Source organism: Hylaeus anthracinus, unplaced genomic scaffold, assembly GCF_026225885.1.
Source record: "Hylaeus anthracinus isolate JK02 unplaced genomic scaffold, UHH_iyHylAnth1.0_haploid 0, whole genome shotgun sequence".
Lineage (NCBI taxonomy): Eukaryota > Metazoa > Arthropoda > Insecta > Hymenoptera > Colletidae > Hylaeus > Hylaeus anthracinus.
The window spans coordinates 14,276,096-14,564,453 of NW_026533254.1; the positions used below are offsets into that span (position 1 = coordinate 14,276,096).

General features: G+C 41.3%; 16 protein-coding genes and 1 long non-coding RNA gene across 23 annotated transcripts; 8 read left to right on the forward strand and 9 right to left on the reverse strand.

Moving 5' to 3' along the window:
• Nucleotides 1-590: 590 nt before the first annotated feature.
• Nucleotides 591-21,912, forward strand: LOC128885339 (atrial natriuretic peptide-converting enzyme). Its single transcript, XM_054139343.1, has 13 exons — nt 591-1,307; nt 4,942-5,215; nt 11,893-12,076; nt 15,130-15,343; nt 15,928-16,299; nt 16,961-17,193; nt 17,511-17,717; nt 18,085-18,298; nt 18,366-18,511; nt 18,588-18,759; nt 18,920-19,167; nt 20,165-20,283; nt 20,670-21,912. The coding sequence occupies exons 2-13, from the start codon at nt 5,168-5,170 to the stop codon at nt 20,841-20,843; spliced, it is 2,331 nt and encodes a 776-aa protein (XP_053995318.1). The 5' UTR covers nt 591-1,307; nt 4,942-5,167; the 3' UTR covers nt 20,844-21,912.
• On the reverse strand, nt 17,678-18,500 carry LOC128885831 (uncharacterized). Its single transcript, XR_008459675.1, has 3 exons — nt 18,358-18,500; nt 18,069-18,237; nt 17,678-17,815 (listed from the first exon to the last, which is right to left on the reverse strand). It is a non-coding gene; the product is annotated as an uncharacterized LOC128885831 (long non-coding RNA).
• A 626-nt stretch (nt 21,913-22,538) lies between the features above and the next one.
• Nucleotides 22,539-25,423, forward strand: LOC128885737 (pyridoxine/pyridoxamine 5'-phosphate oxidase). Its single transcript, XM_054139967.1, has 6 exons — nt 22,539-22,675; nt 23,708-23,853; nt 23,926-24,025; nt 24,363-24,437; nt 24,498-24,700; nt 24,769-25,423. Exons 1-6 carry the CDS (start codon nt 22,673-22,675, stop codon nt 24,896-24,898), a joined length of 657 nt encoding a protein of 218 aa, XP_053995942.1. The 5' UTR covers nt 22,539-22,672; the 3' UTR covers nt 24,899-25,423.
• A 788-nt stretch (nt 25,424-26,211) lies between these two features.
• Nucleotides 26,212-50,160, forward strand: LOC128897140 (CAD protein). Its single transcript, XM_054160861.1, has 26 exons — nt 26,212-26,417; nt 28,243-28,381; nt 28,939-29,224; nt 29,377-29,693; nt 30,142-30,709; nt 31,082-31,315; nt 31,459-32,103; nt 32,259-32,811; nt 32,938-33,313; nt 33,622-34,048; nt 34,276-34,474; nt 34,623-34,774; nt 34,848-34,952; nt 42,455-42,703; nt 43,896-44,147; nt 44,252-44,416; nt 44,899-45,060; nt 45,660-45,831; nt 46,078-46,193; nt 46,535-46,949; nt 47,142-47,482; nt 47,593-47,734; nt 47,917-47,987; nt 48,291-48,469; nt 49,048-49,252; nt 49,578-50,160. The coding sequence occupies exons 1-26, from the start codon at nt 26,297-26,299 to the stop codon at nt 49,773-49,775; spliced, it is 6,789 nt and encodes a 2,262-aa protein (XP_054016836.1). The 5' UTR covers nt 26,212-26,296; the 3' UTR covers nt 49,776-50,160.
• On the reverse strand, nt 34,988-41,406 carry LOC128885329 (uncharacterized). The gene is made up of 4 exons (XM_054139321.1): nt 41,275-41,406; nt 39,393-39,701; nt 36,942-38,698; nt 34,988-36,138 (listed from the first exon to the last, which is right to left on the reverse strand). The coding sequence occupies exons 2-4, from the start codon at nt 39,664-39,666 to the stop codon at nt 35,494-35,496; spliced, it is 2,676 nt and encodes an 891-aa protein (XP_053995296.1). The 5' UTR covers nt 39,667-39,701; nt 41,275-41,406; the 3' UTR covers nt 34,988-35,493.
• A 1,121-nt stretch (nt 50,161-51,281) lies between the features above and the next one.
• LOC128885721 (uncharacterized) lies at nt 51,282-57,384 on the reverse strand. The gene is made up of 3 exons (XM_054139933.1): nt 56,662-57,384; nt 53,061-53,202; nt 51,282-52,598 (listed from the first exon to the last, which is right to left on the reverse strand). Exons 1-3 carry the CDS (start codon nt 57,086-57,088, stop codon nt 52,439-52,441), a joined length of 729 nt encoding a protein of 242 aa, XP_053995908.1. The 5' UTR covers nt 57,089-57,384; the 3' UTR covers nt 51,282-52,438.
• Nucleotides 57,385-57,469: 85 nt separating this feature from the next.
• On the reverse strand, nt 57,470-60,698 carry LOC128885742 (protein singles bar). The gene is made up of 4 exons (XM_054139982.1): nt 59,882-60,698; nt 59,458-59,640; nt 58,993-59,133; nt 57,470-58,550 (listed from the first exon to the last, which is right to left on the reverse strand). Exons 1-4 carry the CDS (start codon nt 60,032-60,034, stop codon nt 58,473-58,475), a joined length of 555 nt encoding a protein of 184 aa, XP_053995957.1. The 5' UTR covers nt 60,035-60,698; the 3' UTR covers nt 57,470-58,472.
• A 725-nt stretch (nt 60,699-61,423) lies between these two features.
• Nucleotides 61,424-65,750, reverse strand: LOC128885756 (uncharacterized). Of its 2 annotated transcripts, none has more exons than XM_054140009.1 (5): nt 65,695-65,750; nt 63,009-63,145; nt 62,358-62,537; nt 62,180-62,293; nt 61,424-62,107 (listed from the first exon to the last, which is right to left on the reverse strand). In XM_054140009.1, exons 2-5 carry the CDS (start codon nt 63,126-63,128, stop codon nt 62,033-62,035), a joined length of 489 nt encoding a protein of 162 aa, XP_053995984.1. In that variant the 5' UTR covers nt 63,129-63,145; nt 65,695-65,750; the 3' UTR covers nt 61,424-62,032. The 2 variants fall into 2 exon arrangements, with proteins under 2 accessions (XP_053995984.1, XP_053995992.1); XM_054140017.1 differs by lacking the exon at nt 65,695-65,750 and adding an exon at nt 64,931-65,052.
• Nucleotides 65,751-66,983: 1,233 nt separating this feature from the next.
• Nucleotides 66,984-86,505, reverse strand: LOC128885748 (uncharacterized). Its single transcript, XM_054139995.1, has 4 exons — nt 86,132-86,505; nt 69,219-69,386; nt 69,025-69,138; nt 66,984-68,932 (listed from the first exon to the last, which is right to left on the reverse strand). Exons 1-4 carry the CDS (start codon nt 86,303-86,305, stop codon nt 68,849-68,851), a joined length of 540 nt encoding a protein of 179 aa, XP_053995970.1. The 5' UTR covers nt 86,306-86,505; the 3' UTR covers nt 66,984-68,848.
• Nucleotides 69,402-74,370, reverse strand: LOC128885320 (dynein axonemal intermediate chain 3-like). The gene is made up of 3 exons (XM_054139311.1): nt 72,682-74,370; nt 71,760-72,186; nt 69,402-71,009 (listed from the first exon to the last, which is right to left on the reverse strand). The coding sequence occupies exons 1-3, from the start codon at nt 74,078-74,080 to the stop codon at nt 69,875-69,877; spliced, it is 2,961 nt and encodes a 986-aa protein (XP_053995286.1). The 5' UTR covers nt 74,081-74,370; the 3' UTR covers nt 69,402-69,874.
• A 1,304-nt stretch (nt 86,506-87,809) lies between the features above and the next one.
• LOC128885688 (syntenin-1-like) lies at nt 87,810-90,519 on the forward strand. The gene is made up of 8 exons (XM_054139875.1): nt 87,810-88,089; nt 88,314-88,379; nt 88,446-88,646; nt 88,709-88,819; nt 88,908-89,143; nt 89,248-89,401; nt 89,483-89,592; nt 89,669-90,519. The coding sequence occupies exons 2-8, from the start codon at nt 88,329-88,331 to the stop codon at nt 89,721-89,723; spliced, it is 918 nt and encodes a 305-aa protein (XP_053995850.1). The 5' UTR covers nt 87,810-88,089; nt 88,314-88,328; the 3' UTR covers nt 89,724-90,519.
• A 144-nt stretch (nt 90,520-90,663) lies between these two features.
• LOC128885271 (protein brunelleschi) lies at nt 90,664-95,555 on the forward strand. Of its 2 annotated transcripts, none has more exons than XM_054139241.1 (12): nt 90,664-91,908; nt 92,024-92,297; nt 92,368-92,566; nt 92,645-92,856; nt 92,928-93,126; nt 93,217-93,631; nt 93,717-93,937; nt 94,015-94,372; nt 94,437-94,593; nt 94,667-94,844; nt 94,929-95,152; nt 95,217-95,555. In XM_054139241.1, the coding sequence occupies exons 1-12, from the start codon at nt 90,971-90,973 to the stop codon at nt 95,406-95,408; spliced, it is 3,567 nt and encodes a 1,188-aa protein (XP_053995216.1). In that variant the 5' UTR covers nt 90,664-90,970; the 3' UTR covers nt 95,409-95,555. The 2 variants fall into 2 exon arrangements, with proteins under 2 accessions (XP_053995216.1, XP_053995225.1); XM_054139250.1 differs by having other exon boundaries at nt 91,767-91,898.
• A 271-nt stretch (nt 95,556-95,826) lies between these two features.
• LOC128885434 (ATP-dependent DNA helicase PIF1) lies at nt 95,827-97,957 on the reverse strand. Its single transcript, XM_054139487.1, has 2 exons — nt 96,029-97,957; nt 95,827-95,961 (listed from the first exon to the last, which is right to left on the reverse strand). The coding sequence occupies exons 1-2, from the start codon at nt 97,530-97,532 to the stop codon at nt 95,903-95,905; spliced, it is 1,563 nt and encodes a 520-aa protein (XP_053995462.1). The 5' UTR covers nt 97,533-97,957; the 3' UTR covers nt 95,827-95,902.
• Nucleotides 97,958-97,964: 7 nt separating this feature from the next.
• LOC128885727 (DNA replication complex GINS protein PSF3) lies at nt 97,965-99,131 on the forward strand. Of its 2 annotated transcripts, none has more exons than XM_054139947.1 (4): nt 97,965-98,235; nt 98,327-98,471; nt 98,562-98,691; nt 98,778-99,131. In XM_054139947.1, exons 1-4 carry the CDS (start codon nt 98,028-98,030, stop codon nt 99,003-99,005), a joined length of 711 nt encoding a protein of 236 aa, XP_053995922.1. In that variant the 5' UTR covers nt 97,965-98,027; the 3' UTR covers nt 99,006-99,131. The 2 variants fall into 2 exon arrangements, with proteins under 2 accessions (XP_053995922.1, XP_053995931.1); XM_054139956.1 differs by having other exon boundaries at nt 97,965-98,133.
• Nucleotides 99,132-100,829: 1,698 nt separating this feature from the next.
• On the forward strand, nt 100,830-125,996 carry LOC128885291 (uncharacterized). The gene is made up of 15 exons (XM_054139273.1): nt 100,830-101,016; nt 102,201-102,340; nt 102,525-102,658; nt 103,084-103,324; nt 103,764-103,880; nt 105,030-105,259; nt 107,118-107,327; nt 109,218-109,461; nt 111,329-111,603; nt 111,959-112,283; nt 112,723-113,202; nt 116,863-116,993; nt 123,767-123,915; nt 124,025-124,275; nt 124,898-125,996. The coding sequence occupies exons 2-15, from the start codon at nt 102,205-102,207 to the stop codon at nt 125,176-125,178; spliced, it is 3,204 nt and encodes a 1,067-aa protein (XP_053995248.1). The 5' UTR covers nt 100,830-101,016; nt 102,201-102,204; the 3' UTR covers nt 125,179-125,996.
• A 2,845-nt stretch (nt 125,997-128,841) lies between these two features.
• Nucleotides 128,842-235,640, forward strand: LOC128885464 (uncharacterized). Its single transcript, XM_054139532.1, has 8 exons — nt 128,842-129,222; nt 150,148-151,259; nt 159,716-159,815; nt 162,349-162,511; nt 220,586-220,774; nt 227,606-227,795; nt 228,264-228,556; nt 228,973-235,640. Exons 2-8 carry the CDS (start codon nt 151,016-151,018, stop codon nt 229,519-229,521), a joined length of 1,728 nt encoding a protein of 575 aa, XP_053995507.1. The 5' UTR covers nt 128,842-129,222; nt 150,148-151,015; the 3' UTR covers nt 229,522-235,640.
• Nucleotides 153,936-159,560, reverse strand: LOC128885604 (uncharacterized). Of its 4 annotated transcripts, none has more exons than XM_054139706.1 (5): nt 159,336-159,560; nt 158,737-159,043; nt 158,126-158,339; nt 156,003-156,359; nt 153,936-155,541 (listed from the first exon to the last, which is right to left on the reverse strand). In XM_054139706.1, the coding sequence occupies exons 2-5, from the start codon at nt 158,892-158,894 to the stop codon at nt 155,227-155,229; spliced, it is 1,044 nt and encodes a 347-aa protein (XP_053995681.1). In that variant the 5' UTR covers nt 158,895-159,043; nt 159,336-159,560; the 3' UTR covers nt 153,936-155,226. The 4 variants fall into 4 exon arrangements, with proteins under 4 accessions (XP_053995681.1, XP_053995688.1, XP_053995696.1 ...); XM_054139713.1 differs by having other exon boundaries at nt 158,737-159,065; XM_054139721.1 differs by having other exon boundaries at nt 153,936-155,197; nt 155,344-155,541; nt 158,737-159,560.
• Nucleotides 235,641-288,358: the final 52,718 nt, after the last annotated feature.

Here is a 288,358-nt window from a genome sequence, read left to right on the forward strand (position 1 = left end):
CTACGGGGTTTGCTCGCAACGAAATCGTTGATCGATGATCGAAACACCGTATACGGGACTTGGCCACGCAAAGACAGATCAACGCTCGTTTCGCTGGAATACTTGTTCGTCGTATATGGAAATGCGTGTTAAAGGTATAACGCACCCAGTGAAATCTTAGACGACGCGTAAACGGTCAAGTACCGTAACGAATTAGCGTTGCTTCGCGATATGACAACGAAGAAACAGAAAATATGGTCGCCAGAGATTGGAAAAAACACAGTAGATGTAGTTTAAATTGTTTAAAAAAACAAGTGATTCAATGAAAGATCCGTATGTTGGGGTTTACCATGTTGAATAACAAGAAAATAATTTTTATTCACTTTTTTCAAATAAAATGGCTATCTCGTGGACCACGGACCACTCCAGTGACAGTGGCAGTATTGTAACTGAAAGTGTATTGTAAGTTGATGAATTTGTCTGATCAAATGCAAGTACATTACGCATACAAATATATAAGGTTCCATTTAAAAAAATTAATTTGAGATATTTAAAAATTAATTTAAAATGAGATATTTTTCCATTATTTTCCAGATATCGATCCATTTTTATTTAAACGCAACACTCTGTACATAGTTCGCCTCTATGATCACCCTTAGGACGGCCAGAGAACGCTCCAAAAGCTTCGACCACCTGTTTCGCTCAGGGCCTGAGTATTTTGGGGAGGAAATCGCGCAGATCTCAGAAGGGTCTGGGCGGAAGGGCGAAGGGGAAGGGGTTCTCGTCTTTGGCGCAGTTGTAATGTATGTAAATGTAAACAATTAGTCGAAGGAGCTGGTAAACGGTATATACCTGTAGGCGATCTTGTGACGGAGAAGGGCGCGCGTACGTTCGCCAGGTCATTAATCGACGGTCGACTCTCGAGCGGCGCACATTCGTGCGTGCACCTCGCTCCTCGAAGGTTCGGCTATCGCGTTAACGGTTACTTCTTTCTTGTGACACGAAGAAAGAGGATCGGCGGCCCCTTGGAGCGAGCCCGGTTGTTTCTTAGACTGTGAAAGGCCGCTTTACCGTTCCCGTGGTTCGACGAGGGAAACGTTTCCGGTGCGAACCAACAGCTGTCATCCAACGGGAAGGAATATTGTTTCCAGTGGAACGAAACCGGTGATGTTGCGCGAATCTCAGTGAATATCGTGCGCACGTTTAATAACTTCGGTATCGTACGATTAAATAGATCTGTGTCAAGGGGAGATATATGAATGGTGAAGTGATGTAAATATCGCGAGGATCCTTCGTATCCCCAAGAAGAATTAACAACTGGAATAGAGGTAAGTGTCTTGAGAAATTATTACTAGAGTTGTTGATAGTGACCTCTTGCAATCTGAATTCTTTTTCTGATAACTCTTTCATTTTGCGCGTGTGTTTCTTTTAAATGTGCTTTGGAAGATAGCGTCTTGAATAATTATATTGAAAATGGGTTTCAAGCACTCTAATACTTATAGAACTTTTAACTGAAAAATAACAAAAATTTTAATAGATATCAACGCGTAGATTCAAATTATCAAATAATTAACCAAAATGAACTTACCTGCCCAACTCTGATGTTAATCAGTTTGAGCATCCTGGTTACACGGTTCCAGTGCGATTCAAATAGGTCAGGCTTGAAAGGAGCAAACTTTCCGATTCCACAAGGTGTTGCATCTGGAATCGAACTGCAATTAATGTCACTGCTAAGTAGCTTCTAAATAAATAAATTCACGTCTGGACGCGTGATTCGTCTTCGTGGAACGACTCTCCGCATTCTTTGCCGGTCAAAACTTCCAGTCTCTCAAACCTTTAACCGCTCAAGCAATGCGCGCCGTTGTGAGACTTGTTTCGCGCGTATTTTTCGATTTCCAAGCGCGTAAACATGACCGTGTAGCGTAGAAGCGATTTAGTTCCAACGCAATTTTATTCAAATAATATGTAACGAATCCAACGTTTTCTCCATTGAATAGTTGAATAGTTTCTTTCTTTCTTGAGAGTTCAATTCCGTAATTGAAATTCAAATTCAGAATTTCACAAGTTGGAAGTAAAAAGGTGTCCATGCTCCGTTAGTTACTTGAGATTTTTTATGTAAAGGTAGCTATGCATTGTTCTTACCTTCGAAGCGACTTTCTCCTTCGAGAGCGAAGTATTTGTTAAATGTAACACAGAAACTACACTGTGGAGCATAACTGTAGCATCACTCATATTTTTAATGAAAGAGGATTAATTATATAAGTTGAAATGATACGATAAGTAACGAGATTTATTTGGTAGGAAAATTCATCTGAAATAATTCAAAGACTTCTCAATCTTGTATGTATGATATATTCTATTTTGCCACAATAAAAACACAAATGAGAAATAACTAATACCACACATGCGAAGACATAGGTGACGATATATTTTACACTCGTTTCATATTTCATAAATATATAATATATAAATATAAGCCATATATGAAATGTAATTACATAAAACATTTTTAATTTATTATAATGTTATATTTTTATATATTATATACATTCCAAATGGTGCCTGTGGTGGGAATGAAAGCGTCGAGCGCATTTACCCTAAGGAGCTGCAGAGATATCCTTCGCAAGACGGAAAACAATCGCGAGTTTCGTAACGAAAATAAGCCGTGGTTGCTCGTAATCGAAATCGACACCGGTGGAAGACGCACAGCGTTATTTTCTATCCGCAAGCTACCCTTGAAATTCGATTGTCCACGCGTGGGAGCCGAGGAAAAAAAGGACACGCGACACGTTATGCGAGGCATAGTACACGGTTCATTGACAGTCGCTAGACCCGTGTATAGAGAAGGTGACAGCAACTTTATTCGATGGAATCCAGATTTAAACTAGTTACCCTTGAATGCTACCTCGAAAGAGTGGTTTCGGGTGCAGCCAAATTCCTTGAGAACAGGTTAAAGATAAAAATATCCCTTGTTCGTCGAACCTTCGTTTCCTTTCTTTAGCCCCTTTCGCATTCGTGGCTCAGAATTCAGTTTACAAAAGATTGCAAGATTTACAAAATTTATAAGTAGATATTTACGTATTCGTGGCAATTGCGAGACGAGGAAGGGTGCAAAAATTTGTTTATCAAATTAAATACCGAAGTGATTTGACCCCAATATTTCGCTCGATAGTTCGATCGACAGTTCGATTGTTCAGTTGTATTTTGGGAACTTTACCGTTTAATTTTCTGGTGAACAAGATGGTTTCAGTTTAATTTGAGATTCCAGGAGTTAACATGGGTTTGTATGCGTGTAAGGTGGCTTAGAATGTAAGTGAGAGCTTGGTTAACCTTCTGGAAAATTGCATGAATGGCGGTGTCATCAGTGTATAAGGCTAGTTTGGTCTTGGGTGATTTTGGTATGTCGTGTGTGTATATGATGCGGAGAATGGGTCTGTTCGCGGAGGTCAGGAACAAGGATCGTAATTATGCACGATCTCCAACCTTGATTGGATACTAGTGACCACTGATGAGGGTTCGTTTTCTAACGGAACTATTTAGTGGCTCAGGATCCTTTTCGTTACCCAATTTATCGGAATCGCGTACTTAATTCTCTTATTCGATTTCAATCTTAATTATTGTAAGGATTTTTACTCTCATGTACTTTCTAAAATTCTGCCCATAAAATATCGACTATTTGTTCAACCGGTTACCACGATTATTGCAACAACCTCGATTATAGCATGAAGAACCTCTTTCACTGCATGGTGTTGACAAGTTGATGAAATGGTCATTAAAATATATATAAAGTTGAGGGTAGTGGTGAAGGTACAGGACGATTTCTTATTCGATCGATTGCCTCGCTTATTGCAGCAACCTCGATTATTGCAGAACTCTCGGTCCTCATTTCCTGCAATTATCGAGGCTCTACACTTTGGTCGATCGACTGATTAGCGAAAGGGACGGAGTGACTTTCGTGCAACGAAACGAAAAGCGACTGAGTCTTGTCATTTGATCTCTTCGTCCTTGCTCGATAACCCGTGCCCTCGTGTAGAGCACGTAGAAGCATCACGGAGAACCGGTAATGACGTGAAAGTGCATCCAGGAGTGAAGGAGCGAGGTAGCGAGCAGGTCTCCCGTTCCCCTGCCAGTCTCGCACCGCACAGGACAATCTCTCGCCTCGAACTCCGCTCAGACTTTGCCAGAGAAATTCTTCTTCCACAGCCACGGCGATTAAACTCTGTTTATCTGGTCGAACGCCTCGCCCATTTCTGCCCCCTTCCTTCTTTTGCGCACCTGTCGCTCGCGAACTGTCAGGTCACTCGTAAATTGTATACAGTAGATTGTATACTTGCTATAAAATAGACAAGTGCCAGGCTCCGAATATTAAAACAATTAAAAATACTGCATTCATGCTATAAATGAAATCGTTTCATTTCTTTTTATTTTGGTATTAGAGTAACTGCCATTCTAATTGTCCATGAAATTAGAGAAATTGAAAGTTTCATGTATTAATAAAACATAGTAAGTTAAATGATGCATTAAGGTAGTTTTAACTGTTTATACGGTAAATCAACTGATTTTCTGTTTTATGGATATATAATTTACCAGAAAAATATTATCGATTAGGGTCCTGTTGGAAGGTGAACGAACAATATTTAAACATTAAAGAGGACCATCGATTTTAATAGTCGAAACGTCTCGCAATTGAAATGCTTGGAATGACATTATCCAGTACCTATTTACCAAGAAACCCTTGCAATTATCTTTCTCTTACTGTTTATACAACAACCACAACGATTTATACCCAATTCTGACTCGTGCAATTAAATAGATGAAATGTAGATAGAGACTAGCTAAGCGGAAGTACGGTATGAATATGAAACTATGCAGCGTTGGAAACTTACAAATATGCGAATATGCAATATCGAAACCATTTTACTTACAGGAAGAAAGCGCTGATTGTTTCTTTATTGTGCACAGGTGTCGCGACGCCAGGTTTGGGCTTGGAACGAGGCAGAAGTACATGGAACTAATCCCGTTGGACAAAGTTGTTTTTCTCTATCGAGACGAGGGAAATTATCAGAGATAACGGGTGCGTTTGTCGAAAGGAAGTTCAGGTAAGCGATGGTGTTCGTGCGCCTGCACGCGGCAAATCTACCCAAGGATCGTTGATGGAGCTGATAGAAAACGTTTCAACGGCTGAAAGATGACCGTCGCGATGGATCACAAACGGAAGAGCTCGTGGGACTCAAAGGTGAGTAGAATGTGGCGCACTTTCCCCTTGTATGCGCTTTCCTCGCTATCTTGCCGTTCGCGTGGTTAATTAACTAGTCGGTCTCCGTGTGAAATCAGACGCGATGGAAAACGTAAAATCGAAGGCAAATGATGTCTGTCGACAGACGTGCATTGTGTCTAACGAAAGTGTAACGTCAAAGGGGAGACGTTTCTTAGGCGATCCTTCAGTGCGATAAAAACTTTCTGAATTCCGTAGATCAAGGTTTCTCAGACTACAGTTTATGGGGATTGATTGGGGAGGAATTGATTGGACTGAAATAGGATAGTGTTATTAGTAGATTCTAACCCTTCCACCGATCTTAACTCTAAACGACTCCAGGTACTATATTCTAAAATAAAAAGGTATAGTATTATTAGTAGATTCTAACTCTTCCACCGACCTTAGTTCTTAGCGATTAGGTACTATATTCTACAACAAAAGGGAATAGTATTATTAGTAGATTCTAACTCTTCCACCAACCTTAGCTCTTAAGGAAGGACGTGGGAATTTAAAGATGAATGACAGCAACCAACTCCATCCAACACGAACCCTATCCATTTCGAGGACGTTTCGGTGATTCGAAATAATCCTACCGCGTCGTTTGCCCGGAGACGCGCTGACCTGGTTCTCCATTGACCCCGTATGGCACACGATGCCGAATACCTACGCACCTCGACGGAGAACTAGGTTGGCTGGAATAAAGAACGATGCGTTAGCTGGGTTGGGTTGGCCTGGGTTGGGCACGTCGTCATCTGCTCTCTTCTCGATACCGTTACCTCGGCAACTAGCGGCCAATCACGCGATTGGCATTCCGCTCAAATATCTGAATGACATTTATCACGTGCTTCTCGACCGTTCTTGTCGAAGTCGAAGCGAGCATGAACTCCGTGCTCGCCTTCTAACGCGAACTCGAGCCTGGCAACCGACTTTCCTGGCCATGTCGCGTGCAGACTTCGACGCCAGCCTGTAATTTCGCTGGGTTGAACAGTTTCCAGAGCTATACCGTTGCGAGATAAATGAGAGTGGACTGTGCAGCGCGGAGGGAATTTCTGTTAATCGGAGAAAACGATCATCGGGTTTAAGGATAAGCGCCGAGGCGATAACAGGCGGGCGTTAGACCCTCGTGCACGAGTATTAGGATATTTATCGGCCAAGCAAGATATCTAGAACGTTGAAAATTTTTTTTAAACACTCGAAGGTGCGTTCGTTTAACTTTATACGTTGTAGAGGGAAGGGCGGTGGATAGAACAACTCGAGGAATACGGTATTTTATTTTATTTTATTTTTCTTTGACCGTCGAGTAATGGATTCAAAGAAATGTTTATATTCGTTAAATCAATTTTTTTTTTTAAATATCAGCTTATGGGGAATGATGAGATGAAACTTTTTTATGTTTACAATTTATTCAATAGGTCGCTTAGTTTCGAAAATAAAAATTGAATTTCAGAAAAAAGGTCTTCTAAGTTTTCAATTTTTATCTCTGAAACTAAACGTCCTCTGAATAAATTGTAAATACAAAAAAGTTTCGTTTTGTCAGTCTCAATAAAGTGATATTTTTTCTAATGTAAATATCGCTCGCGGTGGTTCAGTGATATTCAAACGAGGTTGCTGGTCGAGGGAGATAATCTTGGTGCTCCTTGAACCAAGACTGAACTTTTCTACCCGTACGCACAGATATCAATTCTCAGGCATTGCGGTCGATGTATCGAAGTGGTATCGGAACTAGTTATTGATATCGGTAAGATGGACTCGATAGTTCTTGTGGCATTCGTACAATCCAAGCATCAACTATCATCGACATCGCAACAAGAAAATGGTGTCACTAACTCGGTGTCACAAAGTGGACGAATCAGGTCACTTGGTTAGAGCCTTGGTTTAGAAATGCCTCGAATTATCATCTTGGAAACTGGCATCAGCATTGAGGAACAATGTGTAAACCATAGTATTATATAAACCTGATTATTTAGAAAATCCAAGTATTCGTAGCTCCAAATAACGTAGCCAATAGGATACCTAGTAAAACAATGAAAATTTCACGTGTTTAAAACGTTCGATGTGGAAACTTCAATCTGAGTACAGATCTCTTGAAACTCAGTTTTTTCAGAAATAGACAGTGCCAGTCGTACATATTACCACTGACATATCGTAAACCTGACAAGTGGAAGACTCAATCTCCGAGGAACAAGATCAGGGACCTTAAGCAGTAGCCATAAATAGCACAGCCGAGCTAAGTGCAACCAGTACTCATTGGATAGGCACTTAGATCTAGACTTGTTAAATCCACCAATAAAACGAAAAGAACTTTTCGAGCGACCTGATCAGTAATCTGCGTCGAACGTCGCGTTTAGAATGTCCTAACAGTTACGGGCGGGTGTGTTACGGTTTGCCACTGTTCCTCATAGTTGGACGGCGCGGCACGCGCGCTCAGCGATAAACGATTGTATTTTAAAGCGGGCAGAACTCGTTCCTAGATGTCTGCTCTTTTGGAAAGGTGGTAGTCCAGTAGACGTTTGGAGTAACGGTAATAACGGTGAAGAAAGACACGAGGAACCGGGCGAGCCAATGGAACTGGGTAGATTCTTTACGCGGGTCGTTGACACCGTTTCTTATACCGATACGGACGTTCGACGTTCAATTCTTATCACGCGAATGGAAAAGTAATTCTTGGACGTCCACCGTTGCGATTAGACGGAGATGAAAGACTCCGATCCGTCCAAGAAGAAAGGAATCGTCGATGGAATGGATGGGTTTCACGGTCTATTCTCTTACGAATCGACGATTGCCGTTCGATTCCGTTCTACCGGAACCAGAATCATCGAACGGAACTCTCTCTATAACGAGGATCAGCAAGGAACTTTCACGAAAGCACCACCAATGGAAAGCACTTTTCTAGCGTGCCAAGTCTTGATTTTTCTCGGCCTTGAAGTCATTGACCGTGTCCATTAACGGAAGCGTTCTCTGGGCTACTACAACCAGCCCAACCGTGTTTTAATCACGCCGACCGATCTCGGCTAGTTTCGTCGTTTACTGACATTGAATTCTACTTTCCAACCCGATGCGTTCGGATTTAATGTGGCCTTTCTCGGCGCGTTGATGGTGGAAAAGGAGAGGAGGGTAGATTAACGATACTTGAATTAATTCGTTCCTAAGCAAATTTAAAGCGATTTGTCTTGGGCGCCAAGATTTAATACAGTCGTGTAATCTAGGTTATTATTTTCATAATAAAAAGTTTGTTAAATAAAATATTGAATTTGTGGTTTAAAAAAGAAAATTTACGGTCGTCTCTTTGCAATAATTCGTGACTCAAAAGGATATAAAGTTATCCATTGAATATACCAATAGAAGCTAAAAGTGAATCGAGATTTCGATGGAGCGTTACGTAACCGAGCGCGATCAAGACACCAGGGGTGTCTTTGGCGAACAATGGCGCTGGTATATTGCGAAAGCCGAATGAAAGTTTGAGCACGAAAGCCTTTGTGTTCTTCCAACCTAGTTCGATAATAGTCTCCGCCGCGAGTTTTCGTAGGAAATGCTTGTTTAATGAACCGTGGTTGCGCAATATATGCTCGGTACCTCTGTCGATCGAGCGCGATAAATCACGAGAGAGACAACACATGGCTGCGAAATTATACCGCTGGAACGAAAATCTTTCCACGGACGGTAAAAGTAAATCTTTCTTCGGCCGTGCAACGCGTCCAAAAGGTCAAGAGAGCTCCATCTTTCCTCGCAAATGGAACGGCAACCGACGCGACGAAAGACGACCGATGATCCGCGACGAGAGAATGGGAATCGGTGACACGTTGAGATCTACACGGTACTAGCGATCGTGCTCGACAATCCCGTCACTAGATCCCTCGAGACATCTCGAGAGATTCTCCTGATCTAAGAAATAATTTTTATCTGAAGCGTTTTAGAATTTTGTTTGCTAATAAAACATAAAGTGATCAGTTTTAGGGCAGCTCGGTACCTAAATTATTGATAATTTGTTGGATTTCGAGGAATTGCAAACTTGTAATTATTTGTCGACTATTTGATGGAAAAGTTATTTAAAAAAATCGACAAAGTGAATCTCGTATATGGCGAGAAATTGAGGATCGTAACTTCGATACAAATTGAACAAGACGATCACCAATTAATAACAAAATTTTATACGTACAAGCAAATGAACTTATTAAATTTCAAAAGTTTATGTAAAATATTTTAGCTGCAAAAAATATAACGAAATTTATCTCCAAAATCGGTCGAATAAAATAAGCTTCTTCCAAGCTCATTTGGAAAACTCTCTATACACATAAATAAACTTAAAGGTTGATAGGAAGCTTAACCGATCGGTAGAAGGTTGCCGATCCGCGGGTTCTCGTTTGGAGCGTGTGCCAAGCGTAACATTTGAACGAGGGCGTAGGCCTCTCAGTGCCGCATCGTGAATTCGCGCGAGTACACGCGAGTGCACGATAGTACACGCAAGAGGCGTGTCGGTGTTGGCGATTTACGTGCACTTGCATTTGTGGCGGGATGATTACACAGACGCTTGCGCATTCAAATGTTCGAGTGCATGCAACTGGCGTGTCGGTGTTTTAGTGACTGGCAGTGCACGTGCATCGGTGGCGGGACTATTACACGGACGCTTGCACACTCGGACGCTCATGTCACAAAAGATAAGCTCATTGTACCTGATGCTGAATGTGACTGCTCAACCCGCGTACTGTTCGGACTAACAGTGAGCGTACGGTACACGGTGTACCTGCCAACGGCACCATTTTTTGTGAGGAATGATACACAGTTTGAAGAAACTATATTTTTTCTTTAATTTATAAGGTTGCATCTATCTGCTTGGATCGTAAGCAACCATGTTAACCCTCTGCGGGTTGAATTTTTGTATTCTGCAAACAACTTGCAAGTTGCATTTATTTTAATATTTTAAATCGACGATGCTGTTAATTTTCATTAATATCGTTACTGATTATTAGTCATTTTGTGAAATGACTAAAATTATTTGGCAAAAAGTAGATATACAGTCGAATAGGTTTCACGTGTATCGCACGGTCCGAGATGAATGCACGTTCGAAATCGCACGCAACTCGATCAGGCCTGATCGACCGCAGGGAACTCCAGGTTACGTAACGCATTATTTCGCGCGTTGCACCGATTACTATGCAATTCCAATCGTGAAACGGTTACCACGTAATTTTCAGATCCCCGTGATTCGTTTTTTAACCGCCCTCGAAACGTGTTTCGTTACGGTGTACAAACTGGGATAAACGTCCCAATTGTCGACACACTCTTAGGCAATCAACACGCCATAAATAATATTCGAAAATTACGGATATTACGTTTATTTATGTTGCGTGATAAAAATTACGTACATACTCCTTAAATTTAAACGGCTGGCATACATAGATCAAGCGAAAATGTATCTTCTTACGTTTGTAATTGAATAAACGACAGAGCTGATGCCTGTGCGCGGCGAAACTAATTTTCAAAGGCGATATCAAGCGGTGATTGATGCTTGTAATTAACGGGCAGATGCAATTATTTGTCTGGAATTTCCGTGACGAAGTGATCATCGCGACAGCATGGATCGCTTTGATGGTATAATCTTCGTCGTTTCGTTTGGTCGGTAAGACGGAAATGCGGTGATTGTTAATACAAGTCGTGCCTCGCTGAGAAATCTCGGTAATGTCGACTCTTTCGTGGCTGGGCGAATCTGGCATGGAAAGGGGAAGAACACGGAGTTCCCAACGTTGGTTGGAGAAACAGAGGAGGCATTTAGAAATATATCGTATACTTTGATCGATGCTTCTTTCGTAATGCTGAACTTGCATTTAGAGGCCTTTTCAAGTTGGCTGGCTGAATTACCCGACTATTGTACAAGATGGGTGATATCGTTTAATTGCACAACTTACGTTAGTATTTCTTCTTCTTCAATAATTGATCAGGACTTGAGCAAAAATTGCGAGAACCTAAATTTAATGTCTCTTGATGTACATTTTTATTAACCCTTTCACTGCGGGACGATTCTTGCTGGAAATTCTGAGAGGCGTAGAGGTGTGAATTTTTAAAAAATATCAATATATAGGGAATGATAAGATGGAACTTTTCTATATTTACAGTTTATTCGTGGGATGTTTGGTTTCAAAAAAATAAAAATTAAAAACTTGAAAGACCTTTTTCCTGAAATCTCGTAGTGGACCGATCCTGTCGCTGTTGCCTTACAGAACAAAAAAAAACAAGAGATCGAATTTTTAAAAAATATCACCTTATAGAGAATGACAAAAGAAGCTTTTTTAAATTCGGATTTACCATGAGCCGGTTTCCAATACTTAAATTTTCTCCTTAACATCTTCTTAGCTGAAATGTCGCGTGTATATTTTTATACTTGCCAGTCATCGCAAATTTCTCTCCCAGAAATAATTGCGCGATGTCATCTAACTAATGTTTCAAATTACTCTAATCTATACACTTCAAGCTTCGTTACATTTCCTCGAGCCACTTTCTCGCGACGCAGTAATAAATGAACACAAATTACCATTTCGTTTAGATGAATAACCGTTGGTTCTGTCGAAACTTTCCTTTTATAATTGAACCTAATAAAAAAAGTAACAAAAATATAATTTCCATCGAGAGAACTTGCGCATTATTTAGATATTTCTTTGTAGATCTCGGTGAGCACAGTGAGTACCAGAAGATTTAGCCGTGCAGGGACACCGAGCTCGATTCTATCGTCGGACAGCGACATTCGCTTCACGAGGAAACTTGGCGGACAATATCGTTGCGGGTGTTGCGTCCTAGCTGCGTTTCTGCTCTTCCTTCTCTTCTCAGGGGTCTCCATATACCTCGGCTGTAAGTATCAGCACCTTTACATATTAGCTTTCAACGCGAAATGGAACGTTTCAGAATTTATGATTATTACACAATTAACAGGCTGTGGATTTAACGGCATATGCTGATATAGGAATCATATGCTAAATATATGAGGAATACATTCAATAATTCAAATAAAGAATTCTACGTTTATCAGTATTTTTAAATAAAATATTATGAAAATAATAGAATTCCGAAGCCGGACATCGAAAATTTGTAAATGTCGTAAATATGTAGTGTATAAAATAAAATAATTTTCATAATTTGTTCATAACCAGGAATAGAATTTAAAGGTATTACGATTAAGAATAATTTTGAATATTTATCGTTTTAACAATTCGAATTATCGAGCTTCGTTTGGAAAACCTCTACATTGTTCCCGCCACTGTGTTCTTATGTAAGAACACGTATATATATATTCTTATTATATTTATGTTCCTATGAAGGCCTCTCGAAAACGTTTAACTTTAATGCTTCGAGGCTGTTCAACGCGCACGATCTTTAATTGCATTTCGTTCCTGGCGCTTTCTCCGCGAAACTTACGCGCCAGGCGTGCCGTAAATGAAATTACGCCACGGTTAACCGACAATCGACGGCCCCGGTCTGGCAGGCATGAAATTATACACGAAATGCACCGCGATCGTTTCCCGAGACGAACGAGTTCACGGTGCCCGAATGTTTCATGAAGTGTGAAGTGCGATCGACGTCTTCCTTTGTTTCTGCGAGCGTGGTTTTCCACCGTGAACGCGTGCACTTCACCTTGAGATTGAAGAAAAAGTGCATCGCAAGAGCGCAGACTTGCTCTAACTTTTATTAAAACAACCTACAAAATGGACCAAGCTATCGACGAGTTGACAAATGTTCTCGAGGACGTATACTAAACGTTTTGCACTCGGATGCCCATTCTTGGAGGACATCGCCAGGCTAGCATCGCGAGATAAACTTACGGCGGTGCAACTTTTGGAAAAATTCTTATTTCTTTGAAGTTTTTTTCACGGAGCTGGCATGAAAAATCAAACCAAAACATGATTGCCCCATTCCGCGATTTCACCCGCGTGGAATGCTATTATTGTTCGCGACTTGATTTACAAATTTTTAGATTTCAAATCGAAAGCGTATTTTTATCAAAATAAAGCGTAGCCTGTGTTACCCAGGGATAGTGAGCTTTCTGAACATTTTTTTAAAAATCGGTTCGGTAGCTCCGGAGATTATTATTACGAATATCGGTACAGTGTATCGAGTTACGTAAAAAAATCCAGTATTAAGTCAGAAGAGAAGCAACAGCGAAGCCCTTTTTTAGAAAATCATTTACATTCACTCCTAAAGATTGTATTTTTAAATTACATTCCACGTACAAAATTATTCGTGAAAATTGCTCGCGCAGTCTCGATATCTCCACTCTTTCGTACACGTAGAACGGCGAGGATGATGACGCGGGCCCATTGAGGTCTCACAGCTCGCAAACATAACGGTTTGACCGAGTTACCGACTCTTGGAAGGAAACACGCTCTCGTATTGGTTTTAAGCATCATGCTCGCGTATGATCCAAACGCGTGTCGATTCAAGTATAGCGACGCGAGGATCGGTTCGTGATAAATACCAACGGAATTGGTTGGCTCTGGGAATTTTATAATTCGTGGTTTGCGAACAAAGAGAAGCAAAGGTCGAAGATGGTGCACGGTCGCGTTGGTCCAGCGAAGAGAGGCCTTGAAAGTAGCAGAGGTAACGGTCTGACCGAGTTGTCGAGCTATCGTGCCTGTGACCCCTCCAACGTGCGACCTTAAAGAGGGGATCCGTGTCCTTGGATCATTTCGATTCGTCATCATACTAACCGAATTCTCTGTTGGAAAGTATTCTACGCTCGTAGAAATTCCAAATAGCTTATGCGAAGTTCCCGATACCATTGAGAATACAATTTATTATTACTGCCGTTTGTAATCATTACACCGTGGATCTTTATGCATTAAGATATTTAAAAATTAATACTCGAAAATGGCAGGAAAAAGATACCACATGTTGGAGAATTATAAAATATAATTTTCACATAAATACATAACATTAAAACGCATCATTGTTTAAATAGGGTTAAAATATGAATTTGCATACTTGCGCAGTCCGATCGTAACGCGAATAAAATATCGTGCACCATTTCTATGCAATACGAATTTGAATTTAACTCGAATAAAAATTTTCGGATAACCTCTCGTTCGTTTCGTCAAATAATTCACGTTGCGAAAGGGCAAACTAATGGTCCACTCGAAAACTACTTTCATGTAGAAACGGTCCGTCGCGACGGTCTCTCGCGCGGTTAATCCGCAAGCCGCAAAAGATCGCTCGACCGTCCACAAGAAGTTGTATCGCGGATCGAAAAAGTACGATCTCTGCTGTGTAAAAATGATTGACCAATGGCATGGAGAAAGGTGAGCAGCGACTGACTAGTTCTAGGAGCTCGAGTGCTCCGGATTTTCTCCTCGCTGTATACGTTTATTGGCCCATCGAGTGCAGACAGTGTCGCGAAAGCAATTACACGAATGTCTGGCGACCAATCGTTCTTTTTAGTATCGTAATTATTATGTACACACACAAAAAAAAAACAGTCTTTAGCATTCATTAACATTTAGAACGTTATCTTATCCCATGAGTGCATACAATTTGCATTCTAATAATAAAAGTTTAGTATGGATACTCAAATAAAATTGAAAGCTTATTACATAGAAATATTCTAGAATTGAAATACTAATATTTCTCTTTCAATAAAAATTACTAAATGTACTTTAAAATATATCTTATATACTCTCGAAGTTAAGAAAATTTTACGTAAATTCTTCTCTGTAAAAAAAAAAAGTATCTCCATAAACATTTAATACTTGGCCTCTCGATGTGGTCTCCCCCCTTCAAGAATGAAGTCGAAGAAATTAATAGAGAACTTTGCGTCTCCATCTTGGCTTCTTACATTTTTCTAACGTTTTCCGCGTTAATAACAAATGTTACTTATCTCGTCCTCCGATAACCAGAATTTATTATGCTTTCAGACACGTTCCTTACTTCGGACCCCCCAGGCGATCAGATCTTCTTGGCGACTTTCCGCGTTACCGAAGGAGACTCGTTCGCCACGGAGCTGGCAGATCCCTCTACCGAAGCCTTTCGAATACGATCTCGGGAGTATCGCGATCGGTTGAATCTTATCTTTCGTCGCAGCTGGCTGAAGATCTCCTTCATTGCCGCGGAAGTTTTAGCACTCGATGGGTAAGTGCTCGGAAAATTAACGGCGACAGGATAAGAACGGTGGAATCACTCGCAGGAGATATACCGTTGAAAGTTGAGCTATCTCTTCTTCAAACGAATCGCGAGAGAAATCCCTTCGAGTCCACCGTCGACATTGAAACTGCTTTCTCGCGATTTCACGATACGTGTCCTTTTAACCGTGACACGGTCATTTGATTCGCTGTGGTTACTCGCGGGGAACATCTTCCAAGTGTCTCACGATTCCGATCGAACTTGGCGGGTTTCTAAAGCGGCCAAAAAATGAAAATGAGTTCTTAACTTGGGAAATTAAATTTCTTGGAATATTAAATCTTGATCTTTCTTTATTTTTTTTTTTTTTTTTTTTTTTTTTTATGGGTACTACCTCGCGCGTACTTGCACATCCAGGAATTTTAGAGATAACATTGAAACACTAAAACCTTGAAAAATAATTTTACCCCTGAATCTTGCAAATCTGCAAAATTTCATAAAAATTGGAACCATTCTTTGATTGTTGCTTGTCCTAAATCATCTATTTTCTCCGCTCTCATAAAACAGAAGCAACTTATTGATCGTTGCCTGTGCAGATTGGAGGCTGGAGACTTGGTCGTGCACTTCGACATACGTTTCGATCCACGGTTCCAAACCATCACGACCGCCGACGTAGTCGACATTCTCTCGCGGGAAATAAATCCCGAAACCTCTAAATACTTGACGAATCTGACGATAGACTCCGCGAGTCTGGAGGTTCAAGAGAGCATAAAAGCACTGAACGCTCAGGTCAGCTTGCAAACCACCGTTTCGACGCCACCGCCGACAACGGCTGCACCGCCTCCTAGAAGATGCAGCAACGTGGATCTCTCCTACTGCAAACACCTGCCTTACAACGTCACGTCTTATCCAAATATTCTCGGACACCGTTCCTTGGTCGACGTGGAAGAGGACGTCATCGCATTCAGGTTCGTGCTGGAATTTCTTGAACCTGACTTTTGAGTAAACAAAATTCAATGCAATTCTCTCCGATAAGCATTCTGTCAACGTTTTCAGCCAGACGATGCGTGCTTTACTTGGAACCAGATAAGTTTAGACAGATGCGAATGTTTACGTAGAATTATATTTTCACAGATACAGAAAAAGAAGTGTGCCTTATTTTCTAAACGGTGTAACGTGTATATTCATGTTTTATATATTTCTCCATTTTTGTACATTTTATTGAATCGATTCATATTTTCATTTGAAATACACGCTTGAACATCCGCAGGCTAGTAATCAGATACCGTTAACCAAAAATGAGTCCTGGATGAGGAATGTTCCAGATTAAAATTCCTTTATTAACAATTATTATTCATTTACTACTCGTTCATTACTTTACGCACAAAAATACGTGTCTAATATTTTTCAATACCTAAGAAATCAATTCTTATTGGACAATTTTGTCATTGAACGGAATGTAACAGGACTCGGTCCCGCAACCGACCACTCACGTTTACTCTTCTACAGAAAACTGATTACACATATGTATATGCGTTATAACATTGAAACGAATTCATTAAGAAATTCAACCCGGATGAGAACTTGTTTGACCAGGTTTACATTTCACGTACCTATGTTATTCGACAGGGAACTAGTGGACGCGGAATGTTACCGATTGGCCTACGATTTTGTGTGCCAAGTTCTGCAGCCGGCGTGCGCGCCAAGTCAACCGGAAGACCTGCTGCAGTTACCGTGCCGAAGCTTCTGTCGAGAATTCTGGAACGGATGCGGCAGCCGACTTCCGGATAGAATCAAGAGGTTGTTGGACTGCTCTCATTTCCCTGAGTACGCGGACCAAGGTGGCTGCAGAGCGAAACCAGGTGAACAATCATTACTTTCCGCTAGAGATGGGCAAAGTATTTTTTGTCTACTCGAAAGAATATTTGATCAACGATCGGAAAATAATATCATTTAATGGATTCTTCTATTCTTCGATCAGATGTAAAGTCAACGCTTTCTAAAATCGTTAAAAATCCTTCGAGAAGGATTCTGATCATTCCATTCAAATTACTACTCCAAATACGGACCGATTTCGCGTGGAATGCTCCCATGACGAGCTATGCGGAAACGATAAATACTATTTGTATCCAGTCGTGGATGGTTCTGAGTTGTAATTAACGAGCAAACTTTGTCGTAGGATGCGTGCAGGCGCTTCAAGCGAATGCATTGTCGCCGAGGATTTGCGACGGCGTGATCGACTGCCCTGACCTTTCCGACGAGAAAAATTGCGCTTATTGTCGCGACGGTTATATGCACTGCGGCGTAGGCAGAACGTGCATTCCTCGAAGCAAGAGATGCGATGGAAAAATGGACTGTACGAACGGCAGCGACGAAAAGGATTGCCGTAAGTATGCCCGAGGGCTGGTTAAACTTGATTTTTTGCATAGCTGTCCCACACAATGATGAATGTAACCGCACTTATTGGCGATTTATTTGATATTTCTGTCAGGATTTAAAAAAATTCACACATTATAAAAAATGCACGAATAATGTGAACTATTTAAAAAAATAAATGTCATATAAGAGAAGCTTCCGAACCTGAAAATTCTGATTTAAATAAAACTTTGTGCGAATGTAATATTTTGAAAAATGTTATCACATTTTCACTGTACATCAACTTTGAAAGTGTTTATCGTATTTTTTTGAAATAATTCAGACTTAGCAATCAGGATTTTTAAAAACTCTCTGTTCTCACCTTTTACATTGTTCAGTGTCCTTGGCTCCAAGCCTTCGGTCCATGAAATCTCAACCATCGGACACTCCACACGCTGTGAAGTACAATAGCGAAGGTTTCGTGGTGTTCAATGAGAAAGGTACCGTTGGAAAGCTTTGCACCGCGAACTTAAACGCGACGCTGCCAGGAACTGAAATGGAAACCGTTCTTCAGACTGCTGCCAGCTCTTTGTGCAACTTATTGACGTACACGTGAGTATCGACTTTCCAGAGCAAACCAAAGCACGCAAATTACGTTATTTTAACATTACCTGCACAGAGGGGTTAAGTCCGTGGAAATAAGGATCGACGACGAGGAGGACGTGCAATATGTACACATGGAGGATCCGTCTGCCACGGAAATCACATTCGTCAGGGCACCCTGTCCTAGCAAAGAAGTTATGTACGTCCGTTGCTCCGAACTCGGTATGAGAAAACCTTGTGAGACTAAAATTTCCAATGTTTGCAATCTTTTAATTCGTTAATTACGATTTATGTTTAGAATGTGGCGTGCAATCTCTGCGCACGAAGGGCGGCACGCGGGGCCTCAGCAAGATGGCGGAGCCCGGCGACTGGCCCTGGCACGTGGCTCTGTTCAAAGAAGAGGTGCACGTATGCGATGCTACTTTAATCGCTGAAAATTGGTTGATCACCACAGCGTCCTGCTTTCAAGGGTGAGTTTCTGTATTTTCTGCATGTTAACTTAGTACTTAAACTTAGTTACTCCTGTTAATGAAATAAATCAAAAGTAAAGGAGTAAAGGAATAAAGAATTCTCTAACATTTGTACAGTGTGTGTATTATGAATATATGTATTTATTCCTCGTGATTTTAGTCAGTCCAAAGCAGAATGGTCCGCCAGAATGGGCACCGTTCGACTCTCGAGCACGTCGCCGTGGCAACAAGAACGCAGAATAGTTGGAATGACCAAATCACCCGTAGAAGGGAGCACTACCGTTTTATTGAAGTTGGATCGACCTTTGACCACGTTTTCCGATTTCGTCAGGCCAGTCTGCCTACCCTCGAGCGATGATCCACCCGCAAACGCGTCTCACTGCAACACTTTGGGATGGGCAAGAAATCGTAAGGGTTAATCGCTGAATTTCAAATTAATTCAACTATTAAAGTCGACTTCCGGCTTGCTAAATAGCGAACCGAGTCATTTTTAGGAACATTTCTTTTTCAGTTTCTTTCATATTTAGCCCACGTGAAAATGAACGACGAACTCATGGAGTTATTAATATTTATTATTGGGTTACTATTTTATTAATAGTAAAGAATGCAGTAACTACCAAAAAATATATAAAAGATTAAAATGTAAATGCGTATAATAATGTAGAATTGAAGTAAAAGCTTTATTACTTTATACATGCATAGAAAACACTAGCAAACAGATTTTTAATTAGGTCATTTGTTTTCGACAAAAAGTTGTTGAACATATAGATTTTTACGCGTCTCGGGTCACCAAGGCTTTGTTATATAAGAACATAATTATACATGTCGCTTCCGCGCGTGCAACATGCTGAATCGACCTTAAAGGGATCCTAGGTCGTAACAGCTTGCACAATCTCAACGGCGACGGCGACTTTCTCAAATCGAGACAAATATCCTTGTAGCTGGTATAAATAGCTACTAAGCGCGGAGATTAATGGAAAATACAATTTCTCGATGCAACTTTGTACATTATTTACAGAATCGCTCGGAAATCGAGAAAGACTGGGATTATTAACCCTTAAGACACCCCTGGTAAATAATAAACAGATGTTTCTTGTGCATTACGCAATATTTTTGGGACAAACAGCAATATTACAGTGTTTTGTTCTCAATCTGTTAGTAAACTCATTGATAAGGTTTATTTAGCATACTGTAAACCAGTACTTATTAGTCTAAAATTAGTTTTCCTTAACCCTAACTCTGGATATCTAAATCTGGTTTTATCTAAAGTTTCAAGTTGACTAACGATATTACAACTGTTATCTAATAATCGAGTTTGACGAGTGTCTTAACGAAACGATCACAGTTTTTACAAGAAATACGTAACTCGAATGAAACCTCTTACGAAGCAATTTTGTTTCATCAGGCGATCTGCTGCAGAGGGTACAGCTGAGGCGCAGCGCGATGGAGAAATGCGAAAATATTAGTATAGCGTCTGTGAATAGTATCTGCACGGAACCTGCCTATTCAACCGACGATTGCAACGTAAGTAGACTCTGAAAGACGTGCTCGGAATGTTTTAACACTTCCTTTAATGTTTAATAATATTTTCATAGAATTCTTAATACTACTTACATTGTATTTAAAATAGCACTATTCGGTACTTTAAAAAGTACTTTTTACTTTTTTATTTTTTAGAGACCAAAAATGTAACACATAAATTTTTCATTCTTACATGTTTCTATCCTTAAATTTGAGACTAAAATATTATTGTTCTCATTTTTTTTTATACATATATTAAATTTTCTACAGTATAGCTTTAAAGTGATCAAGTGGTAGCAGCACACAAGTAACATCATCTGATAGTATTTATTACCTTTCTCAGTAAGTGCGCGCGCCGGAAATGTGTAATTATTGTTTACTGTCTCCAGGAGGAAGAGGTTGCGGGAAGTCCTATGTTGTGTCTTCAGTCAGACGGTCGCAGATGGGCTCTGACTGGCGTTGGTAGCTGGCGAATAGCTTGCTCGAAAGTCGGCGTCGAGAGGCCACGACTTTACGATAAAGTTTCGTCGAATATCGATTGGATAAAGTCGACCATCGTGTGATTATTTTAGGCGAAACACTGTTTCGCGAATCTACTAAATCCACGACGATAAGTCGTCGGGCCGATCAGAACTGAGATCAAGATTGTGACACGGGCAATAGGATTTGCAATGTGTACGGTAGTGCCTCGCTTGGAGACGAAAAGTCGTGTCCACTGTTCGCCTTGAATCGAGGGTCGGTAAGGAATTTTATTTTGAGCCAAACACGCGTGAACTTTAAAGCAATGGACGTCATGTGCGTCATGCGTACGTTACATTAACGCTAATGTAACATAAATTTTTGTCGTCTTTTTCAATGTTGATGATAGTATCGTTAATGGGTAGACGTGTTCTCTTGCTGAGAAGGACTCTAAACACGACCTTATTCGAAGACATTTATACATATTTGAAACATATTCACATACATATTCAGAGACGTGTTACTGTATACTACAGAATAATTCGAATTAACTTAATTTTATGTTCATTCTCAGAGATGAAACGAAACAAAATACAAAGATTTTTCATTATTTCTTCACGAATTCCTCATGTATAAAAAACTTTTTGGCGATGTTGAGTCCAAACGCGATTTTATTCTGGAGTTTGTAGCGATTTTATTCGGGACTTTTATAAAATTATAACAGAAAAAGATCGTCATAATTTAAGTTCCATTAGAAGATGAAATTCAGCTAACATTAGTCGAAGAAAAGAAGAATAGTGGTGGAGATGACCTCGCGCCTCGTCGACGGGGAAGACGTTCAGTTCTTGAAGCGAGAGGACTACTGTATCATACTGTACTGTACCATGATCGTTTTTTATGCAATTGTGAATCATCGTACGGTTTCTCTGTTGATATTTTTCGGCGTAGAATACTCGCTCACGTGATCGTGAAGTATGCTAAACATTGTAAATTAGCGCCTCGAGCGCGTCTCGTTACCGTGGCATATAGCGTTTATTTTGATTCGCGCGAATCGAACGTAATGTAAAGTTTGCCGGACACTCATTGTTGTATCATTATTCGTATAATATATACATATATACATACGTTAGAGCGTTGTACAGAGAAGTGATTCATTAAAGCCTGAGCGACTGAGCATTGTAGTGATTTATTTCCGTGCGTTGCGGGGATGTCGATAAGCTATCGAGTTTACATGGTAATAAAATTAAGATACAAGGAACGAACTTTTTCTAGATCGATGCATTATTCTTCTTACAATGGGACCTCGATTGTCTTAAGGTATACAACTATGCTATTACAATTAACAGTACTCCGGTAAAATTTTCAATGTATTTTATTTTCAAGAAATCTACCAAAGGTGAAAATGACAAGTAGTCGATACATCGAGGACAACGATTTTATTCAAACGTAATCAAGCATTACGAAGAATAACATACATAAATAAATGTTTATTTAGGCTACGATATGGAATTTGATAAATGAATAATGGTGTTACTTTGCATAGATAACAAATTACTGAAATACAAATGGATAGATAATTGTGTTACATGGATGAATTATGATTCTACGCGACAACACTATTTTTGTATTCGATCATGTTCGCATTCACCATTATATAAGTAAAGATTAATTGCAAGTTCAGATTCACTCTACCACAGCGAACGTACATGATGGTGGCACATTGCGAATACTTACCTTCGGTGGTGTTGCGAAGGACGTACTGCGCAGAGTCCGGTAGGGATGGTGGGAGGTTTCGAGCAGGGTTACTTAATAAATGCTCAACACTTGGGTACAATTGCGTGCCAGCCGTTGGTTCGGCAAAATCTCTGGCACAACGTTCGATCAAGTGTAAACATCGCTGTGAATACGGAGCCGGCTCGTTGGAATCAAAGACATGGTAAGAATATTTTATACAAACTTCCACGGTCCGTTCATTTCGACCAACTCGCGCGCCTAACGTTACGTAATCGCGTGGCAGCATTCTTTCGCCGAGATCTCGAAGGGTGTTGTGTGTCAGGTTAACAGAAACCGTAACTCGACACTTTCATCTTCGTCGCGAGCACACTTTGAAACGATGTCTCTATTATTATTACCTCGACAACACGCGAGCAATCGGGCCACGGTAACCGCCCCTCTTACCGGGAAACCGCAGAATCCTAATACGTCATCCTTGATAGACACCGGTGACATTGTCACAGAGATGGGTAGAATTTTATTCGAACAGTAGACCACGAGCGGAAACTTTGCATGCGCGAAGAAACTCCGAGTAACTGTTACTCGGTTAATGTGAAACTTATCTCCATTATGTAATTGCGTTTGTAATTTTCTCGTATCTATTTATGCGTCCGACGAAACGTACACTCTAATCCGAGGAGGGGAGATGTTAGCAAACGAGCAAGAAAAAAAAAGGGAAAAAGGAATGTGCACGTGGTGGGCCAAATAAGCGTGAGAAGCCATAAATTCGTTACCGGTGCATTTAGAAAAAATGTCGAATGGAGAAGACTAATGGTTTGAAGAATACTATACCTGTAGGATCGTATTTTTTTCTTTAATGGAAATGCATATTTCGTTGGCATAGATTGAATCCTGTCGTTATTTTACATTAAAAAAGTATCAAAGTGGTAAAGAAATGATTAGTTCGCGAGATAGTTTAAATAATTTTCTGTAACGAAGAAGATGCTAAAAAATATTGACAATCCGCAATTACATGTAAAATAAAAACTCTTTTCACCGTTCTAACTCCAACCTTTTGTTAATTATTCGTTAGCAAAATGAACATTCTACCCATCTCTGTCTCGTAGACGGACAAGTCCCCCGTTTCTTTTCAATTATACAACGATCATGAACATTCGATCAGTCGCTGCTCCGATTGATTCGTTCTCCTCCATGCGTTACTAAACCGGTTCCCGTACGGGAATCGTCTGCGAAGGGATCGAAAGGAACGGATCTCTCGGACGTGGCGCGAATCGAGAACGTCCAGGATCATCCGATCGACCTGTTCAGGATATGGCACGACGAGGTACGAAGATACAAACCGAGGGAACCGGATGTCTGTTGCTTGGCGACTGTTTCAAAGTCGGTGCACGATCGATCGTTACTTTGAATGCACGGGCTGCTGGGACTCTAACGAAAGGACCTTTCTTTCAGAGACTGCGAGGTGTCCGCGAGGAACGTCGTTCTTCGAGAGTTCGATAACGACGGCTTTGTCATCGTGACGGACAGCCGTAGCAAGAAATCCGATAATATAGTAAGATAACAATGAAGACCTCTGTTTGTCGATCTTAACACAGGCGTCGTTTAGTGTAAAACGTACACGTTTCCTGGTTTTGAGTCATCTTCACGTTTACGATTATTAAAATAACGATCTGTTATTTACACGCTTCGGTGTATATAGCGTATGGTGAGCAGTTTTTCCAAGTAAAGACCACGTCAGTGTAAAACTTTTTTTTAGATGAATATATTTCAAGCATTTTTTTTTTAACTGTACATGCAACGAAATAGATCACCATTATCAATATTATAAAATAAACAGAAAGACTTTGCATTTCAAAAGACTCTTTCACTGTCAGCTTCCACTGTTTCAGGAAAACGTCCCTCAGGTGGCCATGTGTTACCTGTGGTGTCACGTGAACGACAAGGAGCAGAATATCGCCAGACAGGTGAGTTATAAACTCGAATGTCTATCGATCGTTCGTAACGCTCTGCAACTGGTGCCGTAGGTCAGGGTGGAAGGGACCATGAAGAGGTTGGAGCAGGGAGATTTCCAGCATTTGTACAACAGGGAGCCGTTGTTCTGTAAAATTCGTTCACACTTGTGCCATCAAGGACGAGAAGTGAATTGGGAGGAGCACAAGCAACGACACGACGAGATATTGGATTCAGTTCGAAGAAACGAAACCACTTTACCGATGCCGGATCATTTGTACGTGAATTTCAATTGCAACGACGACGAAATGAATTCGAATTGACCGGATTTAAATAATATTTCAGCGTTGGCTACAAGTTATACCCGACGATGATGGAATTTTATTATGCGAGGGATCACCTTATAGGCGATCGAATAATGTACCGGAAGGATGAGTCGAATGGTTCGTGGGAACATCATCGCATAGCTGCATAGGGTACACTGTACACGTACACGATCAATAATAAAGGTCTTCCAAAAATTTTATTCGTTCCTTAAGGGGGGTTTCTGCTTTGTTTGGTCAGAAAACAAGTAATATTCTTTACGGGCATGTGAAACAAAAATGACGGCGAGGATCGTCTGAAACACAACATTCTAAAAGATTCATAATCTACATGACTGTGTTTATTTTTAAAAATATGTGAAAGTAGAAACGTGAAAGTAGCTTTTAGTGTGGTCGAACACTCATTGTTTTCTGATCAGATATAGACAGAATTTTATTCGAATACCAGAAAGCGTATGAACACTGTGTATACTGCCTTATTCGTTAAGTTTATTCGAATGAATTGTTAGTGGCCTAACGTCGAACGAAAGTTGATTGTACATATAATTCAAGTTGTAATTTTGTATCGAAGAAGAAAACACATTACAAGTTTATATTTTATCCGTTATTCGCTACTTTGGTGTAGATGGGCATTTTGCCATCCGAGCCATATACAAATAAAAGCAGTTTCAACTGTTTCTTTATTTTATTAATACAACATCAAAGTCAAGTTTTCTATAATAATCAAAGTCACCGATTCAATGAACAGTAACCCTGCACAGCACCTCCCCACTGGCAGCTCCAATTTTGGGTATATCTTAGGGACTATCCCCTCCATTTGTTCGGACCATGTGTAAAAGGAGATTCTCATGTAGCAATCGAGGTTCCACCGTTCTCTAATGTTTTACATTTCCGTTCGACTGTATAATAAATTGTATTAGGTTGTCCAGAAAGTTCGTGGCAATTTTTAAGAAAACTTCAAAGGCACATTTGAATTGTAACGTATATTTATTGAATTACATAGGTACCATTTCGTTCCACAAACTTTCCACCTTTTAAGGGATGTACATATACATACATATGTATATGTTATTTGTTTTCAGTCATTTCGATATATTCAGACCTGCACTACCTATCAAAAATCAGCATGGACTTTCCAGACAACCCAATAAAAGAAAGGTTAGTCACAACAAGACCCCGATAGAATAAACAAAAATTAGTACTTAGGTGCGATACTTCCTCGATTGTCAACGTACCACACTGTGCGAGTAGAGCGGAATTCAAACTCGACGAGTAACGTGAAATGGCGCGCATTCGACCAATGATATTCAATCCATGGAGCCACTGTGAGCCACGGGATCTGCGCAAAACTCTTCCGCGCACAGAGGCCTAACCATTGGCTCTAACTATCCGTATCCGTGACGTAGTGCGCAGGGCATCACGCGCAGCCTCGTGGGAGCCTCAGGGAACCGAATGTCGATGCATAAAGCGTGTTCTCGACCACGGTGTTAGCAGTGTCTGCCGGGTCGAGAGTGCGATCGAATCGTGGACCACCGTAAATCATTGAGAAAATGAACGACCACGCGACCGTGGTTCGTGGTTCCGCGAAAATCGCCTACCTCGTGCTCGAGGATGGCTCGGTTTTCCCGGGAAAATACTTTGGCGCGGAAAAACCGGTTGACGGTGAAGTCGGTAAGTGTTGGAAAACACGTGGTCGTCATTTTGGAGCGGACATACGCGGCCGTGCACGGCTCTCTTTAATAACAGAGCCGATAGTCGCGTTCCTCCAAACTTCGACGTTACGATTCTCGGCATCCGGTTCGATGAACCGAGACACACCGTGCGCCGAGACGCTGATCGAGTCCCACGCGATTATAACGATTCGTGACTTCCATGTACCTACATACCTCGCATGCGTACCCACAGTGCGAAAAGCACGAAAGCGAAAGTGGTGACGATTCTGTCCGATTAGTATATAACAAAATAAACCGCATATACAGCAATTGTAATACTGCACGGTACTTAGAATTGGCTTGTACAGCAATTTATTCGGAGCATTCACTCGATCGGACAGCTCCGTTTTTAGTTTCTTGTTTTTTTTTTTTTTTTTTTTTTTAATAATTAATTCCATTATACGAATTCTAATTTTTATTTAACGGAGTAACTGAACTTACTCATTTTTCTTACCTTTCTACCGTCTGACATTTAGATCTATACAACGCAGGAATTTCACCTATGTCGGGATGGAAGTGTGTGCCGCTGGCAGGCCATCAACCGGCCACGTGGGTTTGATGTACGCTTATTTGCCGATTAGCGACTATTACGAGAGGCTCGTTTGATGCGTCTGCCAACGGTTCAGCAAGTCGATCTTGATATGATGTTGCACTTGTTAGCGATAAAGAACAATTTATTTAGAAATAATTAATTGCGATGAACGAATAAATGATAAGCTGTTTGTCACTCGTTGATCGTGGAATGAAAAATTGGAGTTTGATTTACAGGATGAAATTTTTCTCGACGAGAAAGTACTAGAAAATTTAAGAGATTCGTTTGATATATTTTGGAAATAATTGCGAAGTAAATGATACTTTTCCGGCCTTGGAGCGAAAAACCGGGTTACATGACAGTCGAATAATTAGGATGATAAGAGTAGAGTAATGCAATTTTACAATTCAGATTGATAGCTTTCATTGAACGAACGACGACCAGAGGTAGTTTACCTCTTTTATTATTACTGAAAATTTTTATCTGCACAATAGTCTTCCCGCTCTCTGCTCCGCAGGAAGACATAGATATCCGTGTCGTTGACAACTGCGTTTGGTTACACTCCGCGGGTTATCTTTGTGTTTGTATTTGTATACAATAGACATCGCTCGACATCAACGGAACGTTTTCGAAGCTCGTAGAAAGATTACTAGACCTTTTTTTTCTTGTTTCTAAAAATAATGCAACACTTATCGTCAATTCAACCCAGTCTTATTATTCTTCTTAATCGCATTAAGTCTTTCTGGTTCGCAGACTACAATAAAAAAAAAACGATTCCAGTATTTTTTTTCTGCTAATAGTACTATTCAGAAAGAGAATAGTAAAATCGAAAATAACTCAAATCTCCTCCGAAATTTCAACGATACATTCTTAAACATATTTACTACCGAAAAATGAAGAAGAAAAAAATTGTTTTTTTTTCGGAAATGTCACATCGAAAAGACTCCTTAAGAATCTTATAAAATAATTAAAATCGTTAATCAGTTTGATCCATTTATCGACTCGCCGCGTGAAAATCGAGACGATAAACGGATTATTGAATAAGTTATCGTTTTCGAGTTCGGAGCAGGTTCTTGTTTCGTGAAATCGCCAGTTGCTCGACGTCTAGCTTTCGATCGGACACAAACTCGATCGACCCGTTTCAGCGCCGTCGGATTTCCTTCGTATTTATGTTTTGGAAATTACGTAGAGCACGAACGGGCATTGTATACGTAACGAGTACATGCTGTTCCCACTGATGCATTTTTTACAGTGTTCCAGACCGGTATGGTGGGTTACCCGGAGTCGCTCACAGATCCTTCCTACCACGCTCAAATTCTAGTACTCACGTATCCGCTGATCGGAAATTATGGCGTGTTCGATGACGAACTGGACGAGCACAAAATACCATAGTAAGGCTCCAAAGCGTTCGGCTATTAAACTGGAAATTTCGCGACATCGCTAAAGTCACAGTGACAAATTGCATGGTTATCTGATCGATCATTCCTGAGACATCCAGCAAAACAGATTCTAACATATGAACTATTCGTTGCACAAATCGATTAACTCCATGAAACAAAAAGTTGAGAAATGCGATGAAATAATGTACATTGTTTTTTTTTAAATTTTCCTTTATAATATAAATTCAAATAAACATCGTGGAAATATAATATCGTTAATCTTTGTTATTCAGAAAAGTGATTATAAATATAAAAAGATACGACTGTACCAAGTGCTTTGACACTGAAAATTACCGAGTCCGCCGTCAAATCGAATTTCTTGTCAAGTATCTATAACTTTATCTCGTTCGTGGATTAAAGCAATCAGTTTTATAAATATTTAACGGTACTCTGTAATAGATAAGTGCGTTGCTATTTCTCGTTCGATACTTCGGATCCCGAAGCACTTTTTTTTTTACTCTAATCGCATCACTCCGACGATATGATTTCCCTTTTTGATTTTTTTACAGTTGGTTCGAATCCCACCGGATATGGGCAGCAGGTCTAGTGGTCGGCGAAATATGCGAAAATCCGAGTCACTGGCGACAAACGAAAACGTTATCTGAGTGGATGAAGATACAAAACATTCCTGGTATATACGAAATCGATACCAGAGCCCTGACGAAAATTATTCGCGAAAACGGCACTATATTGGGGAGAATCGTGTTCGAATCTCCGCAAATAAATCACCTGTCACCCCTAGTTCCTCCGATAGAGGATCCCAACAAGAGAAATCTCGTGGCAGAAGTTGCTCAGGTGAGTTGCCACCTTCTCCTTCATTTCCGCAGCCTAATTAATTCCACAGAAATTTTTACTCGTACATTTTCTACAAAACATCAAAACACAAACTTACGGGATGACCTAATCTCTATGCTAAAAAATACCGACATCGATCCATCGTATTTCAGCCTAATCAAAGAACGTACAACCCTAGCGGTCACCCTCGTATATGCGTGGTGGACTGCGGCCTGAAGTACAATCAATTAAGGTGTCTGATTAGCCGAGGTGCTCGCGTAGACGTGGTGCCATGGGATTACGACTTCAGCGAAGCCGAGTACGACGGCCTGTTCCTCAGCAACGGGCCAGGCGATCCCAGCATGTGCGAAACGACGGTGAAAAATATTCGCGCCGCCTTGGAATCACGGAAGGGAAAACCGATTTTCGGTATATGTCTGGGACACCAGTTGCTCTGCATCGCTGCCGGTTGCGTTACATATAAGATGAAGTACGTAACGTACTGCCACGTGTTGCTTTCATTATAGATCGTCGAGCTCTGGACGGCATTGTTCTCAAGCTTGTTTCAGAGCATTGTACTTTGTATACCGTGACGAGCAAAGCTGAGCATACTTCATGAATTTTTCTAGAAATAATAATTGCTGATTTCATGCTTCTATGGGATATATTAATACGAAAAATCTTCGCGAAACGTACTTGGATGGATTGTTTATAAATCGTTATAATTTTAGTGATATTTTATTTCGTCTAATTATGATACATTTCATTAACCATTCGTTGCAATCATTCCAAAGTTTCCAAGAAAACATCTCGTCACAGTTTAAACGTCCTGTATAGTATTTCATTATACTTCCAGTACAATATTAAGATTCCAAGATTACGTGATCACGTTCACGCAGAGTGTCCAATTTTGCTAATCACTATACGCTGATGCACAGCTACGGAAATCGTGGTCACAATCAACCCGTCACACATCACGGAACTGGCCGCTGTTATATGACGTCCCAGAACCACGGATTCACGGTCGACGCTAGTCAACTGCCAGCTAATTGGGAAGCCCTCTTCACCAACACCAACGACAATAGCAACGAGGGGGTGGTGCACTCCAGCCTGCCGTATTTCTCTGTTCAGTTTCACCCGGAGCACACTGCTGGTCCCGAAGACTTGGAATGTCTATTCGACGTGTTCCTAGACGCCGTGAAAGACGACGCCAGCGGAAAACCCGGGATGTCCATCAAGGAAAGGCTGAATCAGAAGTTGGCCTTCCACGTCAACAACCCTGACGTCGCTGTTCGGCCGAAGAAGGTGCTGATTTTGGGATCTGGCGGCCTCAGCATCGGCCAAGCTGGGGAGTTCGACTACTCGGGCTCGCAAGCTATCAAAGCACTGAGGGAAGAATGCATACAGACGCTTCTGATCAATCCCAATATCGCCACTGTTCAAACGTCCAAAGGCATGGCTGACAAAGTTTACTTCTTGCCCATCATACCCGAATACGTGGAACAGGTAAGAAAGGGTGGAAAGAAAGATGAAGGAAAGCAAGATACAGAATATAGAATAGATACAGTGCAGAGAGTATCTACGGTTTTTTTTTTTTTGCACTATATCTATCAGGCGGATCGAAAAGTAATGTCGTTTCTGCGAATCTCGATACTTCTTTAACGATTTGAAATCGAATTTGCACGCTAGATGCCAAAAGACTGTTGCTAACGAGGGTGATCAATTAAAAATAAAAAAGATATTATAAATTTATTTGTTTGAATTTAAATGCAAAAGAAACGACATTACTTTCTGGTCTTCTAATATTCTAGAGATACTCGAGGACATGTTTCTATTAGACTATTTATCCACATTATATCTACGTGATTTTTATTCCAGGTGATACAGTCGGAGCGTCCCGACGGCGTGCTCTTGACTTTCGGCGGACAGACTGCCCTCAACTGTGGCGTCGAGTTAGAAAGGAGTGGAGTGTTCCAGAAGTATAACGTGAAAATCTTGGGAACACCTATACAGTCGATCATAGAAACCGAGGACAGGAAAATCTTTGCGGAGAAGATCAGCGAGATCGACGGGAAGGTCGCGCCAAGTGCCGCGGTCTATTCCATTCAAGAGGTGAAGAAAAATTAAATTTTGATTCGCTAAAATTCGATCCACTTGCTAAATATATCATCCATATCGAGTTCCGTTGATTAAAGAAGATGTACACACTTGATCGAACTTTTTATTATTCTAATTTCGCGTTCATCTATTTGTAGGCATTGGACGCAGCCGAGATGCTGGGTTATCCCGTGATGGCGAGAGCTGCGTTCTCCCTGGGAGGATTAGGATCAGGGTTCGCGAATACGAAGGAAGAGTTGAAGATCTTGGCACAGCAGGCTTTCGCCCATTCGAATCAGTTGATCATCGACAAGTCGCTGAAGGGTTGGAAGGAAGTCGAATACGAGGTTGTCCGCGACGCTTATGACAACTGCATCACTGTCTGCAACATGGAGAACGTCGATCCTCTCGGCATCCACACTGGCGAATCGATCGTCGTCGCACCAAGTCAAACTTTGTCGAATAGGGAGTATAACATGCTCAGGACGACGGCTACAAACGTCATCAGGCATTTCGGCATCGTTGGAGAATGCAACATCCAGTACGCGTTGAACCCAACCTCTGAGGAGTACTACATCATCGAAGTGAACGCAAGATTGTCGAGGAGTTCGGCTCTAGCCAGCAAAGCCACAGGTTATCCTCTGGCTTACGTTGCTGCCAAGTTGGCGCTTGGTATCCCCTTACCGGATATCAATAATTCCGTCACGGGGGAAACAACGGCGTGCTTCGAGCCTAGTCTCGACTATTGCGTTGTCAAAATCCCGAGATGGGATCTTGGCAAGTTTCATCGGGTGAGCACGAAGGTAAGGCAGTCTCAGAAAAGATTAGTTTTAGGATCGATACGCTTTATTATTTTCATTTTAAGAGTTCGTCTGTTGAATTTCTCAATAGAAAGTAAAAGATTTCATTTAAAAAATCAAAGTCAAAGGGTTAATCAGCAGATCCTCGTTGATTTCAGATCGGTAGCTCTATGAAGAGCGTAGGAGAAGCGATGGCGATCGGACGCAAGTTCGAGGAAGCCTTCCAGAAGGCCCTGAGAATGGTCGACGAGAATATAAACGGGTTTGATCCTTACATGAAAGATCCCAACGACGAGGAATTAGAAAAACCGACTGACAAGAGGATGTTCGTCCTCGCTGCTTCGATAAAAGCTGGATACACGATCGATCGATTGTACGAATTGACGAAGATTGATCGATGGTTTCTCCACAAGATGAAGAATATTATCGACTACTATTTGGTGTTGGAGAACGTGGACCACACGAAATTGTCGCACGATGTCCTACTGAGAGCGAAGCAAATCGGATTTTCGGACAAGCAAATCGCCGCTGTGGTCAAAAGCTCGGAACTGGCCGTTAGGATACAAAGACAAGAGAGCAATATACGACCGTTGGTGAAGCAAATAGACACGGTGGCTGCTGAGTGGCCGGCCACGACTAATTACCTTTATTTAACGTACAATGGCAATACACACGACGTGGAATTCCCTGGCGGATACATGATGGTGATCGGTAATAATATTTCTCTTACTTTTATCATAATTTAAAAAATTATTTGAGGCCGCTCGTATGAATACATTAATTTTATTATTAATGCAGGACATTTTATAAAGATAAAATAAATATTATTTCTTGCAGGTTCCGGGGTGTATCGTATCGGTAGTTCAGTGGAATTCGATTGGTGCGCCGTGAGTTGCCTGCGCGAGCTACGAAACTTGGGACGAAAGACTATCATGGTCAACTATAATCCTGAAACAGTCAGCACTGATTACGACATGAGCGATCGACTGTACTTTGAGGAAATCTCATTCGAAGTCGTGATGGACATCTACGACCAAGAATGTCCAGAGGGAATTATCTTATCCATGGGCGGTCAGTTGCCGAACAACATCGCTATGGATCTTCACAGACAACAAGCCAGGATCCTTGGGACGTCGCCCGAATCCGTCGATGGTGCTGAGAATCGTTTCAAATTTTCCCGCATGTTGGATGGCATTGGAATTTCACAGCCTAGGTAAGACTAAAATTTGTGGGAGGAACTTGGCTCCCACTGGGGTAATTATTCAAAGCTTGCCAATAACATTGACTCGAGTAAAATTTTAGAGACTCTACCTGTAGAGTACTCAATTTTGATCTTCATCGTTTATCTCTGCTATTTGGACTATTTTTAACGAGTCGCGAAGCATCAGATTGATTCAGTAACTGCAACTCGTCGGCATCGTCAACCCTTCGCAGTCTTGTATCGAATTTGACTCAACAAAAATGGATTTAAATACAAAAATTTGAACTGCAAAATGTTAAGGATGAAATATCGTTGGCTAGGTGGAAGGAACTGACCAATCTGAAATCCGCCATCGAGTTCTGCGAGGAAGTCGGTTACCCCTGTTTAGTGCGTCCTTCCTACGTGTTAAGTGGCGCCGCGATGAACGTGGCGCACTCGAACCACGATCTTGAGTCGTATTTGAAGAGCGCCAGTGAAGTAAACAAAGAGCATCCCGTGGTTATATCGAAGTTTATCCTCGAGGCGAAGGAAATAGACGTCGACGCAATCGCCTACGATGGAGTTATACTTTGCATGGCGGTGTCAGAACACGTGGAGAACGCTGGTGTTCATTCAGGCGACGCCACCCTCGTCACCCCGCCGCAGGACATCAATGCCGAGACTTTGACGAAAATAAAAATCATTTCCAAAGCTGTTGCTGCCTCGCTCTGCGTGACGGGTCCCTTCAACATGCAGCTGATCGCTAAGGTACTAAAAAAAACTATAAGGAATACTTCTGAGTAATGTTCATTAGGTCGGAGCGAAAACATCAACTTTTGCAAGTCAAATTAAATCGAATCAATCCCTAGTTTATTCTGAGAAACGAATTTCGGTGACAAGCATGTTCGAAGAGACACCTTATGAAGATCATTTTACTTCAAGCACCCGCAGGACTTAATCTATGTATATCTTTTGATTATTTTCTCCCTCGATAGGACAATGAGCTGAAAGTCATCGAATGCAACGTCAGGGTATCCAGATCCTTTCCTTTCGTTTCGAAGACCTTGGATCACGATTTCGTAGCCATGGCCACGCGATTGATCGTTGGAGAGCCTGTCGAGCCTGTCGACGTCCTTGCTGGATGTGGCAAAGTCGGCGTTAAAGTCCCCCAATTCTCTTTCTCGCGTCTTGCTGGTAAGAATTTATGAACTGATGTTTGAGAAGATTAAGAATTAAGATAGTAAAAGAATGTATAAATACTGATTATTATCAACTGTTAAACTATCTCTAAACTCCAAGTACCAAAGTGGCAATTTACGATGCCTCGCTTGAATTTCCACAGGAGCCGACGTGATGCTTGGTGTCGAGATGGTTTCCACCGGAGAGGTCGCTTGTTTTGGAGACAACCGATACGAAGCATACTTGAAGGGAATGATGAGCACAGGCTTTCATATACCTCAGAAGGGTATCCTGCTCTCTGTCGGCAGCTTCAAGGTAAGATTTTCGCCATTTTGAACGACTTCGCGTCATCTGACCGATCCTTTCATCGAAACTGTTTCTGTTGCAGCATAAAATGGAACTGCTACCGTCCATTCGCAGCCTTCGCAAAATGGGATACAAGTTGTACGCCAGCATGGGCACCGCTGACTTCTACACCGAGCACGGGGTCGAGGTAAGTGAGAGTGAAACTTTTACTAGTCGATCTGGTCTCTTGTAAACGTAAACTATATTTAAATATTTACACACGGGCTACAGTCGAATGTCAAGCATGATAACTAAACGATCTGCCTAGAATTATCTTCGTTAAAAATGCACTTCGCTGGTTTTCGGAGTGAGAAACGCGTTCAGTCTTTTTCGAGTATAAATAATGTTAAAAAATACTAGTAGAGTACTAGGTCGGTGGTCCTAACGCTTGCAGTTTATTAGCGGATGACTGTGCAGGATTGAACAACAGAACTAAATGGTCGATAAAGATACTCGAGGCCTTCATGGTCCGGTTGTTCATGGTTGATACTAACTGATACCGATGAGATCAAACGACATTAATCGAGTCGACACTGTCAATTCGTGTCAACGTGTCGTTTGATCCTTGAAGATTTTAACGGTAGCCAAATAGCATGGCTTACATCCGAAAGCCTCAGTTGATATCAATCATAAATGGTCCATGTTTCCCGAAGGGATTCCAAGAAACTGACGTCGAAGCTTCCACGCTCTCAAATATACGTGGAATCATCAGATACAGATGATATCGTCACGACTGCCTCAGATTGGTCAGGTTCTGGCTTTGAAGTTGATGTTTTTTTTGCTGGGTGTGTCTTCAGTGTCGAAGTCGATGGTGTCTTGTTTTGTGTGGGTTCCAAAGTCTCTTTTAGGTCCTGGTAGTGTGATTCGTGAACTGTAGTCTGAGTGATAGTCTGAGCCTGATCTATACTTTCCGACTGCTTCTTCGGATGACCGTGATCTATACTCTCCGACTGCTTCTTCGATTTTTCAGCTCGCGTCTCTAGCGGAGTCGAAGTTTCTTCAAGAGATTCTTTAGCGAAACGCTCCTTTAATGGAGCCACGTATATGGCTGTTTCTAAGTTTCTCTTAGGCGTCTCTGGTGGATCGTCTTTTGACTTCGAGTTGGCGACCTTCTTTCTAAGGACTTTAATCTTGTCGCGATAAGCTCTTGCGTCACTTTTGTGTCTGAGTTCCTCGGAGAGGAGAATGGAGAGTCGGTCGGCGTGGTCGAGGTATAGGGTCTTCTGTTGATAATCCGCGTACTTGTTGTACCGTTCGGCTATCTTGATGAAATGTCGTATGAAGAAATCCAATAGAACGTACAACCTTGGACCCTCCAGCTCTGCGCAGCGCATCTGAAAACATTAAAAACATAGTTCACCGTCTCCCTTCGTAATCGCTAATGTATCACCGATAAGATTAGAACGATTCATTTAATTATAATCTTTATCAATAGCTATTGAGTAAGGTGATCGAGTCGACTCGCGAAGGAAAAGAAACGGTTGATGAAGTCATTGCGCGGAAATTCGCAGAACTTAACTACTGAACGAGTTCTCTCGTGTCACCGAGCTAAGTGAACATTTCTTTAACTTTATCGCTTATTAGGGAAGAAAATATACTGAGATATGTCAAGACTATCAATTACTCTTATAGAAATTTAACAATAGATGATCTTACTGAATTCTTTCTTTGCCATTAATTTACTAGTCATTGTCGATATTAAACATCTTTTTAAGTATCTTGTGTGAGCATTGCCCTATATTAAAACCAATGTATACACGTGTACTTGTTTATTATACGATAAAATATTTTCTTTTATAATCATCGTAATGAATAATAGATAGCAAGTTGCTTATCTTTTATTCGTTAACACCTTGATCGCCACGTCACCCATATATGTTCACTGAAGAACAAACGAAATAAATTTGAATGAAATTCCTAAACTTCAATAAAGTTATAAAAATGAATACCACAATACATGTTTGATTACGCAGTTTCCAATAGTTTGGAAACAAAGCTCAGTCACGATAGAAATTTTCAAAAGGATTAATCTGACAGTCAACGCGTTAATCAAAATTGTTATCAAGTAAAGAATTTTGTCTATATCGAGGTATATAGTCATCGGATGACATCAATCATAGCGCAAAACGAAACTCACCGAGATTTCAATGATGGAGTCCGTTGCTTTTCGAGGATTAATCAGCGTTTTATCGGTGACGAATCGAACGGACCGTTTCTTCGGTTGATTCTTAACGTTGTCCCAAAATCCTTTTTTGCTGTATTTATCTTCCTCCGGTGAGCGATCCTTGCTAGGCTGAGGCATCGGTTTCCCGGCGTACTTCGCCAGTGCGGGATTGATCAGCGTCAGCGTGTCCGCCGTCAATATTCTCAACAACATATCGTAGTCAAGCCTCGGGAAAAAGTTTTCGCTGTATCGAATGTTCTCCATGGCGTGAAAAACATACATAATCGGATTCTCGGTGATTCTCTTGAGTTGCTTCTGCGTGTGCAATAGGTGGTCGTTGGGCACGCGTTGAAAGAGATTCCTGTCCCTGACGAAGTAATCCCTAAGAGTGGGTTCATTCTGGCTGATACAATGGTACATGGAGTCTAGCAACGACAATAAGCACTCGCCCATTCTGTTGTACGGCCATTTGGACGGTCTGTCGTTTTCCTCGATCATCCAGAACAGCTTGTGCCTGATGTGAGCGGTCGTTAAACCGAACATCGTATCGAAGACTGGCCTGAGGAAGGACTTGTGGAGCATCAAAGCTATTAGATATACTTGCACTTGGCTCTTGGTCATGCAGGTTTCGAGGTATCGTTCACCCGTGGGGAACGTGAGCTGCCATTCGAGGTCCTCGATGATATTGCTGCTACCTCTCTTCGGCACGAAACCCTCCGGCGTCACGTAGCATCCGCAGTCTTTGATCTTTTCTACGTCGTTGTAGTCAGGCCACGTGCTCCTCGGTCTGTCCAGCCATTCTTGGGCACAGATGGGCCACTGCAACCAAACCGCGGGTATAATCTCGTATTGTTCTACGCGACTGTACTTGAACGCATCGTCGGAGACCATGATCTTGTCGCAGTAGAGGACGCATCCCTCGCGTCTGACGTCCTCTATGCATTCCTGGTCGAAGCCAAAGCAGTCGGCCAATCTGTACGTAAAGACGTTTATGAAATGCTTCATGAACGCGGTGCTGCTAACGTAGAACAAATTGTAATTGTGTCGATTCAGGGCTTGCTTGATCCTACGCTGCTTGCTGTTCATCAGCTGTTTCTTCTCATCCTTCGGATCGTAGATTCTCCCGTCAGTCGTGTATGTCACTCGCTTGAAGCAACGTCCGGGAAGCTCTGCGCTCGTTATGTACCTCTCGTCTACTTCTTCGCTGTTGGAACTTTGCTTGCGTCTGGAGGACTGGCTGCGATTGCAGCTGCTGTCGCTGTCCATCCCGTAAGTGTCGGACTTGTACCCAGAACTGACGCTGCTGATGAGACTCTGGCTGGCGGACCTCAGGGGTTTCGTTTTCGACGATTGTCGTTGGCGGTCCTGTTCCACCGCGGGTAAATCTAGCTTGGTCCAGATTTTCTTGTTTCGAAGCCTCGATTCCTCGGTCGAGGAACCGTTCTCGGAATCGTTCTCGTTTTGCAGGTCGCGATTGGAACGAGACAGAGCTCCCGCGGATAGGGCTTCGACTTCGTCCCGTAGATTCGGCAGAGACTTTGTGAACGCAGGATTGGAACGTCTGGACAAGCTTTGCTTGGGTCTTCTAAAGAGTATGTTCGAACGACTTTTCGGACCATAAACGCTGTCCCCGTCGCTGTAAAGTTCGTCGTCGTCCTCGGCTATCGATGAGAGGTCTCCGTTGTCCTTTTGTGTTGTAAATTCCTCGAGAAGCTGCAGTTGAACGTATCCTGGCGACAGAAGGACGTTTCGTGAAAAGGATTTGCGATTTAACACGTTTACTGCCGCGCTAATACTCTTGATAATTTCGGGAGTACGATTTCTTATTCGGAGATAATTGACGATAAATATTTGTTTTATCGGTATATAGGATTATTGGTTCAATCATAAAAAACATTGATCCATCGGAAGCATTTGGCAAACACTATTGCTTAAATACAGGAAGCTCCGAAGGACAGACAAATCCGTAATCCGTTGATACGGAGAGAGTATCACGGATATCATTCAAATATTTGATAATACGTGCAGTACCGAGAGTCAGTATCGATACTTTAATCGAGATTCTGGCAAGATTATTAGCAATTACGGAAACAAGATTTTTATGGAACAAGATTTCTAATGAGATAGGGCAATATCTGTAACAACTTGAGAGACAAGATTTGGGATAACTTTGGGGACAAAATTATTGACAACTGAGAGGATGACATTTGAAATAAATTGAGAAGTGAGAGTTTTAACAACTGGAGGAACAAGACTTGTAACAACTTGAAGAATATTCCTATCGTATTATCGCGTCCCCCATACCCAAGAATTAGAAGTGAAACGAGAACACGAATCGTAGGGCTCGGGATTGGTCGTGTAGGAAAAGGACTGTGGATCGGAGGATTGTGTCCACTATTTTCTGTTGTAATTTGCGTTACCTACCCTGATGCTCCGTTGGCTTCAGCAATATATTGTACATGGTCGAATCGTTTAAGCTGCTATAGTACGGCGAGTATGTCTGCTCCGTAATGTCGATGTTATCGTGTACCGTGTAGATTCGCACGGGTTGAAGCGGTTCGACAGTGGGACGAAAAGTTTGCCTGGACGAAGTGAAGCCTACGTTCTGGGCTATGTGCTCCTGGAGGACGTCAGGTAACAAAACATGCTTCTGCGGCGGCAAACATTTGCTCAGCTCGGCCTCCCGCGACGACACCATCGTTTCTTTCACATGCTTGATCTCTCTGAAAAACTCTAGGCTTTAACATTTTACCTACTGGTCCAGGAAACGCAAATTAACAAAAATAATTTGGAAGAAAGAAATTCAGATTGGTCGGATGGTATGGGATAAAAAGAAGATACGATCGAAGAAGAAGGTTTCGTAATTACCGTTTCAAATTTAATTTCACGATATGATGTACGATAAAATGTGATCGAATAGGAAAGAAATAAAATGGGGAATGATAAGAATCGTGAAAAATGAAAAACTAGTAGCATGTTAGAAGAGATATTGGTTTCGAAAGACCATATATCAGGTAAGATAGAGTTGAAATTCTAGAAGGGCAGATAATAAACTAGAGCTTGAACTTTGAAAGATCGTATCATTTCTGATTTGCGTAGATAAATTAAAAGCAATGATTTACACTCTTATGAAGTGTCGAACACTATTGGCATTGTTCAAACTGTGTATACGTCAAGGAAAACACGTCTTCTTTTTCTCGCGTCACCTCAATTATTTAAATTTTAAAATAACGGTTTAAAACATCGTTTTTTTAACGCCGGCAATTTCAAGAAAAGCCGAAGAGAAGAATACAGTTTTTAAACGACCAGGGTAGAAGACCTCGGTAAATAATAGTTCATAATAAAATCTTGATAAACCCATTTAAACAAACGAAAAAGTTACCATATATTTCATTAACCCATAGTCCATTTTTTTTCAACACAATTTTGCCTATCTCTGGCAGTGACCTTGTAAACAAAGCAGTAGAAACGAAAAATCCATCGGTGCTGTAAATTTAGCCAGTCGGAACATTTCAACAGGAAAGTTACATAAAAATACGAACCAAAATTATTCTAGTCAGAAATGTAAAATTATCGAGACGGCCATAAAAAAAAAGGGGGAACAAAAGTTATTTTCTCTCGTACTACCTAAGCCGTACTAAAGTATGTCTACGCACAGATTAGATTACGATGAATTGTGTAGGGATCGGTATCGCTATTATATGTAAGCGGTTAAATGTTCCTTACCGTGAAGAATACGAGGCTATTTCTCTGATCGTATAATAATTAAAATAAATGACTGTCTCAGAAGCAAAACTGAACAACTCCGATTGGTATAAACCCCTTATTTTTACCAAAATTTAAAAAAGAGATTTATTTAATACGTAACAATTTCAACCATTATAACAAACAAGTGTAAAATTTCCTGTGGTTGTACATACGAGTAATCGAACATCGGTGTTTCGATATTGGTTGATTTGACGAAGTTTGTTCATAGATAAATATTACGTACATGCGTATCTATAGATACATCTCTCTGAATTATCGTAACCATCACTGACGTTAGAATGTAAAGACTACCCTCTCAAAGTACGATTTCCCATATTTTATTGAGACTTAGATAAACCATCCCGGAGAAGGCTTTCACCACGTGTCTCGCACAACCACAAAGAATTCTACTTTCCCTCGACAAATAGCTACTTAAAACGTTGAAACAATGATTTCAACACCAATTCTTCCTAATTCCTACTCTACGAAGTCGACGAGTTCTGCTTCTAAGACGCTCAAGCCAACAGAAAAATGAAGAAAAACTAAAGATATATCATACTCTTCGTAATTCCTGAAGAACTGAACACACATCATGAGATTGTTCAGCACGAAGTTTTCAGGGTTCCTCTGGATCGCCCTTTTTAACAACAGGAGTTCGATGTCCTCGTACTCTTCTTCCTTGGCTGCTGCCGGGTCCTTCCCGCCGCTCGGGCGTCCATTGCGACCCGTCTTCCCGTAAATTTTCCCGCGCGAGCCGCGTTTAGCTTTCGACTTGGAGTTTCCCATCGCGAGTTTTCCCAGATTCGCGATAACCGCTTGCTAGAAATGATCCGCCACCGATGAGCTTATCCTGGTCAGTTTGTCGACGGACGAAGTGATATTCGGTAGTCCTGACGGTTCGAGAGGAAATCAACGTACGCGCACATGACCCGTTTCAAACGCGAGATGACACGTATTCAACACTCATCGATAAGACAATGATCGAACCCCGGGGAACCGCTGTCGATAAATACCTACCTATCTTGTTATCGAGGTACGCGAGGCAGAACGCTTTTAATCCGTGCTTCGCTATCGACTATCGACGAATGAGTTAGGCATGAAAAACTTTTTGTACTAGCACCACGACCGTGGCCAACCGTGGTCTCGCGATAACGTTTTCACGTGCAAGGATCCCAATGGTGAACGTGCCACCCTTGCAAGTCTCCACGCTAATCTCATTATTTGGGTCATTGTTTCTCAGCGTGGGCGTATGGCACCTCGAAATGGACGATTTTTTGACTATTTCATTTTGGGCGGCGATGGTCATTTGGCTTGGAATTATATTAAAACTTTAATTGTGGCGTTGCCAGCTACATATTAGAGGGATCGAAAAGTAATGTCGTTTCTGCGAATGTCAATACCGAATTGATTATCGAATGCTGCGAATTGTTTAACGTTTATCAGATCATTGTGTACCAATTGATTTTTATCGATCAGATATTGAAAATTTACACGCTAGATGGCAAACGGTTGTTGATAACGAGGACGATTACGTAATTGATTTAAAATGGTAACTTATTATAAATTTATTTGTTTGAATTTAATGTAAAAGGAACGCACTGCTTCCTGGTCTTCCTAATATTTAGCAAAAATAAAATAAGAGATTTCAATTCTGTTTGCCAAATACCGACTAAACAAAGAAAATGTTTCTTAAAAAGCTGTATAGTAAATAACAGGCTCGACTCGTGTCTCATTTTCAGGTGGAACCCGTGCAATGGACGTTCGAGAATATCAGCGTTAACGAAGATGCCAGCCCGAGCGAGCTTAGGCATCTGGCTGATTTCCTTTCGAAGAAACAGTTCGATCTAATAATAAATTTGCCAATGAGGAACGGCGGTGCGCGACGTGTCTCCAACTTCATGACGCATGGATATCGTACAAGAAGGCTCGCCGTTGATTACTCAGTTCCACTGATTACGGATGTTAAATGCGCAAAACTACTCGTTGAAGTGAGTACAATACACGAGTACGAAGCTCATGACGTTTGATAATACAGATCAGTGTAGATAAAACTGCATACAGGTGAAACTAAAGATAAAACTTACGAATATCGTGAAATAAGATAAATTGCTTTTTATTCGTTATTCGTCGAATGAAATTTAGAATTTGAGTTATAAAGGATTCTCCGAGAGTTTAGAATTTTGTTTAATCGTAATGCAATACGAATGCTTAAACGATTTTATCTCCTACGTTTGATAAATTATTTCCGCTTCAGATAACAAATAATAATGCTTTTGGGGATTCCCGACAGATAGTAATTTTTAGTTTGTTTAAATAGAACTTTCAGGGCTTTGGAATTTTCAGAGCTCATATTATTACTAGACTGCGGGTCTTATGCATTTATGATATAGACGCGCATGGAGAATGTTCTAGTCTACTTATTACAGATGAAGCTGTTAAAAATTTCTGCGTAAACGTCGTATCCTTTAAGTATTGAAATTCTGACGTTTCGTCAGTGATGAAACTATCTTCACCGAGAGATTAGATGATACACTGATAAGAAACTATTGTGATCGTTATCAATTTATCACCCAAGTGCAATTATGACAACGTATTAAGTTGTCTCGATGTATCAACGTTAAAAGCTCGTAGAAAGCTCGACGATACCTTTTTTATAATCTTTGAGATTGTATTATAATTAGGCTTAACCCGTTTGATTTATAAATAAAATAATACAGATTCCTTGATAAAGCCAGCTGCAATGCTCTCTAACAATTTCTCTAACACTTAGCTTCACCCTCCCAACCCAAAACAGTTTTAATTGATTAGGATTATCCTTCATTATTAGCACGAATGCGTTATACATCTACACATTTCGTCAACTATTTCGTCAGATCAGTATTAAAATGGCAATTTTTCGAATCCTCAAATCAAAAGCTCAAATTCCTGTGTCGACTACTTTAGATTCGTCATTTTTTTTTTTTTTTTTTAAATTTTATTATTAACAACTAAGGACCGTACTCCACAAATATAATATCAGACGCTAATTTTCAAGTTGAGTCTGTTCAGAATAAAACTCCAAAGTAACCCGAGCTTTCTGCACCGTCGCATTGACGTAACCTCCGTAAGAATGCCCAATCGCGATCGTTATTTCATCGATAACAATTGCAGTTACTATACGGTGTGACCTCTGTTGCACAGGCTATGAGGATGCTCAACGGGCGTGCACCTCGCATGAAGACCCACACAGACTGCGTGTCTTCGCGAAAGATGATCAAGCTTCCTGGTCTGATCGACATTCACGTGCATACCCGCGATCCTGGCGCTGTTTACAAGGAGGACTTTGCATCCTGCACCGCAGCTGCGCTCGCAGGAGGCATCACGATGATCTTGGCGATGCCAAACACGAATCCCGCGGTCGTCGATCTTCAATCATTTTGCTTGGCCAAGGAGGTAAGAGCCATGACATTTGTTTGTTTTTATGTTTGTATTTATGATATCGTTCGCTACAAATTGTTTACTTTGAAATGTTCACAATTCTTCTCATAATACCCCAGCGCGCTGTCTCCAGCGCGAGATGCGATTATGGAATTTTCATGGGCGCATCGTCGGACAATTACAATATAATACCAGAGTTGGCACCACTGGCTGCGGGTCTGAAGATGTACCTGAACGAGACATTTACGACGCTCCGACTGACTGATCTCACAGCATGGATTAGGGTACGTCTGCAACAGTTTTAACCAATTTCTTGAAGTATTTAAGTGTCCTGAAACAAGGACAATATTTCATCCTGTAACAAACAAACCAGTCGGTCATCGTTTTTTAATGAAACTAAACGTCACGACCGTAATAAATATTATACAATTATTAAATCCAAAAAATTAAACTTTTAAATATAAAATATATACAATTAACGATTAATAAGTAATCAAAGACAAATTCATTGTGGAAAATTGCAAGTCGCCCATTCTTTTGATAATTGTATGTCATTACTACAAAAGTAATCAGTGCCTAACTACGGTCTACGACCTTCAACGCATCCAAACAATCACGCTAGTTTCCCAAGCACTAATCCCACGTAAGTGGAAAAATGTAATGAGTATATCCCTCAGATAACGATCGTCTTCTCGCTGGAAGAGAACGTAAACACTCGTCAACTCTATATGGTAAACTAGCAACTAATAATCTTTGTTTGTTGTAGCACTTTCAAAGCTGGCCAAAGAACCATCCCCTTTGCGTGCACGCCGAGGGCCAAACGACGGCCGCCGTTCTCTTATTGGCTGTATTACACAACCGGCCCATTCACGTGTGTCACGTGGCTAGAAAGGAAGAGATTCAAATAATACGCGCAGCTAAAGAGAAAGTAAGTAATTGCCAGACTATACATTTATGCAATTATGCCATCAATTTTGTGGCATATACAAATATAATGCGAAAATTCGATAATGCTTCTTGAATCCTTAAGTAAGACACCATTCGAACCTTTTATTTTTACAAAGGTAAAGGGTGGAGAGGGGCCATATTAGGAGGTCAAATATCGAGTGTTTTTCTGGATTTTTTTCACAGGAAAGACTATTTAATTTTTTTTTAAAATTCCGAAAAACAATTTAGTATTTGGTCTCCTAATGTGGTTTTCCTTTTTAATAAATAATTCAAACATTAAGTCAACTTGATTAGCTCTATTAACTATTAATTGATATGGTGTCGAGCGATATATGTTTGTTGGGCAATCTAGATTGAAGGTTTCTGTTATCAAACGAGGGCTCTGAATCTGTTGCCCAACTAACCTTGATTTAAAATTTGGAATCCACTTGACCTCCTTACTAATTGTACCAGTTCATTGGTGACTTTAGATCAAAGTTTGATGTGCATGGGTTTGACTGACCAGCTTGGAAATTTTATTACTATAATACTCTACCATTCCTTTCCCATAGCTGAAACACCATTGCTTGTCTTTTTTAGGGAATGGCGGTGACTTGCGAGGTCTGCCCTCACCATTTGTTCCTTTGCGAGGAGGACCTCGAGCGCATCGGTCACGGACGAGGTCAAGTGAGACCGATATTAGGAACCAAAGAAGATCAACAAGCTCTATGGGAGAATTTGGACGTGATCGATTGCTTCGCGACGGATCACGGTAATTCAGTACTAAATTTAATTAACCCTTTGACTGCGGGGCAATTTTTGCTGGAAATTCCGAGGGGCGCGTCACTCGAACAGACGAATTTTTACAAAAATATCACTTTATAGAGAGCGATAAGACCGAAAATTTTTATATTTTCAGTTTATTCATTCGGCGTTTACTTTGAAAAATTAAAATTAAAAACTTAAAAGATCTTTTTCCCGAACTTCAATTATATTTTAAAGTTTCTCTACTTTCAAGCACCACACACGGTACAAGAGAAATCCAGCGAGAAACCGCCACCTGGATTCCCGGGGCTCGAAACCATGCTTCCGCTTTTGCTGACCGCCGTCCACGAAGGAAAAATGACGATGGAGGTATTCTCTTAATTGCATAATTTTAATTCTCCGGTAAAGACGAAGACGAACCCCTCTATGGGCCGAATTTTGTTTCTGCAGACAACTCGCAAGGCATTTACTTTGATATTTTAGGTTGATGGTGCTGCCAACCGTTATCAATATTGTTATTGGTCATCAGAGATATCATATAATTAAAACGTATACGTCATCTTGTGGAAAAACTAAAATTATTTGGTAAAATGTCGATAGAGGGTTAAATCATATTGTAAAACAATTCCTTCTAATATCAACGAGAATCCTTTATTTTATTGTCCGCGTATTTGGCGACCAGGTGTAAAAGATTTGCTTCATTTTTTCAGGACGTGATAGATAAACTCTACAGAAATCCGAAACGAATCTTCAACATACCAGACCAACCGAACACTTACATCGAGGTAGACCTTGACGACGAGTGGGTAATTCCGGAGGCCATGCCCTTCAGCAAGTCGAAGTGGACGCCATTTGCTGGAATGAAGGTTCGAGGAACGGTTCACAGGGTGGTCCTCAGAGGCGAGGTCGCGTACGTCGAGGGACAGGTCCTGGTGAATCCTGGGTTCGGGCAGGACATCAGACAAATACAGGTGGCGAAACACCAAGGTCACATGAACATTCCGCCTGTCGTCGACGTCACTAGTCGACCCAGCTCGGCGTTGGATGGTCTTCTGTCCCCGAACCATGAGAAGTATAATAGTTATCCTGAACGGATGACGGACATGACGGAGGAAGAACAAAATGGTACGAAAACATTTTCTATCTTGAACGAATTATTTGGTAGTGTACGAAAGACAGAACCAGTGGCCAGACTATATATCATATATTAATTTGACAAGAAACTTTGACATTGCACGTAGACGTGATCAAGGATAGAATAATCCCTATAGTAAACTAATTTATTTCCTAACTGCTATTCTTTGCTTCTGCTTTCAGATCCATTCGCCCAATTGCTGCAGCCAGTGACACAAAAGTCTAACGTCCACTTTGCCGTGGACGTGGACTCTCGCGAGCAAACGAAAGCTTCCCTGTTGCAGCGTACCATTTCACCCCTTCCTATCAGTAGCGCGATGAAGTTCAAGAGCGACAGCAACCCTAATCTATTCGTGTCGTCAGTTGCACTGGTTCCGCCTGTTTCTACCACTCACAGCCTCATTGGACATAGCATTCTATCCGTGGACATTTTCAACAAGGAAATACTGAAGGACCTCTTCAACATTGCGGAATTCCTTCGCAACGCCATTAGAAAGGAACGTCCCATCGATCATATTTTACGAGTAAGAATCCATTTCGTAATAACCAGATGGGATCCTGATTTTTTACAACGTCCACGTTGAACGTTCTCCTTCCACGGATCGTGTCTTTATTAGACGTATCCTCTGAACAGGGAAAGATAATGGCGTCGATCTTCTACGAGGCCAGCACTAGAACTTCTTGCAGTTTCGCCGCTGCGATGGAGCGACTCGGAGGAAGGGTGATATACATGGACGGATCCACGTCATCGGTGAAGAAGGGAGAAACCTTGGAAGGTTTGTAATGTCCTCGATAGCTTCTACTTGTATACATAACTTCGTATTACCTAACTTCGTATAACAGAGTAAGTACTCTGTACTGTACTCTCTATTGTGGTCGATAAACTCGTCAAATAAATAAAAGAAAGAAAAATAAGCAATGCGTAGACAATTCATCGCACGATGTCGTAATATTTCAGATTCGGTAGTAGTCATGGCTGGATACGCCGACGTAGTCGTCCTTCGACATCCCGAGCCTGGTGCAGTATCGGTGAGCGTTAACTAATCAAACTTACAAGGAACATTCCTCAACTGAACATTTCTCTTCTCTTACGAAACATGGTATACAGATAAAAAAATTACACAACAGAAAAATACTTCTTTATCAACTGACACTCGGTGCAATTAAAAGCAATCTCTCGTGTCTATTAATCATCGATTCACTCTCAGACAAAAAAATTGGAGAAACTCGTTGCCCTATAGCCTTGACCCTGCAGTTGTATGATGATTATTGTTCATCCGTAAAAATGAAGTGAAACAAACAAGCTTATCGTTTGATGACCCGTGTGTCTAGAGAGCGGCGCAACATTGTAGGAAGCCATTGTTGAACGCTGGCGACGGGGTCGGTGAACATCCGACGCAGGCCTTGCTGGATATCTTCACGATACGTGACGAGATCGGTACGGTGAATGGACTGACCATCACTATGGTTGGGGATTTGAAGCACGGCAGGACTGTCCATTCTCTCGCAAGGTCGGTCATGTTTTCATAAAAATTTCACGGATGACCTTGTTTCGCATCCTCGATCCATCTTATCTTTATGCGATCTACATCGTGGCCAATAACTCTCGTACGTGTCAACGTCGACGCATTTTGCGGATGTTTTAAAGCGAGATAGTCCGTCGCCATTTCGCTTTCTAAAGTTCCATGGCTAGGTCAAGTGCTGAGTAAGTCCTTGTCCAATGACACGATGCGATACGTTGCCCCAAAACTACCTGGTTGAACTTCAAACCAAAGGGAACTGTGGGTTTTATGCATTTGCAAACGTGATTTTTGATTTATTTAGTATCGTTTAAAAAACATACGAATTTTAAGAGATATGGAAAATTGTATGAGGACATGGACAAATACAAAAATATTTTAAATATCAGCAAGAAAGTACATGTTTAGAAAATAACACACTTCTTCTCTAAATTTCGAATCATCATCTGTGCCTGTAAAAATATAAATTTGCGTAAACATTCCCAGTCTACTTATAGTACTTTGCCCTGGACCTACGAATGTTTTTATCAAGTAATAAAGGCTCTAACATATCGTGGATTGCGATGCAGGTTACTGACCCTGTACAATGTCGAGCTACGATACGTGTCACCCCCCGGCCTTGGAATGCCTGAGCACGTGGTGAAGTACGTGTCCAAGAGGGAAATTCCACAGACAAAGTTCTCCAGTCTTGAGGACGCGCTTCCTGACACAGACGTCCTGTACATGACGCGAATTCAGAAGGAACGTTTCGCCAACCCGCAGGAGTATCGACAGGTAAACATTTCTTTGGTCTAGTCGTCATTGAACTTGGATTTTGGAAGGCTGAATTGCTCGTTAGCATGCGAAAGACTAATTCGATGGAAAAGATTTATCGTGCACCAGACCATGACCATTATCTCCATTAATAAGGAGACATAACTTGTCTTGTAAATAAAGACAAAGCTAATATTATAGACGTTATTACTAAGTCTCAAAGTTATTCTGCTATTATGAGATAGGCTATAGATTTGTTTAATTTCAAAACGAAACGAAAGAAACGATAAAAGGAGAAAGATTAATATTCTACTAATTGGCAATATATCGGAAACTTTGATTGCAGGTTTGCGGGCATTTTGTGATAACGCCACAGTTGATGTCCCGCGCAAAGAGAAAGATGATAGTGATGCATCCTCTGCCTCGTGTCTTCGAGATTAGCCCAGCGTTCGACATGGATCCACGCGCTGCTTACTTCCGACAAGCTGAAAACGGCGTTTACGTTCGAATGGCTCTGTTGGAGATGGTTCTTAGAAGACCATGATCGATCCAACAACCGATAAACAAACGTGTTTTATCAGACGAGACCAATTTGACTATCAAGAAAACCATCGATACAAGAAGAACAGTTCTAATTAACCTATGATCCGTGTACATTGTTTTATAGTCAATCAAAGGGACACAAGAAACCATCGACGAAGAACGGCAATGCCAGGGAAAAGACAACTACCTTTTTTATCATACGTTTGCAAACTTCATGTCCCGTCCTCCCGACATTTGAATCCTTGCATTAGGAGCTTCATCTTCATCCAGGCCGATAATGCAACGCTTCCGCCAGACATTCCGCACGTGTAAAATTTCCCACGAATCTGTTTTGATGGACAGTTTTTATCTGTACGTAATATATTTACAGAGGCGATTAAAATTTGCGTCACGCGATATAATTTCACCCTCCTCGTCCCGTTTCCTAACGCCGGTGAAAAACGATCACGTGCACGACGATAAAATCTTTCGATTTCAGACAATGTCATTCGTACGTCAATGGAAAACGATCACGCGCAAGGTGATCGAATCTTTCACTTTCAGACAATGTCGGTGAGAAATGATCACGTAATAGGTAATAAGATTTTTTACTTTCAGACGATGCCGTTTCCATGGTCGATGAAAAACGATCACGTGCAAGGTAACAAGATTTTTCAATTTCGAACAATGGCGTTTGCATGATCGATGAAAAACGAGCACTGAATGGTGTTAAAAGTCGTTTACTTTGAAACAGTACCGCTTACATTTATATATATATATGTATATACACTTTTTCCCATATGTACACAAAACATACGCATATAAAATCGTCTTGATATAATATAAATTATCGATTAGGGAATACTTTGGGAGTCTTTCATAGTGCACGCACGAGTTGAACAATCGCTACAATTAACGTCATCATTTTTATCGAGCTTTGTAATCACGCTCATCCAGTAGCGAAACATCGATGTCGACGCGTGCTTTATTGAAATACGCTCGATAAAATCGTTGCCCCGTTGGGAACGGCGCTACACCATTTTTGCTAATCGTTACAAGGCCGAAGAGGAATGACTAGACATCGTAACCTCGGCACTGTCGCGATCGCCATCACGGCAAAACGCAAATTCCAGAGAATGAAAGAAAAAGTCGGTCTTGAGAGAAACAAGTCGGACAACTTTTTTGTGATGTTGGCTCTCTTCAGGTCAACGCGTATGCTACATCCGCCTCGCGTTACGAAAGCTCGATGACTTTCTTAGATAACCCTTCGAGCTATGTGAATTGTCTTAAATATGATAACACGAACGACTGTGATCTTCGAAGCAACTTTCGATGCCCTTCTAAAAATTAAAAGTGTTCTTTTTCTCTCTCAAAAAAAAAAAGAGAAATCAAACTCTTATCAGATTTGGAATTTCTCTGGACCAACGTTTCCTTTTATTTCGAAATGTACCAAGAGCAAACAAAAATTTGTATTTCCATAAACTTGTTGAGATTGTTCGGCATTCGTACTAGCAGAGTTGGAGAAACTTTTATTCGATCGTTGACCGTCAGTAATGAAATGAATTCTGAAGGTGAGGTGTTGAAAAAATCATAAACCTGGTTAGGACTCGTAAAAATAACATCAAAAAGTACAGTTTCCAATCTTGTAGAAACGAAATTTTAGAAAATTTGTATTTGTTCACCGTGACATATTATTTCATTCTTTCAGTTTCTAGATTTAATTCAACGAACGATGGATAAATTATTCATTCTGTTCTCGTTACTCAAGATTCTTCTAGATAAGATTTGGATTAGTCTAGATAAGAATTTTGCCCAACTCTGTGTACAAGAATGGAACTTCTTCTCCTGGGCGCGACGAAACACACTTGCCTTAACACGCGTTTCCACACACGTATACACGCTCGCTCGTACGTGATTCGTAAATTCGTATCGTATAATGATCTCGCGCGTACGATGCTCACTGATTTCAGCAAACATCGAGCAACGCGTGATCTCGAGCCGTCGAAACTCTCGAGAGTTCCCTGAATACGATCGATGCGATCGAGAGGTTCTAATAACCCATAGATAAATAACGATATATAAATCACAGTTACGGGGGATAATATTAACAAATAACGACCAACCAATTCAATTTTCATGGCAAACAACATACGTAACGCTTGGCCTTGTTGCATTGAGTCGTTATTCAAAACCTGTACAAGTGAATATAAACAAACTAATACATATTGTCGTACATGAACGAAAGTTGAAACACACGATTCGACTTTATAGCTCTTCCGGTATAGCTCTTCTTCCTACATGCTTTGAGACTCCCTTAAATATGTCACTTATTTGTTTATCTTTACTTTTGCAAATTTTGAAAGCGATCCCATAAAACAACTCTAAACGTTGGTAATTGCTCGCGATAAAACTGAATTGGATGTCCATTTATATTTCCGACGAGCAGATTGTCCTTGTTGAGTAATATTAACGTCTGCTCGAAGAACTTCTTCGCGACAAATGGCGGCATGATTCGCGAGTATTTCATCGCGACATAACCCAAGCGTGATTGTCCGCTCCTGAACCGAGACTATCGCCACCGATTATTCACTTATCGTTGGAATAAATAGCGTTTCGTGACGAAGAAGTTCGATGGAAACCACCAGCTACTTGGCTTTTGTTCTTGACAAAGTCGACGCGAGGATGTCAGACTATGGCACTCGTTCGATAACCAGAGTCACTGGCACCAGTCGGACACATGCCAGCTGCTAAGGACTTCACGTCGTCCGTTTTGCTTCTCTTTATGCGAGAGATCGGCGGCATTCTCAGCTTGAGCTTCTTCTTCTTTATCAGGGCGTCCTTTTTTCTGAAACCAGACAAAAGTGATCGCTGCCACGCCCTGTCTTTCCAAAGATCCAATTACAGGCATCCGAAAATAGTACCCAGAATAGATTTTCTATCTCTCGAAATGAAAATGTATAGTATACCCAATTTCATTTTGTTTTATGTGTTAAGTTTCGAAAGAGTTTCATCGACATTCTAAATTGTCATAAAACTAAAAATAAAATGTATCTTTGAACGTAGTAATTGCAGCTCCGAAGTTTACTGATATGCAGAATTAAAGACGTTTTAACGAATACCATTTTTGTTCGAGACAGATAAACGTTATTCCCTGCTGTTTTGCAATAACAAATTCTTCGGTTGTTGTAGATAATATACATAGCCTAACAAGCATTGATTCTGACCATTTCGCACTCATGTGTCTTTCCTTTGTTGAATACGATGTACGGTATTATACTTTTAGAGAAATATTCGTAATCTTACTTACTGGTGCTTGCAGTCGATGAATATGCCCATCGAAAATAATACGACTATAGCGACGATGATGCCGACCACGACCACCACAAGCGTCACTATAGCGTCCTCCTCTTCGAGCGTTAAAGGTTCCTCCGTTGTCGACCACGATACGTCTGAAACACGAATTATGTTTGTAGCAGAGATGAGTAACGTCTCAACCATGAGTAACATTACAACCTCAGAAAAAGGTAAAAGAATAAAATCAAACAAGAGCGATTTGAATAGTTGCTCCGATAAAGCGTGTCTTTACCTCGAGATAATTCCGAAATACAAACAGCGAAATATTTCATTTCACAAATGAACCAGCGACGAATAAATCGTTGGTCGAGGCTGTTGCCTAAATCCGAAATTCGCACGCTTCAGCTAAAAACATTTTCAACCGTTTCGCAACCAGGAAATAAATACAGCAACAAAATAATCCGTCCAAGGAAGCGTGAAGCGTGCCTTCTTCTTCGAAGACTGTAGAAATTCCATGTTTATTTCGTAACGATCGTTCGGCTTATGTAAAGCCACGGTTAACGACCCAACGGTGTCATGGGGCTGAATTTCTGCATTGAAAAATCAACGCTGACGCGCGTCGATTGCGTACAATCGACGTGCTCCCGAGCATAGGAAACGGTGGTCGAAAAATTCGGTCGTTGGGGTTCGGTTGACGTCATCGTGCGGTTTCCGTTCTTCGCTAGAACTCGTGGATGACGTTCGGCAGGGCACGTACACCATCTTGGCGACGTTTCACGACCATTAGAAGCGGGGGAGTTGAAAGACCCGAAGGCATTTGCCAGGGTCCCAAACCCCTGGCGTGACAAACAAACGGGGACCTACAGTCGACTCGTGGTAACTCGAGTCTCGAAGGTAGAACTACGATTGAACTCCGTTTACCTGAACTCCATTCATTGCAACGAAATTTTCACTCGTGTTTGATATAGCGAATTTCTGCCGGATTTCTGTTACCTGAATTATTACGGGACATTTTAATGTAAAATTAAAATCAAACAAATACATTCTTAATAAAAATGATATATAGCTCTGTAAAACCATTGTAATAACGAATTTCAATTTGATACTTCTACAGGTATGTTCTTAAGGATCTACAGGGTTCATTTGTACAATAAAAACGTGATTCTTTTTCATTTTACTTGAGTTTCTCCTCTCGAGCGCAAAAGGTATCGAAATTATTCAAATTCTTGCGTCGCAGAAAGTTGCCGCCCACGATAATAAAAAATCGATGGCTCTATATGAGAGGCGTGTTCGATACAGATATCGTTTCTAAAGATAAGCAGCAAGAATTGTATAACTAACGGAACATAATACAGTATATTTTTACGCAGTAAGGTCTCGTGTTACGCGGTGAATTACTTTCAGAACTTCGCGCGTAAGTAGAATCGCATAAACATGACGTGTCTTCGGTATGCGATCTCGATTTCGAAGCTTGCGTAGGTCACAGTTTTAATTAAAATTTGGTTGGACGAAAGTAATTCTATGTGATAAACAAATGTCAAACGACATTAATTAAGAAGCAAGATGAAATAGATAATGTACGTGAGGAATAACAATCAAATTTTTAAAAGTGATTAATTGTTTATGATAAATTAGCAAGTTTGATACCCATCTATAATCCAGCGCGAGTTTAATTTAAAGTCGCGTACTTGCTCGTTATCGAAACTTTTAAAGTTCGATTTATTTCTATCATCGATGCGTAACTATTGTGATTTTGAGGCAATAGTATGGTCCAGGAATAATCAATTTACAATCATTAGTTTACAAACTCTCAATGCTTAAATCTTGTTCAAGAAAGAAGATTTTCGCGTAAGTTTAAAAAATGAGTTCAAGATAGACGGGTTCATAGTGCACTTCTTTGCAAAAAAGACAAATTGAGAGAATGAAAATTCCATTCTATATGTAAATAGTCGCATACATATTTATGAGGACATGAATGGGACTACTACTGTGTTACTCATTTCTACGCGAAGATAACTGTCACGTATTAGGTATTTTACCCCGCGTACTTTGAATAATTAGATCTCAGTGGAACGAGCGTTTTATCGAAGAACGAGCATTAAGCTCTTATCGGTCTCTCACTATTTCTCTGAGAAACGCGTCTTTATTTGTGCGTAGGCTGTTAACATCGACTCGAGCCGTCAATGACCAGAACAATGCTTTTCATTTAAATGACAGAATCTCTCGAATGACTATCGCGTCGCATAATCGACGTACCTGTCGTTGTTCGCGGATGACGCGGTGGTAAATGCAAAGACTTATCGACACCTGTACGTACTGATTCGTGCGTCTCTTTTCACCCAGAACTAAACATACTTTAAACAAGGATAGCATTCCAATTTTTAGTTCATACTCATGAAATTTAACCTTCGGCTCGTGTAACTTTCAAGTCACGTGTTAATACATCTTAAAGGTTTCTGTGTAAAATGAGTGATAGAAAATACCAAATGTGCTTTAAAACATACATAAAATTTCGTCAAAGTTAGAACAAAATTAAGTAAATTTTTCTGCGTAAATAAAAAATATCTAACGAGCAACACTTAATAATTTGACTGACGCGGTGTAATGACACTCCTAATGTGATTTCTTCCCTTGAATACTTGTTACACGTTATGTGCACGTTATAGACTGTGCAGCGATGTAAACCTACGACAAAAGAAAGGGAACCGCGCTAGGCACCTGTTGAATCTGACGTAAGAACTTGAAGCAATACATCAGAAGATGAAGTTGCTCCGAAATACCTTTGAGGTGAAAACTGCATGTATGCGTACCTCGTTTATAAAATTTATTGCTATTAACTTCTTGCACTCCAGATGATATTTTATCATCATTACTTAATTTAATCATTTCTATAAATTATGAAAATAATTTTAAATAGAAATAATTTTTATGAATCGTAGGTTCCAAATTGTTCGTCTGCGATACGTCCCTTCAGCGTACTCAGATAGTGAAGAGAATGAAGATAGTAGAAGGTTTAAAGATAACATTTTAAAGAAGTCACTTGTTTCCATCAAACCTAAGTTCCACTTAGAAATCAATTATAAACCAAAAACATAAATACGTTTCAAATTCGTATCACCCTAACTCTATAAAAATGATTCTTTCTTAATGTGAACATCATTCTCTAGTCACAATTGTACAAGAACTCCGAAACGTTTTCTTGAAATTCGATTATACATCGAAAACAACAAGTCAAGTTTCAAGTTGGCATCAATCCACCACTATAAACATTATTATCTTTATTACAAATATCGTTCACTAATTCAGTTCCACAAGAACTCTCAAAGTTTCTCTTAAAACTCCATTAAACATCCAAAACATCGAGTTTCACGTTCCTACTACCGATCACCATAAACATAAATTTCTTTCATCGCAAATATCATTCACTATTCACCATTTAAACAAAAAACGCGACTAGAAAGTGTCAACCGTAAGCAAGAGGGGTCGCGTTTACAACTCATCGTCCCCACGGAAAGCGAGTTCCTGTTTTTCAAATCCTCGCTTTACGCGCAAGGATCGCAACGGATCGACGCGCAAAGGCCTCAAGATCTTTCTCTATTCTTAATCGAATTTACCTTTCGTCGTGGACGAGAGTGCGAGGCTAGCGTTGACGCTCCTGACGCGCATGTTCGTGATCGAGAGTCCTCGTGTGTTAGACCACCTCAGACGCGTAGAGCCGTTCGATATCGTTCGCGATTCGACCGGTTCGAGATCCCGAAGTAAACTGTCGGGCCACATGCCTCGAGTCATGCGATATGCTGAGGCCTCTGCTAGAGCAACGGAAACCGAACGGCGGAGCGACAAGGTGGGAGGGTATTCAGGATCCTGAGTGGAAGCGAGAGGAAAGCCACGCTTCACGGATCGCTGGAAGAGGAAGGCGGGGCGGAGAGGAAAGAGAAACCTCACGGACTCCGTCGAAGAGTCCGCGAGGACTGCGGAGTGAGGACCGACTGTGTAACTTCCATTCACTGTCCCGGGAACCGCGTATAACCTGGTACGCATTGAAACGACCTGCACGGTTTTTGTACACTCCTCGTCAAAATTACACGAACCATCGTCACGGATCAACCAGTGATGGATCTAGACTTGTCGAGACTTGGAGGAAGACTTACTCTGAATTGTGAAAATGAAGTATCGTGTAATTAAATAAAAGAGCACTGTTAAATCTGAATTTTTTCGTAAATCTGAACTTTTTTTAAGGAGAAAAGTTTTCTTAATTTTCGTTTAACTTTAAGAATGTTTTAAGTATGTTTGAAAGAACATTAGGTATTTTATTCAATTCATTTCACATAGATGTCTTTGAGATATCAGCTGTTCCTTGGTCCCTATCGGTGGGAATTCTGGAAGTCGCAATTATTACCCGAAAGCAATGAAATTTGCTAAATTAGTAGAAGTATATCGATCATATTTCTTAATACTGAATAATTGTAATAGTACGAATTCCAGAATTTAAATATAAATATTTTTCGAGTGACTCCGTCCCGATAACGTTCAGGTTCTTTTAAAACAGTCATGAACAAACACCGGTCGAAAGAAAGAAAAAGATTTTTAAAATCGACGTCTGTTCTGCATTATGTTTGATTGAGGAAAATTATTCAATAACAGACAGTTTAAGCATATTTGACAAATTGCGATTTTACAATTGTACGCAATAAAATTTCATTCATTTTTTATTTGTTATTTGAAGATACCTCAATTATTCGTGTTTTCGTATGAGAAACTAAAGGTTTTATCGAGTACTGTACTAATCGTTCCATTCCCTTTCGAATAGATCCTACGACACTGATTTATCTGTGTTTACATAATTAAGAGACGTGTATGTAAATCCGTACGACACTTCTTTCCGTAAACATTATTCCCCAAGGAATTTCGTAAACAGAAAATTGCGAAAGATTGCAGAAAATTTTCGAGAACATTGAAATTTGGTATCTGAAGCAGATAGGCTGCAAATGTTTGTAAATTTTACAGTGCATCGGTGGCATTATGTATGGTTGGAAAAGATAAAACGCCAAATATTTGCTTTTGTTTTATATTGTTTAAATAAGTACCATCGACGGCGACGTTTTCAACGTGATTTTCAAAACGCACGTGCGTTACAAATATTCCAACGTGCAAAGGAAATAATGATCTTTGCAGCGCCTCGACCTTCGAATATGCAAAGCATTATTAACATAAGGGAATCGAAGATGTTATTGGTAATGAAATAGAACACGTTGTTAGTCATTGTCAATTGTTCCAACAAGGCAAGCAAACAGGTACGGTAGACGACTACCTGTTGCAGAGTCTCTACCTTCGTATGACTTGCAATTTAAAGTGAATTACATTGCTCGCTTAATCTTCTTAAATAGAGACCGATTCTTATTGTTAATCTTGTATTTTATCCCATTTATCTTCCGGTTCTGTAATGTACGTAGGAGAAATACGCATCGGCACCGTGCACTACTCCAACAAAGCCGCTCAACATCTGCAAACACACACGATACATTACGATAGAAAACTCAGCTTTGTTTTAAAAATTGATTAGTCGTCATCTGGATTTATGCTGAAAGCATCGCGTCGGAAAATTGTTCACGTTTTAACATAATTAAAATAAATATAAGTAGACGTTACAAATACAATATTTAAAAATGAATACATAATGAACTTGATCGCAACCCGATTAAAAAAAGGGCATTTCAGTAAAATCGATAGGAAAGAAACCAGCTAATTCGCGTATGTGAACTTTGAATAATGTTCTGAAGAAGGCATTCGTCACAGGCTAAAATGTCGATCAATGAATCATCGTTTCTGTACGCGCTGATGACTATACGAAGTTTATTACTCTGCTTGCCAATGGACGAGTCTTTATATTATCGAATAATACAGTTACCGTAATTTGATTTAACTTTACGATTAATTGTACATACATAAGCGGCCGTCATTGCAGGATACACGTCGAAGCCTGGTATTAGGTGATATTCCGGTAAAAGAAATACCTTTGTCGAGAATGCCAAATACGATGCTGAGCTCAAGTACAAGAACGAGGCTAAAGCGTTGAACATCATTTCCTGTAATTTTTACAAGGTGGAATTAAACAAAGGATCGCATGTCTGTCTGTTGCTTACGGTCAGGCATGAGCAAACATCTTAACTAGATAGAAATTTGTATAATTTGAATAAGAATTGAAACTTTAATTATATTACATCGAAGAAATAAAACTCATCCAAATAATTATTTAGTTTTGGTGACAACTTGCTTTACACACAAAGAGTTATTTGCATTTATTTGGATGTGAAGTAATTACAATTTAGACTGTAATATATCTTGGTCCACTCTTCATATTTACGTGTCGGAACATAACATTTTACATTGATAAGCTATTATATACGTACAAAAAGGGACGATCTGATCAGTTTGTACGATTTTTCGGACACGATGTAGCAGGCAAGCAGTACCGCCGAGGTCAGGAAACAAGCCGAAGATGTGGTCAAAGACCCCTCGAAAGCCGAGCCGATCGTTGTGCTGTATCTCAAACCGTAGTTAATTAACAAGCTCTGTATCAGGCCACTGATTACCTGCAAACCGCACGCACACGTTCCATTATCGTTGCGCAGCGCTGCCTCGTGAAACAGTTAATGGGTTACACCATGGCGAAGCATCAAAAATTATTTCAAACGTTTCGAATTGTCGCGCTTTCGACAGACAATGACAAACTATAGCCATTATTCCGATACTAGACTGGGAATATTTATTCGTTTATGACAAGTTTAAAAATACAAAGATATACGATGTTATAGTTTCAATAAAAATTCCTACCGCTTCGCAAAGCTTCAACATTCCCGGCATGGTCTTGAGGAATTCCACGTGTATGCACGTGCAACATCTGCAGAAGCAACACGCGACACCTCCAGATGCGTGGGTGCTGGCGGAGGACATCCTGATCATCGGACCCGCCCCGTTCCTGCCCATCACGGCCGCCGTCGCAAAGATCTATCTATCAGCCACTGAATAGCGCGATTTCGAGGCCTCGTTGCGCCCTGCGTCGGATCAACCTTCACTCGAGGACGTCCAAGGTTTCGCGAGAGTATCCGTTATCAAACCGTTGGGTCTCGGCAATTAACAAGTTCATTGAACCGTCTCGTAGCACGCCCGGATCCTTGATTCGGTCGCTCTAATTGGTTAAACGGCGATTCATTCGCATCGTTACAGAGCATGAGCCAATGGATCGGACACGGGTGATCTTCGGTGAGGCTCCAGACACGGGCTGCAACTGTTTAGGGCTTTAGGGCAACGAAACGCAAACGAATAACCGTTGAATGTAGATAACTGAGCAAACCGAACGGGATATTTCAAGCGACGAGAAAAAGGAACCGTGGACGCGTTCGTGAACGCTTTCCAACAAACTGAGGGTGTTTCACCAGTTGATCCAGAACGTTTAAATGTCGTTGCACCCCCCGCGTAGCATGCAACGCGGAGGAATACAGACAGACGTCTATTTCTGGCACGTGCCACGCCAGAACGTATGTCTCGTTGGCTCCACAGCCGTCACACAGGAAATATTTAAAAAAAGAAACAGCCGAACGGGGATGTTCGTTTCACAAAGAGAATTTCATAGGTGAAGGACTCTCGAAGGTTACTGAGTCGAGGTCCTAGGCTTCGTATTATAAGAGATATTAAAGGATTATCTTTTTAACACTTGAATAATTTAATATATTATTACTATCTAGTGTTAAGTTTATGCTAGGATCATGTATTGGATAATGCTGAAACTGTCACCAGTCCTTTATACTAATTCTTCTTGCGAAAAGGGGGATGAATGGAGTGGATCCCGATCGAATCACGATTAACTCGTCGCAGGTGACGATGTCGGATCGATTCTTGGTTTGTTGGTCGAACACGCGCCCGCCTATGCATAATGCGATTGCTTACGTTGTGCATCCCACCGCAGTATCCTGTTCCTTCTCTCTCTTTGAACAGCTTTATTGAAACTCATCTCGCATATGCCGCGCTACGTGCGGACCCGCGTCCTGTCGATGGCCGTGCGAAAGAAAGCCTCAATTTTCATCGACGTAACCCTCGAATTTTTTGGACTCACAACTGCCAACTGCGTCAATCGTACGCTGCCGTGCATTAAAAAGAGACTACAAACTGGCTTTCCCCTGTAAACGAGCTATTATCGCGATTGTTGCGTCAATGGTCGTTATTTACACATACCTTGTAAAGTTATGTGAATTTTTTCGTGCCAAAGTGCGTAATAATTTCGAAGATGTAAGAAACTTAAATTAAGTTCTATTCTTGCACCAAGAATAATTACGATTATGGAAATAGATTTAGGCTCAATCTTTCGATGCAATGATCTGTCTTTATGAAATGTTTTATTTCGTCTTGTTTTCTTATATTAAAAATATTACATATAAGTACAATAAATATCCGTGTACGCGTGTTTATATACTTTATATAAATATAGTTACAAAAAGAAAAAAAAACTTGTGCGAATGACGCATGTAGATCAGTATAAGGAGTACAAAATGCCCACGTAGTATATCAGTTAGTGTGTGGGGAGTGTCTGTATATCGCGTAAAAAAACCTATAATTTAATTTGTAATTCGTTCATCGCTCTGTGCGTCTGAGACGAGCTGATCGTCGACGTAATACGTTTAGAGAGTTAAATAGCGCGATGGCAGTACGTGTGTATGTATGAAATATAAATATATCGTTTGAATTACACTCAGGTATAAAAAGTCGTGACTTAGATAATACTTAAATCACGTTTGGCATCGAATCACCGTGATCCAAATCAGTCCACAGTTTACAGAGTATACGAAACCAATTGGACGAGCAATTTAAACCTTTGCGGTTGAAATTTTCTCGTTTCATTACATCGAGGTAAACTCGACATACGGATCGCAAAGGGTTACAGACACGCAGATGTTTGAAGATTCTTGACAAAAAAACGCAACGGTCTCCTTAAAGTCCTCTGTGCGTGCGCACAGCTATGATGGTGCTCAGAAAATATAGCGCCGAGTTCACCAAACCACAGATCTAAAAAAAGGTTCGGTTAGTAAATTTAAAATAGTTTGCTTTCGATACGTTACACAGATTTATTCGACTTACAGCACCAGTCATCAGCACTTCGTAGCCTCTTTGATTTCTGTTGGAAACGTTCACCAGAAACGTTAGCGACGCGGCTAGAATCAGTCCGAATGCTATCGCGTGGTACATGAGTTCCTATAAGAAAGATGAACTCGTTAGTATTTATGGTTGCCCGTTGGTAGAATTTTCTAATACTCACATAAATGGTTTTGACGATAATTGAAGAAGTTGAGAACGATGCTAAGCAGCTCACGATGATAATAAATGTACCAATCATAAATGTTGTCATTATTAGTAGGAAAAATAATTCAGCGGTGACGAAATACTGATTTGTGGTGAACTGATGACCGATTATTCCCACGCAAACGACTCCAAGCGTCTGAAACACACAAAAACGAAGAGACGTTCGGTTAGAATTAGTAATACAAATCAATGAAGCTAAACCAACCAAAGTCACATAAGCTCAAACCTTAGCGAACGTTGGCACACGTGCTCAGACTTTAGCGCGCGTTGGCACACGCGTTATGGTAGCATATGTACTTTTGATTGCCGTGGCTTTTTGGTAACAAAAGGATTGTGTGAAATGGTAGACACTAACTCGAATTATTTATTGCATGAATTTGATCTTGTCTTATAAATCAAAGTTATTCCTCGATTATATTCGGTATTACTTTCGAATCAATTGATGCTCAAGATAAAAAATGAGTTGTTGAATGCCGAAATTATATCTTTCCAAATTATTCTTTCTAAATTTTACTGATACTTTAGTGATGATTTAACAGGAATACGATAGAAAAATACATAAACACGAGGTTGCACCACTAGTTCAAGCAACGACCAATAAACTCACCAGCTGCAACAACTTGATGATGCCGCCCCACGTCTTCAAGTAGCCGCTGTTGATAATGACCGAAGTGGAGTGGCTAGTCATCGTTTGCGTTCTGACGGTTACCGAGTGAGACATTGTCATTTCCTTCGTTGCCGACACTGAAATTTAAAAGCATCGCGTCACCACAACGCACAATTTGTAGAAAGCAACTCCAGCGCGTTCGTTTGAGATTCCCCTGATGAGCGGACAAATAGGGCCAAGGCCAAAATTTCGAGGCGTAAGCCACATTTCATGACGTGCCTCTTCCTTTCTCGATGCACAGAAATAGCATCGAGCCTCGGATTTAATTTTTTCATGTGACATGGAATATTCCCCCAATATTCTCGCTATGGTAGGTATCAAATACTGTTCTCGCACCTGTGCCAGACAATCCAGCCGAATAAATTATATTTCTCGTAGAGAAAAGTCTTGCAAACAAATTTGCGAAATTGTCTCACGGTCGTTTAGAACCAATGAAATGATTGGAAATGCATTTGCATCGAAGAATAGTGGATCATCGATGAACATTCAACTAAAATTACTAAAGTAACCGGCCATTTATAAAATTGTGTTGAAATCAATATGGATCTTGTGCTTCTTGTCCTAATAGGGTTCTACTTAAAGATACAAAGAGCGATTTATCGTTACTAAAATTCCTTCGTTAGCAACGTCACAGACTATTGAAAAAAAGTGTTTTATAGTCGACTAGGACTAATGAATAACTTAGAAACGTTGCAATCACGACAAACATTACCATACATTCGTTACAATTATTCCTAATATTCAAATTGGGGTTAATTGTACACTTTTCCTTCGTATGAGTAAGACTTATCTTACAAAGGTCATTTGAAGGTCAACGTATCGTACGCAATTGGATTTCTTTTTTTTTATAAGCCACAATGCTACACCAGTGAAAACATGTCATCCCATTAAGAAAAATATAGATAACCTCGATAGAAAGTAAGAGCACGCGAAGATATGCTAATGCGCAACCTTGTGGAGAATAGAAACGACGCCGACGATTTCGCTTTCGTCCTATTCTCTCCTTGCTCTTACAATTTCTCACTGATCGATAAAGCGGGTGTGACTATAGCATTCACTTTCTCCCTCTCTCAAGTTACGTAACAGCTGAAACGACAATTTAATTGCAGAAAAATACTAGATCGATCACTTCGCGGGAAAAAACTCTTTAATAACATCATTCGTTCTCCGAACTAACCCTGATAAGCCGGTCAAAGATAAAGTATAGCGGTAGGGCCCGAGTTATGCGCGACAACCTTCATGGAAAACTGATAACAAAAACATGGCAAAATGTTCGCGGAACTCGCTTTCAACAGCGAGGACTTTTGCCTAGAAATTTAACAATTATAAAGGAACATGGTCATGTCATTGATAACTTGTTTTAAAAATTTAATGACATTAGTGCTAGGTACTAGTGAGAGGGTTTCAGGATGGATACAGATTAACACCGACTGCTCGTTAACGGTTAAACAGAAGAGCGACGACGGTCGTGTGCCGCCAAAAGAATGCCAAATTACCGAATTCTTACCAAACAAAGTGGTCCACTGTCCACGGTGCGTCATTGCATAGACGCGTCAATAAAGCGTATTTGACGTGACGATACGTTCTCGGTAATATTCTTTCCACGAAGCGTAAAAGAACAGATATCGTAACCGACATAGTGCAATGAAGATATACAGAAATCTCACCAAAAAATATTTGCAATCTATGTCGCGCGTTACAATACGACCATGGGCCGACAACGTCGTACGTTGGCCTTCGTGACGAAAACATGAGCGACGAAAACACGGCAGTGACGCTTCGCGGACAGATGTTGATTCTTTTACGTTTGTCGTGACAACGAAGTATGTATAAGCGTAAAATATCTAATACGTGGCCCTTACCATGTTAAAATTCATTGTTTTCTGATAAATCACTCCTAAGATCCAATTTCAATATATGCATATACACACTCAAACGTACGATTTTTTTTTTTTTTTTTTTTAGTCTCATCAATGCTCCACATATAAATTCCACCTTCTGAGAAATAAAACAAACCAAAGGCCAATAAACTTACATCCAAGCATGCATGCACACCGCTCCAAAATTGAGCGGTACCAAAGACCTATATAATATACATAGAAATCGCAATAATTAATTTCATAACCATTCCTAAGGTATAAAAGAGACTAGAGACGAATTTTTGGACTCCCGGACTCAGGGTACTCCAAAACGTTGAGAAATAAAAATATTCAAGGTGAGCTAAATTTTAAATTAAAATTTGTATAACGATACTTCTTTAATTGCTACCAAGAAGGTAAGACACGCTCGAACCGGAAGCGAATCTTCCAACATACAGTGAAAATATCTTTTTTCTTCAACTCGGATTACGGACATTGCCCGAATTAGCGTGGCTACGAATAAACACACAACTGCCGTCATCGGTTATTTTTAAATGCAACAACATCCACACCTACGCTTCGGCGTTATCCGCCAATGAAACCGATAAGAGAACCGGCGAATTGACGTTTGAGCATGGTAATGTTTTTATCTCGCGTGATATCCATCCTTTTACGTTTTTTATGGCAATGAAACGTAAAGTAACCGTAAAATATCTAATACCCGCCGATGAAGCGACGCCTCTGTGAACAGTAGGACTTAAACTGACCTTGCTAATTGTAAGATGGATGATCACGCCGCAAGCGTCTGCGATTGACTGAATTGCACGGTTGTGTTTCCAACGCGCTACCATGAATGGCGTCACTGAGGGGCACGCCTGCGTAAACTGGAACAGGGAGCATCCGCCATCTTTCGTCTGGGAAGCAAACCGGTTCGATGAAACGTGCATTGTTTGGTTGATTCATTAATTTTGCAGGAATTGAAAAATTACTCAACCAAATGAAAATTTAAAAAATTAAATTTTCGCGTTATAATTCACGAAATATATTTTCACGAATAATTTGTAAGGTACAATTCGTTATTTGTAAAATGGAATCATCTGCATTTTGTAATAGGTGAAATATAACTTTAAAATGTTTTACTTAATTTTATGAATCAAATACTATCATATATCCCAAATTCAATATTCATTTTTAAATATTACTTTTGATTTAAATAGCATTAAACATGATGTCGTATGTTTTTCTTTCTATAATGCAGCTTAGAGGTTCGATACTCATACGATTCAACGATAGTCTTGCACTAAAATTAACCTAATAACAAAATGAAACTTGGAAATAAAAATGATTCAAACGCACGTATATGTGTATATATTTTCGTACATGATTGTTAACGACACGTGACAACAGTGTCGGAGAGAACAATTTCTTAAACAAATGCGTGATTCGATGTTGCTCGTAGCCATGCTTGGGAAAAGGAAGGACCGTTGTTCGGTCTTGTAACGAAAGTGAAAATTGTCACTCGTAAATTCATCTATTCTTATACTTTACTTAACACTTTATCTACCGGGAGCCCGTTTACAAGACTTTTTAATTTGAATTTATCACCCCGATTGTTTACTTGCAGTGCTTAATATTTAAAAATAAATGAACCTTTTGCTATACTGCTGACTGCTTGTCAGTCCCAAAAGCATTGCTGTCCTCTGTGCCTAATCAAGTAATTTGTCTAAATTAAGTGGTAGGTTCGATGTTTCCAAGTAAAAGTTTCATGAATAAACATTACACGTGTTTATATTTGTAAAGAAATATTTATTTCGAAACATCGAACCTATCATTTAATTTATACAAATTTCTTCAATATTTATGAATACAAGACACGAATACATATTGGACTGACTATATTATAACTATCTGAATATAAACTTAACATAGAAAGTCCTCTTCTAAGATGACTTCTTTCTAAATAAACCGATAGTTAAAGTGTTAATTACGCATCGATGTTGCCTCCAAATAGCATCGAATCGTTTACAAGGGATCTGTGTAGGTTTTAAAGGCACCGTCGAAAATGATCGTGCGTGTATTTCCATAGCAGTATGTGTAGAAAGAAAATACAATGTATTCGCAAACATCCATTTATATAGTAATCGATTATCCTTTCACACGCTTACATCAACGAATGCGAAATACAAGGGCCCTTTACGTATGAGTGAAAGATAATAAAAAAAGAAGAAGAACGATGTAGACGGCACTCGATTTGTGCAAATATATTACCTATATAAAATAGATATACATATATATATATATATAATTTGTGTATACATATAAGTAAAAACTCGCGGTAGTGCGACAAAAAAGGTACGGTTAAAAAAATTATTTGGACGGGAACAGTGCCGCACGAGATACGCGTACCAACAACCGAGAGAATATTCGTTTGTAGACCGATATTCGTGAAAAGCACTCCCGGAACATCGACGTCCAATATGGATTTTGTCGATCCTGGGACACTATTCTTACATGACAAACGGCGCTGATGTTCTCGATAATTACAACTATTTGTATCGTGGAGAACACTGAACCGTGCGACGAAGAGAATCCACGAAAATCCTCAAGAGGATTAACTGATGAGAAGAGGGACCTAAACTATTTGTCTTCGATCCTTACGTGCGTCTGCAGGGTGCTAGAGTACTTCTGATGCAGTGTACGAGATATTAGGCGTAGATATTCAATAAATGTCGACATAGAAGGGTTATATACTTTCAGGCAGAATCGGCGAAATTTTCTTCGAATAATAAATGGTGAAGAAAGACAGCGAAGTGATTTATTCGCAGTGTTTATCGATTGAACTGGTATCCAGATATGCTTTTATCCGTTCAACGTGAAATATAACTTAATTGTAGGTATACTTAAGATTGAAAATCTTTATTGATTGTTTACTTTTCATTGATTATTCGAATTTTCGTATATCTAGATGAGAGTTTTATTCATCTCTGACATTTGTATCGATACAAAGTCTGTTACGGTTCTTGTATAAAAAGTGACACGATTCGTTAGGAACCACCAAGGTACGCAGTTTTATTTCTGCTATTTTATAAGGTCATCTTTAAATCCTTTTATCTACAATAACTCCTTTCCCTAATATTTCATACTTCAGCCTGCAGAAGCGCATTAAAATCGAAGAGAGACAAATCAGGTTCTTTCTTCGTAAAAGTCGTTTCGTGTTCCTTCGGCGCAACAACCCGTCCTAGGCCCGCGCAAAACCCTGACTTACTATATCCGTTTTTGTCGGTCGTTCAGCGCTCTCATGGTCGTCCAAGATACGCACGAAAGCGAAAGCCATATTACTGCAAGTCAAATAACTTTGAAATATCGACATGGCTGCATAAATGATAACCATGCATGCACGTTCCTCAGTAGAGTTCTCAAAAAGAGGAAAGACGATGACTCACATCGCAATGACCTTCACCTGTACCCCGGATGCAAGTCCCGTCGAATCCAACATGACGAAACATTATAAATAGCGACGAAAAATATTATATTAGTTAAGTAATGTATTTATCCTAAATTTGAGAAATTGGATTCAACATAATTTGCCTCCCAGGTACACATCGTGGAGTCTGAGTGTCAGGATGGCGACGAGAGCGATTGAAACGCGGAGCCGTTAGTCGGCTGAATCTTAAGGCACATAGATTTTACAGAGTCTCTTCTCGTTAAGCTACGACACACGATCGGGTGAGGGGGTCCCATTGGACTAGCTTCTTTCGACCCATCGATTCCTCCGGGTGGGTGTAGCGTTTTAGACCGTGTCCATGGATGTTGGTCAGCCAGCAGACCCGACGTGATCGCGAGAACCCCAAGTGTAGTAGCCCCGCCGTAGAGGTGCTCTCTTCAGGTACCTGGCGTCTCTCCCAGTACCTCCGATCCTCTTCACTGCGTATTGCTGCTCTTCCACTCGATGTACAGAAAGTACGCTCCGGCAGCGTACGCGAGCGTGTTTAAGATTCCAAATACCTGCGGGGCAAATTGCGAAGACACGTTGACTCTTGGGCTAGAGAAAAATTTCGCCCCGTCTTTAATGCACAGTAGAGCTCGTTTAGTCTTACCCCGCCAGCGATGTTCGCCGCAACATAAGATCCAGTAAATGCGCTCCAAACAGATAATTGAGCGATGAAGGCGATCATGTACAGGACGGCGGACGACGTTGTGTTCAAAAGCTCCTGCAAATGATTAGTTTGGTGAGTATTTAACGATCGTTAAGCTTTAACAGTTAAGTTTCCATTTAAATTCCTTTGCTTACCGTCAAAATCCAATTGATGGGTATTTTAAGAGCCTCTCTAATTGACAGCAAATAAATAAAACACCATATTAATGTGGCGATAAACGTTGTTACGGCGACGAATAGAAACCAATGGCTCGCACTTAAGCGCGCTGGAGACACGCACGCCATGCACAGTATACCAAGGCCCTGAAACAATCACCATACGTTTGCGTTTGATTAGGCTCGTTTAAATATTTCAACGAAATTTAAATTTAAATGCTCGACGACTCGTAATCGTGAATACCTCCTCGTTTCATTTACTCGTGTATGAATTTGTAAAGGAAACAATGTTAGGATTTACTGAAGCAATGTCTGAACTTTTTTTATATTTACAAAGATCTCAGGAAAGAGATCTCTTAAGTTTTTAATTCTTATTTTCGAAACTAAACGTCGTATGAATAAACTGTAAATATACAAAAAGTACCGTCTTATCATTCCGTACAAGCTGATATTTTTTTTTAAATTCGAACCTCTACGCCTCTTAGAATTTCCAGCAAAAATCGTCCCGCGTTCAAAGGGTTGAAAGATCGTTCTATAGTGTTCAACAACTAATACGAAGTCTACAATCAATTTATTCATTTCTCTGCCATTACAATACAATCTTCGTTATCGAAACAAATACATTCAAGAGTGACCTATGATTTTCGAAACGTAGAATTCTGTACCACCCTTGCACGCCGTTTGTCTTTCATTCTATCGTACTGTAAATTCGAGTTTTTCGGATAGTTTTCCACCATTTCCCGAGCCTTGATACGAATTTCTTCAAATTTACGAAGATAATCGGACGTCCGAAACACCGAGGTCGGTTCTTCAGATATCAATTTCTCACTCTTTGATTCGAGAAGTTCTGGTAATTCTCTCGACAAGGTGTCCGAAAGGTACATTTCCCTACGATTAGACCTCTCTCTAGCTTTCTTCAGCTTCTCCTCTCTCTCAGTTTCTTTGACAACCAACGGGAGCCTCTTTGCTTCCAATTCCGAAGGAACCAAGTTTCGTTTACTTAGAAGCACAGCCTTCATTCTGTCGTGCTCCTTCGACTTCCACGCGACGTGTTTCGGTCTTGGTGCGCTGCGCGACCGTTTCTCCGCTTTCAATCTCAAACGTTCGTCCTGCTCTCTCCTGAGTCTTTCCCTGGCCTCCACCAGTTCTCTTTTGCGTTCCGCGTCACGCCTAGCCGATCTTTTTGCTATAACGGCCGGATCGTTGGCGAGAAAATCGTTCTGCCAGCTGGAGAAAACCTTTTTCCTTCGCACTTCCCTCCAGACGTACTCCTCGAACCAGTCCATCCTCTCGATGGTGGTGTCGCTGCAGAGAGTCTCCGGTTCTCTCAACACGCGAAAGAATCCTCCGTCGTCGCCCACGCCTATCCCCTGGAACTGTCCCCCGACTGCGGAACAATCCAGTGAGAGCAAACAGGTGATCGGTCTCGACGACACCGTTTGAGAGAAAACAGGCTCGCTGGATTCGTTCTTAACGTCCCAGAGGTCGAGTTCGCCGCGTACACCAGCGAGCAGAAAAACACCGGGTTCGTTGGCCCAGCAGCTGGCCGTGTATCGACGATCGGTTCGCCTCCAAAACAGAGGCGAGTCCAGACAGTCGTCCTTCCAGATCGCGAACACGCGTCCACCAATCGTCAGAAGCACCTCCTGAAGATGCGGCGATCGCATAATTTCCGTAACGGGACCGTCGTGCACGCACGACCGAGCCAAGATCTTGCATTCTATGGCATCTGCAGTTCCCTCGTCGTACATCTGCTCGTCCCACGTGCACCTTTATCATCATCATCATCGTCGTCGTTATTATCAACATTACTACCATCAGGACAACACCCATTAGTTTACGGTATTTGCTTTTTCAAACGGACGTTTCTTCAGCATGCTGGAAAACTAGACTAGTCTCTAGTCGAGAGAACATAGGCTTGTCTGTGTTGGAAATGTGAAAGTTTGCGAAAATATTGTTACTAGGAAACTGAATCTAATTTTTGAAGCTTCAAGCTCCAGTTTGGAAATTCTACTGAGCTTAAGATCTCAAAGTATTTACCTTGAAAATAAATTTTTTTACCACTATAAGATTCACTCAGAACAATGGAGCTTTCTTGTTACGAGTTTATTCGATATTACTATCGCAATTATTTTGGAAATTACGGCTTAAATTTTTTAACACAATACATTGCAACCATCGAAGCCTAGTTTCTCAGACATGCCAGGAAGAAATCACGTTTCGACCAGTGCAATCGCATCGCAGCTCTTTTGAGACGCATACATTGCATGTCGTGACAGTAGAAGCATCGTGCAAAGGTCCCCTGGTATCACGGTAGTGTAGTATCGCGCCCCCCATACCGACGAAGAAGCTGTCAAACGAGAATACGAATCGTAAGGGTGCGGGATTGGTCGCGTAGGGAAACCAGTCGACTGTGAATCCGAGGATCGTGGGTACGAATCTCCGTGCCTTATTTTTCGTAGAGACTCGTACAGTAGTAAACAGATGGGTGTTCGATGCGTTTGTTAACGTCGATCGCACCTTATCAATCCCTCGTCGCATCCAATCCAGAAACTCTTCATGTAGTCCGTTTCCTTCGAGCTCAATTCATGCGCGTTACGCTGATTTTCATCGCTTTCCTGAAGAACGCTGGTCGACGACAACAACAAGCAGGTCAAGTTTAACGATTCTCCATTGGCAACAGGAATTTCGAAGCGAAGAATCGGCTGGAAAGCATCGCCCGAAACTTTATCGTCGAGATTCCAAACCGCCACGGTGCCATCCTCGGATGCGGTTAGAAATTGCGGGCCGGTGACGACGGTCGACTTTGTCAGCTTTCCACTTGGCTCTATTTTGTACTTGGCAGGCATCCATTGGATCCTTCGTACAGGGAGTCGGTGAGAGCGACTATTGTCAGAGACGACTATCGCTGGTGCGTACTCTTCTTGATCTGTGAAGCTACGCGCACCTAGACGGATAAAAAAATACATTTTTCAAAAATACATTCTAATAATCGATGACGTTATTTTATGGTCATATACCTTGAAAATTTTAGTTGTGAGTTTCAATTATTTATGAAATCGGAGACTTAATTAGTTAGCGAGTCGTACGACGAAATGCTGCAAACTTTTAAGGAGTTCTTTTTATTATATTCTTGAGGAACAGAAAAAGTATAAACTATACTAGACTACTGGAATATGATTCTAAACTTAAATGTGCCGGTTGGTACAATATGGAGAAAGAATTGTTTAAATTCCGTGCATGACTTTATAGTTCGTTAGTCCAAACCATTTGATGCAATTCTAATGGAAATGATGCCACTGTTCAGAAAACCATCGTGCGAATATTTATGGGGGATCGGCTGTATACCTACATATATCCTTCTAATCTTTCAATAAAAAAAATTACCAACGAATAAAAGTTTACAAAATTCGCATTCCGTTCGCCAGTGCCAAGTTCTCACCATTAGGATCGTTGCTGGGGTCACTCTTCGTGTCCCAGATGACCACGTGACCAGTGGAGCAACCTCCAATTACCAAGTTGTCGTCAAACGGACAAAACGAGACGCAATATATCTCTCGATGGTATTGCAGCCTAAGCAAAGGTCGAAGAGGCTCGTCAAACTTCCAAACAAGCACTTTAGATTGAATTTCGTGTTGCGATACAATTTCACTCGCGGAAGGAGTTTGAGCAGGGACGCTGACGTACGAAATCGCCGCACGGTCTGGTACCATGGATGGCAAAGACACATCGAAAACTGCTTTGTTTCCAGTGAGTTTCAAGTCTGCGAACGACAAGTGCTCCCGAAAAGCTGGAGCCTCGGCTAAGTTCCTAATTGGAGATCTATGTCGAGATAAATCCTCGATATCGTCCACGTACACGTTGACAGCCGCATTATACTTGACCACGTCGATCATTTCATGGGACCGTTCCTCTAGAAACAATTCCAGAGGCGTCTTTTCCTTAGGCTCATCGTCGCTTTCTTTATCCTGAACGTCGCTTTTTCCTTTGGACCGTTCCTCGTCGGTTCTCTCAGACTCTTCGGTCACCCCTTCCTCGAGATCCTCCTCAGGCTCGACCTCCTCGTCCAAAGTGTCCTCGTACACGTATTGCGTCCATGCGTTCTTAGGATGTCCAGGATACGTCTGAACGAACGCCTGTCCAGGTTGCAGGTGAGTCTGGGCAGACCTGCAGATGCACTTCCTATCGATATTATCAAATCCCTCGTTCTTATTCACGAGTTCCACGTAGCTGTCCCTGCAACTGCCAGAGTCCCTGTCGTCTAACGTTCGAGTCGAGCCTAGAGTGTCTCCAGGCAACGTGATCTCTACTTCGAACAATTCCCTGATACCTGTCGCGAAGGTTTCGTCCACTTCCGACTCGCTGCCCAAGAATTTCCACGGTTTCGGAGTCTTCAGTATCTTGTCGAGCACTCTCTTCCAGATGGATCTAGCGATGATCTTGTTTCGTTTCAAGATGGCGCGTTTCGCTTCCTCGGTGAGACAGATCACGAAATCGTGGGAGGCCAGTTGAGACGAGGCATAGCCCACGAGGAACGTGTCGCCCTCGTAGACACCGATCTTTTCCTCGAAGGCTGCCAGAGGCGATTCTGGTCGCTTAGCTAGCCGCGCGACTATGTCGCGATTGACGTACGCCCATGGGTATTCCAGGAACACGTGCTCCCCGACCAAACAACCCAGTTCCCGTTGTGTCTCGAGATCGAGCCTCAACCGTTCCACATTTTCGATATTTTCGTCGACCAGCGTCCAGTCGAGCGGACACTTAACCCCTTTCCTCGGCATCGCGCGTCTTCCTAAAACGCGGCTCGGTGCCTCATCTCGGACACTCTGGTCGTCGAACATCGATCAAACGTTTCCGTGACTTGGATACCGCCCTGGCGCTACGATACGGAAATGTTGTTACTATTTTTACGTGTGGTTGTACAAAACGAGACGCGGGACAGCGATCTCCAGACCTTTTTTAGTCGCAGAATTTATGGAATCTTACAATATACACTTATGAAGTGCTTGTTTCCTGTTGGCGATTTTTAGGTTGATGATCTTACTTTTACAGCAGAATTAAAATGGAAATTGAATCGAATCTGTATTCCATGTAAGACTAGTTAAAAACGAGACACCTAAATGCAACGAATCTTGCCTTATTTTATTAACCTTTTATTGCTTTTATTTTTTTTTTTTTTTTAATTCACACCTCTACGCCTTTTAGAATTTCCAGCAAAAATCGTCCCGCAGTCAAAAGGTTAACGATACAAATAAACATCTGAGTACGAAAAATAACCACTAGATTTGTAAAATCATTATTTTCACTTCTAATATTGAATCGAATATTTCCATTACTAGAATAATAATCTAAGTAAAAAGATTTATTCAAAGTTATGCGAATAATGGCCAAGTCTGGCATGGAGGGGCGAACGGGCGCGAAAGTGCGAAGGATTGGAACGCTTAGAACTGTATACCCAAGGAAGAATTTCACTTTCACCGTTTGAAAACGTCGTCGACCGCGATAAACGCTCGACCAAGAATTCCTAGCATTAACGGTTCTTGCGTGGTATTGTACAAGTTATTAATATTCGATTGCAACGGTCCGAAGACTATGGATGCCTCGAAGACACGATTTAGAAACTCGCAGGTGCAATCTATTCGCGTCTAAACGCACAGCGATCGTTGTAAGAATGTAGTTTCTCGAACAAATATAAATAAAAATTATCAGTAATATTTCTATTACAACTACAAAAAAAGAAACCTTCTCCACGCGAAGCAAACTCCACTTTCATTCCATGTGAAACAGCGTTTGAAATAGCTTTCCTCTAAATTTTCATTTGGCACTTACCGCAGCCGATCCCAACGTTCTAGCTACCGTTTTTTCCCGCGTATACATACCGCCCTATCCATTGACCTTTCGAGAGTGGCGCGCCCAGGCGAACGTCGCGTCACTAAATATACGCACCTGACAAGTAGAAAGCCTAATGGGTGAAGAAAAAAAAAAAAAAAAAAGAGGATCGCGTGCCAGCGTGCCTCGCGACACGCGATAAAATCCGTTTTCTTCTACGTCGGTCTAAGCGAAATTGTTTAAAAAGTTTCCACGGCGTTCACGCGACGCGAGAAAACATCCACGGTGTAACGGGTATTCCGAAAATAACTTTATTGAAGATAAACAGCGGCTCGAAAATATAGGTCGGGGTTCTGCATTATTCATAGGGGGAATGGTCCGTATGACGCGTCAACGCGCCTCTTTCAGTGTAACGTACATTACGCATATAACATTAACTATCGTAAAACGACGGCAGTCAAGTACGTCCTGATCCCATTCACTTAAGCACCGTAGATGTAGAAACGATGAGCGGCCGAGCAGAAACGTAGCGGATCACATCGACGACTTAGAAATCGTGCGCGTATTCCGAACGATTTCATTAACTCTTTGAGTTTTGCACCTTTTGCTTAGGTTTAATAGATGAAAGCGACCAACGTCGGAACCCTAACTTATTTTATTACGTAGTTTGCAAGCGGCGACTGGAATAACTACTTTAAAATAGCGCCACGAAACGGTGGAATCACGTTTGTTCGCTTGTTACCCAGCATTAACGAGTGAATCCATAAATACATAAAAAAAAAAGGAAACTATTAGTGTAATGAATACTGAACTATAAAATGTACAAAATGGAAAACCGTATAAATTAAATAAAAATATTATTAAGAATTGTTTGTCCGCGTGTCTCCAAAGAAATTTACAATTTGTCCAGCGGGGACATTCGGTAAATTGAGGTAACAGTTTATGGAATTTTAAGACATAGTCTAAATAATCCAAATGCACGCCACGCGAGTAAAAAAGACCGCTGGCTTTGCGAAGAACCATCGGGTCTAAAATTACCATCATCCGTTTGGAAGTTCGTCTCTTCGATGTCGACCGATAGCCCGCAGAGTTTGGGCGTACGGAAACTGCTGTAGTAATCGTTGAGACGTCACGAGAAACACATTCCCAGCTAGTTAGTAAAGGTCGGTAAAGGTCAGATGAATTTATCGAATAAGGACAGATTAAATTAATCGAACAGAAGCAACACGATGGCCTAAATGTCTCAATGATGCGCGCGTTCAGATGTTCCGTTGCGGTATTGGACAAAATTGGTCGATCACCACTATGATCACTGACGATGGTTACTAATAAGACGTTACGACTTCGATTTCGAGTGAACTTCATTAGCTTGTAGAATAGCTGGAAATGGTGCATAGGTAATTTGTTTAACTGCTGTAATATAAGATCAACCCTTCAACCCTTGTGATGGTAACTTGAGCGCAGGTACAGTTAAAAGAAAAAAAGTTTTAACGAAAAGTGAAAACACTGGAAAAACGATACTTCGTATGCACCAACTTAATACCATGTCTTTAATATTACTGCACGTCATAAATGCATAAAATCTAGTGATCATTAATTAATCTGATAATCGAAAGCGATTATTACAGAAGTAGCCAACACTGTTCTACAGGGTGGCACACTAAACGGTATAAAAGGAACGATGAACTCGCTTCTTGTGAATATTGTTTCGTGATTGAGATACCGTTGAAATAGAATACTGAAATCATGCTAGAGGATCATGATCCAGACGGACGCAGACGTGCGACTGCTTGCAGCAGAAACAGAATCGCTTCTGGGCATTTGTAATACGAGCGTGTCCGCGCGTCTACGCAGAGAAAACCGCTAAGTCGGTTGAAGTTGAGAGAATTACTCGAGTTGGCGGAGACCACCGAGTACAGATAAGACACGACTCGCGGAGAAACCTTACGACCCACATGCACCATTCGTACGCTGTTACTAAGTAGCTACCGGTTGCAACCTACACCGATAACTTACGCATATGTAGCCGGTTATGCGACTCCACCGATTGATTGGAAGTAACGAAGAAGATGGTCAAACGACTGTTACGAAACTACAGTGTAATCCCAATGTATCGTCAAATGGAGTTACTTGCGACACCATTTGCTTCAAATCTATGAGCATGAATCCAAGTGTCTCGCAGTTCTGACGTATGCTACGATTTTCTGATGAAAATAATCACGAAGATTCATACAAGGAGTAGCTGCGTTTAACGTATCGCTCGAAGATACAAAAACAAAAAGTTCCAATGATTAATATTTCGTTCGATAACGGTACAATATCGAAAATTTTCCACTTAGAATGGATTCTCGCGTACGAGTCGACAAAATTCATCGATGTTATGTCGAAACGATGACGCGAGCATCATCCTAAAGCAGCGATGACTGTTAAGCGCATCTGGTGTTATCTTATCTTTCCAGAAATAATATTTTAATATCAGCCTCGTCTCGTTTTATCTATGAGATTTAATCCTCCTCGTTTAACAGCCCCGTAAAACACCACGAAATTCCGAGAAAACGAATAATTTCGTTGCTCGACGTTTGTAGCAAGAACGACGGGAACCACGCACAATAAAGAATGAATAATATTGATCGTCGAGCGTAAACTGTACCGTTTGGTGTTCGTTCCACTCGTTTCAATTGGTTAAATGTCAGGGATTACGTTATCTTGTGACGTGTTGCATTTTTTTTTTGCGTCTTAAAAGAAGTCAAATAACAACTATTATTCAAAGAAACAAATTATCTATATTATCGACCGGTTTTCGACTTAATCTTACGCTCTTCTTTGATAAACATTGCTGTACAGAAAAAATTGTACGAGAATTAGTTTGATGAGAATTAGAATTAGTTTAAATTTTGGTGAACCGGAAAGTTACAATGTTATTACTAAAATGATTAAAAGAAGAGTTAAGAGAAAGTCATGATATAATAACAAATAAAGAATTAAATTGAAACGTATACTAACGTTGGCATTTCATATGTGTAACAATATCCTTGTTTACGTTATCGTCGTTTTACCTTGATTCTGCAGTTTCACAAGTATTATCCTGATTCTTGCCATACTTAGAATGGCGGTTTCGAATCATATTTGTGCAATTCCGTGATTTACCGACTGATTATAGTTCAAGCGAGGCAAAAGTTCGCTATCGCGTTCGTATAATCACGGCGCAACACGCGGCGGTTATAGAAATAGACGCTTAATTAGCAATGTAAATCGCGTTAAATGAGGCTACAGATTTTGCGTTCAGGTACTCCTGCTTGAAGTTACAAGACCATAACGTTGTAACCAATGGTGGATTGTAGTACTCCTATAAATTTTAAAGAGCTTTCCAACAAGAATTTTAGAATTTTATTCTTTCTCGTGATTGTATTAGGTTGTCCTAAAATTATTTTAAAGAATTGTCTGTTATGATTAAAATAGGACGAAGGAAGGTACCATAACAAAATGGATAGTATATAACTGTGTAGCGTAACATAAAACATGAAACAGTAAGTACTAGTAAAACGAAAGGAACTTTATAGACAACCTAACGTAATGAACCACTGGCCGGTGCTAACAGCACAAACGAACGAAAGGATTACGTTAGTCGCGCATCGTTGCCATGTATATTCTTACTACAATGACGCAGGACCAGAATTACTTTTGCATATCGTCAGATACTATACGGAGGCTCGCGTGAATCATTCGTATCGCTGTTCGCGTTTTCGCGACCCGCGTAACCTAGAGACCATTCATACGACGAGTGCATATTCTGTTACCCTACGTAATCACCCCTTCTTCATACGTTTGCATCATTCAGCGAGGACGAGACGAAAACTAATGATGACTAATAAGGCTAGCTCTGCCTATTGGCGATTCCGTTTGCACAACGAACCACCCACGTTATACTACGATAAGATTCGTAAAAAAAAAATCAACCTACACGACTGCAACGTGTATGGCAGTCATCGACAACGTATGACCCACGATAATAACTGACCCGTCATCCAAATATCGATTAAGTCATACAAACAGAATTCAGAACGGTTTCTTAGTAAGAAACTAATTTTAATTTAATTACGAAATAAATGATGAATCTTTATTTGTCAACTATGTATGTATGTAGTTTCGATGTATAATTTGTAGTAATCGCTATTTTTGTAGATAAGTTGGAGTACAACGTTCCTACTTTTGTAAACAAACATCAACATTAGCGCTCCTCTTTTTATAACTTCGTAACTTCAGCTTAACGTTTCTACTTCCATGAAGAATCCGAAATACGAGAAATTCTGACAACCCGATTCTGCTAAAAAATATTGCGTTAGAGATACCTGCGTATCTAATCGATTGGCTGCATTTACACTCGCACGCGAGCATAGGGTATCGTAAACGAAACGCGATCCAAGTTTCTACGTTCGGAAAAGAAATAGCACGTATGTGATATAGGAAAAAATTCTATCTTGGCCAGTGATAATAGAGATCTATAATAAACGAACTAGAGCAACGTAATACGCCTGCATTTAAAACATTAAAACATGCATTTACAACAACACGACTGTAAATGTATAAAATGCATTCATAAAATTTGAAAACAATAATATAAAAGTATGTATAAAGTAGTGGTTATAGAAATAACATCGCCTTTTTGTTTAATTCCCGCGCGAACAGTAACTGTTTGTGATATTATTTGATTTAGTTTGATTTATATCAAAGAAAAACATAATTCGTCGAAATAATCTCGATCACATTCGTCATGATATATTCATTCAATAAACGGCTCTTTTTTAGGATCGTTGCAATTTCTATGATTACTACTATTGTTAATCCATCATAGTTGAATACTACAGGTTTCGTAATTTTTGTGCCACCCTGTACGGTCGTTCCATTGACCAGTTCACATAGGGCTTAGACACGAGGCGCGGTTTGTCCTTGCGTATAAGGTACTCGCGTGCAATTAACTGTGGTGCATAACTTGTTGCACCAGCCGATATGCTATGTGCACAACCCACACACCATAAGAACGCATGGCACAACGACGCGGGAACCGTCGTAATAATCGACATTGCGCAATTCCCTCGAGCCGCTCGTTTCCTCCGGCCTAGCTGATTAAATTTTGCGTGGCTCGAATAGCCGACCCGCTAAGACGAGGCAGCTCCCTTTTAAAAACAACTTGGCGCGAAACTCTAAACGCAGTTACGATCACTGTTTCGATTGGAATCTTTTGAAATTTATCGTAGGTTATTTCAATAATTTTCCTTCTCTTTAACAGAATATTATTGCACTGAAATCGAGATATAAATAACTTTTTTATTTACAGATCGGTTATTGACTCAATTGTTTCCGAGAAAAAGAATGTCAAATATACCTATGATTTCCTCCTTTAAAAATTTATAAAAACAAAGCTTCATATGTGAAGATTTCATTGTATATTTCCGATGAATTTTTTCATTTAGAACGACACTGTGTGTTCATCTGTATATTTGTAAGCCTCGTGTACGTACGACAAACAATATTCTGCATCGCTGTCTCCTTCTATGATTATTACAACTAGTTTAACTTAAATAATTTCAACGGTCACTCCGACTTACACACTTTAAACAATAAATTGAAATTAAACAATATCCCTCGCTTGTTGAACTAATCAATTATTGGGTAACACATTCAATTCTTCAGACAACTCACGTGCTTCTCATACGCTCTCTGTTTATTTACTTCTTCTCGAAGCCACGTCCTTTCTCAAACAGCCGATCTTAGCCGTACGTACACAAGGCTTACATGTTTATTACATTTCGACGTATTTATAATAGTAGGGAACTTCTCGTCGCAGACTGATTTGTACTAGCACACATATTGCGAAGCGATGCGTTATAAGAAACCGCATGCCCCAAGACCTTAAAAAGCGTGGACTATTCACACGTTCCCTTCTCACGGATAATAGAAGACGATTACCAGCAAGAACGGAACGTAAGCGAATTACCATGACCGAATTTAACCCTGCAAATGGGACGTCTCACTCTCGCTTGCATGCTGTGTGGGACAAGTAAGTATTACAAGTCGTAACTCCGTTATCGGTGCATTTGGAAGAAAATGTCAAAGGGAAATGGTGATTGGTTCGAAGAATACTATATTCGTAGGACCATATTCTGTTGAAAAGTGAAATGGTGCATAATCGATAGTTGGCATTACTTTTTTTAAGTAGAAACTCTCAGACAGAAACGGAGAAAGGTTAACGTTAATTGAAAGAAAAAGGATAAGCAGCGACGATGAATAATAAATGCACAATACACCAGTTCGTTATCTTAACTACACGTTTCTTGCATTTAGGTGTTAACACAATTGTAACACGCTCCGTACGTTCACTTCAGCGAGTCTCCAATGTTTTAAGCCACCTTTCAAGAATCACCCTGCTACTTCCTGACGACGCGTTTCTTCGATTTCTCTAATTCCCAGTATAACACACTATTCACCTACTTATCGACGTTCAACCATCCGGCCATGAATGCACGCTCGCACTCGCATCAAACCAACGAAAATACTTTACGGGTACTTGGAAAGTTTGCAGACTCTACCATCGACGACCCTGAAAAACGTTAGACTCATTCCGTTCGTGTGCAACGTACATAACGTGATATTAAGTCTGTGTACGGATACACGTGGACGCGAATAAATATGACGTGCGCGAGTGACACGATACATGCCATCGGTATTATGCTGGCTGGGATTGTTGTGCCATTTCTCGTTTAACCAGCACGCAACTCCACGGGCAGCCAGACTTCGAAGATTATTAGAAGCCAAGACTCGAACTTGCATAGCAAACACGACGATGCAAACAGCTTCTGTCGCCGTGATAAGGTTGATAAGACCGGTAAGAGTCTCGGAACGATCGTATCACGGTAACGAGAAACTTCGAGACGCGAAACGCGTTCCTTTTGCGGAAAGGGTCTGTCATTGTTTTCCACCTCGAAACGCTCGAACTCTTTGTGATTGGTTGGGTTAAAATCTATTCCCCTTGTTGCATAACTTTCATGTTTTATTTAAAGCTTTATGTTCAGTTGGTAACACTGCGAACTAACGCTAAGTGTTAAATAAATGAAAAGAAAAATTTATGAGAGTCAAGAGGTAACTAAGTTGTCCGCTCTGTTGCGAAGTTTTATCTTTCGATGATTCCTCTTTCCTTTTTCTTAAAAATTCATTATCTGACAGTAAATCGTTTTATAATAAGAAATAAACGTGTCATTTGATGCGACTGTCTTCAATACAAAATTCGATATCTTTATTCCCTGACATTTCAAGTATGAAACAGCATAGTTTAGGACGACTGGCACGAGCAGAAGGAACGAGTTATAGACAGACTCGTTCGCCAAGTCGTAGATACTCGGGCAATTTTGATATTCAAGGAAAGAAAATAATTCTGAAAATACTCCATTTTTATTGAAGACAGTCACATAATGAAACAATCTTCGAAATAGGCATAGGTTTCTGTGCGAACCATTCTTAAAAATCGATAAAAAATCATTTCATTTCTATGTGACACTAAATTTCAAATTGATAAGAAACTGGTTAATGCAACTCTTCTTAATAATTTAATCCCAGATGAAATTTAACTCGTATCCGATCGATTAGTATCTAATCCATCGCCGAGGATTACAAGTAGAAATAGTGTAAGTAGAATCAGTGAGTAATGAACAGGTACGAAAATGCTTAAAACCTTCTTTGGAAATTGTTTAAAAGAGGAAACGAGACGAACAGTTCCTGTAAGAGCTTAGCAATTTCTCTGACGACCACTCGAAATTTCAGAGGGCACAGTCGAATTCGTATAAACGAATACTGGACGGTGGTCGTGAAAGACTGAAAATGATCGGAGAGGAGTCAAGGACACCTTGAATTCTTAATGAATCGTTTCGATACCGTTGGCGCGGCCTCGTCGTATGGCAGTAGGATGGAACTCTGAGTATGTGGGACGCCACGTATGGTCCCGGTCATCGGGATGATCATGTATGGGCATCCAACGTGTGCTTAGTTCGTAGGGGACGTGCTCGACCGTATCGAAACTATGCCATCAGCGACGAGAATCGTTCAAGTTTTTCGTCGATCGTCGTCTCTAGTAAAAAAAAAAACCGGTTCCATCTGCGTATTCTTAATGTCACCGATACATTCGTGGAAATTCGTAAAAAATGTAGAAAAGTAACGAAATGATCGCTCTATTCTGTTTCTAAGTTATTTATTAAATTGTATATTTTTTTTAATGTAATTTTTAATTACATATTATTTTTTCAAAATAATGAATTCAAATGAACATTACGGAACGTATTATCATAGACGTAGATTTCATTCAACGACATGTACAATGCATAAATTGGTACATCCTTGGAGTAATTGTTTCTATTAGCGCAATTTTCGCACGTCTAAGAGAGTTAAATCGTTTCGACGAGTTAAAATAATAATGCGATGATACCATCCAGTTTTGAAAATTCAAAAACTGGACTTAGGAAGGTTATTTATTGACATCTAGGAATTCGTACCTTTCCTGTACTCGATTAAAATAATTCAATCGACGATAATTCGGATAATCCAGTTGTGACGTGCATTGGTCACCGTGGAATCCTCGTGAGAAAAAGATGGCAACGCCGCAACTTTGTCAATTTAAGATATGTTTAAACACAAAAATGTCGACGCACGCACTAAGGAACGTTCTTTCAAATATCCTAAAACTTCTTACCAGAAAATTTCCCCCTCAAAGAGCAACAGAATTTCTATGGCTGCTACTGTAAGTGCTTGCCAAGGAGATGATTCGATTTATCGGCTTCATGGAGCCCACGTGCTGGTGGTTCCACAGGCGTGGCTAATAACTGGGAACAAGCGGTTCGTTTTGCAAACTTATTAACGCGGAACGATCGCGACGCGCTAATCTCGCCTTGTCTGGCATTTAAACATTGTAAACCCATGTTCGCTATATAATATATTCGTCGAGAAACGTATTCAGGAGACAGCAGGAGCCTCGCAAAGTGACAGCACGGTGTATTTGATTTCCACCTGTTGGTAATTCGATAGGGCTGGTTGCAGAGTCACCATTGGTTTGGTCACGCATACTTTTTCTTATGTTTGCGCGCCCAGTAGACCGTTACTCAAAGGACAGGTTTTCTGTTCGTCCATGAAATCTACTTTTACGCCCGCGTGTGTGTCAATATTCCTTTAAGAAGTTAAAAGAAACATCGTTTTATTAAATCTCGAAGAATCAATTGCAAAGAATGAATTTCCTCGTTTAAATTTCGGTTCGTAGGTTGTCAATGGAATTATTAAAGAATTTATTAAATACACAGGAAGTGGAATCGTGGAAACAGACGAGGTCTTTACGTGGCAAGGTTAGACTGAATCGATACGTGCAATTATACTCTTTTTTTGCTTATATGCCGTAACTATTCTGCTCGGTACTATAACTATACATCGTCCATAGGTCGAAAGTAAGCAGTGCTTCATTTGCAACGAGTAAATGGGCTAAACGTCGCCGGGCGTGTCTCCGACTGCACGTGCGTGAACCACCAAAGAGAAACGATGCTTACCGATGCTGATCACCTAACGGTATCGTCGATTTCGACAGGGCCCGTTGCAAGAGACGATCGGGCCGAAAAACTGTTCTTAATGACAGACGTTAACGGATATTAACGCGACGTCGTAATTTCGTGCATAGGAACTGGCCATCTCTATTCCTTCGGGATATTTTGTTAACCGTTCCGTAAAGAGATTACCGTTACGCGGTTATGCCGTTGCAGGTAAGTTCAACGTCACGGTGAAAATCCGCGCAATCCTATGGCTACGCGTGCTACCTTCTTCGCACAGAATATCAGATGCATTAAGGCGGTACTCCTTCAGTTTTACCAGTTTCGAGACAATTTCCATGATTTTCTTCGTGCCAAAGTAATTGATACAAACATACGAAATTTGGTAAGATTAATTTATTTTCAAGTTACGTGTAACATTCAACGACACGTCATACAAACTGAACTCGCAATGTTAACGCGTTGGCTGCTCGACTAGAATACGTGAAAATTTCTATAAAGTTAAAATTTTGTCTCGAGACTGTTGAAAGTTAGACAATGTAACATCTATCGTAGAATTGAATTTCTTGAAAAGATCTTTTTTTAATTTCATAAACTTCGCATGAACATCGTGTAAAAGGGCGAAGTCTGGGCTTGTATTAATTTCCTTGGAATTAATTCCCAAAGAAGACTTCACTTTGGACCAATTACCTAATACTCTCAAGAATATCAGATATTTATCGTCTCAACTACATATCATGGTCTGCGACAGGAAAAACTGTTTTTCCTGTTACAAAATGCGCCCCACGGACAGCGTCGAAATCACGGAACGCTCGAAAAAATCCGCGTTTAAAATAACAATGCCGCATAAAAGATACGAGACCGTCATGACGCCAAGAACAATGCCGAATGCGTGCCAAAGTTTAATATGATGAATGACATCATAGAAAATACGTGTTCGCGCGTGTCGGATAAATTACGAGGGACGGTAATAACTCTAATTTAAAAAAAAATTCCTTAAAAGAAAACAAAGAATAACGAGAATAAACTATACAACAGCTAAATAGCTAACATTTTTTCTGAGAATAAAAAATTACTGTAAATTTACTTGATGTAGAAAGCATAGCTGGTGCTTTTCTTAATTCGTATCCGTAGCTTGAATTCAAAATAAAGCATTCCAAATGCTCTTAATCCAGATACTATTAATCCAAATTACTTACAGAGATCAGATTCGTATTTAATTACGCTGAGAAGTGTATAACAGACTTCAAAATGCATACATATAATTTCGAAGCATTCACTAAATAAAACTAATCCTACTAATTCATTTTATCATCTGTACGAAGTGTCATATCACAGGTGACTTGACAATTCTTTAAAAAAAGAAACTAGTATTGTCCCGTCGGAGGTGACATCATAGCGCAAAGGATTGTTCTTCCTGGCTAACGTTCCCTATCACGCGAACCGGAAGACGATTAGCGAAATGACGCACGATATTATCCTACTCACCACTTGCACCAGCTTGATGATCCCGGGTATGGTCGTGAAGTAGGGTACATTCAATCTAATTCCTGCCAGAGGGTTCGGTTGACCCGGTTCCGTCTTCACCGTAGGTACCTGGCGAGGATTGTTGGTCGCGTTGTTGCTGGAACCGTCCATCGTCACAACGGTCTCCGACATCATATTACGTTTCCTTCACGGCGATGTGTAACCACGTACAACTTCAGACCAACGAATCTGTTCGTCAGTGAAAGGCACCCGACGTAAACACCACTCGAGAGAATCAAAAGAACCGGTACCACACGGAGCCGAACTCGAAACACCTGTTGGTTCACCACGACCCGCACGGAGGCCTCACCACTGAATACTACCAACGTATTAACCAGCGACCCGCTATATTCCCCCTCCGTTGATCTATTTTCCCCACCCTTGCCTTGACTCTTTCCTTAACATGTCAACCGAAGTCCAAACGTGAGACGCCAATCGCCACGTCCTGTACAACCAGTCGCAGATGTATTCATTCCTATTCCCTCGACTGTTCACTTCGGACGGTTCGCATTCTTGTTACATACAGTGGCTCCAAAAAATGTCCACGCTTCTATTCCCCTTTGCACGGTGTATCGAAGAAAAGAGCGCTCCGAGCATATTTTCATTTAAAGTTTGATGACATCATATTTATAATGAATATTATTTATAAACTAAACGAGGTGTCGTCTAAAATCATTTTTCAAATAGTCAGAGATCTGTGTTTGTTATAATTGTAAGCAAGCTGTAGAGTCGAAGGCCAGAAAGGACTTCTTCATTCATTTTTAAATAAATGTAACTTCTAAACTAAACATGATAGAGGATTGGGGTTTGCAATCGTAATCTTCCGAAGGAAAGGAATGTGTATAAAGGAAAAATTGCGTAATATCGTGTTTAGTTATGATTCATTGACTAGTTTAATAAGTATAAGATAATGGCATCCGTAGTTGCCGTCAAGAGGGGGAAACGTCATTAGGAGACCAATTATTAAGTGTTCTTTGGGATTTTCTTTTACAAAGAAGAAATATGTAATTATTTCAATTTATATTCGACATATTTTCTAATAATAAGTATTACTATTCAAATAGTGATTCTAATATCAGCTGCGCCATCGTTGGGAAAACGCCCAAGTTTGTAGTGAAAATAGTTCCCAATGTTGGTACTAAATGGCACCACTAGTTCAAGGGTCGATAACATAATGATTAATTTGACATAATAACACAGGCTCTCTTATCATTTTATTATTTTATACATCTGTTATTTTATTTAAATTTAAGTTACCTTTAGGAGAAATAAGTTTACCTTACGTTCATTACAAATAGTGATTATACGTTCACGTTTGAACTTATGCGTAATAATACAAACAGTATTCCTTACAGGTGTCGTAATAGGCGAATTTATTTAAACATATCGATGGCTTCATCTTACAGAAACGGTGGAAACTATTTTCAGTACAAACTTGGGAGTTTTCTCACCGATGGCGCCACTAGTATTAAAGCCGGTATTAGTATAGTTCAATGATTGGCTGCTTGTAAACTCACCCGCTTACAGAACGGCTTCGTGAACGGTGGATGCATAGTGATCGAAACACCAAAAATTTCGACAAGAGTTTCAACTCTATAAGAGTACTCTATGGTACGATGTCATATGACTGGAGGAATCGATCCAATCGTTTGTTTGCGATTGTATATTGTACACAGCAATAGACCAATGAATCAGCTGTTGCGACGGAACTGACGTTTCGCTATCCACTTCAGTCCACTTCTAAGAAGTGTTGTCATTGTGTGTCATCATTTGTGGCTTATCAATTCTATTCGAAAAATACCTGCGGTACGTCTGAAATTCTGCCATTTGCATCTTGTTTACATAACATAGTGCAATTACTATTCGGGAGCTTCCTTATTACAAGCCAAGAGTTGCATTTTATTAACTACATTTAAAAGGTAAAATATGAGAACTTATTTGTAACTCCAAAGTTTGTTAAATATGCGGCATATTCATTAGATTGGTATGCAGATAATCATCTGCTGAACATTAGTCCCATATGTGTTATCACTGAATGTTTCTCATTGTTTCCATATTATTACATTTCAAAGTAAAACAAAAATTTTCAGATCAATTCATTTAATTATTTTTATCCAATTAATTTGTGCATGTTTATTTATAGAAAAATCTGTACAAAATGTCTCTGTATCCTACTCTTGAAGATATGAAAGTGGACCACATGATGAAGGTAAATCATAGAATTTCAACATTTGGTTGCAGAATTACAAATAATATAAAAATATTTCATCTATAGGCTGAACAGCTGCTAGCAGAGTCACAATACCCTGATATTCCCACCATACCATACGAACAACATAATGTTCTGCCATCTGCACCTGCCTATAATCCATCTAGTATTTTGTATCCTTCGCTAGGAGAATACATGGGGATGGAGCTTACAGAGGAAGTGATAGCACAGAATATGCCTGAATATGCTCTTGTGAATCGTAAAAGTGTAAGTAACATGGCATTAAATATATAATTATAAACATATTAAAGTCTAATTTTACATTTCAGATGGAAATTAGTATACCTGCGCCATCAGGACCATTAGCAGGCATGGTTGCACCATTATCTGGAGAATCCTTAGGATTGCAAAGGGCACAAGTTACAAATGGTATAAGACAGGTAAGTAATTTCATGTGTATGCATATCTATATATGTAAGAAACAATTATTGCAGCTGCTGTTCTGGTATTATTACTTGATTATTATAGATAATATTATGCAAAGACAGAAATGGTAAAATTGGCTTAAGAGTACATGCTGTGAGCAATGGTATCTTTGTGTGTCTTGTAAGTCAGAATTCTCCAGCTGCACTTGCTGGATTACGATTCGGCGATCAAATTTTAAGTATCAACGACGAATACGTCGCTGGATATACGATGGAACAAGTTCATAAAATGCTGAGAAATGCCGATGTAAACGGGATCAGAGTCGGTATACGCGACAGGTTAAATAATTTGTTTTTAATTTTTAAATGTTTATAATGTTCTTAAATTGCAAAGAAAGTGAACGTTTCTTATAATTTAAATATTGCTACTAAATTCATTTCAGACCATTTGAACGTACAGTAACCATGCACAAAAACAGCAATGGACATATCGGATTTCAGTTTAAAAATGGAAAGATAATTGCATTGATTAAAGATTCCTCAGCCGCTCGAAATGGGCTACTAACGGATCATCAAATAGTAGAAGTTAACGGAAAGGTATATTACAAACTTATGGATCGACGAATTTGATTCGATCGGTAAAATACATAAATTTTAAGTTTATGTAAAATGTTTCAGAATGTTATCGGACTGAAAGATAAAGAAATCACGGCGGAGATTGAAAATGGTGGAAACATTATTACCGTAACAATTATTCCGTCGTATATGTATGATCACATGATTAAAAAGTACGTTCATGTTAAAATATAATAACATATTTAATTGTATGAAATCACAAATACTAACAAAAAAATTTTCTTTCAGAATGAATACCAGTTTATTAAAAACACTCATGGATCATTCTATACCAGATGTTTAAGCGGACGTAAATCCATCCGCGATATCCATTCAAATGATTGACGACTTCAAATTTGCTTTAATACTATGCAGATCTACACACGATACCTTACGCATTTTTCGTCGATAGAAGAAATGCTTAACATAAGCATTAAATTACAAGTACAACGGTGTTTATATTTACTGCATTGGTTACATAGTTAATATATTACTTCATAATAATCGGATTCTTTTTTAACTAAGAATTTGATAAAAGCAGTTTGATGTTATCCATCATTTCAGTTATGTTTATGTTGTGAAATGAATTTTTAAATCGCACACACGTTTATGGCCAATGAATATTTAATAATTATTAATTGAATTAATTTCAAATATTACGTATTTATAATTGCATTTTTAGGACCAAAGTATATATATTTTTAATAGATTGGTTATGATAATTATCTCTTCATGAAATAAGATCGTAATTATAATAGCAATTATATACAAATTAGATGGAATATATATAGTTACTGTTTACTCTTGGATTATGACCATCGTCTTACCGAATTATATATGACCATATGTATTAATAGTTGTATGTTTTAAAAGTCTCTATAACGTTAATACTTTTCTATGCAGTTTTATCTTGTACATATATCTATATATGAATACTTATCTCGACAATGTTATTGCAATCTTTATTTTATTATACTAAACTATATGTGTAATCACTATTCTGGAACATAGTACTGTAATCAGTAAGTTTTATACCCATTTTGTTTATTAATGTGCCAATGTTATGATCTATAAGTTATATAGCTTAAGACAACAATAAAGTATTATACACAAAAAAGTTTTCAAAGTTTCTTGTTTATTATTCCTCTACACTACACAAAGGCTCTGCTAGTAAATAGTGGCTAGTAAGTTTTCAGTTACGCTGCGTAACTTACGCACGCGTGTTTATACTTCATTCAACTTACGCACGCGTGTTTGATCTATTTTGAACATGGTAGTTTCTGATTACCATGTTGCTTGCGTAGCAAGCAGAATTGAGAGAGTGTGATGTTATGTGGAGTATATCGGATTTAATTATCGGGTTCAAGATTCGTCATACAGCTGTTACATTACAGTAAGAAGGGTTATCGTTACCTGTGCGACTTGAATATTTCTTATCTACGCTGGAAGCTTGCCAAAAAGCAAGAGGGGATGCTTTTGACATATTATATTCCCCTCAAACGGCAAAAATTAATGGACACGTGTGTACCATTAGGGTAGTGAGTGACATAAATGCGCTCGGCTATCAGTGTTATTTTGTCGAGTCCGGTACCCGACAATAAAATGTCTCATCCCGATTACGAGCAAACTGCTCACGATCATGCGGCCCTACTTTTGCTCCTGAGGCCCATTGGTACACAAATCAAACAAAAAACTGTCACCAGGTTATGCGAACGAATAATTAAAGCAGGTAGCAGATTTACTGTCGCCGATTCTACAGGTGGAACCCGTGAAATCATTGCTAGATTTGTCAAAGAACATCCAGTGGAAAACAATGATTGGGGAGATTTTCAAACGCACAGAAGACTATTAGGATTAATCACATTTGGAAAATATGACAACCAAGCTGAACTCAACGAATTATGTAGAGTTCACGAAACCTTAAAAGTAAAATACACTGCAACACTATATGATTCACGTGCTATACTTTTTGGGCCGGTGGAATCAAACAATCCACACGAACCACCACTGTCATTTAGCACTCCTTCAAACTTCAAAACACGTGGTGTATTTTATACCGATGAGGTCTGCTCTGATCTTGAAGTTCACATTATGGAGTGCCTTAATTCTCTGTTTTGGATTCTGGAATCCAAAAGATTGGAAAGGTCCAGAGAAAAAATAGATAGGGTTTCCCTTTTGTTAGCACCTTTTGAAAAGAAAGATTTTATAGGATTAGATTTAGAATCCAGAAATAATAGAAAAAGATGTGTAGGTCGTATGACTAAACATTTAGGTGATTTATGTCTTCAAGCTGGACTTCCAGCAGATGCTTTAAGCAACTATAATTCTGCAGCCAGTGTGTTACAAGCTGTTAATGATTGGCTATGGCTAGGAGCAGCATTTGAAGGTTTATGTGCAGCATCTGCTTTAGTGTTATATCCAAATATGTGTAGAAGTCTTCCATTGCAAAGAAACTCTTCCCTTCAAGAAGGAAGTCCAGGTAAGCAGAGGTATGTATAATTTACACTTATGCTTTTTGTTTAAACATACAGAAACAAAAAGTCATCTGAAATATACAAATTTGTTGTTTTTGGAGTAGAATTGGTAATGATTTATCATATTTAGACGAGGTTCACAAGCGGTTAATGCTTTACCATCACCACCTGCTGTAGAAGTAGTAAAGAGCAATATGCCACATATTTTGCTACCTGAAGAAATATCAAAGAAATACCGTGAAGCAATAGTTCATTATAGCAAATATCAATATGCTGGAATAATAGAGACAGAAGCTAGTTTTAAAGCTACAAGGATTTCTATAGAGCAAAATTGCACTTTACAAGCTGCTTCATATTTAAATAATGTTGTACTTATAAATTTACCATTAAGTGAACAAGAGAAAGTAAGTAACTACACCGAGAAAATTACCAACTTATCAACTACAATGGAAGTACATATCTGCAACATTTCAGATTGATCGATTTACCACATTGTCAGATTTATATATAAGTTTTGGTTTTATAAGAAAAGCATCTTTTTGCTTAAGATTAGCTGCAACAAGACATGTGTCTCAAAATAATCCCAACCCAGATTGGCAGCAATGTTATAATTTAATGCTACAAGCTACTTCTGGATTTAAGCTATCTTTAGATCCTATTGACATGTCTCCCGGTAATTTTTATTATGACAATACTACTTTTTTTAATAACGTTATAGTAAGTAAATCTAAACAAAAATTCGTTTACATAGATACACATAGGGGTTGGCCAGTTATTCAAATACAAGTAATAAATGAACTTGTTGTTGCTGCTAACCGTATGGGTAATCCAGCACTTGCTACAAGACATATGACATTTTTACTTCAAACAATGTATAACTATTTGACGCCTAACGAACGCAAGGAAACTGCGCTACAGCTTCAAAATGTATCTCAACAGTGTGAAGGTGCACCTGTACCACTCGTAAGCATTGCAAAACTGTATTAAAAATTCGTGACTTACAACGATTAGGAAAAATGAATTTCTTCCAATAGGTTTTAGATTCTGGAACAGTTATACCACCTGCTAATCTAACAAATATTCCAAAAACAAAATCGTTCGTTTTGAAAAATATGCAACCACATCTTCAGCCTCAAAAAATTGAAAGAGTCAAGGAAGACCATGGGCCTTTTCTATTTACACCAATTAATTTTGGTTCATTAGAGAGAAAAAATACATCCAAAAGTAAAGTTGGTGTGTTCATGTTTAAATTATTAAGACACATACACTACATCGTTTACAGAAAATAATGCTTGCTTTTACAAAATGTATACATGGTTACAGATTACTTATGGGTTGAGGGTGATATTTGTGAAGTATCAATGCAACTTATTAATCCCTTACCATTTGAACTTCATGTGTCTAATATGAGACTCCTTACAAATGGAATAGTATTTGAATCAATCCCGGAGAGTATTACGCTTCCTGCTGAGTCAGGACCAATTGCGGTAACGTTAGCAGGAAGGCCTAAAGAAATTGGAGACTTAGAAATACTCGGCTTTAGTACGCATACATTAGGAGTGAAATCTAACTGCAGATTAAGGTCCATGGAAGGAATGGCTCATCCTCAATATACCGTTGAAGTAGTTCCAGCCTTACCAAGGATAGAAGTGGCCACAAGTTTACCTCAAACTGCAAGTTTCAGTTCTGGAGATAATATAGTAACTAGTGCAAGTATATCACTCTATGGTGGTGAAAGGTATGTTTCAATATACATAAACATTTCTAATATACATAAACTATACTTTTTAAATTCAACACAATATCCGTTTATCCTGCTATAGTGCTGAGTGTACTGTAACTATTACAAATTCCGGCCAAGTTCCTATTGAAACTATAGAACTATCGGTACAATCTACACTAGATACGATAACCGAAAACAAAATATTCAAATGGAACGATGAAAACTTAATGTCACAATTACCTTTACAACCTGGTGTCAGTGCGAGTCTTACCTTATATTTGTACGCGGCTACAGATTTTATAGCATCTACATCCCGGAATGGTACCATTATTTATATTCACTTACATTTTTTTTTATAAAATAACATTTTCATTAATATTCACGTGGATACTTTTTAGACATTACCAGCAGTACATATCTTAGTCAGCCAAGCAGTTTAATGTCTCATTCGGGACACAGTTCGTTACCATCTAGATTAAGTTCTCCATCGCATACCAAGCGACAATCCGAGCTAACTTCCTCGTTTAGATCAGGCTTAAGTTCTCACTCTGGTAACTCTTCCATGGCCAGTTCGCGTTTATCGAAACTTGCTGTTCCGTTACATACTTCAAATGTTATCGAGGGTCAATTAAAAATAAAGTACTCAGGTGGTAACGGTTTAACGGCAGGTTATTGCCGTACTTCGTCTGTGTTTGTAACCATTGAAATGTTACCTAGCGTACAAATTACAAATTGGGATGTACTTCCAGCAGAAACGTAAGTAACAAGTCGGTAGTTGAAGTGTTCAGATACACGCAATATTTGTAAAATATATTTTCAGGCCATCGCAGTTTTATCTCGTATTAGATTTAACAAATATGACCAATCATGAAATGGAATTACATTATACACAAACTAAATGTATATATATGGAGGGAAAAGAACCGTGTAGAATTCCTGTACCAGTTGATCGATGCCCGCTCAATAAATTATCTATGGTAATAAACAATTTTTCGTGTGTGTAGAAGTACGAAAATGCAAATGCAACTTTACTTCGTATCTTATTCATAGTTAAATGGAGTCGGTGATATTGGAGAACTTCAACAAATTTGTTCAGAACACATTGCCTCGTTAGTTGATTTACGGTGGCAATTATTAGGCACAGAATCAATTGGGAAAGCAACCCTATCCGGCATTACTCTCACTCAAGATATGTTAGACCTCGTTAGAATGAGTCCTTTACAATGGGGTATATTTTAATCATAGATTATACATAAAATTTTCATTTATTAATTATCGAATTAAATTAATAATTGTTAAATGGTTCTTCTAGAAATAAAAATAAATGATGCACTTGTAAAGGCACAAGATGAACTTACATGTAGTTTAGGCGAATGTGTTAGCATTGGAATAGGGATATGTAATGCTTTGAAACATCCATTGAGCGATCTTATATTGTCTATTAATTTCTATCAAGATCATCATAATGGAGTTAATAATTATCAATTAGAAACGAGGCTATCAATCGCTGGTGCAAACAAAGTTATACTTCCAGCTGTGAGTTATTTTAATAATACAAATATTGCAATATTTGATTTGTTTTAATAAATGTTTTTTTCAGTTACAAGAATATGGAAGAGTTTATCACGAATGTCGTGTTGTATTCTTCACGGCTGGACAATATAAAATAGATATTCAGTGTTGCAGTAAAGAATCAGCCCCAAATACACCAATACTTTGTTCGGAATTAATAAATGCTGGGCATACATGGCGTTATATACCACCAATAGAAATAACTGTTGACGACTATTAACGTACCTAGAATAAATGAATGCGCGGCTCCGTAACATTTGTAAAAAAGTGAAAAATAAATACATCTACGTCTTGTTATAATAATTGAATGTGAAATAATTTAATAACTTATACTTTTACTTTTTTTAATAAAGGATACAAAAATCTTTGTTTTTATTTTATTATTCCAGTGCCAATGAATACCACAAACGTCGGCCAATAAGCTTTCGTCATGTCGCGCGATTTTGTTTTCAGTTTTTTTTCGTGTTGAATGAAGGATACAACAATACAAATACAATCATGTTTTCTGTTTTTTCCCCAAGGGAATCATTTCCATTTCCTGTAAATTTCTTCTGAATTTCTTATAGAATAAAAGTACGTCGGTATGCGCCCATACTTGTTGACTATTAAAATCTAGAACTCGTAACGATTCCAAACTTTGCGCTCGCGATAAAGCTACATATGACTGACCAGCATCAAAGACTCTTGCTAAACACATTTCAACACAATCTAATGTCAAACCCTGACTTTTATGAATAGAAAAGGCCCATGCCAGTTTAAGTGGAACTTGTTTCCTATAAACAACAGTTCCTATATTGGTTTTTAAGTTCCACTTCTCTGGCTTTGCATGATATTGAATACCTGATTTAAATTGAACTACTGGTACATTATCCACAAACTTGATAACTACACCCCTGGCTCCATTTACTAGACCATTAGAAATATTTATATTTTTCAGTAACATAACTTGGGCACCTTCTTTCAATGTAAGTTTTCCAGGAACATTTAACTGTTGATTCATGGTTGTAGTCATAGATTGATCAGAGTCTTGAGCTATGAATACTTTGGATTCACCTTTCAATTCGTTTAATTGAAACTCATTAATCTCTTCAGCTTCATTTACATGAGAACAAAGTCTTGTTGCTAAAATTCCATTGTTCTCAATTTTTTGTTTAGCTGTTGCTTTAAGAGTTTCCACAATATTGTCTGTGATTCTACCTATCCTAATATTATTCAAAATATTTATAAACTCAGGGTCCTTCTGTCTATGAACAGTTCGTAGTTCAAAATTAAAGTGTACACACTTTTCCCATGCTTCACTTTGAAAACAGAATTTTGCTGTTTTATCTCTAGAGACAGGTGGTAATTGAAAGAAGTCTCCACATAAAATCAGTTGTATCCCACCAAAAGGTCTTTCATTTCTACGTATATGCCTAGCAACAGCTTCAATTTTTTCAAAATATGTTGCCTCAACCATAGAAATCTCATCGATTATCAAATGTTTTGTTTTTCTCCAGAAGCTAGCAGAATTACGAGCAGCCATTTGGTAACATCTTCCTAACTGAGCAGTTCCCAGGCCTATTCCTGCAAACTGGTGTAAAGTAATCCCACCTATATGACAAGCTGCAACTCCAGTACTTGCTGTAGCCATTGTAGCATCAGGAGGAAGCGCTGCTATTATTTTTTTCAGTAGAAATGATTTACCAGTACCAGCACTCCCAGTAAAAAATACATTTTTTCCACTCACTACCGCATTTAAAACTTTGCTTTGTTCTTCTGTAATTTGTGTCACTGTCGGATTTTCATAAAGTTTCTTCGCAGAAGTGCTTCTTATCCCATTTTCATCTGTACGTTTCCTCTTCTTTGCAGCACTAGGGGATGGTGTAGTAATTGTTGCACGTGAAACGCCGATAGCCCTCTCTTTGGCCCTGTTTACCTCTGCACTTGTTGCAGGACTAATTTCCTGATGGCCACCCAACGACTTATTAGAAAGTAGTTTCTCTTTCAATGGATTTTTCAATCCCTGTCCTGACTGGTTCGTTATTTTGATGTATATTGTCTTCAAAAAATTGATTAGTTGAGTAGTCGGTGCATTCGACAAGAATAGCGTACAATTATCATCCTTAAACTTTATAGAAGCTTTCCCATCAGTCATAAATTTGTTAAAAACGGAGATGGACTTTAGCGGCAGCTTCGTTACTAGGTTTGATTTCTCGGCTCGTATTTCGACGAACATTTCACGAAAATTATTTCTAACTAAACGTAGAGTTGCCGTTCGATGATTTAACTTCTTTTGAATCGAGCCATGCAAGTCCGTTTGTTCTATTATCACAGAGCAAGTCACCGAACAGTTATCTTGATCCATATTTACGAAATTATTACGCACAATTGATCGAGTAAAAACGATACACTAGTTTTAAAAGTCTCTCGTCATATTAAACACAAAATTACAGTTATTTTAAAGGTAACAACATTCGATCTAGATGTAATACCTTGAATACATGTTTTCACATGTTTTTAGATATTCGGAGACAAGTAGGTGGCGCTAGTATACATAACAAATATATAGGTTAGAACGTATCTGCGAGCCCCACAAACACCATTATGAAATCTTCAGTGTAGAGAAGCGTTTGGTATTTACCATGAACGTCCATGGATCACAATGGATTTAAAAATATATGAACCTTTGACATATGTCAAAGATCGAATACGACTAGAAAACTGGCGCCTTTAATCGTCCTAAAAAGCATGCGCCAGTGAGAGGCGGGAGCCATCCCTGACATCAATGCATGTGCGTGAAAAATCCAACCTCTCTGACAACAATAACAATATTCCCGCCAATTCCCGCGCTACTCGTGAAATGGCATGCCTTCAAAGTTATTCGCCCAATTATTTTGCAATAAACGATATTTTGAGCTCCGAAGAACGTATATCTTGCAAAATCGAAGTAGAATTGCCGGGACTAGGTAGTCTTTGCTTTATGTTTACTAACCTTAGCCATCCTAACCAAACTATATTGTTATTAATTTGCCGCCAAATAGTATCACCATTACACATAATAAATAAATGTAAAAAGTCTGAACTGCTGACTTGTATGAATACCATTTTATTATATACTGTAATAATTTTAAAACTTCAGTTTTATGCCCATCATTTAAGGCTTTTTGGATTCATCGTCCCAGTCTGAAAATATAAAGGTGGGATCAAAACTGGAGTTTCCATTATGGTTAGCAGAGTCATTGAAAAACCTGCAGAATCCTGTAGTCACTGTTCAAATACCAAATATATTTAAAGAAGGATACAGGTATGGGTTTTATTATTATTAGATGTACACAAATTTTGTTTCATGCGTACATATTTTTGCTTTTACTTCTTTTGTTTATATTTTTTTTAGGGAAATTTTAGAAGCAGATGCAGATGCTGTTACTTTAAGCAAATGGAATCCTTACTTCTATGAGTTGGGAATTCATGTGCAGAAATTTGGTGACAGAGAATCCGACCAGATAACTGAAAGTTTGTTACAGGTAAGATCTTCTAATTGCAGCTATATTAAATTAAAAATTGGTTTATAGACTCCAGTAATTTATATATTATATTTCTTTACTTTCAGACATTTAAGTCTCGTTTTCGATTAGTTATGGATTGGGCTCAAAATCCAATATCGGATCCAACATTGGAGACTCAACTTCCTCGACTTGAAAGAGATCTTTTTCTGCATGGAAGAAAGGCTAAAGTTCGATTGTTAGAGTGGTTGAAAATGGGTACTAATAGCATCCTTCCTTCTGAAATTACAGCTAACTTGAAGAAACGAAAACGTTCAGACTACGAACTTGAGTGAAATTTTTAATTTATAAAACAACTGTATAAATATCCGTCATTTAACTTTTTTAATTATGCATGGAATGAATTGATATTTTATGTAATAAACTGTGCCTAGAAATACGAATAAAGAATTGAAGAGAAAGTTATAGTTTATGTAGGTAATTGGTTTTGGGCATGTAAGCATTTAGTTTTAATTATTATCAACTGCGTCCCGCACGTTTTTTTAAATTTGCTAAAAAAGAAAAAGTTGGTGGTGCCATCTACGGTAAAATTCTCAAATTGGTTTGGATTATTATTGGTTCAACAGTAATGGTAAGTGGAACTTATGTGATGGTAAGTTTCACTTACCATCAACTAATCATCCTTCTCTTTGGATAAAAGTTTTAGGAAGAACTTATTTTTAATGTTAATTCCAAATATTACACCAGCTTATAAATTAGTTTTTCAGTTATTGTATGAATCAGTTTTTCAAAATATTCAATAGAAATGTTATTGAAATGTAGTGAAATATACTGGAATGTCGGTAAATATAAATTGGCGACGAACTTAGGCGTTTTGCCGCCGAGGGCGCTGACCATTCAAATTTGTTCTTCCCTCTGAACATGGGGTTGAAGTGGGTAGAAAGCAATGATTTGATAAAATCCACAGAAAACAATTACAAATACACATTCATAAATATACATAACACAATAATCTTATTTCTAGTACTGACTTGTTCTAATCCCCGAGAAAAACAGTGTGGTTGAACACAGAAACAACCTGAATCCATGAACCGGCAAATGAAGGAACGATTCAAATAAAAGATTGTTATCTTTTATTTAAATTTTGGTAAATGGACTTACTGATCTAAAGTCTCGGGTAAACAAACACCATATGAAGTATACGCTCTCCACGCGTGCGAGTAAAACGTCCTGGACGTTTGTAATTGTGACGTAACGTATAGGAGACGGGCATACATCGACGGGAGCGGATGTCGACACACAATCAGGATCGGAAGTAATTCCGGTGGCCGAGCACACTGCGATGGCATTGTTAGCCTATCCGCTGAATAATAATTGGCGTTCGGGCATTTACATGGTCAGGATCGCAGGGCGTCAATATCTTTCCGGATGGAATGAAAACGTCACCTGCTGGTTTTGCTCGATGGTGTAACGTTCGTTCAGTGTTTGCCGTGGATCTATACCTGTGACTTCGCTCGCTTTGCTCGCTGCGAATCAAGAGCAAATCGAGTCAAGTCTCGTTTCTTGTCACGATAGAATTGCCTAACGCGTGGGTACTTCCTCTGAAACGTCAGGGCTCGTTTGGAGTTTCGGGCTCTTTGTGTTTGATTATAACTTTCCCCGTGTTCTTGCTCTTAGGAGTGCGACAAATAGTTTTTTCATTCTTGGTTAATTAAAGGAGTTGGGCACAGAGTTATATATACATACATTGGGCGTATTATTTATTTATTATTTATTCGTTTTTTTTTTGCAACTCTAGTTTAAATAGAAATACTTGCTCGTCATTTTGTTACGTTAAAGTACCAATTTTCTAAGTTAGCGTCGACCTGATGATAACCTGAGTCTCAACCTGATGGCTATTATAATTTATCTATATAAATGTACGAACTTCAGTAACCACGTTTTGCTTGTTATTCTTTTAACAGATTACAAGTATAACAAGTAGTTATAACAATTGTAGAAGAGTAATAATACATGAAATATTACTCTGCATCCACTGTCCATCAAGTTGAGATTTGGGTTATGTGTAGAGACATGAAAAGGAGAAGGGGAAGGAAACAGAGCAAACATGAAGAGTGTTCTAAGAGAAGAAATGATAAGTGACTAGTGGAAGTGATTGGCGACTATTTATATACTCGAAAAGAATTGAAAAACGAATCGTATTACAAAATGAATTCGCATTGTCGAAGATACTATCCGAGGAGTTAAATTTTCCATAAAGCGTTCCATGTGGTTTTACGAAGAAAAAAGTGCCTTAGGTTTCCAGTAAGATTGGGAAGATTCGATTTGAGCAGAATATTGGAACAGGTAATCGGTCGATCGATTAGTCCGTAATGTTTATACGCAAGGAGCGGGTCAGTGGTCGTACGACGCTGCTCGGGTGTCGATAACCCAAGGTGCGATTGTATAGGATCATAATTATAGCGATACGTAGGCGCAAGTAGATGTATTGTTGTGGTAGAGATCAAGTTAGTCCGCATAGCTGTTCAAACGTAAGGTGTCCCATGAGTTGCATGATAATCAGTCTGTATGAGTTACACCTCGGTAGATTCTATCTATAGAGTGTTTCGTTTAAATTGGAATGGTCAAATATCTCATGAAGGGCTAGGAGTATCAATAAATTATCTAATAAACTAACTTATATCTAATGCAATTTTACTAATAAACGTTTTAAATCTATTGATTTTAATCGCACTTTTCCTCAACAAATTATAAAGACATATTTATATCTAATTCTCGAATGGTGTGATTATTCAGTAGAAGACTAACAATCATAATTAGGAAACCTAGAAATCTCGTTTATGGGAGCGAAGGAGTCCAAGGGAGAATGGACTCAGGGTGGAAAAGACGAAGTACGGTCACGCTGAATGCACGCGAAACCGTGCAGGAAGCTGACAGAGACGCATGCGCGGAATCCGTTAGGAAAACGGAATGTGCATTCCAGGGAAATTCCTCGGACCGTTTCGAAACAGTTAAGCGAGGCAAAAGCAGCCGTGATTTTCCAAACGTTTTATATCGAGCGTCGGGGAGATTGATCTGTACCTGGTGATTTATCGCGTTGCGCTGTTTCCGGTTTAGCTCTCCGTTTCTTGTTGCGATTCGGACCGATTGATGCAAGAGATACAGTAGATTATACATTTTTGATCGTCGTTCTGTAACTTTAATCCTTTGAGTACGGAACTTAATGAAAACGATAGCTGTGGACGGAATTCTTTTTTAATTTATTATTTTATTAAAATATAGACTATGTATTAACTTGAAAGGTAATGAATCTAAATATTTATTTCAAAAAGTGATGATTGTGTCTCAAGCAAGCAGGAGGTCGAAAATGTTGCCTAACGCATATATGCGTCCATATCACTCTATAAAAATACTATAAAAATGTTAACTATAAAAATGTTGATTGCCCTGACGGGCAGTGCAGGCTACAGATAATGCACACCGAATTCAATTAACTGTCATTGTTTTGTTTCCGTCTTTTTCCAACGGAGGAGGATGGGCTGTGCACCTAGCGGGCCATCGTACGCGAAGGGCGGCACTCGATTAATGGCCACGAAGCTGACTTTCACCAAGGGTCAGCTGCATAACCTGAACGCATATTTCCGTAGACTGCTCGACGATGCTCCGAATGGTGAATGTTTACCAAGAATTCTCTTCGATAAATCTTTTACGCGTTCGATTCGTGGCTCGAAGGAGGAAGAGATTGCGCGCAGGGGCCGGGAAATATCGAATGCAAGAAGCAATACGAGCCCCTTCTTCCCACGGCTCGTCGATTTTTTACAGAGCCTACCGTTGAACCGACGACCGTGTTACAGATCCCTCGAGCGCCTTCGCGATGGAAGCTATCGTGGAGAGATTGGTTCAACGTTTGATGCTGGCCGCTGGCAATCTGGATCGAAGATTCTCATCGGTGTTCCTCGTTTCCTTGAACGAGCCTCGACGGATAAAGGTAAAGGGGCGACGGTAACATCATTCGAAGAAAGTTGAGCAAATCTGAGAAAAACTGAGCTTTTTGCTGAGCGAAAATGAGCACGATCTTGCCAAATCAAACGAAACTAAATGAAAAAAGCTGGAAAAAATAGAACTAAACTACACAAAACTTAGGGAAACTCAATGAAACTGGACAAAACTGAACGATACCGAATAATACTGAACACGACAGAACAAGATTGAACAACATTGGTCTACATTAAGCAAGATTGAACAAGATAGACCAAAATAGACCAACACTGACCCAGACTGACCAAAATTGAACAATAAATCTGAACGAGATTAAACGAGATTGAACTACTGTAGTTTTAGCAAGACTAAACAAGACTGAACATTGCGCGAAGATTCTCGTATCGCCTAGTTTCTTTTTCTTTTTTTACCCAGCGACTCAGGTTCGAGTACTTGCTGCGAATAGATGCCCTGTCTGAGCCTGCCGCAAGTTCCGAGTTGGAGGTCTCGAGGGTAACCGTGGAGGAGGATGCGGCTCTGTCAGGCTTTATTCGGTTAAAGATACTCGCCGCTGGGGCAGAGCACTGGCGAGAGTACGTGGATGCTGCAGGGAGATTGAGGAGGGATCTGGTGAAAGCCAAATTAGCAAATTTGTTGGCCACGGCCATTAAACGAGGTACTTCGTACACGCCAAGTCTGTTGGGTTTTGCTGGCGGTTCCTAGTCGCGACTCATGCTTTCGGGAAATTTGAGGCTTTCGCGAATTCTCGCGTTTTATCTGAGAATGGGGACAGCTAAGACCACTAGTGTCTTACAAATATTATAATTTCTACTTGCTCTCTGATTCTTCCCATCTAGATATTTCAATTTGTTTGAATTTTCACAGGCTTTATTGCAGAAACTTCTGTTTTTTTTTTAAATGCATTATTATTTTGTTATTCTATCAAACTTAAATTTCTCTGGTATAAACTACATTTCCTTTTGTTATTAATTTCTAACCACTACCTTTACCTTGCTTGTTAAAATATTTTAAAATTAAACTGATCCTAAAGGATCTTTTCTATTTATTACAAAGTGTTTTCCAAGGTAATCTCTTCTCAAACAATTGTTTTCTAGATGCCATAGGTTCAACCGATGACGAGATTTGCGTCACCCCTGGTCAAATCGTGGATGCCGAGGTCCTCGACAAGATATTGCAGCAACCAGACCACTGTCGCATATTCTACGGTCCAGGTAACGTTAATATTCACGTAAACAAATCGTACGACTATTAAATCCAGGACAAAGTCTTTAAGGAAAATTCAGATATATTCGACACAGTTTGTGTTTTATAAAAATATCAAAATTCTGAAAACACTTCTGTGAATCTCTTTACTATTTGGAATTGTACAGCAAAAAATCGGTGCGGTAACTTTACCTCTTTATAATATTAATATAGATAACCATACATCCAAGCAGGCGGTTAAAAATAAATGATTTCAAACGGTTGTGTCATATTTTCATTTCAATTACAATTTGCCCAGGTTTGGTATCATTCGTACACTCGATGCCTCAGTTCGATGGCCAACGCTCATGCCACTTCCGCTCCCGATATCCTGGAGCCTCCGAACTTCCTCTTCCGGGGTGTCATCTTCGTGTCTTTACCTTCTTCGGCGTCCATCCTTTCGTCGCTTGTTTGTTCGCGAACCGCTATCCGCGCTTTGTACTAAATAACCGATGCGCGAGGCAACTCGGTAATTCAATATACACCGGGTGTTCTATAAATCAGAACAGGACGCCCGGGCAAAGTTCCTTAATAACGACTGCAGGGGATTTAGAATAACGAGCGCCGCGAAATATGCCTGGTTTTCTGTGTAACTGGATTAAGGAACGTCTCATAAATCAACCCCGCGCCGCATCTCGCGAAACAACAGCCCCGGCTAACGACGCGATTTTTAACAATGCCGGGTTATAGTGTGGACAAAATCAACTGGACGCTGCCGAGGACTCTCCCTTTATCGCGTACCGCTTGGCTAAGATGGACGATAACTGTTATATAAGAGGGTACTCTTTTGTGTTTCTTCATTCGATTCGATTCATTGATAACCAATAACCACCATCAACCTGAAATATCAAACTAATTCCTTGCAAGTTGTTTGCAGAAATGAAATTCGGCTCGTAGGAGGCTAACCCTATAAACGAATCTTCCAATATTACTTGAAAATTACCCAGCTCCCAATCAAAGTAAGTGTCGATACACTTCAAACAAAGTTTGAAACATGAGTGTACGTATGGTATCGGAACACGTTCCATCGTTAGCAGAGGCCTCGCCTGTCACGCTTCGCGATAGTCGATTTCGTTTGGACAATAGACAGCAGTAGAGTTTCGCGAAACTGTTTGCAGCCACTTCGAGTGGGCCGTTACCAGAACCTAGGGATCATCGCGTGGCTCTGATAGAAGACGCCGGTGGAATACTGCTCAGAATTGGATTAGACGGATTCAAGGCTCGCGAGGCAGAGGTCAGGCTATTAATCGGCATCGGTGTGTCGTCTTGGCCCAGCATGACGGATTATCCCAGAAGAGTGCCTCTTCATCACTGCGACGCTCTTCTTCACTACACAGCGGCCCAAAGCGTGAGTGCATTCCTTCGAAATTTTATTGTTAGCTTCGAAAACCCTAAAATGCATTCGAGGACAGAAAACATTGGCCATTGGTACTCGATGCGTACTAAGCTTGGCAAGGGAGCATAGGTACAACAAACAGTTGAGGGTTGGTTGATTGATTACTTGGTTTATTTCAAGCAATGCGTTAAATACACCAGAATATGTTAAATGTTGCAAATAGAATAATGAAAATTAATGATTAGGATATTATAGAATTGCGCGCATATATGCACTAATGATGCGAATGGGTTATGTTAAAGTTCGTCTGATCTTGAAAAGTAACAATCCTGAAAACCACTTCGCGACCGAACGGTGCGTGGATCGGTTTATCGACGCCCGAGAGAACGCTTCTGTCGAGCTTGGAAAAGAAAAAAAGAAAGTAAAATGAGAAACAACGACGAAGTCAATTGGTCTACGACTCGATGCGCTTTTCACGGTGCGATTTGCTCGTCGACCTTTGGGGTTCGCTGTCGAGTGCCGCGGTATTTGTGTTCCGCTCTAGTTGGTGGGAACAAAAGTATCGAAAAGCGAAGTTTATTGACTCGTGCGGTACGCATGCGTCGCGCAATTAGAGCATTGATTATTCCTATCTCATCGTTTGTATGGGTCGTAGGTAAGCGATTATTAAAAAGCTCGGTTCGACTCGAACGAACCAATTACGGAGGCTCGCGAGAGGCGCCAAAGTGGAAGGAAACGGCAATTGCGAAAATAGCAAAATGAAGATGCGCGTCTCGTCCAAGTGGGAACGCTTTTCATCGATGCACAAATATTCGCTAGCGGTCGAGTGCCTTAGCGCGTGTCTCTTTTACGGTTTTGCGTTGCTTTGATCGCAGTTAAGAAGGGAGCTCGATTCAGGACGCGGAAAATGAGGCATCTTCTTACGAATTTTTAAAACACTATACATCGAACAGATCTTTATGAAACTTACAGGGTCTTTTATTGAGTATTCGCTGGTAACAAATAATTTTTTTCAAAAACATATAATGTTTTTACCTTAAACAGAAAAAAAAACCTAAAGATTACACCCCAAAGATTATAAGAAAAAAAAGTTTACATAAAACAACTTTTCCATGCAAGTAATGACCAACCTGTTTGCCCAAATCACATATTTTTTCCAACTCTCTTCCCTACTTTTCTTCAATTTTTATATATTAAGATAGGAGATGTATAATAATGTAAGAAGAGTGTGTCTGCAAAGAAATCAATACCATTGTAGAGTTTATTTGCTGCCATCGGTAACCTAGTAGGTGGTGGGGGTCTATTGTTAGCATAATTGGTCCTCTACGAGTGCAGCTAGAGAAAACAGAAGGTTGACGTAAATGTCCCACGGGAAAGTTGAAGGATATGCGACTCATTGGGAATGAAATATGCGATTAAGATAAATGTCGAGGTAATTATGGCCGTCGAGGTTTTCCTTCGTTATTTATGCCGTAACGTGATGTCGAGATACTTCGTACGACTACCTTTTCTCACTTTTCTTATATTTCTTCTCTTTGTTTTGTTTCATCCTCTAAACACTGATGTTTAATGTGTTAAAAAAAATGATCATCTCACGAGACAATTTAAGACGACACTCAAACTACTGTTCCTCGTCAAAGTTGTACAAAATATTGTTTATACCATACACGATTAATTAAGCGAATGGAAAGAAGCAATTACGTTGAACTCGCGCAGCTCTGTATGTACATTGTGTTCTCTTAATAGCGATGCGAAATTCCTCTCGCCGAGTCCAGGGATTTTATTCCGGCTAGGAAATTTTCATATGTTCTTGGCTAAATGGGCAGACCTGTTTTGTTTCACGGCCTCGTTTTGCCTGTCGCTATTTTAGGCCATGTATGCAGTGGCCGTTGGACCATATACCGGTGCACGCTGCGAGGATCGGGCAACTCTCTGGGGTGTACGTGTTCCAGCGGCTGAGAAAATTATGAGTCAACACTATGCCGCCGACAGTGTACCCGCCCTGACTGAATCTGTGCTCATAGAAATCTTGCACCAGCTGCGCGAGGGTCGAGCATTCGGTACATCGACCACGTCGAAGGTGACATTTTGCCATTTTTCTGAGACTCCGCATGTTCTGTCGTAGTGGCTAGTGGTCGGGCTGATGCGATATATTATTATGTATCAACGATATTTGAGGAAGTTTAGTGGTATAGCAATCAGTAAGAAGTATTGGCAGGTGTTACGATTTGAGAAGGTGTATCAATGTTTGATACTAACTCCTTTAAAATGGTAGCTAAATGGTAGCTACGTAATGTGGATGTCACTTGGTACCAACAATTTCAATACGGTAACTACATACATAGTGCGGGTACCATTTCGATCAAATAATCAATTCCTAAAAGGAAAAAGTTTTCGCAAGTGATCTTAGCTTTTAGAGCTCGACGAATCCAAATTCTGCAGGTATACGATGAAATCTACTGGCTCTGTTGAATTATTATTATGTGACGCGAGTTCGCTTGTACTCTACGATGCACAGGTATGAAACGAGCCTAATATCCGCAGTAGATGAAAACGTCCAAAGGAAACGAGGTGAAGCCAGAATATCTGTAAGGCGACCGTCGCGAACGACGTTGCTGGAAAGGGAAACAAATGATACGCCCGACCGAGTCGGCGAAATAAAATCCATCTGGAGGAAGTGCATTTGTCAGGAGATGGGGTCCAGAATGTCAGGCTTACAGGATATATGGGGTGAACCTGCGGTTTTGTCAGAAAACGTACAGGTCGTACTACGAGAAACTAACGAAAAGGGTTTATTAACGTGGGTCTTAAAATTGGTTGGTTTTAAAGTAGAGGTAGAATTGGTTATATTAAGAAGGTAAATTACATAAATCACCTATAAGAATACCTATCCATGAAACCACTCGTAGTATCAAAGACATTTACAATCTATTCCACATATTCAACAAACTCCTCGTACAACATTGACAGTTAGTAAGTTTTCCTCGACCACTATTTCATATTATATTCAGTTTTCATATATCAATTTCCAAACGAAATTAGGAAAAAGTCTGAAGCTCACCTACACGAACCATTTTTAAAGAACAAAAGCAAAATTTCTCCTTCACTCTTCCAAATAGTAAATAAAAAAAATACGCAAATAAGGATGCCCCGAGGACTTCCTTCAACAAGTAAGCCTCGAGCAGAAGCTTTATTACCTTCGCATCGGATCCTCCGATTCGCCGGCCTATTTCTCGAAACTCTCGTTCCGTAACGCGAATCGAACCTCCGTTTTCCTTCTGGAGTTTCTCCCCCTGTACTTCCGCGATCCAGATATCTCGGCGTCGACGTTGAAAACACTATTCTCTCTGACGCGTCGTTGCGTCCCGGCTGTTTAATAAAAACGTTGCTGGATGCGACTCGGCAATAATTTATCCACCCCCGAGCCATGGTAACCGAACATGCAGCCCCGGTGAATACGTAATGAGAAAAGTTGAATCGATTTTAAAAATTCCCATCCCCGACGCCTCTCACCGCTGCTTCCGGTTTGCGTGATCTCCACGGCTCGTAAATGAGCAAGGATTTTCCACGTGTCATGGGTGCGGGGCAGTGTACATATTTATTAAATACACTCGGTAGTCTTCGGTTGAGAAACATGTACACGTTAACTCTTTCACTTCTGAATTAGCCAAATATCAATTATATTATTATAACATAATAACAAACTTCTGACTTGTTAATTAAATATTCTTCATGAATTCGTCTAAATTATATATGTATAAATCATATAATTTATTTAGTTAAACATGATGCGTTGTAATTATGAAAACCTTAATGAATACTATATTTGTTAATTATCTTCATCAAAGATTAACACAAGAGAGCTCTAGATTAGATGACAGAGGTTCAAGAGTAGATAATGATTCTTCTTACCAAAAGTGTTGTGAAAAATAAGTGGAATAAAAGAAGTGTAATTGAAACATTTCCTCAGGCAGCACGGAAAGCCAATTTCCACTTACAGGATCGTCCACGAGTGGTTTCCAGACACATTTTGCGAACCGTGCACCGGTGGTCCCTGGAACGTGCAGGAGCGGACCCTTTGACGAGCTGGTCGCCCGACACCCTCTCGCGTCATGTTCTCTTGGCCTTGGACGAGCTAGTCACCGCGCTGAAATGCCAGAACCTGAGGTGTTACTTTCATCCGCGGTGCAACGTGATGCTACATTGCGCGAGAGGTAATTCACTTCGAGGATGGAAATGAAAAACCACCCCTGCGGCGCGCTCCTTTGTTCTCTTGCCATTTTCTATTTTTTAAGTTATTAGGTGTGGAAATTAATTCCGTACTTTTACATTCGCACATTTATAATTCCAGTGTAAACGTCTAAAAAGAGGGACTTCTTTGAGAATTTAAAAAGAAAAAAAAAACGAAAAACAAGAAGTCATACAAAAATTGTGATTTTGTTACAAATGTATAGATGTAAAGGCTCAGAATGAATTTCTACACCTAAAACTTCCATCGAATAGCGAATCAGATCTGTTGCACACTCCTGCTCTATGTTGTCACACGTCCCATTTTTTGTTGCGGTTGTTTTGTTCACGCTACAATCAATATTGCGGCGTCGCGGAGAGCCGTGCGATCGTCTGGTTTCCATGGAAATTCTTAATTGGTGACGATAACGACGTGTACTATTATCGCGTAGCGGCAATTTGTATGCTCCCATAAGCCGTTCGACGATGCACTTGGTTCGCATCAATGTTTTTCATAGCGTTCGCCGCTCGTCGAGTTGTCCATTCAATACGCGACACGGCCGCAACAATGGTGTTTACAATTTCATTGCGCCCTCGCGATTTAATCGTGGGGCCTGAGAAACTACGTAGCTTGGCCGAAAACCACTCGACCTGACCTGAATATGTAATTGGACTTGCCAACTGTACCTAGCGTAGAAAAAGAGGATACATTTGCATCTTCGTCGTGCATATATCATGGGATTGGAATGGAGAATTATGCGAGTCTTCCACCAGTAAACTCCACGAGTGATCTCGAGAGATAGCGATTGTTAAGTACTTGGAAATTAATGCTTCGAGCGTTACAAATATTTCGTACAAAATTATTATCGTCCAAAAAATCATGGAAGTTCGAAGCTTGATATTTTAAACGATTTAACAAGATCGGCTTGAAAATGTTGCCACTGCTTGGAAAAGCATCGCAGGGGAATCGCTTAAGAGGATTTGAAATCTGAGGCTTTAAGCTTTAAACCTTTTCCCATCGTTGTGCGGCTACTTTTCGCAAAATTACAGAACATCAAAGTCCGTTATTTTTCAAGCGATTATACATCGATCCTTTATAGATGACAAAGCTGACTCGTAGAATGATGCTCTGAAAGAACGTATTCAACGAACGCCTTTATTGGGTCCACCGCATGAACCACCCTGATCTACCGAACACTTATAAGCGCCCATACAGCAGAAAGGATTAATATTCTCTAAAATCATACGTGCTCGAAAAAATGTATCAATAAATGACGTAATTTATGCTGCAGGATGTTCGAGCATTTGTTTAATCTATCAAATATATTATTCAAGACACTGTTGAGCATATGAAGTGACTAATTGAATGTCTACAAGCATGAATTACATTTATTCAATACACATTAATACATTATGCTATACGTAATACAATTTATACAATTACATTAAATAATATATGAATAGGAAAACATTAACAAACATCCATTACCCCGATAATTACACGTGTTGCAAAATTATAAAAGGTAACATGGAACGCATTTTCAGTCTTTTCAAATAAATAGTCGATGTCTACCATTTAAACCTCCAACGAAAAAGTGACGTCGCATGTAACATTTCACCGTGCGCCAGCCGTCGCTTCTGTTTTGAAAACGAATGACCAAAAATCCTTAAAAATGGCCGAAACGAAAAATGAAATCGAACGAACGAGCTGTGTTTTACGTCGAAAACATTGTTTTATTTGATGTTACGTTAAAACATGAAACCAGTTGTACCTTGCTGGATTACCGGGCATGTCGGAGTAGCGAGCAGACGGATTATAGAGACCACGCTGTATTACGTTCTTGCATTTCAAAGGTGGAATAGCGCATTACGAGGGTTCTTACGTTGCTGATGCACTTCTGTTGGAATCTTACCTGGAGACTCTCCATCATCGTTCCATTACTATGACGCAAGGTGTACCCAGGCCCGTGGACGTTATGGAGAGCGAGCTCATTGTCAGATGGCGTGACGTTTTGGCCTCTTTGCCCAGAGGGAGGACGGACGTTGATTATGGATACAGCTGGAGACAACTGGAATATTTTAGTTTGATCCTGGAGCAAGTGCTGCGAGCGAAAGATGCCTCGTTACAGGTACAATGAAAAGCGCGAAAAACTGTCTACATGGTTAAAATGACAACAATCTTCTCAGAATTAACCCTTTCCACTCAAGGCCTTTTTTTCTGGTATCTACCAGCAACTCGGGATGTTTCTTAGCATTCTATTGCCACGGACGTTAAGATTATATTGACTTCGAAAATGAAATCTCTAATTTGAGATTTGAGAATCAGGTCACCTTTGCCTCAACGACAATCATTTTATCGGCACTTCGAGTTGCAAAGAAATGAAACCTAAAAAAACACCTAGTGGTGACTGAGAGTCACCTCTCGAGTGCAAAGGGTTAATAACAACTGTAAACCTGTAACAGTTTGTTTTTTTGCATCCATAGGATTGGTGGCACGCAGACAGCTCGTACCTGAATTTTCCGGAATTGTCGCACGACACGACCGAACGTGTGGAAAACCTCGTGTTCCTGTTGAAATTAGTTTTAACGCAGGCTAGAGATGAAATCCGCGCGATGTCGGATCGCAGGTCGCGTGTGCGCGATCATTGCAAGGTATTGAGAAAGGGAAAGCATCGCTACACCACTACTCAGTTCGATTACTCGGTGGGTCTGTTGATCGACGCAGTCAGAATGGACAGGGAAACCGCCAATACGGATCTGGAGGCTTATCCAATTATGGCGAAAATGGTACTACAATGGCTCCATTTCGGTAGGCAAACCTAACGCACGCTTCTTTTCAGTCTTAATATTTTCATTCTCAGATTCTTTGTAATCGAGAAAAAAATATATTTGTTTGTATTTCTATGTATATTAGGTAATAATTGAAGCTCTGAGCCTTGTTCGTAGATCTTTATTTCAAGCAATTCATTTTAATAAACAATTTTTTTGAGAAATTTATAAGATGTAATTCAACTTAAATTTATTTTTACTAAGCATCGAAGGTGTAATCTACAATTCAGAGTTATAATTCAATCAAATTACGATATAATTGAAACAGAAATATTAATTAAAGATAACCAGATTGAAGGATCGCACAAAAATTATAAATAGAACAGATAAAATTGTCGTCATTCCTGTTGAATTACTCCGGTATAATTCATGAAGGAATACACCCATAAGTCTTCCTAACTCTGCTTTAATCGTTCCAGGCATGGAGTACGACAGAAAGTACCTAGAGCCAGTCCTGCGCCCGTATCTGAACAATCTCTTCAACAGCCTCCACGAGAACGGTTGGTGCACGACGTCTTGGAAGAGCAGACGAGAGATGTACAAATCCGAGATGCAGTCGTTGTCTGCGTTCTGTAAATCCGTGATAGCTGAGCAAATATCGCCCGCTTCCGGCATCGTGGACTACTTGTCCAAAGGTTGGCGTTGGGCGGAGAGCGTGACAAAGATGATCGAACGTTCTGGGAATTCTTTGAGACTGATCCTCCTCTTCAGGGGCCAAGTGTTCAGATATAATTTGACGTTCGCCGAGAACAAGGGACCTGGTGCGTTCTCTGTGTGGAGCAAGGCCAGGAGCGTCAGCACGATCGCTAGGAGAAGAAGAATGAATTCGAGGGTCGGTGAGATAATCGAATACCTGACGGAGCCGCACGAACCGTCGGCGCCGGAAGAAAACACTACTGGTGAGTGATGAAACGTAGTAATAGCGAAACGGTATTCCCTAGTTGCACGCGATGGATGTTTCCTATTTTGGAGACAACGAAGTCATCCACTGTTTTTGTTTTATTACGGTTACACTTTCGTACGAACGTGTGAAACAGAGACTTCTTTGGAAATTGAAAACTGAAAAGCCACAGTTGTGTGAGTAATTATAGGTTTGAAGGTAAATGCTTAATATTTAAATGAAAAAAGATGTGTGAATCCCCGAAAAATAACTTTTATTGTTTTCGATACTTATTGATTGTACGAATATGCATTTACCAGAGTCGAACTATGTTCGTGAAAAATAACTTTTTTCATAATACTATGAAAAATTAATTTGAACCTATAATTATTTACACTACTGCAAACATGATACAATAATTTAACAATCATTATCTGGGACAGCAATACTGCAAAATTACATGTTATATCATACAAAAAGAGGAAATAAATTTGTTCTTGATGTTTATAAGTAAAGAATAATTGAGTGACATGAAGAGAGTCCAAATCAGTCCTACAGGAAGGTACGTGATTATACTCTGAAAAAGGAACAATTCTAAGTTTTCCTTTGACATTTTCTCTGGTTATATGCAAACGAGCAATACCCTTTGCCTCTTGGATCATCTGACGAATAGTTGCGTTCCGTTCGACTGGGATCGATCGTTTCGAGAGCCGAGGGAATGCGGCACGCGAGTAATTACAGCAATCGCGAGAGCTCCACTAAATCAGGTATTAAGATACAAACTTAAGCAAGGATTTTGCGGAGCCTCCGGTGGCCCTCGGTTCCGTTGTATTCCGGAGAAACTTGTCGCGACGTAATAAGCGTGCTTCGGGAGGGCTGAAAAGGAAGGGGTTCGTTCGGGTTCGAGTTCGAGTTCAGAGAATTAATTAGATTCAGCCCCCTTTTCATGGGAATCTGGAGAGCGAGAAATAGAGAGAGGGGAATGAAAAAACGCCGGGAGTTTCCTAGCGACAGTTTCGACGGCCTCGAAAACACGAGTCCAAAGTTCTTACGGCTTAACAGCATCCAGGGAAATTAATTGTTTCCGGGGTCCTGGTGCAGGGTGAACACTTTCGAGCATGTCGGATTTTTCGGGGAAAAAACCGAGATTGGAAAACCGTTTTTTTTTTTTTTAAGCTGACTAATTACTCGTTTTTGTTAGCTTCGAACAATGCGGGCACTAGAAAAGACAATACAAAAATTGGGTGTATTGTTGGCGATGAGAGCAGTTCCAAGAAATGGTGAAGGATGACTGAGTGACGGGAAAACGGACATTGGTATAATTGTAATAAGAAAGAACGACAAGAAAACGGTCGATTTCTATTAAAAAGAATGGTTGAGTGACGTGGAGAAAGGGAAGGAAGACTGAGTGACGAGAAAATAGAGATTATTACATTTGTAGAAAGAAACACAGGGGCTTCATAAGAGAATTCAAGAAAAGGTGAGGGATGAGCAACTGACGATAATAAAATCTGGAACAAAATGAAGATGAAGAGGGACGGGATAAAAGACATCATTATACTTGTGCAAAGAAGGAGCTAACTTTATCTAGAGTTGTGTGCAGAAGCGAGAATATTTCCTTTCCCTGTCTCGAGACTTTTCCAATACATTCTCGTTTCTGGGCGTTCGCAACCCGCTCGAAGAAGGTTAATTGCCTGCCAGCCACGCATGTAACCCCGCAAGCTCGTAAAATCGTGGAGAAGATCAATCCCCGCGTACTAAGATCAGGCGTAGGCGGAGGAGGAGCAGCTACTACTTCTGCGCGTTCACGCGCGCCTTCTTCGAAAAACATTGGTATAATAATCCGAAACTTTAAAATGCATTAAATATGTACATCTTCGAATTAATTGAATATTTACAATGCATATAGCAACGGTCAGTCTTCGATTAAATATTAACAAGAATCGCGCGAGAAAGTTTTCTATATCGTTATATCTGCTAAATAATTAATTTCTGACGATAGTTACATTAATTATTATTTCTTTCTATTATTTTTATTACACTTTCAAGGTCATATTTTTCGAGATTCCAAGGTCGTTGGCGTTGTTTAATATTGTTCGCAAGTTTCGAGTAAGCTCGGAATATGGAACGTTGGAACTGCTTCGAGACCGAAACAAGATTGAAAATCTTGAAAGTCTTGAAAGTTGTCGAACTGTTGGATAGTTTGGAGTCTTGGAAGTCTTGAATACTTAAGAAGGTTACAAGCAGTTGCATATTTTAATAGTTCTGAAAGTCTTGGTAGTTATGGCTGTACCGTGGAGGTTTGAACTTTTTTTTAACGACCTTAACATTATTTATTGCCCATGTTTCACCCGGATAACAGCGATTATCGCAGTAAAGTGACGAATACGAGAGATTTTAGAGATTTCTAACATTACATTGTAATCTAAGAACGTTACAGTAGACTGTAAACTGTCATTAGTAAGCGTGAACAAATAACTCCGTAATCTACCTTCTATGATATAGATTCAACGAATGTGGACATTCACCAGCACCACTTCAAAATGACCATGCCATCCTGTTTTAGTTTCCCATAAACAACTGCTACCAATTGGCAAAATCCACAATCACGCGTGTTCATCGCGTATTCGCAGTCAATTCCAGTAACGCGACATCCATCTCTCCGCGATAGTACGCAAAATAACCGCGTGTAGCATTTAAAATTAAAGAGGAGGCGTTCGTGGCGTGTGACGCGCGGAAGGGACGTAGATTTATGCGAATGTCACGGGAGGACATCATACGGAGAGAGGATCGTAAAACTCTGGCTAGGTGGTAGGCGAATCGCGCAGGTTGAACCCCCAACCCCCAAAAAAGCGGTTTCTCGCTGGTCGTTTTAAATCAACGTTCGCGTTGGGTGACGTAGGCAAATTTCTGGCCCGTAACCCGTCGTCCAGTGACTGGATCGCGGGGGACGTTTAGGTAAGTCACGTACACGCGAGACGTGGCGCAAAATCAATATTTTCGTTAGGCGTTGCAGGACACGCAGAGCTGAGGGATGTCGACCGTTTGACGTGTCTCGCGTCGATGAACAGATCGCGGGTTCGAAAAAAATGATACCTTTCCCGGTTACGTACGCAAAGAAGTGGAGTATATTGTATTCTTTACTTTGTGTTCTAGGTTTATTTTTAAAGGAGGTATTGATACAGTAAACCTTTGATTATTCAAACGCCAATTAGCAGAATTCAGAGTCACTCAGATATCCCCCACTTTTTCTTGGAACTACAAATAGTCAACGTTTCTATTTATATCAAATTAGAATCTCAATGAAATTGTTTCGTTCCTGGAATATTTAACGAATCCAGACTAAGAGTGTATTAGAAAAATCTTATGTTGGAATATTTACTAGGATTCAACCTTTTATTTGACTACAAAAATAAACGTACTGAGAATATATATACAACGTGTATCTGTCACTGCAGAATAAGAAAAGAGAAAGTTTAGAATATGGCCTGTCCTCTCCAATGGCATTGAGGGCCCTTCCTATAGTTTCCTAGAACCTAAACAGTTACGTGAAAACTGCAATGTGTGCAGCTAGAAATTTCATTTTATTCGTTTTGAATAAAATCAAAACTTTTAATTATTTCATTATATACCATTTCCATTATCTTGGTACGTAGCGTAAAATCAATATTTTTGTTAGGGGTTGCAGGACACACTGAACTGAGGGATACCAGCCCTCTGACGTATGTCGCGTCGATGTGCAGGTCACGGGCTCGACAACGTGGACCTGGTGATCTGATACCGGCCATGATCTCCCTGGGCAAGTTCAGGGTGAGTTTTCGGACTTTCGCGTTATTCTTCATTTCCTTCCTCTCCCATTTTATCTTTCTGCTCTGCCCGTCACTTCAACTTTTAGGATTCTGTTTTACTTTGCTCGGGCATCCACTTAAAGTTTCGCGAACCCCTGCGTCGTTTTCAGCCATTTTCCGTGCCGTGAAACATTATTCCAGAGACCGGAGGCTATAAATTAGCGCGTAAGGACAACGTAGATTGAACTCTGGAGTTGTACACGTGTTCGTGCCGGTGGCCTTGACCGTCTAATTGATCTTGCCCCGAGTACAGTTGAAGGAGCCAGTGCGCGCGATAGAATTTATCCTCTCGTTTTCACAAGGAATTGAATATTTTGCATTCAGGATAAATAAGAATTTCTTTCTGCTTATGAAGTTAAAGTGAGATTATATGCGATGAAAATTGAAACTAAGACTGGACAGCTAAGCATTTTAAATGAGATCCTCTACCATGCGATTATTATTATCGTAGTTACGGCGTGAAAGTCTTGTTGCTCTTAAGAGATACTGAACAGTAACAGTAACAGGTATCGAACAGTGAGTATAAAGAAAATTGGAAGTAGACTGAAATGAGATTGAATGGAATTGGTTGCTCCAGGTCATTGAGAGTTTAATTCCATCATACTGTTTGGCTATACTCTTCGTTCCATCCCTTACGTCTCCGAATAAACCGGCAAATAAAAACTCTCCATTCTTCAAACACGGAAGCATGCAGCGGTATCGTGAAATAAGGGGAAAAAAGTCACGGTATGGAATTTATGAGAATGAACCTACGGGGTACCGTGAGTAAGGAGAAATGCTTCTCGACTTTACCTCTATAGCCTGTGGTCTGTGCAGTAAAAATTCTGACCAATAATGTAATAGTCTCTCCTAGAAATTATATTAATATATATTCTTTATACAAATTTTAGGTAGTAAAAACTTTAGTAAAAATTCTGACCAATGATATAACAGTCCCCTTTAAAAATTATATTGATATACAGTCCCTATATAAATTTTATATACAAGAATTCTTTGTGATTGCTACAATTTGACAAATTCTGTATAGAGTCATGCCTAAAATATTCTCGAAATTAACAAAAAAATTAAGAAAGTTTTTTCCAAAATAAAATCACAAAGAACCCTTAATATTTGGTCTTTTAATATCGTTTTCCTTCCTTGATGCGACTGAGCATGCATTGTTAGAGACGGATTTCTCTGTAATTATTCGTGTTACTCGTTCTCGACTATCTAGCCTACTCTATCTATACAATCTCTTTGATAAAGACCAATAGATTCGAACGGCGCGGTCGTAACGCGGTTACCATTACCAGCATTGCTATCGAATCGACTGTGAGCCGATTACGCAATCGCAGGATAATGGGACGCGCTTCATAGGCAGGAACGAATCGTCGGAAACGGCCGGAACTCGAGCAACGAGAAGTCTACAGGCGGGAACTTTACTTCGAGTTTGTCGCATCGATATTATTGTCGTAGAATCTGGCGTCGGTTCGACGTCGTCGTCCCGACGCCGACGTCCGTTCGCTCGGCGAACCTTCTCCTGCGAAATTACTGTCATGGAATTGCCTTCCCCCGCGCGCGCTTGCACCACGAAAATCTCTGCTCGTTTAATATAATGAAACTGCGCGAACTGTGTGTGTGTGTAATTAAGCTGCCTCGCGTCTGATGCAACGGAACGAAAGCCCAGAAACTCAGGCTGGGCAAACGGTGGAACGCCAACGACCGTGAATGCGAGTTTCGCCGCGGAAATTACTTTGACAAATAATCGGCCATCGAACCTGGACCGCGTTACGGTTGTTTAGCGTGTTTAACAGCTTTTTGGTAGGGGCCAGTAATCGCCAAGTATGTTCTCTTGAGGCGGCTCCTATACATGAGGGTTTAGCTAACAACCCTCAACTTTCGTATCACCGAGCCCGTATACTCAATTTCCTTGTTAACTCTTTGCACTCTGAATTATATTTCAATTTCGTTATCAGCAGCTCCCAGCATTTTTAAGTATTTGAAAGTTACTTTAACTAAAACATTAGGCAATTCAAATAAATAAAGGACGAAACGATATGTAATAACATAAAGCATAAAATATCGCGTACGTATTACTTGCTGAGAAAACGAAAGAAACTTTTGGGATAGTCTAATATTACTTTTTAATTAAATTCCTTCTTCACGTCACAGGCTACGATAATCGCTTCAGAAATTCGCGCTTCCTATCACGCAATTACTAGCTCGACGTTACGCTCGTCTTCCTCTTATTGGAAGTCGTGTGACGCGGAGGAACATCGATACCAAGGGAATGAATATTTATGTCGGTACTTCGGACATGCATCGGTAAACGAAAGGATAGAACGGAGCGCGCCAAAGCCAAATCTCGGTTTGCGACGGGCGAAACAACGAGAAAAATTGAACGAAATCGCGAGGAATATCTGCGTAGCGTCGGTATGTGCATCGCACGCCACGCGTACATCCATGTAGGTATGATCGTATAATATGTAACGAAGGAACGTTTATCTCCCTCCAGGAGGCTCCTTCCTTGACAACGTGAATTAAACGTCGCTCACACGTCGTCGTCAAGAAACCAGCTCCGACGCTGCATCGTTGCAGTTCCCTCCTTCGCATAAATTCTCCCGAGAATATAAATTGACTTTTCGTCGAGCCACAAATGAGCGTTAATATCTACATATTGAATCTTTGTTTCCGTTAACATATAAATGCGTTGTACTCTGTCGTTATTACGATACAAGTTTACGTTTTAGGTATTATGTGTATACAAATTTCTAATTACTCTTGCTTACAGTGTCTTTGCAGAAAATTCTACAAGCAACAATATTTTTGCTTAACAATTAAGACTGAAAAATAGAGGTTGAATTTACTATATTTTCAGACTAGAAAACGTCTTTTATATACGTTAAACGCAACGACGTTTATTTAATTCTAACGAGTGTAACAATTAAAAGCAACCACGAATGTACGCGTTACGGAGTGGATCGTAAAGAACCATCAAAAGCAACATCCGTTTTCCAGACGGGCTTTTCAACGACTTCCGTTTCTCTTTACATCGGGGATTGAAATTCGGTTTAATGCTTTGGGAAAGCCAGTGGCGAGATCATAAAATCGAGCCGCGATATTACTTCAAAGGATCACGTTACCGTAATAATGACAAGAAAGCTGTTGCCGCAACGATGTCCGTACAGGTAGCGATGGGAACGATGGTCTCGCAATCAGCATCGGTAGCAACGCGAAGAATAGAATCGAACTCGCCAGTTTTCGTTCCTTCGATTACGTACTTTGCGTTGCAAACAGTATTGGAACCGCAACGAGCCTACGTACCCTTCTCCTAACTGTTACGGTGGTGCTTTGATGCCCGGCGTAACTCGTACAACCTGATAACGTTCCTAAATTTTTCAATTCACTGATTAGAATTATCGATAATGCAGCTTATGAGTATTATCGATGATCGTTGGTAATATTATCCGACTGGTTTTTAGAGTTCAATGGAAATATTCTTTGAAGATTAATTAGACTGAGGACATTTATGTTGTTTATGCGTTCATGACAAATGAAATATATAAAAATAAACGGGGATGAGAAGAAATGCATGAATGTATGAAATATAAATCTTTTGTAAAATATTTACGAATTTATGACAGATAAAATATAAAAAAATATACAAGATTGTGAATGATTTAATTTTTCACTCGTTCAAAATTTAATTCAAAATTTCCCTTACATTCATTAATTCGAAACCGAATCCTCTGACATCCGTTAATTCAAAAATATACCTCTTTTCAAATATCGTAATAAAATTTCCACCAAAGATGCAGAAAATCGGATACACACACAAAAAAAGTATTCGTTTTACATAAACCACGGCGAATATAAATGACATCCCCCGGCCGATCCACCGATGAAGGAAGAAGCAAATTAAAAATTAATAATTCAAGTGTCTGGTTTATTCGTCGACCGAGAGGTTACGGAAGATTACGTAGATCTGAAATGCTCGATAGGATAATCGAATCGATCCCCTCGCTACTTACAGAAGCCTCGTGTTTTCCCCCGATGCGGCAAACGAGAAGGTCGTAATGAAAACATCCGGCGAAAAATATCGCGTTGCGTCTACCGTCCGCGCTGCTGCATCGATAAAACACAAAAATAGAGAATCGAAAGGAAGATGAATGTTTCTATAAGAGGCTGGCTCCAGGTCCGCTGATTGCGAGTCCTACAGTCAGGGGCAAAAAAAAAATAGGACACCCTACCAACTCCCAAATTCTGATTTAACAAGTAACACAAACCGAAATTTATTGTACATTCTGTAACATTTTAAAATTTATTTCAAAATTTTTATTCAACAGCAAACATCAACGAAACTTATCTCACCTATCCGATAAAAATTCAGGAATTAATAGGGTGTGGCAATCGTTTCGTCTCCGACTGTACGTAACAGCGAACCGTAATTTTAGGGAAGCTTCTTTGCGACGTATCAATCCATCAAGCTCCGGCAATTTGAAACGGTATTCGACAGTCTAATTTTCTTCGAAATCCCGTAGGAGGTTTCCGTGGTGGTCGATTAACCCAACGGATAATTAGACGGGAGCCACCTTCAGCCAGCCAGCGAGAAATGAGCGAACGAAAGTCATGCAAACGACGGGACACGATCCTGCACTCACCAGGACCGAAACTTTTTTTTACAGCCCGTTAGGAATATCGCCCCGTCTGCTCGAATCTTGGTGTTCGTTCGCCGCGAGATTTCGCTCTGGGATCAAAAAGGACTTTCCCAAAGGTTACCGGGTCTCCTGGGGACGTTAAACGTATCAGCATTTGGGAAGGCGGAGGATCGAGTTAAACCAGACCTAATAGGTGTCAGCTAGTTCTCGCAGGGCTGGGGCGGGCCTTCGACCAATCCCTTAGGTCGATATCCGTAACAAAATTCTTCGACAGACGTCGCGCATCGGACCCTATCTCCAGACTTCGATCGGTCTAACGCTCTCGGGATCTGCGAGGTGTGTTCGCGAGGTGTTGCTTTTGGCTTCGATAAGACTGTACAATTTGATAGAGACGGGTTAAAATCAGGGCTAATATTTATTTGAACCCTTTCAGAACTGGTGTCCACAATTGTGGACAAAAAATTTAACACACTTCAAGAAACAATTTCATAATCGGCATACTAATCAAACAATTCTCTTTATTAATTAAATCGATTAAAAGTTGATTTCAAACCACGTAGTAATTAAATTCATCCAAGTCAACCGTATTACTGGTAGTCTTTCATATTTAATTTTGCATGCATTACAATTACGTTTACATATTTACATACAGTATTCAAACAAAGAACATACGAGTTAACGTTCGCATCATACATCCTTCATATAATCGAACGTTCCCATAACGGTTGCCTGTACCGGATATCTCGCGACAAAGGCCGCTTCCGCGAGCCCCCTCGCGACTAGAATTCCCCCGACAGTCTGGGAGATTTTCGTTCTGTTTGTCGCGCCAATCAATCCGCACGAAAATCGACGTGCTTAATTCCGTTCGCGAATCGCGAGGCTGTTTGCGAGGTTCTCTCGATTAAATTACACACCCCCAGGCGTCAGCGATTCTTCTTCGTATTTTCCAACGATTTCTTCCTTCCGGGGCCCCTTCTCCCCCACCTCGCTGGCACTGCTGGCCCCCCTGGGGGAATCCCGGTCGATAGTCGAGCTACGAAACTGTCTCTCGAACGCGGAATAAAAAGGAGACTCGGCCGTGTTCCCGGCACTCTGGATGTATGTATTTCCAGTGCCACCGTCGACGAATAAAAAGAGAAAAAGTGGACACGTATTTACTTTCCCGAAGCGCCCTCGCGAGCTATACTCGCCGAGGAGGAGCCTCTTGGCTCCTGGTCCTCGTCTCCGTCCTCCGTGTGCCAACTAACTTTCTACTTAAAGAGCGACAGCCCCGAGAATCGGTTGGGGGTCCCCTTATGCTCATGGAAAACGCGTTTCGCGCTTCGAAAACCAAGTTTTAATCCCGGCCGTACGTCGAACTCGACGCTGGCGAACTATAATCTCCCATGCGATGTTCGATTTACTCGAACAGGGGAGGAAGAGTTTAGAGGAGAATTTACGGGGGATGTATTCTTCGTATTTCTTGCGGATAAAATTGGAACGGGAGGACGAGTTTTAGAAACGGAGAAACGCTGACGGCGCGAGTCGACTCCGACGGAAGTTGAGTGATTGTGAATCCGTGGGAAGAAGAGGGATGCCTTAATGCGTATATTCTAGAATTAATTGGATGACTGTATTAACACGTTTGCGATCCCAGAATCTTCAAAGACTCGGACTTCTGTAAATCGACAGTGAGTAAATTTAAAAAATAATATGTAACGACTCGTGTTTAGGTATCGTCGAAGAGCGAAGTTTCTTATATCAACGTATCCATTTCGTTAGGGAGAAGATTAGAATTATAATATATGTTTTGAAATATCAATGTTGAAAATATATAGTGTATAAAATGAAAAGGTTTTCATAATTTGTTCGTAACCAGGAATAGAATTTTAAGTGACGTGAATTCACGTCAGCGAATGTGTTAACTGCGACAGTTTCCTTATATCTTCGTTTCGACCATTCTATAAATATAGTTCAATAATTCCACGTATTTGAGAATCCACCGTTGCCACAGTCCAGTTTCACCTATTTTCCGAGCAAATAAAATTGTAAACGCGGTTGAAATAAATATTCGAGCATCGCTGTCTCTTAAGACGCGAACAATTTCGTTTGTCCGTAGATTTTGCAAGAAGTGGCAGCCACGTTGCCCCGTGACGAGCAGGTGGCCATGTTGGATATGGTGCAGAGAGTCTCCAGGGAATCGTCTCGTCGTTCCAGGAAGGCCAGCAGCCTGGACGCGAGTTCACCCAGACAAATCTACAGACCGAGGTACGTTTTCGGTTTCAAGACGATCGTCGCCTTTAAAGAGACGTTAATGGCCACGATTCCACTCGAAAAGCCCCGGATGCATAATAGAATCCGTCTTTCTCCGCCCTAGACCGGAATCGGATCTCCTGGATTCATCGCCGCGATTATCGTCAGGCGGCAGCGAACGGAGCATCGTCGCCGAGCATCAGAGACAGCTCGAGAGGGAGATGCACGACACTTTGAGACGCAATGCGCTGACTAGACAGCGTCCATCCATTTGGGATACGTACTCGGTGTCCTCGTGGAGCTCCTCGATCGATTCCATCGCGGGGACGATAGCGCTCAGGAAATATCGCGCGCCAATATGGGACGCCATTAAAGGTTGCTTTTTGCTAGTTCGAATTACAGGAATTTCTCTAATCTTTGTTATACATCCGTTCTCTTTATTTGTAGGGACGAGGGGTCCCGAAAGGAGCTTTTGGAAAATCCTTTAATATCGTATCTTTTTAAGTCTAAAAAGTATTGGTAAATAAGGATAATTTTGAGTTGATTGATATAGCTGTTTCTTTTAAACGAGTGTTCTAATGTAATCTTGATCGCGTTAAATTTCTCCCATATCTTCCATTTTTCACAATGGTAACAAACATCGTCTATTCCTCCAACATCCCTTCCATCCAGACATCTTTTTTCCGCATACAAGAAAACCTCGAATGATCACGTAAAGCGAGAGAATGTATACTTATTCCCGTTTTACATATTATAGTTCGCCCACCGAGTCGAATACATCCCCGCGCAGCAGCCGGATCGCTTCTTGAAATAAATTATTTTATTCCGCTCGGTGCTTCATCCGGTATTTGCATTCGCCTGGATCCGAGGCGACCAGACGTTTAATACGAACGCGACAATTTATTCCGAGTGCTCGCCGACTCATTTTTAAGCGAACCGGAAACAGGAGGGGGTAAACGGTGTGCAAACAATACGGCAATCGATTTTTCAATTTCAGGAAGCCCGCCGTCGCGAGTCAGCCATCCAGGGGATGGTAATATCGCGGGAAATAAATTCGACGAGATGATCAGCCGCGAGGAGTCGCCGACCTGGAGCACGCTGGACTCGCGACGAAACCTGGACGATCCAGGAACGAAGAATGGGGACGAATTGCCATCTTGGGATGCGCTCGAGGCGACGCTGAATAGGAGGCTGTGTAATTACGGGAACGCCCTGTCGGAATCCTTGGAGATAGGCGATAGCGTTGGGAGAGGCTGCGAGGAGAGACCGCGAGAATGATCGTTCCCTTGAATGGTAGCGGCTTCGTGGAAAGTAGATTCTTTTATCTCCAGCCGAGCCCGTCGCGAAAATCGCCTGGGAAAATGTCTCGAGTATTTCAGTGCCTTCGCGGATCCGCTCGATATTGTTTCATTGGATGCATTTCGGCTGAGCTGGGATGAAATGGTTTCTGGGGGTGAAATATTAGGCTCGGGGGGAGATAACGTTTTTACGTTAGTTGTATTTAACACTTGGCACTACGAAATTTGTCTTCATTGTATTTCTAATAATTCTGTTATTTTATGCGTTTTATTCGGAATCTGTATTACAAAACTGTTCCCTGGTGGGTACTAAATTTGAATAATTCTTTCTATTATTTACTTAGTTTTGTTTCACAGATACAAACACAAAATGACGACGAGTAGCATTACTATCGAGTATCTTTTATTATCGGAAACGTTGCCACTATTTTTCTACAAGATGAACACAGATCTCTTGTATAAATTCTTGTGTTTACCTTGTTTTTAGAAGAGGAGCACTTATCCCACTTCTCCACCGAGTCCCTTGATTAATAACGATATTCGATAGTTCTCGAGGGCTCAGCAGTGGGTCAAGTTCGCCTAACGCGTTCAAACTAAATCCGCGCGGAGGGTTGGTGTATATCAGGTCACCTTCACCCCGACTATTTAGTCGATAAATTTCTATAGTTTCCTCGCTCCACGGTGGTAGAAAATCCTGGAAAACTTGGGAAAACCAAGAAAGAAGTTTGGAAGATTATTTTTGAACATAGCATAATACCTCGAAACCTTCGTCAAGTTGCATAATTACAGGACGAAGTGTTATTAGGTACCAGTAAAGTCACTATGAATTTGTGAAATTTATTTCGTTTGTTTATATTACATTCCCACGTACTAAATCTTGATTATAAAAAAACGTGATTGGTTCGCCAGCAGGTAAACGATGTAACTTCTATTACAATCTGTAAACAATATTGGAACGCTGAGAACATAAAGGATTTTCCAAACGAGGCTTTTGGATTTGCTTTTCCATTTAATTTCATTCAAAATAAAAGGATCGGATACATTTAACGCTATTTGTGTTTTATTAAAAAAAAATAAAAATCCCTTTTGTTCCAGTGGTGAGATTTTAAATGTTTCATTGTACAGAGTAACATATAATCCACAGAAATACAATACAATACAGAAATATAATCCACTTTCGCAACTCTCCACGTATCTCCATATGAAAGAAACAATTTTCTCCGTCGCTATTGCATCGAGTTAAATTAATCGAATCCCAGGCAACTAGCGGATTCGCCAAGATTTTCAGATTTCGCCCAAATCGCGTTTCGTGACTTCTGCCTGTTCCAGCTCGAGTCGACGGGGCGGCTTTGCTATTCAAAGATTGTTTTCGCAACGGTCTATTAGCGATTTAGCACAAATTCAGGTAAACGCGCGAGGCGAGCGTAATTGGAAGCAGTGGCGTGGGCTATGAACGCGCGATTCGATTAACCGAATTTAAAATAGCACGAGTTTGCCAACGGGGTCGTAATTGGCAATTAAAGTCGCCGGAATGAGCAACATTGTTCAAGCACTCTATCGATGAGTCATTGAGCCCCGCTCGTGCGAGCTCAAATCCCGTGAATTTCACTGGCTCGGAAAACCTCGAATTCGTTCCATTATTTTTCCACCCTTTTTTTTTTGTTATTTTTTCTACTCCTTTTGCGACGGAGCGTTGCATTTGCCGCATTAAACTGCAACTGCAACCGTTTCAGCGTGCAAGTCACGTCGCTTCCCGCTCGTCGCGTGAACGTTGCGACAGTATTAGTTCTCGTTTTAATCCTTTGCTCCCCCATCCGTGAGACACTCGAAAATTTATCCGGAATCTTCGTTTCTTCGAGTTTCATCAGGCGGTTGTGTAGCCTTTTAAACTATAGCACTGCTTGCAAAGTGTTTGCGATTAATTAATTTATATTTGTAATAATTCCTGGAATATTGTACGTCACATGCGAACGTACATTTGTCTTTTTTAGATGAGAATAGGAGTTAAAAAAGGCAATAGATATAAATATGGGCTGCGAGACGCCAAAAATAAGGGTATTCGGTTTTTTGAGAGCTTTTATTTCGTAATACAAAACCATGAAATTAAAAACCATCGTTCAAGCACACAGTAGAGAATCCAAGTCGTCCAGCATCATGCTATCCTGATACCTGGAGCTAGTTTTCACTTTATAAAAATAAAATAAAGAAACAAACAATTAATGGAACAACTTTTCGACTCCCCAGTTAGAAAACTTGTGCCATCTCCTCCCAGATCATGTTCTCCTGATACCTAGGAGTTTGATTTGCCATGAATTTTTGGAACAGCTAAATTTCGAACTAAGTACCAGGAGAACATACCGACAGATGAAGTATCTCAATTCTCTGATACCTCTCTGCACACCATGTTCTCCTGATACCAGGCGCCGAATTCAGATTAAATTTTTTAAAAGGCGTGATTACTAGAGAAGAGGAAAAGGAAAGTATAAATATATACATATTTAAATATAGAATTATATTTATACAAATACAAGCACAAATTATAAATAGCGCATTTAGTACAAGGAAAAGTCTATTCAAAATTCTATTTCCAGTTTTAGATCCACCTCTGTTAGATCACCCCGCAACTGGAACGATAATTTGCTTGCGGTATTAACCAACCATTTATAATATTTTACAATTTTAGACTTTAAGATAGATAATAAGTTCTTATTGTATCTTATTCGAAATAATATTACTATATATAATATATTTCATATTTAACGTTCATTGCTATTATTAGTCCTCATCGGATTCGAAGTGTTATATTTCTGATTGACTATCGTCACTTGATGCACTTCCACTATAGGATGATAGACTTTTCATTGCGGCTCTTATGACATTTGACTCGTTCTGATACTTCACTGATACGTATTCATTGCTCTGTCTCGTATACACAGTCTCACTTATAAAATCAAACAACATAAGTACGGAGGGTTGATACACTCGATACCGTAAGTCACACGCTCTCGCACACTCATTTCCCTTCGACGAAGATTCACCTTCGCGTGATAAAGTGTCAAACGCATTTCATGGTCTCAAACAGTAGGAAGCACTTGTCAGTCAATCTATCGATCGATCATTTGAAACACACTACGTTCGCATTAATTTGCACGATACTCGCACTCTCGCACCCCTCGTTCCACTTACCCCTTTTCAGCATACGTTCACCCCCCATGCGTTAATGTGCGAAAGCCTCGTCTCGAGGTGTCAAGCACGTGGAAACACTTGCCAGTCCATTCGGCTTTCGATCAATTAAAAAAGCGTCAGTTAAAAAGAAGAGAACGACCGCCCACACACGGGTTACCGACACGAAAGGGTCCACTGACAAACAGTCGAAAACGCCGCATCCGTGAAAGTACCGAGACTTTGAGTCGCGCACAGGATGTTCCGCGGTTGGACAGCAGGAAGAACTACGGAAGATGAAGCGAGACAACAAAGGTGCAGGGAGAGGAAAAATGGAAGCGGGAGCATCGTCGTCGTCGTGGTAGTCCTGGGGAGAAGTAAGCAGGGAGGGACAAGGGGTAGCGTTCGGTTGGCCGGGCTGCTTCCGTGTATTCCGGGGGTGGTTTTGGTGCGCGCGCGCACAGGGGTTGCGCCGTGGTTTCATCTCAGTTTCGCAGCCTCCCTTCCGCGGTCCGCATCAACTCTGGTTCACGTCGCTGGCGCAGAGGTGTGTCGTTTTATCAGTGTTTCTTTCGTCGTGTCGTGCACCTTGAAATCTTGAAATACATACGTCAGTCCAGTTTAATCGCCGGTGGAACGGGTATCCCGCGATTGGAGACGATCTCCACGAGAGATTCTCTTCGCGGCGCGGCGCAGAGACCGAAATTGCGGAGGATCAAGTGGAAAATCGGAAAATCGGCTCGTTCGACTTAACCGCGCGACGTTCGCTCACTGGGAGTATGTTATCTGTGCTATAGGTGATCCAGCAAGGACTGGCAAGGACAATGGTGCGCGATCAGGAGCTCCCCACGCGCGTTACTTGGTAAGGACACCTATGTAGATTTTTGCGTCGCGATGGCCACGCAATCGTTTGTGCAAACGAGAGGTACCGGTGGATCGGTGTCGAAATATTAGGTGGACTTGAAAGTAATGTCGTCTCAGCGAATCTCGATACTTACTTACCATTCATCAGTTCATTGATTTTTATCGATCTGATATTGAAAATTTGCACACTAGATGGGAAAAGGCTGTTAATAACGAGGATCATTACGTAATTGATAAAAAATAGAAACTTATTAAGAACGTTTTTGTTTGAATTTAATGTAAAAGAAATGACATTTCTTTTTGGCCCCCTAATCATTTCTTTTCCAGGTGGTGAACTTTGAAACGTCATTAGTGGACTGCGGACGTTTGTGCGAAATAAAATTTTTGCTGATGTACTTAGAAAAATTTAACATAAATATTTTATTGAGCAAATATTATAATATATATATATACACTTATATACATAGAAGTGTTACAATAATGTTAGAAGTTGGTACAGTGGCTACAATCTGTGATCATACTTTTACGAATAATAGATCCGAAAGAGGCATGGGGTACCTCAAAGAAGTTTTGCTGGAAGCTAGCATACTCTGCTGATGGGATCAGTATGTCCTAGCCAAGTATGAAAAAGCACTTGCACTCTAGAGCAGTGGAGAAACATCTTGGAGCAACGGAAAATTTTCTTGTCGCAGAGGCACGTTCAAACAGACTTTATCGAGCAAACAGGCTAGAAATTTTGTGCATACAAAGTTTTGTCCGAGATGATTAGATTTGACGTGACTCTCTCATTAGTAGACGGTGGATGTTTTCGCAAATTCATATTTTCGGAGATGCAAGAAAAGAATTCAAACCTAAATGAAAGTACGTTTTGTCGCCTAAATACAATGTGGACATCATTATTGATATTTCATATATATTTGCATTTATGCAAAAGCTCTTTCATATTTAATAATTAGCTACATTAATTTATTGATCGTTTAATTTTTGTTCGTCTTAGTAAAATCGTGGAAAATTTTGAGATTGGAGTACTTTTACGTCGCTATTGGAAGCAAGAGTTTAAAGCTACTGAAGCAGCAAAGAAAATAATACATATATTCAGTTCAACGCACGAACTTTTGATTCACCCTAATATCATCTTAAAAAAACGCCGGATAATGCATCAACCTAATAATTATGGGCGGGGTTGTATGTACGTATCCTTACTACGAGATATTCCCTAGTCACCAAAGAATAGGTTAATCCTCGATCAGGTTTGTCAGGGATCCACCGAGAGGATGGATCGAGACATTGATTTTTGAACGACAGGAACAATTCCGCGAGAATCTCTTTGTGGATTGTGCTCCCGTTGAGAGTACGGTGTTCTCAAGTTCCAGCCAACGGTTTGGTACGGACAAGAGCAGCCTTTGAACCCTCGATCCGTCATTACGCGTAATGCGCTTAATCGTTGGGAAATCGGTCACCGTGGAGAACAACGGGACAACTGGTACCAGAAAGCGGAAGTCAGGACTCAAGGGTGGCTCGATGGGCCCGCAAAGGAATAAATATGGCGGAGGAAGTCGTGACGCTTGAAATGTATGGCACATGCAAATTGTATCAAACTTAGACTCGAAATCATTTTACGAGTTTCAAACGAGTTTTCTCGCAGCACACGAGAGCTGCTTTGCTATTCAGTGGCCTTCCTTTTTTTCCTCCTCCCCCGCGATCTCTCCGTGAACTTTCACCGTGGCTCTCTCCGCTACATTGCAGTTACAACGCTGGAACATTTATTGCATCGCTCGGATATTTAACGTGACGTTGCCGACGTTAATACCTCGGCTAATGAAGGGTCTTCCAAAGAGAGCTTTCGAACCTTCTTGTTTTTTTTTTTAAATAGTGGAAACATCTCTAATAGCCTTTTTACACGTGCGCTTGTTATAGTTTCAGGAATATTTGAAAACTCAGTTGAAATGGAATTACTCTTAAAAATACGTAAAAAGTAAAATACGGGAATATTACTATCCGAAATGTGTATAAAAAAAGTTATAGTCCAATTAATTTCGAGAGCGTGCAAGAACTACATTACGAAGGGATTATAATTTCAGTTTATTTGAATGAATAATATTTTTACATTAGTTGAATTTAATTTCGAAATCGTTATACTTTGTAGACATTTTATATCATATCACATCATATTTATCGTCAAAACGATGTTACCTTTAATAGTAATATATCTATGGATATTAATCGCTATAATATATTGAACGAGTAAAAAATTTTATATAATCTCGATGAATCATCATAGAAATAATCATTAATTATTTTCTAATTATAAATCTAACTCGGCTCGTAGAGTGTTAAATAACAAAGAAATATTTGTTTTACCGTACAACATCGGAATTATAACATTTCTACTCGTTACTCGAAACTTTTATTTAGACAAGAATTGTCGTCATCATACGGTGGCACGCGCAACGCTCTGCATTAGGACTATGCGAATTCCCTCGTCTCCCATTGGCCCATTCGGTAATTGCGAGTGCACGGAGATCCGCTGGCACACCGGAAACAGGCACACGAAAATCAGGCGGACGGACGATTATTTGAAACGAGCGGACGTTTGTCGATGCATCGTTTAATGGAACCCGCTTCTGGTCCGGTTAAATTAGATGGAAAATACCATGGACTCGAAATTGAACACAAGCACGATACCTATTTAGCTTTCATGTCGGTCACCGAAGCCTGTACCACTCTTTTTTTTCCTGTAAACGGAGACGCGAAATTACGTTTCTCGAATACGTGCGCGCATAGTTCTCGTTTTACCGTGATCCATGCGTTATCCAGATAAATACTATTAGTTACCCAACTAATAGTTAGTCAGCTCTGTTTCAAATATTTACTTCGATATAATTTATATCGTAGAGTGCAATTCCGTGCAATTCTGTTCACCGTTGTTAAGTTTTAATCAGTTTAGTACAATTGCGTTCAGTGTCATTAAGTTTTATTCAGTTTGATTTAGTTTTCATTAATTTAGTACAGTTTTGTTCACTTCTGTTGAGATCTAAATATGCAATTAAAGTCCATTTGTCATTTTCGAGATACTTTTTCGTATTTCCTACGTGATTCTATCTTATCAAACCTGTGTTCGAATCTCGACGAAAGTCACAGAGCTTTAGTTTTCGATTTTCGATTAAACCTAAAACGTCCTCGCGTGAATAATCAAATTTATCAGACTGATCGTAACATCAACTTCTTTCAAAACCTAACGAAAAGCTGATCCTTATCAACCTGGACGCACCTGAACGCCGTTTTCCCAGCTTTACGCGCGTCTCGGCGCATCTTTACGGTAACGAGTGGCCTTGTTTGCATTTTGTCGCACAACAAAAACGGCTAGGACACCGTTCCCAAGTGTAAATACCTTCGTCAGAATGGAGGAAACGACGCGTCGAGTTCCGTGAGAAATGTACCAAGACTTTTTCCTGGAGAATAGCGAGCGTTAAGCGAGACGCTGTCGGCAGATTATTCAGATTTCGTCCGAGTTAGGTCCACCCTTTTCTTCCCGCGGCGGGCTTTTCCGGATGAAATCCACGGACGTGCCAAATCCCAAAGACTGGACCTCGTATAACGGAAAACTCGGCGCGAAACTGCGGCGTGGAAATATAAAGGTCCGGGGGAAAGGCTGGCGATAAATCAAACGCATCGATATTGGCGTTCGTTTAATAAATGACCCCAGAACGAGGAAAAAGGATGAACAGTGTGTGCTCGTTTCGTGTCTGTGTTTCCAGCGTGTTATAAACGATCTCGAGCGAGAAATCAGTCACTGTAGATGTTTGTCATCGCGCCGTTTATATTCTACTCCGGCGATTTCGATCATTTCTTGCTCGAGACTATTTGTCTTTCGTTAATCTAATTACCACTTTGTTTCTCTGTAATCGTGGCTTTATCAGAATGGTTGAATGAAGAACAACATTTTCGATGTGGAATAACGATTTATGTTGGTGGAATTCTCTTGAATGCCATCAGATGTAATTATTTACACCGTTAGGAGTCGAAATAAACAGTCAAAAGATCGTTAAATATAGCTATGACTTTCATTCGTCCATGGTGACTCCCTCCTTTAAAAAAGGAATTATTTCAATAATTTTCCAAACGATACTAGACAAGTGCTCGATTACTTCAGAAAGTGTTGAATTTACTAGCATGGATTTCGGTAAATGTACACGGAAGAAGTCTCACGTGAATCCTTGGAAAATTTTGAAAAGAAATCTCCGAGGAAGCTCGTTTTTCGGGCTCCAATGTTGAAGAGGTTCCTTAACGAGCGAATAATTTCTCTAAATTCTGTGCAGCGTCGAATTCGAAGCTGAGCCAGCGCCGAATTAGACCTAAATACGCGCCCTCGCCATTCCACGGCGTTTCTTTGATGTACATATTATCGTTCCGTACGTTTTAAGTTGATTCTCCTCCCAGAGAATGGTCCACGACGTTTCACAGCGAAACGGCACCGTGAAACGCTGCAACGGAGAATTCACCTACGCTCATCGCGTAACGACGCTGTCGACATTTTTTTTTTCCTTTTTCCCTTATTTTTAATTGCTTCGGCATTTCTACCGCGTTTCGCGTTGGGAAATTCGTTCGGGTGTTTTATTTTAGCTAGCCAGGTGTTTTCTTTTTTGGGAGGCATCCATCGATTCGTTTCGACGTTTCATAGGAAAAAAGTGGTAACTTTGGTGTAGAATATCTCTAGAATTCGTGCACAATGTATCAAATTTCCTTGCTTTCGGTAACCGAGACCTGTGGCAGAATATTTTGGGAATCGAAAAAGAAATGTTATGGAGAACAAGAATTCGTTGATTGCGAATTAATATCCCATAAAGTAAACTCTTTTTATAAATGCAGGTTCCATAAATAAAGTTGCAAAAACAATCTAGAGTAAAATAAATGCCACAACAAGTAACCTAATACGCATACGAGTAGTAATAGCTGTTGAATATTCATGCAGGCTCATACCTCACGCGTTTGTATACTACATTTTCACACATAATTAGCCCTGGGCGTGCGAAACACATCGCTACGAAATTTTGCAGGTGTCAGAGCCGAAACTGGGCGTTAAGTGATTAACGGCTAGTCTCAGCTTTACTAGAGCTTATTAAGTTGTTCAATATGTTGAAGGGGGTCGCTGGCCCTACCACTGTTTTACGTTGAAGTTAGCAAGTTCTTAATGTCGAATTAAGGACATCATGTATACTGATTAGGGACATTAAATTTTAAAATATTAATATTTTATACTTTCTGGTTACGTTTAAAATATATTCATCATATTTTCTTGTGTCATAATTGCATAGAATTCGCAGTTTAATAATTAGTAACCGTTTGATCCATTAAAAAAGTACACAATAATACCATGGTAGGTTTTGCGTAGGATTTAATCTGAAAAAATTATTACGTTATTTAATTAAATTGCCAAACATGTTGCAAATTGAATTTGTTGCTGAACGAAGGCAAAACGTTTTCGTTCATAGGTTCTACAAAACTTCACGTTTCCAAGAGTCATTAGTCCCGGGGATATTGGCACGAGCTGTTGGCGACTAGTTTCCAACTTTCCATCGGGTTGGTGTTATAAATAAAAACGGACGCGTCGCACGGAGACCGATCAATCAACGAGATTGTTTACCGACTTATCGACGTGTCCGCAAAAGCGCGAGCGTTCAATGCTTTTGTGCAATTAAGTATCCCTCCGCGGCGCGTACGTTTTATTTTATCCATCGAAAAAAGAAATTATTTCACTAATACCTTTCATACAATTTGAAAAATATAATTTTAGTACGAGAAGAAACTAATGGAACTTATTATTATAAATAATTTACACTGATTACTTTTATTGAATTCTGAACATAAAATTTTAGCACGACAAGGAACTAATACGATCTATTAACGTAACTAGTGAACGTTCATCATTTTAATCGAATTTTAAAAGTAATATAACCAGCCAGAAGTGGACCAAGGGAGAAAGGGAGGGGAATGGATGAGAAAGGAATACGAGAGACAAGAGGTCGTTATTCTCCACCAGAGGCAGCCGGCAAAATTCCAAGGGAATAGTTTCGCGTGTCGCCACAACGCGAGTCGACACCTAAACGCGCAAAGCCATTATTATTATTATTGGCGTTGGTGTTGTGTCGTTTTGTTCTATCGCGGTGTTGTGCTCGAAGGACCGTAAAACGAGAGCCTCGTTCGGACCAACGAATAAATATTCCAGCGTAAATTCTAGCATAAATTCCCTCCCCCCTTTGCCCCCCTAGGGGCTCTTACAGTTGGAAAATTTTGTCGCTTGTTTAAAACCGCCGGTGGATTTATTCGCTGTTGGAAATCGCGTCCCGAAAATCGCGACCAGGTCGATTCATCTCGAGTTTCGTTCCCTATTCGGGTCACCCATTCGCCTGGCAAATGAATGGGTGAAATATTCAAAGGTAATCGCCACGCGTGCGCCATCCCCTTGCGCCATTAACATGCGAACATTTATTGCGATTCCTGTTCGAGTGAGATCTGTTACCTGATCTGAATCCGTTAGGAAACGATCGACGTTGGGAATATGTATGGCAGTGGCCGTTTGCAGATAGTATTAAAGCTCTAAACATCCTGAGGTGTGTGCCACTTTAGGAATTTAACCCTTTGTGACCAGAATTTGTTTTTTTTTTTTTACATTTTCTCTGTATTTGTATTATTTGAAGTTGAATTCAAGGCATTATCAAATTAGAAGCTCGACATTAAAAACACGCTTGTAACCATAAATTTGTTCATTTACTTGTCGTGAGTTGAAGTTAAAATTTTCCACCGTTAAAAGACTCGAGGGACTCTTACTATTTGGCCTCGTAATGTGGTTCCATTCCTTAACGGAGATCCGAGGAACCTTCTCGCTCCGCGTCTGGCGGCAAACTTTCCCAAAATCATAGCGCAGCTCGAAACTATCGTCGACAACACCGGAACACTAACGATCGTCCACGGGCTGGGAGATTGTTCCCCTAATTTCTGTGCGCGCTGGCGAGGCGTGGCGCAAACAGACTCTGGTCAAGGAATTATCGGGACGCTTGGCGAAACTTGGAGTCGGCGGTCGGTTGGTCGAGGAAATAGGATCAGAGGGGTGGTTTCGGGTGCGGCAAGTCGTACTCGGCACTTTAGACGAGTACTCCTTGACCTGCACTTCCTCTCTATTATCACTCGGTCGACCCCCGAGTGCAACGGAACGTTTACTGTTCGCAAACGACGCACCTCCTTCCTCCGCGGATCGAGGGTACCCGAAGACGGATTTTTCTCGCGACGATGGATTCAAGTCGAGGGATGTCCGCGATGAACGATGGGAGATCCGTCAGATCGTCGCGCGGTGCAGTCAGCAGTTTGACTTAACTGGAACAAGCGGAGCGGAGCACCCCTTGACCCCTTCTAACCACTCTCTCGCTGTACGATCATTTTCGAGTGGTCGTCTCGTGTTTAACGTTCTCTCGTCCCTTTTCTTTTTTCGGGTCCCACCAGCAGATTTTCAACCGTGGCTGGAACGCGTTTTTTTATACCGGAATAGTAGCAAATGCGTATAAGAAAGAATAGATAGAACTTAAAACAGTCTAATAAGTATGCCGGGGCGAACGTATCACGCTTTGGAAGTTCCAAAAGTATCTATTCTAGCACATAGCTAAAATATTCAAAGTTCCGTCTCGCCTCGCATGTCTGAACCACGATAATTCGAGTCCCCGTCTACCCACGGTATGACGATGAAACTTAGAATATTTGGTTAAGGATTGGAATATTCTGCCGAAATATCAGACAAGTTTGGATCATCATTTCTATGTGTGGTAGAATGGAAGATATATGAATTAATTTGTATTCCAATGGAACAATCAATACAAAGTTCTTCGACAGAGCAACGCTATTTTAAAAATTATTTTTTTATTAATCAATACATGCACGATAACTTCTAAAAAAACGGATCTTCTATTGAGTCAATTGTTTTCGAAACAAAAATTGTTGAACATAGCGATGATTTTCACGCGTCCAAGGTGGCTCCTCTTTTAATCCAAAATATTACAGTATTTTCAATAAAATACTATTCTTCGAAAATCAGCAATATTTGATGCGTCTGCAGTCGCCTGGTCTGCAACACGCGGCCACGTTCGCGTGTATTTCACCGACGGGAGGGAAAGATCCAGCGCCATTTTAATGCCGTCGCATAAAGCGGACACGATAAACCGTGGAGATTTACTGTCCCCGGTTGATTTACTTTCACGGTGTTTAATGGTGTCGGTGCACGGGAAAAATTTAGCCCGGGGAAATCTCTGCAGCACGGATCGTCGTAAACGACGCGTCGGAGACGCCCGACGCCGATGTACACCGGAAAGGAATTCCGTAATTAACCGGCTCGAGTAATTAATGAAAACTTTCGCCGAGGTTGGGAAGATTTTAAGCTCCTCGGGGATCGAAAGTTTTCGGAAAATATCACTGAATTGGAAATGGAACGGCATGTGACGGCACCGCTTTCCTCCCAGTGTCTTGTTATTAAATGAATTAATAAATAACCATTTAAACTTCGCTTTGCCGAGTCCATTTGACTAATTACCGGTGCGCTAAAGGACCGATTTAAAAGGATTTCGTATTGCGAAGTAAACGGCTTTTTGTAATAATGAAACCAACGAACCGTTTATTTTGACCAATGTACGGTTAATTTCTTTTGAAAATTATACAATAACTAGCTTATCTCGGCGAGCATTATTCCATTTCATTTGTTTCTTAATTCTTTAAATCGCTTTACTGAACAAATGAATTTGATAACGACTCAACTTGAATGTATAAGCTTTTTTATGATTATTTGCGCTACATAACACGAAAGCGCAATCTTTGCGTAAGCTTTTCTTCCATATTTCTCACTGTATTGACATTCTACGAGAACGAAAAATCTGCATTCTTTTCAAGTGGTGATTTCACCTCCTCAAACCGTAGTACAGCACCAAGGAAGAATGGTTTTGTGTCACGGTTGACCTACTCTACTTGCACACAATTTTACCCCTGAATTTTCAGGCTCGTGTATTCCTCTTGTCAGTATTCTACTGAAAATACGACAGATTATTTCCTGATATTTACTTTCTGGTCGTCTACTTCAATCCTGAAATTACGTTTCTTTTAAAAATTACCAATATTAATATTCAAACGTACGAATTGCAGTCATATATTTACAACAAAAGTGATTTACCATGCACAACTCAAACGTGTAATGATCGAGAAAAGTTTATTGTTAATGAATCTCTTAGTCAGAATCCGCCGTTTTTAATTTTTAAATTTTTAGTTCAGATTTGTAATCAGCGAATTTATTAAATGTCTAACGAGGGGATGAATTTATCAAAAAGATGTTTGCAAAAGTTGCTTGGTATAAAAGGAAACGTAAAATGCAGTCAATATACAGTTATATGAGAAAATTATTATTGAATGGAGCCAGGTAATAAATATTATCTAGTATGCAGGAAGCTAAGAGACCGAGTCAAGAAATTTAGACGTGCGATGGGCACGAATAGGTTCATGCCTAGTAGTAGCTGAATTATTAAATCTTAACTGAGAGTTCGACTGGAATAGCAGACGAAGATAAATGAAACTGAACGAAGGAGTTTGATAAATTATGTAACAAGAATGAAGGGTTCTACCCTGCTTGGTATTCAGTCATCCAGACACTCGTAGCCTTGGTCTTTGGATTTTGATATAGGTACAGTGTCGTCACGAATACATATTGCAGACCAATTTGACTGAAATATATCAATCATTACGAAGAAATGGTGGGCGAAGACAAATGGAAGACTGATGACTTCACCGAGCATCTACCATTTCTTTTTAGATGCCCATAACAACAGCTTACAAATTGGAAAGTCTCCATATGTTTTCCAATTACAAAAATTCATACGTAGAAATTCATACCAATGAAAAAACGTCGTGATAAATTACAATTTGTTGTGTTCAATATTTTAGGGGAACAAAAATCGCAAATACGGCTTATTTTTTGGCCTAACAACGAAGAAACTCCCTTTCAACGAAGCAAAAAATTATGATGGTGTGCCTGTCGCGTTAAACTTGAAACGCGGAATGCCTACACGGCGAACAATCAGGTTTCGCGTTCAAAGCGAAACGCAGTAGAATAGAGTGTGTCAGACACATTGTGTAACACGTGTACCGCGTGTCAGACATACCAACGGAATCCGAGTTTGTCGGACGTGCACACAGGCCACAAAGTGCATAGGGTGCAATGGGATGCAACGTCTTGGCAAGGACTACGGAAAGCCAAGCAATGGTCGTAAAGTAAACGCCACATTTTAGAGTCGGAGTTTAACTGAGCATTAAACGTTTTTAACGGATTCTGCGCTATATCGTGGACAGTGTTCTACAGGAAGCGTTACTTCCACCGGAAACCATAAACGCGATTACTCCGTCCAAACGAGGACCCTGCGAATTTAAAAATCTCTGTGGATAGAGATAGACCAGTTTATGGGTAGAAAGAATAGAAAAGGGGTGTGAATTAAATTCGTGATCATGAATAGTTTTTATTTATCGAAAAAGAGTCTAGAAAAATTCAGGAGAATCTAGAAGCAAACAGGAAGTTTGTATCATGGGCCACGTTTTTCTTGATTATGAAGAAGAATGTAACATGTGTATATTAGGAAAATTAGAAAGGAGTACAGAAGAATTTCGGAAGATTTAGAAGGAAATAGGAAATACACCAACTCCACAATAAGCTCAATTTTTCTTCTATCGTATTTTATCATATGGCATGGATTCCACGCGTGCTTCGACCTGATCCCGCAAATGGAATCGTGTAAAACCCTCAAACGACACGTCCTTTTACCTTCGCGAAGGTTCTTAGAAGACACTTAATCACCCCGAAAGAGAAGGTGTGGGTCCTTTTTTAAAGAAGTTACGCTCGAATGGGAGTCCATCAGTTTCCTGAATGGGAGCTCTACCAGCTTTCAGAATTCTAGTACGATTGCCAGCTGGGCGATAGCAATGGAACAATCCCTGAAGAAAGTTTCACGCTTATCACGATAACAGGTTTTTCGAGGGTTCCTTCGTTTTCGCTGTCAGAGGACGATTGCCGCAACCGAGCTATTTATTCAATACGAGCTCTTTTTTATACGACCGATAAGAAGCCCGGAGCGGTAGAAACGTCGTTTCAAGTTTATTTTAACATTTTATTATAAATTTATACAATTAAAAAGACGTTACCGTTTTATTTAAAGGATAATACTTAACATTTAGCAGAATTTTATTTGAAAAATATAAATTAAGACAAACTTTAAAATTAAAAGAAATTATATTTAGTTAAAGGATAAAATATTAACACTGTTTCGAAGATAAAATATAAATTTGTATAAAATTTTTGAGTATATTCACGACTGTTTTGAATACTTTTCCACGACTACACCCGGCGGTAACACTAGTACAATCAAATACGAGGAGGGTCCCTTCTTCGAAATAATTCTCATTCAGTCGTTTCAATTTGCAAAACCTACTCGTGGAAGCATTCAACGCAATTCATCGGGAATTTCATCGAACGCGCACGAGCTTTGCAGTAGTTTCTAGGAGCCGTTCGCGCGTAATGAAATGAAAGACAGCTTTGTGCTAGATGTACGTTCCCGAGGAACTGCGCGATTCGATCAGAGACTTGAGCTTCCTGTTCTGAAAACGATGCATCGCACGTGCTTAGCGGCACCGTCTGTATCTCTCTGTTGCGAATTCGCCAAGGTTCGTTAGCCCGTTCCAATCGCTCGTTACAATAGCTTCGGTTCGATATCGGGCTCTTTTGTGGGCGGAATTCGAACCGCAGACGGTGACTCAAAATTTCACCGCGAATCTGCGGCCATCCGCGGTTTCGGGAACCACCGATCTTTCGTCCGTCAAGTACCTTTGCTCCAAAGTCAGGTCTTCACCTTAGTAAAACTGTTACTGTCGTTGTGCTGGAATTTTACTGCAATTATTCACTGTGACGCAGATCTTTAGCAGAGCCTTTGTAAAATAACATTACTTGAAATATTTTATAATTATTTTCATTGTTCTAATCACTCGTAAAATGACGTTATCTCGAATATTATTTCAAATAACACGTTCTTTTATTTCACAATTGTTTCCATACCTGTGGTCGCTTTTAAAATAACAGTATCTGGAATATTATTTCAAATACCACGCTATTTTATTTCACAATAATTTCCATATCTGTGGTCACTTTTAAAATAACAGTATCTGGAATATCATTTCAAATGTCACGTTATTTTATTTCGTAATTATTCTCCTCTTTATTTGAAGCCATAACAGCGTTGTGCTCCCTTCAAACATATAAAATTCTACCTACCTGTTCCTTCAGCTCAGTTTCGACCGAACGACAACGCGAAGGACACTGCCGTGTTTCCTTTTACTCGCGCATGTGAAGGAATTGAATAAGAATGGACCTTTCAACGAACGAATCCGTAGATGGCCCGAAAATCCATGTTCTTCTCGATCTATGAGTTAGATCGCTAGCGAATTCCGCGACAGGAGCGCAACATTGGACGCGATGCTCTTCCATTGAACGTCAATAAACGTTTTACAGAGGGAGTACGACGGTAATGTCGCACATTCGCCAAAGGAACCTTGAGAGCGCGAGGGATGGAACAGGAGCAGACTAAGATGGGAGCCATCGCATCGAGGAGGGTTTCTAGGGGAGAAAATGAGATTCCCAGTCTTTTCTGGCGGCTGTGCAAACGTGCTGTTCCCATTTCCCTGGGCCCTCCACGTTTTTAGAAGGGAAATTGCCGAGTCGAAACGCACGCGTTCGTTAGAGTACTCGACATTCGATACTTTCGTTGTGTTCTGTGGTGGGAAACTTCCAGGTTGATTGAATTTAGGAAATAAAGATGGAGATAAAGATAATAGCTGAAAGCGCATAGTAAGAATACTGCTTCGTACAAAGAAAATAGTGGTGATTGTTTTGATGGTCGCTCGAGTGCTATTTTAAACAAATGAAAGAAATGAATCTATGCGGAAAGTAACGACATCTCGATAATTTATGATTTTCAGAGGCGATCATTTTTTTTTAAATCTGGTATATTTAAATTAATTAATCGTTAGGAAGAATATTCCACGGCAAAGGAATAACACCACTTGAAAAACTAATAATTTTTCCTGCCTTCTATATACTAATAATGTAGTAACTTATTACTATACCATTTCCAGCAGAAGTTCCACGTTTGTACCAACTGTACCCAAACCCACAATTTAAAAAAGAATAAACTGCAATGTCAATCATATCAATTAATTATCAACTTTATCTTAAGAATGAAAATATGAATTGCTACGAAACAAATTCGTCTTCGTGCAATGTCTCGTCCTAATATAATATCGAAACCGTCTCTTCAGAGAGCCGAGATCCGTGAGCGTGTCCGGAGCAATCAGGGCAGCGGCGGTTAAACAAATTTCATCGTGAGTAGAGATCAATAAAATTAAGTGGATCTAAGGAGGTCCGGGAGTATATCGAATTACGGTTATCAGGAGGAAACCGAGACTAATTGATCGGACTCGATGCACGCAGAGCACCGTGACCGTCGCGTGTTCGGTTGTAGTTTGGAAATTAGTTTCGACTCGTTTCGTGTTGCTTATTGCTAACTGTTATCGGGACAATTATCAAGCTGGTATTCGATGCAAAAGGAAAATTGAATTACTACAGTTCCATGGAATGTTTCGCCGATTTGCACGCACACCGTTGTCCACAGGGGCACAATTTAAAGAGAAATATGGTAATGTCTATCGAGTTGTCATTCGGTTAAAACTGGGCGATAGCATCTGGAACGACAGATTGGTTAAATTTGATTTTTCTTAAAGAGAAACACGGTAACTTCTGTTAGCTTGTCATTCGGTCGAAACTGGGCTGTAAGCACTCGAAGGACAGCTTGACAGAATTCTCATTTTTTGTTAATTGCACACGATACTATGGCTTAACTTAATCCAGTTGCATTATATCTCTTCACAATCATTATTTTCACCACTTCACCCTAACACTTGTTTACATTTTCACTTAAAAAAAATAATGCAACTATTGATGTCACATGAATTGGACTTGTAAAAAAATATGCATCGACAAATATAGTACTCTCTGAACCATTCATCTTTGATCTTCGACATTTTTCTCAAAATCCACTGTTAACGAATTTATGACTTACACATATAGTACTCCACCCTGTGAACTCATTATTCATAATCAGTGATATGGGTAGCTGACTGTGTTGTGTCTACCAGGTGTGTCCTGGAGACCCAATACTTGCCAGCCTCGGCAGAAATGCACTCTTGGATGGCCTCCTGTGCAAAGTTTCTCTCTGGCGTTGGGCGAACGGTGAGCGTTGGGTTTTGGGCGTTACGGTTACATAAATTTTCACCCCCGGTAAACAGTTCGTTTGCCCTTTGACCGAGCGCATCCATGAATCACGGCGGCTCTATTCGACGGAGTTCTGCGCCACGGGCGATGCAGTCTGGCGAAACATCCTGCCGGGAATATTACTCTGGAGAATTTTCCAGCGCCGTAAACCCGGTTGCGTCGACGACGGCGAATATACGCCTGGGGAACATACATCGCGCATAAAACACACCACGCCCGGGGCAAATCATCTGTGAATGGGCGCAGCGATCGGCCGGACTCGACGGACGTCGCCAGAGTTGCCCATTACTCGTATAACCATTCGAATAAGGATTCGTTGCGACGCATTTCCATTTTAATAACTTTCGGCGAGCTCGGGTATAAATTGAATATCGTTCGCGAGTAACAAACAGAGCGTTTGCCTTGATACAAGTTTATCAGGATATTTACTAAAATGAGTTTATTTACAACAAATGTATTAGAATAACAAATTTGTATCGTAATTAATTAGTATTCTATCGTATCGGAATAATTTTCCTCGAAAAGGAATACAACATTTTTTTTAGATAACAATCGTTTGAAACAAATATGCATTACAACGCATACGAATAAATATCTCTGTGTATGACAAAAGGACATCGAAAGAAGCTGTGCATGAAAAGTGTCCAAATAGAATACGACTATAAAAATCGATAATTTCGTTCAATATTTATAAACGTCCTCAGAGCAATTTCACGTATTCGTATGCAATAATCATGGAAACTCTATGTCAATTATTTCCGTAATTTATACACTCTTTCGATACATCACAATTTCAACGAACTGAATAAATAAACACGAGACTTAATTGTTACACAAAATACTCACGGACGATACACGTTTTCTCTCGTACCCTTTGCAAAAAGAATGTTTCGATATGTTACCTGGTTGCCCATAAATTTATTGCAACATTGATTCGTCGGAAGGGCGACGAATTTCGGTACATTCACAGCAGTTATGCGAAATTCACGCGAATGATACGGGTCTGTGTTTGCAAGGGAAAATACATGGTCCGCGTATAATATGAAATATCGTAGAAATCGACGTACAATGCATTCGGCCGGCCTCTACAAATTGGCATGATTATATTGCAGAACGCTAGCCGGAATATACGGGCCAGCTTTTATCACGGGAGAACACAGCATAATTCGTGTCATACAAGGCGAACAGAACGGGGCCCGTTCAGCTTGTAATTAGCGCTATTAAACCTGAAAAGGTCGCGTAATTGAATTGGTCATTCATTATTTCTGTCGTGGCTCGAGCAGTGGACCGGCGATCGATCATCAGAGATCCCTGATAAATTAATGGCGATACCCGTTCAATGGTTCGTCAACTAAAATGCAACAAAATTTCTTTGTATAGCAGCAAATTTTATTTATTTATTCGTTTCTATTAATTGGAAGTAATTCAGAGGATGGAAAATGACGAGCGGTATCATATCCAGAAGTCGGCATTTTAAGTAACTTCAGGTCGATGAAAAATGGGAGACCACATTGTCCTTGACGCAATTTTGATTTTTCAGGTTGCAATGGTTCGAGTTTTACCATTTAAAGTAATCTCAGATCGTTGACAAATGAGGGAAACAATTTTGAACAATTTTGATTTTTCGAGGCGTGCTTGTTCGAATTTCACCATAACAAGTAATTTCAGGTCATCAGAAAAATACTGCCTTTGATGAAGAGTTTTGATTTTTCGGAGGCTTGGTTTTTATCCGCGATCCTCTCGCAAATGGAATGGACGATTGGCAATGCCGAGGAGATAGCTAATCAGGTCCAGTGCCGTTCGGTGTCCACTGAAAGTTCTGGAATAGCGAGAGACTGAGAGAGAGAGAGAGAGAGAGAGAGAGAGAGAGAGAGAGAGAGAGAGGCCAAAGGCGCGGCCAGCTAAAGTTAATTATAAAGCGCGCCCCCGCCGGTTACAGAGGATGAAAGTCCAAAACGTCCTAGAAATCTTTCCATCCGGTGCACTCGCGAAATTTATATTCGAGCAACGATGGACATGCGCGTCGCGCATCGAGCAAATTAATTAACCGCTTAATTAACTAATGACGACAAGCCGTCAACCCCAGATGGCCCCAAACGTCAAAGTAATCGGAAAATCACATTTTCCATTTATTGTCCGCTACTTTTTATATCCTACATTCCTTGAACGTCCTACAATAAATTTCTCCACCCTTTTTTTTTTATATCAAATCTGACATATTCGCAACAATTTTCGTACGTTTCAAGGCATCGCGCTTAATTTTCTTCTGAATGTGTCGAGTCGCTTAGACGTTTGTCAGAGTCGACAGCCACTTTTGACCACGTCGTTGGAACGGAGAGCCACGTAAGCCGGCCGTCGCCGGTGTAACAAACTTAACGGAATTAATGTCGAGAAAGTTTCTTATTAACGCCGCAGATGCCGCAATTGCGTTTAGCTGGCGCAGCAGTTAGTAACTCGAGAGACTGAACAGCCGAGTTCGATTATGCAAATCACCGGCGCGATCCTCCGCCAAGTTACGTAACGATTACTATGACCATAACGGGGAAGCCGCGCCTAGGTCGAAAGAATCGGTTCCGAAGCAGGCATTACGTCCTCTTATAGACGATGGAGTATAATGCTTCCATGTATAAAGAATATTGGAGCCACTCGATTGACTCCGTATTGGATATGGAGTCTATATACGTACATGGAATAAGTGGATTCCATATGGAAACATGGAAATTTAATTGGCGCCACTAATCATTGGACCGACCAAGTACACGGGAGAGTTGGTTCTTGGCGCCGGACATCGCCAGGCGTGTCTTCATTGTTAACAGTTTTTCTACAAAATATAGGGTGGTTACTCTTTCAATAATTTTTGAAATCTACGTTTCTCGCGTCTCAAATACCTTACAAATATATAAAAAAAAGAATTCCTACAATAATAGGAATAAACTTAAAAAATTTCAAACTTTTATCTTCATTATTTCCTTATATTCATTCCATTTAAACTTCGTTTCTTCGTGTACATCCGTAGAAATATGAATTTTTATAAAAATTCGCAGTCAGTCACGGTGACTATATTCTGAAACAATATGACAACCTACACGTCTCAATGTTCTGTGCATCACGCCCGAGCCTTGAATCGATAGTCGTTGAAACAAAAACCAACTACAGTGATCGCATGACGCCATTGGCGACAGCCGTGACACGCGAAATCACTTCCTATCTAACCACTGCCTAAGGCCAGGCGCATACTATCGACTTTCTGTCGCGCAGGAGTTCAGACCCGAGGCCTTCTGAATTGTTCGGTTCGGCAGGATCACACATATTGTCAATTACGTGCCTTCATTATTTCTGCATTACAAACTTTCCGTAGTATTATTTAAACTACTAAACTATTTTTGTTTGTTCATACCTTTTTATCTTTGCGAACGCGATAGAATTAATATTTAATATCTATCATGCACTGAACGGTTTTCTAACATATACTTCACTGTGATTATTTGATTACTGTTGGAAATGGGGTATAATGAAATAATAAAGTACCAATTATAATAAAAAAAAATTTTCTCCATTTCATGGATGCCTCTTCATATCCCAAGAAAGATTATTTGGGAATAATTAATAATTTTTAAAGCTGTTACACTGGAATACCTTCTTAACTGAAGCAATTTCTGTTACTATTGGACTCATTAACCAGTAAGTAACTAGATTTTGTTTTATTTCATTGTTTTATAGTATAGTCAACGGGAAATCAGTAGTATGCGCCTAGTTTAAGCGAACCAGCTGGACAACCGAGCCGGACCGATGTTCCCGTGAAGAAGCACGAACATACCGGGCCTGACAGATATTTCCGGGAGCATAGCTAGCGTTGAATGTAAATTTTCATTAAAATCACAGCTCACGAGTACCCACGTTCCCTGAGGCTCCGCGATTTCGCCGCTGATTGCGACGAGTTAGGCGGCTTTCCGTTGATTATGCGGACACGGGATTCGTAGATTGTTTGTTTTGCCGCGTTCGTCAACGAAACGAGTATTTTGAACTTCTTTGGCTCATCAAATGCAACGCTCATCTCGAAGTTTTGCGTTTGTCGATTACTTGCGAGTCGAGTGAAATCAAAACGAAACGTGTCTCAAAGTCTCGTAGATTTTGCGTCAAAATAAAACGAGAAAAACAAAGGGACGTTCAGATTTTTGCATGTTGTTACTTCACTCTAATCACCGCCAGCAATATTTTCCATTATTTCTGAACAAAATAATAAACATTGAATAAACATTGAATAAACAGAGTAATCTCTGTACAAAATCTTAAATCACTAGCATCATCGAACATTAACGTATCCATTTTCTCGAATCAAATGTTGCCCATCTCAGTCTTTAATCATGCAGCTTGAGGTGGAAATTTCTGTCGGAATATCCGCATCTAAAAAGTGACGCTATGGTTCCAACAAACGTAAGCCTGGATCCCATTTGTTTTCAAGATGGAACCACTTTACGTTATAGCACGAATTGTACGCGAGGATTTGAAATTTGCATAGGAAGTAGGAGGAATGTACGCGAATCGTGTCGACAAAACATGATTTAACTTTCTACGACGTAACGTAAACAGATGTGCGCGCACTCGTAATATTTGTTCGCGAGATCTCGCTGCATTTCGAACATTTGTTGCAAAGTAACGCCTCGAATCAAAGTTGGCTCTGTCTGAAACGCAAACGTTTCTAGATTTATGTTTATTAGACCTTGTTAGTTTGGTAGCTATTTTTAAATCATTGTTTCGACAACAACACCAATCTACACTAGCAGCGCTAAGAACAAAGAAAACCAGGATGCGGTAAAAAGGTCGGTCAGTTGAACGCAAACGTACCAATGCACGGTACAGTGTATTTCCGTTGAACTAATAATTAGTCCCTCGGAGGGCCAATTACCAGTTCAAATTATTTCTCGAACCATGCAACGGACGCTATCGCGTTTCAGAAGCGAAATCGTGTTCCAACGTCCTCCGGAGCGGCTCGGCTCCTGGGTTGGTAATATCGCAAACGAGGTCGATCGAATCAGACTTCGCGAACCGATGAAAGCTTAAATGTCGTGAAAAGCCTTCGCGGCGACACGTGATTTCGTTTGGACCTTCAATATCGCCAATTGGCCCTCGATGGCTGCGCTGGGACGTTGGTAATACGGGCCATCGGGATCGGTTCGAACACGATTTCGCATTAATTAATACGCGGCCCATTGAAATTGGAACTGCGCTGCGATCGCCTCGACGACACTTTTCCTAGTACTGTGAGGAAATAATGTTTATTTACGGTGGCTATGGGATCTCGCGAAACAGTAGCCGTGGCATTTAAAAAAAAGTTCTATTCACGAGCTTATTATCCATGTTTAATTGTTATCGACTCTCTTGTGTCCACCGTGACAGAATATATTCCTTATACTCTGCTCCAGTTTGCTCTGACTCTTGGACATTTTAGTTTTTAGACTGAAATGGTTCACCAGGTATTATCGCCTCGATTTACGTCAATGTTGCCATACATAGCGGAAAATGTTTCAAATGGTGTTGGAATAGTTTCGAATGGGGTTTATTTATGATGAATAGTCAGATATTCTCTACAAAAATAAATTGAACTATTTGTGTCCAAAAATCATTAGCTTAGGATATATTTTCATTTTCATGCTTTTCAAGCAAAGAAATAATAGAGCCTAAGTCATTAGAGCAAATACCTCATCGTACGACCAAATTTTCAAGCTCTACCCGCAGCACACGTTCATTACGAACTTGTGCTTATGAATAATTACTCCGTGCCCGGAAAACTGTTAGCCGAACAATGCCCGCGCTAACTAACGGCCAAGTTTAATTATCGAGGACGGCCGTGTTGTAAACCGCTGCTGGGGGTACGGGGAACAGCCTATTTCGAAATTGGCTGTCCGTGAGTGTTTCGAATTCGAACCAGATCTGTTACTAATCAGTGTCGCGCGCATGAACGACGGATTGTGTCTGAAAATCAGTCCTGCACCGACAATGACAGATGATCGCTAATCGCTAGACTCCGAATGTTTATGCTAATTCATATTTTTATAGACGCAGAAGAAGAATTTAAGCTTACGCAAAAGTTTGTATTCCATTTTTTAAATATCATATACACGGTGAGGCTTACACCAGTTCTTACACTAATTCTGAGACACCCTGTATGGATATAGTACGCTATAGTACAATACGTACTACCACATCGCGTGGAAAGCTCAGCTTCCGATTATTATAGCGAAGTGTGCAATTTCCGCGTAATCCCTTCGGTAGTGCTCGCGAAGACTGCGCGTACAAAACAGAACACAATGGTGTTCCCAGCAACAGCGTCAGGCTTAATAAGCGAACCAAGCCGAATTGAAAAAAATCAAATTGCTCGGTTACTCTCGCGATGTCCCGTCGAACGAGCCCGTCAGCGTTCCCCTAACCGTGCCCGGAGTAATCCACCGCAAACGGTCGACGAGTTCCCATAGCTGGTTAACGGAATTACACGGGACAATCCAGTGACGTTTTCTTTTTCTGTTGCAGAAGCGGTACTCCCGGGAGCGAAGCAGCAAGAATGAGCGACGTTCGCTTGGCAGCTAACGAACACCAGCAGGATCGTCGTCCACGGTGAGATTGAACCGAGAAGCTCTAGCTGAACGTGCCGCGCAGCGACAAGGGTCGCGGAGACAGACAAGAGCAAACGAGATCCTCCCATCCCCTCGCAGCGATTTCTTCGCCCTTAATCCACCGGCGTAACCAAGCGGTGGGAGGAATCAGCAACCACCGACGGAGGTTGAACCCAAGGAATTATCAAGGATTCGTTTCGTCTCTCAACGAGTCTCTATCGTTTCTGCTCTCCTCAGAACCGCGATACGGAAACGGTCCCCAGGGCGTCCCTGGTGAATCCGGATTCGGTGAATCCTGTTCACAGTTCACCGACAGACCGTCTACAAGATGTATCTGTACGCGTGACGAGACTGGTCGTTCGTTAATCGTTCGATATGACGTCGGTGAATCGAGTCGAGCGTCCGTCTTTGAGGAGAACTTGAGTGGCCACCGGATAGGGTAAATTACAGTTCCGTGGCTCGGATCGGATCGATGATCGTCCCTCTGGAGAGATGCGAAGCCCGTACCGTAGGAACCGCGTGGCCGTCGCAAGGAACTCGATTTTAGGTCCTCGCTCGTTTACATTCACCAGCGAGTGGCTGTCGCCCGGCGTACGGGTCTAATCGGCGCGTCGTAAGTCTAAATTGAATCGTAATTGCGAATCGGATATTGGACCGTGTCCGAAGTGATAGAATCGATGAGCAGGAACTAGCCGGGACGAGTATCTCGGTGTAATAACGGTGTCGCGGTCGCCAGTGCGGCGAATCCTCGACGGTGGTGATATGTCAGCGTAGGGTCGGCAAAGATGATGAGCGAGCTGAACGCGACGAAGGTCGTCGAGACCTCGAACACCACGATGAATCTCGTATCGACGATATCGTCGTCGCCGCCTAGCGCGGTCGCAGCCGCGATTAGCGCTGGCACGGCGATCCCGACTAATCCGTCCACGACAGTAACGGGTGGAGCTGCGGTGACCAGCACCCCTAAGCCCGACCATCACGTCTACAACACGACTGGATACCTCGTGGAGCACGACGAGCTCGATCACAGTGAGTAATAAGACTCCATGAATATGGTTATAAGGGATTGTGCGGAGGGAGAAAGGGAGAGGGTGGTTAAGGAGTATAACTAGATGTCAGTAATGGATGGTATTAAATAATATACAATAAATTTTTGAGCAAATAGGTACTGGTGTTCGACAGGTTAGGTAGTTTGTATCTAGGTTTCGTTTGGAGGAAATGGATTTTAAGGACTTTGAAAGTCGAGGGCATAGGACAGGACGAAGTTTAGGTTCAGATGCGGTGATTGGAAGTTAGGACGAGGATGAGACAGAGTTCGTAGTACGAGTAATTTCGTTCGAAAGAAATTCTTTTATTCGCTTTGTTTCTTTCATGATGGTAAAGGGGAGAACGTTTTCTTGAATTAAAATTTAATTTCAAATAAGATGCAACGTATATTCACACGTCATAGCTATGGAACGGAATTAGAGAGAATCAATAGAGACATCCGCCAAATCAAATATTTGATAAACGCACACGTGTTACACTATTGCACACGCACTAGGCACCGTACACATATTATAGAATTGGAAACGCACTATACATCGTACACACCCTATTCGAATGCACCCGCATTGGACATACATTTTCGGTATCTACATAAAATGCCCTGATACGATAAAATTGTCGAACAAATTTAATGACATTGCGGGTGTACTAAAAGTTGCCATCCTGCTCCGTGGTCTTAACAATCTTACAACTTTTATCCATGAAAAGCGAGAGAGATTCGATACGTTTCAGGCTAATGCCAGTAAAAGTTAAGTAACAAAGTTGCCAGCTTTCAACCTGTCAAAGAGTGGAACCAGCTTTGATGCCCTTTCGATATAAAATTGCGTTTGCAATGGTAGGATTGTAGGTCACAGAGGGCGCAGCACTCGACGGTGCTTCGATCCAGGCTTCGTCGATACAGCATGGTCGCTTTGTTCGCTCGGAAAACAGTTTCACAGTTTCCACCGATGGCGAACCACGTTTCCATTGAATTAACCGTGCACCGCGCGAAATGCAATTGACGCTGTTCAGTTTTTTTCAGCCGGCGTTATTCTTTTACCTCGCGACGATTTTTCGTTTGAAGAACGTCCACGATTGGTGTCACCCTTCAACGATTCGGAGGGCAACGGTTGGTTCCGTTCGAATGGCGAACCTCTGACGAAACGTTATAGGGTCTCCCATTTAAGCCATTCTGGTTCGAACGACTGAAAAATAGCCGATTTTCTGGAATCTGGAATAATAGAGAATAATTGAAATAAAAATTTAAAAGAAATGTGGAGTGCGGATGGTTAATCCTTCCTCGTCATTTGAATTTACTATCGGGGCCTTGCTCGCCTCGTGGGCTCTATTGGAAAAATATCTCCCCCGATACGTGCTCGTTGACAACTGTTTGCCGAAACTTTTCCCTGGAAATTGGAGGATCAAGAAGTTTAAAGCCTGTCGTCTGCTCCTCCAAGTTCGAACGAGACTTTGCTTTTAAGTCCTAGTTACTCGTGGTGGTGCATTTTGCACTCCCTTCACTCTTTAACGTGGCCATTTTCAAAATAATTTAACCTGATGCTGGTTAGTTGAGAAACTTTAATGCGTTCGCTGTATTATATTAGAAATTCTGTAATTCTGTAATTCTTTCATAAGACACATAAAAAAAAAGTAGTAATTAATCAAAGTAATTATCTCAAACAATAAAATAGTAATTGAATGTAATTAATAAAAAAAAAAAGGAAATAGCACCAATGCTTTTTCGATAAGAATCCCGTTTGCGATGGTATCGTTACGTACTGTACCATAGATAACCCGTTATCAAGTGCAGGCTGCGTGGCGCGCATCCTGCGTTTCAGCAGGAGCAAATCTTGCTGTTCCCCATCCTTGTCCTTGCGCGACACCAACGGAATACTAATCGTAACGCTGCGGTCTACCAAAGCTGGATCGATACCATCCATGCGCTACGACCGTGATGTACGACGAAATTCAGCCTCCGATTGAAGCTTTTTGTCGTTAGATATTCATGCACTTCTGCGAGCTGCTCGCACCGTCTGCTTTTTTGCAATATTTATGGGGGTTTCCTATCGCGCAAGAACGAAAGAGAAGTGAAAACGATGTTCATATCCAAAGGACAAATTTGAAATAATAAATGGCCATTTGTTCTGATTGTAATTGTTCCTCGAGTAAATTGAATGCTCACTAATGGTCATAATATTAATATTCGATACCTAGAACTATGAAATGGTTATTAAATTATGTGGATACCGTTCGATACCAAGTAGGGCGATATCAACTAACCAATTACAAATTATAACTAGAGGTTTCGTGTGTTTTTGTGAAACAGAAATATTTATTTCATTGAGATATTACTTCTATTTGTGGAATTAAGTGTTTTTTTAAATGATGCTCGAGTAAATTCATTGCTAATCAATAGTTATAACATAAACGAATGATACCAATTCTTTTCAAATGGTTGCTAAATAACTATTTGTAAATATTTTCTGAATAAATGCGAAAATTAAATGGAATATATATATATAAAAATATTCCCGTTCCGTGTATCGGAATTCAGCCTCCGTTTGAAGCTTTTTGTCGTTAGATATTCATGCTCGTCTGCGAGCTACTCGCACCGTCGGCTTTTTTGCAATATTTATGAGGGCTTCCTATCGCGCAAGAACGAAGGGGTAGTGAAAACGGTGTTCGCGATCGACCATCTGGCTTTTTTTAAAAAATTCCGGCGCGGCACAGATTCGGAATAGTTTCGTGGAAACCAGACGTCGGTAAACGGTAAAATTGGGGGGAATATTTTTAACTCGTCGAAATTTATATTTAATGGATTGAATTTCATGTTCTATAGAACAAACTGTCATTTATTAAAATAACGGTATTGAAATAAATTGAATGTGTTGCATTTAATTAGTGTAGAGTCGAGTTAATGGTGTAGCTTAAAAATAAAAATAAAATACACTTAAAGATTCTCTTCTATGCATATTTTTAAAAGGTTTTTTTCATATAAACGTCTACTTTGGAAGTAGCATTTTATGGCTATCCAGCTACTCAACCTTCTTATCTCGATTTACTTTATTTAACTTCTTTACTACGCCATCGGAAACCCGGGCACAGAAAAGAAAGGAAGAAAAAGTAACACAAACTATATAATCCACTGGATTTCGCCACAGCGAATGGACGGGGTTCAGCAACAGCTGTTTTACAACGTTATAAACTTACCAGCTTAACTTGGAAATAAAGAAAATCTAAAGAAGGTATATAAAAAGAAACTTGAAATAAGGCGAATGTAAGACACTGGCCAGAACAAGTGCATATAGGACATTCCCTCTGAAGTGTTGCAGAAGGATTTTGGAATTTTATATTTTGATACAACACAAATTCTGCGGAATACATCTATTTTTTTTTTTATTTTAGGCGAAAGTTTACATAATCACAATTAAACGTGAACAATTTTGTTATTGATGGTTACAACAGAAAGCAAGTTTGCAGGAGGAATTTAAGTGCTGCGATATGGAGCGATAATCGATTCACCCATAGATGTAGTAGTATTCCAAGTGTGTTTACATGAACCAGCACTGGCCACGTTAATAGACATAATCTACATAATTGATATCCTGGAAATTCACACTGAATACGTACGGTAGGGTTCCGTTATTGATGATCACTAAACTTTGGTGTTGTATCAATGTAATTACTGGAGCACGCTGGTTCTGTGGTTCCCTAATAAGTGCAGTTATCACTAGACTCCAGATTTTTAATTAATCAGTCTTTATTCTATCTATACAAAATTAACATATTTGTAAATTTTGCAATACAGTGATCCTTTAATTATTCATTCACAGTATGTTAAATTTAAATCTGATAGTTGCCAGACAGGTCAAATTCAATATTAAATATTAACGATTTTGTCGATATAGCATCAAGATTTAAATTGTCCCTTATTTCTTGATCTGAAAAATAGTACATCCAAAATATGTTATCAATATGATAAAAAAATAATACTACTCGATCGTACTTTGACCGTACGAGGATCTGATCTTTTATTATACTCGAGTAGTATAATAAAATTAAATAATTTTGTAAGTCTCATAGTTACATGTGATTCTGCCACAAGGTTCGCTAAGATTTTCCGAATTTCCGATTGCGCTCTATTTGCAACGGGTCTGCCCAATTTCCTCAAACAACGCGCAACAATCGTTGAGAAAGCTTCATAGTGATCCGAATCGGTCTCAATAGAGTCACTATAAGACGATGCGTTGTGTAACCCGCAGATAGTAAATTCGTGTTGCTGTTCCTGTGGCAACGAGAAGATTTAAATACACACATTCTAAATTCTCTTCCTTTCAATAATAATACAAATATTTCTTTACAATTTTATTTGAAATTCGTGCATTTTGAAATTTTCTTAAAAAAAAAAAAAAAAAATTGTACAAGAAAAATGTAGATACTATATAACGTATACATTTTATAAATTCGTAACGCGCGAGTAACTTCCAAAAATTGCAAAATTTATACCCTTTACATATTCATAACACACAAATGAAAAATTCCCATTCGGATATCAATGAATCCACTTCAATACTCGAATAATAATACAAACACTAATCGAGACCCGTTGGAACGACACACGAGGCAAATAACTCTCTGTCTAAACCAGTCCCAAACAAACTACCAAAATCCTCTAAATGGTCCCCTTTGAATTCCGGCTGAAAGGGTTAATTCGCCCCCCCCCCCCCCTTTGCATCGTTAATCAACCTGTCGAGTCCCCGTCGAAGCGTCCGTGGTGAATCCATCGAGTTCGAAATTCCCGTGGCAGGAACTCGAATCGCTGTCCACGTGGCAAACGTTGCCGGAAGTGGCCCCGTCCTCGCGCGTAATACTGCTGCACGACCGGGGACAAGTTCTAGGACGAGTCCTGACCTCTGGCAAGGAAACGACAGGGGAACTGGTGGAAGCCTGGGCGCAGAAAGCTTGTCTGGGTGGCAAGAAACGATCGACAGGTCTGTCGGCGATGTTCCAGTTCGACAAGGGACAGTCGACGCAGCAGCAATGGGATGGATTCCGACGAGGATCGTTCGTTTCTCTAAACTCTGCGATATCGCGGTCGCCATTCTGCGGATCAGTGGAAATCGATCAACCGTTAACGCGTTTACTGTCTTGTTGGTCACTACGGTGACCTGCACTTTGAACTTACAACGTTTACAACCGGCAACGGCTGCAGATCGATACGATGGTTGTCGAATAAACGACGTGGACTTTGTTTGATAACAAGGATGCATCGATGCAGGATTCTTTTCTTTAATGAAGGTGAGGTTACGTAAATGAAGACATAATTAAACGAAGCAAAAAAGTATTTAATTGAAGAAAGTAAAAAGGAATCATCCCCTTGTCATCGTTAAATAAAAGAATCCTACATCGATACATTCATTGTCACTGGTATTATTAGAAATTGGAATTGTTTTTCGGTGGTATTCGGTTAAATTCAATGCTAAGGAATGGTTGTTGGTTAAAATGTTTGGTACTAACATGTTTGAAATGGTGAATGTTTATGCAAATTCATATTTTCACAAACACAGACAAAGAATTGAAGAAAACATATATATATATATTTAAGTATTTATTATTTATATATTACAAATAAATGGTTACTAAAGGTATAACCATTTGTAAATAATTCCTAAATAGAGACGAATAATAAATGGAATATATATATATATATATATATATATATATATATATATATATATGAAGATATTCAACGTTTCAAGTATCGAGCACAGAGGAAGCGCGCCGAAGAAAAACGTAGCCGTATCGAAAGGGTTAACGGTGAACCGTAAATTTCGCGACGGGCGGAGGCGGATGGGGGGCTATAATAGCACGGAAATTGCACCGAATGGGAGATCTGTTTTTAAATATTTACGACAGCCGTTTTATGCACGCCGAGGCTTCGCGCCAAGAGCCGCTCGTGCATTCCCATTTCTGGACTCGTATCTTCCTAAAAATTCCCTTGTCTCCTTAGACGGTTTACGAGCCGATTGGCCAGAGTCTACTTATCCTGGCGCCCGTTCGGGCGAACGGATTTTCTGTTCGCAGAGTTCCGAGCTCGTAAATGTGGATCTGTGTGAGCCAGGATGAAGGGAAATGCTCTGATTTTCAGATCAGGTGGATGGTTGTACGATAATTGTAATTCAGTACCATCATGGAATATTAAAATTACTTAGGCTGCAACGATTGCGAATAATAACTCGTTTTAACCTAGCGGTTCGTTTTATTTATTTTATTATTTATAGTACGACACCTTTAATTAGGATAGTATAACTGGATTCGAGAGTGCAACGGATTAAAATTAAAAGATATATCGCTTCAAATATTATTTCATTTAGCATTGTCTGGAAGTCGCGAAATAAATGATTTTTAGTAAAAGCGTTTTGCCTTGGGTGTCAAGATTTGATACAGACGAGTAATCTAGGTTATCATTTTTATAATTGAACGTGATATTAAATTTGTTGTTTCAAAAAGAAAGCTTACGATCCTCTTTTGCAATAATTCGTTACTCAAAAAGCACATTCTCTGTTAAACCAACAACCTTCATACTTGGTTGTTGAGCAATATGACTCTTAATGGAGACAAAGTTACTTTCAATGAACCTGATATCGACTGTGAGTCGTCGCCGAGTTCGAAAGGTTAGAATTAACGATATTAGTTCAGTTCGACCTGGATTATCCGGGTGGCAGCGTTGTAATCGGAGTATCAAACCCGTTTCATAAATTGTCCTAAACGGGGAGCAGCGTAAACGAGAAGCTAGAGGCGAGGTTATTATTGGCAAACCCGTCGAGTACCGTCGATGCTAATGGCGTAACGAATTTATCGATACGAACGTGCAACTCGACTGCCTCGTCGTAGTCCAGGTACGGATAGAGGAATCGATGCAAATCGTAGAACCAGGGAAACGTGTTCTGATAGCAGTCGCCGCTCGACTCGGCCTCCAGCAGCTTCTTCAGCTCCGACACGTATAGTTTGCGCATCCCCCGAATCCTCAACACGATCTCCACCAGAGTCACCCCTGGCAACCCCATGGCGTCGCAAATGCGCCTGTAGGAATTTATAGGGTGAGGAAGGTTGCACTAAAGTACGTTTTTAATAAATATATCCTTGCAGCCGTTTTCTGAAATTTTATTTAAAATAAAATTACCTCTTAAATTACTGTACAATTTTATCCAAAATAAAATATAAGAACTGCTGTAAAGCTGAACATGTCCAACAAGTTTAAAACATGTAGTCATTTTTGAGTTATAGAAAAATCAACAAGCTGGATAAAACTAGAAACTTATTAAGAATGTATTTGCTTGAATTTAATGTATAAGAAATGACATTAATTTTCAAGTCCCCCAAGTATTTTTTACAATACACATCCCCAACTTGTTACTTAATAATTTGTGCGGAATATTTGCCATTCATCTAGTATTTTTTTTTTTTATTCAAATCGTACCTGTACGCGCGGTGCCTGCGCTCGCTGTCAAGATAGTGCCTCGAGTCCTTCTTCCACAGGCACGGTGACTTTCTGTAAAGCGGCACCAGCTTCCGGAAATGACAGTTCGTCCATTCCTCCTCTGTCGCGTCCCTCCAATCCTCGAAACACTCGTTCATTTTACGTTCGAAATTTGCGGCTTATCATAGCGTTTTGGGGTCAATGGAAACGAGATCGTTGAAGGGTTAGTTTCGCGTGGATGCATCGTTGAAGGAGGATCGAGTCGTGCCAGGGATTGTTTCGAAGGCTTGGAAATTGTGGTTGTAACCTAGAATTTGAAGGATGAAAGCCTGTAATCGAGTAAAATTACATTCACTTCAGCTATTATTTTATACCAATTTTCCTTCAGATATTTATGGTACGTATACTTAAAAAAAAGTAACGTTTTATAATTCACCAGATGCTATACATTATATAATACGTTATAATAAAATATTGTCGTAAAACGTGCTGAGAGAAAATTTTGGATTTAACCTATTACAGAACTTGTTATTAATTCTTTGGTTAAGAAACGCGAGATGTTTGAAATAGGGAAATTAGGCAAGAAATTTCTCGCTTACTTTTAAACAGATGTCATCTTGGAATATCCTCGCAGCTCTCCTCGTCGAAATTAGGTGAAAATGCACGCAATGCGCGCCTCCATGAAAAGTCCACGTTTGTTCGTTGCATTTTGGGTTCTTTTAGCGCTGCTCGTATATTTCTTTTGGCGTGATCGAAATGGTCATGAAAACGATTTGAAAAGAATTCTAGTGCATCGATTAATTATAATTTTAAGATATTAGATATTCTTTTAAAATTCTTTTAGAATTCCTTTAAACCCAAGCAGAACGTCCAAAAGCTAAAAATGATAATATCGTCGACATGTCGATCGAAGTATTAAATACGTTTAAACAACGAATGACGAGCAATATTTTGAAAATAATGTTTTGATGTGTTGCAGGTATACTCGCTGGTTTCTCAGATATACAAACAGTTTTTCTAGCGTGTATCTCGACGCTGCTGCCTCTGATCGTCGCGCTGGGAATCGCCTTCGGTGTCAGGTGAGATGGCTATGGTTACCTTGCCGCGTTCGCTTCGAGAAGCGTCGCAAACTTTTATCTCTGCCTCCGTCTTGAACCAAAACTCCCGTCTCGTCGCTGGCGATTTTATAACGCGCTAACCGCCGTACCGTTCCTCGAAAGATAAAACGAACAAACCGGTGAATACTTTGAAGTTTTATTTCCGATTCGTTTGCGAGAACTCCTGTGAAATAAAAGGACCTTCGCATCCGTAAAGGATTTTAACATCTCGACTACCATTTGCGAGCGGCACTCGTAATTGGCTCGCGAATAAACATAAGTATGCGACGGAGAACTGAACATTTTCTAAGAAGAAATAAAATTAATAACAACCGTATGCGATGTAACGTTCTAGTTTTTGTGCAATTCCAAATTACTGTAGATCCAAGGATCGTGGGTTCCAGTCTTTATGCCTAATTTTTCATTAACACTCATGTAACATTTTAATGCAAACATTTATTGGAAATGAAAGTGGACGTAGGCAGACAGGTAAATTTAATAATGTCTAATAAATAACATGAATTGAAAGTAAATAAAGTTGGTCTCGATTTGATTGACACAGAATTGAATTCTATATCAAATTTAACAAAACGTAGCAGCTTTAAAAAAAAGTATTTGTAATGAACGCGTGTCGATATCGGTAGGGGTTCAGTAGATTCAAAATGAATTAAAATAAAATGGAAAAGAAATGGTGCCGGAGTGAAAAATTCGAATCGAACGACAGAACCGAATTCTTTGTCGGTTCCAGGCGTTCGGTATCGCCGATGAGAGGGCGGGGAAGCAAATGGCGCATGGATTTAGCCATCGATACGCTGCGAGGGATGAGAGATTACGATCGGCGGGCAACGATCGATCACTGCGCGAATATCCGACGAGGGTGGGCGTTATGGCAGCGAGTAGGTTCGACAGTGATCGAGTCGCGCTCGTCGCGCGGGTTGACTTATTGTTAGCTTTTAATTGCTCCATTAATCAACGTCGAGGATTTCGCTTTCGCGAGCTGACCGCGCATGGTTCTTCTTGTTCGTTGTTATAACGTGACTGTCGCTGTACCGTTAACTTATTCGCTGACTTAACGGTCTTCCTGAGATGATCGTTGCGCGGTTAGTGACGAATCTTGTGTCTCTCCTTCAGTTTTTTGAATGGCACGCAAGATTCATAGGGTTGTAAGAGTTACTTGATTTATGATGTAAAATATAAAAGTACTGGCTGATCATGGCGAACTTTGTTCTGTCTTATCGTTAAATCTTTTCTTGTTCTTTAAACTATTGAAACTTTATTGAAGAAAGAAAATAGTATTGACACGATCGATGAGTCGGATAGAATATAGAATATATATATATAGGATAGAATAGAGTTAGATTGAAAGGATACTATATGAGCCATTGAAACATTATTTCATCGGATTTCTCAACTTTTTGTTTTATGGAGTTAATCGATTCGTGCAATGAACGACTCGTATGTAAATATTAGGTGTAGAACTTAATTCTGTGCCTCTATATTCGATCATTCACATATAACTTTAGTTCAAATAGAAATATATTTACGTTATTTTGTTACGATAAAGTACAAACGTCCTTTACGTTGCATTCACAACATTCACATCCACCTTCAACTTCTAAAATTAAAACTAAACAGACGGTTTCTCAAAAGGAACTGTATGTTATAAATTTGTTCTTCCAATCCAAAGCTAAGCTTCACACCCCCATCCTAAACGCAACCTCGTATTTCCAGGTCGCCACAGGTGCGAAACCCCTTGATAAAGCGCTCTCTGTCGACATTTTTGCGCCAGTTAGGGCGAAATCGCCGGCAAGGATATAAAATTCCCACGATCCCTTGATCCAGAAAAATTAACCCCCAGCCTAAGTCGCAGTGCCTTTGCGATAAAAAAAGGAACCCGATGGCCCCGCAGTCTAACGGATTCGTGCGCGTCGGCTAGGAACTCGCAAATTTTCGTTCTAACCAACGTAGGGGTAGGGGGTTGACAAGTAATCCCCCGTTATTGCAGAAATTGCGGCGGTGGGCCGAGGATTACGTCGCGGTCGGTCCATTCGGGGGAACGGGCAACTATTTATCCGATAGTTGTTCAAACTGCTCGCTGGTCGCATTCGAAATTATGCTCCGTGCACGCGTCGAAATTACTTGCGCTCGGCGTACGAACGATTTCGAGATTTTCCGGGAGAATTTACGAGTTACGGATGGCACTCGCGCTTCCTCGATTGCTGATTGCAAACGCACAATGAAAAATTATAATACGCGAACACTTTATAATTTTTACTTTGGCTTCTTACTTTGAACTAGACAAAATTAAATAAATCTTTAAAATAGAATATTAGTACATGCACGCAATGCATTTTTCGTTAATTTTCTGCGTCAACGAAATGGGACCTCTTCGAATGTTTACCCTCCTAGTCTTAAGTGCCACCCTCGAAGATGGAGCTTGCGTTCCGCAACAGCTTCCAAAGAGAGCGATTATTGAGCACCGAATGACAGAGACGCGTTTTGTCCTGTTTCGCAGACACGTATGGAGGAAATATCGGAACAGACGAGACAGCTCGAGTGGATTGCCCTGGTACAGGAGTGTTTGTTCTAGAGACAATACCGCCGAATCCTTGCGTCATCGGCCCCACTCGGCAAGCACGACCATTCAGTCAGCCACGCGGATTCTCTCTGCACAGGACGTGAGTACATTTTTCGTTATCCCGAACGCTAATGTTCAACCCTTCGCTGTCTGTATTTAATTTTTTTCGCTGTGCTGGACAGGAAATCAGATTTTCTTCAAGCGAAGACTAATTATATAACGCGTGGTAATCTCGGCGAACGTTGGTCTCGTTACGAAGTGTTTTTTTTTTTTTTTTTTTTAAACACTTTATTGAAGAAAGAAATACCTTCGATGCTGGTTTACGTCCTGAAGTCGCAGTTGCTGTGAGTTGTAATAAAAAAAAAAAGAATTTACAAAGAATCGTTCCGACCAATAGAGTGAACCACGAGGAACAGCGAGTCGCGACAAATCGTGAGGGTTTAGGTCACTGCACACGCGGGGAACGTCCCTGACGGGTTCGGAAATCGATTTTCCGTCGATAATTCGGTGGGCCGCGATGCTAATTTTGACCAGGCGTCGTGCATAAATAAAACGCTCGGCCCGGCTCGAAAACCGTGCCGAGTTCTCGAGCGTGGAAAAACGGAATTCTCGCGCCCCAATTGTCACAGATCCCGGTCCACGCCTAGCTCCGTTGACTCTGCTCTTATTCTTCTCTACGATTTTTGACAATAAAACGAGCTGCTCGCCGCGCCATCGATCTAAAATATCAAAGTGAATGCCTCGCAAGTTGTTTGCAACTCGGTATTATGTAACATGGTCTTTCTCAAACAATGAAACCAATAAACACAAAGCACCTGTAGTTTCTGCAAACAAAATCGAAACGTAGTAAAACTTGTTTTAAAGCCCGTTAAAGAAATGAAATCCGGAAATCGAATAAGTTAGAGCGATAAAAAGAGTAAAAACGGTTGCCCGTCGACGGAGATCCAAACAAATATAGAAGGAATGGGAGAACGGGAGTTTCGTGGCTGCTGTTAATGCCGTATAATGGAAAAACAGTGTACGGCTGCATTGTTGCAGGATGTCACGTCCGCCTATCGGACAACTGATTCGCGGGGATTGTCCATTATCTATCTTTCCCTTCGTTCGGTTCTGCGGCTCGACGCCCTTCTCGTTAGTTTCGTGCCATCGTGTTTGGGAAAACGTCGAGCGAACTTGCCACTGTCGAGACGTCTCGTGTGAAGGTAATTCCTGAACAATTTTTAGTCGGCAAGACCTAGGGATTAATACGTTCGTCGCCGCTTCAGTCATACAGCATTGTGCAAACGTCTTATGCTAAGCTTCTGTTACACTTAAATAGATCTATGTTAGTAAAATATATATTAGGTCGTCCCATAATTTCATGCCACTTATTCTTCTGCTACTGAAATTAATAGAAAAAATAATCTCTCTTGTTTTGCAATATTTTTCCACCCTTCTGACATAATTATTATACCGTCACTATCAAATTTCTGTAGTTTTTTTTTTATATATTATATTTATCTAATTTCAGAGGGTATAAGCTAAGTTAAAAAATGTTTACTCTTTTTATAGCGGTAAAAATGTAAAAGATGTAACGGATCGTAAGTGGCCTAAGACTTTTGCACAGTACTGTATACATTTCAGAATGAACGGCTTGGTAATACCAGAGTCCCGGACCCGTGCATAATAAATAACAAGAATAATTGATAACCTGGCGGTGCGAAGACTATTCCAGCGGACACCTCCAAATCCCTTCCGGTTTGTCTCTATTATTCCAGGTGAATGAGCGCGAGGAACGGGCCGCGATTATGGCACAAGTTTGCACGGCCGCGTAATTATCCCCCGAATTAGCCTGCGGCCTGGTATCTCTAAGAAAACACTCGGGCGCGAAGGAAGCATCGGTCGTTGGCCAGAGTAAATCCCTCTTATACTCTGGAATCTTGGCATTTCGCGAATCTCATTCTTCGCCATTAGGCGAGCCGTGATACTTTAAGCGTAAGTCGACGAATCCAGTCTTCGCATTTGTTTGACAAAGTTCCGTGTTTGGCTACCGTCGTCTGACGGAATTCAAATCGGTTTATTTAAAACCATTGAGTTCACCGAGGAGGACTTCGCGCTTTCGCGTTGTCAAGATTTTCAGGAAACCTTCGCTTCAATTGCGAGAAGAATTAGAATAATTGGGGTGGCTGATATCGAGTGGCAATATTTTCTTTTCCCAACTTTATAGAATCGGTCATTCGAATATGTTTTAATACATTTTTCAGCACATTTTTACGTTTAATTGCAATTGTACGTGTTTTCATTGAAACTAATAAAATTCTTAAGCATCTTGTGGGAAGCTCTTCATAATTTTATTCTAACAGTAAAATTGTAATTTTTTCCTCTAAACGAATAGTTCTAAAATCCTCGTTTTATTTAAATTATAGTTGTACTAGAAGAAATTGGCAAGCATTAAAGATATAATACGCTTTCCAAAATAATTTAATAAACCTGTTTCGACGAAAATAAATTTCGACGCGGCTGGGAACGCGCCTAACTACAACCACCCGTTCATGTCGCTCGTCCGCTTGTTCTCATTCATCAGGCGCAATACAGGGTGCCTATTGAAAGTTAGCAACGTTTTTATCACGATTCTCTTCAACTTTCGCAATATCGGAAATTGGAAATTTGTAATTGTATTATTTCACTATGACCGTTCTTTATTACACCTTGGAAATTAAAAAAAAAAACATAAATTCGTTTCTTTTAACTAATACCCACAATTTACAGAAAATATTTAAATTTTAACAAATTTTCTGACTCACTCACTGAGCGCTCACGGAGCGACTTAACAAGCGGTGGCCCTTCCGGATGGACTCAATGATTCCCTAATAATTGTCGCTTGCGCAATTTATATCGTACTGATGGAAAGGTTGGGAAGCACTGCCCGTAATGGTTAGCTTTGGATGGGACAACTGTCGGAATTGTTCGGCGTGAATTTAGACAGGAACGCACCGACCAAGAGACACATCCGTTCGAAATTTGAAAGCACCGTTAAGAGTGTATCTGTGGCCGATGGCGCGTAGACCGAGAGAGAGAAGAATGCACCGACCATCTATCGGCTGCAGCTGACACGAGCGCCGGTTCCTTCGGCTGTTTCCAACGAGGCTCCTATCGGGCGTCGATCGAATATGCAAAACCGAGTGGCGCGCGATCGGAACTGAAATCTATACCGCCAGAGGCGCGTCGTTGCGGTGAACGATCAGCTTTTAACGGCCGGACGTATTGGTCCGGCGGCCGCTGCGAATGCCACTGTCACTGCAACGATTCCAAAGGGAGATTCTAGTCCTAGCGGCAAAATCGATTTTTTTTTCTTGTATTTTCTTTTTGTTTTAAAGCAGCGTTTCCTAATATTTACCGAACGATAGAATTGAATCCTTTGCACACCACGCAATTTGCCGTGCGTTGATAGTCAACTTTAAGAAATCTTTTTCTATTAAAAATATTTATTTGTACTTCCCTAAACATCGCTCGTTTGAACGCTAAAAAAAAAACCAGAACCCTGACTCGAGCGGAACAAATGTAGGTCAAACGAGACGACTCGACGGCGCAGGCCTCGCGCGTCGATGAACACCCGGCGCGAGAGTTCAACTTTACGACCGCGTTACGCCCTTTTACGACGACTTTTCATGCTCGCGACGCCTCCCACCTTCCCTCCCACGGTTTCAAACATTTATGCTCCTCCGTCCGTTCCTTTCCTCCACCGAGGACGATCCGAATAGCTCCGTTGAAGCGTGGATCTTCAATCGGAAACCATCGCGGAGGACCTGGAGTTTCCTAGAGTTAGAAGACTTAGAGTTACCTAAAGTTAGAGCACCGCGTTAAGAAGTTTCAATCGCAAACTTGCGGAAGTATCTTACAGTTAATTAGGTTTTAATCATATTTTGAGTTTTTTTTTTTTTTAGTCGTGAATCTTAAGATAACCAAGCATTGGAAAGGAAGTATAGTTGATCAAAGTACATGAACATTATAGAAATTGTAAGTTTAAATTTAATTAACATGTCGAATGGAAATCTGCAAAATTTGACATTATAAGATGTCACATGTGTCTAATTAAGTAATATGATATTAATAATAAACTAATAATAAAAAATAAAATGTACGATACTAATGCGTGTAACTTCCATTAAATTCCGAGGAAACGAATTCTACGTATACCGCTATGCAGTACAAAATTATATTTTTGTCTTTGTTCAACTATACATATATCTCTCTTTACGTCTGAAAATGATTAGTATATCATTAAAAATGTACCATATAACAGCCGTGCGTCGTTCACCTGAACGAACAACGGGAACATGCCGCGGGCACTCAAAGAGAAAGACAGAGCCTCGAAGGGATCCGCTGAAACGAGAGATACCTCTCGTTTAAACGACGAGGCAGCGTTTTTGAAGGAAATTAAATTACTGCCGGGCAGGGTTGAAGTGAAGCTCGGGCCAGCCAGGGAGAAACGCGGCGCGGAAAAGGTGCGTTTCGTGAAACGAACATCAATTTGGCACGTTGTCTCATTTAACTTCTCTTCTTTTTGCGCTCATATTTTAACATTTACGTCCTGACTGACTTTGAAACGCCGATCTTAAGCGATTAATGGATGGGACAGCTACCCGGTGCAACATTTCTGCAACTTTTATCGGTCGCTTGCATCGCGCCAGCGATGTGCAATCTGCATTTCGAGGCATCAACGTATCCGAGAATCGGTTGTTCGTCCATCGAGGCGAGCTCGAGCAGCAGATGGTTAATTAATTAATTACCGTTCAGCGCCATCGTCGCCTGACCCTCGTTTTTAGCAATTGTGAGGCGAATTGTAATGTTCATGATATTACTAAGTGATAGACTGCGGATTTGATCAATCGCGAATGCAGAATTTCTAATAATATTAATATTTTATTTCGCGAAGGGGAGTGTTCGGTGTTTGTTCGACATATGCTTTTCATATTTGTGGAAGCCGTAAATGGATAGAATTCGCGATTTAATAATTAAGAATCGGAATTATATGATTAACCTTTTCATTGCTGAATAAACAAAAGCAGGAAATGCATCAGCGCTGATGCAATTTCAGAATTTATTATTTAATTAATACGTGTATTTATAAACGTATGTAAAAATTGATGTTTCATTATATCGAGAGATGCATTTTACAGGTGGACATCGTCTCGTTAATTGATTCAAGAAATAATTTTTTTTTTTAAACCATATATTTTAACCAATCATTCAGAAATTATGACGTTTGATAGGAAATTGCTGCGTTGAATTTAAGATTTGAACATAGAGTTAGACAGGTCAGGTTAGGTATTAGGAATGAGAAATGTACAGGGAATATTTTAGATAAAGTATCGATCGAACCATAGATGTTATAATTGAAGGCCAAATAAATTTCAAACAAGTCGAGATGAAATTTCACACATTCAAAACCAAAACTTTTATCTGGAAAAAGTTTAGAAACTGAAAAGAGAAGGGTTGAACGCGGAACGAGAGGACAGCGAGTTTGATTCCACCGCGGCCACCACCGAACCGCAAAAGTTGAAGCGGCAGAGGGAAGCGTTTCGTCCGCCCCTTTTGCCACCGTTTGCCCGCCCAGAAACCCGCAGGGCATAGGGGTGCCCGTTGCGCTAACGTGGCTCGAGCAGTTGGCCGTGATTTCTGTGATCTTAACTCATCCGTCGAGCAATCCTTCCAGCCAGGGCGAAGTCCCTTTGTCGGTGCGTTCCGTGCCAATATTTGCCCCGGCACTTGGCGCTCGTTCGCTAAATGATCAGAATTTGCTCTTCCTAAGCCGGCAGCGACAGAAATGAATAACCGCGAAGCGTTCGAACATACGTGTGTATTATATCATGAAGTCAACCCGCGTATCGAAGAGAAAAAACACGGGGTTGAGACAGGGTGGCGTTTAGTTCGTAGAACCAGTGGTTCCTGAACGTCTTCGAGGGTCCTTTTTCGAGGAGATGGGGAGTCTCTGCACTGAAGACGTAGTTAAAATTAACCTATTATAATGATAATATTTAATACGATTCATGTAATTTGTCATACATAATTATGAGTTATAGTTAGTACTTTTCCATAATATGATACTTTAAATATTATATATGAATTCAATTGCATTATATAATACTATATTTAATAGTAGATTATGTACTATCATACATACGTATTACACGTATAATAACGTTGCAAATGCGAATCGTCGTACTGACCCGAAGCTACAAACACGTACTGACCCGAAGCTACAAACAAACGACCAAACCACCACAGGATTGCGCACAATGCGCGCCAGATGGCGAGGCGCACACCGTTCTCTCTGTTCTCGGTCCTGTGAACCCCGGAGTGCTCGAGTTACCAAGTAGCCAGCTTGTACGCTCATTATCTATTTCGTTCGAGTTCTCGTTTTCTCTTCTTATTGGAATTTGAAACATGTGGCCCGAGGTTAGGCAGGATCGCGTGCGATAGATGCACATCGCATTTTCGTCCATCGAGCAGTTGCCGCCGCGACCGCACCATGATAAATTGCATAAGCCATCGGCATCGCTCGCTAATTCGTCCGGCCTTTGTCCACGGATTTCGTCCGTCGCGGTGAAACGCATAATTGTCCGTTAACAGTACAGCCTGATAATCCTTCCAGCCGCTTTAGTGCCGACGAACGCTCATTAAACGCTGGTCTAAGCGCAAATTCCGCTTCTGCCGTTTCTCTCTCCCTTTCTCCTTTCGTAATTTAATTTTTTTCCCTCCTGGCTACAGGATCGTCTCCGTACACTATTCTTTTAATCTGTTTGCGTCGTTGGTGCGTACACACGCGCACCCTTTTCCGAGTTATTATCATCGGGGAGCGTGTTACACAAGAGTATCGACACTTGGTGTCAATAGTAGAGAATGATGCATATAAGACATTTTCCAAAAGGAGGCTTAGAGATTTGTTTTTTGATCAAGCACAAATGGTACGGGATATATTTTATTTTCAATGAAAACAAATGGCTTTGGGTAAAAAGATGTTGATCATTTAAGTGTCTACCGCTGTGGACAAACCTATTTTGTTATCAAGAGAAAGTGTTATATTTAATACTTACCTGCGTTCTGCGTTTAACTGCTTGGCTCATAAGCATCAATTACAAATGACACATTAAAGAGGAAATCATATAGAGAGTTATTTATGTATATACATTAATAATACATATACATATAAATTTATAATAATTACTTTCCATTATAAATATAATATAAATATTTCTTTCAATGTAATTCCATCAGTAATCGACGTACAAGTGTCTACTGGGAAGTTATTACGTCAAAAGGCCATCTGCAACCCGGTTTACCAAGTTAACTAGTCGTACGAACCACGTTCTAACCGAGCAACAACTCGAGGGGAATTACTGTATTTCAATTTCTGATGACAACTGTGAGTAGTTGTCGATGCAGGTCAGGCGACGGATTTACAGTCCACGGTGCGCTGATTTCCCAAATGTGTCGGTCGGTCTGGGACCACCGAACCAGCGTGGTGGCTCTCTTCCTCCGGCACGTACGATTGAGTCTCGTATTCCATTTGCATGCCGGCACTTCGAGCGGTGCTCCAACGAGGATCGATTGCGCTACGAGCCACCCTTTCATGGGCGCTAATAACTGCGTGTGCGAAGACCTTGTTGCTCTTCAGGATCCATCTACCTCTTGATCCTAGAAACACTGACGAGGGTAGCTAGGGCACTTGGAAAGTCTGACGAGGTTGTGCAGGAAAATGGTAATCTAAGTATAACACATAGGTCCAGTATTAAGTTTTTTATTTATATTGCACGATTAAATACTATTACAGAGTTTAACCATCTATGGGCTCGTGTAACTTTCAAGTCACACGTATTATTTTAAACGTTTCGACCCAAATTGTTGAAAGATCCTTTCAATAAAGCTCGTTTAATACCCTAGTAGCTTAAATTTATTTCCCATGAAAGACGTGCTCCATTGAATAGCAGTGTTGCGTGGAGCACGAAATTATGGTCTATCATCGATTAAAACAAAAATTGTTTGAAACACGTAAATACGGCAGTTCGCCTAACGAGTCTGACGCAAAGTTACCTCTCTAACAGAGTCATTGAAGTGGATGTAAATGGCGCACTCTCCGAAAGCAAGAAAATTAAAGCTGGCGTGCCACAAGGCTCGGTAACTAGGTTCTCTTCAACATATAACTGCTGCTTGAAAGTTTTGAGTACCCTTCGATCTTCGTCGAAATAAAACTGTTTTATACGCCATAAACTGTTTTATACAACTGCCGCATACTCGTTTCATTCGAAATTTTATTCTTTTATACGGAAATGGTATTGCGTATTGTTAGATATATGCAGCATACGATAACAAATGTATATTGGTAAATATTTCATGGAAGTATACGAAAAGTTGTCAAGAAGCTTTTTATCGAGTCAACACGAAGTAACGAGCTTGGTCATTTGGCTGGCTATGTTCTGGTGTTTAATTTTGTTTAATCCAATAACATCTAAGAATAATATTTCTAATCAAGTATGTGTGCACTGGAAAGGGCACTGGAAAGTGTTTTGTGTCGTCCAGTAGAGAATCACTTATATCAGGATCACCCTGTATAACAGTTTCCCGAAGCACATGGGAATCCTATGTGCACATATCCCGTCGTTCGTCTATGTATGTACCAGCACCGATCCCATTTTATCTGGCCGACTTTATTTCACCCCCTTTTACTCTTTTGTTACCGTTACCGGCTAACATTACTGGAAACGTGGTTCCCCCACCACTCGCAAGGGGTCGTTATTAATAGACACAATTGGAGGATTCATTATTCGACGGACGTCTACGTCAATCACACTCTAAATGCAAATCGTGCTAAACAATGAAACGCCTTGGCTCCCGAGGAACTCTGGATTATTTTCTGACACTAGCGTCAACGTCCTCGTTGGAGGATCAATAAAAGACTTTAAACAATAATTTTCTCATACGGTCTTCGTTCGATATCTGGGTCGCTATAATAGTAAATCCAATTTACGTATTTTCGGGTGACAAAATGCGATTAGAGTCGTTCTCATCGGTTAAAATTAAAGAGCGACCTCAATCTTTTCTCCGGTTGGAAGATACTTTTCATTTATTTCTCGTGCTCATTTTCGGTGTCGATAATTAAATTGTTTACTTACCTGTAGTTCGAATCCATTGCCTAGAAGCACGATAAACAATTATATTTATAGTAATCAAAATTCAATCCTCAAGATTGGTAATTCTAGTTTCACAAGAAAATACTTTGAATTCATTTCTCGACATTCCTCACCTATGAAATTAATATCTACAACAAACAATTAATGATTGACACGGATAAAATAGGATCCATGTTTACTATCGAGGGTGGTCCTGGTAAAAAATTCACGCGCTTACACGCGTGGATCCCCGACGACAGGGCGAGTTGTTCGCTGTTTCCCGAGCGCGACGGGACGTCGACGGGAACGAGGCGATTATCGAGATTTCGGGACGTGCCGCGATAAAAGATTAGATCTCTCGGACGTGCGCGGCACAAGGAGCGTGGTAGGTGTTCGGGAGTGCACTTTAATCTCGCAAATGATGCGAGGACACGGCTCGCTACCCTCCGCAGCTGGGAGGATTCTGGGTAAAGAACACCGACCCTCGAGGATCCACCGTGCCTTTCGACATGTTTATCGCAACGCTCTAGGCGAAACGATTTCTCGTGTGTTGAAGGAAATTGAAGCCCCGAGCTCGAAACCCTGCTCGGCCAGGATTGAATTCCGTTGAAGATGGAGGCGCTACGGAGACCAGGTTCACAATAGCTCGGTATGGTTCCACTATAGAAAATCTAAAATCGTTTAACCCTTTGAGTCCTGAATACTCTTGGCCGAAGCAATCCACGCGGACGGAATTCTTTCTTTCTGGTGTGTATTCTGGAAATTGAAGTTATGATGCCATACAAGGTCCGACGTTGAGCTGCGATTGTAATTCTTCTAGGCTAAATTAAGTAGAACGAGAAAGTTGTATTGGGATATTAATCGGTTCTTAGTTGCGTATGAAGTCTATTATAATTGTTTTCAATATGGAGGATAAAGGTAGGAGTTTTAATAAGTTAATACGACTTTCAACTTTAAACATACACATAGGTATTCATAATCCAAACATTTTACTTTGACGAACTTGTAATAAATACTGACAACTGATTCTTTTAAAATTGTATTTATTTTTTGTTACGAATTCGAATCATTTAATACAGTATTATCGTACCAGAAAATCGATCGAATCGATAAGTCTACGATTTTAAGTGCCACTTATTGTAGACTATATAATATACTAATGTTTATACTTCAATTCGTCTGTATCTTAGTCTAAAATGACGAAAATAACAGAGTTCCGAGGCGAACATCCATAGTAACACTTGATCACAACGCGTCGAACGAGAATCCTCCCGGTCGATGGCGCGTCTGCGCAGGGTACGTGCGCGACATACATTAGCCGTACGACACACGTGCGAGTTATGTTAACAATGCGCCCATACGTACGCTCGCGATTCAAATTTTCCACGTGCTACGGGGAGCGTATCGCCACAGGCGTAAGCGGTTTACGGTCCCGGCATGTCATAGTGCGGCCACCTGTCTAAATGCAATTGCGGATCACCGGCGGCGCACCGACGCGATCCGTTGAATAATTTTACGATCGTCGGGATGGACTCTGGATTTATGAAGCTCGACCGCGCGCCTCGTGCTAGGGAAATGCCTGAATCGACGGCCATGATGGCCATCGCGAGTCGTGATTCTCCGATGGGGAATATTGTCCGCGCGGATAGACGCGGAACGGAATTAAGGATTATTCAAATAAATCCTTATTATCACAGTAGGGATCTATTGGGACAGAATCTTATTTTTTTGTTCGAATAAAGTTCGAATAAAGAGTTTGTTCGAATAAATTTTCATTCGAATGAAGATAGGCTCGTACAAAGTGTTAATCAAACAAGGTCACATAAAAATCAATTTTCATTTGAACATTTACTCGCAACGTAGTTGCTACTACGAGTATTCCTTTTCTCTTTTCGTTATACGAAGTAAAATTCGCAATAACAAGCTGAACGTATTTATCCCCGATTTACAAGGGCTTGAGAAATTTACATCGAGAACAAAATTCAACGTTTTTCGTCGATAAGAAACATTCTCTGGACACTTTGTTCGTGACGGGAGCACAGTATTGAGGAATTTCGGACGCGTAATAAATTACCCGTCAATCGAGCTTGCGGTCGTCCTTCAACCCTCTGAAATTATAATACGACAGCGGGGAGGCTTTCGCGATAAATCATGCTTCTCTGCTGGACCACATGAATATTTCCACGGAGATCGATGCTCCCGAAATTTCATCGCGAGTTACTAACACACTTCCAATGAATTTGATAGTACACGCCTAGTTAGAAAATATGTACATATACACCCTTGCGCAAGTAATAAAATAGTAATATTATCATATTAATTAATACAATATATTCCACATCGATTACGCATCTTTCTGCATATTTTCTGTATTAGTGTTAAACCATTGATGCGCAAAATCAACGATCTATTCGTAATTGACTACTACACTTCGTATAAATGAATCACATTAAAAAATAAGTATTTAACCAATTTCGCGAGTGAGTGTAGGTCCAAATGCGAACAAAAATATTGTACAGGATATCGTTTTGTCACCGTGCTCGATGAACCGCGTACCCATCGAGGACGTCGCGCGGTCGTCGACGCGCATTTTGTCACCGAAACACAGTTCCCCCGATTGGTAGTCATTTTTTCGGTGCGGTACGTCGCGAAGATCGACGAGAAGATCCTCGTGATACGGCGAATTCAATTTCCTACCGGTGGCTGGCCACGAGGGTACGACTTCCTCACCGTTTTCGGGGTGGCAATGGTGCGTGGCCGATTCCGGAAATGGTAATTGAATTTCCAACGAAATCCGATCGCGCCGAAGCCTCGAGGGTCGGAGTCACGTCGACACCGTCGAGGACTCCGCGTTTTCAATCGTCACTTTTGATCGAGCTTAATCGAAAGCCGTGTTTTTCAAACGGAAGCCCCTCCGCCCTCCCTTGATCGCCTCGATTCCGTTTACCGCTGTATAGTCCTGCCAGGAGTAGTTTTCCGAAATTGCGTGAAATTCCAAGCTAGTAGGGACGCTGAGTAATCTCGCGCGAAACGATTTCCCGAACGACGGTGACGGTGAATTATGTGTTTGCAGATTTTCCAAATCCTCCACGGTCGATCTCGGTTTTCTCGTCGACCTCTTGATCTTGAGCGGCGTGTTGGGAATGTGTTAGTTTTTATAGACGGTTTCTGGGAGGTTCTCGAGTTTTCCCGGTTTTTAAGGATTTTGATATCGGATTTCGCCTACAGTAGGTGATTGTAGCTCACGAATGGGTTGATATGAAATATAAGGATTAATAAGTTGTAGTAGCTGTAGCTTCACAGTAGGATAAAGGAAAATAATAGTGGAGGTTGCTTAGAATGGAGATATTGTTGGAAGAAAGTACATATGGACATGACAGAGGATAACTAAGGGTAATATTTACTGCATTCTAAAACCGTACCTCGAACGACGAACTTGGTGAGATGTTCCCCAAATAACCCACACACTTTTAAGATGAAACGTAGTTTTTCCTAATCAGACGGCACTTTTAAAACACTTAAAAATTCATCAGGAAAATCTTCCTAAATTTTAAGAACACACTCACATAGAATCGGATCACTTTCAGATCGAAACACATTCACCAATCAATTTTTCTTGCCAATTTTCAAGGTGCACTAACTATAACTCAACAATAAATTTCCCAAGCGACGATACAACACATAGACACTGAACTTTCAAATTCTACACAGTCGATTTTCACTTCAACATTCGTTGCACTTTCGTAAATTGATTTTTCTCGACCATTTCCCATCAGGAACTTTGACCACGATGCTCCAATTATTTTCCAGCGATACACATTCCAAATCCAAACACGTCGATGTTGAATTGTGTGTTTAGAGATTCCAAAATTCTGTACTCGCTCAATTTACAATCATTATTGCGCTTTGGGTTACATGGAAGGAGAGTTTTACGAGTAATTTTTCCGATACATCGGTAGTTCATTTTCCAAACAACCACACGATGCATCGACATTGCATTCTGCGTTTGCAGATATTTTATATTTTCCCCAGCTTATCAAACACGACGCTAGAACAATTTTTCAGCAATTTCCACTATCAAACACGTCGACGTTGAATAGTGTTTTATAGATTTTCCAAGGATCGCATGATCTATCTCAGCTTCAAATTTTCGTTGTACTTTCGGTTACATGAAAGGGGATTTTCACGAGTAATTTCTCAGGCATCCTGTGCTTGCTTTTCCAAACAATCTGGTTGCGCACTTGCGATCCATTTTCTCGACGCATCTACGTATGCACTTATGGTTGCTTTGCCGACGGCGTAGCGATGAGATCAGTACAGTATTTTATTCATCGCTATACGAGTTTTCTGAATTCAAAAACCGCGTTTCCGAGTCTCAAAAATGGCTGACCTCGGAATCAACGAGCACTCTGAAGGATCGATTTTTTTCGAAGATTTTCACGACGCTGGAACTACTCCCCACAAATCAATTTTCCAAACATGTGACGCTGTGACTCGGGTGATCGCAGATTTTCCAAATTTTGCGCAAACAATTTCAGTTTAGCAAAGAATCTTCCGATTAATTTTCCCTGCGCCTCTATGGCTGTTTTTCCAACAGCTCGACGGAACGTTGTTTTCCAATATAGAATTCTCTCAAATTCGAAAACCGCAACTTGGAATTCCTAAATCCAGCTGATCTCTGAACCAAACAATTTCGACTTTTCCAAAGGATTTTCTACAGCGTGCCACTGCTACGACCCTGCAACTATTCTCCAATAATCAATTTTCCTAACGACACTTGATACTGAAAATCGTGAGTTTGCAGATATTCGGAATTCTTCGATCTAACCGATCTGTGGATCGAAGAACGCCAATAAATTTTCCTCGAGGATTTTCCGTCGCGTATCTCCAGCCACGAATTTCCCACTATTCTTCAATAACCAATTTTCCAAGCCACACGAAACGTGATGCTGAGAATCGTGTGCTTGCAGATTTTCCAAATCTCTACTCCGATTTCAATTTTTAATCCTGTTTAGCCACAAGTAATTGTTCTTCTTAATTTTCTCTGTCCTTTAATCGCTCCTTTTTCCGACGGAATCTTGTTTCCCACCGTAGAAATCTTCGCGAAATTAAAAATCACGACTATAAATTCGTGAAACGAAGCAATTTTCTGGGTCGAAGATCACTTTCACCAATCGATTTTCCTCGAGGATTTTCCGACGCGTACCTCGGCCCCGACGGCGCAACTATTTTCCAGCAATAGTAAGCGCGAGGCTTGTCTATGTCGACCGCTAGTTGCTCGCGTAGTACTCGAGGGTGGGGGGTTGGCGCGCGCCTTCTTAAAGCTTTGCGGTTTTTTCAAAAGCGGCGCGTCTCCCCCACTCCGACCCACAAGCACCCCCACCATCGAGTTTCGAGCCTCGTTCGCGTTCGTTCGATCTCTCTCGATCGTCAGCGTTCGTTCCCATCGCGGTTCCAGCGTCTCTGTTCGCCTAACTCTTATCTCCCTCTACGAGTTTCCTTTTCTCCGTTCCGCCGCCTCTCTCCGGCCTGACGTTTTACTTCCTCCCCCCGTCCCCCACCCCCCACCCCTCTTTTCCGACGAGTTCGCCTGCATCGTCTGCATCGGCTGCACCAGCTCAGCCACGCACTGGGCTCGCTGCGAGTAGGGCTCGGACTACTCGATTTCAGTATTCGAGTATTTTTCAGGTATTCGAAACTGCTGTATCACCATTCGAATGTTGTGTTTGAATATCGTGCCTCGATTTTCGACTGTAATATTTACTATTTCATTCTTGCTCGAATGGCACTGTTAGTATAAAGTCTATTACAGTTTAAATAGCATTCTTTGGTTATTATGACTCGAAATGGTTCGAATCACTATTCGATTCTTGTTCAACCGACATCGATTACTACTTAAATTTGAATACTGTCTCGGAAGCATGCATTTTGTTTCATACTTACACAATTGGTTTTCGACTATATGCTTCATGCATAAATGATAGATATTTAACCGCGTGATAAATAAAAATCGTTGTTGCGATTGCATTTTATTTGTTTTAAGACGTGTAATCGCCCGAAGGCGATGGATTTTCGAAGGAACAGATACAGAATCGAATTCTTCCCTTCCTGCCGTGGGAGATTTGACGTTCTCTCCTATCCAATCGAGTTTCCATGACCCGTATTCGAGGCGTCAAGAACGACCAGGTATTTTCGGGGAAATTTACGATACGCGCGGGCGCGTTATGGCTGCATGGATTTTGCGAGGAATCGCAAGGCTGAGTTCTTTACGAGAATGAATAATTTATGTCCTAGCGCGGGGCGAAGTTGTCGCAAGAGTTAGCGATCGGTTTCTGGTTTCATTGCAACGCGTTCGACTGATTACACAAGCCACCGTATAGAGTGAAATCTGCATACACGCCGAACTTGGTCTTTCTAAAGTTTCGTGCGCGACGAAACGACGGACTTACGGTGTCTCGCGAAATGCCAAAACGAATTGGAGAAGATTGCGGCCTCCCGGATACCACCGCGGCCATTTGTCATTGAAACGGTTCTCCTTCAACATAGCAATTATTTTCCTTTTGCTCGTGCAAGTATCAATGGTGACTGGAGCCTTGTTGCGAATTAAGAATTGCAGTATTTTGTAATAAAAAATTGTTGTATCGTAAAGTGGGGTCATCATTTTCTAAATATTCTGTAATACGAGCTTCAGTATCTGTAAATAATGTAACAGTGACGGTAACATCAACCGTGTACCGTCGATATCGAAAGAAAAATGAACGTTAATACCAAAGATTGACAACTTTTCAGACATTCGGAAACCCGAACTTAGATTTCATTCGTCCATTACTCGGATCAAATTTTTCCCATTTCCACCAACTCGCCACCGCCATCCAGTTGGCTCTTTTGTAAAAGTTGCCAGAGAAGTTTACACTCGCGCAGCGACCACGATTTTCGTCCCCTTCGGAGTTGTAATTTCCAGCCAAGTTTAACGGAAGATGCTGTTTCAGCGGCGTACGCCTGCGCTCGAGTAACTGTAAGGTAAATAGAGGTAATTAGTTCCGCTAGCGAGTATGCATCCGCGAAGGAGTCACGCGAAGATGCAACCGAGCGACGTTATCCGTGCGTCTGGGCGAAAATTACGCGACGATTAATCGCGAAAATTGCATGACGATTAATCGCTGCTGGAAGGATCGAGCTGCTCGATTGAGAGCGACGTCTAAGTTTCCGTTTGCATGAGTATTATAAAAGTCAGAAAGACTTTAAATATCTTCTAGAGCTTCCATTCGACTTTATACTTGAAACTAAAATTTCCAAAATTATGTACATCACCTGGCCATCTTTCTACGCTCTTTTTTCTTCGGTGTTTAGCGTCGTATCAACTACTTGGCCGTTAGCGCCTGTTTGAGTCGTCCGATTCGATCGGATTTTGATTCCAGATAGAATTTCAGTTATTTTATGATATCTTTTATGTATCTACGAGAAATCAGAGCTGCTTCTGTTAGGATTCTGCGGTTTTGGCGTTGAAGATCAAACTTTCTGCATTCGAATAGGTGATCAACTGTTACGGGGTCTTCAGTTTTTATTTTGTGGAAGTCGATCGATTATGGGTTCGCGAACGGCACATGTGGAGAACCGCGGGCCCGAAGAACGCGGCCATTCGGCGGCCCCGTGGGAGATAAAATCCTGTCCGCGGCGAAACGAGCGGACGGGTCGGGAGAGATGCACTTGGTTGCAAGCGGGGAGAACTAGCTGGACGCGGCGCTAATGCGCCTGCTAACCTTACTTTCGCATTGCTAGACTCAATTCATGCCAAGGCTGACTGGGTGCGTTGCCCTCCATTGCCCCTATACCGCCGTCATTGGCTGCTCCCTCCCAGCCCCCTCGCGAGCCCCTGGCAGTCGCCGTCGCCCGCTGCCACGACGCCCACCGTCAGTTTCTTGCCCCCCTCGGCCCTCAACCCCTCGCCGGGCCCGCTTAGCCCCCGCTAGGCGACTTCGTCTTCGGCTGCAACTTCGACTCAGCCTCCAGGTTCAGCTTCGGATCAGTCAGACTCTGTCTGATAGAAAGCTACCTCTTTTAATGGTTCTTGTTAGGAATGCGGGTTACTCTTTCTTCAAGAAGGGGTACGAGTGATCTCCCTCTTTTAATAACTCTTATTAAAAATGTGGATTACTCTAACCATGAAGAGGATCATTGGCAGACAGAAGAATTTAAGACGTACGCTATTAATTTCGACACGCCTCCGTATTTGAGAGTTATCGAAGGAGGGATGCGATGAAAAAGCTATTTTTTGATAAATTCATATATCTTGAAGTGGAGTAATCAGATTTGAATTCATCGACAGGGTTCTCAATCGATTGGATACATGATTTATTTAACGTTGTTGTAAAATCGTGACACGTTGTGAAATACATGGATTTTGTTTAAGTTTCGTATGAAAAGTTATATCCATTTTTCGGTTCAAACGTGAATAGTACGTATTCGCTGTTTGGTCGTTGAAGTATGACGTCGCGTGTTATTGTAAGATCGTTAAAACGAGCGTGCAATAGTCCATTTATAGTACGAGTCCTAACATGCGAGATCCGCTTCAGTGATGGATTCAGGACACAAAAAAAAAAAAACGATCAAAATGATGCATATAAACGTATTCCCTATTTGACCTTGTTCCTGAGTTATAGCCGTTTTTGTTCTCCAGTAATGTGCAGTTGCTTACCTTCACGGAAAGTGCACGAAATGGTAACCTTCGACCTAAATACGAACCTGCACTCTTCCTGTCATAGAGACTCTCAATCTTTTCGATGTTGCAATTTCGATAGCGATCGTCTTGCAGCGTTTGGCTACGATGGATGTAAACCCACGATTTTTGTCGTCTTTTGTCAATCACAAAATAATTCTTCGACCGACTACATCATCAATTCTTACGGTTGTCAATTATTCCAAATATTAGTAATCATAATTACGACAATCACGACAATCGCAAATTATCACAACATTCACGACAATCTACACAGTTATCAGTGATCGCAATAATTACTCGTTACATTACTTGCTATCAATGGCAATGAATGTCACACCTTTCACCTCAATCAATACAATATCTCCCACCAACCTTCGTGAACACATTCAGAGCAAATTACATATACATATACAAATTGTATACGTGAAACCCAATTACTTCGATTTCGACAATCACGGGATTCGTGTCAGGAAAAAAAAAAGCATATCTGCGTCGCTATAGTTGTAGTCCTCCTAGTCGAGCCTTTCGTTTTCAAGCGTTCAAATACTTTCGTGGTTCACTGTACGCGAAGCACGATTCACGCTCGAAATAGCGAGGCGACCGAGTAGAGGCGCGAAACGCGGCCGATGCAAGCGTTATCGCCGATCAAACACACGCCTGCAATCCTCGTCACTGATAATGGAATTGCGTTCCGTCGCAACGTGGAAAGTTTTCGGTTAACCAGACAAGTTGACGCAGATTTCAGCCTCTACGAAATCGCGACAATATTTTCCATCTAATCAAGGCACTGATTACCGACTGTCGCAAGTGGCACTCGTGCAAAAGTTCTACAAGCGATATCTGTCGTGATAACTCGCGATTGCGATATTTGACGACTATAATGATCGTCGATCGTATTAATTAACGTTCGCGATGATTGACGTCGTTGTGCTGAATTTTAATTATCCCTTAGCGATCCCTCTAATTGCTTACACCATGTAATAATCACCATAATCGAGGTTGCAATAATCGAGATTCTACAGTACATAGATTATACATGTCGTATACATTCCACGTACACGTGTAAACACGTATAACGTTTAATGTTAACCCGATTACATTAGCACACGCACACTTTATGCGATCTGTATGTATAGCACATCATGGCAACACGTGTGTGGTACATGCATGTACACAAATAAATAAACATCACGCATACACAGCCTGTCAAAATGTTTTGCAGAAAATTTGTGTAAAAATGTAATTATATTATAATTATATGTAACATTATATAAATTATACATTAATATATGTACTACAATGTTATGTACATTTTATGTACATTTTCTATATTATTGTCGGTCATTATTATTATTATAATATTGATATTTTATTTTATCGAACTTGTTCCAAGTTCATTTGTGATTGGATGCCTTTTATACACAAAACAAACGTTCTCCAAGTCTCAACGATAATTGTAACGGCTATTCGCATCAGGTTGTTCGCGGATTCTGGTTGATTCTAGCAGCCAAGAACGCGAGTCCCTACAAACTCTCTCGCGAGGCAATTTAAAAGCCCGACGAAAGAATAATAAGAGCGAGAAACCAACCACTGAGATTCGCAAACGGAAATAACTTTCCCGTATTCGATCCGAAAACAGTTCCTCCGAATTCTATATTCGTCGCGGTGGAACGTTTGCCTATCGATCGCGATCGCTCCTTGCTTTCCATCTGCGATCTGGTAGCCAAATATTTCTCGAGCATTGCTTACTTTTGGACAGAGAAATATCTGGCCGTCGACACGCTCGCACTTCGGCATACGACGAGAGAAATATGCTTATATTTCGACCTGTAGATGCCGAAGTTGAAAGTTGTTAGAAAATCGGTATCATTAGGCGTAGGAATTATTTCTGCGACATTGGATTCGATCGTTTATAATTCTAGACTAAACAGATATATTTATTTAATCTAGAATTATAAATATTTGAATGTAAGCTATGCATAATTACAGAAATATAAATTGTTTCGGAATTCGCAATATGACGCATTTTTCCAGCATCAAACCGTTCGTTTGAGAACGTTTGAATACTTTCGTGGCCCACTGTATGTACATCGGACTGCACTATTTCGCTCGACCCCGCCCATAGTAGCACTGCCTATTATTAAAATCTCCGAGCACCGCATAAACTTCCCCAGAAATAAAACTGCAGCATCGTGCTCTCGACGCGTTGCTATTTCATTGGACGGAGAGAGAGAGAAAGAGAGAGAGAGAGAGAGAGAGAGAGAGAGAGAGAGAGAGAGAGAGAGGATCCCCGAGTTTCCAGATCTGCTTACCTCCCTCGTATGTTCCGTGCTGGAAACATTGTTAGATAAACTCCAAACACGATCATCTGTAATGGAAAGTCTCGCGAGGAATCCGATATTGTGTGCAATCCACGACACGAGTGTATAATGGAGTATTTTTTTATAGGACAATTACTTTTCCGACGGTATTTTATTTATTCGTACAAAGATTTAAAAAATTGATAGTTTGTTAAAGCATGTCGAAGAAATGAACCAATGTACACTGGAACACAATTTGTATTCAAATTTAAATTTGCAAATCCCAGCAGCAAGTAGAACGATGATTTTTTACTCGAAGCTATCGAGGCAACATGATCCAGAATTGATCACCTAAACAAAGTGTCGTCGTTAGTCAAACGAGGACAGGCGCTTTACATCCGACCTACTACACATCGACGTGCATCAAATCGTGGGAGAAACATCAATCTGGATCTCGGCGGAGCCAATCAGCGAACGCTCGATTTGATTCCCAAATGCGAGCCAGGCACTCGAGAATCCCGTAGGATTGAAGGGAGCGTTAATTGGCCAGCGATCGGTGTCTGCCGCTCCACGGCTCTGTGTTTGCATTACCAACGAACACGTCGTCGAACGCAACGCTTATTTATAACTTTTTCATCCGGCGAGTTCTCTTATCTGGCGTCTTGCCATCGGTACCCCTCCCTCTATTGCTCTATCTCTCTTCGTGTATGATCCTCGTTGCGACTGCACAGCACGTTGATCGCCACCGACACCGTGCCAACCCGAGTTCGCGTCTCGACGCTGCGCTATGGCTGCAAATCGTGTTTTCCTTTTTTCGTAGAAAATTCGTGGCAGTTTCTTTAGAAAATTAGATAAGCTACAAGGCTCTCGCGAGAACTTGTGAACGAATATTGATGGTATTTACGAAAAGGTGCGTAGAAGTTCGGCAGTTTCAAATTTTAGCGAAAACTTGGGCATTTTTGTGAAAATATTTGTAGCTTTTCACTGATGAATATGAAAAAAACTTGATTTTCTGTAGATTCTGAAATTTTTAGCCGCCAATTTGGATGCCTTTTGATCTAGAGATTCTAGACTATACAACTTTTGATTAGATTATAATCTGGAGCTTGTAAATTAAGGAGGAATAACGCAAATCGAAAAATCACAAACTAGAGTTAATTGTCTATATACAATGCTATGTATCGGGGTCCATTCTTAACTAACTGCAACCAAAAAAATTATTATTCCTCCTTAGGGAGAAACTCGTACCAAAATGATCAATAATTCTACATAACCGCACTTATAATTAATTTTGTACGTTGAACCAATTCCAATGCAAATTACTGGAACCGTTCTCATTCGAGGAAATTTCTAACACAATTATCAGCTGCTTTCTTCGCACGTTTCTTGTGTGAAGAAAATTTGTACTAAATCGGTAAAAAGGGTTGAGGGAACTGGAGCCCTTACCCGTTTTGCTGGAACGTTGTTCGAGGTCTTTAGTGTTAATGGTAGCCGTTTTTGCGAAGAGGAGACGCAGGGATGAGAGGAAGAGGGCTGACTTGGATGATGCGTTCGCGATGCAACGAGGAAAAGGACGCGATGGAGACGGGATGAAAAAGCGAATGGCTCTTGCCGATCGTGGCTAATCGGTTTTCGCGCTGTAACGAGCCAATTGGCATGAACGTGCTCGACAAACTCGACAAAGCGTGACGGGGGGCTGAGGGAATCGCTCCGTGTGACGCTACGTTCAGTTAGAAGATGAACTGAAAGACAATTATGAGAATCTAATAAGATTTAATAATCCTTGCCACTCCGGCTAATTAGGAAATGCATTGGCAGTCTACTTTATGGAGTTTCTTCTTTCGATTTATGGGTTTAGACAATGAGAAGGAAAAAATGTTAACTATTTGATAAATTATGTGACTGTTTCTTTTTAATTTAAAATTTTTGTTGATCAAGTATACGTATACATAAATTAACATAATTTAATTGTAACGGAGGATTTCCCAAACAAAATTCAATTCCGGATTTAATGTTTAACTGGGGCAGCCACGATAAATGACTTTATTTTAATTAATTTCCGGTGAAATTTATGGAGAAAGGCAGAAGATATTATACTGTAATGTTATTAAACTTTTTTTTAGAAAGGAAATGGGTTATTGTTTGCCCCGTTATAGATACATCGATCGATAACCTGTTATTTCAACGTAATTTTATCAGAATTTCCAGACCGTATTAAATCGCGATCTTAACCTACATCAGCGTTCAATTCACCGAAGGGGACACGAAAGCTAAGGTCGAAATCTAGAAGCTTTTGAATATTTTTAATTACGGCCGACCTGGGTTATAACGAGCACAGATACAGTGAGATCGCGGCTGTAATGAGCAAAAAACCATAATGATTTCAATTTACTGCAGGTTATTAGGGGCGTGCATGTATTCGGAAAATTTGAGGAATGTCAGAATGAACACCGTGAAGACAAACATGAATTTCCAAATTTTGTAATAGAAACTTTCCAGTGAATCTCTTAATTACTCATTAGCGGTACTCGTCACTGTGAGATTTTTAAATTACGGATAAGCAAATTGTACCTGGTCATTCAGTGTATTATGATAAACAATATAGTGTGCACCAGCATAGTTAATAAACTATATATTCAACACTAAAACTACGAACCGGTCACACGATTATCAACAATCCTTTTTACTACAATATTCGAATCACAATTATTCTAATTGCGAATTAATATGATCAATAAATTATAAAAAATATTTGTACGAAGAATAGGTATGACCCCGACAGTTTCGGAGCATAACTCCGTGTCTAACGAACGGTAAAAGGCTTTGTTTGCTGAAACGATAGGCCGTTCTTCCGATTCGACGCGTGTATACGGACAATGAAAACTGCTGGTGTAATTTTTAGATTACTGAGTTCATTTTTCTATTTAAACGCGTTTCAAGGGTCGAGTAGATAACTCAGGGAGGCAAGTCGGGTCGGCTTACAACGGCTGAGGATGCGCTACGCGGTTAGTCGTGCAAGCTGAAACGATGAATACGGTAGAGCCGTGCAAATTGGCGTGCACATTGCCGGCGCAGGTTGCGCTGCTCTCTTTAGGGCGGATGCAACTCGCTCGAGCTGCCACGGCGTTTGGTACACCTGTTTACATGGGCGCGGCGCGCAAGCGCGAGCGCCTTGATATTAAAAGGACTTAACGTGGCGTGCGTCGAGAGGCGAGAGTTACGTCGAAAGGGCGGGTATTCCCCGTAAGAATCAACACACTCTTCCGTACCCCTCGCCATCCTCTCGCATGCACCCATGCGTCATAGGGAATGCTTCCTAAACCGTATCCTTTCCGAAACCGTGGGAAACTTGCCTAATAACACGACTCGGCACAATTCTAGGAACTCGAACGAACATTATGAGTTTGGAACGAAAGTTAGGGTATTTTTTTTTTAAGTCAAATTCAAAGATAGTTCTTATACATTCGTATAATAATACTTGCATTTGATTAATTACGTATGGGGGCATTTTGTTGCACCAACCATCTTTTAGGCAATTGCATGATTCCTCCCAGATCTTAGCATCGAACGTAAGCATACAAAAATTCAACGTGGAAGTACTATAACGGATTCGTAGTATAATGGATTTTTCAAAGAAATATATACAAAAATATTACATAAATTAGATATATTCCATATCGTTTGCGTTTGATGGACAGATAATATCCTAAAGCTCATTATAAAAGACCTTTCTACTCGACACACTTGCGTCCGTTATTGTCTCCAGAAGAGTGCCGTGGACGGCCTTGCATCTTTCAAGGCACGCGCCGATGCGTCGTCGTGATTCACGTAGAAAGTTATGCGAGGCGCGCCAAAATTCTATACGGTTCGCTTATTGTTCGTTCCCGCGTAATTAGAATACGAAATCCCGTGGAGGCGCTAAGATTTTATGCGAGCATTGCCCTTGACCGCAAATTAGGTTGGACCACCGTTTTAGATGCCTTTTGAACGAACAATGGGTCGGAACGTCGGCAGTAGGGCTGGGATATACTTGTCGAACTTTTCTGCATTTCGACATTCGGACACTTCGGTGACTTTGGACTGTTCGTGTATTTATAGTTCGATATGCGTATACTTGAGCATTCAAATACGTATCGAAATACCTGACTACTTGAATAAGTAAAAATTCGAGCAGTTCAATATTTGAATACTTGAATATACAAGCAGTATACTATATGGATACTTGAATTCTCAAATAGTGTTCGATTCGCATACTCGAATGATTATTTATAAATTTCCAAATATTCGACAAAATATATAAATAATATTATGATATCGTTAAACATTTACCAATTTACCACTCGTCCACTCGATAAGTCAAATAATTGTCTATTCAAATACATCGATACGTGTTCAAGTACATACTTGAAAGAATGAAGATTCCATTCTTGAACTTGAATATTCAAACAGTTTACTACTCGAATACGCGAATTCTAAGTATTCCACAGTCCCAGCCAAAGTCGGAAGTAGTTGGAACTGGTCAGACCACGTTATTCGATTTGGTTCGCGAAGCGTAGTCAAATGCGAGGCGATCGATCCTTAGATCGTGTTGCAATCGCGTTTCTCGATACATACACCGCGTGTCGCTGCTCTGTTATTGTGTTTCCTATTCTCGGTAGGTTTCTCCTTCGTTTCCAATATCATAACTGAGCTTTCTGCCTCCGACTTCTGTCGAAGTGGAAACCAATAAGTGCATCGGCTGCCAGGACTCTCGTCGGTCTCTTTGTTCTACTTGCACGCCGAAATTCCATTTCGATCTTGAAACATGGATTCGGGGAAGCCTGAAACTCAATACGCAGCCTCCTCCGAGGCTCGCCACTGTGTGCATGTACTTTCGAAGTGGCTGCCTCGTCCTCTCTATCTATCTATCTTTCTCACACGCAACAGTGAGACGAATTTTCCAGTTACACTTTCCACTTGAAGGTCGCCAAGGAAGACGTACGATGCTTACGTGTTGCAAAACTCTAAAATTAAAAAGGGATTACAGTTCTCTGAATAAGTTGGTGGATCTACAGTCGTTGGTATTATATTATTAGAGGAAGGAGAGAAGGGGTGAATGAGAGTTCAGAAACAATATAAAATATCTCAGCGACACGTATTATCGAATAACTATTTCGATACTTTACTATATATTCGAATGCTTAATTACACGAAACAGAAATGATGTGGAATTCCTAAAGGAAAGCACGATAACAATTATATTAGACTTCCATTTTCATATATAGAATCAAATATCCGCCTTCCTTCGATTACTTCTTCGCCAAACCTAAGTTTCGTTACGTAATATACATTTCCAGTACTCTCGCGAAGTGTATCGGTCGCGAGTATAGTCGTCGGCGGAGCTCGCGTCGAGTACACATTACGGTTACTCCGGACGCGTGATTACACGATTCCTCGAGTTCGTCCATCGGACTGTCCATTCGTCTGTACATCTGTCCATCCTTGCATCCGTCCGACCACCCGTCCGTCCGCTCGCGTTGGCTCGTCCGCGGGGTGGCTGACCTAACCGAAGGGGTCGTTGCACTCGGATGGGCCCGCTTTCATCCCCTCCAAGACGTCTCTGGTTCTTTTGGTCAGCCTCGCGGACCTAACCGCTCTTCTTCTCCTCTCCTCGCTTTTTCCTCTCCGTCTACTTTCGGCCCGTTCTTCCTTCCTTTCTTCCTCCTCTTCTTGCGCCTCTTCTGAAGCCGAGTGCCGCTTACTTCGATCCCTCTCTCCGTCCTCGTCGCGGGCTCATCCTTCTATCCGTCGTACGTGTGTTGGCCAACCTACTCAACCCCCGGGAGTACCCGTGGCCGGGTCCAAAAGAAATTATAGTTATTTACCGTCGGCTCTCTCGGATAGTCGGTTATTTCGCGGTAGTTGTTCCCTCTCTTGTAGGCATAACTCGACTTGGGAACCAAGAGACAACTTCTTTGCTCGGCCCGGCGGAGGGGTAACAACCACGATAGAAAGAGCCACGAGAACTGGGAGAGAAAGAGAAGGATGAACCGAGCACAGGCGAAGGTGGGGGCGAGGGGGAGGTCGAGAGGAGAACCCGAAGTGGTCGGGGGCTGGTAATGCCGGTGATGTTGCTGCCGTTGCTGCCGCATCCACCGATGCCAGCGTCGATGTCGAGGAACGAGGAATCTTCCTCTCCACCCTTTCCTTTTTCCTTTGACAGGGGATACGCGATAAGTATCGCCTGCGATTCGCCTATCGCGTCGCGCGATCTCGGGAAAATTATGATTCCCTGACTGGGGCTTTCGGTGGTATCTGTCCCATGGGTCTCATCTGTGGTTTCTGCTCTCCTCAGCCTGGGGATTAGACTTTGTAGGACTTTGTAGTACGACGCGAAGACTACGGTAGCGGTTTTCAATCGTACGATGGTTTGGTCGAGGGATGTGTACGTCGAAGCGAGGTAAACACAGTGCTTAATTACAGGGTAGGCTGCTCATGTTTCTTGGTTGCGCAGTGTCTATACTTTCCTGAACTTTGTTAAGGAATAATAAAAGCGGAGCGACTGAGTTATTTTGAACGTGGATATTTATGGTAAAATGGACCCAATTTGATTCCAAGACTACAGCTTTGGTCCACGACTAATAGAAACATTAGAGTGCCATTGTGGTCGCGGCATCGACTCGAAGACCAATCAACCCAGAATCTCTGCTTCCATTTCTCGCATCACCTGCACCCCAACTCTCGCACGATTAAAAATTCCTAGTACAACCGATTCCTCGCGCGAACCACCGACGATCATTAGGATGACAAGAGCAGAAGCCACGGAGGAGACGTACGATGTAATTGTCAACGCGATAGAGAAAGAGACGATCGGTGGGCAAGCCACGGTGCCTCGACCCAAAAGAAAGAGGAACGAATCTGTCGGGCAGAGGTAAGGTGGGGGGTTGCAATAAAAACAACAAGAGGGCAGATGCAACGACTTCTAGATCGTGGTTCGTTCGGTTTCGTGATACTCTCCGCAGGAGTCAATGCCTTCTCGGCGGCCTGGAGTAGCGGCGTGTAGAGAGAGAGAGAGAGAGAAAGAGAAAGAGAGAGAGAGAGAAAGAGAAAGAGAGAGAGAGAGACAGAGTGATGAGAGGAGAAGCGAGGAGCCGAAACGCTTGGGCCGGGGAAGGGAAAAAGAGGCCCAAGGAAATCACGCTGTTTCGACGTGATTCACGAAGCGTGCATGACGGAAATGCAACGTGGTCGTGCAGCGGTGGCACGAAACCCGGGCCAAGACAAAAAGTTCTCTCCGCAGGGGAGGAAGAGAAAAGAGGAAGCGCATAGAATGGTGGCGAGAGAGGGAAGAAATCTGCCTGGTCGAAGGGGGCCATTGGCCTACAACACAGTGGGACCCCGAGGGAAAGGGGGAGCCGAAGTTTTCGAAGGAGCTGTGCACGCGCGCACGTTGCCGCTCGGAGGTGCCGCGATAGATATCCTGGCGCAATCCTGATTATAGCCCTCTCGTGTTTTATCGAGGTGCCGATCCTTTCCGCGCGTCCTCGCCATTCCTATTTCGCGCGATCCTGTCGCTGCGTACCCGGAAAATGAGATTTTTGAGAGGACATATATCTATTCTGCTGAGTCGGAGTATCGGGTATTGGGCAATCTTCTAAATTTCCACGATTTCTTTCTCTAGGGTTTTCGATTAAGAGGATTCGTTTTAAATTTCGAGACATTTGTAAACGGTCAAACGTACAGGGATCCTGTTTGATAGCTGGGAAATAAAAGCTATACTATGATGGATAGAAATAGTGAAAATATACTACACGCAACGAAACAATCGCATTGTTGTTGCATGAAATGGTGATATAAATTGACCGCTACGATTGATAGATTCAAAAATCGAAAATTTACTCATACGGCTATGACGGTGACACAGTTTTATAGGATTTCATTCGTTCTACTTTTTAAGCAGTGTGCAAATTTAAAAAGCTATCAATGTATTTATTATTTTAATAAATTTTACAGCTTACGTTTATTTTTCTAACTTTTGTTCACAAGAACATCATCCAATGATAAAATACGTACAACCAAATATTAGAAACAAACCAATTGCAAGTGTACAATTCGATTTAAAAGTCTGGTATCAAATTTGAAACTTTAATGGTTAATGTATTTTCTAATAGGAATTACGCATATTCGACGTTAATTTGCGATGATGTTCAATTGGTCAGAAAAGGTGTATTAAATTTCCACAATACCGTTAGGGGATCAAGGGAAATTCACTCACCGTTGCACAGTCAAGGTATCGATATCAATTTGACCTGAACGTTTTAGCAAGAATAATTGGCGAGCATTTAATCGGACTGTATTATGAGGAATGGAATCCCAATTGTTTAGGAAACGAGTTAACCGAATTATTGGAATGCACCACGTTTGAAACTCAGCGACACAGGTGATTTATGCACAATCATGTTCCACCTCGTTTCAATCGCTTTACGAAACAATTTTCGAATAATAATTGGGATCCATTATTGTTGATGAGAATGTAACATACATGGATTTCATTTATTTGCGTCTTGATTCTTGTTGCCTGTCCCTTTTAAACCATTATTCGTTTAAAAATATTATAAAATGGAACAAGGTAGACGGAGCATATTATATTACGTACAATCTACTTACCCAATTATGTTTTATTTGTAAAAAAAAATGGTACTACTTTGAAAAGTATCCACAAGAAGAATTAAAACAAAATTAATTGGATTAAATGCTTGCTTCTATTCTATAGGAAATTGTATTTTTTACTCCATACATGACACTCTAATTGAATCTAAATAAAAGATTATTAAAAAATTTATATACAGTATATACAAACCGAAATATAGCGATATGAGTGGTGCATAGAACTACAGATAAAAGCACTCGTTTAAAAAATTCGAGAGTTATCATGCACGAGTGAGTTTAAAATAAATGGATAGGATGTGTGATACGTGTCCTCTGGCTAGCTCGATTTAAATCGAATGAATTTTCACATGAGAGTTCCCCTAAAATTTATGGTTTCTGGCAGAGTGGTAGAAAGTGTTCAATTAGTTCGTCGAGAGGTACGTCGATGAATCAGAATTGCACCCATAATTTTCTCGCCCCTGTTCAACCCCTCCTGGAACAAATTTTTTTACATTATTCACTTTTAACCAGTCTCTCGTCGATCGCTAGTGATAAAGTTTAATACCGAAGACGAACGCGAAAATATATTTTTAACTGGGAGCAATATTATTTGAATTTACTCGCTCATGAATGGTCCTATACTGAATACATCAATAATATTAAGCGGATTTAATATAATTTTATTCTGTGTATTTGCATATTATCGTGTGAGATTTATTGGAAAAAATGTCCAAAACTGTTAGCCGTTAATGGTTCGTTGTCAAATGTTGAATTATTTATTTATTGGAGCAAAACTGAACAATTCAGTTATTTTTCATTTGTATTAGATAAAAGAAATCGTTTCCGCAATGTCTCACTTCTCGAAACATAAAAATACAATAACACAAAACCACACGCTATTACTACTGTATGATGAATAGAATCCTCGAGTTACGTCCGCAAATTTTACAATAGACTGCGCGCATACGAATAAATAATAAATGTAAAAAATGTAAATAATAGCTTTAAATGAATTCTCCAGCGTGAAATGGAGAAGTTGTTGGGGTATCGATCCGCACTTAGCGGCCGGAGGATGCTGGAAAAATAACGGATCCGTGAATTATTCGCTCGCGAATTTAGGTTTTTAGCACGAAATGGCGCACGGCGCTGGTTTATCGGGTGACGTAGCTGCCGCGGACACGATAAGACCGCTTGTTTACCGTGCGTTCCAGACTATGATAGCTTATCTCGACTACGAGTCACAAGGAAGTCTCTGTCCATTCGCTGGTACTATGTCAATATTAATTCAGTGACCGTCGCGGTGCAAATAACTCTCCGAAGCATCGAAACTGCGACGCGTACGTCGATCAAGACGTTACGACGCGCGTCTTACGACCAGAAATCTTCTGATTGGGGGTGAAATATACGTCGAATCATGAACGTCAAATCAGTAATTTAATAATGTAAATAATGTACTAATTTCGCATCAAATAAAATTGTAACAATGCCAGTGTGTCACTCGAACCTCTGATGGAAGCCCTTCACCCAAAATTATCAAGTACGAGTAAATAAAAAAAAAGAAAAACTGAAAGAAACCCGAGCTTCCAACGCTGGCTTCGCTGAAAGCTCGGTTCGACGTCAGCTCTTCTTTTTCAGTTGGGTTGCGAGGGCAAAACGAAATCATCCACTACACTCCGTTACCCCGCAGTGTATCGCCCACCTCCTCGACCTAATAATTCGTTACAAAGTCGCGGAAATGGTGGGAAAGCAATGCTCGCGGTGGTCCAACGAACCAGCGCGCGCGATGGTTCATTCACGGGCGCTTCAAACGAGCGCGTCCGCGTTCCTTTCGCCGTGAAACTTAAATTATTAATGCCAGTTGCTTTGGGCACTCATGCAACATTTATGGGAGGCGACGGTTCAAGGAAACATGGCCGAGAGATTCGCCGATTCGCCCTGAGCGAATTCGCTTGACCTTTATAATAAAAGCGGCCCGAAATAAATCTAGTAGCGGATTCAGCGAGCGCCGCTCATTATAGTTCGACGATACGCTTCTCCTCGTTCTACTCTTTCCATGAACGTCACGTCGAGGATGCTCGATAGGCGTCGCATCAACCAACAGTTTCTCCCGCGATAAACGCGTTGAGGCAAGCAATTAGGGTAACTACGACGCTGGCCAATCCTGTGGCTTTCGGAGGCGCTTGTTTATTTTTACCGGATTCGAGGCAATTTTCGTGATTTTCTGTTTTACCGTATCCCCGTGTTAATTTACAATGCGTCTTAATTTCAAGCGAATAAATTCATTGAACATATTTATATACGGTCTGAAGTTTTTCGAAAAATCCGATTTCACAGTCACGCCTCGAGTTTGCAGTACGACTTGTGCTTATAAGCTAATAAATTATAAGTGGTGACACCGAGATAAAGTTTTTATCAATGGCGATAAATGGTATAAAATAAGATCCATCCGTAGTAGATACCTCGTTATAGCTAACTACTATACCTGGCGAGCAACATAACTTGATCGTTTTAAATATTTCATATCCAAAATATGGGGAAATCTATGAGAATACTTACAAACGCAAAAGTATATAAAATATCAAGAGTAAAATACTAGCTATACCATTTAACAAATAAAACATATCATCATCGAGATCTCAATTATTTTTCTGTACCTATGAAAATATAAAGTCATCTCAACCATCGTCAATGTATCATCAGTGGACTATCGCATGTAGCTATTACTGGCAAAAAAAAAAAAAAACATCAAAATCTAATCCGTACCTGTTAAAAAATCGACTATTGTCGATGGTTTTCGCATCTCGATTTCCCTACCACGATTTCATTCTGGATTCGTCCCGCCAAAGGACAATTTTGACGTGAAAAATGGAATGAAGAATTTTTTTCACGTTGGACCAATTCAATAGCTGGTCTCAAAGTCAAATTTCCGCGCGATGAGTCTCTGGCAGCGGGCAGCAGTCGTACGATTCGATGGACAGATTTGTTTAATCGAATTACCGAATTCAATCGTCGATCCAAGTCCGCGTGTTTCGCCTCTGGCTGAAATATTTTGATGGAAACGTTGGCTGGTCGTGGGCGAGGCGTCTCATTTGTTACCACGCTTTTCAATTTCCTTCCGCGCGAGTTCCCAGTTCGATGCGAATCAGAGCGCTGGAGCCAGGCTTAATACGTTTTCAAGAACCCTCGATGAGTATCAATCTCTGTTAAACGTAGACGCAGGCCTGGCTTGGCTTTGGAAGCAAACGATGCATCTAGGTAACATTTTTTCAAAGAAAACGAGGTCGAAGGGAATTAAAAGCTGTAATTCTTTGTAAAAGGAAGGAAAGAGAAATTTATTAAGGAGAAATATTAATCGAGATGATAAAGAAATATGTAATTTTAATTATTCCAAAAGGAACAAGTAGCAATTATGTACCAGTTTTATAATATAAATAAAAATTGATTATTTTTGTCATATTTTTGAGCAAGAATAATTTTTAATAAGTAAGTAAGTATTATATAAATAAATAATTTCGAAAAGTATTTCATGATGATCTCGTAGGATCTTCATAATATAATTATAGAATGTAGCAAATTTTAATGATCCAGTAGTACCGGAAATATGTAATTAAGGTGATCAAGTTACGTTCACCCGTTACAACACCGTTCTCGCATCTGCTAACGCCCACTCGCAGCTTCGAAATAGTTATAAATTCTGGTTTTAGCTCTGCAAGCCATTTTAAACATATTTTATATTCCACAGCGCTATAAATTCTCTCGGTTCCACCGACCATCTACCACAGAGTTCGATGACCCCTTCACGTTTTAAACGTTATACTTTCTCCAATGACCTAACGCTACTATTGGGGATTTATGCGTGTGTATATTAGAAAATATTCTCCACGAAGGAGGACAAGTTCAACGATCTATGATTAAATGTCATTCGGGGGTCAATCAAGGTCAAATTATAACGTCACAAGTATCATGTGCATATACTGTTGTAAACAATTTGGTTCAAAAATATCCTGTACAATTTAAAAAAAAAATTACATTTTCCATATTATTTATAACGTTTGAGGTATTTTGTACGAAAATGACACGTGTACTCTGTATTTTATCTGACACGTGACAACAGATTTGACAAACTTTTTACGACCCTTGGGCCAATTTACACTTTCCTACTAGTCGTGGACCCCAAATGTACAGTTCTTTTATAACGGTGACGAATTTTATGCTACTACACCATTATATCACAAAAAAAAAACAACATGTATAGCATCGAAAGGGAGGCTGTAGTATTTCCACAGGAATTAAACAAATGAATACCTTCATTTCCGTTTTATTTTTATACAAATTTTTGACAGTTTCCGAACGAACCGCCTCTATCAGAAAAGGTAAACGAGTGTACATATTTTAATTTCCGATGCTTCGTTACTCTCCAATATCGAAACACGTCATATTTACCTACTCCCAAACATATTATTCGATTATGAAAATTTCCCCTAACGAGAGAAATTGAAAAGAATTAAAAGAGAAAAAAGTAAAACGACCAAACGCGTACGACATGCCCGCCTAATAATGTTTATATTAATGGTTGTCGGCACACGATGACTAGCAAAGTGAAAAATATTAATCCAACTTTGAAAACATCCCTCGGCAAGGATCACTCGATTAAAAGCACCACGGAGTTGTCGCGCGGGGAGTGTTTGAAAATTTAATTTAAAAACTCATTTCGATGGCGGCGCGCTGCGATTCTCAGATTAGCGTTTCTGTTTCTGCTACTCCGGCCGGCGCCGGCTCTTCTATTTTTCATTAGTTTCCTCATAAATCCCTTCGGGCAATCGGCCTGAAGCTCCTGGCAACAATTTTCTTCCGTTCCACCCACACTCACGGGCGTTACTCAGGGTTGCTATCACGCGACCAGAGTGGGGGGAAAAAACTTTTCCCGTTTGCGTTAATTGCGAACTCGAACGACAAATACGCGGACAAAAAATTATCCAAAGCCACCGGTTCGTTCGTCGTGGCTCCCATGGTGGATGGTCTATCACTGAAGTTTGTTTCGGAGGTTTTCTGCTGGAAGGAAGAATAAATAGCAATAATGTGTCAATATCGAATAAATATAAAAAATATACGTAATGTACGTTAAACATATTCTACAATCAATATAGTAATATTCTTCTTTCGTTTTGCACAAGCATGCACTGCACACATCTATCAGTCACGTTTGGCATGTATTTGTTACATTATCTTGTTTCGTAAATCCATAATATCCACAGTTTAGTAATCACAAATATTTCCCAATGAAGAAGTATGTACAAGGAATTTTACTTTAGAAGTATAACTTCAAGATAGCGTTGACGTCACAGAAGAAAGAAAATTTGGAAAAGGATTGTCACTACAACTCCTATTTTCTTTTTTTTTCAATTGTAGCAATATAATTGCGACCCATTCAAACATACTCGAACGCAGTCTCGGAATCCACTAGCGGGACACCCAGCGATAAAACGTGCCCGACCCGTCACATAATCAACTCCTGTGGTCACTATACATTCTCCCAACTTCTCGAGCATAAGTAACCTCAACGCCGCCCTCCGCGACTCGTCCGCGTTGGTATTCACCGTACGAAGTAGAGGAACGAAGATCAATTTTCTCCTGGTTCATTCTCACCGTACACCCCGCGACGGGTCCGCCAACTTCGCGACAAGCGTAGTTCGCCATCATCGTCCTTCTCGGCCAGCGATGTATTATCCCTGCGAAACTCTTGGCGTTAAGAGTTCTCCGGGTGGATGAAGGGGCATCGCTAGCGCCGGCAGCATGGTCGATAAAATATGGCGAGGCGAGCCGTGAATAATTAAGCCGTGACCTCATGCCGGAATTGTCCGCGGAGGATCTCGAACCGTGGCGCCCGGGTCGGTCTTCTTTTTCTCATCCATCTCGGCGATGTATCAAATTCGCGAGGCCGCTTTCTCGAGGCCCTCGTTAGTAGGTGGCCAGCAATGGCGCTAGAGAGAGGAGTTACGATCATTTGATACAGGAAATGGGGCAATAACGAACCATATTAGGAACTTACTATAGAGAACAGCTGTTGTCTTCAACATTTCTGTGCGACATGAATTGAAAAAATTACCAAATGTACTTTAAGAAATACCTAAAATATTCTCAAAGTTAAACAAATTTAAGTAAATTCCTCCCAGTAAACGAATTTCGAAGAACTCTTAATACTTGGTCTCCTAATGTGCCCCCTCCCCTCAAGGAATGATGCCTTGTCAATATCGTGCATCAGCTACCCCGAAATTGTCCACCAAGGTTTTTTTTTTTTAAAAATCGGAGAAGCCTCCACCAGTTAAATTCCCATCTGGTGTCCTTTCTCCCATCCATCTGAGCGATGTATCAAATTCGCGAAGCCGCTTTCACGAGGCCTCGTTAGTAGAACCGGCTAGCGCTGGGGCTAGAGTGGAACTTATGTTAGTCCACTTCTCGGTGGGGACGCGGTAAACCAGTCGTCCGTTATACGAGTACACGTTGCGCCGTATACCGTTAGTACAGGAATAGTGTAGTGGCACGGCCAACGGCCAGGTAGTGCCCCGTGTATTATGCCCACGTTTCTCGTATAATACACGAAAGCAATCTGCGTCGGAGAGGTCACCGAGACAAAGACCAAAGATGGCCCGGCGCGATACTCTGCCGCCAGCTTTGCACCGTCCACGCCATTATATCCTTCTCCCTGGGTCTCCGATTCCTGCCAAGGGAAACTGTTGTTAGCTCCCCTCTACCCCCTACCGCGCCCTTTAATATCGACCATCCCCTTGACATCTTCCTTATTGTCTCCGTGGCAGTCTTCGATAGAAAATCATTCGATAATAGACCATGTCGAATGACTAGTGGATCTCTGCTCTTGGGCATCGGCGATGCAATTAGGTGATCGTTTCCTATTAAGTATGTGACCGAGTTAGATCGATTTCCGAGGGGTAAGAAGTATTTCTAGTTTGTTTATAGGTGGGTAGAGGTGTCTGCACTTGGATATTATGGGCTAGAGGTTCGTATGTCAAGTGGAGGACGAGAAATATTTATTTTTGATGAAAAATTCGGCAGTATTTCATTTAAAAATTTACTGTACTTGCGTTTAAAGATTCCATACCGTGTGTGTTTTATTAAAACGAAAAAAAGAATTCTAAAGCTCCGTTTGGAAAGCTCTTTATTATTTAAAATCGTATGGAAATAAGAATAAAACAGGCAAGAATGATGTCAGAGTAATATAGTTTACTTATAAATTAACATTCTATTTTTAACATTTCAGATATTAACATTCTATTTTTTTTTTTTTTTACCAGGTGATTCTAATTAAATATCGTCAACCATTCGTGTTTTATTAGAAACCTAAAACCTCCTCCTACCCAACCCTTTGGATAGAAATGGCGACCGTTGCAATCGAGCACAGGGGTGCAATTGCGATCAAATATCGACACTTCTCCGTCGCGAATTCCATGGCCACGTAGCACGATTCTGATCGCAAAAAAATCGGTATCAGGAAGCAGGAAACGAAACGACCAAGATGTCGTCAGCGATTCGTGAACACTCGTCTTTTCGTTGATCTTGGCCGACTTCTGGGAGTACGTTGCCGACCCTCTAAGCAGTTCTATTCCGGTTCTAGCGCGCGTTGGTATTAGAAACGCGTCGATCAAGGCCGCCGCTTGAACTTGACCAAATTTTCTGGCCGTGTTCGCCAGAAACGAAGGACGTCTAATGGTCCCGCAGCCAACGACCACGTTCCTCAAGGTCGTTTTCTAATGTCACGTTGAGGAATACTCGTTTCTAGCGACGATTTTACTTTCGATGGATTGTAGAAGCTTCCAAGAAACAAATCTATTCATTTTTTTGTTTTTGTAGTTTTATTCGAGAATTCTTTCATGAACTGACGAGATATGTACGTATCAATATTAATCAATAATTAAGAAAGATAACTCAACTCGAGGTTAGGCGATAAGCTGTAAAAGTAGTAAAAAAATTTATTTGTAGAAGAATTCTTTAATAAGCAGTAAAATAACATACAATGTTATTGCAAAATTTGTCGCTAACTGTGTTTGTCGCAGGCAAATTGTTAACTCTGTTGAATAATCAAAAAGGGGAGAATATTTTTCAATGGGTGCTGACCCAAGGTATGCCGCATATATTGTTCAAACGAAAATTAAAATATGTACAGAAGGTCGCTGGAAAATTCAAAAACTGTTTATCTTTTTAACAAAAGGTAAACAGGGTTTGATCAGTTGTTTGCTTCGTGAGAATTGCAATCTGAATTACAAAATGAAATTATATTTCACGTTGACCGAACAAAGGCTTCGACAAACATTGAGAATAAATCGCTTTTCGTTGGTTTTATAGATTATTCGATGGGGAATATGGATTCGAGACCCCGAAGCTCTGGTACCATGATGCATAATATGGAAAATATCAGATAGCAGCAGAAACCAAAAGGAAACATTTTGAAAATCTTCCATTTCCAGATATAATAAAAACGTTTGTCATTGAAGCCATTTACAATTACTACAGGAGGACATCTAAATTCACTTTGTGTGAAATTTATTTTGTAAGATAATACAAAGTTTATTTTCGATAAAAAGTTATAATTATACAATTCATACACAATTATTTCAAGAATATTGTAAAGAAACGTGGTATAGTGAGAGGTTTCATTAACCCATTAACTGTCAACTACATCTCGTAGTTTAAATAAATTGAAATTATTAAATGTGCTTCATGAATCTATAACATCTATCTGACTTCGATATCGCAAAATGAAATTTTAGCGAAGATTGCGATTCATTAATTTATATATTTCTACGTTCCTTTTATCTAATTACCTGGAAAAATAATTAAGGACCAGGCCAACGAGGCATTTGCGATATTTTTCCTCTCTGTTTAGGACCATCTCCCTCGACGAGGCGCGCAGTTTATTGCGGCTCGCGCTCGAACTCGGCGGTTAGAGTAATTACCGCGAAACACGCTCGCGATTCGATTTTACTAGGCGTATTGTGCCCGGGGTCGATTTTATTTTCACGCGAGGCGATAAGTCGGGCTTTGAAACGTCGAAATGAGTAATTACGTTCTCACAATAATGGTAATGGGGAACAGCCTGGCCCGCTATTTCCATCCGTTTGTTTACCTCTTTATTTCTGACTGCAAACCGGTCGACCGGACGTTTCTCCGCGTTTTAAAATTCAAAGCCAGACCCGAACCGCGGCCTTTGTTCCACGGCGTTGTCTAGTTCTTTTGCGTCCTGCATTCCCCTCCGACCCCACCAAGATTCCGACAATTTACAGGGGCACAATAAATTCGAGCGACCCGAGTGGACCGATCTGGCGCTCGAAACGAAGCTCGAGTTGATCCTAGAAAAATCAAGCCCTCTGGAATGGCGTGAATAAGTTCAGCAGGAGCTTAAATCGATCTTTATGTTTCAAGTTGGTTTTTAAAATTTTTATTACAGGTAATTATCCAGGTGTATTTGATTAACAATTGTACCAGCGATACGTATAAGTTACTTGAATTTAGAAGCAGTTATGCAAATCCAGATCATGACCCCATCATCCCAGTACAAGCTATAAGTTTCGTGCATCTATTTTGGTCTGAAGTTTTCTCCAGGTTATTCCGTCGTGTGATTTGAATATATGTATAAAATTTGCGTTCATCAGGAAACAGTACTTTTTCGTAAAATTCAGGATCTCTTATTAAAAATTCCTCTGCGAATTCTTTCTTCTTTTTTTGATTTATTTCATTTGTATACGAGATATTTCAGTATTCGCGGTGTAACTCTTAAACAGAAGTCTTTTATTTATTACCTTAATTGTAATTTCCGACGAATCGAACCTCGAGCCACTAGTCACTGTTACCGTTTCCTGTTTTCACATCGACGACTCAGAAGTGCGTTGGAAACCCGTCGGTAGTATTTTTCTTTCCGGAACATAAATTCGCAAGATTGATCTAAACAATCGAATTAATGGGCCGTGACGTCAGGATGGATCGTGAACGTTTGACGACAGCTCTTCATCGTTCGATGAAAGGAAATAGCGGAATCCCGTTTGGCGAAACGCGAGAAAGAATGGGTCCTTCATATTTCACGCGTCACGGGGACAGAACGAACGTGACTGGGAGTCGATACCGAGGGCTGAGAAAAATAGGAGGTTCGTTGACAGAATGGACACGGATTTCTAAAGCGGGGAATATTTTTGATATTGCCCCGAAAGGAGGAAGAAGCAGATACCAAATTAAACTAGGAGCCAGCTGCGAGCGCGCTATCCCAGCAAATACGAACGAATTTTTGATTCAAACGAAACGCTCGAATAACGTGTCAGGTGTGAGCAAAATTGGAAACACTCACGGGTGAATAATTTGAATGATATATTGTCTCTCTGTATTAAAAATTTATGCTGTACGATAATTAAATTATGTGCAAAGGTGAACATATTTTCTCTGTTTCTGTTTCGACATTTGAATACGTAGTGTATGAAATAAAAAGATTTTCATAATTTTTTCATAACCGGTAGTAGAATTCAAAGTGACTCGAATACACGTCAGCGGTCGCGAATGTGTTAATTTTACGAAACAATTTTCGTCTATTCAGACAATCGCTATAAGAAGTGCTTATTCGTCATCTATTACTCGAATCAAATTCTGCCCATCGCTGCTACCCAGCATCAAGCCTGCCAAGCCCACAAGTCTCGCGTGCGGGAAAGGAAGAAAGAAAGAAACCAGTTGGCATTCGAAGTTCGCCATTGCGAAGTCACATTTGCAACCGCTTAGGCTGTCGCTTAGACACTTACGTAATGCTCAGAACCGGTGTGGGAGCGAGCGTTACGGCAAAGTTGCGCAACCGAGCTGGAATAATAAGGAACCTTGATCGTTCTAACGAGCCTAGCTCCGAGCGACCGTCTGCGACCCTACCATTAGAAAGCAAAAGTTAAGGCTGCCGGCTCATTCTAGTCAATCAAGATTATTTCCTCCCGAGACGGCCTTGATTCTCTTTTCTGTCGGTCTATTACCGTGAACTACGTTAACGAAACCAATGGCACGACCCGTCTTAGCAATGCGCGAAAACGACCGATTTCGCAGAAACGACGCCGAGGATCTTTTGCCAGTCGCTTGAAAATATTAGCAAACCACCGACGTCGAGTTGCCGGCGTATCGCTAATTATATTAGCGCTAAAACTACCAAGACGTTCAATTTTGTCCACGTATGCTTCAAACTTCTTTCCAAAGTCACTCAATTAGTAACGGTGCTCGATTATTATAACAAACAATTCATTCGATTGACGAATTAGTTTCCTCCTACTTTCTCTAATTACGAAGATATAGTTGTGCGTGTTATAGGTACGCGTCGTAGTTTCAGTGTTAATACGACCGGGTTTGTTGAACGGGAATGGTATTGGCTCCTCGCTGCCCCACCCTGAGCGTCGCTTTAACGACAGGTCAATTATTTAATTGGCGGTGACGCGCTCGTGATTCCGATTAGAAATTACGAGAAGTCTCGGGTTACTCCTGTTGACTGTGACCTGGGGGACCAAGATCTGTCTAGGCCTGAAAGGGAGCCGAGCGTCTGGAACGATGCGATGGAAAAGGTTGCGAGTCGTTCTAATACTGATTCATGACAGAAATTTAAACTAACAAGCGGTTCGGCTTTAGAGATGGACTAGTAGTTTACTCGGATAATATCAGGTTGTCCCAAAAGTTTCGTCCGTGACTTGCACTCAATTATTTTGTGCGGCAGTGTTTATATAAATAGACAACCTAATTTCTTAGATGTTAATATTGTATAACAGTAATTGAGCAAAATGAATCGTACGCAATTTAATAATGTAACATTAGACATAAAATATTCTGTGTGTATTACTTATTAATGAAATGGAAGAAACTTTTGGGACGACCTAATAGATGACGCGTAGAAACGTTTTCTAATGGAAATGGGGTATAATGAAAGAATAACATAGTAAGTTTATTAATTAAAAGTTTTTATTTTATCACTAAATGTCACGAGTGAGATCCTTGCTTTACGAGGAGCTGGTGAATGCTTCATTTTTACAAAATCTTTCTAAGCATTTTATTTAGTTGATTTATACTTATAGTCCTCTACAGTGTTTCAGTATTTAGAACGTGTAACAGGAGCTAAAAACTAGCATAACCGACGACCGAATGTCGTCTAAAAACGATCTCTGTTTCTTTTCCTTTCCAGCAATTTGCAACCGCCTTCGACTAGAAGGATCCTCGCACACGAAATTCGCCTTCCATCGGGCCTTGATGGTTAGAACGTTTCCGTCTAATTGCAAGTGTCCTCCAAAGCTTGCTTGACCGTCTACAACCTCTAACGGTGTTGGCGTAAAAACTAGTCGTTAAACAAGGATCCTTATCCTTGAGTGTCTAGCACGTCGGTGCTGGAAGGGAGCGATGGCTCTCTAAGAGCCTGCTAATGCGCTAGAGATAGAGATCCACCCACGTCGTTCCTAGAATCTTCTATTCCTCTGTTTCGTGCGACTCCGCTCGTCCCTTGCGATGGAATTAATCGATCCCTCGTTCATTCCCAAGGAACATCGTTTCGACGCGCCCCTCTTCAACCGTGTATTTCTTTGGTGTTCCGATTGTGATTTCAAGGAATGAAACCTTGAAGTGTTCGCAATATTTTCTGCAAATATTGAAGCTGGAGTGTTCGTGCTAGTCGTTCTTAGTCGTTTAGACCGACCGTGGTCGACTCACACCTCGTTTTATGGCCCTTTAATCTACTAGTCTTACCATGTATTATGTAAAATATTATTTCAGTATGCATATAGGATTTATATTTCCCTTTGTTCGTTATTGCCAAACAAAAGAATTTTATTTAAAAAGTTCTATATATCGTGTTTTCAATTTTTCAAAATTTATTTCACACTTCAATATTTACCCTATTCAATTTGAAAATAAAAATGAATAATTTTCGTTCAATATTATGATCGATTCGATCCATTGCAAGCAAGAATATGCATTCGCCTACTAAACTGCGAATAAAATATTACTATAAAAATACGTTAAAATATTGAAGTATTTATTATTCTATTAACATACGGATGAGAAACGAGGTTTCGTTCTCAACAATTTCAGATCTTCGAGTAATGCATGAAAACTACATGATATTGAAATATGAAAATTCTATTCTCTCAGTGTCATCCCATGTAGCAGAATCACCGCATAGGATTGCGAGAGAAAGGTTTGCGAGAAAGAGAGAGGCCCGCGTTCCTGGAAATCTCAGGTGTCGCATTTGAAAATTCGCCCGGCAGGCGTGGTCGTAAAATTCTGAGAAATGCTCGCAAACATATCTCTCCTTACGGCTAGATCCGTCCTGACTTCCTTTTCTTTCCACGTGAAGTATGTCTTCGTTTGGATCATCCGCTATTCGTCTACGCCGCCAACCCGCTATCTGGAAACTTCTTTATCCAAACTGTCATATCCGTCTGTCGTTTCCAAATAATAAAAGGTCCCAACGTCTATCCAATCTATATTTGGAAATGTGCCAGGAATATTATTCTCGAAAATCATTTTATCTTATTCGGTTCAGAATTTTTTAGGCAAAGAGATATTCTTTGTGTGTCTGAACTCACGAGAAAGTTAACGAACACGATGAAAGTAGAGAATTGTAACGAACGAGTTTACTCTATAAAGTAAATTGTATAGTTACGAGTTGATGCTTTCGTGGATTGCGAACACCGTTAGAAGAGTAGTAATTCGAAAGCAGAATGACGTATCGGGTGGTGGTCGATCATGGTCAGTGTTGGTTGGCAGCCATGTGCCATGGACGAGGCTTTACGTGGGCGTAACGTAAACACGCGTTTGCAGACTAAGCAATCGAAGCCGCGTCTAATCTTGTGGCCACTTCGCACGACCTCCGCAGCTCAATCGTAAATAGAGCTAGGACTACTCGAGTAATTTTATCATTTAATACATTGTAGGTATTCAGATAGTCCGAATGAAATTCGAATACTTGAATATTCAAAGATCATTGTTCGAATATCATTGTCTAAATATTTCAGACCGAATATCATTTTTCGAGGACAGCTATTCGAATGTCATTTTTTGGATATCGTATTCAAACAGCTCAAAATCGAACTAGTATTCAAATAACATTCAATGACAAAAGAATCTCGAGAATCAGTTCCAGCCCCATTCCTGAGTACCCAACTTACGTATACACGTAACGTCCTTTGAACATTATCGCGACGCCATTTCCCTGAAAGGCGGAAACGCGGTTCTAGCCGCGAGGCCCGATAACGCGAACGAAATCGAGTTTCACGAGGCATGAATAAATTAACGACCAACCGATACCGCCACTCCCCGTCTCGTTTCCTCGCCAAATCATTCGTGGAAAGGTCTAACTATAGCGGCACAGTGCACGTGAGTCATCGAAACTGACTCAATCTATTTTTCCATGGTTACAATTGACTCATTGTTTGAGCCAGGCAACGCGAAACAGGCTCGTGAAACTGAGCCCCTCAATTGGCGATCGAGAGAATCCAGGCCAGCCGAGTTTTACAATCCTCGTAAAATCAGGCGACTATGCTTGAAAATTTGATGCCCTCCTTCAGTATGTGGGACATTGAAGTAGAGTTTCAAGGTAAGGACATCGTCACGTTTCCCGGGAATCTTTGGTACGGCGCAGCGTTTAATGTTTAAGCAAACGTCGGTTCTTAAATTGCATTTAACACCGCGCAAACGCGACTGGATACAAAAGGAGTGGTGCAACGCCTCGTTGGACGAGGAAATAATCCAAACTTGCCCTGCACCGTGTGCTAGCTACGCGTTGCGTACCGCAAAAATTTGCCCGATCAGACGCTGGAAAATTCCACTTAATCCAGTCTGACCAAAACACGCGAAACATGCGCGTCGTGTCGATTAACAAAGTGGTACTACGACCGTCGCTACACAGTGCAATTTCTTTATCGTCTTTCCTCCTTATTGTTTCGTTAATATTCCATCCTATAAATTTCTATGATTTATGTACGCAAAGAAACGTTTTCGGACAAACCATTTCTGTACATTTTGAATAATTTTTCCTTACTTTAAAAATTCCAAGAGTTACTATCTTTTAGTATGAAATACTAAATACTACAAATACTAGAATATAAATTGATACCAACAGTGCTTGTTATTCTTGTAATTCTTCTGTACGGAGTCATCGAAATATCGTTTTTCTTTTTTTTTTTTTTTAATAGGAGATCTATGAGACGATTCAGTTTGAGAACCACTGTATGTATTGGGCCGTAAAAACTTTCCCGATCAGGCGTTGAAAAATTCCACTTAATCCACTTTGATCAAAACACGCGAAACTTCCATACCGTCTCGGTTACCAAAGTGAAACTTTAGATGCCGCTACGTAAACGTTAAGTTTCTTAATTAACGCGATCCCTTGTTAGCTTGTTGGAATATTGGCGAGCTGACAGGTCTTTGTTACCGATACTTTATTAACGTCGACAACGTTCATACGGTTTAAGTGGCGCAAGATCGTTTACCTATGCGTATGCGTTCGTTTCCCAATTTCCCTTCTTTTTGTCTGACCAGGCACTGGAAAATTCTACTTAGTTAAACACTGCAATCGAGAGACGCTGATGTTTCTTACTACCAAAGTAAAGTTGGCGGTGATAATATTGCAAAGTACAATATAAAATTCATCAATTCGATAAACACATATAGTTTACTTTTCTATTGTATACCTATTATTCTATTCTATACGTTATACCATTCTATACATTTATCGAATAAGAATACACGGATGGAAAAGATTTTTCAGATAAACTTTGTTTAGTATTGTTTAATATTTTCAGTTTTGCTCAAATCTGAGTTTCGTTTAGTTAAATTCAGTGATGTTCAGTTTTATTTAATTTAGTTTAATGTTATTTAACTTTTCTCGGTCTGTCTCAGCCAGCATGTTCATTCTGCCCCTAAATTGCAACTTTGAAGGGGATAGACCAATTGTTCCTCAACCCGTAGACATTCCAAGAAAACGAACCAGACGCCGCTGATTGATATAAAACGACAGCTTTGGCTGCAGTAGGAGTTTCGAGGGCGCGCGAGATTATGGACTGACTGGGCGCATATTTTTAAACTGGCTGGCGTAAACGCCATTAGATCTCGTCACGATCTATGACTCAATTCCTTCTTGGCCACGCTTGACTCAGCGCAGTCTGGCTGGTGCTAGCCACGACCTTCGCGGTGTCACTAACCTATGTTACCGCGCTAACCGACCAACCAGACACCGTCTAATGCGTTCTCGACCAGTGGAAGAAACTCCTCGGGCACGTTAATTCATAATGTATTCCAAACACACCGAGTGTCAGACTTCCGCTTGAAATCTGTTAGCCTTGAACTAGCATCGACAGCCTTCGAGACGCGTCTGCGTGCCTCGGGAACCCACTCGTCCTATGAATAGATGCTGCGTGCCCGTGAAAATGTTCACGGTGACTACGTAGACCTAAACATCCCGAAGTGGATGACTGAGTCTGCGTCAATGGAAATATGAGACTATCGTTACAAAGGGAGCAAATTGTTCGCCAAAGGGGTTTTTAACAGTTTGGATTTATGGCCAGAGATGGGAGATCTATTGGAGCAATAGACGAAAATGAAATTGAAATCTATTGGAACAAGCGAAATAATTTATTGTTAGTGGTAGGAACTTTGTGTCGAAGGAAAAAGGGACCAAGTTTGGAAATATTTTGATAGTATTTATGAAGTCGAATCAATGACGAAACTAGAGTCTTTGGAAACTAGATGATCTGACTTAACTCTTCCCTACATTTTTTTTACAGATTTCTTTTTATCTCTTGATCTTCTTAAATTTTATATTACTCATCATTTTCTTTCTATTTTGGTAACTATATTAGTTGAATCCAATACACTCGGTGCTTTAATTTTAAATGAAAGCACACTCCGATTTAAATGAAGTACATGCTCCATTTAATGTTTTAGAATGGAAGATCTCCTCAAAAGTTTAATTTACCTATACAAAGACAACAGTTTGGACAATTTTGTCCAAGCTTTTGTCCCTTTTCTACAGCTTTTAACAGATCTACACCGTGTCAATCAAGATCCATACCAAAGTTTGAAGTTTGCTCTATGGAAAAATTTTCTATTCGATAGCTCTCGAGTCTCTCGGCGTACCTGAACCGCGTCGATGAAATTTTGAGCCAGCAGAAAAGGTCAAGGCATTCTTCCTGGTTCTAAGCGTCCAATGCCTTGGAGATAACGGACGCGGGGCTGGCCGAGCAATTAACATTCTGCAACAGAAAGTTCGTTTTCGAACTGCGAAGAAATTTATCAAATTGACGAATCGGAATCGCCGTGCCATTGACCGTGGCTTTCGAGCGACCGGTGTGCGGCGAGTTTTTCAGCCCGAGTCGAATGAGAATTATTTGCAACGGACGTTAGCCGGGGTCTGTGACCAGCGGTCAACGACGAGGATTAGACTCAAGGCCGAATTAGAGCGAGCGTGTAGCCCATTCGAGACGTCTTCGTAAAAGTCTGACTATACCCGGGCGACGACGCTTCGAATGGCTGATCAAAAATCCACGAAGAAATCGATTTTTGCAATTCAAAACGACTGAAAAGCATTCAATGGAATACATAAATTGTATACTTTTGTTAATTAGACTTTTGTCAATTACTTTAATTTTCATCGTAGCATTTAGAAATATCGAAATTGGGTATTGTTTCATTTAAAATTCATTTCACAAGAGACACGATGATTTAGAAAATGCACAAACGGTACACATTTCTTAACTACACTTAACAGAATGCAATATAACAAAATGATATAGTGACAAAGTAAGCTAAAAATGCTTGAATATTAAAAAGTATCAAAATTAGGCATCGATTTGTTTGGAATTTTATAAGAAGCATGGTGAATTAAAAAATACACGAACGGTACGCTTTCCTTAACTAGACTTAATAGAATGCAAATATTAAATTTACTCCCAGTATACACCTAATCATAAACGAAAATCATGAATTACCATTTAGCCCCGCGGTGCGTCGAAGGCGTTCGATTATCCTGGCGACCTTCCCGAAGCCATCGGAGCGAGCAGTCACCGAGAACGATCGATGGATCGATCGGTCGGTTGCGTAACGAGAAACCGCAGGATTTCTGAATACTCGAGAGCATGCTGTTTACAGCCTACGCGATCGTGCTTATCGCGTGTCTTCATTCATATCCGTCGAACGTCGAGCCCTCGACTATTTTCATTCCACGAACCGTCACCGTTCTGTTGAACGTCGCGAAACCGCTTGCGTGACACCAGCGCGAGTTTCGCGAAACGTGAAATATAACTGTGGGTGGTCTGGCGCGTGGGGCATTAAAAGAAATCACGAGCCGGCCAAGTGCAACGTTTCGAAGGCTTCGATTCCACGGAATTCGAGACGGCCAGAAACGGACGGGGAAGCTCGAATCCTGGAAACGCGGCCGTTTCTTGTTCGTCTAAGAGGACGAAGAAAGAGGAACAAGAAGCTGCCCGCGCCATTTCCGGCTCGGCGGCCGATCGCCAATTTCTCCCTGAAAGAAATATCGCTCGTATCATCTGGACCGCGTTGCAAAACGTATGATTTATGGTTAGTGTTTTAGACTCCGTTCGCGTTCGATCTCTTAGCGCCGTCTGAAGCTACACGGTTGGCTCAAATTTTGTTAAAGCGAAGATATTAATTGGGATATCTGTTTCCAAGTATCAGTTTCGTTGAAGCTGGATATTTGATGTCGAGGAATTCATAATAACGAGAAATTTTACAAAATAATTTAGAGGTTGTTATAAACAAACTCTTCTAATAAAGCTTTCCGAAATTTCTTTCAAATTCGTCAACAAATTGCGATACAAATTTATTTCGCCAAGTCCATATTTTAATATTTACGACATCGACAATTCCATGGTACGGAGCGTACCACTAAACAACGGAAATAACTAAATAAATAACCGAAACGCTACAAACGCGACGACTGTACCCAAAGTGAAAGGTTCGATTGGCCAGAATCCGTTTGGCCGGAGACCTGGGGCGTGGAAACCTGGAAACGTGGCCGTTTCTTCTCGTGTTAGAGAAAGAAGCCGATTTCCGGCTCGCAGACCGTTCGCCAATTTCTCCTGGCCGTGTGCTCGTCGTGCAAAAAATCGCGCAGAGATCGTGGCGCGGCCCCGCGCGAGTCGACGATTCGCGCCAAAGGTGAAAGGCCCGGTATATGGGACACCGGCTGGGCCCAGAACTCGTCTACGTGGTATCCTTTTCTTGACGGTACGTCCGCACGCCTGTGCTCGGGTAGGGGCCAAAGATGAACGGGACGAGGGGGCCCCGGGGGACGATCTTAGCCGAACCTTTTATGGGGAAGGCGAACGACCACCGAGAAATCGGAACGCGAATCGCTTGACTATGCTCGTTTTTCGACTCGCCCCGTTCGAGTGCTCTAACGAAGATGGGATGGGACCGATTCATCGTGGGGGACGCTTCGCGTGTCCTCGATTTCCTGCCACACGATACGCTGATTTCCGCATACTTGGGAAACACGATTGAACACTCGACGATAACTGTCTAAATTATCGCCTCTCAACGAGGGCGATATCCGAACGATATTCGACCGTACGTTTTACGTGCAAGTTAGTACTGTGAATCGTTACTATATTCTTGTCTTCTCGAGTCTAATTTCAGGATTGCTAAGTATAAAATAAGGTCATTCTAACGTAACAAGATAAATTCTTGTGATAAATGCGATGGTTCGTGAATCTTTTGCTATCATGGCCAGGCTCTTAAACAGGCCAATATTTAATTAAAAAAAAGTACAGAAATTTTATAGCGACGATGTAACGAGTATGTCAGAAAGGTGGGAAAATGCCGTAGAACGAGAGAGATTACCTTTTCTTATAACACTTAAGGGTATGTTTAAAAAAATAATTTTAGTAGCAGAAGAATAATTAGCATGAACGTGCAGGACGACCTAATATATTGAATACATTCTACAATTAATATAATAATATTCCCTTTTCATCGATGCAAATTCCATTCGGTTATGTTTAGCAAGTATTTATTATATCAGTTTCTACCGTAAACACACAAAATCCGCTAATTACAGCATATACGTTCTCCACCATCGCAAACTCTGGCCGCCTGCTTCGGAATCACCCTGTAGATCCTTCTTCGTCGTTAAAGGACGTCGAGCCCCACTAAAAAAATTGACCGTCCATTTTAAAATAACTCAACGCGCGTCTCTACAAACAGGACACCGTTTAGAAAGCGTGTAAAATATTTCGCGAACGTTCCGATCGATTTGCTCGAGCTAGCGCACTTCCCAGCATCTCTGGATCGCTTCCTCGTTCGGATGGCCGCTGCTCGAGCGGAATTACCGAGACCCGGGCGACTAGTTGTTTCCAAAGCGAAACCGTTCCAGCATCCATGCAAAAAAGATTCCCAATGATGGCCCGGACATCGTTACTAAGCCGTCGCTACGCCGGTGTGAGCGATCTAACAGAAAAGGAACGGAGAAACGCACCGTAGGAGCAATGCCCCTTGGGTCAGGGTCAGTACCCTTTGGCACAAGCCACTCGAACCACAGCCACGCATACACACACACACACACACACACACACACAGACCCACGACTCGCTCGCGCATCTCCACACGCACACCTGCGCGACGCCTGTTTTCGGCGCCGATAGCTCAAGACACCCGAAACCGCGCGTTAGAGCCGCTCTTGGAATTTTGCTAACGTAGACCTACTCCCACGCGACGGAGACGCGTTGCTTTTGCACAATGATCGTGGTAACGGGCGTGGATAGGTGCCGGGGGATCGACCTTCGCTTTTCTAGGACCATTAGGACGTGGGAGGAAATAGGAAATTGTTATAGGAACTCGTATTTGGTGAAAGCTGATTTCGAGGGAGATAAATGCCGGATGATAAACCTTCAATTTTCTAGACACGCTAGAACATGATTCTTAAAAACATCTCCTATTTTCATCTATTTCTTAAAAATAAATGCTGGGTTGCTCAGAAACTCAGATCTTGATTCGTTAAAATGATTAGGAATACGTTGATATACAACGACCGCAGTGTCTCCCAAGAATTTTAATCCAATTTTAAAAACAATCGGTCATTCGTCTCCATTTGCACGAGTAACACAGAATAATACAGCATATAACAACGTAACAAAGCATAATGCAAAATAATACAGTATAACACATCGCGATACAACAGAACAATACTCTCTAACACAGGATAATACAGTAATTTACAACACAAAACGGGAAATGCTATATAATACAGTCTAATACAGCAATTTACAACGTAACGCAGCATAATCTCCCCAACATCCCCTAGAAAAACTGTTCGAGGAGCCAGTCGAGGGTTCATCGAGAACAAAGGGAACGAAAGGATCGTTCGAACAGGAAGTGGTTTCGCCGGTACAGAAGTACGAGTCGCGACCTCGGGAAGAACGATAGAAAGAGCGATAGTCGTTAGTCACGCTCCGCTTGGCTAGACGCATGCTAGACGTAGATTCTTAGACCGGTCGGCCAAGGTTGTCTGCGAGTCTATTCAGGTGTACGAGTACCTGCTCGTCTAGCCGGTCCCTGAATCACGAGCCGTTTGGGAATGACAATGTCAAAGGGACCGACCTGATGGTCGCTGGAAACGGTAATCCGGACCGACGGCGTTACGATTACAATTTCAGATCGCGTCCCGGGCTACAGCTGGCCGAAAAAGAAACGAAACCTAGGCACTTCTTTGCATAACAAGATCGCACGAAGCCGCTCGACCGTCTCTAAGTGGAACGGTCCGTAACGACTTTGGTCCTCGAGGAGGAGGCGGCCATCGACTTGTCCGGCGGAACGAGCCAACCTTTTGCGAAATTCCGTCAAGTGGGAAGCACTTATGACGAGTACGATATTCTTGGATACTTGAACAGAACTGATTTCTGACTACTTCTACTTTGATCGTGATACTTTTCATATTAATTCGTTTGAACTTTGTAATGTCTAAACATAATATTGCTAATTATAGTATAAGATATAGTAACATATAGTATCAGATGTCAAATTAGAATAAGAAGTGTGAACTCTGACGATAGTTCATTGGCATGTTCTAACTGTTATGTAGGGCTATAATGTAATTGCCTACAGCTATTAGAAGCTATTACGAAAATTCGTAGCTATCAGAACACTATTTTATAATTCTATATCTGGATCTATTTTGTCTATTCTATGTATTTTCTACATCTAGAATTCTACATGGCGATAGAATATTGCTTATACCAATTCGTGGTTGAGTCTGGCCATGACAGCAAAAGATTTAAATATTTTTTGATTAGGTGAATAAATCGCGAGTTATTTCAAATGGCATTTCTAATTTACTCACTCTGTATAACCAGGATAAAATTATGCACGTATAAAATGATACACGCATGAAATTAACGACGAGATAATATCGATCAATCATCATTAAATGTTGAACGTAACGAAAATTTTGGCTGACATATCAGTCGGATTTGTCGCGAATCGATATCGGGCATGCGTTTATCGGGTCGAACCGTTTCTCGTCCAATTATCTGACGCCGCGTTTGCGTTCCCAATTAATTATTATCGGGACGACAATTACGGGTACGCGCGACCTGCAATTTAATACAGCTCGACACCTATTACATAATTACGATTTAAATCTAATTCCGGTATCGCAGAATACACATCCGCACCGCTGGGAAACGCGCGCAGTTCGAATCGATAACTGTTTGATGCCGATTACAGCGTAGTCGAAGAATTTCCGGTCAACCGTTGTAAATAAATTGTAGATACTATTTTGGTCGGTCTGATAAAATTATCAGTATATTTTAAGACTGAGTCCGTTTCAAAATTTCACGGATTTTATTATAAAATATTTTCAATATTTGTATAATATTTTGATAAAGTAATAAATGTACAAATAAACCAATCAGTTTTTAGAAAGTTATTAAATCGTATTTATTAATATTTATTGTTTATTCAATTTTCTGCCGAAAACTTGGTTTATTTCAAATTTCATGAGTATTGAATATTTTCAGTGTTTGTATAATATTTTGATAAATTTGTAATAAATGTACAAATAAACCAAACAGTTCATAGAAAGTTGTTAAAATGTTGCGTAATTCTAGAATATTATGAATTTTATTACAATATTTTGTGTGCTAAGAATTACATTGACGAATACTCTGTCTTGTTCCTCAAAAACTATGACAATGGTTGCAGGTATAGGCTAACATACTAATACATATACTGTTACTCTAACGCGCCAATGCACAAATAATTGGCCAACATGGCAGAAATAATTTATTACACCCATTACGTCCCTAACTCGTAGTACGATGCTGGAACCCTCGTAAAATATGCAAGAAGTAACGTATATGACGATTTAGCTGGCTTTCATCCCACTGAATAATATCTTAGAAGCTATCTTTCAACGAGGTACGTCGTAACTCTCTTCATTATTTTGGTGATATCCGCCTAAGCAACGCTCGGGAAGATCAATCTTACTTAAATTTTCATATACCGGATAAATAGCTCCAACGAAGGGAAGATCTAAAGCTGATACTCTGTTAACGTGTCACTACCTTCAGCATTTCTCCGTATACATCAGCTTGACGCTCTTGAAGGACATTTCTCATTCCTTGGCTGTTTATCAATCGAAAATCTACGTAAATACCTTGGCCATATTGCTATCTTCGTACTAGTCATACATAGAATATATAAAGAATTATTTCTATGTACATAAAAGTATATACAATTATTCCCAATCGCTGGTCCATAGGAGGCACTAATCTAGTCGCTGAATTTGCCAACGCTGAAGGTCCAATGGTTCGATTGTTTTTCTTTGAAACTTTGATAAATAAAACCTTCGCTATCGGATGCTCTTGCAGCGGACTCGATCTACCAATTATTTAAATCAGGGGACCCCTCCTTTAGAAATAGTTCCAAGCGGGCGTCCTGTCTCGTTTTAAACTCAGGAATGTCCCCGACGACCGGTTGTATCGAAGTCGATGAAACGTTTCGTATTTCGTGAACTGTGCACTGGTATGCTCTTCCAAGCAACTCTAGGAAGAAGCGATAAAGGAATGGGATAAGAATTCCCAGGAACGAGGGAAACGTATATCGCCGCGTCCCTGTGTTGGAGGGTGACATTAGTTACAGACATTCTCGTGGCTCTGGTCTCTCTTAAAGGGGTTGGTTCGCTTGAAGGTTGCGTAAATAAACTTTTTCCCGAAATTCTGGTCACATTTTAAGTGATTGTGTCTCAGCGTGTGCAATATCATCTCCTTGTGGGCGATTATCCGTTCCGTTATTTTTTAAAGTGTGTAACCATATGCAATAGTTATTACACTGAAAGTTCTTCGTAAATAATACTTCCATTCTTCTTATCATTACTTTGTCTTACACGACACCTGGATTGTTTTAATGCTGTTTGCAGTATGTCTTGACTCTCATATCGTGCACACATGCCACAGCCCCTAAGGACGGGAGATTATTTAACTACGTATCTTACAGGACTATAAACAGCTTGTAAAATTTGTCCTGCTACATCCTACGAAAAGAAATCCTTCTAAGAGAAATCCCTCTCTGGAAAGTCCATGTCACGTTTACGCATACCTTAAAAGGTGGGAAGGTTTGAAACAAAATGCACCCAATATTTTCTAGCATGTGCTATATCTTGTTCCGAAAATATCCAATTACCGATATGCACGGCACGTAATTTCCGTTTTCGTGCGAAAAGTTTCTACACGTGCGTGTCAGGTCGTTCCATCGGGAGAGGTTGGAATCAGCGATTCCTTCGTTCGCGATAAGAGTCTCGGTTATTGCCACGAAATTGGAAATTACGCGACCGCCGCTGTCGATATTTCTGTTTTCGGCGGGTACGCTCGGCGAGGAGCGTTAATTTTCGTCGAGGAGGCCGCTGTGATCTTGTTCGGGGTCCGTGAGCGTCGTAATCGGAATAAAGGAGTCGTTAAGAGCGGACCAAGAGGCAGGAAATTATTTCCCTCTCGATGTCGCCCCTTTAATGAACGCTCGCGAACGTGCCCCCGCGCTCGTTCACCCTTTCTAAATCGGTGAGAGACGATCATCGGGAAGCGGAGGAGGCAATGAACCAATCAGGCATTCGATCGAGAGGGTTGAGAACGGGGTCGCAGCCCCCTCCGTGCGACGACCGCGAAGAACCGCCACCCCCGACACAAAGACGGTCTCCTAGGCTGCCTCAGGCTGCGTCCTTCGTCTTTGAAATATCTGCTCAAGAGAATCTCCAGGGATTGGCAAGATTATTATACCTATTAAAATTTCGAATAAGGGACCAACAACTCGTTCATTTGTTTTTATTCCAGCGCATAAATATTAACATTCATACTGCATTCCTCTTGCTTTACAGTCTTAACAAGCCTTATGAATATATTATCAATTATATATTTTACATATTATACTTTGTCTAGACATTCCAGTTGGTTTCAGTTAGAAAATAGTAAACGGTAAATTAGAGCTATCAAAAACACGTTGAGTTCGTTTGAAGTAAAACCGATACGAGATAGAATAGCGAGGGTTGGAAAACGTTAAGCGTTCTTCTGGATGTATTTAACTTGAAGTTTTCGTGGACCAAGTTTGCGTCACTTTAACTTTAACTGAGTTAATCAAGGAAAAGGTTGTTCCTAGACTCTAGACAGTTTTCTCCTCCGAGTACGGCGAACGATTGCAGGTCTTAATTACTCTTATAAATCATTCTAGGGCGCTTCTGTTCATGTCTCCAATTAAGTACGTTTCATAATAAAGACGTACGAATACGAATTCTATTTTTTTTTGTGAAATTAAGTTACGTGAGATTTATATGAATGAAGCATTAAGAATAAAGTGTTGTTGAATTTGACTTACTATCCCATTATTTGTTGTGATTGTATCGTTCAAGTTTATCCAAAAATATTTACGTTTTCCAAAGACGATGTTGATGCATTCATTCATACTCATAACGAAATAACGATTTAATTCATAAGACAATGATAAATAACGAAATTATTATTTCCACGCTCCTTCGTGCCCTTTCTTAGTTAAATATGGCCATCCAGTATCTTCTAAGCCTCGTAAATGTACGGCCACCGTACAAAGGAAGACGAAACGGTCTCACGTAACGAGAGGAGACGCGAAAATCTGTAGGAAAGTAGAGACGTCTCCCGGCGAAGATCTTCGGCGAGATGTTCCCTTAAAGGGAATATAAATGATTGCATCTGCTTTGGGTCTCCTAGCTTTGCAGACCACTGTTTCACACTCTTCGAATAAATCCGGCGAGCGTGAACTCCACGCCGCCGTGAAGGATCCGAAGCGTTAGACGTAACCATTTGTCGGATAAAAATCGGAAGAGGCGAAACGACGTTATCTCTCGCGTCTCGACGCCCCGAGAAATCTTGGCAAATCTCGGGAGTGTGTGCGTAATATTAAGCGAGCGCGGTTGCCCTTCGCAGAAAAAAAAAAAAAAAAAAACGATGAAGCGTGATAAGCGTTCCTCGTTACCTTCGATTTAGCGACAACCGCATCGACAGTTCCGCGACGCAGTCGTCTCGCTGTGTTTACTTATGTTTCACTCTTTGGCTTTCTGCTCTTATCGGGCATCGTACTTGTCACTTCGTCCATTAACAGGGGCGGTGTCAGACCTCTCGCTCCCCAGGTGATAGTTTCGACGTTGCTGTTAGGCTGTGGTGATAATACACGTGTAATAAATAAACTTTACACTTGTATATATTCATAATAAAAAATTCATTTTGAAAGATCGTATCTACCATTTAACTTAAACAAGTATCTTATGGGACTGACCGTGAAAAATTCTTCGATTCTTATCGAAAAAAGAATTTCGACTAAATTTTCGAATTGAAAAATAATTTTTGTCTTTTATCAAAAATAATGGATAAGTCTCCCGTGTATGTACGCTTGTCTCTCGTTCGTTTTTTATTTCACGAGTGGTGTACCAAGAAGTTATAACATTCCATGTCTGTAGATGCCAATAGTCGCTCGAGCCGATCGTCGATGAATAAAACGCGAGGGAGCCCGGGCAACGATCTATAGATCTTCCTCAGAAACGCTTTTCCGGTTGATTTGCGCGCAGCCACGCCAGAAAGGGAATGATGAATTTCTGCATTGGGAGTTGCCCGGAGGAAACGAACTTCGTAGCGAACGCTCCGCTCGCGGCCTTTTCCGTTTCGCTGTCAATTTCCTTGACAGATAACTCCCCTCTTCCGTTATTCAACATCACCTCCCGGGAATCCCGGTGATACGCGGGTGCCACGCGCGCGCGTATGCACGGTGCATCCATCGGCACCGCTCGCAAGTGCTTCCTCGGGCATAGAGGCGCGATAGGATCTCCTCCGCAGCCGTTGACCCACTTTTCCCCTCGGTAACGAGGCGGGGAAAAGTTCTCGCGCCAAAGAACCGGCCTGGGAATCGAATTCGCCCCGTTCGAAAGCAGAAACGCTCTACGTGTCTGTTGCATCCCAAACTAAACACTCCGGGCCACTCGACACCTCGGGTGCAATTGATTTATCGCTTTTATTCTTTCATCCCTCCGAAGTGTCGACGTGTTACTGGCGTGGGAGTCTTTTTTTTTTTTTTTTTTTAATTTGGTTGTTCCATTCCTACGTTTGTTTGGTAGGAAATTGTATTTGTACGTTCAGGTTTAAACGCGACACTATCAATTGGATTTTTTTTTTTATGGGAATATATTCGTTGATCGATACAAAAATTGTATCATGTAAGAATCGTAAACTTCATTGGTTATTAGGAATATCACTGTTTCCTGTCGACATTAAACCTACCACGACCGGTTAAATGATCGTTTTTAAATTTTTGTATACGGTTTTTATATGCAACGTATGAATTTTATACAACTGTTTCATGCATTATTCTATTCAATTTCACGTAAAATATTATTGTATTTATTGAAAAGAAGTGTTTCTAAAACTAGCCATTTGTTCCATTACGGTAGAAATAGTTGCAAGCGAACGTAGGTTTAGTGTTAAGGTATTACTAATTCTATTGGAGCAATCTCATTTAAACTAGTTCTATTTCGTTACTTTTGTAATGGAAACGGGAAAATAAATGAACGCGAGTTCGCTAACAAAGTTTAATAAACTCAACAACTTGAATGTACAAAGTGGCTGATAGTGAATTTAAACTTCCGCATAGTTTCGACTGGCACAGATCTGGAATGAGTCGCGACTGCAGTACTGTATTAGAGTTTAAAGGTTTACGAGCAGACGTGGGTGTATTGAGAAAGTACAGTAATAAATCAAAGTTTGGGAATATTCAAATTAAGAGATTGAAACTTCACAGAGATGGATCACATACATTAAGTACACATTTAAAGTTCTTACAAATACATTACCTACCTGAAATAAAGAATTTAAAACATCAGGACTTACCATAATTTCTTTTCCTCTGAATTACACGCTCGCAATTCTGCTCACAATTAAATCTGATTTCAAAAACTTATTTAATGGGTATATAACTTCAGTTTCATTAGGAGTTGTAGTAGGTTAATCCGCGTTCATCCGAATACATTTTCTGACTGGTATTTCGTCCACAGTGGCGATCCTAATCCGATGCGCCGTTCTCTCGTCGTGATTCTTTTTAAATCTCTCGCAAATTCTTCGAATCTCTGTCGAATTAGGCGCCCGCAACTGCGCCCTCGGCGACGCGAAACCCGCGCCGCTGTATACTCCCAGATTAAAAACTTTTAAGCGCGACGAACGAACGCGGAAGGAAAAGTCAGGCCACCTTCGCAACTTCGTAACTCGCTGCCCACGAGATTACGTGTCCGCTTGAAACGTGGACGACCGGTTTCGCTATACCCATTTCGCCACGCTGAAACGGCTGGCGACGTTTCGCACGCGTGCAAGTTGCCATTACCAAATTGCACACTAACGTGGCGTCCTCATAATTGCCACGAGTCCGAGCGACGATGGACTCGGCTGTCCGCGAAAATTTTTAATTTAACCTCTCGCACGTTTTATATCAAGCTTAATTCTAGGGAGAAGAAGAAATTATCATCGAAAGAATACTTATCTTCGAAGTTTCTTTTACTACCGTACAATTTCATTATCTTCGAAATGTATCGCTTCCATGCAGTTTTATTATTTTTGAAATTTCTTATCTGAGTAGGATTTTAATTTATATGTGAGGTTTATATTTATTTTATGGGTTAATTCTAGTAACGGAATTATGTTCTGCTTGACATCGGACAGTTTAACCCTCTAACAGGTGAATTGAATATCGAGATATTGTGAGAGAAATTGATTTTATTGCCATTTATCGATGAAATCAGGAGGGACAGAGAAAAAGGAAGAGAAAAATTCCATCTTTTTTTCTGATTTCAGCTGGTGAACGGCCTCGATGGACCCAGGTATATCTGCGAGACCGAGGTCATGGAGGAAGTGAGCGTGGCGAACGCTGTCCCGATGGAATGTACTCCTCCAGGGAATCATACTAATAAAAACGCCAATGGGAACATCATCACCCTCACCCTCAAGAACAATCACCTCATCGTGGAGACGGAGGAACGAGCAGTGAGTACACTAGAGATTATTGACGCCAGAAGAGGAACCGTTATGTAAGCCATTCGTGGAGGAGTTTTTTTTTTTTATAGTCATTCCTTCTACTGCAATGTCTTTGTTTTCGTTGCAATATTCAGTCCAGATTAAATTGGCTGCAGATGCCAAGAATAAAGTACATGTTACATCTAGAACATGAAACGTACTTTTATTCAAGATTCAAGTCTCCATCTATGACTGTGAAAATAGGAACTAGGATACTATAATAGACTATAATAGGCTACGACTTATATAAAGAGAATTTATACGTGAATTATTTGGCAAGAGTCTCGATGGACTTGGGCACTGGCTAAGGGGTTGGGACTGGATTTTGTTGACGGACAGAGGACTTCTTCCGTGGATCTAATTAAATGGAATTCCTCGATAATTAGAAACCCGCTTCATTAGCGGTCCGTGAGATAGAAACGAGAGGAGCGAGAAGCGAGGAGCGAGGGAGGTGAGGGACGAAGAGTATCGTGATCCACGTAATAACTGAAATGTCGGTTAGTCCGCTCGAAAGATGGAGTCTCGCCGCAGTAAGGGCAAAAAGGGCTGTTAATTAGCTACGATGCGGGGGTGTAAATGGACGTCGTTGGATGAAGCTTCTCACTTGAACTACAGAGGTGCTAGCGTTCCCCAAAAAAGAGTTCTTGCCGTAGGTACATCCATCACGAGAGCAATCGCCTGCACTTCTTTCTAGAAGTATAATTAATATTTGTACCGTGAACGTTATGATTAAAAATCGGAACTGAACGAGATTGTAAGTGAAGGAATACTGCAGAAACTACGATAGGTTTCATTTATCATATTTATATGCACTTACAATTCAATCACAAAATCATTGTTGTAGCTACTAATTACACGTTTTTATGAAAACGTTCGCTATGACATGGTTCCACATGAAAATTAAGTGATTCAAGACCTTCGGTAACAAAGTGATCGTTATTATAATAATTACTAAATGAAGTGGATATGAGGCAAGTTAAAAAAAATATTGACTTAGACATTCCCCACGGCACAATATTGGAATAATCGGAATTCTGCGTACAATAAGAGCGCAACAGGTGTGAAACGGTTGTCGAATCGACGAATCGGGGTCGAAAAATGTCGACACGTTACTGGCTTGTGACTAATTAACCCGATCGCTACACACCGGGGATTTCTTCCCATTAAGATCTCTGTCCCCGTTAGATTCATTTCGATAAGAGACGAGCAAAATTATATTTGAATAATACACCACGAATAAAATCGTTCCGCAGTAATTTATTCAATTAAGTACGAATCTCTTTCACCAAATTTGACAGAATATTCCTGAAATGTCTATTCTTCCGACCAATGCAATTGAAACATCGATACATTTTTAAATTTCATACAGTTTAATCCAAATATAAATTTAAATTTAATAAACTAACAATAAAATAGATATAAATTCTACATAAAATATTCAAATATAATTCTTATTGTTATTATATCCCACTTGGTTGTGCCAAAAGAGCAAGCATCGTGGGGCGTTCATTTAAATAATGAACAATCGCGATCGGTGCATTGAAATTGACAGCAACGGTGTTTATCGGGTTTCTAATCGAGCGATTGTGTAATAGAGGGTTGATATCACCCTTTGTTTGAGGCAGTCGGCAACGGGGCATCGTGAAATCGATCGACGATGTCGAAGATTTGCGCAGCTGGGTCAGCCACTGGCTCCCCCTTTGACAGGGATAACAGGTTCGCAATTATTGGAGCTCGTACGGCCCTGTAAGGTCGAAGGTTACCAGGCAATTTCGCCTCCTATCGCCCTACTTACCGGTCGAGGCTTATCCGTGGAAACTCATCTTGCCGGGGATTTTCGAAATCCGTCAAGTTACCGTTCCCCTACCCCATTCTTCCCCTCCCTGCCCCTCGGATCTCTAGAAAATTTCATTGAAATAATGCTACGGATATGATCGTGGAAAGCGAAGTAAATGAAACATCTGATCGGTAACATACACCTCCTGTAGTAAGTATGTGGACACTTCTTTAATAGAAATAAACATTGAATAAAAGTTGCGAATCTATTAATATCAATTATATCATTTATGTTTCGAGACGTTTATATTTCATTAACAAAATATTTTATTAATTGCTTTTGTTTTAATATCACATTAGTAATGATGAAAAACTATGGAAATTCTTCATTGATATATCGAACATTCTTTCTGAAATTATTTATCTAAACGATCCCACAGTTCCACTATAAAATTGAATACGGCATAATTAATGAATATAGTAAATTACTTAATAAATATAATAAGTATGGCTTATAAATGATGTGTTAATAATACGCAAAATTAATTTGGACACCTGACGTATTTCCGCCGCTGTCACCCCTGCCAGTCAAATTTTACATACTTCCCTCGAGGCGTCGCGGGCCAATTCCGTCCTGGCGACACTTAGGGAATTCGTTCGAACGAAATTCTGGGAAGAACAGCTCGGTGGTCCACGCTGGTGGAAAATTCCAAGGCGGGGTGGTTAAACGGATCCCGCGATGCTTCCTCGTAGTCACCTCTCGGCTACGACAAGTGTCGCGGGCCACTTCCCTCTTAACGGAATGCAAAAACCGCGCGTCACGCTCGCTTGAGAGGAGGAAGGGGACAGGCGGAAAAGAGACAAGGAACGGGAAGAAGGAGTTCAAGGGGTGGATGCTCGGGATGCTTCGACGTAATACCTGGCCCGACGCCAAGTCGCGGTGTTCACCCTCGGTCGCGTGGAATACTCTCAGAATTCGAGAAATACTCACGCTATCAAGGCCACGAGTGCTTCTTTCGAATGAAGTGCGCTTCGTTGAAGGCTATCCAACGCGCCCTCCCCCGTCATCGCGACGGTTGTTTCACCGTCGAAGCAAATAAGAGGGAGAGATTAACCTGTCGCGGTTCGAGGATTCTCCTCGATGTCAACGAACCGGTTTACTACGCGTTACGACGCTTTTTCGCGAATTTAATGGGTATGGTACCGGTAGGTGACCTATTAACTCTTTGAAGTTAGGTAGGTTAAAAACTACCCCATCCCTTTTCCTTGGCTTTACTATTTTATTTAAAGTTTTTTCATTCATGTGACAGTACAACGAACTAACGCTGAAAATACAATAAGTGGAATCAGAAATGTATACAAGGTAACGAGTTGGTGACGCTGTTCCTCTGCGCAATTTGAATTTTCTTTTTCTTTTATAATCGGGTGTCTCAATGAGTTAAGGGGCGAGGAGTAGTTGCGGGGGTGAAATGAAGCAATCATTCATAAATTTTAATACGTCTCGAAAGATATAAGAAATTTGGGTTACAACAGGTTATTAACTAGCAGCCGTTATAAATAGCGACATGAAAGAGGTACGGGCAGCGCGTCATCCGTTTAGTAGAGCATCCGGGATCAGTAACGCGTGATCGATAATCTCGCACCCTATTATGCATCGATTAATTCATTACGCGGAAGATTAAATTCTCGGCGAAGCGTTCTCTCTGTGATCTCGATAAGCAAACGTATTTATACGTGTAACGCGGCGATAGGGTACAATATCCTCGACGATACACCTTTGTTATCGATGGACACTTTTTTAATTCTGTACCATTACAAACACCGATCCCCGACGGTCATAGACATCGACAGTAGCGCATTAGAAAGGGTTTTCCACGAGGGGCTTGGGGATTTTGCTTTGTTAATAACAAATACGCCTGAGTAGTTGTGGTGGACATATTGATATGAATATATGTATAAATTTATTATATAAATAAATTACGCAAGTTATTGAGTATGAACGAATTGAAATATAAAATGAAACCGAAATTTAGAAATAGAAATTGAATTTATTTGACGGATCTGTCAATCAATCTTGATAGAATGGATTTCATTAAATAAATAACTACTTCGTATCTTCGAACGAGTAAGCTTTCCTTTTAATAGAGATTCAAATATTCTTTAAATGCAGGAATTATTTATTCGTCGAAGCTTTGTTCACCTACGTTCCCAGAAATAATATTGTTTCTACTGCAGCTGAACATTTCATTCGAATGGTACATAATGAATGAAACCAACACACGACAGTCGATTCGTGACGTTTATGCCGTTTGCACAATAAATTTTTAATCGTTCACGGTGAATTATATAACTCTGTAATCCAAGTGTTTATTTCTATTCAACAAGTGATGGGTAAAACGTTGAAAACGTTTATTCTTTATTCTATTCGAAGCTGTCGTTTAAATAGAAATTCTGTCCACCTCTGGTATCTATTCGAGCGACAGTGATCACTACGTTCGCTGACAATGCTTCGGGATCGATACGGTCTCCCTGTAGGCGCGTGTTGTTCGCGCTCGAATCATGCTGTTTGGACGCGACAACGATTTTGATCCCCTGATTCGCGTTGTTTAGACTACGCGACAGGAACTTTTACTGATCCCCTGGCTGCGCAAAATCAATATCAACACAGCTTATGGAATGTTTTTTCAAAGCGCAACTTCTTAAACAACATTAGACGCGATTTAACGTATGCGTTAAATTTCCACGCAGAATGAGGTAGGAAAATGCGTGGCATTTCAGGCACCCGTTTTTTATATCTAATCGAGAAAACGAAAATTATGCAAAAATCGGAATCTTAAAAAAGTACACATAATATACAATCTTGGTCTGTATTCTACTCGACATAAAACAAAGATAATACAGAGACGAACGAAAAGTAATTTGATAACACAAAATAAAACACGGTACAATATAATATTATATCGTAATATATTATATATAATTATTCCGTATAACATATTGTAAATAAAATATAAAATGTAATTGTAAAAAATCACAACGCAAGATGATGCAACTGAACGATGTCACACCTGTCTATTTAATCTTGATTGAAGAAGTAATATTATTATCTCCAACTCGTTAATTCGTGTCGTAACTACCATCGACGAATAACGAGAAACCTTCTGGGGAACGAATCGGTTTCCATTTTCCTCGCGGCATGTCCCGAGGAACTTTCAGAGGACTCGCAATTCGTCGTTCAGCAAAGAGGTGGGTACGGTCGAACGTGCAGCGTCTCTGTCCACTTCGTCTGAAAGGACAAAGAGAAGGTAACGGTAAAAGGGGAAGCAAAGTGGCTCCTATTTCTCGATTCCTCGAGAAACAGTATTCCCAAGGCGCTGTATAAGCGCACCTCGAGTTTCCCAGTTTTTCACGTGGCCGTCACAAAGTGTCGACTCGGGTCGAAAATCGAGGTCGTCGCGTCGATTCTCCTACGGCTCCGTGGAACGAATCGTCCACAGGAGACGCTTCGTAGATTTCCCTATGACACCCAATACAGGAAGAGGTGGAATTGTGCTTGTATAAGCAAGAGAGATCGTACAGGGTGCACAGTTGGAAAATTGGAGGAAACAGCCATAATTCAGTGACTTGGCCGCTACCGCTTTCGAGTGGCTTGCGAATTCGCGTAACTGACTTCCAGGCGAGGTTCCTGACCCGCTCACGAGACGGTGGCTTTGCTTTCTACCTTGCCTTCCACTTCGGCAATTATTAAACATTATACTTTACTGCGTTTCGACCAATTGCGCAAGGCTGCCGTTTAGTCGGGAAATGGATGGAACACGGGTTGCCAGAATTGAAATGCAAATGCGACCGCGGAACTTCGGCCTGGGACTAAACGGTAGAGGGAGATTAAAAGGAAATATACGAGGGGTGTTCAGAAAATGATAGGAGTTTTTCGAAATAACTCGCGCCGAATCACTTTTGAGCATCTATTAATTATATTATTTTAACACAAGCCTTCTTTAAAAACAATTGTGGAATATAAAGAATAATTGTTTAGAATTAAACTTCTAATAGCACTAGCCTACCACTAATATTCTCCATCGAAATTATCCCCTACCGATAATATTTATTTGCACGAGAACTTATACCACTCACGAAAGGATCTCTTGAAATTTTCTAGTACAAGGCTGTCAGGCTCCCCCGTCACGTTCGCTTTAATTGTGTTAACCTCATTAAATCTTCTCCCTTTTAAATTAATTTTCATTCCGTGAGATAGAAAAAGGTCACGAATAGGGAGGAGCAGGATGCGAAGTTTGAAGATGTAGGCGAACGGTGTGGGAAGTCTTCTCTCATTAAGAAATTCTTGAATTGAAAGGTCGCCGTGTCAAGATCTCACGAATAATTAAACGACGATCAGGAAGGATATTATCGGGAATTTAACCATTTCTTTCTCGATCAACTTTGAAGGATTCTTCGTCCCTTTAAAATATTCCAATGAGAAGCCCAACCACTGTGTACTCGCACAACATCAAAGCAGTTTCCAATATTCCCAAAGTTTCTGCACCAGTTATTCTATTTTTGAAAACTTTTCATAAAAGTATCTGGAACAGTAAATTGATATTACAAATGATTAATTAAAGAAATACTCTTTTTCAAGTATTAATTACAAATTAAATATTGTCGTTCAGACTACCATCTTACAATAACGGTCATCTTCAAAATATTGTTGAAGCCTGAAGAAAGAAATTGAAATTTTAAATAAAGGGACATAAATTTTACCCTATTTTACCCTTAATGCATCGACTACCTTTACCTTAAAGTACACGTTAAATAATAGTATTGATCAGTTTTTAAAAATTTATGTTAGGAAACTAATAACGTTGCCAGAAGGTGGAATGAAAAATATTAATGTTGTTAAACGTCTGGCGTTTATAATATTAACTGGCGATAGTAAACGTTTCTTTCGTTGACATGAAACTGTACGGTCGTTGATGCGATGGAAGAAACCGAGAAAAGTTAACGAACCCTGGTCGTCCCGTGTTTTAGGTGACGATGGAGGATAATAAAACCCGCAGGTACCAAGATAACGGGTGCTCGTTCGTGGTGGAGGTGCAGTCTAGCTACAAGGGCGACGAAACGGAGGGCAATAAAGGATCCTCCGACGACATGACCGCTAGCGTCACCGATCAACAAGCCCTGGTTCACAGAGAAGAAATTCCGGAGGATCGATCGCCGGGTACAGAGACAATCTCAACTAAATAAATATTAAAGTTTACCCTTTCCTTCCCAGTTATGTTATCCACGTTTCTTTAAAAAAATTCTAGGATTTGTAATGTTTGGGTGAAAATAGTTCTAGCTGTAGTTGTTATAATATCTGCTACTTTCTTACGATTCATAAAAAGTTTCTATGCAACTACTTTCTATGTAAAGTAACTACAATACAGATTGCACTAATTTTATCTGCATTTGCTGCCAACAAAAATAATACCACAACCATGCGTTCTCACCTCAAAACTATTGATCTTCAATTTTCTCAAAGACCACGATATCAATATCGTTTTAAAGAGCATTGCACGCTTGTTTGCACGATTGCACTAACGCCCGAATAAATTAGGAAACCCGTAAACCTCTACTGTATTTCCTGCACGAAACGATCATTCCTTGGAAGGTACATTTCGTTGTAACTGTGTGTCTGGGGCTGCAGGTTTCGAGAACACGAGACTATTTGGGAGCACGAACACCGGTCTGTCGCAGTCTGATCTCTCGATCTCTAGCCAGGGTTCGGTTAATCCCAGCTATCGTTATGGAAATCAGGTGGAGTACGATGCGGGCCATCTGGGCTACCCAATGTACGGGGGTAGTTACGAGTCCGATACCCTGTCCAGGAAACTCGAGGGTGGCTCCAAATGGGTGGAGTTCGATAAGTCGCCTGACACCGAGAAGACGCTGCTAAACGTCTCGAAAACGTCGAGTATCGAGAAGGACACCGAGGAAAGCGTAAGTAAATCGTTTGGACGAATCTGTAATCACCAGGAATTGGATTAGGCATTTGCAAAATCCTCAGGATGAAGGACGTACAGAATTCTGCGAAGAAAACATAGAATAAATTAGCATCTGTATTGTAGGTCTAAGCCAAATCTGAATCATACTTTTGTTATTTGATTCAAATATTACCAATTATAATATATCAATTTTATCGTTAGAAACATTTCTCTGAGGACATTTCTCGGGAACGTATATGTATATACACCCTTCGCAGTCAAAGGATCAATCGGGTTTTTGCCATGGCAACCGATACTCTGTTATCGATTACTAAGATACAATTGCTATTGCTGCATATGTTTAACTCCAAAACTTCCATTCCCCCAAATTGAACACGATCAACGTATAAATACTCTGCTCGATTCTTCTAGCCGTCGATGCAAAGTAAGCAGAACAACCTGGACGCCTCCCAGGGATCCGGGGGATCGATGGATCAGCAAGATTCCACGGACGCGAGTGTCTCCACGGACACGGTGCGCTCGAACCCCAACCTCCAGGTGAACGGCACCACCCCGAACAAGCTGGAGATCATGGAGCAAAAGGCGTTGAGCAACGACTTTGGCAAATCGGAGACGGCCAACAAGCCGGTGATCACCGGCGCGTTGCTGAAGGACGACGTCCAGGAGGACACGTTCCAGGAGCAGCAACGGAAACTGGGTAATGGGACCCTGACGCCCGAGCACAAAGAGGACAGGCCGAAGGATCAGAAACCGGAAGCGAGCGCATTCGTGCCTAGTCACAAGCGCAGCGGGAGCATTCCGCCGCGACTGATCGAGGAGAGCCTGGAATTGGACCGGAAGAAGTCGCTGGACATCTATAGTCAGATCAAGACCAGCACCAAGAGCATACTTCCGGGTCTGAGCCCGAAGTTCGAGCTCCTTCAGAACGAAGTGAGCCCCATCGAGGAGAAGGAGAGTTAATGGAGACGGCCCGTCGTCCCATCGTGTTCCGTCTCAGGGTGAAAGCACGACATCGAATCGAGCATCGAGAGACGCCCCTTCGAGGACATGCAGCGTCCCTTTGCCGCGGCGATTTTCTACAGGATCACTCGTACGGGGCAGAATCAAAATAAATCACGAACCAGGAGATCCCGTTTCAGGCAGAAACGCTTTTTATTTAACCCCGCGCATTTAATTTTGGGACAGTGGTCGGGTGTGAATTTGTGCACGACGCGCCTGACTCGTGATATTCACGTTCGGGACGGAATAGCCCGATAACACGAGTTGGACGCGTAGGTGAGGGGGTTAACAAACAGCCAACACTCATTGTAGATATTTCATCAACGCCAACGCATCCACGGGCGTCTCTTCTCTCTGCTGGTTCCGGGAACTTCCATCTGTGGCCCGCTTCGGGAATTTGCGCGATATAGGGGAGAAAAAGGCCAATTTCATCGGGTGATACGACGTCGTCGCCGTAACGGGCTCGCTCGAAGAATTCTGCGGGAAAAATGGTCGGAGGGAAATAGGGAAGGAAAGAAACGGAGTTTGCCTATGGCAGGTCGGGGAAGAAAATTGGTGACGAGGATCGATTCGAGCGGAAGAAGGTGGCAGTGATCGAGACAGATTGGTCGTATGCTGTGGAAACTGTGTTTTGTAGATCCAACGTTGTGGGCGTTGTGTAGTGCTTCGTGTAGTACCTCAGCGCTAGCTTTGATCCTCTATCGCTGTCTGACAGTGAGCAAAGGACGAACAAGAACATTAACAAGAAGAAGGAAAGGAAGGTTCAACGATGTGGCTATTGTGGTGCTTCATGTAGTTCCTCAACCCTAGCTCTGATCCTCCATCCTTGTCTGACAGTAAGTCAAAGAAGAAGAAGAAGAAGAAGAAGAAGAAGGAAAAGAATATTAGCTTTTGGTTATTTCTCTCTTATCATTAGATAGGCTTCAATTAACACTTAGTAAGTCATCTTCGCGAAACTCACAAATATAACCATTGAATTAAAAGACTTATTTTATAAATATGTCTACTAATTCCCCAGAAAAATACTACGAATATAACCAAAGTAAAATCTTCTATATAAACAGAAAATTCACTAGACACTGAATCGCAAAATAATTTTACTTAACCAACGATTAAGCTTGTACATTTTCTAAAGATGGCTAGAAATTGAAAAAAAGCAAACATCGACAGCCTCGTACAAAGCCATTTAAAATTCTTTCTAATTTTCGCGGATACAAGCCTCTCTATCAATACCCCTTTGTATCATCAGCCCATCTGCGCACACCTACATGGCGCACACTTTGTATTCCGGTTAAATGCTCTTAGGGGACTCCTTCCCAGGGCGTGTAATAAACGAACTTTCTTCCTTTCTCTCTCTTTCTCTCTGTTCAAGCAGTCGGACGTACCAAGCCGCCAAATTTACCAAAGCGAGGATATACGAACCGCGGAGAACAATCGTCGGCTAACGAACTCGACGCGCCGCTGCGAATTCCGCACCCGTGGCTCTACGACCGCAGCTGAGCTCGAATATCGCGCAAAACACGATGCACGAGCCCACGATTGTTTGCCAAGAGGGACCAGGGACCTCTATTTCGCGAGAAAAAAAGCGTGCCGCTCGTTTGAAACACGGCTGAACAGCGACGCCAGAGGGAAACTGCGAGACTGGTTGGATAACCGGATGAGAGAGGGATAGAGTCGGGACAAAGTCGGCTGGGAGGCTCAAGGACAGTTCCCCCACCGCGAATCACGATTGTCACGACTGCTGCTTCCGTGACGGTCGGTTGCCTAACTGTGCGAAATGTAAAGCGGTGCTAAAGAACGGTTGACGAAGAGTAGTGGGTGGAGGGGCGTAGAGTAACGGCGGTGGGGAATGGCCTTCCGTGGCTCAAAGCAGCCAAATTAGGTCGCCTCGACCTGGGCCTGGGCGCATACTACACAGGAGGCTTGCCAAACTTAATTTATAGATGATTTTGCGTATTTTATGACAGTTTAAAATGTTTATATATTCCTTTATAGACAACTCTGATCTCCCTTGATAGAAATTAATATCCAATAGAAGTTGTGAATCTAGAAATCAATTATATCATTTATGTTTCGATATGTCTCATAAAATCTTATAGATCAAGTTACTTTTTAGAATGCCTAACCAGAACAGTTTACCGATCGTCTGACGGTATGCGCCCAGTATCGCGGGTTGACCAGACATTTCGAACACGACGTTTCCCAGAATGAGAGGGCCACAATGGCGACCAATTCTTTCCAACCTTTCGAAATAATCGTTGAAAACAAAGCCGTCCCAGTCGCCGGCGACCTGCGCGATTTGCATTTGAAAACTGAACCGGTGCAGCCCGTTTCTACACGGAAGACGTATACAGAGTGTTCTAAAATAGCTACCGCGGTCCGAAAAGAGACACTTTTTTTCCCCGTTCGAGTTCCAGCAAGTTTGGGACGGTCTGCATTTCCAATCCCCAATTTAGCATTCTTCGTCACCTTCTCCGTTCACAGAGGATTTCCTCGATGGAGTTCATCGCGGGGGAAAGCTCACATTTCGTTTCGCGTGGTTTTTGGATACGAGTAGCATCGACTTGGTCGATGGATGCCTCAAACTCAGAGGGGCCGATCGAGAGAGTCTTCGAGCGACATTCATAATCTTTTTAGCGTGTATGAGTAAGCATATGCCGAATTTTGTAAGCGGTTCTAGGAATCGTAGCGACAGATTCCGCTCGATCGACACGTACACGGACGCATACTTACATAGATACAGACGCAAATGATCGATTGGTTAACGAACGATTATCTCGAAAATTATTATGTTTTGTCCGATTTGAAAAATTCATCGAAGTGGTATTTTCACTTTTTAATGTTACGAATGGAATTTCACTGTGAAATCTATTCCAAAACGTACTATTTTCGGGGGGCCGATCAATTGTCTGTGACTGCACGTACATCCATACACATGCATACATACGCAAACAGACCCACACACACAGTTTTACAAACGAATCAGATTAACTAAGAATTTTCTATTGTCCTAGACCGTAGGTACGAAATAGCAGGTAATTAAGCATCGTAATTGAAACGCTATTAAGTGTCCAGACCGGTAGAATTTAAGACTCGGGAGCTTGGCCATCGAGTTTCCGAAAGAACGAACGCGCTTAAAGACGACTCGAGCCGAATATCGATGGCCAGGCTCGTTTTTAGCAGGTTCTGTACGCCCGAGGTAGCTTCATCTAAGATTTAAACTTCGGTGATAAGTCAGAACCAGTAAACGATCCTAGGTATATAGTAATTCGTAAAAAAAGAAAAATCATACGTTAAGCGCGAGATCGGCGACTCGAGGTGGTCGAGCACACAGAGGCTTAAGATTAACGCTACCAAAGTGGATTCTAGTGCCAAAATAGTTCCTTAAGGTTTACTCGAGAGCAACTCGACAAACGTATGCCGAACGACTATACTCTTGATGATCTTATTTATTACTTGTGCGTTTTCGAGCAAATGCTGCGTTACCAATATTTCAGATTTTATACGCTTCCGTTGATTAGTGCGAACGTTTGTTGTTGATACGGTGCTACTGCGTGCGAATCCACGTGACGGGGACGCGAACCTCGTTCCGCGTTCGTCGCGCCCCATTGGCGATTAGGCGAGCCGCGATCAGGCGAGGATTTACGTCAGCGGTGCACAAAACATTTTTCGGTTGGTGAGCCAAGTGAGACCTTAATAAGCTAAATATTTCTCCCGATACAGAGACAATTAACTTCTGGAATTGAAATTCAATTATCTCGAGTAAAGCCACGATTTGGAATACGAACATTACTCGAAGAACTTATTACAAAATTAAATAGACTTCGATATTTTTTATGTTATTAAATAATCGAAGAGGTAAGATCGTTTAACTTTAATTATCAAATTAAAAAGAATCGGATTTTTATGTTGTTAAATAATCTACAGCAGGAGCAAAGCAAAAGATCACTTAAACTGTGTCCAATTTCGTTTTTTGAGCCAGATAAAATTAACGATTAGACTCAATAAACCCATTGTGCACCTCTGATCTACGTCCTTTCGACTGCGTTTTGGAAACGAGAATGGTTGGTCTTAATGACTACTGAACACCGTTTCCAAAAAAGGAAGTTTCGCGATTGGAAAGTTAAAAAATATCCGAGACTTTGCCGAATTTAGCATACAGTAATGCTAGTAGCGTAATTATATTTCATTTGGCAATAAAATGAGGGAGAAAATACCCACTGAGAATAATTGAGTTTTCAAATTCATTTATTAATTTACGATCTGTGATGCTAGAAGTAAAAGATGTTACAAGGCAGTTAATTAAAAATGTATTCGAAATAAAATTTAGTTGGTCTGGGAATGAACAATTATTATTTGAGTTAGTTATTAATAAGGGGTAATATGTCATTCACAAACGAAAAGTAATTCGTTTGAGCAACGTTTCTGCAAAGTTTCGAATTTTCAAAAAATGTTCGAATTGCCAAACTTCCCTTATAATTTCGCTAAAAATCACTATCCGAGCCGACGAAAGCGATCACCATTACACACTCATCGAATAGATGATAGACTATAGCGCATCTAGGAATTAAGCACACCATACGTAAGAATTTAGACGTAATCTCGATCCCCGAACCGAATCGATTATTCATTCCCCGACTCGCACGCGTTCCTACGTTCGAGTCTCTCCCCCAGCTTTTTCACAGAGATGGGCAAAATTGTCACCTGGATATCAAATTTCGATTAACGAGTAAAAGATATGTCACCGTTTATCGGTTTATTCGATCAAAATTTCAATCTCAATTATGTTGGGTGAGTTAAAGCAAAGAAATTAAATGGTTTTGATGCTTTTGTGAAATTTTATACTTCTCAGCTTAATAAATATATGAGTACAGTTCAGATCGATGTTTACGTATAGTAGAAATTTTATTAGTCATTCAGAGTGTTAGAACAATTTTTGTTGTACTCTGAAAATGTGAATAAAAGATATTATCTTTCGAAGCACGATGCTGATGAGTGGATTGCAGGATATAATTTGTGATTTCGTTAGTAAAATAATTTCCTAATCAGTTGTAACATTGATCAAATTGCGAAACAACGATAAATTGGTAATCCGAACAACTACCGACTCACTCAAATAACATTACGAATAAATCACTGTTCGCAGTATCCATTCATCTTTTATTCGAGTCAAATTCTGCCCATCGCTGCTTTCACACACCGCTAAGGAATAAGTCTAGTTTCCAGGATTAGCGATTCTCGTGTGGCTGTCGATAGGTGGTGTTAGAGGTCTAACTGTGAACAAGCATAAATTTTATATAAGACCTGAATGTCACGCGTATTTCTAGAAATAATTATCACCAAGTAGCTGGTCGCGTAGCAGGTCGATCCGATCGACCGATTTAGGTCGTTTTGTCGTCGATCACGGACGGTCTGGGAACACGTCGAACGCCGAGGAACCCTCGCGGAGGGGACGATTCCGTCGAAACGGAACCAGACGTGTACCAGACGATTCGAGTTCGACGCGTGATCGAGTTACAATTTGTAAGAGGAGACCATTCTCTCTGTTCTTTGACGCAACGCTCTGGTATTCTATCGCATCGCGCATCACGAGTTCGTAAGGACGCATTAGAGATAATTACTTGTAGAGACTCGTCTACGTAAGACTCGATTAACGATTAAGCGAGACGCGGATCCCCTCGTGGGGGATCCTGGCACACAACCGTTCCATATGATCAATTAAATTCGAATCGTAGTTGTTAAGCGAATGGTGGACAGAGAGCAGTCAGTTTAAACTTGGAGGGCACGGATGAATATTGAGCTTTCGATCGCACCTATTACGTTCTCTCACGTTCAGCTATGTTCCAGCACGACATCCACCCCTTGTCCTTCGTTTTGTCCTATCGCTAACCCCGCCTAGGGGCAGATCGAGACGAATCCACTGGCCGTATGAGGCGAACTTTGTCCATCGTGCTGCATAGTTGTACGCCCGAGGCACACGCGCAAAGTCATTTTAGAAGGAACATGTGGACAATTCATTTTCGCTAAGGTACCACGTTGTATATGTCAATTTATTTTGCAAAATAAACCATTGGACACGAGCCCTGAGTCGTCGTCAGTCACCTGAAAATATTCACCGTCCTGTCGTTTATTTATTTTATTTCATCGATATTGCTAGCGTCTGTTTACTCCTTTTACTTACTTGTTCGTTATATGTCCATACACGAACCGTTCACTGCACAAATCGAACTCTACATTTCGAAAAATTTTAAATTTAAATGTCGAAGCACATGGTATAGTCATAACTTTTTATATTTGCAATAACATTCCCGTCTCAACTTTTTGTTTTATGGAGTTAATCGATTTGTGCAACGAACGGCTTATATATTCGCAAACGTGTACGAATCTTCTGATTGCATCCTGAAGAGGGCCAACGACTGCATGGCCAGAGCTTCGATTAAAATATTTAACCGATGTACACATTTCTATTCTATTTTCTCTTATCGTCAAGGAAGCTTGCATTTTCGTTGCTATTCCTGATATCTCTATTAAGAAACATTATCTTTAGCCTGCAATTAACCACAGCTGATAACGCCGTGTCGGTAAGGCGACTCGATTAGTAACTTTCCAACGCAGAGGATATACGCCCCCAGGAGAGGGTGAGGATAATCGATCAGACGAACGTGTTTCCACGTGCAGGAGTCGAACAATCATCGTACACCCTCGACAGGACGCGCCATCTGGAAACAGGGGCTCGAGGGTTGAAACCAACCGGCTCCACTGGTAAAATTCCAAGGGGTTGGATAGCGAGGGGTGGAAACGCGAGGCTGGCGGCGCCAACGGCGAATCCGGGAAAACTCGAAATATCGCTGAATTATACATGCGCGTTTTTAATTCGGTAATCAATAGTAAAAACCGCTAATATATCCCCACCATTTTTCCGCTATTCCGGATTCGCCAATGCCCAACTACCAGGCAACCCTTTGCCATCTCGCGTGGGTGGAGCCGCGTTATAGCGGCTCTGTATTTCCGCGATCGACCCGGGGAGATTTTCGACGCCAGGATTTTTTTCACTTCTTCATTTTAATGCGTCAAACGAGGTTGAAAGTTGCGACATTCAGTAGAGGAAAATAAATATTTGAAGAAATTCATATATTCATATTTTAATTTGAGTTTCGGTAAACTGGGCTCTGGAAATGCCTTAAATTCGAGAGTTGGAATTCAAGAGACGTCAACTTGAAATGCTATAAATAATCTCCATCTTGAGATGGATATGAATTGGTTCTTATAACTGATTGAAAGTGTTCCTGCCAGTGTAGTAAATACAGTTCACGGTTATGAATCATAGATGCGTCGCGTGGTTCTGTTGTTTTATAAATGGAACAAATTATTGTTTCATTTGATCTGTGATCTATAATCTCTTTTGGACGAGTTTTTACAGCTGTGTTTTTAAGAGCCTTGCGATCCAAATGGAGAGTTGTTAAATTAATTCGAACATCTATTTGAGATCTATCGACACATTGATCGTGAAAGTTAAGGAACTGTAAGAATGTATTTTAATCACTTTTATTTTCTCGGGGACAAGTTGGTTTATACGAAGAAAATTAAAATTCTAATTTACAATTGTAATCCTTTTCTTGTTGTTAGTGAAACGATTCCGTTGTAAAGTATGGTTTCCTTCGTGGTATCTAATGATAGAGATATTTACCGGTATCATGTCACTTTGTAATTCAATCGATTAATTACATACCTAGGGAAAGGAAAGGTTAAAGGATAGATGGTTCGTTATAATCCACACCCGTTGGGACACCATAATTTCGAATTACGATCTCAAGATTAAATAATACACACATCACGTGGCCTATAACCCATAGAAATGTTAAATCAAATTTAGGCTAACGATCCAAGTTAGTATGTCTTTCTTGTCAAGAAATAAAAAGAATTATAACTTTATTTTTCCCTATGTATATTAATCATGAATATTCATCATGGCTAACACGAACTATGAATATTTGATACTGACGGACTAAAATCGGCAGTACAAGAATACTTCTTAGATGACATTTCAATTCCTACTCTTCTAAAAGACAAGTGTTCCAGTTCGACCGATGACATAAAACTCTGTTCATTCCAATTCTAACAATAAAATAGTATGGATCGCTAATAACCTATCTTCACACAGTAAAAAAATCTTCCATATCGATAGAACAAAAACTTAATTCAAAGAAAAGCAACGAAAACAAGTTCATTTTAAATCGATTAAATCGAAGGAACCGAAAATTCCTTGCCTATAAATTACAAGCACAATTCTTTTCCCTAAAAGGGTACTGTCACCCGTAAAGTTTGACAACATCTGTTCCCCGCAAAGGGATGCGCATTCTCATTTTGATGATTAAGTAATTGAAACCAAACGGTTGCAGTGCCTAATAATGAAGGTATTCTTGAAGATGTATTCCGCTGATACGGTGCTACGTGTGCCGAGCGTTTTAAAGAAAAAGAAAGGGACAGGGACGAAAATTTCGAAGGTACCGAAATCATTCAGGCTACGAAGCACCGACAGCGGGCTTTTATTCGATAATTTTTCCAAGGCGAAGCCAATTACAGCGTGAAAGACGAAGGAGGAGTGCGGCTCGTAGGCAGAGAGGCACGCACGTCACCGGAGCGAACGTTTGCTCGACCATAATTACTGTTTATTAAAGACGATTGCAAAAACCGGGCAGGTGCTCCGTCCAAGGAGCAAGAGGGAAAGAGCAATGAGAAAGAGAGACCGTTGTTAAACCCTCGAAACACTGTATACCTGTTCCACGCGAGTTCTCAGAGGTTTTATTGTGAGCCCCCCTCTTCATGGCCCTCGCGCTAAATTCCTTGCCTCTTTGCGATTTCGTTTTCGTTTTCGTTTTCGTTTTCGTTTTCGCCAAGGCAGCTCCTCGAAAAGCTTGGATTCGGGACGGTATTGTTCGTTAGGCACACAGTCTAGGGCCAATGAAACGACCATTACTACGTTCCTTCTACAATCTATGCACTCGTTCCGCTCCCCATTCACTCTAGCCTTTCGCCGAAACCCTCTGGAACAACTTGGCCCCCCTTCTCGCCGCGCATTGACCATTCTTGAGGACACTCACCCTCTGACGTACAAACACGCACACTGGTTGCTGCCGTTCGACCACTCAGACGCATGCATTCGGGGAGAAATCGTTCTTAAACATTACTGTCGCGCTAAGTATTGGGGTGGGCTGTAAAATAGTCCGGATTTTAGTCACTTTGGCTCCTGGGATATTTTAAACTGTCAACGAAGTATGCAGTGAAAGCAAAACTGACAATATAGCGTCAGCACCTCCGGACTCTCAGACTATCACATTCGTTTAAAGTACTCTCATGCTCGAAGGGATGACAACCCTAAAGCCAGACAAAAATTTCGACAAACCTGTGCATCGCCTTACAGTTACTGTAATAAATGCTAAATTTTTATATTCTTCTTGAACCATTAATGAAATATTTATTTATTTAAAGAAATTTATTATACTCTTACGGTTGAAAAGATGACAGCCTAATCTCGGGCCTAAGTTCAAGCTTTTAGTTTGAACCAACCTATGTCTCGTTTCACAGGTCGTCTAAACACCACCCCTGGACTCTCATGCCGTCTCCAGAAATCCTATCATGCAATCGATGAAACACCTATCCATACAAAGGAATGTACTGCCATGCTCGAAGGGATGCCGGCGCTGTCTCCGACGGGCGTGTGCCCGCGTAGAAACGTTCCCGCTGCTCGTCGTTGCGCTTGTTCGTTTAGGGGGACTCCGGTAGCGCTGTGTCGTCGACGTCCCACCATCCGCTAGGCTGTCACAGCTGGCATCCCGCGAATGGAGCGAACCGGGACTGCCCACCGACGCGCGGCACCGCGCTCTTGGCCAATTATTTTTACCCGTGGAATCGAATTATCGGGTCCGCGCCGATTAACGCGGATTTAATCGCGCCAGCTCGTGTCGTCGTTTCTCCGTGGAACGGAGAAGGACGGACGCCGGCTGTCCCCCGGGGGAACGACGAAGACGGAAAGAAACCGGCCGCGCCGGAGATACGAAAATAGAAGGGAAAAAGGGTGAGGGAGGGAGGGAAGAAGGGCGAGGATGGGGAAGGAGGAGGGGGATAGGGTAGGTGGGTGGATGGCGAAGGGCGGTAGCGTCATACCTACGCGTGGGTGACAAGAGAGCGAGACTGAGGAGAGCAGGTTAAGGGTGAGAGCGGCAGGGAAAGGGAGAGAGCGAGATGTACGCGCTCGCGGCGGACAGGGACGACGAGAAGCGGAACCTGGCGACCAGGGGGGGAAGGGTGGAGAAGAGGGTGCGCTTGAGCGTCGGTACAGATACGGCATTATGAAAACACGAATGTACTTTTAAATCAATACCACCATCGCATTGTGGGGAGCGCGCTGGTGGGGGCGGCACGTTCGCATCCCGGAATACAGGAGAAGAGAGCGAAAGAGAAAAGGAAGGAGCGAGATGGAGGTCGCCGGGATACACAGGCAGAAGGGCGAGAGGAACCCCGTAAGAGGAGATGGGCACGGGGGTTGGCTGGGGGGCAACGGTGGTGGCCGCGAGGGTGCCGTAGGAACGATTCAGCCGGGTGAAAAGTATGAGCACCGGTTACCGTCGCTGCTCAGCCTCGTAACGAGAACGACGCATTGCACTCGCCGCGAGAATGGCTTTTGACAGCGCGATCCATCCTCGTCGACGCTTCGACGGCGTCGCTCGCCGCGGGACGGCCTCCGTCGTTAACCCGTTTGGCCCGCCGTCGTGCTGCGGGATCGCCGTCCGCGGCAGCGTGCCACGTAATTCACCGATGACTGCATTTCGACTAATGTTTTAGTAACTTTCTCGCTGTTGAATGTAATTATCTAAAGTAATGTTTGTTTTCTTTTAGCATTACGAGTTGGATTAAAATGATCTATGATGATTCGTTACGCAGTCATCTGTTTTCTGTGTTTTCCGAATCTTTGGTAATTATAAGAAAATACACTGTCGATATTTACGAACGATTTGCGATAAGTGCAAATTCAGTCAGGTATCTGATAGATAACTAGAATCATGCTTTCCCGTATCAATTAAGTTGGATTTGCATAAAACCATCAACGAAGTGTGATATTCGATCCCCTACAATCTGCATTTTTAGACATTTTTAATCAATTTTATTGCTGCGAATATAATGTCAAGGCACCATCAATTGAGAAATTAAGGTGAAAACAGAACTTACTAGTGGTCCGTGAAACATGGTTTCTTATTCCCGTGGAATATATTGACGAATTAATTCCTTTGACTTTTGAGATAAGAATTCTATCTAATCTAATCTAAAGTCAGCGAATGAATTTTACCACAGTATTTGAGAAAGTATAATTCGAATGCGATGGCATACGCTCGTGCCTTTAATTTTGTATTTCTCTTTCAATATGCAATGTTTCATCTAATTTCAGACGGTGAATTCTTTAAATAGGAGGATACAAGATTGGCAATCTATCGGCACGATAAAAACGAACCACTATGGGTTGGTGAAATATTGAAATTTCATTGAATGTCTTTAACCCTTATATTTAATGAATACGCTCTTTTAAATTAGAAGAAAAACGCGATTGCCATTAAATGATTCATCAATGCATATTGAACGCTATAACTAGAATTATACTTTCTCAAGCACAGCGGTAAAATTCACTCGTCGATTCGTTACATATAATTTCCATGTAAATGAAAGTTTCGAAAAATTTCGCATAACCGTGCCCTTCGTTCTGTGGGCGACATACCGCGGGTGCCATTGGCGCCGTTTCCAGCGGACGTCGACCGAAACGGAGTAATTGGGACGGGAGCCGCGACACTCGAATCGATTAATCCGGTCAGCTGAATTTTGATCGATGCGCGACAGAGAAAGTACCCCGGGAGAGATGATTGAAAAATAGACGGCGGGAGAGAAAAAACGTGTACGAAAAAAAAATAAATAACAAAAAAAAAATACGGGTGAAAAAGCGAAACACAGCGCGGACCGAGCGAAGGTTGCTTTCCGCTCGGTGAACGGGGCCAAAATGCGAACAAATTCGCCCCGATAGAGGAATATTTATTTTCAATAATATCGATGTGCCAGCGACTCTCGATGTACCCTTTCGTGGCCGTTTTAATGCATCGACGGACGGCCAATTTATACCTATCTTCGAAATTAGAGTTTACGTTAATTATTTTAATTGGTTTTGCTAATTAAGCGCGACCATTACCAGTAGGACCGGACAATGATCGCAAAACGGACATATTATTTGCTAAACACATTATCGTTGTCGATTGGCACATCGTGTGACGAGCTCCGTCGCGCGGACCGGCCGGGATAGAGCTGTCTCGTCGTCGGTTAATTACGTTGATTAGAAACGCCCCGTGTGGGCGAAAAGAAAACACGCTTCTCGCGACGGGCTGGAAAACGTGCGATGGAATGGTGGTCGACGATCTTCGAGATAGTGTAAAAACCAGCTCAGTGGTAATAATTTAGGGTGGAAATTCACGGCACGAGAAAGGTGCACGTCTGTGAATTTTCTTTGGATAAACGAAAAATTTTCTGGCAACAAGTTTCAGAGTATTCGAAAGAATATCATAATAGAAAGAATAATATATCATCCCCATGACAAATTCCCGATCCGATCCAACGCGAGTTCTGTCGCAGCCCTGAAATTCAGTGGAAGACCGAGCGTCACTCGTGGCCGAGATTCGGAAGACACCTGATCGGAATCGAGCGAAACCCACCCTCTCCACGGCGATCCCCTTGTTTACAAACAGGACACACAAGGTCGCCGATCTTGAGGGAACGGAATGACTGTCGTTCAGCCGCTGTCCTCGCCACCCCTCGGCCAAATTCCTTCGCCACGGTTGGGGCTGAAGGGTGCAGCCTGTACCGCCGGATGTGTCGTCGGGGGTGGGTTTTCCGATACGTAACCGCCGACGGTGGCAACCCCATCGTTCGTCGGGCGTCCTCTCGCAGCTTCTTATCCGATACCACTCCCTCTCCTCGTTCTTCGTGGCTGTAAACATATGTACACGCTATCGAGCCCCCGCATACCCACGCGACTCACGCACGGGTAACCGTGCTCACGCACATTCGCACACACACACACACACACGCGCGTAGCGTCACACACGCGGGAGTACACATGCACATACACACCCGCGCTTGCGAAGGATGATGAAAGCGTGCTCGGCCACCTGTATGCTTTAACCGTGGATCGAACCTTACCTGTTACTCGTCCGGCGCGGCGAGGTAGTCGGCCCGAGGCCCTCGACCGGGGGATTTCCGTTTCCGGTTAAAGACATCGCTAACCCCGATTATTCTCTCCTCCGCGGATCCATTTTCCTCAGTTGTCGCGACACAGACCGACGAATGGACGATGGCCGATTATTTCCTGAGCTCCACCCGCTATTTCCAAGAAAGGGGAGGAATTATTGCGGTAGTCCAGAAAATATTGCGCTGTTGAAAAAATTTTGATTTGTGGAAGGGCGGAATCATTGGGATGTTTCGGTAAATATTTTATAGGTGCAGACTATAATTCGTAAAGGAAGGAATTATTGAGGTGTCGTGGAATATATCGAACAGTTGAAAACTTTTGTTTATAAACGAAGGAATTATTGCGGCAGTCCAGAAAATATTGCGCAGTTGAACACTTTAATTTATAGAATCGAGGAATTGTTAGAATAATCCTGAGAGTATTCTCACACATTAAAATATTAATTAATCAAATGGAGGTGTCCCAGAACATATCGCACAGTTGAAACGTTCAATTTATAAAGTAAAGCCAACGGCCTCCAAATACGAAAGAATCATAATTTTGAACAGCGGTTTCAGCGATTATCATCGAACCTCGATAAAAAATTAGGTGGATATGCTTTTAATTTATTAGTGAGCTCTATATCAAAGTAAATGTTTGTTCGTGGAATTAAATAATAAAAACTGTAAACGCAATTTAATTTTTCACGTTTTTTCATTCTGTAGCCATAGTTGAATTTTCAACGATCAACTTCCTCCAAAAAATGAAAATAAAAATTGAATATGTTTTATCGAATTTGTTGGACGTCTCTTTAAATTCGTCGACTACCTGCGACAACAATAAATTCACTTGTATTGATTCAAAAATTAAGGACCTTTATATTTGGAAATAGATTTAAGAGAAATTGTAATATATGTTGCAACATAATACCGATGCAATTTTTATTCAAAATGTGAACTGCAGGGTAAATTCAAAATTTAGCAGCTTTGATATCAAGACAGATGCATCCGTCGGATGGATTACATCTATCGAGCGTATGCTGAATTAGTAAATAAACTTATTGTATTTTATGTAATAAAATTTTTGTTACTGAGCGTTGAATAAAGTAATTGAATGTCTTTTAGCCTTGCATAAATTTTTTCACAATATAATATTCACGATGTGCCAAGATAATAGGATCATCCACAAGTGTTTTAAAAATGATTTTTTTAAACCAGACTAACTAATTTCGTTTGAGATGGTTTTTTTTTAAAATGTTCACCCAGTTGTAACTCAGATTTTTTTTATTTTCTTTCACTCTCTTTTTCCTGGTTTATCCTCGGATTACTTTCCCTCGTGTTTCTTTCACATTTTCCATTCTGTGATATTTTCTACAGCCTTCACGTGGATTATAACACATTGTTACGCTGTATAATATTGTATTTTACATTAGTATTGTAGAATTTCATTACTCAAGATTGTTCTTTGAACCTACGAATATCCAACATGTAACCTTGTGTTATTTCAAGCAACCAAGAATAAAACAATATAAAATTGTCAGTATATGTATAACATTATAATTGAATATAATATAGTACGTGTTCATTTCCTATTTTCACATACAGGATTCTACGATGACCAACAAATAAACGAATTTATAATCGATACCATAATCAAAGTTTGTGCCCCACCTGAAATTCGGAGAATCCGTGGCCTGGGTACGAAGGAGAACGTGTCCATTGCGATCAGACCGAGTACACTCCCGGCTGAGAGGAATAATTTGACTAACAAATCGGATCATCGGGCGTGACCACGGAAAACGCTTCGATTTAACAAATGGCTCGCAGTTGCGCGCGGACAACAGGTACACCGATTATCCTTTCGTGATCCCGAGGCCATTTCACGAGTCCTGAATCGACCTCGCAAATCTTGGCGCAGAAATCTCGTTTGTTGGCTGACAAATCGAGTCACTTTCTGAAACGTGTAATTTGAAAACTGTACAACGCAAGAAAAACGCATTTACGTCGCGTCGCAACTGTAAGTGTGCATAATTACAATCCAAGGCAAATATGAAGTTGTGTAATTTACACATGGCTTCAGCGTTTATCGCAGTTTACATTGTAAATGTGTGATAATTAAATTTTAAAGATACTGCAAGGTTTTAATCACAAAGGATGTTCATGATTTTATGGGATCGTTAGCAATTATGGTTACCTATTCATCATTTTTTCATACATAAACAACCGAACGTTCGTCGAAGACTCCAAAAAGAAATAATAACTTCAACGAAATCGGAAAAAAAGAACATTTAAAAAGTGAAACACGAAGGCATCGGTTTCTGTGTAGTGAAAAATACTTGAACCGAAAAGTGGCTAACGTAACGCGAAAGTGAAAAGGATGAGCGAACGTCGAGAGAGGAGACAGACCCAGGAGAAACGTGAGGCAGGAGGAAGGGGAATGTGCGGGAATCGGTGAAAATCGAAATTGTATCGGCACGACAACTATTCCGGGGTACTTTTCATGGCTCTAGGGGCTGATGAGGGTGGCGATGTTCCTGGCAGGGTCCCCGGGCACGTGGTGCTACTATTGATTTTAATTTTAGTGAAAGAGGTGGAAAAATTAGAAGGGTGGCACGAGGAGGGCTGACACACGGTAGGAAGGAAAAGGGAGGGTTGAAGCTGGAACGAGCTAGCGAGCAGAGCTAGAGACCAGGAGCCGAGAGGGAGAGGAACGGGGAGAGCGAGTCAACGCGAGGGTGGATAGAAGAAGGACGGCTACCCGCGTGAGAGACCGAAAGAGAGCCAGAGGGAGAGGCGAAGTCGGGTGAGAGCACCGCTGAACCGTTTCGCTTTCATTTCCCTCTTTAGCCGAAGGCAAAGGTAGTCGCTCCGAGGGTGGGAGGGATCCCGTTGCCCGAGGGAAGGCGAGCCAAGGCAAGCCAAGGCAAGGCAAGGCAAGGCAAGGCAAGGCAAAGCAAGAGGGTTGAAATCGTATCACGGGGGGAGGATGGAGCGCGACGGAGAGAACGACCGGGTGGAAAGACACGGGGAGTCGGTTAGAAAAAGAGAGGCCAGGGCTAAAAGGAGGGTGGTACTATTGAATGAGAGCGTGGAACGGGGCAGGGCTCGCGAAAAAGAGGAGAACATACCCTCGACTGTGTAAAACACAGAGGTTCGCGGTGCCGTAGCGAGTTCGCGTTTAAAAAACGACTTCGTCTCTCTCTCTCTCTCTCTCTCTCTCTCTCTCTCTCTCTCTCTCTCTGCCCCTCCTGATTTCACCGTTCGCCGTGGTCTCTGTTTCCTCCCGAACGGGCGGCGGTCCTCGTCGAATCTTCACCGGTGCCGTTACCCCTTTCTCGTCCCGCGACGGTTCTATTCGTCAGGAAACCGAGGACGACCTCCGCGATAATTCTCGCCCTGCTCCGGTCGCTCGTCCCTTGCGCGAGTTTCCTTTCTTCTTCCGCCTCACCCGGGGGTGGTATTTTTTTTTTTTTTCCTCTCCTCTTCATTCTCCGTCCGACGGCAGCCGCGCGTGCGGCACGCCGCGGATCACGGGCTGCATACGCGTGTACGCCGCCTCTACGCATCGAGAAACGGGAGATAGAGCAAGAGTGCGCGACGGACGGACGAAAGGGACGACCAGAGGGGGGAGGGGGAGGAAGGTGAGAGCGCGAGAGGGTGAAGGATGAGTTCCTTTGTGGCCGCCTAGATTAAAGGCAGACACTGATGGGCCGTCAAAGGAAACTATTAGCGTAGAAGGTAATGCAATATTTTTTCCCTCCCCGCAGGCTGGATTTCTCCGAGAGAGCGTGGCGACGCGACTCTTTGCTCTCTCGAGGAGAGAATCGACGACGACGTCGACAACGAGCGCCGTGAGCGCGCGACGCGCACGGTAGCACCCCGCCTTAATCTCCGATCAATTATCGGGGGTTGGAAATTTGTTGTTGGGACTTGCAGAATGAGAAAATACACTTTGTTCGACTGTACCTGAAATTATGAATGTCGAGTTCGTGACTTGTGTGCCGAATACTTTTGGTCAATGTAATTTAATGTTTACCAATACAATACTATTTTTGCTGATGTGAACTCTGTTAATCGAATGTAGGAGCTGACACAAAGTTATAGTTGCCGATCCTTTATTCTAAATTGAAGAATATGAAGAATCTGTTTTCTGATATTAATTATACTATGTCTTAATTTGAAAGTAAAGTGTAAGAACTGATACAAAAAGGGTCGATTCTAAAAATACAAAGGCATCTCTCATGCAACTGTAATTAATTTATGTTGAGTAGTAATCTGTGCGGACGAGAAAATGCAGCTGTATAGCACGTGAAAAACACCTGTCAGTACTGAAAACTACCTTAATGAAGAGTCCATCAGTAGTAGCAGTACGAAATGCAGTTTCATTTTTGTACAAATTCGTAGAATTTTTAACCCGATTAAGTGAATATCGAAAACTGTTGGAAATATTTTCATTGTTGGTACGAAAAGCAGATATCAAATTCAATCGTATGCTAATGACACGTTTTTGTTCTTTTCCAGCTTAATGAAAGGAGGAAGAAGATTATCAATTCAAAATTCTTATTAGATACTTCCTCTTTCGGTGGTCATTTATTTTCTATCTGACGTGCATTTTATTTTGCATATTTTGCATATCTATACGTCGGAGCACATCCCGGTATACTTTTTAAATATTTACACTTGTCACAAGTGCATAAATATCGGCAGTCTAGTCGTAATAAACAAAAATAAACTTCTTTAACGCTACAGTACATGTTTTATAATGCCGTCGTAACGTTCCTCGAAACATACAATGAATTTTTTTTTATAATTACACGATTAATTAATTTCTCGAAACTGAAAAGCCCGAATTAAAGCACTCGTCGAAGAATTATCAGCAAATTGTTTCTCCCGAGCAACGGTTGTATTTATCACGAACGATCGTAGCTTGCATTTATACTTACGACCCCGTAACGCGTGCGTCACCGCTTTGAAGTTAAGACGATTAATTTTAAAACAGAAACCTCTCGTCCGCTGTAGTCGACGGATATATCTCGATCCTTGGCAACGTAAACGATGATTCCTGATGGCGAATCCTAGCGGGGAATTTGATCGATAACCGAGACATTAGCGTGTATCGGCCGATGAGCGGGCGCGGGGCGACGTTAGTTTCGCGACGCAGGGCGCTGACGGTTGTCAGTGGTAAAAATATTCCACGACGTAGGTCGCGCCCGCCCGTCCGCCCCGTCTACCGGTGGCTATTTATTATTAATGTCCGATTAATAACGGCGTTACGCATCGGAACTCATTCGAACGAACGAACGAACGAACGAACGAACGAACGAGTCGCGGTGGATAATTAATATCATTACGTCCTGCGAAACACAAAGAGCGGAGTTACGACATTTAATTAACAATATTACGAATCGGCGGGGGGGGGAGGAGGAGGAGGGGGGTGGCAGGTAGGTAGGCCGAGGGGGGTTGGTACGGCGGGACGGGTTCGCGAGCAGGGGGAGGGGTGGCGACCGAAAGGGGGGGTGTGGGGGTTGGGATATATAAAGAGAAACAACGATGTGTTTTTCCTGGCGATAGGCGAGTCAGGTATGATCGAGAGATGGCGGGGGGGGGGGGGGACAGGAGAGGGTTGGAAAACCGTGGTATAACCAGCGTGTCGAGAGGGAGATGGGGCAAAGGGAGGGAAAGAAGAGCGGCAAAAAATTGACTTTGCCAAAAGCCGGCATCGGTCGTGATCGTTCTCATTGGCCGGCAGCGAAAAAATCCCATCGAATCAGCGGACGAGGTGAGATTTGCAATTAAAACGCGGGATGGTATACCGCGGGGTGGCGGCGAAGGGTGCGCGGGCTGAGGGTGGGTGGAGGGCCGTGGGGGGCTGCTGTTAAGCGGGAAGGGGTAGGCGGATACCGACGACCGAAAGGGCGCAATAAATGTACGCATTGCGCAGAATTAGTTGATTAAAATATAAAAGAAGAGCGGTGGGGATGGAGGAGGGTACGGGGCAGGGGCGAGGTGTGGCGCGGGGGGGTCGGCGCGGGGGCGGTGAGGCGGGGGTGAGGCGGTTGGCGGCGCGGGGCGGGATAGGCGCCAGAAGGAGAAATCTCTTTTCCCCTCTCGGTTTTGCTCCTCTTCTCTCCGGACGGCGGCGGGCGGCGAGAGGGCGGGGGCGACGGCGGAGGGCGAGGGTGGAACACGCGGCGGAGAGAAAGAGAGAAAGAACAAGACTAGGCGGGAGAGCGCAGCAGCCCGGGAAAAGAAATAATCTGCGAGCTGTATTGACGTTTCTAGTCTAACTCTGATTGAATTATGCATGAGCACACCGGAGATGCCGGAGAGAGCCGCCCTTCTCTTTTCCTCTCCCGACGCGCATAATTTTCCACCCTTGCGTGCGTAAATATAGTGCACGCATACCTACGAGGGGCGACGGGGGGCGGCAGGAGAGGGGGCGGGGGCGGGGGTTCTCGCACGACGATCTAGAAAACAGGGGTTCGAAGTGTCCGCCGGTCGGACGTCATAGTCACGGAAATAGACGAAACGCCTTCAGGCTGTTATCGGCGAGCGAATAATAACGTCCAGCGAAAGACATCCAGACGTATTTAGTTATTTCCTGAACGGGCGAGGCACGAGCCGAGTCATGCGAACGATTTCCACCGTACCCCCGTGTATTTTCGTGTCACGGACGCGCGTAATTTATACGCGCGTAGATCGGCAATCATCGCCGCGACAATACGCGTCGCGCGACATTCGTTATCGACGGTTGCCACCCACCGTCTGTCCGTGTTATCGCGAAACGATCGAAATCGCGCTTTCCTTCCATTTCATGTTTTCTTCTCTTTTTTTTTTTCCTTTTTTTTTTCCGTCGAAACCCTCCTTCGAACGAAAGGTGAATTACGATGCCGAACGACAAAAGATCCTTCCGATTTACGACGGCACTGTCCGTCGCAAGCGCACCCGTCCATTGCCTCGGTTTTGTGAATAGGTTCGCGTGAGGGATACTTGATAGGGAATCGTCCCCACCGATGATCGTGCTTCTTCGAATCGAGAGACTTGACTGCGAATGGCCTCGCGGTGGTTCCTAACGAATTCTATACATTTTGTCAAATGCAAGAGGGGTGTGCCGCAATAAGGAGGTAGCTACATTTCTTTATGGTTTTGAAGTTAGAACATAATTACGGATTTAAAACATTCCTGTTTTTTTTTTTGTGATGCAATAAGGTGGAAAATTTCAGAAAATGGATCTGCCTCCTTATTGATGCACACCTGTGAGTGTACGTGAGCACGTTAGCGCCTCGTCTTAATCTCCGATCGATGTTCAATATGTAGAGGCAGAAGTAGAGAATTCGTAATCGCAACTGGTCGAACTCGAGCGGGGCCGTTCGAAGAGAACAGTGGGATACGGCATCAAACCTTAATCGGTAACTTAATTTGTTACTCGAAGCGTTGGCAAGGAATTATCAACTAATTATTTCTCAATTTTCATCCAAGCAACCGTCACAATAATTATTAATAATGGGTCATTCTCATTCATAGAAATAAATAAAATTCATCGCATCTCTCTAATATTAATCTATTCTCGATTCGATAAGTTTGCAGAATATTCTTGTAGAATATTCTTCCTCGGTGACACTATTTAATTTCAATAAATACAATTAAACTAAGAAAATACTTATTCTAAATATGTAATTGTGACGATGAGTAAAGGCAACAACTGCATCGACTGCGATAATAGCGGCGCATTGATTTATTTTCGTTTGTAGAAATAAATAGATAAACGAGCGAATAAAAAAGATCGACGTCGTCGCGAGAGGAACGAGCCACTCGTGGGCATCCCCGACGCGCGCGTCGGTACGCGTGCCTTTGAAAATGCCAGAGGGAAAAGCCGCGCCGATATGAGCAACCGACGAATATAGACGCGCACGCGGCACGAGTTGGACGAGTTGAGACCTCTTAGCTACCCTTGGCAACGTGGTCGCCTGCGTGCCTACCCTTCCTGATCCTTTCCACCCATGCCAGCCTCGAGTAACACGTTTTTTTTCCGTTTCCCTGACTAATTTGTCGGGACTCCGCTATCCTTGTTCAGTATCTTACGGGAACAGCCTCTTCCGTTCACAACTGAACGTTTAAGCGTTGCCTTCGAGCCACGAGGGCCCTAAATAGTTCGATGGCTCGCTTTTCCAACGTTTTCCAACGAACTCAAAGACCTTCAAAGGCATCGCCGAAACGGTAGGGAAACACCAATGCTCGTATGCAATGGTACTTGGTGCCTTACCGAAAAGACTTACCATTGAATTTGCGAATTATGCACAGTTGCGTCTAAATTTTGTATAAGCGAATATTATATTTTTTTCAGTCGATGATTATATAAAACTATGTCTTTTATCCGAATAATTAATTTGTACGAATTAATTCACCACCGAGACACATAATATCTTTTATTGTTCGATTAATAATTTATATTTTCTCTTCTGCATGAAAGTAGTAAACTTTACGAGAAAATACTGCTGTATAGTACGAGACAAAACACCTGTCAGTATTGAAAACTACCTTAATGAAGAGTCCATCAGCAATAACCGTATGAAATGCCACTTCACTTTTGTATAAATTTGTACGATTTTTAACAGACCAAATGAAATCAAATGTAGTTATGTGAATATTGAAAACTGTCGCAAATATCATTTCCTTTGATGGTACTAAAAACATACACTACATTTAATTTTGTACTAATGATGTATCCTCATCCTTGTAATTAATTTTGCTATTATTATTATTATTATTATTATTATTATTATTATCAAGAACTAATTATTATCAAGACATTTAACGATTAATTAACTTTGAAATGAAAATCGACGTCCCCGAGTTTTCCGAGGAGACGTCGACTATTCCACGAGAAAAAGTCGCAAGCTCGAGAGAGTTGTGTTGGAAAATATTTTTCCTTTCTAGAAGTCGTTCGATCTCGCGGTTTTTTTTTCTAGGCGACCGTCCCCGTCGAAACGCACGGTCTCCTTCGTGCACACAGGAAAGGAAAGGAAAGCTCGAGGTTCCGCTATTAATAGAAAAATCCAGGCCAGGGGAGAACGCAACGTTCGACGGTCAACAGCGCGTGCAAGGAAGGAAGGGTAGAAATGCGGCACACGATATCGGGAAGGGTTGCGTGCGACGTGCGTGTATCCCGTCGCGTAAAGAAATGCGCGAAAATCTTGTCAGGCCGTGTCATCGACTCCTGGACAAGTCCAGGACGCTTGTTACGAGCTGAGATAGCTCGTCAGAACACCCTGTGACGTGCAGATAAACGTAATTTTATTTGAGTAAGTAAGAGACGAATAATGGAAACGCTACAGGGATTTATTTGCTTTGTTTATTTGATCAATAGATTACACATACACGCGTTATTATTTATAGCCTCACCATTTAAGAAAATCGAAGAAAAAATTCATGAGAGTAGAGATAAATACCGAAGTCACTATCACTGTCGCGTCAATAATTATCGTATACGTATGCATACGTAAACTACAAAGAAATCAGAAAGAGAAACGAAAGACTCAAAGAACATAATTCCATAGTGAATACCTCAGGCACCCTTTCCACAACGCAGCAGATAGGGGGCACGATTATGTTAAGGTTAAATTGAAACCATTCAAAAAAGGATCCCCCTCGAACATGTACTCTGCTAGATAACGTTAACGTGATCCAGAACAACGTTTGGCATTCTCTCCGCGAAAGTCCGCGGTGGCTTTCGCCGGCTAAGCCAAAAGCCTTTTCCGCTATGCTGCGTTGCTTTCTGGTGGATCCTCGTTAGTGAGCTACAAGATATCGCGTTGCCGCTGTAAATCGGATCCGGCGATCCGTTTGACGAACACAACGAATTAACTGGATATTTCAGGTATAGCCGTTCGCGCCGATATAGATCTGGCCCCCGCCGTTTATCGCGCAAATATTGCGTCGATACCGGGCCGTGAGCGCAATTGATAGTCGTTTTCCTTCGTTTAATTTATTAATCGAACATTTACGACAAGCCCGACGGCCGACAGCAGACAGGCGGGGGCGGATATGTTGAACGGGGCAGGGGAATCGGGAAGAGCGTGGGGTTGCGGGAGACGCACAATGATCATAGGGAACAGAAAGAGCTCTCCTCCGTGTTTGTTTAACTGTCGGGATAATTATGAAATGCATTTCGTTGCTACGGGAAAATAACGATAGGTATATACTTTCGTACCGGGTAACGCGACTAATTATTATAAATGGTCGTGTTAATTTATAAACGAAATTCATCGAATTACGCGACGAACGCTGGTTTGAATCGTGGGGTGGGTTTTCGAGCGGGCGACGGCCGGAGGAGGTTGGGAGGGTGGAGGAAAGCACCGCGATAGGCGGTCAGGGGGCGGGAGGGGGAGGGGGAGGGGGAGGGGGGAGGGGGGAGGGGATGGAGGTGGGTGAAACGCGTCAAATGGAAATGCATGTTTTTTGCCGCTTTAGTAAAATCAGGGGGCGCAGGAATTACAGTCCCTCCGATGGTACCGGCGCGCGAGTTTTATTATGCATTTACACACTTATATAGCAGCCAGTGTAACTACGCATCGCTCTCTCCGCGATGGCAAGCCAACCCGCGACAGGGGCTGGCTGCCAGAGGGATGTTGGGAGTCTCCCACCATCGCGGTCCAGGTACATCCCCACCAGCACGACCGCCGATGAGGGAGTTTCGCGTCTAGTACTAAAAACGAGGGGATCGATACTAAAATGCTTTAAAGTCCTGAATTTTATGCGCCGACCCGCGAGAGAGAGAGAGAGTTGCCTAACCGCCGCTCCGCCCTGCTCTACGTTTCTTTCCTTCGGTTCAAGGACAACCGAAACGCGACTCACCCCGATGCAGCCTCGATCCGCAAACCTCGCTGTGCGTCCCCGCGAACAGCCCCCTTCAGCCACGATTTTCGAGGGGGCCCGTTCGTAAGGAGACCGATCGCAAGTCTTTATTGGGTGGCTGATAACGTTCTTTATTTTTACTCGAACTTATCCAGACATAACCTGAAAGTAGCACAGACATAAGTCAGACTTGATGTACGACACACCGCGATGGACGATGGCTGATGTGACGTTCAACGTGTTAATTACTTTATATATTTCTCTCCTTGAGCAGGTCATTCTCACCTACTTTTGAACATTATGCATTCCACCAACTACATACCGTTGTTACTGTTGAAAGTTGTGTAATGAAAAAAGCTAGGAAAAATTAGTTGAAAGCGTTGCAGAGCTCGGAAATACTACATTCTGTCCGAATGATTTTCTTTCTTCTTCTTTTCCTGGTCTTTTCAGTGTTGCGCAGTCTTCTCCAGTTTTGTTTAGTTTTCTCTGTTCTTTTTTTTTTCACTTATGTTCAATTGTATTCAAGTTTGTTCAATATTCGTCAATCATTTTTATTCTTGTTCAGTTTTGTTAGTTTAGTGTTTTGCTCTGTTTTCTCCGGTTTTGTTCAGATTTGTTCGTTTCTCTTCAATTTTAATTAGTTTTCTTCAGTTCCGTTCGATTTCCTTCTTTCCTGTTCAGCTTCCTTCTACTTTGATCAGTTCTCCAATCTTCACTTCAGTTTTTATCGATATCGCTCAGTCTTCTTCGATGTTGTACAGTCACATTCAGTTTAGTTCAGGTTTTCTCTTCGCTTTCGCTAAGTTTCCAGTTTCTTTCCGTTTTCTTCGCCTTCCTTCCACTCGATCTTCCTCAGTTTCGTTCAGATTTCCTCCAAAACTGTCTCTACGCGCGTGGGATCATCCGAATAATTATTCTCTCCAATCTTCTATATTTTTCTTAACAAGGGAAGCAGAGAATTTCGGAACAGAGAGAGCCGCGAAAGACCCCGTCGATCCTCGACTCGTGGGTGGTCACTCGAGAGAGAAAAAGGACCAAAGGGCTTGCCGAATGTCTGCCGCCCAAGCTCGCTACGCAACTTTTCTCTCCCTTGCCAGCGAACCGACCCTAGAGCACCGTAGGGAGGAGAAACACGGCAAGAAAGCACGAGGAAGAAAGTAAAAGGCGTGCCGTGGCGGCGCGAGAAGGACGAAGCGTTCGTCGCGGGCACGGCGGGGGACGAAGCGCCCCTTGTTTCATTCCGCTTTTTAATAAGGACCTCGTTTGGAACTCTAGGCTTTAAATAGATCAATACCTACGTACTTCATCCCTGGCAACGAACCCATCCCGCTCCCGCTCGCTTCAACCCCCTAGCCACCCTTTTTACCCCGAGTTCAACTTCCCTCTTTCTCTCTTTTCCACCCTCTTTCCCTGCTCGCCCGCCCGCCCGCCCCGCGCACCCTTTCTCTTTTCCATCCAACTCCACTCTAGTTCCCCGTTCGTCTCTTTGTCCCACGTTCGGCTTGCTGCGTCCTCGTTCCCGCGGCCCTCTTTCTTCCTCGTTCGCCCTTACCGACCCCCGACACCGTCCCTTGCCCAGCGAACCATCCGCGACGAAACTACACCCTTTTCCGCGATTCCCCTCGACCTCCCCTCGAACGTACGCGTATCCGTTTGCAAACGTGGCCTACGCACCAAGCTAACGCCGTGTGTCCGTACGCGTAGCTATTAGCGTGCACGATTCGCCGTACAACTCTATCCACTCGTCTCTCTTCATCCCTATCTTTCTCGCTTGCTCTCCTTCTATTCGAGTCTACTTTCCCGCTCGCCGCAAAACACCCTTTTTCGCCGATAGCGCGGCACCGGCTGTCTCTGCCGGCGGTCCTGCTTTTTCCCCTTTCTCCGCGCTTTTTCCTTCCTCCTTCGTCATTTTACTTTTCCTTTTTCCGAGCGCGCGCGCGCGCGCGCGAGAGAGAGAGAGCTTTTTTTTTTCCTTTCTTTTTTTTTTTCGCTCACCCCCTCGCCGTCCGCTGGCGGCGCCTCCTTCCCTCCGCGCCCCTCAGTGGCCACCCTCCAGTCCTCGTTCTCGGGCTCTCTCCGCGTGAATGGGCGAAAATGTAGGTAGAAACCCGTTTTCGCTTTCTATACGACACCCGGCGAAAACGAGAGTCACGTACGCTCTCGGAGCACCGACACGGCCGGTAGCATCACGCACCCGACACACGTGGTCGACCGACCTCTCACCTTTCCGTCGTCCCTCCGCCAACCACCCCCGCTTTGCAGCACCGTGCTCGTCGGTCAGTCGATTATCTAGCTGTTTCTCTATTAACCGACTCGACGCGTATCGCTTGGCCCGCAACACGGCCGGAAGTTTGCGCGAATTAGAGCGTATTTCGGGATTTTGCTTTCGGTAACGTTTCATCAACCGCACGTTACTCGTGAATTTTAACACGATAACGCGACCGGGTTTGATGTTCCGTAAGTTTTATGAGGGATTAATAACGTGGCATTCTTTAATTACACTTAACGTGTCTCTGGGAATCGCGGAGGAAGTTGGTTGGTGGTTGTAAATATACTCGGGGATGTTTCGTTGATTGTTTAATTTGTTTAACGCGCTGCAACGATTTATCGGCTCGAAGTATGTTCTACAAGTTGGTGTTTATGTATAATTTTGAATACTCGTTTTAGAACTGTATGCAGAGTCAGTAATAAAGATTTGAATTTTTCGAATGGAAACAGGTGAACAGGAATGGAACATATATTATGAAAATGAAAATGCTTGTTACATGCAGAACACTTGACACGATTAAAGGATTTTAATAATTACTTTTCGTTGCAATTCATATAATCCGGTAATACAAAACGATCCCGTTTTCCTTCGTATGTTTTATCGTTGAAAAAAATTCTCTCGCGTGTAACTCCGACATACATATAAATGGTCGAAACACCTCTTTTATAAACGCACGAAAAATCATTACGAGAAATTAATTTTGCACCAAATCGCTATTACATTTGTTTATTTTAAATATTCTAGTATAATATAAAATAATAACCAGTAAAATGAATGAAGCGATACAAAAGTAATAATAAAAATTAATTTTTTCGAGCATTATTTTGGGCAGACAAAAGTATCGACATACTCTGCGAATATTATCTATACATAATTAGATATAAATTTTTATATTTTATAGTCGGTTATCCATTAAAATCCACTTTAAACCCTACGAATGACCATTTCTTTTACGTTCACTGTTTCAATATTTCCCAGTCTTACAAAAATCTGTCCTTCGTGTCAGGTTTATCTGAAATACGATGCCTTCTGATTCGTGTTTCCAGTTCATTCCAAACATAATTCACTGGATTCACGTCCAGGCTTTGTGGCAAAGCTTCCAAAGCGTGGACAATTTCGTATGCAATCCATTAACAAATAATACATATCCTACATGTTCGGGATCATTATCCAGTTGTATCACCCCTGTGCTTTACTGCAGATTGTGAGTTACACGCGTTCGCTAAAATCTTCAATTTTCTCCGAATCAACCTTCCACCATGCCTTTGAATATGTTACATTTTTATTAGTATTTATATTCGTTGGAAGGCAATATGTTTCCCGTAAAATTCGAAATCTTTATTACGTATTTGCTTTTGTCGTGACATGCATTAATGTTTTAACTGTAAAAGTTAATGTAACGGAATATCTGGGTAGAATAAATATTCTTTTGCTATGAAGTTTTCGGTTCGTAATTTTAAGTGTTCATTTCAATCAAATTCTTATCAAGTTTTATTCATTCTTTCATTACCAAGATTGATGGCTGTTTAGGAACCAAAAAATTCATAAAACTTTGGTACAAGGAAGTTATTTCTTTTTACGAAACTCATCCAGACCACTGTGCTCGGCCAAAGCAAACAGACTTAATATACAACCTAATATAATAATAGGCGAACGACAGGATCCTTACAAATTCACTGTAACCATCCCTAGGAATGATTGATCGACCGCTGGTGAACGCCGGGGCTCGACGATGATCGCGGCGTCCGTCCGCCGTTATCAGGCAATTAGCAATCAAGCCGGCTCTTAATCTAACCAATTCGCTCGAAAATGAATGCCGTGCGAGTGGTGGCCGCGTATGCATGCACGGACCGATATAGAAGAATGCAGAGCGTTTCGCGTAGCTGGTTTCACGCCGCGATAAAAAACGGCAATGACGCGAGCGCGGGGGTGGAAAAAAACAGACGCGTTTCATCAATATTCTATGGATCCCCCGTCGGTTCGAGGGACACGAAGCAACGACCGAAAAATCACTGATTGTTGCCCACGCCAATTCGTGTAAGCGATCGGTTCGATAAATTCGTTTCAATTAATTAAAGCGAAATCAAGTCTGGTCCATCGAACTCTTCGTCGCCGGTAGCTCCAAGCTGGCCGCTCCCAGCCCCGTACATGCAAATTTTTGTTAACGTGTCTACTGAGGGAGTTTGGAAAAACATTATGCAACTGTCGGCTTTTTGTTTTACAGCTCTTGTCATTGTACGGTTGTTTCGTTAAAAGTGGAATCATTGAGTTCGTTCTAAAAATAACGCAATTAACAGATGCACAAGTACCGTAACACTTTTTTCCAACAGCATTGGTAATAGAGTTGCGACTTGTCACATTTACTTGGTCCATCCTGTATACAGCCTTCTCCATGTCGATATTTTAATTGGTATAAAATTCTACGGCGACCAATTCCGTGAGAACCGATGGAATGAAATCGACGTCGTTCGAAGTGCGCCGTAGGATCGCAAAGGGTTAAAACGCTCGACGTCCATTTGGTCTCGTCGTCGCCCTCCGGGACACGCCGATCGTTTCCAGCATATGTTTGGAAGGTCCGTTCGAGCATTGTAGGCGAGTCACGTAATTTCGTGGCCGATGAGGCTGAAGGCTGGAGGGTGGCAGCGCGATTTGTATTTTTTTTTTTCCTCTTTTTAGAGTCAAAGGGGAGCGGCGACGGGCGAGAAACCCGAAGGGCGTCGGATCCTCTCCCTATCCTCGTTTTTTTTTTTTACGGACGTTCGGCCCGGAAAGGGTGATTTGTCGACCTGACCTCGAGAACCGTGAGAGCGTCCTTGACCTATCGACGTCGACGCGCAACGTCGACCACCGGAAGGAGGTGTATCTGCTCCCTCGTTCGCGATCAACTCGTCCAAATGTCCTTTGCAGGAATGACGTAATCCACTGCTATCCTAAGGGCACTAGGAAGTCAATTTGCTTCAAATCAGTGACTTCTTCGGGAACGAATTTACGGGAAATTAATACTAGTTTTACCAGTGTCTTACACAGAATGTTCCTACGTATTCTGATGGTTGAAACAAATTTTTGTTTAGGTGTGTATTAGGAGCTTTCCAAAGGAGGTCTCAGGACTTTATTTGTTAATGTTAGGTTAATGCGAAAATAATTTGTTTGGAATCGTTCCAAAAGTAAGATTAGTTTAAGGATTAAAAAAAAAAAAAAGGCTCCAAAATGGTGTCTTTTTTAAAATTAAATCGATACCAAGAGAATTTCATTTTCTCATAGATTGTTCAACAGTAAACAACTGATAATTAGTATGCAACTAATATATTTATCACTGTTGAAGATAAGTATCTAATTACTTGATGATGATAATTTTTTTATTCTACTAGGGCCAAAAACGTAGATGTTTTGAGCTTGATCCTCCGAAGCCTAACCTGGACCGTCTCTTTTTTATAAGAAGGGGGATGGAGGAACTCAGTTTTTCCTCTTGATCACCTCTAGAACCTCCCCTAGTTTGATCTTTTGAACGCGTTTTTAAACTCGCATCGCGCACACTATTTCCTCTACATCTGTACCTTACACATCCTCCAGCGGCTCACTATACGTTTAGGATAGTTCAAACCTCAGGTGCGGTTTGCCATCCACCTCCTTCTCCTTTGACCCGGGGACCGGGCTGTTTGGCCTCCTGGGTGAAACCGGACCGCGTATTGCCCTCTCAGACGAGCAATGGGGTTAGTTGTCTACTTCCTTCCTACTACCGTGGTCTAGCACTTAGCTTTGCCAGGACAATAGAATTGCAAAATAGTTAATCCCTGTTTATTCTGTTCAGTTATCCGCAAGGGGAATTGTTTTGGACTAATCGTACACAGACAGTGCAGTGACACAGGGTCAGATTGAATTGCTTAGGAAGAGGAAAGAAGAAGAACAAGAAGAAGAAGAATGTAGTTTAGACTTTTTGTACCACAATGGTTCGCACAGTGTTGTAGAGTTAATGTGCATTAACTAAAAAAACATATTTTGCTAGTAACTTTTCCAAACTTTCTCAACCACGAATCACTCTGTGTTACTTACAGTCAATCAGTTTAATGAATCTCAACACCGAGGAGATGGTATGAACAGAAAAATCACTTAACAAACGAAGAATATATATTTATTAATAAAAAGAATAACAGAATCACAAACTAGTGACAACTTGAAATAGCCTGCGGTTGCTCAGCACAAACCGTGTACCAGCTCCGACAAAGTAACGTTTGTACACACGTTTGACTCGAATTAACTCGAATATACTCCAATTATATGATAAGATTCACGCTTAATAGATATCGTTGCATTATCGTAGGACTCCAGACACTCCTACACTGTCGTTCCTACAACCAATGGTTCCCATAACATCCACCCCGTATCCTAAAAGCCAAGGTACCCTACGCGGGACTCGTTATACCGGAAGCTGTCGAAGGGGCGTAGCAGAAGAAGCGCTCAGAAGGCGAGGTTGTCGTTATCGTTGTCAGGGATGATGGCGGGGCTTGGCAAGCCGGCAGTCAGTCAACCGGGCATCCACGAGCCGCGAGCAGAGCCGAGCCGAGAGGAGTGGAGACGAGACGAGACGAGGCGAGACGAGCCAGGGCGTGCATACATCCATGGGCCGTATAATTTCCGCGGGTCGCCGCAAAATCAATAAAAGAAACATTACATCGGCGGCTGGCAGTACTGAGCTTGGCAGGGGCCATGGGATTGGATGGGGAAAACGAGATGGGAATGGGTCGCGCAAGCGTTGCTAGAAACTCTGACAACGGCACGGGGCTCCGGTGGCTCGGCCGTTCGACCATCGAAAGAGGAAAAAGGAAAGGGAAAGAAGAACCGGAGGAGCTGGAACAGCAGCCGCGCCGGCTGGAGGTGGCGGTTGGAGGTGGTGGAGGCGGCGAAGAAGGAAGGAGGAAAGGAAAGCAGCCGGAGGAAAGCGGCGAGTCTTATGAAATATGGCCTCCTTACGAAGAAGTCTGTACTCGCGTTCCTGGGCTAGGGAGCGGCCGCGAGGGGATACAGTGAACAGAGGACGAAGGGAGAGAAAGAGAGAGAGAGAGAGAGAGAGAGAGAGAGAGAGAGAGAGAGAGAGAATAAACGCAAAAGTCGATGGGAGAGAGGAGAGATAAAGGGAAGAAACTTCGCGCGAGTATTACCTGGACTACAGTCTAGGAGGAATCTACGGGGTGTCTCCCGGCAGGGTGGCGGCGCGGCGGCATTCCGTCGCGATCCTTCTCGAGAGCGCTTCCATTACGTTCTCCCAAGATTCTTTTGTTTTATTAGTACGTAATATTTTATATTTTACGTTACATTACTGCGTTGTAACCTTGCTATAGGAGGCCAGTGGGCCCCGACAGACTATTGGTATGCCTAAACGGGATTACCAGAAAATGATAAATAGAGGTAAAAATAATAGAAATAGTATTCGCGATAGCATAGACTCATCTCGCAGATCTTTCATATAATTTTTTAATTATTCCACTTTGAATGTTTTTAGTAAAATGAATATTTTTCACGTGCCACGAGTCATGTGGGAGTGGGTGGTCCGACAAATGGAACTGGATAAATAAAATTGAATATCGACACGAACCATTACGGTTAAAATATCCATTAACTTTTGGAAATGATATCTATGATTCATTTTATACGTAAAAGGTTCAACAGAATGAAAGTAAATTCCAAGTGACTTCGACGAAACATGTGTCTTTTACGTGAAGCATGACACGATTCGTGATGGAAGTATTAGAAATGAAAAACATTGTTTTAATATCTCAATCTCAACTTGAGGATATAACATTCGTCTTTTGAAACGCTTATTTTTCAACTAAAACAATGCGAAAATGTAGAAATGACGGACTAGCACGCTGACAGAGGAATACTGTGAAACTTAAAAAATATAAATATATAAATACACAATCATGCAGTGTTTTGAAGGGTCGAAATCCAGTTGAAACGGAAATTAAACTTCCTATGTTTAAAATTATGAATTGTTTTACGCATTCAACGTTCCGTCCGATAGGGTTTTCTTTGCCTTCTGTTTCTCCCCGTGTCTCGAGGTCTCTAATCAGGGGACTCGAACGCTTAGCACCGTCAAGAGAAGAAGGCGTCGCGTCGTTAAGCAACGCATTATTATTCCAGCGGTATCTGCGCCGGCATTGTTCGCCGGTAGACAACAGACGCGAGCAACAAGGTGCACACCACTTGTGGCTCGAGCGGCAAACGGAACACCTACGTCGGTATCGGTTCTCCTAGCAAAGCTGGCCGAATGGGGGTGGAACTCGGTGGCTCAGAGGGGTAGGTAGGTCGACGATACAACAAGTACTCGAATAGCGACGTACAATCGAACGAGCCGGTCGATAGAACGTGGAGACGAGCGTAAGAGCAGCGCGGACGCCGGGGATACCGGACAGAGGAAATGAGAAACCCGCTCTTTCGAAGCTCAGACAAAAGGAAAAAGCTGGGGAACCAGAAGTTTGTCTATCACTCAGTGCTAGGGATATTTGAGCCAAGTCGATTACCTCCACTTCTTGAATTTTTCGAAGTTTTAGTGTGCGAGCAATTCGCTCACTTTTGAGTTTCGCCTTGTTCCTTCGTTATTATGCATTGAGAATGATTTAGTTTGTTTAGTTAGCCCGAAGGGCACGTCAGGTAAGTTGAAATTAAAAAGAAAGGATTTTTAATTGTATCAGTATCTGTAAACATTAATGATTAATAGTCATTAAGACATTTTTGAGAATCAATTTTATAAATGTTCACGAATTCGACTATCAATGCACGAAAGTACAATGAAAGATATAATAACACCTTTTTTTTAATATTTATTAATAAAGTTGAAAATTTGTCACATTTATTTTTCTTGTTTCTCTCCTATTTTGCGATTCTACGTGCTCGTCGTGTTTTTTTCTTTGTGATGTTATTAATCATAGTACAAATTAAAATTCAATTTCAAATTATAATTTACCACCGGCAGTTACTATACTTTGCACCTTCTTTCTGCAATATTGGGAACTACACCGTACGTAAATAAATCAAATCAAATTTAATCAAAATTGTTTATTACTTATCCAAAACTCAATCACTAGCATTACTGTTTACTACGTTGTTTATTTGAGATTTCGTTGAAAATAATTATTTCGTTAATGCTAATATCGACAAATTTGAATCGTATGCTTTATTGAAACTAACAAAATTCTTGTTGACGTGTTCCTTTCTGTTGGTTCAAATTTTAAAATAAACTTGTTAAATTTGAAATGTAAAATAACGAAACGTCGTTCTAATTGCCTAATTGCGACGAAGAATAGAACATGTCTATCTCTAACCAATTAATATCAACATCAATCACAAATAATCAGAATGATTTTCAAATAAGGAATTACGAATAAAGTAAAATTAATTATGAATAACGTCAAAATGCACGGAATCAGTGAAGTCTCCAAAGACTTGGAAGACTCACGCATGAATCGTGTTCCATACGTGAATTTTTATTTTTACTCAACAAACCACCCCACGTTCGTCTTCACCATCCATTCTCAGTCACCTTGAATAGTTGAGCGAGTTAGGGCGACATGTCGCGAAACCGTCAGACACCGTAGGGAATCGTGAGAAAAGCACGAATACACTATCTCTATTATAAGTTAATACAATAGAGCAGCGCTGAAAGTAAATTACGCTCACGGGATGAACTTGTGCTATTGTAGAACGGTTTATTTTATGCCATTTCAGGTTCAGAATATAAACGCTAATACGTTGAAGTGTAACTTTAGAAGGTGTCGACGGCGAGGTAATTCAGTCGCAATTTTCAGCGAAACTCACGTCTTCCCTAGCGGAGATTCGATGGAATCCTGCGATAAACGAAGCCAGAAAAATGCTCGAAAGAGTATAAAAATTCTCTGATAACTCGCACCTGGTGGGTCGTTTTTAAAATAAGGAATTCTATCTTCGTAATATAATTCATTTATTCCGTGGCAGGTGCTCTTTATATACCAAGATTAAAAATTTCAGCTAAAGTATGTAGTATTTTATTGTTTTATGTAGTATTTAATCTTTTTACATTTGAAGATTGCATGGAAGGATTCGTAAATTATAAAATAATAACCGTAGTATAAAGTCATTATTTTGCTTCTAGATGGTATCTTGTTATTTCCAGAATTATATTAAACATTTTTCTTTGAAGGGAGCTCATGGAAGGGATGAATTTGTGCTATGAAAACGTTAAGAATAGTTAAATCAATGTCTCGAAGCTACCACTCAAAGACACCCCTTAAGCTATCACTTAAAATTTCACTGAAAAATATATATTTTAAGCTTTTATTACCGGAAAGGAAAATGAAGGTCCGAACAAATTTCTGTTGAGACTTGGAAGTTTGGAGGTGGCAGTCGATCGTCGCAAAGATCCCTTTCCACCTCCGCGCGGATTCATTTTATAGCGCATCAACGGTTGCTTATCTTGAATTATACCCGCGTCCGAATCACGGATAACGCCCGGCTCACATGTAGGTACGGATTGGTTTTCGGGCTCGTACGCGCGGGTTCTTGGTGGCGTGTGTGGGGCAATTAGCAACCCGGGTCTTCAGCGAGCGGCGACTTGTGTCACTTTATCGGCCCTCTTCAACCACCGTGCCCGAGGGAATAAATCCGTTGTTGAAAACAGAAATATTCCATGCGCATGATTCTCAACAACGCCGCTCTCGACGATTCGCGCTTCGATAGTCAACGGTTGCGGGGCCTGTTTTACATTCACCGAGCACCGCGAATAGTTACATATTTTATACTGACAAGCGAGACACCGAAGGATCGAAATTCACCACTTTTTCTTTTTTAAACACGATCGGATCAATATGGCGGATCGGTCAGGGTTTTCACGAACGCGTTTCGTTGACTAAGGGTGGTGGCGAGTAGAAAAGCAATGATGATTGGTTGTTTGTATTTTAGAATAGGTGAGGGTGAGGCTGAATGGTGGTTAGATAGAGAATTGGGGTTCAAATGTATGTCTTATAGGCTGAGAGTTAGATAGAAAGGCATGGATTTCGATTTTGAATTGTTCCGAAGGAGTTGTTTGTCTGTCAACATGTTAAATACCTGGATTGCTAAAAGAATCAAATGAGAAGGAAAGAATTTTGACTCTGGATCGTTCGGAAGGACGCTGACGTCCTCGACGAAAGCGAAGAACACCGTTTGGCGAGTTTTATGGAGTGCGTGACATGCACACGCCTATGCCACGTAGATATACCAAAAGAGTTTGCTTCTCTCCTTCTTCTTCTTGGCGACACGTTCCCGAAGCGTGACGCGACAGCTGCTCCGACAGCTTCACGAAAATCGCGTAACCGTCGCCAGGTTTATCGTGCGGTACCTACAGGACAGGGGCTATGCATATCGAGTGTCGGAACATTGGAACAGCTTGTCCAACAGCGCCTTCGATTCAGCTTTATTTCGCGGCTCGTTTGAGGAAACGATCGTTCCACGGAGGAGAAATCGGCCTTGCAATAGAACTCGCAAAACCGTAAGAGGGACGCTCGCGAAAATGATACGCGAGACTTTCTCTTTGATCACGGTTGCGCAACCTGTTGGATGTCCGGGTGAAAATACACACCCGATTGATCCGATGACACTTCGTTTAACATTATCTCCAGGCGACGAATCGGCCTCATCTCACACTTAAGAACACGTCTCACATTCACTCGGTGGATCGTGGGGGTTGTTTGGAAATTACAAAATTTTTATTCGGATGGTTTGGTATGCTCGTATTTGAATCAAAATAGATAGTTTACGAAAGGTTTAAATGACGAGAATTTGTTGTAATCGCAATAATTCAAACTACTTTACAATTAGTATAAATTTGTATAAACTTTGGAGGCATTTTTCTGGAAACAAAATTTTTTTCGTTCTGGTTGTCAAGATAAAAAAACCTATCGAACCGATCTTTCTGAAATTTGAATATGTTAGTTTGCCCGGCCGTGTTTAAAAATTAAAAATTTCATAGTTTCTTAACATAAAATGGTGGAGAAAAAGTGACTATTTGGATACTTGAGTTTAAACGAGCGCCATTATCTTTATCTTTTCATTTACAATCATATAAGTTAACGAACTACATCACTTTTTGTCTACGTCACTTTTGTCAAAACGTATCGACAACCACGAAGGTGAAAACATCGACAAAAGCTATTTTAATAGATCACTCTTTATTTTATAGACTCCGAAACGAAATTCCTAAATGACGCTTAATATTTCAGTCGTGACGCTTGAAAGACTTTTCAAAGATGAAGCGTTTGAAATAGAAGAGCCGAGCTCCTGAATGTCGCCCAGAGTGCAATACGTATAAAAAAGCAGTCTAGACACGGAGAAAAACATCTGACTCATAGTAAACGTACAGTCATCGACGAGGCTCGCGGCGATTTTTCAGAATGTATCGGCGAGAATGTTTCAAGTGGAAGCCTAGCAAAGACGTAAAGCACCGCGGCAAAACGGGCCTGGGCAAAAATTTGCGAACCACTGAGGAAACTAGTTGGCGTTCTTGCGGCCAAAGAAGTCGAAAACCTCCCGTGAACCCTACGTACCCCCCACCACCGGTGCAGGCTCCTTTCTTTCGTCTCGTTGGGCCCACTCCTCGCCGGCCAGGCCCGAGCGTGCACCTAAAATGCATGCTAGGCTTTCCCCCCGGGCTCCCTCGCGCCCCCGCCCACCAAAAATCCTCCCCACCAAAGAGCGTTGCTAGGTATCTTCCTCTGGTTGCCACGGCCCCATGCACTCGAACCTCCTTTCCCTTTGACGATCGGTCCCCAACCTAGCGATGGGCCCAGCACGCCTCGAATTGCGTCGGACTCGTCACGAGAGCTGTCGAGCTGTCCCGAATATTACCCGAAAACGCCCAAGGAATCCTCGAAAACACCACTTATCTCGACGGACCACGGAGATCTCGGAAACGAGAGATCGCTCGTGGGCTTTCCTGGTCAGGAATCCAGAATTTGGATCGACTCTCAAAAGAGAAATCGTTGAAATAATCGAATGTTAGTTTAACTTGCTGTTTCGCTATTTGAGAGAAGCCTTAGGAATATTACAAATTGTTTCTGCGTTGAAGAATAAAGTAAGAATTAAGCAAAATGAATTAGAAGAGAACGTGTCTTAAGATGGAAAGAGTTTGAGGTAGTAATCTAGCAAACTTTGTCTTAGATCCAATTACTATTCAGCAGGCTCTGGCTTTAGAGCATTATAGTTGAATTATAAGGAGCGTCTAAGGCAACGTTTGCTAAGTCAGTCACTTCGCCAACTAGTCCAGCAATAGTGCCCGAGTAAAATCTCATTCAACCCTTGATAATTATTAATTTTCGGAAAATGAAAGCTTCTTTGCTCTGTAGTTCTAGATAGTTCTTACGTCCAGTTTACAATTTCAGTAGAAAATTCAGAATATTTGTTATCAAAGTGTAGAGCGAAATCTACGCTTTTAAATAATATGTAACATGATCACCTTTATACAGTATTTACATATAGTACTCGTATAGTATTTGTACGTAATATATATATATATATATATATATAATTTTATACATGGTACCTAAATAATGAAATTATTTCTACACTAGGCAAATAGTTTTCAACCCACCGTTGTCGAGCCATCCAAAAGAAATTCTTCAATAAAAATCGAAAGCACGCCGTCACTCTGTAGAAATTATTCAGACGTTGTAACTAAAATAGTAAAACTGTAAACAATAACGAAAACATGAAAAACGAAAGGACAATTTTGTACATATGCAACATAGAAACCGCGAGCTGTGCCATGGCAGCAGCGAACGACTCGCTAATACCATAGCGAAAATTTTGGAGGTGTTGCCACGAACCACAAAACCGTTCCACCTCAATTTTTGAATAAAAGAGATGTTACTCGCGTAGAAATTTAAACCGCGTTCCCACGTGTTGCGTGAACGTGGCCCTAGGTGGGCCATAATTTTGATACCGATCCGACAATGTTGCGTGTTCCCGTAGCGCTAAGGGTTTCCGAGAAGCTCAACTTCTACATTCATTAAAACAGCCATGTTCGACGAGAGTTTGAAACGGTGCGCGACTAAGTCGCACGGGTTGGTGCAAGAAGGTGAGGAACCGGAGGCGCACGAGCGGCCGTCGCTATCCTTTCCCCGCAAGCTACAACCCCCCTTCGCCGTGCCCGGGCCCCTACCATCGGACGTTCGCTGCCAAATAGTCCCAAAATGCATCGGTGCCCCGTTCCTCGTCCCTTCAACCGGCCGTGCCGATGCGAGCGACTGAGACGGAACGGGCCCCAAGTGCAACGGCTTCTACACCAACACGCCGAACGCGCTCGAACCAGCCACCACCACCATCGCGCGGTGCACCGATCACCTTCTCTACAGCTTTAACTTTTGGGCCGCTTGCGCTCGGCTGGCCCACCACTCCCCCCCTAATCCCCCTTCCACGTAATGCAGTATACCCAGCCTTCACCGAGCCCTCCCCTCTAGTTGCTAGGCCCAGTTGCCCGCTTTCTTCGCGAATAGACATGTAGGTATATAACTTATACCCACTTGCACGATCGGTGGTATCGGGCGACCGGCGTGGGCAAACCCCACCTTAGGTGCAACGGCCTAAATGCAAGTTGTTCCCCGGGCTACGTTTCTCCGGCCTGGGCCCCGTTTCGCTGCTCCCGCTGCTGCTGCTGTTGCCGCTGCCGTTCGGAGGCTTCCTTCTTTACACGGCCTTAGATTCATCTCGACTCGAGTTTCTAACGCGAGAACGAGTCGATACTCTTCCGTTAGGTCTTAAAGTCTGCTCTCGGATTTAATTTCGTTCACGTGAATTGCGATTTTTCGAATGAAGTTCAGTCGAATGAAGCTCATTCACTATTATTTCTAGTCTGTCGTCGCTCTGGTCTTGTGCTTTGCTAGCCTGCAAATAAAGAAAGATACGTTATCAGATTTCATTGACGCTTAATTTTTTAATTTATGTTTCCACCATTCTTATAACGAACGGTTCATGAGGGATTCTCATTCGATAAAATGTACGATCGATACCAGTTTACCGTTATTCTTTATATTCTACGAATCTGTTAATTTAAACAATAAAAAAAAAGACAGTAAACATTACCGGCAGATAGTTTGTTTACGTGTGACCAAACACCATAAAGAAATGCAAATAAATAAAGCTTTATTCTGAATATAAATATGGTATAAAATATAGTTAATAAATAAACACCACTGTTTTTATTTCTAAAAACGCACAAAAAAGCACCACACGGCCACCGAAACCGTTAATCTTGTGCAATTTATATTTCGAGAACTCTCTTTTATCGAGGACTGATTTTCTAACGAATGTTCAACCTATTTTTAATGGAGTCCGAACTTTGTGTAAAATTGGTTTCATGTATGTATCGTATTTTATATAAAAGATGCAGAGGTATGAGTAACATAAAAGAGAAATAGGAATTAATCTAATATATTCGAACAATTACAATTCTAAGATTAACGTAACATGACATGACATATGTTCTTCAGATCTCAGACAGCATCTGCCTGATGTCTAGTTCAGAAATTAATTTATGTTAGCAATTAAAATCTAGAAATTTATATCGGGAATTAGTTAGAATTAGAAAGTAGATGAATAGATATTAGAATTTAATTTTTATCGATTTAGATTAGTAATTTATAGTGCTACCCTATATTTAGCCCTGATCCACCCTCACTTACGAGGTGAATTCGAATTGACCTCATCTATCCATAAACTTAAGATGGTTAGAACGTTCAACTGTTTGGAGGAAATGTAAATAATAAATCAATCAAATGCAATAGTATAAAGTTCAATAGATGAAACGAAAGGCTGGGCTTCGAAACAGAACTTTGTCCATCGCTAACCGTGAATTGAACGCGATCTTACGCACTGTAGGAGATTCGTGAAATATTCTAACGGATTCGAGACGGCTTATCATCGAAAATTCGCACTGACCAAAGTGCTGAGATATTTCTGCACCGACAGTGCCGAAACCTCGCGTTATCTGTCGCCCGATGCCCGATGTCAGTCCAAACAGATAGCGTGCCTCATACGAGACTCGAAACTTTGATATCACGACTGTGAGAAATAGTTGAATTTTTGAGTATCGCAGAAAACTTCGCAAAAAACGATTACATATGTTTCCTTAATAATTAGATTACTATTTTTGAGTTTTTATTGCGATAATTAATCTTACGTTTCGATAAAATTTTGTTGATTGGCGTAGTAACGAAAGCAAGTCGTCACACAGAGTTTCTAGAAGTGTTCTACCGTTGAAATAAAATTCTGTGCGTCTCTGGTCACGAACTGGCTTGATTTACGTCGGAGATATTCCCTAATCAAACTCAGCCTCCGAGCGCAAGAAACTGACGACGACGTCACGCCTTGGCCACTTTACCGCGTGAAAATTTCCAGACGCCTCGTTGCTGGGGCCATTAAAACGGCCACAAACGTTTCTGCTTAGAAACGCTCGAAATCTAATTCTTCGAGTGCTCCGACGACAACAAAACGTTGCTCTGTTTACGTCTGCTTGGCTCTTGCCGTGTTCTCAAACATTGTTTTAAATATGGTAACAAAAAACTGAAATGTTAAATTAACAAATAGGTGACAAAGTATGTACTGAAATCGATGTTTGCAAAATTAAAGAAAATTAAAGCACGAAGCATAATTCAAGGTATTAATAGACTTTAAAAAACTCATCCTGACCTGAAAATTCTCTATTGCTCTTTAATTGAATAAGTTCACACTCGTTGAAATTGAAAATTCCCATACGTGTGTACGTCATGTTCGAGAACAGCGCTTATTTATGGTCCGAGCCTGGGCAAACAGCTGCCAAAACACATGTATACAAATTGCAAGTAATGCAGAACCGCTTTCTCAGAATCATTCTTAATCGACCCAAGAGATTGGGCACGACCCGCTGCTACATAGTAGGCCCCCATTACGCATGGCTGCGCGAACAATGCAAACTACTCGCGATAGAAACCTACGTGAAAAGGACTACACAATATCACATGGAACGCAAAACACGCGTAATCCTCCAATGGATTCTGAAAGCTTTAAAGAATAATCGAATCTACGAGCGATCGTCTTAAATTAAAACGGATCTCTCCAAATGGACGACAAAATTAAGATGAACACTTCCTACAGATTCCTTGAGTCACGTAGGATCTATTTTATACGAAAAGTTCAGTAAAAAGGAAGAATTTCAGAATTCCATTCACCGAAAATTAATTTCAAATATAAACTGTATTTTGTTGTACACTATGTTAAGGAAAAGATTGTGTAAACTGTGTTTTCTGTTTTACATTAGGTTGTCCCACACGTTTCTTTCGTAATTTGCACTCGATTATTTTGTGCGGCAGCGTTTATATAAATAGACAATCTAATTTCTTAGATGTTGATGTTGTAACAATAATGGAGCAAAATGAATCGTACGCAATTCAATAATGTAACATTAGACACAAAATATTGTGTACGTATCACTTATTAATAAAACGAAAGAAACTTTTGGGACAACCAAATATATAAGTACAAAACGTATATTATCGTAAATAATAATAATTATTATTATATCGATTTTTTAACAATACTGCCACTTTGCTTTACTTTTTCACGAATTAAATTAGCAAGGTATGTTTCTAACTACTGTTTATTTCTCCTTATACAATCAAATCCGAAATGACTCTATCCCGACCACGCCTGTTTATGAACGTCGGTGTTGAAACTCTGAAATTTCAGTTTAAAAAATCTCACCGTGGATGGTTCATGTTCACCTGGACTCATTCTCGATCTCTCCACATAGATCGGATCGTTGGATTTGAAACTAGCTAAGACGACATTTCGTGCGTCTTTTTGAATATTTCCGAGGGGCCTTCGCGCCAGGAAGAAAGGAGACCGAGGCTGCGCAAGAAATCGGTCCCGTGTAAAAAATTGCAAGCCAGATGCGGCCCTGTCTCTTTGCTAGAGTCCCCTCTACCGAGTCCCGAGGCTGCACCTAAATGCGCTATCCCTCCGTGGCTCGTCGTTGCGCCTCGGTGCCCCACCAAGCGCATTCCTCCTATTTGGGCCCCCCACCATACCGGGCCGAAAAGTGCAACGGCCTAAATTCACGTAGGGGAAGGTAACAAGGGCCTTGGGCTTCTCCCACCCGATGCCCGGTGCAACAACCTAATTTCTAGAGGTTCCCCTCTCCCCTCGGGTCGGGCAGTTTTGGTTGGCCTCCTCCTCCTCCGCCTCCATTTTCTTCTCTCCCACCCCCCCGCCCCGCCGTTGGCCCCCGCGCGTCCCTTCCTGGGCCCACCTTCGAACATAACCCTCTGCACTCTCTTCCTCGTGGCGGCCGCTGGAGGAATCATCGTACTTCTTCTATTTAATGCAATCGCTAGTCGGTTTTCGGCAGCGTTACCCCGCCGCCTCCCAAACCCCCGCCCCCAACTCCTCTTTCACCCCCGCCCCCGTTGCGAGCCGCGTTCCGCTTCCATCCGCTTCTCCTCGGCTCTCCGCGTCGTCTTCTTTTTCTTCCCTTCCGTGCAATCGTCTCGGCTTACTAGCAGCGAGTCGTGCATGCAATACGATGCCCTCTCGTGTACTACGGCTAGCACGAAGCCCTTTGCCTCGTCCTCTGCGCCTTACCTCGGCTTCGACGGCCCCGAGTCCCCGATTCCTCCTGAGAACCGAAGAGCTTTTCAACCGACTACGCATTCTTCCCGCGAATCGACTCTCCGCCATCGCCGGGAACCACGGAATTTAAATGACCCCCAAACAGGACGACGGTCGACGATCCAGAGCGACAACCACTGCCACTGTAACATGTTTGGATATGTTTGATCCAAGAAATTTCTGTATCGTTCGTTGATCGATGATGTAACAAACTTGGATTTTTATTATTTGGTCGAGAGGGTGTGCGGTTCAGGACGTTACGGGACCATTGTTTCGTGGTTTCTTATATTTTCTTTAATTATCTGAATCGGGAGAATTTGAGTTAACTGGACTTTCTTGTTGTCTTCTTTTTGGAAGGTATACCTGTCTTTCACACTTCGTGGTCAGGTCCTTCAGGAATAAGATCCCATTCTTCAAAGGGAAGACGTCGGGTCGCTCGCCATCCTTTCAAACTCTTGCATGTCCTAAACAGTATCATCTGACGCCCAATAGCTACACGACTGCAAGTGGCCAGGCATCGTTCGGCGCCCACCCATGAGAATGCATGGCTTTGCGTCAACGACCTATTCAGCCCTTGACCCAGCCATAAATCTTCATGAAGCGATAGAGCGTCGGGCTGTCCGTCTTCAAAAATGATCAAAGAACGTTGACTGGAACGTGTACTAGATGAGTAACGTTGTAAGATCGCAACTAGCACGATATAGTAGCTAATAACGTAGATTTTGTCATTGCTAATTTGACATTTTTTAACTGTCAGAGTTACAGGGGTTTGTAGATAAATACCGTTGAGTATGGTTTCGCCAACCATCGTTCAGCGCATATTCATGAGAATGCATAGCGTCAACGACCTATTCAGCCCTTGCCCCAGCCATAAATCTATATAAGTGATAGAGCGTCTGAGTATTTCGCTTAAAAAATCATTAAAAAACGTTGGCTCCAAACTCGCACTAGATTCATGTAACTATAAAAGGTCTATTATAAATTATTGATTTCGGTTAAGTAAAATAAACGTAACTTTGATTAATATTTTTTACAGGCCAGATATTAATCCTGTAGTTTGCTTGACTTTTATGAAATGAATACGAAGGTCTGTCTTTCATAGACCATTCCATTTTGCAGTAGATGAAAAGGTCTTTCGTGGAGGCGTATTGGGTCAGACATTATAGTCAGACATTATAGCCTTCATAGGCTAAATTGCCTACTCACGGCTATCTACATTCTACTTAAAACTAATATCGTATTCCCTTTAATTTAAAACTATCCTTTCTTTCTCAGTGCGATTCATGTGTGCCAGATATTCAACATCTACATTTTTTACTTAATCCCATTATCCATAAAAGGTTTACCAAAAAAGGCTCATATTTGGCTTTTTAATAATAAAATACACCCGATAGCTTAATGGAGGACTATTAAATGGCATAATCCTTCATTACGTTCATTTAAAATAAACGAACTGAGTGCATTCCGTACTATTCGCGTTTTATTAAAAAAAAAAAAAAAAAAAAAAAAAAATCCTGAAGCACTCTTTGAAAAGTCTTTCATACATCAACTGTATTTTTATTATAATACAACCATTTTTGCAGTTTCCCACAACCACACAAATGTAACTTTGTGTCTATTGATATTTCTTTCCCAATATTAAAAGTGTTAAAAAAGTGTTAAAAATTTTCTTAGAAACTATTCAAATTGTGAAAATTTCATATTTTAAACAGCAATAATAAATATGATACGATTCGAGCGACTCTCCGTATTTATTCCCAATTTCCCAGATTTTTGCTTAATGCAGTTTTCGTCCAACATACAAATATGGGTGAAAAATCAGCGAAATTTGAAAGGACGAGATCCAAAGAAATTGAACGTTGGCCGAAGCGAAGCTGGTTCTATGGCGTCTCGAAAGTAGAAGGCGTAACAACGTTGCACAAGATGTAGCCGCAAGATGCCACGAGACATCCCCCTCTATCCCTGCCAGTGTTCAACTTTCTGTTCGATAAAACGGCCTCTTCAGGAACGGCGAGCCTTCCGGGGCCGAGGTGCTGCACGCTTTCGAATTTCACACGAAAATCGACCGATTTTGGCGGGGTACGTGAGCCGAACAGATGTAGGGATATTTGAAAGCGGTTCTTTGCTTCCTTCATTCCCTCCCGCATACTTTTCTCCCTCGCCGAGTGCCCACTTTAAAAAAAAAAAAGGAAACTATCGTTCTTCCAATAACATCCTTAGGAACTGTCTTTCCAAGGAAACAGAGGATTCCACGTTTGTGAGTAATAAATGTGGTAGCCAATTCTACATTATTATTTACGTTTCATTTTGAACGACTTATTTGAACGAATGATAAAAAGTTACACCAAAGAATCCTCCATAACCAAGGACTAAACATCAAGGACGAGCATTCTTTTGAGGAAATCATTGTTTCCTCGAGAATAATATCGTTTAATCTTTCTCATCGGATGGTTATATTTGTGTTCCAATAACCTAAGTGCTTTATCTAATTAATAATTTGTTGTAGCTAGTCTTGCATTTATCTTTGACCTGAATTAATTTCGTTTAAAATGACTTATGAAATTCTAGATAGCTCAATATCCAATTAAAGTAGCTAAAATACAAATGTTGCGGGGTGTACGTATTTGTACTATTTTTGATTTATTGATCTAAGGATACTTCTCTTATATCATGCAATTCATTTGCTTTATAGGCTGAGTCAAATGATGTTGAAATTAAAAGCAATACTCTCGACATGTGTTTCAGATCACAAAATTCCACTTCGTCTTGAGTCTTTGGAAGCTAGAATGCATCGCTGACCTTACCGATAACTTCACTCGTATAAATGCAAATTATGTCAACCCGTCAAAACGAAAATGGCAATGGTTCAACTCTTAGCTTCCAAAAACTCATGATGCTAATTTAGCAATGATTATTAACGACATGGCAATCTTAACATCGTCTTAAAATAGCTATCTTGATCGAGTTACCTAATACCTACACAACTACTTTAAAATTCTTCCCTCCTCTCAGAACAGAATCTCACATTTAATCCTAACTAGACTACAGTAGGAATATTTCATTTAAAAAAAACCGTAACTCTATAAAAAAAAATAGGAAATGATTGCACTCCATTGTTTGTTAGATATCCAGGTGTCACTTTAATCTAAATATTTATCTATCCTGATGATTCTTCTTCGTATAGAATCTCACAGTTAACTCCAAGCAGATTATCCGCTGGTTATAGACTCGCTAGGCTATTAACGCCGTAAGAAAATCTGAATCGAAGACATAATCGTCGTTCTCGCGCTAAAATTCTCGAGTAGAATTGTCTTTCCCAGGAGAGAGAGAGAGGACTCTACGTTCTCTTAGCCCGTGCTCGGGAAGATCAACGCCCCGACAAAAGTTCTTTGAGCCGAGGACCACCTGCCCGCGAGAGAACCGCCCCGCGTGCATCGACTCTGGTGCATTGCCCTCGTCCTTCGGTGTTCGCTTCACTTCACTTGACTTAGCCACTTAGAAACGACGCTGGTCCACCGATCCGCCGGGTGAATCTGAATTGCGATGTTTGCGTTTCGTCGTTCGGACGCGTGGCCATCTTCGACTCGAAGCTAATCCTACCGACCGCTTCTGTTACTTCAACGACGATCAATTTCGTTTGCTTTCCCTATTTATACTTCATCGAACATCGAAGCTTGGATGCACTATATGAGTGTCGTTTCACTATTAATTTCTTGCTGGAGAGAGTGTCGGAACCCTCTCATCAAATAAGTGAAGAATTATAAAAAAAAAATGGAGAATTTCGTTGATCGAAGGGTTATCTATGGAGTATCTAAATCTGAAAAAAAAATGTTTTCACAGGGGTAGTGATTTGCCTGACGAGGATTTGCAACTGATTTTAACGATCAGGAAGATCAAAAAGGATAACAAACGCTAAAACGAAACGCAAGACTATATGATATACTTGTGTTAGCTAGCACGATCCTTTATTTAAACTTTCGTATCTAAATAAGAAATGTGCCCCGTCTATGGTGGAAATCCAACGCTGTTTCATTTGACAAACCCTCGCTTATATACGCAAGAATTATTTACTGGCTGTTCAACGAGACCCAAACATCAAAACCACCGAAAACACGTAAAGAACAATGAAGTTTAACCGAATATTCGGCCGGTGCCGGTAACCAGTAGCCTGTAGGTAGCGGCGAGTCGTGCAAGTCGAGTGTTTCGAGGGTTCCGGTGCAACGGCCTTAATCTCTCTAGGGCCAAACTCCCTGCAGCGTGCGTGACTATAGTGCGTGCGCGTGTAACCGTGCCTCGTGCGTGCACGCTCGCGGTGAGTTTGCGTGTTTCACAGTGTACACGCGTGTGCAGGCGAGCGAGCCGGGCCCGCACCGCCCGCGGAATTGCCAAACTTTATATCCAGAATGTTTGATTTGAGAAAGAAAGAGCCGTGACTCGACCGCCCAGGGCTAAAACCAGGGGAAAGACTTTCGCGCAGTCTGTAAACCACGCCGAATTTAACGGGTTCTCGATCTTCGAGGGGAAGAAAAAAATCATACCGACCGGTCCGATGCTACTTGCAACGCTAGAGTATTATTAGAGCGGCCCGTTGCAGCGGAAAACTTGGCGCGGACGAAAGTTTACACACGGGCCACCCGTTAAAAATAGGGCACCGGCGTTACGAGAAAACGCGAGTCCTAGCGGTGTGTTGTCTGTCGGATGCGCGGTGGTTACGCATTCCAAAAACCTGGACGAAGTTGAGGGAAAAAGAGTAAGGGTCAGAATTGTCAGCATCGAGGAGGTACTCTTTTCTTTGCCAATGTCGAAACTACGTTCGTGATGTATTTGCAGGGAAGTTGGGCAACCTTTTCGATACTTTTAGCCGTTCCTTTTCTTTCAATGAAAAGTTTAAGTAAAACACCGCGTGGAAGAATGAGGTTTACACACATTGCGGGTCAAAGACTGACGAGTAACTATGAATTTAAGGGTGTGGTCTTTTATTTTTACCGATTTCGAGCAAAATTTCATAGCTGCTAAAATTCGTCTAGACGAATGTTGACACATATTTTACATTTTTAATACCGATCCATTGGAATAGAGATTGCGTCGACGAACTCAAGAAGGTTGGTACCTCAATGTACCAAAACGAAGTGTGAGTATACCTGTTTAGAGTTACAAATGATTATGGAGGCGCAGAATGAATTTTTTACGCCGAATAAAAATGATCTCTCACCGAGGCACTCCTTATTCCCAAGCGTCTGTAGCTGCTGAATGTTAAAGAATGCTTGCACCGTAAAGAAAGTCATTTCTCCGGTGGTTCGAATGGAAGGATGTCCCTCGTTTCGGTCGAGATACGTCCACTGGAACGCCGCGAAGGGGAGAGAAACTGCAATTAGCACCGGCTAGAGTTTACAAGGTGGTCTGTGGCCGGTGGAGAACACATGGGCGCGAGTTTCGGCCAGCCCCCACACCCCGTTCTCTACTTCTTCGTTTCGTGGAGACGGCCGGCTAATATATTTCACAAAGCATAGATACGAATCGGCGAAACGACGAGTTCCATTCCCAAAGCTTGTGGGAGAGTGCGAGCCGGGCAGGATGCAACGAAACAATCGTGTCCGCAGGAAGAATGGAAAAAATTTTTAGCGGGTTCACGTGCCGTGACCGGGCCGGGCCAAAATTCGCAGCACGAGAGAGAAAGAGTGTCGGCTATGTCTATACCGAGTGGTTGCCGTTCCTCTTGTCTTCCTCCGTACCTAAAGCATTTTGCGATTTGTCATTTTTGTCGTTCGCCTTCGACTGACTGTTGAAGGTGACTGTCTTTTCTTTTCCGTAACTCGGATGTTTTGATCGATATTTTTGATTGTGATTTATTCACAAACGTTGAGATTTCAAACTGAAACCTTATTTTTGTCAAAATAAAATTTAGCCCGTGTTACTGAGGGATAGAGTAGCTTTCTATTACTGAAAAAAATGTTCAGTAGTTCCAGCGATTACCCTCTACGTACAAACAAATTTTCCCCTTCGTGTAATATTAGTATAGATCCGTGTTACCTAGTCAACTATCGCTACCATTACCTTAGATGCCTCCCTAAGAGGCAGCGGACGCCACAGAAGTCGCATCGCTCCATAATGGCACAATTTGCCGGAAAAAATCAATCCCCAAAGCGATAAATAGTATCACGGCCCGTTTGCCACGCCCATCCTACGACGAGTTAAATAAAATCCTCGATGCGCAAAGGGATCGACGAGGTTAAGAACCAGTGGTCACAGAGAGACACTTCGACGGCTAGTACGTACAACACCGTGGTAAACATTAAGCCACGCAGATGGCCGGAAAAATACAAGCTGCGCGTGGAGGGACAGCGAGAGAAGCTCTTTTTTTATTTTTTTTTTTTATTTTTTTAATTTTTCGAAAAGCCAATCGCTTAAACCGGCAGGTGATTATGGGATCAGCGGAGCGTGCAGGAGATGGCCGGGGGATTGAGGGAAGCGCGGGGGAGGTAGGATGGGTGTGGGGGGAACGGGGGGGGGGGGGGAGGAGGAGGGCAGACGAGGCAGCGGGATCTGTATCTCGTTTCGGCGGGTGGGCGCGGGCGCGTTATCGACGAGCCGGGGCGCATTATATTTTTGCAATTTTATCAAAAAAGAGGGGCGAGCGTCGAAATAAATGCGCGAGCCATCCGCCGTCGAGCGTGATCAGCATTATCGAATTAGCGCTGGACGGTCTACGGGAACGAAATTTTCGATGGTACCGCGGGCGCGTTTGCATTAGCGCGTCCGCTCCAGGGAATATTGCGTTCCGATTGGACGTGCACGCGGAAATCGTGAATGATAAATATTAATTATTTTTGTTTGCCTCCCGCCGCGCGTACCAGCATTAATAACACTTCGACCTGCCCGCCCCCGTCCCACACGAACCAACCCCCTTCCGACCACCCCCCGACCCCCCCCCCCCCGCCCAACCACCCCATACCCCCCCTCGCCTCTTCAACCCACCCTTCTGCCGATCCCCCCACCAACGCGTACCACTCGAACAAAACTATAACGTTGTGCCAGCAAACGAATCGGTTAGCGCCCGGTACCTGTCCATTCGACCTCGCAAAAACGTTAAAATAACAGAGATCTCGCGCGCAACCACCCACACCGCCCCCGCACGCCCTGTACCCTCGCATCTCTTGCCCCGTAACCCCGCCTTCTACTCCCGTCCCCCCTGCCCCCCTCTAGGCTACATCCACCGCTCAAACCCCCTGCCGACACGAAGTGGGAGGGGGAGGAGGGGGGGAGGGGGGGTTCTACGTAACCGAGGCACAATGATCGTCGCGCGAATACGTAATTTTCGCAAACAAAGTAGCCGCGCAAATAATAAAACGCCCCTGTTTACCTTGACCGACGCGTTTCCCCGCGCGCGTGCAACGCCGCTTGTATCGCGGCGCGAATTTAATTGCGATACCGGTACCGCCTAAAATAGCGCGGTGTTTCCGTCAGGCCTGCGAAATTGCGCGGTTTTCGCGAACGGCCGGCCGAGATTCGCTACGGCGAATCGAAGGAATTCGATGGGGAGGGAACGAGGGGGCCCCGGTGACGCCAAAGTGGCGGCGAACGCGAGCCGGCACTCGACTCGCGCCGAGGGTACCGCGACGGTGTCGCGAACGAGAATTTGGAAAATGGTGGTGGTCGTTGGGAACTGGAGCGATCTGCTTTGAGTGACTTTTTTGAAGAGGTAATTGAGCGTTGGAGAAGTATCGGTTGCTTGATGTAAGTAGATCGAGGATGCATTTAGATCGAGGATGAACGAAGAATGTTATTTAGTAATTTTGAAATGATCGTTCTTTGAAGACAGAGAAAGAGTAGTTAATCGTTTGTTTATACTTGCGAAGCAACGATCAACCAATCCGTCGCTCGAGAGCTTCTTCATCGAGATGGAATTTGATATCAACCCTTTCTACACGTGCCATTTATTTACTGCAATGATGACGGCTTCTAATTTATTATCTATAAGTTATCGATATAAAATGAACAACAAATAAGAATTCATACCACTGAATAACACTAAGTGTCTTCACAAAACTAGCTTTAGAATTTTGATTTTTAAACACAAATATTGTAGAATATAAAAGTAAAATTTCTGCAGAAATTCTTACTGCAACTTTTAGACAATTAAATTGAAGCTTCTATTATCAAAGAACAAGATTCTGAAGCTTCTGGTGTAAAAGCTCTTCAATTTCTACAATTTTTTCCTAATATTACGACGACTGTTAAACAAATATATGGAAACGTGTGAAAGCTGCTCGACCTGGGTCCGTTCTGATCTCTGAATTACGCTCGTGCTGGTACCCATAGGACACAGAGATTCGCTGGAGACCTTGGATGGCGAGCTGGAGAACGCAGGTTGCTACACATGGGAAATTCCAGACTCCAGGCTCCCTAGCTACGCCCTGCATGGATGCACGGAACTTCCTTGTCGCGTCTATTGAAAAATTCCATGCATCCGTACTTACCACGACACACTATACCGTGGCAACAGTCATTTCCCGTGCGGGCGACCGACTCTATGTTTTATTCGCCAAGCTCAAGTTGAATTACACCCCCAACAGTGGGGGCGGTTGTCGTTGTACGTTTTTCACTTCTGTCTGCTGTCACTGGAATATTCTTAGGTGAATTTAACGCATTCGCCCATGTGCCAAGCACCGGGATACGTGGGACTTGACACAATTTGAAAAAACATTTAATAAAAATATATTTTCACTGAAATTGCTACAAGTTCTATACAATTTGAATACACCATACCAATTTATCAATTTATAGCAATCCTTAATATAACATCAGCTCTTTTTTAGTTATTTATCAAAGAAACTTCTGAGGAGGGTCCACGGTTGTATCGATATAAATACTCTTTGTTGATGGATAGATTGCTCGAAGGACGTCCGTCTTAAAATTTGGATTACCGTTATCGGTCTCCTCTGTTAGAAGAAAACAATAATAGTACTTACGTCCAGGTAGGTGAGCTTGACTTTGGATTCGTTCTACGTCAAGGTAAGAATGATCAATTTCTATTTAATCGCTCGATGTTTCAGATAGCGTTTATCAAGGCGCCAATTTATTCTAACATTGAGTGGGTAGATATCCGCTACACGTACGAGCGAATTAATAAAAACTACAGAGAAATTCAGGGTTCAATGATCAGAAATGATATTAATTTGTTGATTTTCGAGAGCAATCTGGAGTATTTATTAACATATATCATCCGAGTATGTAAGCTCGTGGATTATTTTAAAATATAAATTAAGGAAAGTATTTTAAGATATCTATTGACTGACAATGAGTACAAAATCATGCAAAAACATTTTTGATCCGTCTGAAATCTTCTTTAGGTGTAACAGAGGCTAGAATTTATTAAAATATTAATCAATATTTCCTACTGCATAAGAATATTGGATCATTTCCACCAAGTATAAATATTGTAATCGAAGCCAAGACGGACAAACACTCTGGGAATTTTTGAACGTACCTAACAATAGATAAGACGCTGGATTTAAACGTGTATTCCCATAACAGGAAGTGGGTTACTGTAATTTTTTAAACGATGGAAGGAATAAAAAGTCTTCCTAACCAAAAATTAGATCTACTAGTTTATTATTTACTAAAAATAATTCTAATAAAAAAATAAAAATTTATCACAATCTCCTAAAAATGTGCTACGAATATCATTCCGAATATTAGCATCGACAAAAAGTCGTTATCGATGACAGGTGATGATGAATGGGTAGACCAATCATTGTTTAGAATGTCATCCGGTGTGCATTTATCGGTAGCGTGCGGGCAATGTCCAAGTTCAGGCATGTTTGCAGTGTCAATCGCGCTTATAATGGATCGAGTGGAAGATCAGGGAGTTTGCGCTAGATTTTGCGTTAAAAATGAGAGGAAACCAACGCATAAGAGAACTTTGCTGCCGCTGAGGACTGCTATCGACGGAGATTGGATGAATTAAAAACTGATTTATCGATAGGTTGAAAGATAAATGCATAAAAATCTGCGGCTTAGTGATCGCTTCGTATGTAAAGGTATACAGAATGTTTATAAATGAACATAAATGTTTTAATAGCACAGGTTTTCGTCCAGAAGCAGGATTTTATGGCAGGGTTTCTAAGAATGCAATGGTTCAAATAATTTTTAAAAAATGCAGTTATTTAGTTAACCACTTTTGGGACAATACAAACGTATGCTATCTGCCACGTTTTCAGCCCAGAACAATTCATAAATTCAATGAAAATGTGTGCAGACAAGATCATTGCCGAATAATGCTCGACTCGTGTGTAATCCCCATGTGTCAAAAAAATGATTCCTTCGAGGAACGAGTTCATCAACCGGATTCGAGAAGCAATCCATTACGAGTAGCCTGATAATAACGAAGCGTAGTAAACCCCGAACAGAAGTGCAGTGGATATTACGTACAGGTTGATGCCCGTGTTAAGACAGTCCCCGCTATCCAGCCGTGCACGAAGTTCTTCCAAGAAGTTAGCTGGCAACCGAGTGGCAGAAGTGCTCACCCGAGCGGGAAAATAGTTGTCAGGGTCCCGACAACGGCCGTAGGTTTCGGCAACGCCGAAAACTGCGAAAAGGAAGTTCACATGGGTAACGCCGCGCGTTGCTAGACCGCGTACACACCTAATTATAACTATCTTACATCTACCGCATCGTATTATTAAGCCGAAATGTATCCGTCAGTCTGTTTGCGTTGAGCATAAGCAGCGCGATACGCCGTTACAGACGCGTTCAACAAACGTTTCTGACGAAATTTGCAAGGATGCGCATAATAATCGTCCATTATGCAGTCACTTACATCCGGGAAGAGGGGTTCCCACGCGATGTTCAATCACACGTAATCGGGGGTCCGTTCTAGTCGCTGTATTCGATCGAGATCGACTTTGACGCGCGACTGACCACGCTGGAAAAGTGTTTTGGCCGTTGTAATCGATCGAAATTTACATCGAAGCACGAATGACCACATTGGAAAACTGCTCTAACTGAAAAACTGCTCTAGCTGCAGTTTTCGATTGACATTGACTCGAATGCCTGAATCACCGCGTTGGAAAAGTGTTTTGGTCCCGGTTTTCGAAACCCAATCGACTTTTATACGCGATCGATCACGCTCGCATAGTGTCGCGGCCATTTCAATAAAACGATATTGACTTCGAATCTTCGAAAGGAACTGACCACACCGAAGAAGTACTCCAGACACTTTTTTCTCGTCGCAATTGACATCGTTGCGCGATGGACCACCGTGGAAAACAGTTCTAGTCACATTTTTCGAGTCGAATCGACTCGAATGAGTATCCGTGTACGTTGGAAAAGTGCTTTAACCACCGTGATCGATCGAAATCTACTTCGCGGCGCGACTCGCTACGCTGGAAAATGTTTCACCGACCGTTGGCCGTCGATCAACCATCGGCGTGGGCGGAGGAGCAGAGGGGTCGGGCGAAGATAAACCCCGCTCGACGCGTGAAAATAAAAACACGGCCGCGAAAAACTCGACCGAATTAAAAGCGTCGGCCGTGAAACAAATATAAAACGCTTAACCGTGAACATCGATTTTTGTACGCGATATAGAAGCCAGATTTTCACCGTTCTGCGAATTTAACAAGCTGTACGCGATTTGGCCGAGTAACTTATACCGTGACACGATGTTCGCTTTCCAGCCTCCACCTCCCCCACACACTGTTCTTTTTTTGTTTGTTTCATTTTTTTTTTCACCGTCGATTTATCCGCTTCGAGCCAGTGACATTGGAATCTGTGCCGCGGGAAAGAGCAACGGAAGTTTCGAACAGATGAATTTTTAACCGATTACATTTAATACGTTCTCTCTCTCTTTTTTTTTTTTTTTTATTATTGTCGACTAGCCGCTTTATGACGAGTTTTGTGAGTCCGTTTCTGGAAATTACGAGTGCGTTGTTTAGCAGTAATTAAGTTCCATTAGTCTAAACTATTTAACTATATTTCATATTTCATTAGCACGAAGATGTTGTTTAATTAGTTACTTCATACAATTAAATATTCAATTACAATTAAAGACCGTTAAATATACTATTTTGCATCCTCGATACACTGCAGCCTTAATATTTACGCTGTTTAGATTAACTTATTTTTAAAGCTCCTATCGAACGCAGCTTCCCTCCGAGTTATGATGCTCGCGCCGAAGAATGCAACGTCCACGGATGACCCAGTCGCCGTTTCACGTGACAGGCGGTAAATTAATCGTCCCCCGGCGCGAACGAAGGGGGGCGAGGAAGCTGATTCGAGATGCGCGACTTTTTGGTGAAAGTCGCAGGATATCAATGAATCTTCCGATAAATTCACGAACCTGTTTCGTCGGCGTGAGCTTGTCGGTGGCAGGCATTGTGCGTTCGTTCCCGTGTAAACGGGTGTTAGGCGTCGTCGAAATTTACGGCGATCAGCGCGGGGTTATGCATGTAATTTATGCAACGGTGTCGCGAAATCTGCAAACAAGTCTAAAAATCGCAAGCGCTCTGCCTCTATGGGCCCCGTTTCGCGCGATTTCATAACCAGTCTTGCGTCATCCCCGATGCTTCGGTCCCCGTTGAACGTTTCATGCTTATCCGATGAATGTTTGCCTGATTGTCGTTGCTCCACTACCCGCTTTGCGGTGCATAAGGTCGTGCTTAATGCCGCGGGCTGGCCGTGTGCGTTCGACCAATCACGCGCGATATGCGTGATACGCACTTGCACAGACTTGGTTCGACCGCTTTCAAGGTGCACGCGGCCGCAGGACTTTTTGCACCTTCGTGAATAAAGTACCCAGCCGTCACCTGGCCAACAAAACCAGCCCTTGCCGCGGCGATCGAAGAAGACCCGCGGAGTCGTTCTGCCTGTTTCGATCCGCCCTACGATCCTAATTATACTGGGTGTCGCGCGCGATGCGACTCGTGCGCGTAGGGGGTGATCTCTACCCGGAGAAATGCATCGGAAGTGAATGTAATATCTCCGTACAATTCCAAGGATGTTATTATACTGTTATCAAGTTCGTGAAACCATGGACTTTTCATTTGAGGGAAATAGAAGAGTTGCCCTTCCAGGGTGTAGGTGGTGATTTTTTGCTTGGAAATGCTTTATGTTACGAAACAACGCTCGCTCATAAACCATGCGTATTTCCAAAAAATGCTTACACCGTTAAGGAGTTAAGAATGTCGTCTTACTTATTTTATTTATTTCTTAATACACCTCTTTCCGTCAGAATTTGGAAAATTGTACTACGTAGGATACTCCTGATATAATAAATAAAATTCTTTAACGAACTCCACGTATCTTCGAGCCCCCGAAAAATCATTCTCCCATTGTTCCCGGTGCAAAAAAGAATCGCACATTATTCCTGATTATCGCCTTATCGGAGCGTCGGGTAACGGTGGCACGCGGCCGCATCGAAAAGGCAGTTTCTCGACGCGAGAAAGCAGGAAACGCTACTGAGGTTCCTGCAATTTTGCGTGGAAAAAAAAAAGTAGAAGAAAGGAACGAGGAGGATACCGGGACCCTAATTCACGATGCGGCTCCCAATTACATGCGTGTGCATTCTAACGCATAATGAAGAACCGGAAGCGTCTTCCCCTCTCGGTTCGTGATTCCAGCGAATTTTTTTCCAGCGCACGATGGACGAGCCTAACCGCACACGTTCGGGGCTAATAAATGAAATTTTACGGGCGTAACGAGCGCCGGATGTCCGATCAGCTTAAGCGGCCGCGATAATAGCAACGATTGCAAACAGTACAGTACACATTCAGCTGGAACGTTTCCACGTTGCATCGTTAGATTTCGTTTGTTCATAGGAAACCTGGAACAAACGAGGCTCGCCTAATTGTCGCATAGAGGTGTTATTGCGTGTTCCGTGAGATATAAAACTAACGGTGAGCGTAAAAAAAGGACACGGAGAGCCTTTGGGATGAAATTGTGGTGCTGCGGAAACTTCGTTTCCGGAAAAATTAACTTTTGAATATTTTTCACGCTCCATGCAGCATTGAATAATAACATACGTGTTGGGTTTGTCATTCTCCATTTTTTCTATCCTTTACCTTTTAATTCCTACTTGACTATTTACTTCTATACAAATTTGTAATCTCGTTAAACGATCCGATAAGGAGCAAATTTCTTTTGATTCTTGATTCATTCATGCAAAACGCCTCTCAGAGTAATTAGTTCCAAGCCTCCCCCTTCCACTCAAGACCAGTCCGTCGACTGACCAGGACCAATAGCAAAGTAGGAAGAATCCTTCCAGCATCCCAGAAACGGAGCTAGTTAGTAAATATACACCGAAGTTTCTATTTCTATTAGAAACTTCGGCGAGCGTTTCAGGATTCATCGGCGCGAGGCGAAGTTCTGGAAGTTCTAGTTCCATTCCAGCTACGTTCTAGACCAAGTATTGATCTCTAGCTCTAATCCGAAACCGTTCTAATCTCGCGCCGTAGCTCAATACTTAATGAAACCGTGTACCCTTCTCCCGAGGCGTTCCTGGACAACTGCAAACGTAGCTGATTGCACGAGATAATCGATCCTGTACCTTTTTCCTTCTCTCTTTTTTTTTTTGCTCCTGCGGTTTCCTTGAATTTTGCATGAGCAACCGCGAAACCCAGGTGCACGCAGCATGCATTTATGCAATGCAGTATCGTTGCACATGTTCCTGATTTCGAGAAGATGTGCTGTCCATCAGGCCGCAGATGCCGGGATTACGAGGCATCGCGAGCGGGTCCTAGGCTAAAAATTTGTGATCCCGCAGCTGTGGACGAGAGGAACCGGTTCTTGACATTTCCACTGTTAGGATTCACTTGTTTATATATACCATTTGTGCGCAGGATGAACTTTCTAGTAGAACGGAATTAATACACCTCGCAAGAAACTGGCTAAAATTAATTTGCAAGGTCTATTCTAAAAATAATGGGATGTTTTGTATTATACTTTTAGAAATCAAGGTGATCCTCTCTGGTAAAATTACTTTGGGAACATGGATGGAAACGTTTGTTCTATTTCTTGAAACGATGATACCTTTCTTAAGAATCATCTAATTCTTCTTCCCACTTTTCAAAGTCATAATCTATCGAATAATTCATCTATAAAAATATGATGATATTTTGGGCAAGCTTTAATTGTTCAATAAGAAGGCTACTTCGAAGCTGGATACTCCTTTATAGACAATGCAGTATGGCATGAATCACTACCATGATGAATCTGCGAACAGTCAATAGTGTCATTGTGCAAGACCTTGACAAACATTTTCCTCTTTCATTGTCATTCATGGAATATTGTCGAAGAATTAAATCCATCTTATCTAAGAATTTTCTTTATAATACTCTGCTTCGATATTTCTGCACTTATTTTCAAAATAGATTTTCAACAAAGACAAAGCATATCATCGTATGTTAATGGAGTAAATGACTAAGTGTACACAAAAATAAATAATCCAAGTCTGTGCCATAAAACAAAAGTAAGACTGAACGAGGAGTCACGCAATGATTAAATTAGTACCACAGAAATACGATTTAACTTAGGCCCGTTTACACTTGCACAATGTAGATCTACATCTAACTCGTGGTTTGGATTGAAGAGTTTCAAATATTTGCCTGAAATCCGCGAACTTTTTAAGCTTAATGCTCCACGTAGGACACTAGGGAAATTCTCTCTGTTTTATTTAATGTCACATACCACAACCTTTCGGGAAAACAGATGTGTAGACCGTCTCTGCTGGTTGGCTAACAGCGCTCGTCGTGACCTAGATTTCTTTCTGGATCA

Coding starts and splice junctions, on each gene's coding strand:
- LOC128885339 (XM_054139343.1), top strand. CDS start 5,168: ATGACCGTCGCGATGGATCACAAACGGAAGAGCTCGTGGGACTCAAAG. Junction 12,077..15,129: donor GGTCTCCATATACCTCGGCT/GTAAGTATCAGC, acceptor TTATGCTTTCAG/ACACGTTCCTTACTTCGGAC. Junction 19,168..20,164: donor TTTGGGATGGGCAAGAAATC/GTAAGGGTTAAT, acceptor TTGTTTCATCAG/GCGATCTGCTGCAGAGGGTA.
- LOC128885737 (XM_054139967.1), top strand. Junction 23,854..23,925: donor TGCTTGGCGACTGTTTCAAA/GTCGGTGCACGA, acceptor CCTTTCTTTCAG/AGACTGCGAGGTGTCCGCGA. Junction 24,438..24,497: donor AGCAGAATATCGCCAGACAG/GTGAGTTATAAA, acceptor CTGGTGCCGTAG/GTCAGGGTGGAAGGGACCAT.
- LOC128897140 (XM_054160861.1), top strand. CDS start 26,297: ATGAACGACCACGCGACCGTGGTTCGTGGTTCCGCGAAAATCGCCTAC. Junction 28,382..28,938: donor GACGAGCACAAAATACCATA/GTAAGGCTCCAA, acceptor ATTTTTTTACAG/TTGGTTCGAATCCCACCGGA. Junction 31,316..31,458: donor CGGTCTATTCCATTCAAGAG/GTGAAGAAAAAT, acceptor ATCTATTTGTAG/GCATTGGACGCAGCCGAGAT.
- LOC128885329 (XM_054139321.1), bottom strand. CDS start 39,666: ATGGTGTCGTCGCGGGAGGCCGAGCTGAGCAAATGTTTGCCGCCGCAG. Junction 38,699..39,392: donor GAAGCCAACGGAGCATCAGG/GTAGGTAACGCA, acceptor TTCTGTCGCCAG/GATACGTTCAACTGCAGCTT. Junction 36,139..36,941: donor ACTCCATCATTGAAATCTCG/GTGAGTTTCGTT, acceptor TAATGTTTTCAG/ATGCGCTGCGCAGAGCTGGA.
- LOC128885721 (XM_054139933.1), bottom strand. CDS start 57,088: ATGCGTACCAGGTTATACGCGGTTCCCGGGACAGTGAATGGAAGTTAC. Junction 53,203..56,661: donor ACTCTCGTCCACGACGAAAG/GTAAATTCGATT, acceptor TTCGTGTTTCAG/ACGTATCGTGGTCGACAACG. Junction 52,599..53,060: donor TTCATCGACTGCAAGCACCA/GTAAGTAAGATT, acceptor GTCTGGTTTCAG/AAAAAAGGACGCCCTGATAA.
- LOC128885742 (XM_054139982.1), bottom strand. CDS start 60,034: ATGGGCAGGAACGGGGCGGGTCCGATGATCAGGATGTCCTCCGCCAGC. Junction 59,134..59,457: donor TGATCAGATCGTCCCTTTTT/GTACGTATATAA, acceptor TAAAAATTACAG/GAAATGATGTTCAACGCTTT. Junction 58,551..58,992: donor CTGCAATGACGGCCGCTTAT/GTATGTACAATT, acceptor GTGTGTTTGCAG/ATGTTGAGCGGCTTTGTTGG.
- LOC128885756 (XM_054140009.1), bottom strand. CDS start 63,128: ATGACAATGTCTCACTCGGTAACCGTCAGAACGCAAACGATGACTAGC. Junction 62,538..63,008: donor TCATCAAGTTGTTGCAGCTG/GTGAGTTTATTG, acceptor TGTGTGTTTCAG/ACGCTTGGAGTCGTTTGCGT. Junction 62,108..62,179: donor AAGTGCTGATGACTGGTGCT/GTAAGTCGAATA, acceptor ACCTTTTTTTAG/ATCTGTGGTTTGGTGAACTC.
- LOC128885320 (XM_054139311.1), bottom strand. CDS start 74,080: ATGTTCGACGACCAGAGTGTCCGAGATGAGGCACCGAGCCGCGTTTTA. Junction 72,187..72,681: donor CCCCAGCAACGATCCTAATG/GTGAGAACTTGG, acceptor TTATCCGTCTAG/GTGCGCGTAGCTTCACAGAT. Junction 71,010..71,759: donor TGCGACGAGGGATTGATAAG/GTGCGATCGACG, acceptor ATGATGATAAAG/GTGCACGTGGGACGAGCAGA.
- LOC128885748 (XM_054139995.1), bottom strand. CDS start 86,305: ATGATGTCGGAGACCGTTGTGACGATGGACGGTTCCAGCAACAACGCG. Junction 69,139..69,218: donor CCATCAATTGGATTTTGACG/GTAAGCAAAGGA, acceptor AATCATTTGCAG/GAGCTTTTGAACACAACGTC. Junction 68,933..69,024: donor CGGCGAACATCGCTGGCGGG/GTAAGACTAAAC, acceptor TTTGCCCCGCAG/GTATTTGGAATCTTAAACAC.
- LOC128885688 (XM_054139875.1), top strand. CDS start 88,329: ATGTCTCTGTATCCTACTCTTGAAGATATGAAAGTGGACCACATGATG. Junction 88,380..88,445: donor AAGTGGACCACATGATGAAG/GTAAATCATAGA, acceptor TTTCATCTATAG/GCTGAACAGCTGCTAGCAGA. Junction 89,402..89,482: donor TAGTAGAAGTTAACGGAAAG/GTATATTACAAA, acceptor AAAATGTTTCAG/AATGTTATCGGACTGAAAGA.
- LOC128885271 (XM_054139241.1), top strand. CDS start 90,971: ATGCGCTCGGCTATCAGTGTTATTTTGTCGAGTCCGGTACCCGACAAT. Junction 92,298..92,367: donor CATTAAGTGAACAAGAGAAA/GTAAGTAACTAC, acceptor GCAACATTTCAG/ATTGATCGATTTACCACATT. Junction 92,567..92,644: donor TCCTATTGACATGTCTCCCG/GTAATTTTTATT, acceptor TCGTTTACATAG/ATACACATAGGGGTTGGCCA.
- LOC128885434 (XM_054139487.1), bottom strand. CDS start 97,532: ATGGATCAAGATAACTGTTCGGTGACTTGCTCTGTGATAATAGAACAA. Junction 95,962..96,028: donor AGTAGTTCAATTTAAATCAG/GTATTCAATATC, acceptor TGTTGTTTATAG/GAAACAAGTTCCACTTAAAC.
- LOC128885727 (XM_054139947.1), top strand. CDS start 98,028: ATGGCATGCCTTCAAAGTTATTCGCCCAATTATTTTGCAATAAACGAT. Junction 98,236..98,326: donor ATTACACATAATAAATAAAT/GTAAAAAGTCTG, acceptor CCATCATTTAAG/GCTTTTTGGATTCATCGTCC. Junction 98,472..98,561: donor ATATTTAAAGAAGGATACAG/GTATGGGTTTTA, acceptor TATTTTTTTTAG/GGAAATTTTAGAAGCAGATG.
- LOC128885291 (XM_054139273.1), top strand. CDS start 102,205: ATGGGCTGTGCACCTAGCGGGCCATCGTACGCGAAGGGCGGCACTCGA. Junction 102,659..103,083: donor ACGAGCCTCGACGGATAAAG/GTAAAGGGGCGA, acceptor TTTTTTACCCAG/CGACTCAGGTTCGAGTACTT. Junction 123,916..124,024: donor AGACAAATCTACAGACCGAG/GTACGTTTTCGG, acceptor TCTCCGCCCTAG/ACCGGAATCGGATCTCCTGG.
- LOC128885464 (XM_054139532.1), top strand. CDS start 151,016: ATGATGAGCGAGCTGAACGCGACGAAGGTCGTCGAGACCTCGAACACC. Junction 159,816..162,348: donor GGAATCGCCTTCGGTGTCAG/GTGAGATGGCTA, acceptor CCTGTTTCGCAG/ACACGTATGGAGGAAATATC. Junction 228,557..228,972: donor AGAAGGACACCGAGGAAAGC/GTAAGTAAATCG, acceptor CGATTCTTCTAG/CCGTCGATGCAAAGTAAGCA.
- LOC128885604 (XM_054139706.1), bottom strand. CDS start 158,894: ATGAACGAGTGTTTCGAGGATTGGAGGGACGCGACAGAGGAGGAATGG. Junction 156,360..158,125: donor ACGAGGCAGTCGAGTTGCAC/GTTCGTATCGAT, acceptor ACTGATCCGCAG/AATGGCGACCGCGATATCGC. Junction 155,542..156,002: donor CTTCGACGGGGACTCGACAG/GTTGATTAACGA, acceptor TCGTTGCCACAG/GAACAGCAACACGAATTTAC.